At 39.9% G+C, this 260,000-nt stretch overlaps 6 protein-coding genes and 1 long non-coding RNA gene across 16 annotated transcripts in view; 3 read left to right on the top strand and 4 right to left on the bottom strand.

The window, feature by feature from the left end:
* Positions 1 to 41,011, bottom strand: part of LOC133538766 (procollagen galactosyltransferase 1-like) — a 53,697-nt gene extending 12,686 nt beyond the window's left edge. The window contains exons 1-8 of one of the 2 annotated variants that reach the window (XM_061880532.1): positions 40,681 to 41,011; positions 14,529 to 14,639; positions 14,317 to 14,434; positions 11,839 to 11,973; positions 7,249 to 7,453; positions 7,045 to 7,164; positions 5,710 to 5,786; positions 5,526 to 5,632 (exon numbers count right to left, since the gene is read on the bottom strand). In XM_061880532.1, coding sequence (XP_061736516.1) covers positions 5,526 to 5,632; positions 5,710 to 5,786; positions 7,045 to 7,164; positions 7,249 to 7,453; positions 11,839 to 11,973; positions 14,317 to 14,434; positions 14,529 to 14,639; positions 40,681 to 40,898 — 1,091 coding nt within the window. In that variant the 5' untranslated portion in view covers positions 40,899 to 41,011. Of the gene's footprint in view, positions 1 to 5,525; positions 5,633 to 5,709; positions 5,787 to 7,044; positions 7,165 to 7,248; positions 7,454 to 11,838; positions 11,974 to 14,316; positions 14,457 to 14,528; positions 14,640 to 40,680 lie in introns of those variants that run through there. The other variant, XM_061880533.1, reaches the window with a different exon arrangement.
* A 27,478-nt stretch (positions 41,012 to 68,489) lies between these two features.
* Positions 68,490 to 114,623, bottom strand: LOC133538765 (long-chain fatty acid transport protein 1-like). Of its 3 annotated transcripts, XM_061880531.1 has the most exons (14): positions 114,402 to 114,619; positions 114,160 to 114,335; positions 113,949 to 114,081; positions 102,988 to 103,243; positions 99,621 to 99,788; positions 96,494 to 96,563; positions 95,998 to 96,089; positions 95,709 to 95,818; positions 89,211 to 89,420; positions 89,022 to 89,148; positions 88,772 to 88,909; positions 80,400 to 80,564; positions 68,956 to 69,102; positions 68,490 to 68,884 (listed from the first exon to the last, which is right to left on the bottom strand). In XM_061880531.1, the coding sequence occupies exons 2-14, from the start codon at positions 114,327 to 114,329 to the stop codon at positions 68,727 to 68,729; spliced, it is 1,944 nt and encodes a 647-aa protein (XP_061736515.1). In that variant the 5' UTR covers positions 114,330 to 114,335; positions 114,402 to 114,619; the 3' UTR covers positions 68,490 to 68,726. The 3 variants fall into 3 exon arrangements, with proteins under 3 accessions (XP_061736515.1, XP_061736514.1, XP_061736513.1); XM_061880530.1 differs by having other exon boundaries at positions 89,031 to 89,148; positions 114,160 to 114,623; XM_061880529.1 differs by having other exon boundaries at positions 114,160 to 114,496.
* LOC133538768 (uncharacterized) lies at positions 73,242 to 74,881 on the top strand. The gene is made up of 3 exons (XR_009803100.1): positions 73,242 to 73,624; positions 74,396 to 74,496; positions 74,597 to 74,881. It is a non-coding gene; the product is annotated as an uncharacterized LOC133538768 (long non-coding RNA).
* A 7,417-nt stretch (positions 114,624 to 122,040) lies between the features above and the next one.
* LOC133538763 (adhesion G protein-coupled receptor E5-like) lies at positions 122,041 to 202,050 on the bottom strand. 6 transcript variants are annotated; one of them, XM_061880525.1, is made up of 18 exons: positions 202,034 to 202,050; positions 177,706 to 177,854; positions 159,982 to 160,056; positions 152,774 to 152,908; positions 152,574 to 152,699; positions 149,835 to 149,978; positions 149,712 to 149,752; positions 145,425 to 145,535; positions 145,191 to 145,344; positions 142,493 to 142,612; positions 137,911 to 138,110; positions 137,682 to 137,840; positions 135,702 to 135,896; positions 129,354 to 129,571; positions 129,124 to 129,282; positions 126,879 to 127,047; positions 126,706 to 126,807; positions 122,041 to 126,634 (listed from the first exon to the last, which is right to left on the bottom strand). In XM_061880525.1, exons 2-18 carry the CDS (start codon positions 177,836 to 177,838, stop codon positions 126,593 to 126,595), a joined length of 2,283 nt encoding a protein of 760 aa, XP_061736509.1. In that variant the 5' UTR covers positions 177,839 to 177,854; positions 202,034 to 202,050; the 3' UTR covers positions 122,041 to 126,592. The 6 variants fall into 6 exon arrangements, with proteins under 6 accessions (XP_061736509.1, XP_061736507.1, XP_061736508.1 ...); XM_061880523.1 differs by lacking the exon at positions 202,034 to 202,050 and adding an exon at positions 188,059 to 188,233; XM_061880524.1 differs by lacking the exon at positions 202,034 to 202,050 and adding an exon at positions 187,146 to 187,289.
* Positions 202,051 to 215,690: 13,640 nt separating this feature from the next.
* LOC133538762 (basement membrane-specific heparan sulfate proteoglycan core protein-like) lies at positions 215,691 to 222,625 on the bottom strand. The gene is made up of 8 exons (XM_061880522.1): positions 222,483 to 222,625; positions 221,879 to 222,025; positions 221,652 to 221,786; positions 219,808 to 219,980; positions 219,557 to 219,743; positions 216,543 to 216,722; positions 216,199 to 216,465; positions 215,691 to 216,118 (listed from the first exon to the last, which is right to left on the bottom strand). The coding sequence occupies exons 1-8, from the start codon at positions 222,595 to 222,597 to the stop codon at positions 216,114 to 216,116; spliced, it is 1,209 nt and encodes a 402-aa protein (XP_061736506.1). The 5' UTR covers positions 222,598 to 222,625; the 3' UTR covers positions 215,691 to 216,113.
* Positions 222,626 to 227,772: 5,147 nt separating this feature from the next.
* On the top strand, positions 227,773 to 251,479 carry mvb12a (multivesicular body subunit 12A). Its single transcript, XM_061880521.1, has 10 exons — positions 227,773 to 227,910; positions 235,058 to 235,147; positions 237,772 to 237,855; positions 237,975 to 238,074; positions 243,472 to 243,601; positions 243,701 to 243,841; positions 246,637 to 246,743; positions 250,492 to 250,550; positions 250,662 to 250,727; positions 250,823 to 251,479. Exons 2-10 carry the CDS (start codon positions 235,058 to 235,060, stop codon positions 250,886 to 250,888), a joined length of 843 nt encoding a protein of 280 aa, XP_061736505.1. The 5' UTR covers positions 227,773 to 227,910; the 3' UTR covers positions 250,889 to 251,479.
* An 8,477-nt stretch (positions 251,480 to 259,956) lies between these two features.
* LOC133538760 (transcription factor AP-4-like) overlaps positions 259,957 to 260,000 on the top strand; it is a 13,910-nt gene continuing 13,866 nt past the window's right edge. Inside the window, exon 1 of one of the 2 annotated variants that reach the window (XM_061880519.1) lies at positions 259,957 to 260,000. This exon is cut by the window's right edge and continues 317 nt beyond it. The gene's annotated coding sequence lies outside the window, so the exon portion shown is untranslated. The other variant, XM_061880520.1, reaches the window with a different exon arrangement.

The following is a 260,000-nucleotide window of genomic DNA, read 5'->3' as shown; positions in this document are numbered from 1 at the left end:
ATTAGAAAAAGAAAGGGGAAAAAAAATATCCAATAAAGCAGTGTAAACGGTCCAATGTGATGTGCAAGTCCAAACTACTCCATAAATGCTTAACATAGCACAACATGCTGTAAACAGAGAAGCAGTGTATGCGACACAACTGACAGCTGAGAAGGCTGAAATCTTTCATCTTTCAGGAAAACAACCTGCCCTTCATGTTAAGGTGACTACAAGCATTATGCTGTGAGTGCCTTAAAAGTGCAAATGCTGTGTTCCATTGTTCTTTTTCTAACTGTACATGCTATCAATCGTATGTTTAAATATAATTATTTAGTTTATTGTCAATGTTGCAACTCCTTTTTTGCAGTCACTGGCCACTGTGAGTGTAGAATACGTGGGGCTGACCCACTTAATATTTTCATTGTTGAATCTGATTAGACTTTGCCCATTGTCAAGGATCAGTTTAATCTAGGGCGTTTGTATAAGGGGAATAAATAGTAAATAGATTGTACTTGTATAGCGCTTTTATACCTTTACCCAACGAGCTTTGATACTATTTCCACATGATGACACATCATTAGGAGCAACTAGGGTCTGGGGATACGTCAACATGGTCACAGAGGGACTAAGGATCGAACCCACAACCAAGCAAGCCCCTATACCCACTTGAGCCATGTTGCCTCAGATCATACGCAAACATGATATATAGCAGTGTTTCTTGTCCCGTCACTAGGTGTCATGTAACGTCCCATGGAAGTGCTTTCTTTCTTAAAGGAAAAACTGCACTTTTGGAATTCCGCTTATAATTCAAAACCATTACGAAAGGCATGACGACGGATTTATATATTTTTTATGCATTCTAACTTGTAAATAAACGTAAATAAAAGTCCGCTTGCAACGGAGCCAATGAGAGCTTCACTATTCCGTCCATAAAACCCAATAAAAATAAAAAATAAAAAATAAAAAAAGCCCCAACAATACTCCATTTACATTTCAGGACTTGAATATTAACCAAGTATTAGTGATATTGTTATTATAAGCGCTAACGCAGACAAACTATGTATGGCGACACTGTGTTTCACAAGCTTGTGTGCCAATGTTGACATGATCGACTGCTCAGCTGCTTCCTATTTTCCTTGCTCGTCAAACTTGATTCCTGATCATAAATCATGTCTCTCGCATGGATAATAGAAGAACGAGGATGTAATCAGATGTGTTGGTATACTTTGACAGCCAATTTAGACCTAAAAATGTTGACAATAACACAAAAAGACGCTTGGTTCGACCCCCCTTTTCTTTGTGAGGATTGTGAGTCATTCTTCTACTAAATGGGAATATATGAACATCCTAGTAGTCGGCATCCCTAATGACAGCAGACATGGTACAGGTAGTGATGCTTTATTATGTTTGTTGGCTCTAATAAAGTCTGCAGCCAGTAATAATCAGTGATGTAGTGGGGGGAAAAGCAAGAGTCGCGATGCGTTTTTAAAATTATTGTTCAATTTATGCTTAAAATTATCAAAATACGTAAATGTTACATGTGCCCATTACTACATTACATATATACTTACATCACGTATATAAAACATTGACAAGGAGGTGTTTGGATGTTTTTAAGGGCTTTATAGGCGGCATAGCGCATCTACCATAGACTCTATTGAAAGCTGATTTTGATCGCATGTATATAATATTTAGAATCATTTTTTTTTTAAATGCATCCGTTGTCTATTTTTTTATGATGGTATTGAACAATAGGCTAAACAATTTTTAAAAAGCGCAGTTCCTCTTTAAACGTGAATATTCCAAAGTTAATTAAAGATACTTATAAAATGAATACAGTCTAAAGTCCTATTATGCCAAACCAACTTTTCTAATGAATTGGTACCTGCTGTTGCGTATTTGGGATCTGCATAAGTCCCAAAAATTAGAAATCAAACCACGGAGGCATTGCGGATATATCTTTATAACAATTTTACCTTTCTTCATATTTGCAGAAAACAAGCCGTTTGGAATTTGCACAATCGGGGACAATTTTTCCAAGTGTGACGTCATAATGTTCTAAATTCATCCCCATCAGTACAGACAATTTTAAATAAGGCTTGGTGGAAATATTTACTTGCGTCAATAAATATTTCCATTTATGGTAGAGATTTACCCAAAGAGCTTTGCCCAACGATGTCGTCAGTAAACTACTTTTTTTTCTTTACCCTCTTGTTGTGGGGCAGACTGGCTTGTAGATCCACATGCATCCTACGCTGTTGGCATGTCTAATACATTGTAGCGTATAGTTTGAATTTAATCGGTCGGTAGATTCCGCTTTGGAAACGCTAAAAACTACAACAAAGAGGGTGGAAAGAGGATCAGGAAACAGCTTGAAAACAGTCTGTAAAACTTTAATCTATTACATATTTGGACCAAAGTACCACCATTATATGGTATGTAGACCACAAGGAAGTGTTTTAAATGTAGAAAAAAAAATCATATTATGACCCCTTTAAATTTTAGTGAACATATATCTGATTTGAAACTTTTTCCACCCTAAAATAAGGCCGAACCCTGCGATGAGATGGCGACTTGTCCAGGGTGTAAACGCCTTCCGCCCGATTGTAGCTGAGATAGGCACCAGTGCCCCCCGCGACCCCAAAGGGAGTAAGCGGTAGAAAATGGATGGATGAATAAGGCCGAACCACAGTTTGTAAGGACTTGGGCTCTTAATCATAACTCTTTTTTAAATTATTTTTAAGACCCAAGACTAAGAATTTCAACATGTTTCATTTTATTCACTTTTATTTTGAATCTCTGAAAGGTGCTGCTGTCAAAAGCTATTAAAAGCTATGTGAGTTTAAGGTTTAAATAAAAAGCCGCAGCAGTATTGGATAATGTGAGTCATATCATGGGCAATTTAATTTCCTCCTTCAGGGTAGCAAAGTATTTGTAGCACAGTCGGAACAGTGTGTTCTATTATATTAACCAAAGTACATACATACAAATATATTACTGTAACAAGAAGGGAGAAAAGAAGGTTGTCACATCATCGGCAGATATACAATGTGGCAGTATTGTACATGAATAATCTCTTATCTTTAATGTGTTGACTTTATTCACTGCCTAGTTTTTTTCAGTTTTTGAATGAATTACTGATTGTTCTGTGTCATTTTCTTTATGTATTACTTTAATTTTACTTTTGTTGCATATCCTAAAGCACATTTAAATCAAATGTATTATTATCACTATGAAAAAATAGCATTGGGTTAACCCATATTGCAGTTCTCCACCCAACTGCAAACATCATCGAAATCACAAAATCATCAATTAGTAAAAATTATCATTCTTGCACAGCCGTTAATAACTAATCTTTATTTTCTCAATGGTAGAATTAGATAGAACACTAACAAGGAATTCCATACCTAATAAAACATCCACAATCAAACTCGTCCAGTCTATTTCAACTTCATGGAATGATAAACATCTTTACAAAGCTTTACTGAACCGGTCGTCCATACATTAATCTAATTTAGCAGTTGAATAATATTTACCATAAACTTCTGGTCTGTATGCTTAGCTTTTTCATGAGGAGCATCGGTGATACTAAATTAAAAAAAAGAGTAGCACAGAAAAATTTAGGAGCAATATTAACACTCATACAACATACACATGTGCACTCATACCAATAAACACAATGCCCTAAAATAAACAAACTAAACTGTGCTACACTGTCGCTTACACTAGTGCAGAGCTGGGCGACACGGACCAAAACTCAAAACCCGATATAGTTTGGCTGAACATCGATAAACAATATACATCCCAATATTTTTTCCATAATGTCAAGTTGGACAAAATTAAACACAAACACAGTGTGTCAAGTGGTTTTAATCGTCAAATAATCATTGATTGATTTTATTGAAACAAACACTTGACATGGGGACACTTTTGAAAATGTTCAAGTTTCATGTGGAGAAAAAAAAAATACAAAAAAATGGTCGCATTATGTTTTTGTTTGTACATGTAAAAACACTTTCTTGTGATCTACATAACACTTATTGGTTGTTTTTTGGAAAAAATTATTCAGGATGGGCGGTCTTATCTACGCGCCACCACTTTCGACTGTGCTCTCTCCCCGCCATCTTTGTTTTAGTTTTAAGCGCTTACATATTGAGTCTATTGACAGAAATAAGTTACAACTATACGCTACTTTGTATTAAAAATGGTAAAAGCTCAGGATGCATGTGCATGTACGAGTTAGTCTGCCCCACAACAACAGGATGGAGGAAAACAAAAAAATTTAGTGACTACAGCTTCCGACTTCCATGGAGGATTTGCGCAAAGCTCTTCAGGTAAATCTCTACCATAAATGGAAAAATCTGTTGACGTAAGTAAATATCTCCACCATGCCTTATTTTGAATTTTCGGTACTGATGGGAATCCCAAATACATATAAACTTGTGCCAACAGGCAAAAACATTAGAATTTACTTAATAGGACCCACAACTTAAGTGGTGTTTTGAGATTTAAAAAAATAAATAAATAAATAAAAAAGCCTTGTAAATAATTAAAGAAAAGTAAAATACTCTTTAATCCTGATTTTTAAGATGTACACAATTCTTCACCGAATGATAAAAGAAATTAACACAATATGAAATAAAGTGCCTGGTTTAAAAGGACATGTTTAGCAGCAACTTGAAAATAATTGACTTTTACAGATAAACATTATTATAGGACATACACACAAAGATTTCAGCCAGTAACACATCCTGGCAACTGCTTCATGATGCTGTGTGACAGGTGAGAATATTACCACTGCAGCTTAACACTTTCAGATTGTGTATGTTTCTGTCAATGCTTCTTATGCAAAGTAGTTGTGACTGGAAAGCTGATAGAACGTGTCAATTATTTTTAACAGCTATTTCCTATGGTTGCAACTGGGAACAAAGCAATAAGATGGGACACCGCGTTAATAATAGCGCACCAGTTTTCCTTTCATGTGAAACGTAACAACCTCCATGAAGCAAGCAGTGAGCTTAGTGGGTTTTTGCTGCTGAGGGCATTTTAGCACGCAGCTTCACACAGAGGAGTTTGTGTCAAGTTTTAACGTGGTAAAAAAAAAAGTTGTCTTTTAGCCTCTTCCGTGTTTGACGACAAGTGCGTGAGCTAGAAACAGGGCACTGTGCATGGAGGAGGAGGAGGAGGAACACACAGCTCTCAAAGCGTCCACATCAATCACTTGTCCATTTGGTGTTGGTTATGGTTTAAGTTTATTTCACACATGCTTTATAGATGCGGGAACATTTTACTCTAGTTTGATCAACTTTGCACGGATTTATTTTAGGAGCAAAATGCAAATTAAAGGGTTAAAATCTGTATTTGCACGTGTGTTCTTTTTTTCAATACTCGCACGACATTGTTTTAGTCACAAATGTGAGTAAAATGCTCGCACTGTACAGCCCTGGACTCGTAGCCCTGTCATTTTTGCAACAATATAGTGTGTCTGTTAGATAGTCATGCGTACAACACGCATGCTGCCTGTGAGAAGATGAAGTGACACTTACTTGCCATCCACAGCTGCAATCAACTTACAGCTGAGCTCCATCTCGTGTAATGTTCTTAGCATGCGCTCCCGCCGGTCAGATCTTCGCACCAGATTTATCATGAACACCTGCGTGCACACAAATGTGCTGAGGCTGTTGTCTTAGCGTGCGTGCATGTACTTGAGAGAGAGAGAAAAGTGTATACTTCATCAAAGCCCATCTTGTTTGGCTGCTTGGGAGGAAGAGTCAGGAAGCTGGAATACTCCAGGGGAGGATTTTTCACTTTCAAAGAGGATAGCAGAGAGTTACAAAGAGAATTTTTAATGAATTACATAGAGGCTCCAAACACCTTGCCTAGAGAAATTCACCAAAACTAAAGTGTGTTTTCTTAATCATTCCTGGCTTTTTCATGTTGCCTCCCGTGTATGCATAATTATATATCATGTTCGACGTAGATGTACACTTCACTTGATGCATAAAAGTATATTTTCTATGATTGTCAAATTGAGTGAATAACAAGAACAACCCACCACAAAGAAATTTGGTGCTAGCCATTCATTGCTCATCAACACATTGGAATGGGAAAATGTGTGAATTGATGAAGCTTGTCATTACAACTCCATAAACTAAATGGCATTGTAACTTTGCTTCTTGACACACTTCCACACAAGCACGTAACTTAGTGTCCTTGTTGCTATATTTAGTGAGAATTTAGACCCCTGTTGACTCTTTTTTTTTAGCCATTTTATTTCTGTTTATACTGGATATATAAAACAATGTAAGGCTGTTCTCAACGAGCATGAAAAAGATAATTTGTTTTTCCAAACATCTTTGTTTTGCTTTTCATGTTTTAGCTCACTGTTTGTTAGCCATTACTATAATCTCACATATTTACATGTCAAATGTTTATTGATATGTTTTGCCCCTTTTTAATAAACTAAATCTAATACGTCAAAGTTATCATTATAAGTTCACTGTTAAATGTTAAATAAAAAAAATATTTTAAACAATTTACATTTTTAACACAAACAAACATAAGTAATTGCAGTTATTATAATAATAATAATAATAATAATGGATGGATTCAATTTTATATTGCGCTTTTCCACTATTAGATACTCAAAGCGCTCACAGAGAAGTGGGAACCCATCATTCTTTCACACCTGGTGGTGGTAAGCTAAATTTGTAGCCACAACTGCCCTAGGGTAGACTGACAGAAGCGAGGCTGCCAGTTTGCGCCTACGGCCCCTCCAACCACCACCAATCATTCAGTCATCATTCATTCACCAGTGTGAGCGGCATCGGGGGCAAGGGTGAAGTGTCCTGTCCAAAGACACAACGGCAGCAATTTGGATGTCAAGAGGCAAGGAGCGAACCTGCAACCCTCAGGTTTCTGGCACGGCCGCTCTACCACCTACGCCATACCGCCCCTGGTACAATTGGTACCATTGGCACCGTATCGATTAAATTGTGCAAGGTAGCCATGGCTACCGATGTTGCTTTACATAAATGCCCACACACAATTTAATTCTGAACTCACCCATGATTTCAAGATGAGTGTGCAAGAAGCTCTCGGCCTCGTCCAGCAGTGTAGCATGAGAGCGCATCGGCACAGGAAAATATCCATAGGTTTCTTTGTTGCATACATACATCTGGACGTCTGAGCATGACGAAATACGACAGGTGATGCGGTTGTTCAAGTGTCACACATAACACGCCAACTATCACATTCACTTCATCTCACCAGCCATGCGAGCAGAGTAGGCAAAAATGATGACATCGTCGAGAGACCAGCTGTACTCTGGATGGGGGGGGTAAAAAGCCAGCTGACGAGAGGCTTCCTTCCGTAGGTCCACCAGGTATGTCGAGTGGACCATCGGTACAGCGAAGCAGCCACGACGCTCCTGCTTTCTGATAGGCATGTAGGCTGGTGTTCGCTTGTAGTAGCCCTGCCAGGATGGTTGCACAGAATACTTACTGACTAAATATCAATTATTCTGTTAGAATACTGTACTGTGATTGTTGTAGGTGACACCATTAAAATGTCCATTGCTAAAGCTGAACATCTGCTTCAGAACTACTGAATTTGCCTCTCTTAGGAATTCAGGCTCTCGTCCAATAGTTAGCATTTTTCCTTGCTGACCTTAATTAGTTTTTTGGGCCTTTAATTTATTTGTGTGCAGCTGGGCCTTAAGTCTCACATCTGTAAACACTGGCAGGGAGCTTAGGTACTTTCCCGTGCAAACAATTTGGACAGAATTGAAAATATTTTCATGTAATTCATGATACACTCAGGGCGGTATTTTATAGCATGCATTCACATTCACATTGTAAGAAATGCTTTATAATGCACAATGGAAAATTTGGGTTCTTTTTTTAGGTTTGACACATCTGTAACAAAAACATAAACAATTATGATGGTACTTCAATGAAGCCCAACAAATATTGGTGAGGGAAATGCTGAAATATACTGTATATATCAGGGTATGCAGGTGAGGGATAGCCTCCCTGGTCATAAATAAAAATGAATATTAAAAAAAAAATAATAATAAAAATATTTAATAGATCTAATATTTGTCAATTAAACTGTGTTATAGAGGTGCGCGGTTTGCGGTCTCATCCGCGGAGTCCGCGGATGAGACCGTGGGTCGGGCGGGTGACATGACGAAAAAATGTATTTTAATTAGATTCGGGCGGGTGGCGGTTGAACTAATTCGGGAATATTCGTTATACATGGATCAGGGATTGGTATCCTTTACCATTTAAAGAGCCATTTAAGACCCGTGTCACACAGCGAAGAAGACAATAGGAGACATAAACATTCTCTAGAATGACTGCCGGCAGTCACCCAGTTAACAAGTATTAGGGCGTGCTATGAAGCCATTGGCTTTGTCGCCTTCTACAGCAGGTACGATCTGCTTGTCAGTCCAGCAACATGTTGTCTGTCAGACACACGCACACGACTGCAAGGCATACTGGGTGACACAAAGTACACTAATGGTTGTGATATAAACAATTTTAACATCCTCAAAGTAACACAACATAAACGCATCACAACAAATACCCAGAATCCTTTGCATCCATGATACAACCCTGACTATTTTATACACCCCGCTAGCAGCAAACCCCGCCCCCCCCCACCCTCCCTCGTGCATCGGTAAGGTGGGTGGGGTTGGGGGCGCGGGGGTGTAAAATATATTCAGGAAGTGTCAGGGATGCAAAGGATTCTGGGTATTTGTTGTGTTGCGTTTATGTTGTGTTACTGTGAGGATGTTCTCCCGAAATGTGTCTGTCATTCTTGTTTGGTGTGGCTTCACAGCGTGGCGCATATTAGTAAGATTGTTAAAATTGTTTATATCACAACCATCAGTGTACTCTGTATCACCTAGTATGCCTTTCAATCTTGTACGTGTGTTTGCGGAAGCTGCATACAACATGTTGCCGGATTAACAATCGGTTTGTACATGTTGTTAAAGGTGTCAACGACAATGTCTTCACAGTACGCCCTTATTCTTGTCATCAGGATGAACACCATTTAATATTCGCAAGAACGTTAGCGGCTCCCATTGTCTTCTTCACTCTGTGAAACGGGTAAAAATATCACTCTGAGTGGTAAAGGTGGCCGACCTCTGATGTATTTCAACGGGCGGGTGGCGGGCGGTTGCGGTTCTGATAAAAGGTTGGTTTGGGTGGATGACGACTTTGGTGATGCGGTTGCGGATGATATAATTGCCTATCCGCGCATCTCCACTGTGTTATAAATATTTTCTGAAGGAATCTAATCCTTTTGTTAATTTATTTTTTTACATCATTTACCGTACTTGAGTAAAAATCACTACATTTTCACACAAACTTGACATGAGGCCTCTGGGTCTTAATGGCTGGTCTGCTTGTCAGAATGCCGCCAAAATAATGTTTGTAGAAACATTTTTCTCCTACAACATTCTAGTTTGTACACTGTATAAATACAGTCTGTTAAATGTTTTTAATCTAAGTGTGACATCACTATTCTTGATAATCAAACTATAAGCCCAAAAAAAGTGATGCTTTTGGCGCTGTGTTAGAGAGCCTCTTGTAGTACATTGACACACCACACCATGCGTGGGCATGAAGTGGGGGTGATTGTGAGCTAGCAGATGCAAAATGGTGTATACAGAGAGTGTGACCAACTCGGTTTTAGGGGATCTCCTCAATGATCGGTCAAAAGGCACTCACGTTACTACAGCGCGCAGTGACTGCTACTAACTTTGAGCTAACGTTGTGTTCGCAGCACTTCCATGTGTAAAAATGCTCTGTAGTGCAGCATGGAGCTGCTCCCCACAACTTGGAAAGAAGACAAGTATGGGAAGTGAAGGTTCGTGAACAGCACCGCCGAGCCACCGACTACAGCGTCTTGTGCCAGTTAAACAAATGACATGTCTCTGTTTTGTTCAGGACAGAACACACTATAGCTAATACAAATAATAGCAGAATAAATTAAGACATTTAAGAGATTGTTTAACAAAAACAGACTATATTTAAATCTCAATAAAAACTAAATTACGCAATTTGTTAACAGTAGAAGACAAGTCAAATTTTAGGGGTAAGAATAGATTCGAAAATTAACTTGACATCTCATAAAAAACTATACAACAATAAAGCAAAATATGATCCGGGTGTAACCCGCCTACCGCCCGAATGCAGCTGAGATAGGCTCCAGCAACCCCCCGCGACCCCAAAAGGGACAAGCGGCAGAAAATGGAATGATGGATGGATGGATGTTCCGGACCAAAAATCACTCCATAATCTCTACTGCTTACCAGTGTTACCATTTTTGAGTTATTGTGCAGAAATATAGGGGAATAAGTACAAAAGTACACCTATTCGCTGAGCATGTTACAAAAAAGAAAACTCAGTTAAAATAACGAGTGATACATACAGTGATTACACATACATTGTAGCACATACATTTTCATAGCTTGTCCTCTCAATCGGTCAAAGTAGAGTCTAGGACCGTTAACATACAAAAGTCACGATTTTTCTGTGATTGTTGGTTCAAAGCAACAGAAGATTTTGTCAAAATGAGGGTTGTAAGGTTTTTCTTGGTGGTTCTGTGTATTTTTTACGTTTATTACGCCGTCGGGTGCTTTTTAGAGTGCCTGTTGTTCATGAAACACAGCAGAAATGTAGCAGCAGAGTGCGTCAAACACGGCAGCAAAATTATATTTTCACGAATTAAAAGCATGTTTATTCTAAGTTTATGAGTTGGAGTAATTTTACAACTATATATTGATGTTTTATTTTGGTTTATTTTGTCAGAAAAACTGACGTCAAAACAACAGCAATTGCATGCATCCGGGCACAGTCGCACATGTCTTTGGTAACAATTGCTGCGGCTGTTTACTTGGCCATACTCTCTATATACGCCTTTCTGAGCAGATGCATATCACTACCATGTGTTAGCAACAAGGAAGGCAGAGTTTGAGTTTTTTGTTTTTTTTGTCAGATTCGAAAACAATGTTTTAATGCTTTGCTGGTTGAATAAATAAATGAATGAATGTGGCTGCCAATACAGAAGATTATATACCCAATAACAACTACTTTTCTAAACTGGATGGATTAAACAAAGAAATCAAATAATGTACTAATATGATCCACTTCAAGAAACTCTTCAAACTTGAAGTGTTTTCAAAGTACAAAGAAGAAGAACCATGATAAACATTCTGAATTTATTTCATCCATCCATTCATTTTCAAAATAATCTGACTCATCTCACTATATGAAATGTAACTTACTTCACCGAGTATAATTTATTCATGTTTATTGTGATTATTTATTGAGTATATTGTGAATAAATTGAGAACAGGAAGTGAACAAAAGTTTTAGCAACTGTTATGCAAAAGACAAAAGGGGTAGGATTAAATAAGCTGTGCTTCTTCCTACTCCTTTTCGAACATGTTGAATAGAGAAACTGGAAATTGTGATGCATCATGTTGTATGCATGCATGTTCAAAATAAACTCAAACTGGAGTTTTAGACAAAACAGAGGTGATCATACAAAGTATGATTTCATGAAGGATAGATAATGAATGTACTATATATACAAATACAGTAAGGTAAGACCCCAAATGTTTTTATTTTAGCAAATAAATGAAATAAAGACGTTTTTGATCATTTTCTTATAAATCTAAATTATTCCTGTTTTTGTAATCTTAATGAGCAACCTATATTAACAGTGATTAAAGTATATGAATTTAAGTATGAAGGATAAAACAACTCCAAAGGCATTAATGCCACATATTTAGTATATGTATCAAGATCTAACTGTATACACGCAAAACAAAGCAGCCAGTACCTGAGATGTCATGCCGCACCAAAAGTTAGAGTAAGCAGCTCTGGACTCCAACATTGGAGCAACAATGGTCTTGTTTTCTCTCATCAATTTCCACAACACATCTGGGTTGGTGAGCAGGTTGTCACAGTCTGCCACCTGCAGACAAACAAAAGGGCACAATACTGCAAGTTACCACAATGCTTCCATCCAAAGAACACAAACAGTTTTTTGTGTTCTGCTCTTGGATTTTCTCCTGGCTTTTATACAATAGTTGAATTATCTGCAAGGTCGTCTAGCTGGAAACCATGTCAAATATGTGAGGAGCTCTATGGGATTCTGAAGTTTAACTAAGTAGCCATAGCAACAGGATGTAAGCCTTTATCACCCACTGCCAAACATCTCTGTTTACGCCACCTCGTCCATCTAAATGTCCACAAGCAAAGTGGATGAATAAAATAGGTCCAAACAGAGAAAGCTTCATGTTTCACTGGAATAAACTGTGGCAGTCTGAACCATTACAATCGATTTTGCAATTAGCAAAAAGGGAGACGTTGGTCAACTCAACGTTTAAGTATATGCACCAGTCAGACTGATACACATTCTTTTACAAACGTTCAAATCTTAAAGGCCTACTGAAATGAGATTTTCTTATTTAAACGGGGATAGCAGGTCCATTCTATGTGTCATACTTGATCATTTCACGATATTGCCATATTTTTGCTGAAAGGATTTAGTAGAGAACATCCACGATAAAATTTGCAACTTTCGGTCGCTAAGACAAAAGCCCTGCCTCTACCGGAAGTCGCAGACGATGACGTCGCAAGTGTGGGGGCTCCTCACATATTCACATTGTTTATAAGAGGAGCCTCCAACAAAAAGTGCTATTCGGACAGAGAAAACGATAATTTCCCCATTAATTTGAGCGAGGATGAAAGATTCGTGTTTGAGGATATTGATAGCGACGGAGTAGAAAAAAAAAGTAAAAAAAAAAAACGCGATTGTAATTGGGACGGATTCCGATGTTTTTAGACACATTTAGTAGGATAATTCTGGGAAATCCCTTATTTTTCTATTGTGTCTCTGGTGTTTTAGTGAGTTTAATAGTACCTGATAGTCGGAGGTGTAAATCCACGGGTGTGTTGACACGCAGTGTCTCAGGGGAGTCGACGGCAGCTATGGACGGCACAAGCTCAGCTTTTCTCCGGTAAGAACTGAATTTTTAACCACAATTTCCTCACCGAAACCTGCTGGTTGACATTCCGTCGTGTTTCATGTTGGCTTGACCGCGCTCTGATCCATAGTACATTTTCACCTCCAGGAATTTTAAATCACCGTGTGTTTGTGTGGCTAAAGGCTAAAGCTTCCCAACTCCATCGTTCTACGATGACTTTTCCAATATTAATTGAACAAATTGCAAAAGATTCAGCATCACTGTAATTATGCCATTAAAGCAGACGACATTTAGCTGTGTGTGTGTGTGTGTGTGTGTGTGTGTGTGTGAAGTGAGTGAACTATATTTATACAGCGCTTTTCTCTAGTGACTCAAAGCGCTTTACATAGTGAAACCCAATATCTAAGTTACATTTAAACCAGTGTGGGTGGCACTGGGAGCAGGTGGGTAAAGTGTCTTGCTCAAGGACACAACGGCAGTGACTATGATGACGGAAGCGGGAATCGAACCTACAACCCTCAAGTTGCTGGCACGGCCGCACTACCAACCGAGCTATGCCGCCCCATACTTTCTAAAAACCCGTGACGTCTTGCGTACACGTCATCATTACACAACGTTTTCAAGACGAAACTCCCGGGAAATTTATAATTGCAATTTAGTAAACTAAAAAGGCCATATTGGCATGTGTTGCAATGTTAATATTTCATCATTGATATATAAACTATCAGACTGCATGGTCGGTAGTAGTGGGTTTCAGTAGGCCTTTAACTAAATAAAGATTAAATAAAAAATAATCAACTCATTGATTTATACTACTGCGATCATTCAACAACATACATAGCTCCTCATTAAAATTGAGATTACATGCAAAGTCAGTATTTTGTTTTATTTATATTGAAATTTAGCTCCTGTAAATAACAAGACAATGATCAAGTAAATGTGCATTTTAAAACATTCCAACTCAAAGGTGGTCGTAATCGTTCCTTGACCTGCTCTCCCCCAATGTGACATCAACGATGACAACAATATGAAGCATGGATAGTAGATGGGGGAAAGAAGATGCAGGAGATAAATCTATTCAAGCACTATAAATGTAACAACATGAATACTCCTCCTTTTTCCTTCCACTCCTACTCAGCGGCACCTCTTGTGAGTTTTTCTGCTGCTACCCTGGTAACTCCTCTGATGCTTAAGGAATGTGTGGAAATTTCACTCTATTACATGGAAGCTATTTAAGGCACAGATGCATGGTTTTTTTTGGGCATATTTTTCATCAAACAAACATTAATGTTTGCCAACTATTAGGATGTGACTGGCTGATAACATACCAGCAGATAGTCGGCCCAGACCTCACGGGCCGTGTCCAATGCCGCCTGACGAAGCTTCATAATATGTTCATATCGAAGATTATTCCAGTGTTTAGGTCCCACCTCGTCCTCGAAGGCACTTAGACAGACACAGATAGACACTTGACTCATATTACAGTATTACTATAAGACCAAACATTATCTGCGTCTTAAAAACATACACACAAAATTACCTGGATGCCTCATCGGGTCTCCACTCCACGTAATGATAGTCATTCTGAACTTTGATGAGCCACTCTCTCAGGATAGCAGTGGTGTTGTCTACATTGTGATCTGTCGCCACCCTGTGGGAAGATGAAGGACACAGGTACTGTACTTTGAGTGAAGACATTTATTAGGGACGCACTGAATAATTCAATATATTGGAACACCGGTAGTGCAGACACCTTATTAAAACGTCTCCTTATAAAATAAGGTCTTCATAAAATATGTCCTACGGTGATATAATTCTGTAGCACTGGTTCCACGACGGGATCTGAAGCACCGTATAAATTACAGCGTGTCATATAATTAATTCATTAGTCTGGCGTTCATAACGATTGTTTTCGGCCACAATTAGTCACGTTCTTCGAGGCCTTCAGTTTAGGACACAAATAACATCATCTAATTTGCATATATGTCCATGAGGCATACACGTAATCTTTATGGAAGCTGCGAGAGACAATAAGTGACCAGAAACCATTTAAAGCAAAAAAAAAAAAAAAAAGAAGTGTTCTCTCAAAAATAGAGATTGTGATTGTATTTGCAATTTGTGTAATTTATACATAAAAAAATGCATACAACCGCAATAATAACAAGTGGAGGCAGACATGTCACTTTTAGACAGTCAGTCAACATACTTGTTTCAAGTTGTCAAACATAAGAAAAATATGCAATAATTTACTTAAAAAATATTTGTCTGTCTACAACAGAGGTGTAAAACTCAGGGGCCGCGTGGAGGAAAATCTATGACCCCGAGGGCCGGACTGGTAATATCACGGCGTAATAACTTAAAAAATCAAACTACGGTAACTTCAGATTGTTTTCTTTGTTTTACTTTGGCCCAAAACAGAACACACACATTCTATAAATGTACATATCACAAATAATCAACACTTTAAGTCAGGAGTGCCCACACTTTTTCTGCAGGCGAACTACTTTTCAATTGACCAACTCGAGGGGATCTACCTCATTTATATATATCATTTATATTTATTTATTTATGAAAGAAACATTTTTGTAAACAAGTTAAATGTGTTTAATGATAATACAAGCATGTGTAACACATATAGATGTCTTTCTTTCACGAAGACAAGAATATAAGTTGGTGTATTACCTGATTCTGATGACTTGCATTGATTGGAATCAGACAGTAATGATGATAACGCCCACATTTTCAAATGGAGGAGAAAAAAAGTTGTCCTTTCTGTACAATACCACATGAAAGTAGTTGGTTTTTGGCATCTAATTCATCCAGCTTCCATACACTTTACAAGAAAAACATTGGCGGCAAATTCCGTAGCTTGCTTGATTGACATTCACGGCACCCGAGGGTCTTGTGAGATGACGCTGGCTGCTGCCAGTTCATTATTATGAAAAAATGACAGAGAGGAAGGCGAGAAACACTTTTTATTTCAACAGACTTTCGCGCCGTCCCTTCCGTCAAAACTCTAAAGGCCGACTGCACATTTCCTATCTTCACAATAAAAGCCCTGCTTCATGCTGCCTGCGCTAACAAAATAAGAGTCTCGGAAAGCTGGCGTGCACAAGTGATGTGCACGCCAGCTTTCTGAGGGATCGCTTGTGCACGCCAGTTTTCCGAGACTCTGTATTTAGTTAGCGCAGGCAGCATGAAGCAGGGCTTTTATTGTGAAGGTAGGAAATGTGCAGTCGGCCTTTAGAGTTTTGACGGAAGGTACGGCGCGAGAGTCTGTTGAAATAAAAAGTGTTTCTCGCCTTCCTCTCGGTCATTTTTAATAATAATGATCTTGCAGCAGCCAGCGTCATCTCACAAGACCCTCCGGTACCGTGAATGTCATTTAAGTGACATCTTGGTGAAGATTGATGATCACTAATTTTTAGGTCTATTTTTTTTAAAAGCCTGGCTGGAGATCGACTGACACACCCCCCACGGTCGACTGGTAGCTCGCGATCGACGTAATGGGCACCCCTGCTTTAAGTTATTTGAAAATTCTGAAGAAAACAATGGTGCAGTTTCAAAAGCATAAAGAACAAAAATAAAACTTTAACTCAGTGTATCTACAATGCAATTTAACTTAAAGTCACAGCCCATCTTGGATTGAACAAAAAAAATAAAGCATTAAAAAACTGTCCTTCATTTGTCATGCACATATTAATCCTATACTAACTCAATCTGATGTAGAAATTCACTGTGTATCGATAGAAAAATAAAAGCTGTGCAATATGTGAACAAAATAGAACTTAACACTGACAGTATTGCAGTACAAAACACGCTGTTCACTTTCTTTACATTTGCAGTAAAGACAATACTTTTGACAGAACTATATCAATGTGATGTGTTTCATAGAACATTTTAAATGGGATTACTATTTTTTGTATTTTATTCCTGTTTTGTTTTAGATTGGGTTGATGGGAGGAGTCGCAGCCCCGCTTTACAGAGTAACTCTTGCTTGGTATACTTGCTCGTCTCGGTATAAACTATTTGCTTACCCAACAGAATTGCTAACGCAACATATTTAGAACAGCTGTTTCTTTAATTAAAAATGAAGCTCAATTTTCCACTTAGCAAACTCATCTCACGGGCCGGATTGAACCTGTTCGCAGGCCTGATCCTGCCCGCATGCTTGACATCCCTGGGCTACAACATGCTCTTACACAGAAGAAATAACCACTGAAAAACCCAAGTGTTTATAATGTAATGTAATCTTGATATACAATAAAAATTCAAATAACCATAAACATTTCTTTCTCATGAATGTAGAATTGTTTACCATTGTACTATGATTGGAAGGTAAATAACTGTTATCCTAAATAAATAAACAAAAAATGAAAAGGTACTAGGGCTGGGGGATTTGTCGATATACTTGATATATCGTGGGTTTGTCTCTGTGTGATATAGAAAATGACTATATCGTGATATTTGAGTATACATTCTCACGTAGTTGCTTTTAGCTGCTGGCATTACACTACAGCAGGGGTCGGGAACCTTTTTGGCTGAGAGAGCCAAGAAAGCCAAATATTTTAAAATGTATTTCTGTAAGAGCCATTTAACCTTTTTTTTAACACTGAACACAACTAAACACGTGCTTTTTTTTAAGTAAGAACAACATTTGTAGAGTATAATAGGGCTCTTATTCTTTGTAGTAACATTGTTATTCTGAAGCTAACTGTGGAGGGGGCGTGGCCTGCGGGCCTGCAGCGAAGCGGGGTGTTGCCAGGATCGGGCTCGAAATCAGCGACAGGTGCATAAATGGCCCACCCGGGCTTTGTTATCTAATCACCTGTCACTCTGTTATAAGCAGCAGCCAGGAGGAGAGACGGGGTTGGAGTTGGGGCTGGAGCCAGAGCGCGAGCGAGAACGAAAGAGAAAAAGACAATTGCTGGAAAGCAACTGAGAGACTTATTGAAAAAAAAAAAACAATATTGGAACCCTGAAAAAGACTCTCATGTCGGTACTTGGTGGTCTGAAGAACCCCCAGGAGGGCAAGCCCCACACTAACCAATAACAAATAAATAACTTTTTACCATTAACGCAACTTCTTGAACAGGTGCGGTAGAAAACTGATGGATGGATTAAAAATGCATGAAAATGTTTTATATTTTGAACGTCATTTTTACCACTGTAATTACAAGTGGAATTATTCATTACTTATTGTGTTAAGTAATGTCAGCTCAGATTTATCAGAGAGCCGGATGCAGTCATCAAAAGAGCCACATCTGGCTCGCGAGCCATAGCTTCCCTACCCCTGCACCACAGGCTCTTCTCACTTTCTTGTTGTCTCTCCGTCTCACAGACAGCAAGCGCACCTTCTTACATACGTCACATACGTATACGCCCTCGCGGAGCAGAGAGCCAGCAGCATGGGTAACGTTAGCTGTGGCGTGAGGGGTAATACAAGAGAGAAGGTGCGAATCTGGTAACAAATGAAGGAAAAACCAATTCCCCAGAAAAACAGCAGGGTGTCCATCGTCTGGTGGCGGTGTGGCTTCAAGTGGGAATATGTCGAACAGACAACCGTAATTTGTTAAGTGTGGGCCAAAAGCGTTGCTACAAAAAGTAGCATTAGTGCTAATATGCAGCATCATTTGAAAAGTCACCTGCTGGAGAATGAAGAGTGCTTACTCCGCATGTCAACATCTCCATTCGGTGCCACACCAACAAAATGCCGAGGCAACCACATCAACACCGTATGAAAAAAATAGTGAACAACATAAGGAGATAACGTCCGCAGTAACCTCCCACATAGCGATTAGATTTCCTATTATGCAGCTCATTTTTATTTGACAGTTATTGAAATATCTTGTGTGACATCATGCACAAAAGTGCACTTTATTTGTTTAAAACTATTATAGTAGCGTTCTGTACAAAAAATACACTTTAATTTAGTGTTGTTTTGATATGTCATCTTAGTGACATCATGCACAAAGGTGCACTAATAGCTTGTTTTAAAATGTCCCTGAAAATCTTGCACCTTCTGTTTTGAAATGACACGAATGTTTGTGCCACTGCTTAATAACTGTTTAATACAGTTTTTGTCAATTGACTTAGTTGTGGTTTCCCTCTCTGCATGAACGTTTAAAATAAGCGTATATTAATGCAGTATGAACAAGAATGTTTTAATGTATCCATCCATCCATTCATCCATCTTCTTCCGCTTATCCGAGGTCGGGTCGGGGGGGCAGCCTAAGCAGGGAAGCCCAGACTTCCCTCTCCCCAGCCACTTCGTCTAGCTCTTCCCGGGGGATCCCGAGGCGTTCCCAGGCCAGCCGGGAGACATAGTCTTCCCAACGTGTCCTGGGTCTTCCCCGTGGCCTCCTACCGGTTGGACGTGCCCTAAACACCTCCCTCGGGAGGCGTTCGGGTGGCATCCTGACCAGATGCCCGAACCACCTCATCTGGCTCCTCTCGATTTGGAGGAGCAGCGGCTTTACTTTGAGTTCCTCCCGGATGGCAGAGCTTCTCACCCTATCTCTAAGGGAGAGCCCCGCCACCCGGCGGAGGAAACTAATTTTGGCCGCTTGTACCCGTGATCTTATCCTTTCGGTCATGACCCAAAGCTCATGACCATAGGTGAGGATGGGAACGTAGATCGACCGGTAAATTGAGAGCTTTGCCTTCCGGCTCAGCTCCTTCACCACCACAACGGATCGGTACAACGTCCGCATTACTGAAGACGCCGCACCGATCCGCCTGTCGATCTCACGATCCACTCTTCCCCCACTCGTGAACAAGACTCCTAGGTACTTGGACTCCTCCTTAATGTAGACACATAGAATCATCATACTGCTGTGATTATATGCATCAAGTGTTCATTTAAGGCTAAGGCAAAATATCGAGATATATATCGTGTATCGTGACATGGCCTAAAAATGGAGATATTAAAAAAAAGGCCATATCGCCCAGCCCTAAAAGGTACTCATTTCTAAAAGCAAAAATCTACCCTGAATAAATATAGAACATTTTAAAGTGCAGATTTTTCCCAGTTGGAAAAACTAGGTTAGACGACGTCTTTTTGGTGTTTGCAATTACCTGATCATGGTATTCTCGCTCGTTCGTCTGTGTTTATGAAACCATGTTTCTCTCTGATTTGAAGCTGAAATTTTACCATGGGATATTTGGCCTTGTGATCATATTTTTTCCTACTCATTGTTGTTACTTTGTGGCACTTCTCATTGTTGCGAGTCGGGGTCTCTCCCGTGTATGTTCCCCCATTGAGATAAAAATTGTGGATGACACTGGGGTCTGAATACTCGCTAAACAAAACGACCAAGTCGCTAAGTTGGCACAACTAATCTTTCCTGCTTTGTCTTATTCTCTGGCAGACCAGTTGCATATGAGGCTTGTTAAGAAGCTAAGTTACGATGCCATCAACAGCACGGAGTTGCAACAAGACAGGCTAAATTCACAGGCAGTACAATTATAATGTGTTTATGATCTAACGCGAACAGGTCGCCACCTGAAGCTCCAGCATCAGCACATGGATGTTTTGAAAGTCTATAATGATGCCTGTTGCAAAAAAAGCTGTCCCAAAGTCAGCCGCAAAGGATGCCGCGATGCTTGTCCCTCTATCGCAGCAAAATTTGAAAAGTGCAAAAAGTTTGCCAGAGACGACCCAAGAACTAAAGGGCTTGGTGATTTCCTCATGGAAATGATAAATGATGGTGCTGTACGACCAGCCCTTTGTTGAAAATATTGTCTTTGGTCAGGACAAATCTACAGGTACACTTTGTCAAATCAAACATTGAGTCTTAATACTGCTTTCTTACCAAACTACGATTGAACACAATAGACAAAAATTCCAAATATAAAAAAGTTATCGGTCTTGAGAAAAAGGAAGTAATCTGTATTGGCCTTGAAAAAAAATAATTGTTCATCCTCTATAAATGAATACACAATCCCACCAAATCCTACTTATTATTTATTGATCTTATTGTTGATGTACTAACATACGTATAAAATGGGTTTTTCAGCATATGTGGCTTCATGACTAGAGCACAATTATGCAGCAGCATTGTGTGCTATGGACAAAGACAGTGATAAATAAGCTGCGGGGCAGATTTGTCTGCCGTCTGTGTTATCCAAACAAATCTTCGAGCACAATGGGGAGGGGCAACGAGAGACACATAGAATGTGTAAGTATGAGGGGAAAATGGATTCACTACCAACTGTGTCATGCAGTTGTTGACGGCCGCCATGCTGGTAGGTAGGTCTTTATTGTCATTGCAACAAGTGCAACGAAACTTTGTTTTCAGCACAAACCTGTTCAAGATTAGACAAACAAACAGTGTACAGGGTTACAGAACAAGAACGCTGATGGGTCGCCATAAGGATGTAAAAGGTAAAAGATGGGAAAAAGGTAAATGCTGGGGAAGAATGAGTAAAAAAAATACAATCCAGACTGGGCTCCTAAGGGGGCCCAGTTTGGAGTGAGAAAAAACCTCCTTAGCAAAATACATATACATATTACAACATACATCTCGAGATATCTAACAACAGAGGAAAGGTAGTTCAAGGTCATGGTGGTAGGTCGCAGCTCTCAGGCGCTGACCATCCATTCATCACCCCTACGGGATTTGCGTCGAGGGCGTTGGATTGGGGGACGGGAGGGTGTATGTGTGGCGTATATATTTTTTTTTGTGGATGTGTGTGTGTATAAGCCCATAGTGTGTCTCTGTCTCGCTGCCTTGATGTATTTGCCGTCGCTAGTCCAAAGTTCACAACAACAGGTGTGTGTCCATGAGAGACAAAAAAGGGAGTTTGTTGTGTCTTCCTGCAGTGATCTTCGGGAGAGTCTCGAAGCCAGGGAAACAATCCTAGTTAAAATGATTAGTATGCGAGTTTAAATCAAATTTGTTTTTCACTCTAAAATTGTCTATGACTGGTCCTCAAAAACTGCGGGGTAGACAGTCCGATGTAATCCACAGTTCTTCCCGCATCCTCCAATCATTTGTGGCACCTTTGGGGTACTTTGAAACACTGCCATCAACGTCCAATTTGTTGACAAACCAGAGCAACGCTTACTCCAATCAGCAGATGTCCTGTTGTCATAATTCCGAATAAGTGGATATCTTCACGTCGTCGACAGAAAAGGGTCGCAAGGCACGAGGCCCTCCTTCTTCTCCCAAGAGTCCGTCGTGTGTCCAGCAACAACCGCTTCGTCACGACAGCAGGTTCTCTCAAACCCAAGATCTTGTCAATTTTGTTGAGGCCAGTTAAATAGTTCCAATGTTTAGATTTGGAGAGCAGTGCAAAAAGAGGCAACAAGAAAGTTAAGACATGACAAAACAAAGAAGCATGCAGGAGAGATAAGGGAGAGGAAAGGGAAGCGTCCACCCTCGGTGAGTGCCAGAGAGAAAAGCTGCGGGCCTTAGTTTGCCATCAAGGTTTGATGCTGTCATCCAGAGATTTCTTCATGTTCTCACACTTGCGCTAATGTCCGTCTACCTTTGCCTGAACGAGAAACCATCTTTTAAGAACAAGTAGAACACTATCGCCAGCCACAATAATATGTATACTGTGCACATTTAAATAAAAAATATGTATATTCAGACCGCTACTATCACTGATCTGATGCATGTCTGTCTGGGTCTTTTGACTGAAAACCACTCCTGAATCGACTCCTTTATATTAATGCACACGTACCCACACATCAGACCTAAATGGGCTCTACCATGACGTACAACTGCACGATTAATCGACATCAATTCAAAATCAAGGTTTTAATTAATGCGATAAATAACTGCAAAAGGCAAAGTTTTTTTTTTTCCATTTAAGTGATAGAAATGTTCACCGATCAGAATTGTTGAGCCTCGCATCTTTGTCTCCTGGCCAATCAATAGTGCTTAAGGAAACAGCATGTTAGTTTTTATCGGTTATTTCTTCAGTCTCAAAGCATGAGACAAAACTGTGGCTGGCCGCCTTTAGCGTATGTGTATAGTGAATAAAGGCCTAAACACCCATCCATCCATTTCCTACCGCTTGTACCTTTTGGGGTCGCTGGTGCCTATCTCAGCTGCATTCGGGCCGTAGGCGGGCTACACCCTGGACAAGTCGCCACCTCATCACGGGGCCAACACAGATAGACAGACAACAGTCACACTCACATTCACACACAAGAGCCAAATCAGTGTTGCCAATCAGGTGCATGTCTTTGGCGGTGGGAGGAAGCTGGAGTACCCGGAAGGATCCCACGCAGTCACGGGGAGAACATGCAAACTCCACACAGAAAGATCCAGAGCCCGGGATTGAACCCAGGACTGCTCAGGACCTTCGTACTGTTAGGCAGATGCACTAACCCCTCTGCCACCGTGCTGTTCAGCCTAAACACCCTGTGATCTAAATGAATCACCACTGACGATGTGTCCAAAATGATGTCCAAAAGTGACATCCCCACACCGCCCAACTCTAATTTACCACAAAGACGACACTCTCACGTACGTATTTGCCTGCAGAAAGGAAATCTTATCCTGTTTTTCATAATCTTGCATATTGTTCTAATGTGTGGCACCTTGAGACAGGAATATGTTGATTGACAGTTTAAAAGTAAAATATCTTCTTTCACTTGTTATTTTTGCAGTCTTATGCATTGATATGTATAAAATATAATAACTGCAAATCGAATTGCAATCACAATTTTGAAGAGGAAAATCTCAATAAGTTTTTTCTCAAAATCGTGCAGCCCTACACATGCACCACTCCTCTACACTCGCCCCTGTTCTACAAAAAAAAAAAAAAAAAGTTATTTTATTATTTGCTTGTATTCCGACAAGTGACTTCTTCCGAGAAAGGAAAACCAGTGCTGGTCAACAAAGCTAAGATGGCTGTTGTACACCAAGCAGCACACAAACTATCAAAGTACAAAGGAGGCTTAAATTTTCCTGCAAAAAAAGCAGAAACGGAAAAAAAATGCTTAACTATGCAATGGAATAGATCCCTATACTATATATAAAAAAAAAAAGATTTGATGAGTGATATCAAGGATTGTACGTCGTTCGCGTTCTCAGACATATTGAATGATTGTGCTCCAGACGCCATTCTACACGACAAAAGGGGGTTTAAATAGTAGCGTCCCGGAAGAGTTAGTGCTGCAAGGGGTTCTGGGTATTTGTTCTGTTGTGTTTATGTTGTGTTACGGTGTGGATGTTCTCCCGAAATGTGTTTGTCATTCTTGTTTGGTGTGGGTTCACAGTGAGGCGCATATTTGTAACAGTGTTAAAGTTGTTTATACGGCCAACCTCAGTGTGACCTGAATGGCTGTTGACCAAGTATGCTTGCATTCACGTATGTGTGTGAAAAGCCGTAGATATTATGAGATTGGACCGGCATGCAAAGGCAGTGCCTTTAAGGTTTATTGGCGCTTTGTACTTCTCTCTGCGTCAATGTACCAATCCGTACAGCGGTGTTTTAAAATGTAATACATTTTACTTTTTGAAACCGATACCAATAATTTACAATATTGCATTTTAAAGCATTTATCTTTAAACACAAGCATAGGGCATTGTTTCTTAAAGAAAGTCGAAATGGCGTCTAGTGCCCATTGAAAACAGAGCTCGCTTGACCTCCGCGTATTCATTGGGCCGGACGCTACGTCAGTAACAATTAAGCAATACCTCTGGAGATGCTTTTTGAGGGGCTCCCTTATGTTTACGCCACAAGAAGTAAACAGAAAGGATTTCTTATTTGGGTGATGTTTGGTGGGCCAAATAATACACTTTTACAGTCCAGATTAAGCCTGCAGACCACCAATTTAATGCTCCTGATCTATCTGATTACGTGGAACCATATTCCATTTAAAGAAACTTTTCTGTTTACTTTTTTGAAACCTTTAATTTGTTAGCAAAGTCAGACCAGATCTGGCGCACCGCGCTATAATTGTGAAGGGGAGAAGTGTGCTGCTGTTCTCAGCTTGACATGTGGAAGCGACTTGAGGCTGTTAATAAAAAAAGGAGAGAGTGTCTCTCAAATTGCGACTATTGTCCTGTTTGTAAGTTGATCTTACATTGATGATGTCGTTCACAACAACACAAGCATATTAATTGTGCTGTGGCTGTATGGATTGTTCTTTGCTTGTTTTAGCTTTGTAGTTTAGTCGCTGCTTTGAGTGACTGTTAAAGACAAGACGGTCGAATGGGGGATGAATGAGTAGTCCCGAACACATTACGCTCCCAAGCAAATGTTTCTTCTCTTCACAACGACAACATTTCACACCCACGTGTCAAATTCTGTGATATTCTGCTTTTAACAGTGGATTTCGTTCTATTGGCCAATTCTGTGACTGTCAACGCAGACATCATATGCCTTAATTTTGTGTTAAGTTTAGCAATTATTGCTTAGGCATATTAGCAATATGTCAAATAAAAAGTAGCAACCATGTTAGTATCCCAAACTTCTAGTAGACGTGCTTGTTCCCTGCTCATTCGCACCTCACCCTTTCCACCGTTACAAGCTCTGGAATTTGCATGCACGTTGTGCAATCGTTTTTTTCAATTACAATATTTTCATGATCATGAGAAGCCATAATCGAAATCACAATTCGATTATTGTCCAGCCCTACTCTGAGGTTGTACTAAATCCATTCCCCGAAGCAATTATTTTCCCCTTATACATAATTGAACTCATTTGTCCCAGCATCAAGTTGCTGCCATCAAATCATCAAAAAAGCTTTGCGTAACATTTTAACATTCTTAACTGTCATTTAGGAGTAGAAATTAAGTTAACCAATGTTAATATTAAAACAGAATTGGAAACCTTGTGAGCGTTCACATACATCTCAGTTTTTGCATATGTACCAAACAAAACTTCCAGTGAGCTATCAACAGAAAAAGGCCTAAACGTATAGAAAAGGCTGAAGCAGTGACAGAACTGTGATTGTAAGATGTATGGCAGATTACTCTCCATCCTGCAAGCCTGTGCAGCACATTCACACCATAGCAGTGTGCATGCATGTGTTTTTGTTGGGCTGCTTGCCAGGTACTTCATCTTTACCTGTCATGCTGATAGTTGCAGGTACGGACAAGTTGCCAGGGCCACTGAGTTTATGTAAAAGAAACTATAACTGGTTCAATGGAGGATGCAGCTATTTGAAAGTTTACACACAAAAGGCAGGATGAGGTACAGTACCTCGGTTTACGTCACATTTCGTATGGTTGAGGGTTTGAAAATGCATCATGCGTTAAATGAAACCAAGCGCAGCCTTCACTTATATAACCCAATACAAACAACCTTCTCTAGTGCAAAAAAAAAAAAAATGGAACGAACATAAAATGCCAAAAGACATGGTTACTAACACAATTTGTGGATACTATAAAAAACATCCATCCACCATAAAACAAAATTCAGAATTACACTCAGTTAGATTACAAAGCAAGATGGGAAAAATGCAAAATACTATCTCCACCCTTTTGTATGTTTGGCGTATTTTAGCTGCTTGATATTCTGATTGATTACAAAACTTTAAGGAGGTTGTCACAGGAGTATACAAGCTAGGAGTCCAACTTTGACATTCACTTAAAGGCCTACTGAAACCCACTACTACCGACCACGCAGTCTGATAGTTTATATACAGTACTGTATCGATGAAATCTTAACATTGCAACACATGCCAATACGGCCGGTTTAGTTTACTAAATTGCAATTTTAAATTTTGCGGTATGATGACGCGTGCGTTTGACGTCACCGGTTGTAGCGGACATTTTTTTCAAGCCCGATCCAAGCTATAAGTAGTCTGCTTTAATCACATAATTACAAAGTATTCTGGACATCTGTGTTGCTGAATCTTTTGCAATGTGTTCGATTAATAATGGAGAAGTCAAAGTAGAAAGATGGAGGTGGGAAGCGGTGTATTGCAGCCGCCTTTAGCAACACAAACACAGCCGGTGTTTCCTTGTTTAAAATTCCCGAAAGTGAAGCTTAACTATGGAACAGAGCGGTCAAGCGAACATAGTTCCCGACCAAATGTCAACTGGCTAGTTTCGGTGAGAACATTGTGGTAATAAGTCGGCTCTAACCGTAGACATGAGCGGAGCTTGCGTCCTCCTGCAGCTGCGTGGCTTCCCTCAGAGACACTGGCGGTCATCACACCCGTGACCACACTCCTCCGACTTTCAGGTACCATATAATCTCACTAAAACACTAGTAGACAAGGGATTTTCCAGAATTGTCCTAGTAAATGAGTCTAATAACATCTGAATCGCTCCCACTGCCCTCGCCTTTTTTTTTCTCTAGTCCTTCACTCTCACTATCCTCATCCACGAATCTTTCAGCCTCGCTCAAATTAATGGGGAAATTGTCGCTTTCCCGGTCCGAATCGCTCTAGCTGCTGGTGGCCATGATTGTAAACAATGTGAAGATGTGAGGAGCTCTACAACCAGTGACGTCGCGCGCACATCGTCTGCTACTTCCGGTACAGGTAAGGCTTTTTTATTAGCGACCAAAAGTTGCGAAACTTTATCGTCAATGTTCTCTACTAAATCCTTTCAGCAAAAATATGGAAATATCGCGAAATGATCAAGTATGACACATAGAATGGACCTGCTATCCCCGTTTAAATAAGAAAATCTCATTTCAGTAGGCCTTTAATATCTAATTATAACATTTATCAGTTATGTATCCATTATCCATCCATACATCCATTTTCTACCGCTTTTCCCTTTCAGGGTCCCGGGGGGTGCTGAGGCCTATCCCACCTGCACTCATGCGGAAGACGTGCTACACCCTGGACAAGTCACCACCTAATCCCAGGGCCAAAACAGATAGACAGACAACATTCACACACTAGGGCTAATTTAGTGTTGCCAATCAACCTATCCCCAGGTGCATGCCTTTAGAGGTGGGATGAACCCAGAATACACAAAGGGAACCCACGCAGTCATGCAGACTCCACACACATTACTGAACATGCATCTCCAGGGCAAAAAGTTTGGACACTAATGTTCTAGATAAAATGTTTCGGATATGCTTTGGTGTAAATTTTGCTCCAAAGTCACATTTTTAACTCGTTTTTTTAGTTTATCTGCAGGATGTTCGTTTGTGGAGGCGTTAAGAAATAGCAAATGCAACCACACCCCGCCTTCTCCAAAATATCCAAATTTATCTTTTGAAAATCTACACTTTTTTAATATATATCCTGTTTCTCAAAACAAGTCATAATGTTTTGTCAGAGCTCAGCGGCTAATCCAATTTCATAGGCCAGAGTGTTGTAGACAAATACATTTTATCATATCTTTATCTTATAGTATCTTATTTATTTTAGGGGTGTCCCAGTACAACTTTTTTTACTTCTGATACTAATAATGGAGCCTTGAGTAGTGGGTGAAACCAATATTAATCAATATGATAATAGTAGGAATCACGGCATGTACTTTGATTGTTTTGGACTGTCAAATGTTATAAAGGGTATAATCAAGTGAATTTTTTTTTAAAAAGAACAATGGTAGTAGATAAAAAATACCAACCCAATGGCACAAAAGTACGTTTCTTATCTTGTAGGGGGCGGTATAGCTCGGTTGGTAGAGCGGCCGTGCCAGCAACTTGAGGGTTGCAGGTTCGATCCCCGCTTCTGCCATCCTAGTCACTGCTGTTGTGTCCTTGGGCAAGACACTTTACCCACCCGCTCCCAGTAGCACCCACACTGGTTTAAATGTAAAAATTAAATATTGGGTTTCACTATGTAAAGCGCTTTGAGTCACTTTGAGAAAAAGCGCTATATAAATATATTTCACTTCACTTCACTAGTGTTTAATGTTAAAAAAAAGGTTTGATCAAGTGAAATTCGTCAGAGAACAATGACTGGTAGATATGAAAATACTCAACTTATAGTCGATTTAATAATTAACTTATTATAAAAAAAATAGTGACACCTACTAGTCACAAAATTCATTAATTTAAGGTTATTAAAAAACCTGACATGTTTTTTACTGGATATTTTCTAATATGGTTCTGCCTTGGAGACGTTTGATATGTAAGTAACATGCAACTGCAATTATTTGACAATTGTTTGTATTGACAAATGTGTTTTAGACTGAAATATTATTCAATTTGGGACACTTATTAAGTACATCTAGTGCATAGTGTGTGCTTTATTGTGTGTTTAGCTGTGGTCAAGCTGCTAGCTCCTAGAAACAGATCGCCTACCATGTTTACCTTTTGTAAATGACTTGACCAAAATACAGGAAAAGACCAACCTTGTGTGTTTACTGAAGGACAGTCCAGCATTGCACAAGTAAACACTTGCACAAGTAAACACTTTTGGCATTGTTTAACACAACTATCCAGCCGTGTAACAACATTTATAGGTCAGAAAAGAGGAAAATCATCCTGAGTCCCCTTTAAATGTTAATTTCTCACTGGCAGGCTTTTCTCATTGGCACTCATCGAGGGCGGACACTCCCCTTTCCTCTCCCTTATCTCACCTGCTTGCTTCTTTGCCTTGTCTTAAATGTTTTTGTTGCCTCTTTTGGTCAGACAATTTAGAGTGAAAAGCAAATGTTATTTTCACTTGTATACAAAACCTTCTAACTTGGATTGTTTCCCTGGCTTCGAAACTCTCCCGAAGGATGGTGCGGCGAAGACACAACAAACTCCCTTTTCTGTATCTCATGGACTCACACCTGTTGTTGTTGACTTAGGACTGACTAACAGTTGCACAACATCAAGGCCGCGGAACAGAGACACACTGCAGGCTTACACACACACACACACACACACACACACACACACATGCACCCACAAAAAATATACGCCACACACACATACTCCACCCCCAATCCAACGCCCTCGACGCTAATCCCATAGGGGTGATGGAAGGATGGGCAGCAACAGAGAGCTGCAGCCCCCCACCATGGCCCCCCCACTCCTTCCCCTCTGTTGCTAGTCTCGAGATGTACTAGTGCTTTGCTATGGAGGTTTTTTCCCACTCTAGACTGGGCCCTCTTGGGAGCCCAGTCTAGATTGTATTTTTTTACTCATCCTTCCCCAGCGTTTACCTTATCCCATCTTTTACGGGGCGCCTTGTGGTGACCCATCAGCATTCCTGTTCTGTAACCCTTTACACTGTTTATTTGTCTAATCTTGAATGGGTTTGTGCTGAAAACAAAGTTGTGTTTTACTTGTGAAATGACAATAAGGACCGATCCTATCCTATCCTAATTTGTCATTTATATATATTTTGAATAATCTTCTGCTGGAGAAACTAGAATTACTCTCTGTAAAAGTAATGTTTCATGTTAATATAACGGGGTGTCTGGAATGGATTTGGGGTAATTGGATTAACATTGTTTCTTGTGGGAAAAAATGGCTTCAAATCTAGTACGGATTGGTTTTGGAACTGATTTGTAATGAAAACTAAGGTGCCAATTAGGGCTGCACAAAAAAAATGAAAAAATATTTTAAAAAATCACACCCGAATCGCGATTCTTATTCATCCAGATTTTAAATTGATTCATAATTTTAAGAAATCCATTCATCCATTTCCTACCGCTTATTCCCTTTGGGGTCGCTGGTGCCTATCTCAGCTACAATTGGGCGGAAGGTGGGGTACACCCTAGATAAGTCGCCACCTCATCGCAGGGCCAACACAGATAGACAGACAACATTCACACTCACATTCACACACTAGTGCCAATTTAGTGTTGATTTTTACGATATTAATTAAAAAAAAATGATCAACAAAATTTTGAAAATATATATTTTTTCTTTATTTATAAGAATCAGTTTATATAAAACATGTTTACGCCTCCATGCAACCAGAAGGAACTTTTTTTTTTTTATCTGAAAAAAATGTATTATAATTTTTATACCAAATAATACATTGCAAAAATCAATTTGAATGAAGAATCGTGTTGAATCGATTTTGAATGGAATCGTCACCCCAGAAATCGGACTCGAATCGTTGGGTGTCCAATTGAGCCTTAGTCACGTTTCCATGCACTAAATTAGTCTGATTTCTCAAATAGTTGGTTTTTTTGTGTTTTCCCACCTATGTGTGAAGTCTAAGTGTCCATGCACACTCTCTAACGCGACTAAACATGACGCTATTGTATCAGGGCGGATATAGGTCCGATGCAAAGAAAAACCGGCGGAAGAGTATTTTCGAAGGAATTTCCGGAAAGTCTCGAAGTTCATTCAAAAGGTTCTGTGGATTAATGAAAGGAGTTTTAAATAGGGCTGGGCGATTATATGATCGTGATTGTTGATCGCAATTAATTTAAGTTTGATCACAGTGATCAGCTGTAAACATTTTTCTACTGTACTTTAATGTTGGTCGTTATGGTGGTAGTTGGGTAGCCACGTGTTTTCTGAGGTAATACTTGGTGAAAAACGGTTGAGAACCGCTGCTCTACACTGATTAAATATGTGCACAACATTGCTTTGCTAAACCACTCGGGTGCCAAGATATAATCCGACCTGTCAAATATGAACACAGATGAAAAGATCAGTTTAATCTCCAAAAAGCAGGTCTACTGGCCAAGGATCAAAAAAAGACGCACGCAGAGAGCACATTTCTGCAAGACTCATGAGGGCTGGATGCAGGTACAACCAGGGTATAAGAAAAGCAGCAAATACACAATTGTGCAGCCTTTGGGACTGAATTATGGGATGTAAAAGAGTGAAACACTGTTCCCAGTAGAGTGTAAGGCCGCGTTTACACTAAGGTAAATCCCACCTAACTTTATCCGTGTGCACACACAAACCAATGCCACCGTTTAAGCCCCTCCCTCTCCGTCCGCCGGTGCAACACGACCTAATACGCATGCGTGGAAAATGCGCACGTCATAGTCTCATCCAGTGTTGCTTTGTGGGCAAGTTCTTAAATGTAACTTATCTGAACAATATCCAGTGTTGCGTATTTCAATTACTGGAATCCAGTGTGCTTTGTGGGCAAGTTCTTAAATGTAACTTATCTGAACAATATCCAGTGTTGTGTATTTCAATTAACTGGAATCCAGTGTGCTTTGGGCCCTATTGTAGTGAATCGCACCTGAGCCATCATAAATCCATCAAATCTTTATTAGACACATAAACAATGTGATAAACATTGTACATCAATCAAACTAGGGATCTAGAGATCTGGTCACAACACTCCTCACTCTCACAGTTTTGGTCAATTGACTTAGTTGTGATTTCCCTCTCTGCATGAAAGGTAAAAATGAGCATATATTAATGCAGTATGAACAAGAATGTTTTAATGTAGACACATATAATCACCATACAGGTGTGATTAAATGCATCAGGTGTTAATTCTAGGCTAAGGCAAAATATCGAGATATATATTGTGTATTGTGACATGTCTTAAAAATATTGAGATATTAATAAAAGGTCATATCACCCAGCCCTACGTCTGAGAAGTGTTGTATAAGAAATAACTACAATCGCTCGTTGCCTTATCTTAAAGGCCTACTGAAATTAGATGTTCTTATTTAAATGGGGATAGCAGATCCATTCCATGTGTCATACTTGATCATTTCGTGAAATTGCCATATTTTTGCTGAAAGTATTTAGTAGAGAACATCGACGATAAAGTTCGCAACTTTGGTCGCTAATAAAAAAGCCTTACCTTTACCGGAAGTATGTGCGCGTGACGCCTCACATTGTTTATAATGGGAGCCACCAGCAGGAAGAGCAATTCGGACAGAGAAAGTAACAATTTCCCCATTCATTTGAGCGAGGATGAAAGATTTGTGAATGAAGATATTGATAGTGAAGGACTAGAAAGTAAAAATAATAATAAAATAAAATAAAAAGTGACGGCTCCGGCAGTGTGAGAGCGTTTCAGATGTAATTAGGCACATTTACTAGGATAACTCTGTATGATCCCTTATCTGCTTATTGTTTTAATGAGATTGTAAAGACATACTTCGGGGTCGGATGGCTGCGGTTAACACGCAGTGTCTCAGAGAGAAGCCGAGGAGCCAAGCTCACAGCTGCCTTTTTTGACAGCTACTGCAGGATGACGAAAAATCCACTGATGTCTCCGGTAAGATATATATCACAATTTTCCCATCCAAAAACATGCTGGTTTACGTAGAGAAACATGTTCGCTTGACCGCTCTGTGTTAAAGCTTCACAACAAACAAAGAAACACCGGCTGTGTCTCGGTGCTAAAGACAACTGCAATCCACCGCTTTCCACCAACAGCATTCTTATTTGACGACTCCATGATTAATTGAACAAATTGCAAAAGATTCAGCAGCACAGATGTCCAAATTACTGTGTAATTGCACGATGATAAGAGACGACTTTTAGCCGTAAGTGGTCCTGAGCTAGTATGTCCCCACTAACTCGAAACGTCACAAACACACATCATCATACGCGTCATCATTCCGCGACGTTTTCAACAAGAAACTCCGCGGGAAATTGTAATTTAGTAAACTAAACCAGCCGTATTGACATGTGTTGCAATGTTAATATTTCATCATTGATATATAAACTATCAGACTGCCTGGTCTGTAGTAGTGGGTTTCAGTAGGCCTTTAAGGTAATTATTTTTGGTTTCTAAAAGCGCCTGTACATGTAAAAGAAGGAGAAACACGGGGATGTCTGGATGATCCGCCTCCATCTTTGTAATGAAACTGCCTGTGGCGCGGTCTTTCTGATGTCTTTTCCTGTGTGGAGCGCGGGCTTTCTGGCGTCACTTCCTCTCCGAACTCACTTTGTAAACAATCAATGAGTCCATACAAAGCTAAGTGCCGGAGATTTAAAAATTACACGGCTGACTAACCCCGTGTAAAAATGTCTCAGAGGATGAGGACTTTGATTGATTGATTGAAACTTTTATTAGTAGATTGCATAGTACAGTACATATTCCGTACAATTAACCACTAAATGATAACACCCGAATAAGTTTTTCAACTTGTTTAAGTCGGGGTCCACGTTAATCAATTCATGGTAAACGATGGGTGTGTGAATGTGAGTGTGAATGTTGTCTGTCTATCTGTGTTGGCCCTGCGATGAGTTAGCGACTTGTCCAGGGTGTACAACGCCTTCCGCCCGAATGTAGCTGAGATAGGCTCCAGTGACCCCCCGCGACCCCAAAAGGAACAAGCGGTAGGAAAATGGATGGATGGATGGTAAACAATGGTTTAATGTGGCTGAAACGGGGTTTAGGCTAAATAATTATTTGTTTAAGGTGTGGTTCTCAAATGGGGGTACGCGTACCCCTGGGGGTACCTGAAGGTATGCCAAGAGGTACGTAAGATTTTTTTTAACAATTCTAAAAATAGCAACAATTCAAAAATCCTTAATAAATATATTTATTGAATAATACTTCAACAAAATATGAATGTAAGTTTATAAACTGTGAAAAGAAATGCAACAATGCAATGTTCAGTGTTGACAGCTAGTTTTTTTTTGGACATGTTCCATAAATATTGATGTTGAAGATTTCTTTTTTTGTGAAGAAATATTTAGAATTAAGTTCATGAATCCAGATGGATCTCTATTGCAATCCCCAAAGAAATCACTTTAAGTTGATGATTACTTCTATGTGTACAAATCATTATTAGGGACCGAATTTCGGTTTGGAACAGAGGACCCTATTGTATTTCTAAGGTTTTATTATTATTATACCGCCGCCTCTTTGATCTGTAATTTGACCCCCCTTAACATGCTTCAAAACTCACCAAATTTGACACACACATCAGGACTGGCCAAAATTGTCATTTAATTTAAAAAAAAAAAAAAAACTCAAAATTGCGCTCTAGCGACCCCTAGGAAAAAACACTGACAAAACTGATTGTAACTTCCGTTAGGAATGTCGTAGAGACATGAAACAAAAACCTCTATGTAGGTCTGACTTATACCTACATTTCATAAACCGACATCCTTCAGCAGAAATCAACAGGAAGTTGGCAAACAACCCTTCAAAACAAAAGTTTCCTAAAAAATGTAATTTTTGCCTCTTTGAGCTGTAATTTGACCCCCTTAAAATGCTTCAAAACTCACCAAACTGGACACACACATCAGGACTGGCAAAAATTGCGATGTAATAACAAAAACAAATCCCAAAACTTAATATTGCGCTCTAGCACCCCCTAGGAATAAAACACAGACAAAACTGCTCCTAGGAAGAAAACAGACAAAACTGCTTGTAACTTCCGGTAGGAATGTCGTAGGGACATGAAACAAAACCTCTATGTAGGTCTCACTTAGACCTACATTTCATTAATTGACAGCCTTCAGCAAAAATCAACAAGAAGTTGGCAATTACCCCTTCAAAACAAAAGTTTTGTAAAAACCCGTCACCTTTTTTCAAACAATATCTCCTCTGAGCGCGTTTGTTGTGTCGGCTTCAAACTCGCACAGGAAAGAGATTAAACCCTTCTGATTAGAAGTTGCGCAAAGAGTTTTTCTAACTGCTCCGGTTTTTATTTTGTGAGCCTTCAAAGAACTGCTGCGCCTTCTCAAGATGGCCGCTTAAAAGCAGGAAGCACCAGCGTGACCACACAATGCAGAGAAGGTACGTAGTGTGCGGGTAAAGATATGTTAACTGGGTGAAAGAAGGAGGCACCAGTTTGACTCCAGGATACAGAGAAGGTAGGTAATGTGCAGGTAAAGATATGTTGTCTGGGTGACGGCAGGAAGCACCAGCATGTATGAGTGAAAGAAAGAAGCACCAGCGTGACCCCAGGATGCAGGGAAGGTAGGTAATGTGCAGGTAAAGATATGTTGAATGGGTAAAGGCAGGAATCACCAGCAAAAGTCGGTCTCGTCCATCGCTGCTTGCAGCTTTAATTTATAATTGAATCACTTGTTTATTTTTCAACAAGTTTTTTGTTATTTTTATATTTTTATATCCAAATAGTTCAAGAAAGACCACTACAAATGAGCAATATTTTGCAATCTTATACAATTTAATAAATCAGAAACTGATGACATAGTGCTGTATTTTATTTCTTTATCTGTTTTTTTCAACCAAAAATGCTTTGCTCTGATTAGGGGGTACTTGAATTTAAAAAATGTTCTCAGGGGGGTACATCACTGAAAAAAGGTTGGGAACCACTGGTTTAAGGGGTTAAATGACTTAGTGCAGTGGTTCTCAAATGGGGGTACCCGTACACCTGGGAGTACTTGAAGGTATGCCAAGGGGTACGTGAGATTTTTTTTTTTAAATATTCTAAAAATAGCAACAATTAAAAAATCCTTTATAAATATATTTATTGAATAATACTTCAACAAAATATGGATGTAAGTTCATAAACTTTGAAAAGAAATTCAACAATACAATATTCAGTGTTGACAGCTGGATTTTTTGTGGACATGTTCCATAAATATTGATGTAAGAGATTTCTTTTTTTTGTGAAGAAATGTTTAGAATTAAGTTCATGAATCCAGATGGATCTCTATTACAATCCCCAAAGAGGGCACTTTAAGTTGATGATTACTTTTATGTGTAGAAATCTTTATTTATAATTGAATCACGTGTTTATTTTTCAACAAGTTGTTAGTTATTTTTATATCTTTTTTTCCAAATAGTTCAAGAAAGACCACTACAAATGAGCAATATTTTGCACTGTTGTATAATTTAATGAATCAGAAACTGATGACATAGTGCTGTATTTTACTTCTTTATCTCTTTTTTTCAACCAAAAATGCTTTGCTCTGACTAGGGGGTACTTGAATTTGAAAAATGTTCACAGGGGGGTATATCACTGAAAAAAAGGTTGAGAACCACTGGTTTAAGGGGTTGAATGACTTAGTGCAGTGGTTCTCAAATGGGGGTACCCGTACCCCTGGGAGTACTTGAAGGTATGCCAAGGGGTACGTGAGATTTTTTTTTTAAATATTCTAAAAATAACAACAATTCAAAAATCCTTTATAAATATATTTATTGAATAATACTTCAACAAAATATGGATGTAAGTTCATAAACTTTGAAAATAAATTCAACAATACAATATTCAGTGTTGACAGATAGATTTTTGGGGGACATGTTTCATTAATATTGATGATAGAGATTTATTTTTTTTGTGAAGAAATGTTTAGAATTAAGTTGATGAATCCAGATGGATCTCTGTTACAATCCCCAAAGAGGGTACTTTAAGTTGATGATTACTTTAATGTGTAGAAATCTTTATTTATAATTGAATCACTTGTTTATTTTTCAACAAGTTTTCAGTTATTTTTATATATTTTTTTCCAAATAGTTCAAGACAGACCACTACAAATGAGCAATATTTTGCACTCTTATACAATTTAATAAATCAGAAACTGATGACATAGTGCTGTATTTTACTTCTTTATCTCTTTTTTTCAACCAAAAATGCTTTGCTCTGATTAGGGGGTACTTGAATTTAAAAAATGTTCACAGGGGGTACATCACTGAAAAAAGGTTGAGAACCACTGGTTTAAGGGGTTAAATGACTTAGTGCAGTTGTTCTCAAATGGGGGTACCCGTACCCCTGGGAGTACTTGAAGGTATGCCAAGGGGTACGTGATATTTTTTTTTTAAATATTCTAAAAATAACAACAATTCAAAAATCCTTTATAAATATATTTATTGAATAATACTTCAACAAAATATGGATGTAAGTTCATAAACTTTGAAAAGAAATTCAACAATACAATATTCAGTGTTGACAGCTAGATTTTTGTGGACATGTTCCATAAATATTGATAGAGATTTCTTTTTTTTGTGAAGAAATATTTAGAATTAAGTTGATGAATCCAAATGGATCTCTATTACAATCCCCAAAGAGGGCACTTTAAGTTGATGATTACTTTTATGTGTAGAAATCTTTATTTATAATTGAATCACTTTTTTATTTTTCAACAAGTTTTTAGTTATTTTTATATCTTTTTTTTCAAATAGTTCAAGAAAGACCACTACAAATGAGCAATATTTTGCACTCTTATACAATTTAATAAATCAGAAACTGATGACATAGTGCTGTATTTTATTTCTGTATCTCTTTTTTTCAACCAAAAATGCTTTGCTCTGATTAGGGGGTACTTGAATTTAAAAAATGTTCTCAGGGGGGTACATCACTGAAAAAAAGGGTGAAATATATGGATGTAAGTTCATAAACTTTGAAAAGAAATTCAACAATACAATATTCAGTGTTGACAGCTGGATTTTTGGGGGACATGTTTGTGAATTGTGAATTATATTTCATATAGCGCTTTTCTCTAGTGACTCAAAGCGCTTTACATAGTGAAACCCAATATCTAAGTTACATTTAAACCAGTGTGGGTGGCACTGGGAGCAGGTGGGTAAAACACAACTATGTTTTCAGCACGAACCCATTCAAGATTAGACAAATAAACAGTGTAAAGGGTTACAGAACAGGAATGCTGATGGGTCACCACAAGGCGCCCCGTAAAAGATGGGATAAGGTAAACGCTGGGGAAGGATGAGTAAAAAAATACAATCTAGACTGGGCTCCCAAGAGGGCCCAGTCTAAAGTGGGAAAAAAACCTCCATAGCAAAGCACTTATACATATTACAACGTACATCTCGAGACTTGCAACAGAGGGGACGGAGTGGGGGGGCCATGGTGGGGGCTGCAGCTCTCTGTTGCTGCCCATCCTTCCATCACCCCTATGGGATTAGCGTCGAGGGCGTTGGATTGGGGGTGGGGTATGTGTGTGTGGCGTATATTTTTTGTGGATGTGTGTGTGTGTGTAAGCCTGCAGTGTGTCTCTGTTCCGCGGCCTTGATGTTGTGCAACTGTTAGTCAGTCCTAAGTCAACAACAACAGGTGTGTGTCCATGAGATACAGAAAGGGAGTTTGTTGTGTCTTCACCGCACCATCCTTCGGGAGAGTTTCGAAGCCAGGGAAACAATCCAAGTTAGAAGGTTTTGTATACAAGTGAAAATAACATTTGCTTTTCACTCTAAATTGTCTGACAAAAAGAGGCAACAAAACCATTTAAGACAAGGCAAAGAAGCAAGCAGGTGAGATAAGGGAGAGGAAAGGGGAGTGTCCGCCCTCGATGAGTGCCAATGAGAAAAGCCTGCCAGTGAGAAATGAACATTTAAAGGGGACTCAGGAGGATTTTCCTCTTTTCTGACCTATAAATGTTGTTACACGGCTGGATAGTTGTGTTAAACAATGCCAAAAGTGTTTACTTGTGCAAGTGTTTACTTGTGCAATGCTGGACTGTCCTTCAGTAAACACACAAGGTTGGTCTTTTCCTGTATTTTGGTCAAGTCATTTACAAAAAGTAAACATGGTAGGCGATCTGTTTCTAGGAGCTAGCAGCTTGACCACAGCTAAACACACAATAACGCACACACTATGCACTAGATGTACTTAATAAGTGTCCCAAATTGAATAATATTTCAGTCCAAAACACATTTGTCAATACAAACAATTGTCAAATAATTGCAGTTGCATGTTACTTACATATCAAACGTCTCCAAGGCAGAAGCATATTAGAAAATATCCAGTAACAAACATGTCAGGTTTTTTAATACCCTTAATTTAATGATTTTTGTGACTAGTAGGTGTCACCATTTTTTTATAATAAGTGAATTACTAAATTGACTATAAGTTGAGTATTTTCATATCTACCATTCATTGTTCTCTGACGAATTTCACTTGATCAAACCTTTTTTTTAACATTAAACACTAGTGAAGTGAAATATATTTATATAGCGCTTTTTCTCAAAGTGGCTCAAAGCGCTTTACATAGTGAAACCCAATATCTAATTTTTACATTTAAACCAGTGTGGGTGGCACTGGGAGCAGGTGGGTAAAGTGTCTTGCCCAAGGACACAACGGCAGTGACTAGGATGGCGGAAGCGGGAATTGAACCTGCAACCCTCAAGTTGCTGGCACGGCCACTCTACCAACCGAGCTATACCGGTTGGTAATATCGATGTTAGAGATTTCCTTTTTTTTGTGAAGAAATGTTTAGAATTAAGTTGATGAATCCAGATGGATCTCTGTTACAATCCCCAAAGAGGGTACTTTAAGTTGATGATTACTTTTATGTGTAGAAGTCTTTATTTATAATTGCGCCAGCGCCCCCCGCGACCCCAAAAGGGAATAAGCGGTAGAAAATGGATGGATGGGATGAATCACTTGTTTATTTTTCAACAAGTTTTTAGTTATTTTTATATCTTTTTTTCCAAATAGTTCAAGACAGACCACTACAAATGAGTAATATTTTGCACTCTTATACAATTTAATAAATCAGAAACTGATGACATAGTGCTGTATTTTACTTCTTTATCTCTTTTTTTCAACCCAAAATCCTTTGCTCTGACTAGGGGGTACTTGAATTTAAAAATGTTCACAGGGGGGTACATCACTGAAAAAAAGGGTGAGAACCACTGGTTTAAGGGGTTAAATGACTTAGTGTAGACATGGCCAAAGCCTAAAGATGTGGCAGGAAAAGAGGGGGAGGGAAAGAGTAGTGGGGGTAATGAGAGAAGATCCGAACTGAATGGAACTTTTTATGGACAGCCCACCCTGTCTACTCCTCTCCAGGGTCTAAGCCCGACACATACACATTCAATTAATCCATGCATTCATGACATATTGAAGACAGTTGGGCACAAAACAGATGTTGAAAACACACCTGGAAGAGCACAGAAGTGACGTCACACTTCATCTTACTTTACTGTCATTTTATCACTCTGACAAGATAAGTGTGTAATTCCGCGACGACTCTTATTAATAAGTGTTACAAACGACACTCACCACAGCGCTATGCGGTCCTTCGGGTAGCGGAGGCGTTCGACGGCTCCCAGGAAGAGCGGCAAGGAGTGCGCGGAGTTGCGGCAGATGAGAGCGAGCACGACCCGCGGGGAGAGGAGCGGAGACTCCGGGCTCCAGCGCTCCTCGGGGAAGTAACCCCAGCTCGGGCCCGGGAAGAGGACGAACAGCAGGGCGGGGAGCCAGGGGCTGACGCGGGGCATGGCAGGGGGGAGACGCGGAGTGACGCGAAGTGACGCGGCGGCGGACAGGCGAGGACACGGAGGACCGGAGGGTAAGTGGACTACACTCCTGCTGTTGTGTTATGCCGATAATGGCGACATGGCGAAGGGGTTGGCTATATTAAAGGGGAACAATAGGGGGGGCGTTACAATGGCGTTCAGCCGTCCAAAAAATGTGCCGTTCGGTTTTGTTGGACCATTAATTAATATTATACAATTTCCAGTTTGGTTTGTTAAAATTGTATTTTAATAATAGTGCATTATTTCCCTGTGTTACGTGTCGCATTTTGCCGTGCCCTTTAAGAGGAGCTCATACAGGAAGAAGCTGGATCACAATGTGGGCGTGTCCTAATACTCATCCTCAGGCCTGTTACATTGCTCTCATGGAGGTTTTTCTTTAGTTTAGTTTATTTTAGTTTAAAGTTAAAGTACCAATGATCATCACACACACACTAGGTGTGGTGAAATTTGTCCTCTGCATTTGACCCATCCCCTTGATCACCCCCTGGGAGGTGAGGGGAGCAGTGGGTAGCAGCGGTGCCGCGCCCGGTAATCATTTTTTGGTGATTTAACCCCCAATTCCAACCCTTGATGCTGAGGGCCAAGCAGGGAGGTAATGGGTCCCATTTTTTATAGTCTTAAGTATGACTATAACTCACAAACTGCGGATCTCAGGACGGACACTCTAACCCAGAGGTCGGGAACCTTTTGGGCTGAGAGCGCCATGAAAGCCATCCGTCCATCCATTTTCTACTGCTTATTCCCTTTTGGGGTCGCGGGGGGCGCTGGCGCCTATCTCAGCTACAATCGGGCGGAAGGCAGGGTACACCCTGGACAAGTCGCCACCTCATCACAGGGCCAACACAGATAGACAGACAACATTCACACTCACATTCACACACTAGGGCCAATTTAGTGTTGCCAATCAACCTATCCCCAGGTGCATGTCTTTGGAAGTGGGAGGAAGCCGGAGTACCCGGAGGGAACCCACGCATTCACGGGGAGAACATGCAAACTCCACACAGAAAGATCCCGAGCCTGGATTTGAACCCAGGACTGCAGGAACTTAGTATTGTGAGGCAGACGCACTAACCCCTCTGCCACCGTGAAGCCCGCCATCAAAGCCAAATATTTCAAAATGTATTTATGTGAGAGCCATATAATATTTTTTAACACTGAATACAACTAAATGTGCAAGTTTTTAAGACCAACATTTTGAGAGTATAATAAGCCTCTTTTTTTTTTTTTTTTAAATAACATTGTTATTCTAAAGTTAACCAATAATAAATATGATACTTCTTTCCATTAATGCAACATCTTAAACAGGTGTGATAGAAAACGGATGGTTGGATTAAAATGCATGAGAATGTTTTATAATTTCAACGTTATTTTTAACACTGTGATTACCAGCGGAATTATTAATTAGTTATCGTGTCAAGCAATGTCAGCTAAGATTTATCTGAGAGCCAGATGCAGTCATCAAAAGAGCCACATCTGGCTCTAGAGCCATAGGTTTCCTACCCCTGCTCTAATCACTGGGCCACAGATGAGAGCCAACAAACATATTAAAGGCCGACTGAAATGAGATTTTCTTATTCAAACGGGGATAGCAGGTCCATTCTATGTGTCATACTTGATCATTTCGCGATATTGCCATATTTTTGCTGAAAGGATTTAGTAGAGAACATCGACGATAAAGTTCGCAACTTTTGGTCGCTAATAAAAAAGCCTTGCCTATACCAGAAGTAACAGACGATGTGCGTGTGACGTCACGGGTTGTCGGGCTCCTCACATCTGAACATTGTTTAGAATCATGGCCAGCAGCAGCTAGAGCGATTCAAACTAAGAAAGCGATCATTTCCCTATTAATTTGAGCGAGGATGAAAGATTTGTGGATGAGGAAATATAGAGTGTGTCACGCTTTGCGGCGCACTTGCTGCGCGGAGTTGCCGCTTCGTGGATGCACAACGACCAGTCAGTCAGGATTTCAGGTAGGAACTTGATTTAATATTTAAAACAAAAGAACACTGGTACAAAAAGTGAAAATAAAGCGCGTGCCTACGCACGGGAAGCTAATGCTAAACTTAGCTGGAGACAAAAGTACAAAAATGTGACGTGCCGACCGCACGCGAAGCTAAGGCGGAACTTAGCACATGGAAAACATAAGACCGAATACATACGTGACTTGTTGCGTAAAGCAAACAATGAGCCGAGGACAAACTAAGGAATCAGGTGGGCTTGAATACACAAATAATAATCAGAAACAGGTGTGTGACAGGAGCCCGTGAGGAGGAGCACATCACGTTGCCATGGTGACTAAAACAAACGAGGAAGTGCTCAAACACAAGGATCGGCAGAGTCCAGAAACAAACATGATGAAAAACATAACAGGCAAAACCATAAACGATCCGAGTCGCGGATCGTGACAGCGTGAAGGACGAGAGAAAAAAAAAGGCGATTGCATTGGTAGCGGTTCAGATGTTTTTAGACACATTTAGTAGGATAATTCTGGAAAATCCCTTATCTGCTATTGTGTTGCTAGTGTTTTAGTGAGATTAAATAGTACCTGAAAGTCGGAGGGGTGTGGCCACGGGTGTGTTGACGCCAGAGTCTCTGAGGGAAGTCACGGCAGCTGCAGCAGGACGGAAGCTCCACTGATGTCTCCGGTAAGAGGTGACTTATTACCACAATTTTGTCACCGAAAACTGCCGGTTGACATGTAGTCAGGATCCATGTTGGCTTGACCGCTCTGATCCAAAGTAAAGCTTCATCTTCGGGAATTTTAAACAAGGAAACACCGGCTGTGTTTTTGTGGCTAAAGGCTAAAAGCTTCCCACCTCCATCTTTCTACTTTGACTTCTCCATTATTAATTGAACAAATTGCAAAAGATTCAGCAACACTGATGTCCAGAATACTGTGTAATTATGGGATTAAAGCAGACTACTTATAGCTTGGATCGGGCTGGAAAATAATGTCCGCTACAACCCGAGACGTCAAACGCACGCGTCATCATACGAGTCATGCCGCAACGTTTTCAACACGACACTTTGCGGGATATTTAAAATTGCAATTTAGTAAACTAAAAAGGCCGTATTGGCATGTGTTGCAATGTTAATATTTCATCATTGATATATAAACTATCAGACTGCGTGGTCGGTAGTAGTGGGTTTCAGTAGGCCTTTAAAGTTAAAGTACCAATGATTGTCACACACACACTAGGTGTGGTGAAATGTGTCCTATGCATTTGACCCATCCCCTTGATCACCCCCTGGGAGGTGAGGGGAGCAGTGGGCAGCAGCAGGGCCACGCCCGGGAATCATTATGGTGATTTAACCCCCAATTCCAACCCCTTGATGCTGAGTGCCAAGCAGGGAGTTATGGGTCCCATTTTTATAGTCTTTGGTATGACTCACAACCTACCGATCTCAGGGCGGACATATAGTTTAGTCTTTATTTGAAGGGACAATGCATTATTGAGGGCAGCACGGTGGTACAGGGTGGTACAACACCTCCAGGCAACTTCAACACTTTACTAATACCCTCCTCCATTCACATCCCATCTCCCCGGATTACAAACAACTCAAATGTACTTCTAATGTATATACTTGTTCTTATGCTATCTGAACTCACTATGTTCTCTGCTGGCTGTACATATCCTCCTAAATAAGACCTACACTGTTTCAATGTCCACATTTCTCTGTTGATGCAATTGTTGATGACTGAAGTTCTGATATCAACCAAAGCTCCTCATCCCACCCCCCGGATTGTAAATAATGTAAATAATTCAATGTACATACTATGATGATTAACTTGTGTGATGACTGTATTATGTTGATAGTATATATTTGTACCATAAATTGATTAACGTGGACCCCGACTTAAACAAGTTGAAAAACTTATTCGGGTGTTCCCATTTAGTGGTCAATTGTACGGAATATGTACTGTACTGTGCAAACTACTAATACAAGTATCAATCAATCAATCAATCAAGTGCATGTGCCTCACAATACGAAGGTCCTGAGTTGTTCTGGGTTCAATCCTGGGCTTACTGAATAAGGTCTGCTGTCATTAGGATGCCGACTGACAGGATGTTCATATATTCCCATTTATATGAAGAATGAGTCATAATCCTCGTGAAGAAAAGTGGGGGTCAACCAAGCGTCTTTTTGTTTCATTCTTGCTATTTCCGGATCTAATTTGGCTGTCAAAGATTACCAACCTGTTGCAATAAGTCCTCATCCTTCTACTATCCAGGTGAGAGGCATGAACTATGATCTAGAATAAAGACTGACGAGCAAAAAAACGAGGAAACAGCTGATCAGTCGATGATGTCAGCATTGGCACTCAAGCTTGTGACCACGGCGCCGCTGTAAATAGTTTGTCTGTGTTAGCGCTTATGATAACAATATCACTAATACCTGGTTGATATTCAAGTCACCAAATGTAGAAGTTGCCCTCTAGTGAGTTCCTCAGACCACCACACGCTGCCAGGATATCCCGGAATTCTGGGTATTTCACTCTTTTTTCATCCAATGGTGCAAAGTCTTTTGCTTTTCAGCACAGTGTCTTTTCTGGCTCTGTGTCTCTCAGCCGCACCCCCAACTACAACTCCCCGTTTCATCACGGCTGCTGCTAATTAAGGCATCAGGTGATTAGATAACAAGGCCCTCCTGGGCCATCCACGCACGTGTCGCCGTCTTTGAGGCCGATCCTGAAACACCCCGTTCCGCGGCAGGCGCGCAGGCCACACCGCCCTCCACAGGAGTATTGTTGGCGGTTTTTGGATGTTTTTTTATTGGGTTTCATGGGCAGGATAGACGACATCTTATTGGCTCCGCTGTAAGCAAACTTTTACATACGTTTATTTACGAGTTAGAATGCATATTTTTTTAAATACATTCGTCGTCATGTCTTTCATATTGATTGTGGACAATAGGCAACATTCCAAAAAAAAAGTGCAGTTCCCCTTTAAGTAGAGCATAGGTGTCAAACTCTGGCCCGCGGGCCATATTTGGCCCGCCGTGTAATTTCATTTGGCCCTTGAGGCAAAATCAAATTAACATTAGAGCTGGCCCGTCGGTACTATACAGCGGCGGTGCTACTGTAACACCGCATTCACCGCTACTACTCATACTGGTCAACCCTCCCGATTTTTCTGGGAGAATCCTGAAGTTCAGTGCCCCTACCGAAAACCTCCCGGGGCAACCATTCTTCCGGATTTCTCCCGATTTCCACCAGGACAACTATATTGTAGCAATTCCTACAACCTGTCGTAACGTCCGCCTTTCCTCCAAGTCACATAATGCAAGTGGCTTGTACACACACACACAAGTGAATGCATAGCATACTTGGTCAACAGCCATACAGGTCACACTGAGGGTGGCCGTATAAACAACTTTAACACTCTTACTAATATGCGCCACACTGTGAACCCACACCAAACAAGAATGACAACCACATTTCGGGAGAACATCCGCACCGTAACACAACATAAACACAACAGAATCTATTGCAGCACTAACTCTTCCGGGACGCTGCAATGTACACCCAAACCCCGCCCACCTCATTGTCGTTTTATTTTCAAATGTATTAGCCCGCGGAATAAGTTAATGTTGATGTTTACCTCAGAAGGCTGCAAATAGAAAAGAGGCATTATTTTTTTAATTTAAATTGTATTTAATATACCATTGATGTTTTTTTGTTTGTTTTTTGAAAGTTGATTTTGCACTATTAAGTTACTGTATATAAGCGTTGCTTGTTCCATATTATGTGTTCAAGCAAATCAGAGTAGCAAACTGAGCAATAATTAAGGTTTTATTCACGCACTTTCTCTTACGACTTCAAGGCTTGAATGTTTGATTAATTCATTATTGTTATTTTATTTTAAAATGTATTATTAGCCTGTGGAAAAAAGTTTATTTTGATATTTACCTCAGAAGGCTGCAAATAGGAAAAAAGGCATTACATTTTTATTAAAATTTTGTTTGATATGCCATTGATATTTTTAATTATTATTATTTGAAACTGGATTTTGCATGTCACTATAAAGTTATATAAGCCTGCTTGTTCAATATTCAACGTAAAAAACGTGTTTGGGTCCTTATCTCTGCGCTGCTGATCCGCCTCCGCTTGGGATGGTTTCCTGCTGGCTCCGCTGTGAGCGGGACTCTCGCTGCTGTGTAGGATCCGCTTTGGACTGGACTCTCGCGACTTTGTTGGATCCATTGTGGATTGAACTTTCACAGTATCATGTTAGACCCGCTCGACATCCATTGCTTTCCTCCTCTCCAAGGTTCTCATAGTCATCATTGTCACCGACGTCCCACTGGGTCATTATTGTCACCGACGTCCCACTGGGTGTGAGTTTTCCTTGCCCTTATGTGGGCCTACCGAGGATGTCGTGGTGGTTTGTGCAGCCCTTTGAGACACTAGTGATTTAGGGCTATATAAGTAAACATTGATTGATTGATTGATTGATTATTAAAAGGTTCATTTGTTCAACCTTGGCCCGCGGCTTTTTTCGGTTTTAAATTTTGGCCCACTCTGTATTTGAGTTTGACACCCCTGAAGTAGAGTGTCATTATTATCGTAGTCATTATCTACAAAGTGCTGGGTAGGAATGAAGATGAAACAACACAACATGTGATAGTAATTCAATGAATAATTATCACATTTTAGAAGAAATATAACACCACCTATTAAAATATGTACAGCCTTAAGGCTTTTCACACCATATGTTCCTACTCAACATCATTTTGGACAGTTAAATAATAACGTTACTGGAAAGCAGCCACATATTTCTAACATCGTTGGAATCAAACCACTCATTTTTGCAGAAAGTTTTAATTCACTTATCTACTTTTATTCATTACCACTGTCTCAATCCAATGCATATTTTCAGCAGTGCAGATGTACATTGTCAGACAGATATGATCTCATTCTATTCGCATATCGACTTTCCGGTCGCTGCATATACGCCGATTCCTTTCTCTGATATAAATGTAATTTGCTTTTAATGATCACTTTAATAACGGTGGTTTAATGGGAGCCATCTGCAGGAAAAGAGCGCTGAAGCAACCCATCCAGCAGAGGGAATGTCTTCGACGGTTTTGGAACATAACCTCCACTGCAAATAATTGACAGCCCAAAAAATGCAGTATTTACAACTCTAAAAAAATGTGAAATTCATATTTACAGATGAACAATTACATGCAAACAGTATAGTACTCATAAAGCTTGCAGTTGCACAACATCGCGTTTTGTCATAACTTCCTTCCTGCTGGAAAATATTCAGGGAATTGACAGGGATCCACTGTACTTAAATGTAGGCTAATGAAGAATAAATAATTTTGAAATATTTAGTTAAACCTCTATTTGGTTATTTCCAGTTGGATGAAGCATTTTTTTGTTTACTCCCTCTGTGCTGACACACTGCATGTGTCCATGAAGGCTTGTCAGTGAAGATGAATGGGAAATAAAAACCTTTATTAAAAGTGACACTGATATATTTGGAAAATACTCCCAACAGTTTTGCATGAAACAGCAAAAGTGCTGATTTTGCAGCTTGTCTAAGAAGGCCGAATAAACCAAGTCAGTTCTTTGTGTGCTGACAGTCCCACAATAAGACAAGACCGTCTGATTCACAGACTCTTAAGGACATATTGTACAGTCTACATCAGTGGTTCTCAAACTTACCTCTTCAGGAAACACTTGGCTCTCCAAGTACCACCATAACGACCAATGTAAATTACAGTAGCATAGTGCCGCCCGATTGTAGCTGAGATAGGCGCCAGCGCCCCCCGCGACCCCGAAAGGGGATAAGCGGTAGAAAATGGATGGATGGATGGATGGATGGATGGATAGTAGGCCTAACCCTGGTTTTCCACTGAATGCGAAATGCTTGCAGAGCGGCACACAGTGGACCCTAACAGTTTTTATTCAAGTCAATGTGTCCGTTTCTACCGCCTGTGGATCGTCAAGGGCATTATTCCAGTGCTAAATATACCCAGGGATTCTATATTTACTGGATGGCGCAACAAATCTGTTTAATTTACAGTATTTTCCAGGCTATAAGGTGCACTTAAAATCCTTTGTTTACCTCAAAACTCAATAGTGTGCCTAATATAGAGAAAAAGTCTGGGTTTTCTCACTTACTTTGAAGCAATTTTATTTGCTACTAAGTGTGACTAGTAGATGGCAGTCAAACATAAGAGGTAAGTGTAGGCTGCACTATGACGGCAATTTCACTCAAGTAAACAACAACAACATTTTATATGTTCCATTGAAAATATAAAACATTACACACGGCGCTCAAAAATATATCAAAATGTTTTAGTACAACTTTGGTAAGCTATGATAAATTGTCGGAATATTAAACATACAAGTATTATTATGGTGTGTATATAAGGTAAGACATATTATCTTCCATTTTGTTTCGCAATATTATGCAAAAGCAGCTTTTCTTACTTTCTGGTACCTGCTGATCTGTATTTGGGATCTGCATAAATCCTAAAAAATTGCGTGAATCCGTTTTTGTAGTCCGTATTGGTAACGTAGTGGATAAGCTTCTTCTTTTTCCTCTATCTTCTTGTTATGGGACATTCATCCTCCGCTGTTGCCATTTCTAATTTAAAGTAGTGTAAAGTTCTTACTTATATTTGTCAGAAAACTCGTCATGAAAGCGCTATAGTGAGTTTACAATATTCACTCAAAGAACTTTAGTTATTAGAGAGTTCCGGTCAGACATTTTTTCACGGGACACATTTCCGGCGTTGTTGTTGTTTCTGGATGAGGAGATGCTAGTCCGTTATTGATTGAAGTCAAGTCTGAATGTCATTAAAACAGTTAGCTCCATCTTTTGACACTTCTTCCACTCCCGTCCTTGCACGCTACACCGCTACAACAAAGGTGACGGGGAAGAAGACGCTGCCGAAGGTGAGCCACGTAAATAAGACCGCTCACAAAACGGCGCATCCGGAAGCGACTGTCAGAAAGCGGCTTGAAGATGATCTGTAAAATATAATCTATGCAACATTTTGACCAAAGAACCACCGTTGCATGTTATGTAGACCACCAGAAAAATTAAAATAAAATGACTCCCTTTTATATGAAAAAAAATTGATAAAAGAGCATTCATCGGCTGTGCGCCGTATAATCCGGTGCGCCCTATGGTCCAGAAAATACTGTAGCTAAAAATGGTCATGCACAACGCTGCGTGACGGAGCCGCAACATGACGGTGGTGGGGATTGCTGAATGTGGATGTCTCCTTTCCACGCCCATTTCATTCAGTTGCGTTAAGGTTAAGGTTAGAACAGGGGTCGGCAACCCTAAACGTTGAAAGAGCCATATTGGAGCAAAAATACAGAAAACAAATCTGTCTGGAGCCGCAAAAAATGAAAAACCGTATATACCTGTAAGTCTTATAAAGACTTACACTGATGTTAGTGTCTATATTAGCTGTAATAGCCTACTGTCAAAATTACTATGTGTTGCAGACTGAAGGAAATCTTCATTGAAAGAAATGTTGAAATTCAATATTTATTCTACACATTTTTACAACATTGGAAACCATTAGTAAATCAGAGGCGACTCAGAAGGTGAGATAACTTCTGGAAATTACTGGCTTTTAATGGCTAAAGATGTAGATGTGTGTGTCCAAGATAAAGGACACGGCAGGCTGTCTTCTTTTAATAAATCTATTACAATATATGGCAAGCTAAGTAATGTTTGCTGTGGTCTGGAACAACATGGCACACAAACAACTATCTGAAATGCAGCCAATATTACACACAGATAATGTGTCTTGATACATGCACAACTAAATCATATACAAAGAGGATAAAAGTAAAGGATATTAAATGAGCTCAAGTATACCTACAAATGAGGCATAATGATGAAATATGTACATACAGCGAGCAAAAATAGCATTGATTAGCTTGGAGTCATGCACTTAACAAATATCCCTGATTAGCACGCCAACAAGTCAATAACATCCACAAAGCGCACCGTTGTGCATTCATGCACAGTATAAAATGTTTGGTGGACAGAATTGGGCGAAGGAGGAGTAGAAGATTTTACATGTAAACAAACTGTTGCATCACAGTCGACACTTTGGTGAGTTCAAGAACCGCCGAAATTAATAGGGCAAAACGATGTTCACCAAATCAATGAAGCATACACACAAACATATTCCACAGTGGGCTTTCTAACAATTAGGAAGGTTTGTGTCATGTTTGTCCTCCAACAAAAAACATACTAAAACAAAACCATTTTCAATCCCTATTTGAAAACGCTCCAGGGAGCCACTAGGGTGACGCTAAAGAACCGCATGCGGCTCGAGAGCCGCAGGTTGCTGACCCCAGGTTTGGGGTTAATGTTCGTTAAAAACAAGGCAGAAGTTTTATTTAAGAAGTGTATCTAATATTATTGGCCGTTGTCGCATTACACACAGTTTGGACGGGAACCTTGTTTGAATGTTCGAAAATAAAACAATGTGCTCAAAGGCCTACTGAAATGAGATTTTCTTATTTAAACAGGGATAGCAGGTCCATTTTATGTGTCATACTTGATAATTTCGCGATATTGCCATATTTTTGCTGAAAGGATTTAGTAGAGAACATCAACGATAAAGTTCGCAACTTTTGGTCGCTAATAAAAAAGCCTTGCCTGTACCGGAAGTAGCAGACGATGTGCGCTTGTCGAGCTCCTCCCATCTTCACATTGTTTATAATTATAGCCACCAGCAGCTAGAGTGATTCGGACCGAGAAAGCGACGATTTCCCCATTAATTTGAGCGAGGATGAAAGATTTGTGGATGAGGAAAGTTAGAGTGAAGCACTAGAAGAAAAAGAAAAAAAGAGGCGAGGGCAGTGAGAGCGATTCAGATGTTATTAGACACATTTACTAGGATAACTCTGGAAAATCCCTTATCTGATTATTGTGTTACTAGTGTTTTAGTGAGATTATAAAGTCATACCTGAAAGTCGGAGGGGTGTGTTGACCGCCAGTGTCTCTGATGGAAGCCATGGAGGAGCCAAGAAAGTCGCGGCTGCCTTTTTGACAGCTGATGCAGGAGGACGCAAGCTCAGCTGATGTCTCCGGTAAGATCCGACTTATCACCACAATTTTCCCACCGAAACCGCTCCGTTCCATGTTAAAGCCTCACAACAAACAAAGAAACACCGTCTGTGTTTTGGTTGCTAAAGACAGCTGCAATCCACCGCTTTCCACCAACAGCATTCTTCTTTATAGTCTCCATTATTAGTTGAACAAATTGCAAAAGATTCAGCAACACAGATGTCCAAAATACTGTGTAATTATGCGATGAAAAGAGACGACTTTTAGCCGTGTGTGGTGCTGGGCTAAAACGTCCGCTCAACCAATAACGTCACAAGTACGCGTCAACATAAGCGTCAAAGTTTAAAATTGCATTTTAGTAAACTAAAAAGGCCGTATTGGCATGTGTTGCAATGTTAATATTTCATCATTGATATATAAACTATTAGACTGTGTGGTCGGTAGAAGTGGGTTTCAGCAGGCCTTTATATAATGAATCAAATCTTTGGTGCACCACGGTTTGAGAATGCCAGGTGTACATCACGCATTACATAACAGTGCAGACACAAACACAGCTGGTACTGAGATGCCCGCTCTCACCCCCACTGCCACCCCCTGGAAATACCGAGAGCAATAATACACACTGGACATGCACAAACAAATGGTAAACGTGCAGCTGCACATCGAGGCTATTTGTGACTTTTAGGAATCGCACAATCAGCTGTGTTGACATGGTTTATTAGGGCTTAAGCAGCGGAGCCCCTCAAGGGCCCCATTGAAATTGCTGTGTTTTTTCTGACGCTTTTTGTGAGTGTAACGGTACAGTGGAGAAGGAGACGGCACGGACTTCATTTAGCTTGCGGCGTGTTTATTAATATACAAGAATAAAGTGTGTGACTAATCCAAATATAAATGATGTGACGAAGTGAAGTGTTACCGGGTGGTGTTGAGATCAGGAGACAGGCAGGTGGTCAGGGGCTGGAGCGAGGCGTCGTTGTCCGGGGGCAGGCGTGATTTTGAGATTCAAGAAGGCAGCAGGAACTCCAGAGGGGATCCGAGGAGACGAGACACACAGCTCGACACCAGGGAATGACGAAGGGCTGCCGGATGACGACACAGGACAAGACACAATGAGCACAACGGAGGGGAAGCACATAGGCGAGGAAGCTAGAGACGTGTAAGGCTTACTGTACTGGTACAAGTAGCTACGTTCTGGCACTGGAACGCAGGAAGCACTGGCTTATGAAGGCAGGGATCTCATCAGTGTCAGGTGTGTTGATTGTAGAGTGAGAGGAGGCGTGGCTGCTGCAGGAGAGGAACGCCCATGGGCGTGTTCCGAGGTGCGGCCAGCACAGTGAGAGGCGGCAGGTGTTTGAACCGTAACAGTGAGGCCCTTAACATGCATGATTAGTCCTCATTGTCATGATCCGTGGTCCAGATCATGTTTTTGTTATGTTCTGTTAGTTTTAGTTCCTGTTTCGTTCATGAAATACCATAGTTTTTGCTGAGGTTTTACCTCATGTCCTGCCAAGATTGCAGGAGAAGATTAAAATATGTTCCTACCTGCAAACCATGTCCGGAGTGATCCGTTTGCTTCCTGGGAGAACAAACCTCGACACTATGGGTGTTGTGACACCCATAGTATGCAGACACAACAGGTATGGCAAAAAAAAATCATTTTTTTAGAAATTTCTAAATTGTCTCTTCCTACCAGTTTCACATATTGACATGAAAATTGCAATTGATTGACCGGACATACATAAAAGTCTCAATGCAGTTTCTATGCCGCTGGACAAAGCTCAAACGAAATCTCGTTGACATGTATGACCTAAGTGTTATTTATGACAATGACAATAAAGGAAATGATTGATTGATTGATTGATTGAGGAAGCCATACCTGAAAACGAACAGGAAGTCGGCCGTCTTGGTTTTTGTCTTCCATTTTTCGGCGAAAAAAAGGGGTCGTACTTTAAGGTTCTCCTCCTCGGGACTTTGACCACATGAGTCACGGTTAAAATTACAGATACTACACATATAGGCGATGATAAATTGTGAAAAAATTTTGCCGACGCGATGGTATGGCGTGGTATAACGCCAAATTTTGTTTTGATAGTTTTGGTTTTTAGCCAATTTTCTGCGAAAAGAAAGGGGTTGTGCTTTAAAGAACTCCTTCTAGGGACTTTGACCAAAATAGTTACAATTGTAGATACTGAACATGGAGGTGATGGAAAAATTGCGAACAATTTTTGCCTATGCCATAAGATGTGGGTGTGGCATGGCGCCAAACTTTGATCTGATAGTCGCCGCAAAACACGAAACATTTATCAACTCTGCTCCACAATCTCAGATCTTGATCCTAGTTGGTACACCATGATGATGTCAACCTGAAGAGGCCTATGTGTCAGTACCTATTCTTAGCTATTTGTAGTGGGCGGAGTCTGCTGACAAAAACTGCACCTCGCCATCAACCATCGAAACTTTAATCCGCTTATCTGATAGAAAATAGAAATAAATATGGGGATAGGTTGATTGGCAACACTAAATTGGCCCTAGTGTGTGAATGTGAGTGTGAATGTTGTCTGTCTATCTGTATTGGCCCTGCGATGAGGTGGCGACTTGTCCAGGGTGTACCCTGCCTTCCGCCCGATTGTAGCTGAGATGGGCGCCAGCACCCCCCGTGACCCCAAAAGGGATTAAGCGGTAGAAAATGGATGGATGGATGTTTAGTATTTTTGTTTAGGGCTGCAGTTGATTGAGGGATTTGAGCAAAAAAGTATAACAAAATATGAAGTCAAAATGTTCTAAACCCCTTTGAAAAATGAATATGTCCTGTTTGACTTTGGGGTGTTGTCAAGTAAATATCAATCTCGATCAATCAATGAGTTCACTTATATATCCCTTGATCACAAATGTCTCAAAGGGCTGTACAAGCCACAAGACGTTCTCGACTCAAATCCCACAAACTCCACCCAATGGGAACAACGAGAAACCTTGGAAGGGACCGCAGATGTGGGGACCCCCTTGGGTGACCGGTTCAATGGATGCCGAGTGGATCTAGTTAATAGTGTGAGAGTCCAGTCCATACTGGGGCCAGCAGGGGATCATCTTGCATGGACACAAGTCAGCAAATTATTCTCTGCATTTGACCCATCACCCTTGATCACCCCCTGGGAGGTTAGGGGAGCAGTGAGCAGCAGCGGTGGCTGCGCCCGGGAATCATTTTTGGTGATTTAAACCCCAATTCCAACCGTTGATGCTGAGTGCCAAGCAGGGAGGTAACGGGTCCAATTTTTATAGTTTTTGGTATGACTCGGCCAGGGTTTGAACTCCATCCCGGGTCCCGACTCGGACAGGGGGGCAAAGCAGAAAGGAAAGACGGCAGATCAACTGATCTAAAAAGGGGTCTATTTAAAGGCTAGAGTATACAAATGAGTTTTAAGATGGGATTTAGTAGTAGGGAACAATATTGAAACTACCAGTGTTTGTTTGTTTTTTTAAATGTAACATGAAAAAAATCCCTCTTCGGAAAAAAATGTATAATAAATATGGCCAAAATACAGAAAAAAAAAATACTGAAAAGACAAAAAAGTCAGCCTTTGCTCCTTTGGTGTCAAGTAAATGTATTTATATAGCACTTTTTACGGAGAGAGCTCACAAAGTGCTTCAAATACTACATGCAAAACCAGCATTCAACATGATTGCAAAATAAAATAATAAGAAAATAATAAAGTATAAAGATTGAATATTAGAGAAACGTCTGTTTGAACAAATATGTTTCAACTGCCTTTTTAAAGGCCTACTGAAAGCCACTACTACCCACCACGCAGTCTGATAGTTTATATATCAATGATGAAATATTAACATTGCAACACATGCCAATACGGCATTTTTAGTTTACTAAATTGCAATTTTAAATTTCCCAGGACTTTTTTCTTGAAAACGTCGCGTATTGATGACGTGTACGCGTGACGTCACGGGCTGTTATGAATATTACCGCTGCGCACAAACACAGCTAAAAGTCGTCTGCTTTAACGGCATAATTACACAGTATTTTGGACATCTGTGTTTCTGAATCTTTTGCAATTTGTTCAATTAATATTGGAGAAGTCAAAGTAGAAAGACGGAGTTGGGAAGCTTCAGTCTTTAGCCTCACAAACACACGGTGATTCCTTGTTTAAAATTCACGGACGTGAAACTTTACTATGGATCACAGTGGACATGGATCCATAGGAATGTCAACCAGCAGGTTTCAGTGAGAAAATTCTGGTTAAAAAGTCGCCTCTTACCGGATATCAGCTGAGCTTGCGCCTCCCATACAGCTGCCATCGACTTCCCCGAGACACTGCGCGTCAACACCCGGCCGTGGACGTACACTTCCGACGATCAGGTACTGTTAAACTCACTAAAACACTAGCAACACAATAGAAAGATAAGGGATTTTCCAGAATGATCCTAGTAAATGTCTCTAAAAACATATGAATCCGTCACAATGCAACGCGATTGCAATCGCGTTTTTTTTTAAACTCTTTATTTTTGTTTTTTTTTCCACTCCGTCGCTATCAATATCCTCAAACACAAATCTTTCATCCTCGCTCAAATTAATGGGGAAATTGTCATTTTCTCGGTCCAAATAGCTGTTTTTGTTGGAATATCCCATTAAAATCAAAGTGAATATGTGAGGAGCCATCAACATTTGACGTCATCGTCTGCGACTTCCGGTAGAGGCAGGGCTTTCCTCCAGTTGCGAACTTTATCGTGGATGTTCTCTACTAAATCCTTTCAGCAAAAATATGGCGATATCGCAAAATGATCAAGTATGACACATAGAATGGACCTGCTATCCCCGTTTAAATAAGAAAATATCATTTCAGTAGGCCTTTAAGGTAGTGCATTCAACCATTTAAGGGCAACAGACTCACAGGCTGTAGTCGATCACCTTTACTTTTTAAGTTTGTATGAGGTACAAAAAGCAGAAGAAACAGTAAAGAAAATAGAAAATAAATGGTACCAATGAAGCTTCTTACCTGACCTGGAATGACACCATGCCAGGTATTTGAGGTTGTGTGCATGCATCCATCCATCCATCCATCTTCTACCGCCTATTCCCTTCGTGGTCGCTGGAGCCTATCTCAGCTACGATAGACAAGTCGCCACCTCATCACAGGGCCAACACAGATAGACAACATTCACACTCACATTCACACCCGTCCATCCATTTCCTACCGCTTGTCCTGTTCGGGGTCGCTGGAGCCTATCTCAGCTACAATCGGGCAGAAGGCGGGGTACACCCTGGACAAGTCGCCACCTCATCGCAGGGCCAACACAGATAGACAACATTCACTAAAGACGCTGAGATCATTATCCATGCGTTTGTTACGTCTCGCCTCGATTACTGTAACGTATTATTTTCGGGTCTCCCCATGTCTAGCATTAAAAGATTACAGTTGGTACAAAATGCGGCTGCTAGACTTTTGACAAGAACAAGAAAGTTTGATCACATTACGCCTGTACTGGCTCACCTGCACTGGCTTCCTGTGCACTTAAGATGTGACTTTAAGGTTTTACTACTTACGTATAAAATACTACACGGTCTAGCTCCATCTTATCTTGCCGATTGTATTGTACCATATGTCCCGGCAAGAAATCTGCGTTCAAAAGTCTCCGGCTTATTAGTGATTCCTAAAGCCCAAAAAAAGTCTGCGGGCCATAGAGCTTTTTCCGTTCGGGCTCCAGTACTCTGGAATGCCCTCCCGGTAACAGTTCGAGATGCCACCTCAGTCGAAGCATTTAAGTCTCACCTTAAAACTCATTTGTATACTTTAGCCTTTAAATAGACCTCCTTTTTAGACCAGTTGATCTGCCACTTCTTTTCCTTTTCTCTGTCCCCCACCTCCCTTGGGGAAGGGGTCCGGTCCGATGACCATGGATGAAGTACTGGCTGTCCAGAGTCGAGACCCAGAATGGACCGCTCGTCAGGACCCAGGATGGACCGCTCGCCTGTGTATCGGTTGGGGACATCTCTACGCTGCTGATCCGCCTCCGCTTGGGATGGTTTCCTGTGGACGGGACTCTCGCTGCTGTCTTGGATCCGCTTTGAACTGAACTCTCGCGGCTGTGTTGGAGCCACTATGGATTGAACTTTCACAGTATCATGTTAGACCCGCTCGACATCCATTGCTTTCGGTCCCCTAGAGGGGCGGGGGTCGCCCACATTTGAGGTCCTCTCCAAGGTTTTTCATAGTCATCATTGCCACTGGCGTCCCACTGGGTGTGAATTCTCCCTGCCCACTGGGTGTGAGTTTTTCTTGCCCTTATGTGGGTTCTTCCGAGGATGTCGTAGTCGTAATGATTTGTGCAGTCCTTTGAGACAATTGTGATTTAGCGCTATATAAATAAACATTGATTGATTGATTGATTGATTGATGTTTTCTGCTGGTGGTGTGCCTCGAGATTGTTTCAAAGAAAAATGTGCCTTGGTTCACACTCACATTCACACACTAGGGCCAATTTAGTGTTGACTTCAGTCATTGGCAATTATTTAATCCAGTGGTTCTTAACCTGGGTTCGATTGAACCCTAGGGGTTCGGTGAGTCGGCCTCAGGGGTTCAGCGGAGCCTTCGCCAGGGAGGTAAAGACACACCCGAAGTTCTCCCTATCAGCGTATTACGGATACCCCCAAACAATGTTCCCTGTAATTTTCCATCTGATTTGCAGGTTGTTTGATTGATCGATTTGAAACTTTGACTAGCAGATTGCAAAGGAAGAGAATACATTATATGAAACAGTACAGTTTACACAGTACAGTACATATTCCGTACAATTGACCACTAGATGATAACACCCCAAAAAGTTGTTCAACTTGTTTAGGTCGGGGTCCACGTTAAACAACTCATGGTAATGTGTGTAAGGTGTGTAATTTGTTGTGAGTTCATGCACTGATTTGGTTTTGTTCTTTGAACAAGGTGATGTTCATGCACGGTTCATTTTGTGCACCAGTATAAAAAAATTTTTTCTTGAATATGAAAAAAAAAATTCACTGAAGAAGAGTTCGGTGAATGCGCATATGAAACTGGTGGGGTTTGGTACCTCCAACAAGGTTAAGAACCACTGATTTAACCCCTTCATATGTGTCATGTTGAGCTGAAAAGTCAATTATTTAACCCCTTCATATGTGTCATGTTGAGCTGAAAAGTCAATTATTTAACCCCTTCATATGTGTCATGTTGAGCTGAAAAGTCAATTATTTAACCCCTTCATATGTGTCATGTTGAGCTGAAAAGTCAATTATTTAACCCCTTCATATGTGTCATGTTGAGCTGAAAAGTCAATTATTTAACCCCTTCATATGTGTCATGTTGAGCTGAAAAGTCAATTATTTAACCCCTTCATATGTGTCATGTTGAGCTGAAAAGTCAATTATTTAACCCCTTCATATGTGTCATGTTGAGCTGAAAAGTCAATTATTTAACCCCATCATATGTGTCATGTTGAGCTGAAAAGTCAATTATTTAACCCCATCATATGTGTCATTTTGAGCTGAAAAGTCAATTATTTAACCCCTTCATATGTGTCATGTTGAGCTGAAAAGTCAATTATTTAACCCCTTCATATGTGTCATGTTGAGCTGAAAAGTCAATTATTTAACCCCTTCATATGTGTCATGTTGAGCTGAAAAGTCAATTATTTAACCCCTTCATATGTGTCATGTTGAGCTGAAAAGTCAATTATTTAACCCCTTCATATGTGTCATGTTGAGCTGAAAAGTCAATTATTTAACCCCATCATATGTGTCATGTTGAGCTGAAAAGTCAATTATTTAACCCCATCATATGTGTCATTTTGAGCTGAAAAGTCAATTATTTAACCCCTTCATATGTGTCATGTTGAGCTGAAAAGTCAATTATTTAACCCCTTCATATGTGTCATGTTGAGCTGAAAAGTCAATTATTTAACCCCTTCATATGTGTCATGTTGAGCTGAAAAGTCAATTATTTAACCCCTTCATATGTGTCATGTTGAGCTGAAAAGTCAATTATTTAACCCCTTCATATGTGTCATGTTGAGCTGAAAAGTCAATTATTTAACCCCTTCATGTGTCATGTTGAGCTGAAAAGTCAATTATTTAACCCCTTCATATGTGTCATGTTGAGCTGAAAAGTCAATTATTTAACCCCATCATATGTGTCATGTTGAGCTGAAAAGTCAATTATTTAACCCCTTCATGTGTCATGTTGAGCTGAAAAGTCAATTATTTAACCCCATCATACGTGTCATGTTGAGCTGAAAAGTCAATTATTTAACCCCTTCATATGTGTCATGTTGAGCTGAAAAGTCAATTATTTAACCCCTTCATATGTGTCATGTTGAGCTGAAAAGTCAATTATTTAACCCCTTCATATGTGTCATGTTGAGCTGAAAAGTCAATTATTTAACCCCATCATATGTGTCATGTTGAGCTGAAAAGTCAATTATTTAACCCCTTTATATGTGTCATGTTGAGCTGAAAAGTCAATTATTTAACCCCATCATATGTGTCATGTTGAGCTGAAAAGTCAATTATTTAACCCCTTCATATGTGTCATGTTGAGCTGAAAAGTCAATTATTTAACCCCTTCATATGTGTCATGTTGAGCTGAAAAGTCAATTATTTAACCCCTTCATATGTGTCATGTTGAGCTGAAAAGTCAATTATTTAACCCCTTCATATGTGTCATGTTGAGCTGAAAAGTAAATTATTTAACCCCTTCATGTGTGTCATGTTGAGCTGAAAAGTCAATTATTTAACCCCTTCATGTGTCAAGTTGAGCTGAAAAGTCAATTATTTAATCCCTTCATATGTGTCATGTTGAGCTGAAAAGTCAATTATTTAACCCCTTCATATGTTATGTTGAGCTGAAAAGTCAATTATTTAACCCCTTCATATGTGTCATGTTGAGCTGAAAAGTCAATTATTTAACCCCTTCATATGTGTCATGTTGAGCTGAAAAGTCAATTATTTAACCCTTTCATATGTGTCATGTTGAGCTGAAAAGTCAAGTATTTAACCCCATCATATGTGTCGTGTTGAGCTGAAAAGTCAATTATTTAACCCCTTTATATGTGTCATGTTGAGCTGAAAAGTCAATTATTTAACCCCATCATATGTGTCATGTTGAGCTGAAAAGTCAATTATTTAACCCCATCATATGTGTCATGTTGAGCTGAAAAGTCAATTATTTCACCCCTTCATATGTGTCATGTTTAGCTTGAAAAGTCAGACAAGTTTTGAACTATCCATATAGTATTTAGTTGTATGTCCCAGCGTTGACATGCAGATGATGAGGTCGTTAAGATGACACTGGAATCAATTTAGCCTCAGGCTATGAGAGTACCATAAATCAAGAGTCATAAAAATAAAGCCACCGCTGAAAGGTGAACGTGACCTGGTGCACTCATGCTCTTGCAGACTTTTCCTGAGCTGTAAGCTCCACATGCCATTTCCCTTCAACAACTTTCCCAAACTTTCACTCGGCCCCAATTTAAGTCTGATGAAAGGCAACAGCGGTTCTTCTCCCAAATAGATTCCCGGGGTTTCATTTGATGCATTCCAAATAAGCCAAAATCAAAGTGGCTCCATATGTGCCCCTCAGCAGCAGAAACTGCCTGTTTCATTTCCTGCTGTTGAGTCAGAACCCCCTGGTCAGAAGAGAATGAGCAGCCTTCATGTAAACATAGTCCAGGCATCACTTTACCTTTGCGGCTGCAGCTGCCTGCACGAGGAAATCAGGTTGGGAGCTCGTATGTTACTCATCTTTTTTTTTTTCTCTCGATTTTTTGCCAAAATAGTTTTATCCAGTAATACAGCGGCACCTCTGTTTCCATTCCAGAAAGAGACATATATACAGTCGTGGTGAAAAGTTTACATACAGTGGGGCAAAAAAGTATTTAGTCAGCCACCGATTGTGCAAGTTCTCCCACTTAAAATGATGACAGAGGTCTGTAATTTTCATCATAGGTACACTTCAACTGTGAGAGACAGAATGTGAAAGAAAAATCCAGGAATTCACATTGTAAGAATTTTAAAGAACTTATTTGTAAATTAAGGTGGAAAATAAGTATTTGGTCAACCATTCAAAGCTCTCACTGATGGAAGGAGGTTTTGGCTCAAAATCTCACGATACATGGCCCCATTCATTCTTTCCTTAACACGGATCAATCGTCCTGTCCCCTTAGCAGAAAAACAGCCCCAAAGCATGATGTTTCCACCCCCATGCTTCACAGTAGGCATGGTGTTCTTGGGATGCAACTCAGTAATCTTCTTCCTCCAAACACGACGAGTTGAGTTTATACCAAAAAGTTCTATTTTGGTTTCATCTGACCACATGACATTCTTCCAATCCTCTGCTGTATCATCCATGTATCCATTTTGGTATAAACTCAACTCGTACATCACTGAAAAAAGGTTGAGAACCACTGCCCTACTTTACAAGGGTCACACATTATACATGAAAAAAAAGGGTGTCAATGATATAATTTTGTCATTGTTGATGAAAACAACACTGGTCTCGGAGGGTATAGTCGGGAAGGGATTCATATGGGCCCGTTCCCGCGTAAATTTCACAGAAAGAGGGTTGGGGGATTGATAATTTAGCAATGCAGTCTGCTGAAAATGATGGAAAGTGCCATTCTACATAGCAACTGCTTAGATTGCCCGACCTGAGATCGGTAGGTCGTGAGTTCAAACCCTGGCCGAGTCATACCAAAGACTATAAAAATGGGACCCATTACCTCCCTGCTTGGCACTCAGCATCAAGTGTTGGAATTGGGGGTTAAATCACTAAAAATTATTTCCGGGCGTGGCCACCGCTGCTGTTCACTACTCCCCTCACCTCCCACGGGGTAATAAAGGGTGATGGGTCCAATGCAGAGAGTAATTTCGTCACACCTAGTGTGTGTGTGACAATCATTGGTACTTTAACTTTTTAACTTTAACAACTGACGTTCAAAGTTGGAGTTACCCATCCATCCATCCATCCATTTTTTACCGCTTATTTCCTACGGGTCGCGGGGGGCTCTGGTGCCTGTCTCAGCTACAATCGGGCGGAAGGCGGGGTACACCCCGGACAAGTCGCCACCTCACCGCAGGGTCAACACAGATAGACAGACAACATTCACACTCACATTCAGTAGAAGCATTTAAGTCTCACCTTAAAACTCATTTGTATACTCTAGCCTTTAAATAGACCTCCTTTTTAGACCAGTTGATCTGCCGCTTCTTTTCTTTCTCCTATGTCCCCCCCTCCCTTGTGGAGGGGGTCCGGTCCGATGACCATGGATGAAGTACTGGCTGTCCAGAGTCGAGACCCAGGATGGACCGCTCGTCGGGACCCAGGATGGACCGCTCGCCTGTATCGATTGGGGACATCTCTACGCTGCTGATCCGCCTCCGCTTGAGATGGTCTCCTGTGGACGGGACTCTCGCTGCTGTCTTGGATCCGCTTGAACTGAACTCTCGCGGCTGTGTTGGAGCCTCTATGGATCGAACTTTCACAGTATCATGTTAGACCCGCTCGACATCCATTGCTTTCGGTCCCCTAGAGGGGGGGGTTGCCCTCATCTGAGGTCCTCTCCAAGGTTTCTCATAGTCAGCATTGTCACTGGCGTCCCACTGGATGTGAATTCTCCCTGCCCACTGGGTGTGAGTTTTCCTTGCCCTTTTGTGGGTTCTTCCGAGGATGTTGTAGTCGTAATGATTTGTGCAGTCCTTTGAGACATTTGTGATTTGGGGCTATATAAATAAACATTGATTGATTGATTAATTGATTGATTCACACACTAGGGCCAATTTAGTGTTGCCAATCAACCTATCCCCAGGTGCATGTCTTTGGAAGTGGGAGGAAGCCGGAGTACCCGGAGGGAACCCACGCAGTCAGGGGAAGAAAGATCCCGAGCCCGGGATTGAACCCAGGACTACTCAGGACCTTCGTATTATGAGGCAGACGCACTAACCCCTCTGCCACCGTGCTGCCCAAATTGGAATTACCACAAAACACAATTTAAGATATTCGATACTCTACTGCCATCTGATGGCTAAGGTAGATAGTGCACCACCTCCTCCCCCACAATCCCATCTAGTCACATGTAATGTGTCAGGAAAATCGTGACGAATGGGGCCCTATGAATCCTCTCCCTACTGCAACCTCCGCATAGCTATCTACCGCATACACGATTTGCTTGACTGGTGTTGTTGTGTCGGCTAACAAAGCTGTCATGAAGCCAAACAGTTGCTCACAGATATCAAGTGACAGCTGACATCTCTAAGGAGCCCTCTCACGTTACACTTCATTAGTAAGTTTTCCTGAGAGACCTCTGGTCCATCTTGTTCTCATCCTATGTAGATACACATCGCAAACAGATGTTTTTGTTCAACTTGAATGTGTTCATTCACAGAGTTTTGGAGAAACTGATGACAAGTACACGCTGTAAATTGTGTAAGTGATCAACAATAAATTCCGCAGAGCACCACACTATAAGGCACAGGTGTAAAAACTCATGGACCGGGGGCCAGATCTGGCCCGTCACATTATTTTTGATGGCCTGCGAACACCTGGAACTAACGTCAATAAAATACCTGAACCTTTTCTTACTAATTTTTTTTTCCCCATTTCAACAGAAAAAAATAAATGCACTGCATGAAATTACATACCTTTTAAGCTTTATCATTATCTAATATTGCAACAAATATTACACCCGGAACTAACGTCAATAAAATACCTGATCTTTTCTTACTAAATTTATTTTTTTTCCATTTTGACAGAAAAAAATATATGCACTGCATGAAATTACATATCCTTTAGGCTTTAATATTATCCAATATTGCAACAAATATTCGATTTTAAGAATTTTCAAACCATTTGCTTTGTTCTAAATATAAATAAATACTTAAATATCAAGCTGTCCACCAAATCGTATGCCGTAAATATGACAAAGGATTTTAAATTAAATTTACGGTAGTTTTTGCAGCATATTAGTGTACATTTTTACAGTAAATATTTGTCGGCAGAGCTGCCAGTTTTGTTTTTTTACTGTAGAAGTGTGATTGTCGTTTGCTATAATGGAAAAAGGTACCAAGTTTTTTGAACAGTAAAAAACTTACAGCTCAGTTGCTAGAATTAAAAACACAGGGCTACTTTTTTTCCATATACAAAACTGTGTTGTAAAAGCCACCAAAATTCTGGCGTATTGTTTCCGTATAAAAAAAACCCCAGCAGTACCGTTTTTCCACTTACCGTAATAGGTTGTGAAAAAAAACACTTAAGATTTTACAGTAAAATTCTGGTGGCTGAAGTACCAACTGTTTACTGTAAAATCTATACATGAAAAAAATCTGTAATAATCAAATTCATGGGCAAATTCAAATATGTTTGTTTTTACAAGCTGAGGGCAGCCATAGCTGCGATGTGGCCCTTAATAAAAAACAGTTTGACATCGCCTGCTATAAGGACATCCATCCATATATTTTCTACCGCTCATTCCCTTTGGGGTCGCGGGGGGGGCGCTGGCGCCTATCTCAGCTACAATCGGGCGGAAGGCGGGGTACACCCTGGACAAGTCGTCACCTCATCGCAGGGCCAACACAGATAGACAGACAACCTTCACACTCACATTCACACACTAGGGCCAATTTAGTGTTGCCAATCAACCTATCCCCAGGTGCATGTCTTTGGAAGTGGGAGGAAGCCGGAGTACCCGGAGGGAACCCAAACATTCACGTGGAAAACATACAAACTCCACACAGAAAGATCCCGAGCCCGGTATTGAACCCCAGACTACTCAGGACCTTCGTATTGTGAGGCAGACGCACTAACCCCTCTTCCACCGTAAATTACTGCTATAAGGACATAGCTACACCAATATTGTTCATCGACCCCTTAAAATGTCAGTTTTTCATCTTACCAATATATTTTGGAGCATTCCGTAGTTCCGACATTGTGGGGACCGAGGCCAGTATGAGTGAAAAAAGCAAGGTCCAGGTAGTGTGGTGTGGATTATCCCTGTCAAACACCTTTGGGGTTGAACTACAACAAAACCTCTGTGACCTCACCAATGTTCTTATGGATCAATAGACCAAAAAAAATTGCATTAAAAAATGAAGGACCTAACAGAAAGTTTACTGAATACTATATTTGTTATTTACTCTTCCTGTACATGTATGATGTGCATACTCCCAATACTTTGTTTAAAGATGTTTTGCAGTAATTCACATGTTCACAAGATGGCAGTAAAAGAGCTAATAAAAAAAAAGAATTTGACTAAGATATTTTTAGGGTATAATAATCAGCCTGAACTCTCATCCGGCCCAGCTGTTTTTTTTTAAATACATTTCAAGTGCACTAAAGCGATCAAGCCTACAATTATTGAAATGATTGCAAAGCAGCGACATGCACATCTGAATAAACTTGTCACGTCAGGTCTGACTTTTACTCCTGTGTTTATCATTACTTATTTCAGTTCACTTCCTGTATGGCTCCACCACTCTGGTCTTAGCGCTTTCTTGCTCCCCTGCCTCTGATTAGCGATCAGGAGACTCCCCTGCTTCTGATTGCTAATCAAAAAATATAAATGTCAGCCTTGCCTTCCCTCCAGAGCTGGATCGTTGCAAAGGTTCACATTACATTGCTAACTGTTTGTGTTGCATGTATAATTGGGAATGTAACTTGCTGCTGTACAATGACTTTCTGTTTGCCTTAAAGACCCCTCTTACCTGCACGTCGCCTACGGTCTCTGCAACCCGTACTTGCCAAGATTGTTTTAGTTGAGGTGGGTGGGGTTTGGTGGTAGCGGGGGTGTATATTGTAGCATCCCGGAAGAGTTAGTGCTGCAAGGGGTTCTGGGTATTTGTTATATTGTGTTTATGTTGTGTTACGGTGCGGATGTGTTTGTCATTCTTGTTTAGTGTGGGTTCACAGTGTGGCGCATATTTTTAACAGTGTTAAAGTTGTTTGTACGGCCACCCTCAGTGTAACCTGCATGGCTGTTGATGAAGTATGCCTTGCATTCACTTTTGTAAAAGCCACATACATTACGTGACTAGGCCAACACACTGTTTGTATGGAGGAAAAGCGGACGTAAGGACAGGTTGTAGAGGACGCTAAAGGCAGTGCCTTAAGGAAATCGGGAGAATGGTTGCCCCAGGAAATTTTCGGGAGGGGCACTGAAATTCGGGAGACTCACGGAAAAATCGGGAGGGTTGGCAAGTATGCCGCAGTCATGCGAGTATGTGACAAAAATGTCACTAGGTGACCACTCGCACCCTGACATCTCAACTAATATTTTTAAATCTAAAAAGTCAGTATTTATTTTTGGGTGTTTTTTTGGTTCAGAAAAGTATTTGTTTTAGGTGTGGGGGTGGGGTGGAGGGGCGTAGTTGAGGTGGGTGGGGTTTGGTGGTAGCGGGGGTGTAGCGTCCCGGAAGAGTTATTGCTGCAAGGGGTTCTGGGTATTTTTTATGTTCTGTTTATGTTGTGTTGCGGTGCGGATGTTCTCTCGAAATGTGTTTGTCATTCATGTTAAGTGTGGGTTCACAGTGTGGCGCATATTTTTAACAGTGTTAAAGTTGTTTATACGACCACCCTCAGTGTGACCTGTATGGCTGTTGATCAAGTATGCTTTACATTCACTTGTGTAAAAGCCACATATATTACATGACTAGGCCGACACGCTGTTTGTATGGAGGAAAAGCGGACGTGAGGACAGGTTGTAGAGGACGCTAAAGGCAGTGCCTTTAAGGCACCATTATTGTTGTCCGGGTGGTAATCGGGAGAATGGTTTCCCCAGGAGATTTTCAGGAGGGGCACTGAAATTCGGGAGACTCCTGGAAAAATCGGGAGTGTTGGCAAGTATGCCGCAGCCATGCGAATATGTGATAAAAATGTCACCAGGTGACCACTCACACCCTGACATCTCAACTAATATTTTTAAATCAAAATAGGCAGTATTTATTTTTGGGTGTTTTTTTTGTTTAGAAAAGTGTTTGTTTTAGGTGTGGGGGTGGGGTGGAGGGGCGTAGTTTAGGTGGGTGGGGTTTGGTGGTAGCGGGGGTGTAGCGTCCCGGAAGAGTAATTGCTGCAAGGGGTTCTGGGTATTTGTTATGTTGTGTTTATGTTGTGTTACGGTGCAGATGCTCTCCCGAAATGTGTTTGTCATTCTTGTTTAGTGTGGGTTCACAGTGTGGCGCATATTTTTAACAGTGTTAAAGTTGTTTATACGGCCACCCTCAGTGTGACTTGTATGGCTGCTGATGAAGTATGCCTTGCATTCACTTGTGTAAAAGCCACATTAAAGGCAGTGCCTTTAAGGCACTCCCCCATTATTGTTGTCCGAGTGGAAATCGGGAGAATGGTTGCCCCGGGAGATTTTCGGGAGGGGCACTGAAATTCGGGAGACTCCCTGAAAAATCGGGAGGGTTGGCAAGTAGGCTGCAGTATGTGACAAAAATGTCACCAGGTGACCACTCTCACTTTTACATCTCAACTAATATTTTTAAATCAAAATAGTCAGTATTTATTTTTGTTTAGAAAAGTGCAAAAGTTCTGACAAATGTCACCATGCTTTCACACGGTGTAAAACTTTCACATAAACTTTCACACATGAGTACTGCGTTTAAATTGGATAAGACATGATGCATGACACCTGAGATCTGTTTGATTGCAAAAAAGTAATATATGGTCATTACTTGCACAGTTGGTATTTCCACAAACTCTTGAAGGTAGTTTCATAGTCGCACACGTCCCTCCGTGATGGCGTCATATAGTTGATCAGTAACAGCCTCGTAATGCCCAACAAGGCTGTTTAGATAATAGATCTTTTCTTCTGAGTTTTGCGGCTTGTAACCTTCCTTCTGCAGACGTGTCTTTTGAATCTTGAAGGTTCCTGAACATAAAGCAAGTAGTTGCGTTTTTTTTCTTTTACTCAAAGTATTTGCGCTTCCTCTGTTGCCTCACCTGTAGTGTCCACAGCTGGCGTGAGTCGCAGGAAGACAGGGCGAGCGTAGGGGGCGAGGGATTTTTGTACGGCAATCAAGAAGGCATCCAGGTCAAAGTGGTCTCCTGTATGCGCTATTGCTGCCATACCGGCCCTACCTTCCACACCTGTGCACACACAAACACAAATGTTGCAAAATTGTTATTATTTCATGTACCATATTTTTAGGACTATAAGGCGCACTTAAAATTATTAAATTTTCTCAAAAATCTACCTTATAACCAGGTGTCCTGATGTACGTATTAGTTCTGGTTGTGCTTACACCGGTATAGCAGGGTTGGTACAGTGGCCGTGCCAACAACTTGGGTGTTCCAGGTTCGATCCCCGCTTCCGCCATTCTGGTCACTGCCGTTGTGTCCTTGGACAAGACACTTTACCCACCTGCTCCCAGTGCCACCTACACTGGCTTAAATGTAACTTAGATTTTGGGTTTCACTATGTAAAAGCGCTTTGAATCACTAGAGAAAAGCGCTATATAAATATAATTCACTTCACACTTCACTTACCAACCGAGAAGCAATTTTAGTTGGTACATGGGGTAATAAAAGTGTGACCAGTAGATGGCAGTAACACATAAGAGACATGTGTGGGTTGCAGGTTGACGCCTGTTCAATAAAGGACGCTAGCAAATATCTGTAAGCAAGTAACACCAAAAATGTTGATGTTTCATTGCGAATGTAGAACATTACACAAGGTGCTCATCTGCAAATCTGTTTTAGTATGACTTTGGTAAGCTACGAAGCCGCATCGCTTGATGGGTCATGGAGCATTACGATTATAGTAGTCAGACGTACTGTGCTTCAACGCATGGTATTTTTATGGTGTGTGTGTAAAAGGACCCCAAAATGACACCTATTAGCAGGCATATCATCTGCCCTTTTGTTTTGCAATCCATCCATCCATCCCTCCATTTTCTACCGCCTGTCCTTTTCGGGGTCGCGGTGGGTGCAATATTATGCAAAACCAATTTTTTTTACCTATTTGTTCTAGCTAATGTGTATCAGTGCCGAAAATGTGTGTGTATCCGCCATTGTAGTCCATAACGTAGTCAAAAAATTCCTTCTTTTTGTTTATCCTTTTGTTGTGGACTATTCCTCCTTCGCTGTTGCAATTTCTAATATAAAGTAGTGTACAGTCCTGATATAAATCTGTCAGTAGACTCGCTATGGAAGCGCTAAAAACTACCGGTACAACATAGATGAAGGGCAGAAGACAGTGTCGAAGGGGAGCCACGTAAAAAAGACCGTCCACAGAACAGCACAACCTGAAGAGAAAGTCAGAAAGAAGCTTGGAGATGGTCTGACCAAAGAACCACCATTAAATGTTGTGTAGACCAGTGGTCCCCAACCACCGGGCCGCGGACCGGTACCACGACCCGGCTCGATTGGTACCGGGCCGCAGAATAATTTTTTATTATTTATTTTTTATTAAATCAACATAAAATACACAAGATACACTTCCAATTAGTGCACCAACCCAGAAGACCTCCCTTTTTCATGACAAAACCCTCCCTTTTTCATGACAAAAAAAACATTTAATCCCCCTCCAGCAAGCCCCCCCGCCCGCCGGGCCGCGGGACAAATTATCAAGCGTTGACCGGTCCGCAGCTACAAAAAGGTTGGGGACCACTGGTGTAGACCACAAGGAAGTAATGTAAATGTAGGGGGGAAAAAATCATAATTTCACCCCTTTTCACATCTTTTGTATGAAAATAGACCCTCTCATCGGCAGGGCGCCTTATAACCTTATTTTTGTTCAGATTCAGAGGTGAGTTGGATCGTAACCCACTTGTCTTTGACCGAGTGAGGGAGTGTATGCTGGACCGGTCAGCAGAAAAATCAACAATCCTTTACATCAGGGGTGCCCACAGTTTTTCTGCAGGCGAGCTACTTTTCAATTGACCAACTCGAGGGGATCCACCTCATTTATATATATCATTTATATTTATTTATTTATGAAAGAGACCTTTTTGTACACAAGTTAAATGTGTTTAATGATAATACAAGCATGTGTAACACATATAGATGTCTTTTTCACGAAGACAAGAATATAAGTTGGTGTATTACCTGATTCTGATGACTTGCATTGATTGGAATCAGACAGTAATGATGATAACGCCCACATTTTCAAATGGAGGAGAAAAAAAGTTGTCCTTTCTGTACAATACCACATGAAAGTGGTTGGTTTTTGGCATCTAATTCATCCAGCTTACATACACTTTACAAGAAAAACATTGGCGGAAAATTCCGTAGCTTGCTTGATTGACATTCACGGCACCCGAGGGTCTTGTGAGATGACGCTGGCTGCTGCCAGTTCATTATTATGAAAAAATGACAGAGAGGAAGCCGAGAAACACTTTTTATTTCAACAGACTTTCACGCCGTCCCTTCCGTCAAAACTCTAAAGGCCGACTGCACATTTCCTATCTTCACAATAAAAGCCCTGCTTCATGCTGCCTGCGCTAACAAAATAAGAGTCAGAAGTCTTTCTGAGGGATCGCTTGTGCATGCCAGTTTTCCGAGACTCTGTATTCCGTTAGCGCAGGCAGCATGAAGCAGGGCTTTTATTGTGAAGATAGGAAATGTGCAGTCGGCCTTTAGAGTTTTGACGGAAGGTACGGCGCGAGAGTCTGTTGAAATAAAAAGTGTTTCTCGCCTTCCTCTCGGTCATATTTTCATAATAATGATCTTGCAGCAGCCAGCGTCATCTCACAAGACCCTCCGGTACCGTGAATGTTGGTGAAGATTGATGATCACTAATTTTTAGGTCTATTTTTTTTTAAAAGCCTGGCTAGAGATCGACTGACACACCCCCCGCGGTCGACTGGTAGCTCGCGATCGACGTAATGGGCACTCCTGCTTTACATCTATAGATGATTTTAGAGTGGAAGAAAATCCACGCTGTTTGACGACTCCTTTATTATGCAGGCTATTCCCATTTGTTTTGTTCCACTATTGATTGTGCACCAATGCTTAACTTTGAACGTTACAGAGGTCCAGATATACAATAAGTAGTCCTATTGTCAATTCCCTCACCACACATTCTCACTGCTTGAGACTCGAGCAGTGCTCGACAGTAAACTAAACGGCCAGGGCAACGCTCTTTAGGCGTCAGGGATTGAGGAATATAGCACTTTTAGTAGGAACTGCGCTTTTTTTTGGTTTTTATATTACCCATCATCCACAACCTCTACGTGAGACAAGAACACACCTTTTTCTGTGCGTTCTAGATACTGAAAAACTGCTAGTACTAGGCGGCTAAGCATGTAGGTAGAGGCACAAAAACATAATCGCCAACAACGTTCAATTTACATGCTGTGACTTGCATATTACACCAGCTATAGCAGCATTGGTATTGTAAGAGCTATCACAGAGGAACTACTTTTCTGGTGTCGTGATACATCGCCCTGCTCACACAGTTCTTTCGACCACTAACGAAAAGCTACTGCTGTAGCTGCTAATAATGCTGGTTGTGACCTGCCATAAAATAACAGAAGGAGCTTGAGCTGTTTTTGCTGCTCGTCGTCTGCTACTTTCGGTACAGGCAAGGCTTTTTTATTAGCGACCAAAAGTTGCGAACTTTATTGTCGATGTTCTCTACTAAATCCTTTCAGCAAAAATATGGCAATATCGCAAAATGATCAAGTATGACACATAGACTAGACCTGCTATCCACGTTTCAATAAGAAAATCTCTTTTCGTTAGGCCTTTAAAGCATGAAAGCGCCCTAACGGATTTGATCTCCTGGTGTGACTGTAACTTTTTGGATTTCAATGTATCTAAAACCAAATAATTAATTATTGATTTAAGACGTAAGAAGAACATTTTGAAGGAGTGCATCATACATAAAAAAGTTGACATTGTTTCCATCATATAAATATTTGGAGACCTTTTTTGACCGCCAGCTCAAGTTTGATGTGAACACCGATTTTATGGTGAAGCGAGCACAACAGAAAATTCATCCATCCATTTCCTACCACTTGTCCCATTTGGGTTTCACGGAGGGGTGCTGGAGCCTATCTTCTCTGGAAATTAAATTATTTCTGTGTCAGGCCTGTCGTTTTTAATCAATCATTTATTGAGAGTCTTATGTGTTTTTCTAGTATTTGTAGATTTCACTGTCCTTCAGATAAAGACCGAAACAGCCTGACTAGTTGTGGAGGGGGGGCGTGGCCAGCGGGCTTGCAGCGAAGAGGGGTGTGCAGAAAAAAGACCATATGTTTTTTTAACCGATTTCCGAACTTTAAAAGGGTGAATTTGGCGATTTAAGTGCCTTTCAATTGATAGCCTGTCGAGTGATGACCTTTCACCCGTCACGTCAGATCGTGAAGCGACCCGTTATTTTCTCAAACACATTACACACACCAAGTCAAATCAGCTCTGTTATTTTCCGTTTTTTCGACTGTTTACCCGTACCTTGGAGACATCATGCCTCGTCGGTGTGTTGTAGGAGGGTGTAACAACACGAACAGAGATGGATTCAAGTTGCAACAGTGGTCAAAAGAAGCGAAAGTCCCTTGTTTGTTCCGCACACTTTACAGACGACAGCTATGCTACGACAGAGATGGCAAGAATGTGTGGATATCCTGCGACACTCATTTCCAACGATAAAGTCAACGAAATCACAAAGGTGAGTTTTGTTGATGTTATTGACTTATGTGGAGTGTGCTAATCAGACATATTTGGTCACGGCATGACTGCAAGCTAATCGATGCTAACATGCTATTAAGGCTAGCTGTATGTACATATTGCATCATTATGCCTCATTTGTAGCTATATTTGCATCCAGCCTTTTCCTCCACCCACATCTAATGCCAAACAAACACATACCAATCGTTAGTTAGAAAGCGATCGCCGAATTCGTCCGCGCTTCCTCCCGTGCCGCTGTCTTTCGTGATATGCTCAAAAGCTTCTGTTTCTTCTTTAATTTCGTTTTCGGTACCGGTCTCCACACTCCAACCATCCGTTTCAGTACATGCGTAATCTGTTGAGTCGCTTACGGCGCTGAAATCCGAGTCTGAATCCGAGCTAATATCGCTATACCTTTCTGTGCTATCCGCCATGTTTGTTTCTGTGTGGTCACGCTGTGACGTCACAAAATAATGGACGGGTGGATATAACGACGGTTAAATCAGGCACTTTGAAGCCGTTTTTCGGGATATTGCATGATGGGTAAAATTTTGAGAAAAACTTTGAAAAATAAATTAAGCCACTGGGAACTGATTTTTATTGGTTTTAACCTTTCAGAAATTGTGATAATGTTCCCCTTTAAATATTGTGATAATATCATCTTGTTTGTAAGCAACACTATATATGGAAAAAATACTCACATGCTAAAATGAATCTAAATATTTGTCATGAGGGCGGTTCTTCTGCTTTTTTTTCCTCTTGTGTCTGCAAGTCCCCTCCCGGTCATCAGTTGCAGGTGTGCTGCCAGTCATCTGAGCCCACCTGCATCTAATCAACAACCTGACTTAAACCCTGGATCTCCACCCAGCCAGTGTAAGTTCGTCCGTTGCCTGCGGTACAATCCTGCCTGAACTCAATTATTCTGACCTTTGCCTTGAACCCTTTTTTGATTCCTGTTTTTGTATTTGCCCAGATGGTGAACAGACTTTTGACCCAGTTTTCCTGGAGCTGATTTGTTGTTACTATTGAATTATTTTCTACAGTGATTTTTGGTTATTAAATAGATTTTTTTACTGATCCGCACTTGGATTCCTTTTTTGAGACCTTAACAGTATTAATGTTTTGGCAATCAAATCACCGTTTTGAGGTCTTTAAAATGCCTCAAACCTGTCACATAACATGCTCAGTAACAGAAAGTGGGAAAGATCGTAAAGAAAAATCATGCTCATCATGACAGGATGCAGAAAAATCATGTGTGCATGTATTGCAACCTGGAATTTTGGTTTGCAATGTCCGAAGACATTGTGTTAAATGGTAAATGGGTTATACTTGTATAGCGCTTTTCTACTTTCAAGGTACTCAAAGCACTCTGACACTATTTCCACATTCACCCATTCACACACACATTCACACACTGATGGAGGGAGCTGCTATGCAAGGCCCGTGTAACCAGGACCTATCAGTAGCAAGGGTGAAGTGTCTTGCTCAAGGACACAACGAGGTTGGTGGAAGGTGGGGATCGAACCAGGAACCCCCAGGTTGCTGGCACGTCCACTCTCCCAACTTCGCCACGCCTTCCCCCGTGTTGAATATGATAATGATAATAATAATAATAATGGATTAGATTTTATATACCGTATTTTTCGGACTATAAGTCGCGTTTTTTTTTGTAGTTTGGCCGGGGGTGAGACTTGGCAAAACTATTACAATTTTTTTTAAAAATGTAAAAAAAATTTCCATCCATCCATCCATCATCTTCCGCTTATCCGAGGTCGGGTCGCGGGGGCAGCGGCCTAAGCAGGGAAGCCCAGACTTCCCTATCTCCAGCCACTTCGTCTAGCTCTTCCCGGGGGATCCCGAGGCGTTCCCAGGCCAGCCGGGAGACATAGTCTTTCCAACGTGTCCTGGGTCTTCCCCGTGGCCTCCTACCAGCTGGACGTGCCCTAAACACATCCCTAGGGAGGCGTTCGGGTGGCATCCTGACCAGATGCCCGAACCACCTCATCTGGCTCCTCTCGATGTGGAGGAGCAGCGGCTTTACGTTGAGCTCCTCCCGGATGGCAGAGCTTCTCACCCTATCTCTAAGGGAGAGCCCCGCCACCCGGCGGAGGAAACTCATTTCGGCCGCTTGTACCCGTGATCTTATCCTTTCGGTCATGACCCAAAGCTCATGACCATAGGTGAGGATGGGAACGTAGATCGACCGGTAAATTGAGAGCTTTGCCTTCCGGCTCAGCTCCTTCTTCACCACAACGGATCGATACAACGTCCGCATTACTGAAGACGCCGCACCGATCCGCCTGTCGATCTCACGATCCACTCTTCCCCCACTCGTGAACAAGACTCCTAGGTACTTGAACTCCTCCACTTGGGGCAGGGTCTCCTCCCCAACCCGGAGATGGCACTCCACCCTTTTCCGGGCGAGAACCATGGACTCGGACTTGGAGGTGCTGATTCTCATTCCGGTCGCTTCACACTCGGCTGCGAACCGATCCAGTGAGAGCTGAAGATCCCGGCCAGATGAAGCCATCCGGACTACATCATCCGCAAAAAGCAGAGACCTAATCCCGTGGCCACCAAACCGGAACCCCTCAACGCCTTGGCTGCGCCTAGAAATTCTGTCCATAAAAGTTATGAACAGAATCGGTGACAAAGGACAGCCTTGGCGGAGTCCAACCTTCACTGGAAACGTGTCCGACTTACTGCCAGCAATGCGGACCAAGCTCTGACACTGATCATACAGGGAGCGGACTGCTACAATAAGACATTCCGATACCCCATACTCTCTGAGCACTCCCCACAGGACTTCCCGAGGGACACGGTCGAATGCCTTCTCCAAGTCCACAAAGCACATGTAGACTGGTTGGGCAAACTCCCATGCACCCTCAAGAACCCTGCGGAGAGTATAGAGCTGGTCCACAGTTCCACGACCAGGACGAAAACCACACTGTTCCTCCTGAATCCGAGGTTCGACTATCCGGCGAAGCCTCCTCTCCAGTACACCTGAATAAACCTTACCGGGAAGGCTGAGGAGTGTGATCCCACGATAGTTGGAACACACCCTCCGGTCCCCCTTCTTAAAGAGAGGGACTACCACCCCGGTCTGCCAATCCAGTGGTACCGACCCCGATGTCCACGCGATGCTGCAGAGTCTTGTCAACCAAGACAGCCCCACAGCATCCAGAGCCTTAAGGAACTCCGGGCGGATCTCATCCACCCCCGGGGCCTTGCCGCCGAGGAGCTTTTTAACTACCTCAGCGACCTCAGCCCCAGAAATAGGAGAGTCCACTACAGATTCCCCAGGCACCGCTTCCTCAAAGAAAGACGTGTTGGTGGGATTGAGGAGGTCTTCGAAGTATTCCCTCCACCGATCCACAACATCCGCAGTCGAAGTCAGCAGAACACCATCCGCACCATACACGGTGTTGATAGTGCACTGCTTCCCCTTCCTGAGGCGCCGTATGGTGGTCCAGAATCGCTTCGAAGCCGTCCGGAAGTCGTTTTCCATGGCTTCCCCGAACTCTTCCCATGTCCGAGTTTTTGCCTCCGCGACCGCTAAAGCTGCACACCGCTTGGCCCGTCGGTACCCGTCCACTGCCTCCGGAGTCCTATGAGCCAAAAGAACCCGATAGGACTCCTTCTTCAGCTTGACGGCATCCCTCACTGCTGGTGTCCACCAACGGGTTCTGGGATTACCGCCACGACAGGCACCAACAACCTTGCGGCCACAGCTCCAATCAGCCGCCTCGACAATAGAGGTTCGGAACATGGTCCACTCGGACTCAATGTCCCGCACCTCCCTCGTGACATGTTCAAAGTTCTCCCGGAGGTGTGAATTGAAACTCTCTCTGACAGGAGACTCTGCCAGACGTTCCCAGCAGACCCTCACAATGCGCTTGGGCCTGCCAGGTCTGTCCGGCATCCTCCCCCACCATCGCAGCCAACTCACCACCAGGTGGTGATCGGTAGAAAGCTCCGCCCCTCTCTTCACCCGAGTGTCCAAAACATAAGGCCGCAAATCCGATGACACAACTACAAAGTCGATCATGGAACTGCGGCCTAGGGTGTCCTGGTGCCAAGTGCACATATGGACACCCTTATGTTTGAACATGGTGTTTGTTATCGACAAACTGTGACGAGCACAAAAGTCCAATAACAAAACACCACTCGGGTTTAGATCCGGGCGACCATTCTTCCCAATCACGCCTCTCCAGGTTTCACTGTCGTTGCCAACATGAGCGTTGAAGTCTCCCAGTAGGACAAGGGAATCACCCGGAGGAGCACTTTCCAGTACTCCATCGAGTGTACCCAAAAAGGGTGGGTATTCTGAACTGCTGTTTGGTGCGTAAGCACAAACAACAGTCAGGACCCGTCCCCCCACCCGAAGGCGAAGGGAAGCTACCCTCTCGTCCACTGGGTTGAACTCAAACGTACAGGCTTTGAGCCAGGGGGCAACCAGAATTGCCACCCCAGCCCGTCGCCTCTCACTGCCGGCAACGCCAGAGTGGAAGAGGGTCCAGTCCCTCTCGAGAGAACTGGTTCCAGAGCCCTTGCTGTGCGTCGAGGTGAGTCCGACTATATCCAGCCGGAACTTCTCTACCTCGCGCACTAGCTCAGGCTCCTTCCCCCCCAGTGAGGTGACGTTCCACGTCCCAAGAGCTAGCTTCTGTAGCCGAGGATCGGACCGCCAAGTGCCCTGCCTTCGGCTGCCGCCCAGCTCACAATGTACCCGACCTCTATGGCCCCTCCTATGAGTGGTGAGCCCATTGGAGGGATGACCCACGTTGCCTCTTCGGGCTGTGCCCGGCCGGGCCCCATGGGGACAGGCCCGACCACCAGGCGCTCGCCATCGTGCCCCAACTCCGGGCCTGGCTCCAGAGCGGGGCCCCGGTGACCCACGTCCGGGCGAGGGAAATCTGGGTTCATTTCGTTGTAATTCCATAGAAGTCTTTGAGCTGCTCTTTGTCTGATCACTCACCTAGGACCTGTTTGTCTTGGGAGACCCTACCAGGGGGCATGAAAACCCCCAGACAACATAGCTCCTAGGATCATTGGGACACGCAAACTCCTCTACCACGGTAAGGTAGCAGCTCAGAGAGGAGTAAAAAAAATTTAAAAAATTTAAAACATATTTTTTTTATTTTAATTGTATTTTTTTTTGGGTTTGGCCGGGTCTCACCCCCCGCTGGACTGTGGAGAAGACTGCGACTTGTAGTCCGAAAAATACGGTAAGTGGTAGACCAGTGGTTCTCAACCTTTTTTCAGTGATGTACCCTCTGTGAACATTTTTTAATTCAAGTACCCCCTAATCAGAGCAAAGCATTTTTGGTTGAAAAAAAGAGATAAAGAAGTAAAATACAGCACTATGTCATCAGTTTCTGATTTATTAAATTGTATAACAGTGCAAAATATTGCTCATTTGTACTGGTCTTTCTTGGACTATTTGGAAAAAAATATATAAAAATAACTAAAAACTTGTTGACAAATAAAGAAGTGATTCAATTATAAATAGAGAGTTCTACACATAGAAGTAATCATCAACTTAAAGTGCCCTCTTTGGGGATTGTAATAGAGATCTATCTGGATTCATGAACTTAATTCTAAACATTTCTTCACAAAAAAAGAAATCTTTAACATCAATATTTATGTAACATTTCCACAAAAAATCTAGCTGTCAACACTGAATATTGCATTGTTGCATTTCTTTTCACAGTTTAAGAAACTACATTCATATTTTGTTGAAGTATTATTCAATAAATATATTTATAAAGGATTTTTGAATTATTGCTATTTTTAGAATATTTAAAAAAAATCTCACCTACCCCCAAGGGGTACGCGTACCCCATTTGAGAACCACTGCGGTAGAAAATGGATGGATAGATGTGATATAGCACTTTTCTATTATTAGATACTCAAAGCGCTCACAGAGAAGTGGAAACCCATCATTCATTCACACCAGGTGGTGGTAAGCTACATTTGTGGCCACAGCTGCCCTGGGGTAGACTGACGGAAGCGAGGCTGCCAGTTTGCGCCTACGCCCTCTCCGACCACCACCACCATGTCAAACTCGTTTGCACTTGCACTTGCATGGCTTAATCTTTGAGACAAGCATATGCTACTGGCAGGATCAACCTTGGTCAAGCTTTTCTACCAGGTTTGTTCACGCGCAATGGTCAGTCATGTTATGCAACATTTAGAAGCTGTAATTGAAATGAATGTGCGTCGTTTTCTAACCTTTTTGTTGTTGTTTTGTTCGTAAAGAAAGTTGTTTTGCGCTTGGGGATCAGACTGGTGTGGGGGAGGAAGGGCAGGATGATCACTTCCTGTCTCAGAGTTACACCTATTACACCTAGGAGCTCACCCAGGAGCTCACCCAGCCCTATTGCATCCACATTATGGCTTTCCTTATGTATCCAGAAGCCAGTAAACACGCTAGTGGGTCTACCTGGTTGATCCTGCCAGTAGCATATGCTTGTCTCAAAGATTAAGCCATGCAAGTGCAAGTGCAAACGAGTTTGACAGTGATTCATCCATCATTCATTCATCCATTCATTCATCCTTCATTCACCAGTGTGAGCGACACTGGGGGCAAGGGTGAAGTGTCCTGCCCAAGGACAGAACGGCAGCAATTTGGATGTAAAGAGGCGGAGAGCGGACCTGCAACCCTCAGGTTTCTGGCACGGCCGCTCTACCGACTACGCCATGCCGCCCCTAGATATTACCTGCATAATGTGTCATAGGCGAAAAAAAAAAAAGTAAACAGACATCAGCTGTACCTGGCACACAAACTCCATAGACGGCGACATCGGTGTGTCCCAGCAGGCCGCTGAGGACTCCTTCCACCTCCGTAGTGGAAACATTCTCCCCTCGCCAGCGAAAGGTGTCGCCACAGCGATCCCTGAAGTACATGTAGCCATAATCGTCCATCACCAACACATCACCTGGAAGATGGTAAACAAAGAAAACAACAGGATTAGCCCTCCATCTTGAATACGCAGGAACAATATTTATTCGCATTCAGGTCTTCTTTGGGGCTTCACGGTGGCAGAGGGGTTAGTGCGTCTGCCTCACAATAAGAAGGTCCTGCAGTCCTGGGTTCAAATCCAGGCTCGGGATCTTTCTGTGTGGAGTTTGCATGTTCTCCCCGTGAATGCGTGGGTTCCCTCCGGGTACTCCGGCTTCCTCCCACTTCCAAAGACATGCACCTGGGGATAGGTTGATTGGCAACACTAAATTGGCCCTAGTGTGTGAATGTGAGTGTGAATGTTGTCTGTCTATCTGTGTTGGCCCTGCGATGAGGTGGCGACTTGTCCAGGGTGTACCCCGCCTTCCGCCCGATTGTAGCTGAGATAGGCGCCAGCGCCCCCCCGTGACCCCAAAAGGGAATAAGCGGTAGAAAATGGATGGATGGATGGAGGTCTTCTTTGGTTTGTTTAGACATACGGCATCTTTCTTTTCCACAAATTTCCTCTTTTGTTTTTTTAGCAGTAACAGCAAGCGCAGGTATTACGATCTTTCCAGGTGGGTGTTCGGCAGCCATGCTTTACTACAGAAAAGTTTGCATTCTGCACGTGCTTCATTATATATTGTGTCAGCCAATGAGGGGGCTCTGCTCACCCCTCATTTCTCTAAATCCTGTGGCTGGATCTGGACAGGAAGACCAATGATTTTGTCTTCAGGGGTTTTATTTACTAAAATACTTAATTATAAGGCAGACAGACAGCACGCAGACATAAGATTTTTACTGTTCCGATATACCAGGGGTCGGGAACCTTTTTTGTCTGAGAGAGACATTTAAGCCAAATATTTTAAAATGTATTTCCGTGAGAGCCATATAATATTTTTTAACACTGAATACAACCAAATGTCTGCATTTTTAAGTAAGACCAACATTTATAGAGTGTAATACAGTGGGGCAAAAGAGTATTTAGTTAGCCACCGATTGTGCAAGTTCTCCCACTTAAAATGATGACAGAGGTCTGTAATTTTCATCATAGGTACACTTCAACTGTGAGAGACAGACTGTGAAAAAAAATCCAGGAATTTACATTGTAGGAATTTAAAGAATTTATTTGTAAATTATGGTGGAAAATTTGGTCAACCATTCAAAGCTCTCGCTGATGGAAGGAGGTTTTGGCTCAAAATCTCACGATACATGGCCCCATTCATTCTTTCCTTAACACGGATCAATCGTCCTGTCCCCTTAGCAGAAAAAAAGCCCCAAAGCATGATGTTTCCACCCCCATGCTTAACAGTAGGTATGGTGTTCTTGGGATGCAACTCAGTATTTTTCTTCCTCCAAACACGACGAGTTGAGTTTATACCAAAATGGATACATGGATGATACAGCAGAGGATTGGGAGAATGGCATGTGGTCAGATGAAACCAAAATAGAACTTTTTGGTATAAACTCAACTCGTCGTGTTTGGAGGAAGAAAAATACTGAGTTGCATCCCAAGAACACCACACCTACTGTGAAGCATGGGGGTGGAAACATCATGCTTTGGGGCTGTTTTTCTGCTAAGGGGACAGGACGATTGATCCGTGTTAAGGAAAGAATGAATGGGGCCATGTATCGTGAGATTTTGAGCCAAAACCTCCTTCCATCAATGAGAGCTTTGAATGGTTGACCAAATACTTATTTTCTACCATATTTTACAAATAAATTCTTTAAAATTCCTACAATGTGAATTACTGGATTTTTTTTCCACATTCTGTCTCTCACAGTTGAAGTGTACCTATGATGAAAATTACAGACCTCTGTCATCATTTTAAGTAGGAGAACTTGCACAATCGGTGGCTGACTAAATACTTTTTTGCCCCACTGTATGTCACAAACTCGCATGGCAGCAGTAGTAGCGACCCCAAGATGCAGGAACCAGGAGAGCGAAGAGCAGGTAAGATGATTTTAATATCACCAACAGAGGAGAATGAAGCAGTCTTGCATGTACAGTTCTAAAGAATAGTCAATCTTCGAGCCCTGAGGAACGCGCAAGACAAGCATAAATCGAAACATGTTGATTGGCAGCTGGTGTGAACCGGCTGCCAATCAACAGCAGGTGAGGGGAAAAAAAACACAGCGCTCAGCGGGACAAGCAGGAAATGGAAACACAATAAGAGCGCTGATGGGAAGTAAATACAAAACAAAGAAGCACAAACAGAAATGAAGTGACAGATCTTCACATAATAAGTCTCTTATTATTTTTAATAACATTTTTATTCGGAAGCTCACCGATAATAAATAAAAGGCTTCTTACCATTAACGCGACTTCTTGAACAGGTGCGGTAGAAAACAGATGGATGGATTAAAATGTATGAGAATGTTTTATTTTTTGAAAGTTATTTTTAACACTGATTACCAGCGTAATTATTCATTACTTATTGTGTTAAACAATGTCAGCTAAGATTTATCTGAGAGCCAGATGCAGTCATCTAAAGAGCCACATCTGGCTCGAGAGCCATGGGTTCCCTACCCCTGCGATATACTGTATGATGCTATGATTTATTTTATTTTTTTAAATAATATAACTTAGGTACCCCAGCATTGATAAAGCACAATGCTTTTTATGAAAATGTGATTTTGTTTATAACTTATATGCAATCTGTTGTTTCCCTAATTTTTGTTGTTGTACATGGATGAGGGTGTGTGTTGCTGAGCCCGACTTGGACATTGTCTGGACTGGACCTAGTTTTAAAAACCTTTTAGACAAGTCTAATTTCATTAACAACCTGGTCTGGTGAAGATAAGTTTTTATTTTATTTTATAAATAAAATAAAATGAGATTTAAAAAAAAGAAAATTTTCTTGGATAAAAAAGAAAGTAAAATCATATAAAACTATTATATTAAAAATAGTAATTAATGATAGTGTTAGTGGACCGGCGGCACACACAATCATGTGTGTTTCAGGGACTGTGTCCCTTGCAGACTGTGTTATATATGTTGTGGGAACCAGCATTTTGGCAGCAGAAAGAAACAACCCTTTTTTGTGTGAGTGGGTGTGGATGAGTGTGAATGGGGGAAGGAGGGGTTTTCTTTGGGGGGTTGATGCACTGGTGGAAAGTGTATCTTGTGTATTTTTATGTTGATTTAATAAAAAAATAAAAAATAAAGCACAATGTGTCCATGTCCTCATGTGTCATGTCTTTTTATATATATATTTTTTTTGTTTGGATTATAATGTGCAATAGTGTTATATGTGTATATGTATATATATGCATATGTATGGATATATGCATATGTGTGGATATATATATATATACAGTATACATACATATATACAGATACATATCTTTTTTTCTATCTTTTTTTTTACTATTTATATTACAAAATTATTGTGTATGCACCTTAGGGGTTCTGCTCCAATTCCGTTGTTCTTTGAACCTGTTCACTGCAATAATGACAATAAAACTCTATTCTATTCTAATAAATCTTACGGTATTGCTCAGTTGGTAGAGTGGCCGTGCCAGCAACTTGGGGGTTGCAGGTTTGATTCCTACTTCCGCCATCCTGGTCACTGCCGTTGTGTCCTTGGGCAAGACACTTTACCCACCTGCTCCCAGTGCCACCCACACTGGTTTAAATGTAACTTAGATATTGGGTTTCACTAAGTAAAGCGCTTTGAGTCACTAGGGAAAAGCGCTATATAAATATAATTCACTTCACCAAGACTTTTTGGACAATTGAATGCTTCCAACTTTGTGGGAAGGGCCTCTCTATGTTCCAGCATGACTCCTTCAGTACACATAGCAAAGTCCACAGAACATGCTTGGATGAGTTTGTTATGGAGAAACTTCAAAGCGCTGACCTCAACCCTAACTGACCTTTCATGGATGACTGGATAGAAAGGATCCTATAGCAGCTGACATTTTGCATAGGGTGCTGACGTCATATTGACAAAAAGCAGTTAAGTATGAAATGTCTAAAGTCAAGTATGACGCTCACAGGAGACGTATGATGTGTGGCTTTCGCGAATGAATTTTTGAACGGCTCTTTTTAAGTGAACGATAAGACCCTATTTGCAGTTGGAAGCCGTTTGGTAGCCGTTTTTTAATGCACGTGTAGATACAGTGTGTCCTCACAGGCACCTGGAATAGAAAATTTGTCCGAGTCAAAGGAAAGTTATCAACATTTGGATTAACTATATTTATTGTTATTATAAATACTTTTTTTTTTTCATTGTTCTGTTTTGTAAAGTACTTCAAGCATACACACACCACATAGGTTAATACTGTACAATTTGTATGATGTCTATTTTTATTCTAGTCTTAATTCTATTTTTTAGAACCATATACAGCAGGGGCGCTCACACTTTTTCTGCAGGTGAGCTACTTTTCAATTGACCAAGTCGAGGAGATCTACCTCATTCCTATTTATAATTTATATTTATTTATTTATGAAAGAGACATTTTTGTTAACAAGTTAATGGTGTTTAATGATAATACAAGCATGTTTAACACACATAGATTCCTTTCTTTCATGAAGACAAGAATATAAGTTGGTGTATTTGATTCTGATGACTTGCATTGATTGGAATGAGACAGTGGTGCTGATAATGTCCGCATTTTCAAATGGAGGAAAAAAAAAGTCCTCCTTTCTGTCCAATACCACATGAAAGTGGTTGGATTTGGCATCTCATTTGTCCAACTTGCATACTCGTTTTTAAACACTTTGTTATGAGAGTAGCATATGTGTGTGGCCCTTTAATGTCTGGCAGCAGGTGAGTGACGTCAGTGACTGTGCGGGTGGGCAAGCAAGTGAGAAAGCGGTCGCTGAGGGCGGGGGAGAAATACATTGGCATCAAACTCCGTAGCTTGCTAGCTTGTGCACGCTAGCTTTCCGAGACTCTTATTTTGTTAGCACAGGCAGGATGAAACAGGTCTTTTATGGTGAAGACAGGAACTGTGCAGTCGGTCTTTAGAGTTTTGACAGTAGGTACGGAGTCTCTAGAAATAAAATGTGTTTCTCTGCGTCCGCCCTGTTAGTGATTTTTTTCTTAAATATGAGCTCGCAGCAGCCAGCGTCATCTCACAAGATCCTCGGGTGCCGAGAATGTCAAACAACTGACGAAAGTGAAGTCTTGGTATGATTGATGATTGCTCATTTTTATGTCTATTTTTTAATGCCTGGCTTGAGATCGACTGACACACCCTCCGAGATCGACCAGTCGATCGCGATCGACGTAATGCCCACCCCTGATATACAGTATACATTTGATTCTTATAATTTGTTCATTTTTTCCAGCTTGTTAAAATGCTCTTTTTTTAGGTGAGGGAAAATTCAAAATACGGTCGAAGCATGGAGATATACAATTAAAGCAAAACAAAAATGGAATTATAGCCCTTATTTCACAATAATTCCCATCAATAGAATAATGTCTGTGTAGATGTTTTTGTTTGATTGCATTTTTATTATTTTAAAATGTGAGTGTGAATGTTGTCTGTCTATCTGTATTGGCCCTGCGATGAGGTGGTGACTTGTCCAGGGTGTACCCCGCCTTCCGCCCGATTGTAGCTGAAATAGGCACCAGGGCTCCCCGCGACCCCAAAGGGAATAAGCGGTAGAAATGGATGGATGGATGGATGGATAATGCACATATTATCTTATAACTGCTCCCACACTGCAAATGATTTGCCACTTGCCAAGGTTTACATTTTATTTCTAGAAATGTACCTGGTTTAAAGAGCTATTTAATTATTTTTAGTCATTGACTTTACATCCTAATCTTGATTTTTGCATAAATAATTATAGTTTTTCTATATAATTTAAAACATTTGGAAATTGAGAAAATAACTACTCAAATAAGATATATTCCCAGTTGTCTCATACCCGTACTTGGTGAATTACTTAATTTGTCAACTCAGCCTCTTTCACATCTTGGAAGACTTCCAAAATGATAAGTCTAGTAAGCTATGACTGCTTTGTTTGTGGATGGGTTTGTGACGTTTATGTTGATCTTTGTAAACCCTGTGGACATCATGCCAGGCTAGAGTAACGCATTCTCAGAAATGACCCGACCCAAGTCAGACACTCAGGATGATCATGGATATCCATTCTAATGTCATGTCAGCACACTGTGACTGTAAGGCAGAATCGAGGGAATGATGTTCTCATGTCTCTTCACTTTTCTTTTATGTGGAGGCTCCAGTCTGAATGAGAGAAGTGAGTACACTATTGATACAATCAAAATTATTCAACCAAGCAAAGTGGGGCTGTCATTTTTTTAGATACATTTTAACTAACAAAATGTTCTAAATGAGCTGAAATGAAACGATCTGAACTAACAAAAAGCCGTCATAGAACGTCCTATCTCGGTTGATTGCAGCTATGCATGCTGGCCTTCGCCGTTTACTCTTCTTTTCAGCACCGGATGTTTACAAACAAAGCCTGCTAATAGGGCCAACGGCAATGCATTGTGGGAAATGTAGAACAATCCGAAGCCCTCTATATTAATGTCTTATTGCAGTGTTTTTCAACCTTTTCTGAGCCAAGGCACATTTTTCTTTGAAACAATCTCGAGGCACACCACCAGCAGAAAACATAAAAAAATGAAACTCAGCAGCCGATATTGACAGTAAAAAGTTGTTCTCGCAATCGTTGGATATGAATTCAAACCATAACCAAGCATGCATCACTATAACTCTTGTCTCAAAGTAGGTGTACTGTCACAACCTGTCACATCACGCCGTGACCTATTTTGAGTTTTTAGGTGTTTTCCTGTGTGTAGTGTTTTACTTCTTGTCTTGCGCTCCTATTTTGTTGTTGATTGTCATGTATGGATGAACTTATTGAACGCAGTCTGCTGCTCTACATGCTGTAAGTCTTTGCTGGCGTCCAGCATTTTGTTTTTGTATACTTTGCAGCCAGTTCAGTTTTAGCTTCGTTTTACATAGCTTCAATGTCTTTTCTTAATGTTTTGTTTTTTGTTTTTTCGTTTTCGTAGCCTTTGGTTATTTTTGGTTTAAAGGGGAACATTATCACAATTTCAAAAGGGTTGAAAATAATAAAAATCAGTTCCCAGTGGCAGGTTGTATTTTTTGAAGTTTTTTTCAAAATTTTACCAGTCTCCGAATATCTCTAAAAAAAGCTTTGAAGTGCTTGATTTTCGCTATTTGAGATGCCACTATCCATTTCCCTGTGACGGCATACAGTGCTGCCAATGTAAACAAACAATGGCGAATAGCACAGCAAGATATAGCGACATTAGCTCGGATTTAGACTTGGATTTCAGCGGTTTAAGCGATTCAACAGAATACGCATGTATTGAAACGGATGGTTGGAGTATGAAAGTATTGAAGAAGAAACTGAAGCTATTGAGCAAATAGCTATTGACGCTATTCATAGCCATAGCATGGCCGAGTAGCTGCGTTAGCATCGCCGGTAAAATGTGCGGACCAAACGATCAGGACTTTCGCATCTTTTGACACAGGAGCAACTTAAATCCGTCAATTGGTAAGTGTTTTTTCGCATTAAATGTGGGTGGAAGGAAACATAATATAGTTGCAAATGCATCTGCAGGTTATCCATACATCTCTGTGCCATGTCTGCTTTAGCACCGCCGGTAAATAGCATGTTAGCATCGATTAGCAGATACCTTTTTACCCTCACACTGCTTCCCGCTGTCATCTGTATATTATGATCACGACACACCATGTTCCCGACATCTACAAAGCAATTAGTTACCTGCTGCCACCTATTGATATGGAAGAGTATTACACAGTTACTCTGGCGATCTGTAGACAGCAAAGACACTCAACAACGGCACATTTGCGGATTATAATTACTGCTTTGCAAAAAATATTTTTAACCCAATTAAGTGAAATTACATAATCCCATACTATGTCTCCCGGCTGGCCTGGGAACGCCTCGGGATCCCCCGGGAAGAGCTAGACGAAGTGGCTGGGGAGAGGGAAGTCTGGGTTTCCCTGCTTAGGCTGTTGCCCCCGCGACCCGACCTCGGATAAGCGGAAGATGATGGATGGATACATAATCCCACACGGCACACTGTCATTATTATTAGTCATTTGCACTCACGGAAAGCTCAGCTGTCCACTGACTGTTTTCAAAAAGTCACTCATCTTCGCATGTCTCAGGATTGTGTCGGAAGCAGACGGACAAAATGTTGCTTTAAAAGACAAACCACAGCGTGCCTGAGACATAGGCAGAGTCCCCCATCCTGAAGACGCTGTGTGCTATTTTCTTATTGGTGGAATCGTCATCAGCATAGCCGTCGAACCTCCTGAGCGGGTCCTTATGGTTGATGCGGCCCACCAACATTCCTGGTTCCCCTGGAAGAAGACGGAGACATAAACCCACATACGGGTCTTAGATTATGCCTGTTGAAAAAAAAGATGGGTGTATTTCATAAGCAATCATAGCTTCCGATGTTTTTATTGTTACCAGGCTGACATGGTATACAGAGTCCTCGTGCGTCCCTCAGCAGTTCTCTGCTGTCTTCCTCCACCCTCACCAGCCTGATGGGGTAAAAGCTGGGCAGGATGCGGCTGTTGAAACCACATGCACCCACCTGGACAGGTAAAAAGTGTGAGAGAGGAAGCAGTATTCCAACTGAAATGCACGGAAACGCACCGTTCCATCGATGTTGACGAGGCTACAGTTGCACTCCGTAGCACCGTAGAATTCTCCAACATGTTTGATTCCAAACCTCTGAACAAACTCCTCCCACACGGATTGACGGAGACCGTTACCAATAGCAATGCGGACCCGGTGATGCCCCTCAGATGGACGTACCGGCTGGGCCAAAAGGTAGCGGCAAATCTCTCCAATGTATTGGATTACCTGCACATAAAGTATAAGCACTGCTGTAAACCACAGGTGTCAAACTCAAGATCGATTTATATGGCCTGCAAAAACCTGGAAATAAATACGTACTTTATCTTTCCATCTATATCAATTTTGACAGGAAAAATACATGTACTGCATACTAATTGGATATCTTTTCAACTTTGATATTGTCTAATATTGCAACAAATGTTACATTATCCTACATTCTATTTTGAATTAAATAAATAAATAAATAAATAAATGATAAATGGGTTGTACTTGTATAGCGCTTTTCTACCTTCAAGGTACTCAAAGCGCTTTGACACTACTTCCACATTTACCCATTCACACACACATTCACACACTGATGGAGGGAGCTGCCATGCAAGGCGCCAACCAGCACCCATCAGGAGCAAGGGTGAAGAGCCTTGCTCAGGACACAACGGACGTGACGAAGTTGGTACTAGGTGGGATTTGAACCAGGGACCCTCGGGTTGCGCACGGCCACTCTTCCACTGCGCCATATCAACTTTGATATTGTCTAATATTGCAACAAATGTTACATTATCATTTATTCTATTTTGAATTAAATAAATACTTAAATATCTGCTTGACTTACAATTTCAAAGCAATTCATCTATAAAATTGTACACTGTAAAATGGTAAGAAAGTGGGGCGGTATAGCTCGGTTGGTAGAGTGGCCATGCCAGCAACTTGAGGGTTGCAGGTTCGATTCCCGCTTCCGCCATCCTAGTCACTGCCGTTGTGTCCTTGGGCAAGACACTTTACCCACCTGCTCCCAGTGCCACCTACACTGGTTTAAATGTAACTTAGATATTGGGTTTCACTATGTAAAGCACTTTGAGTCACTAGAGAAAAGCGCTATATAAATATGATTCACTTCACTAAGAAATAAACAATGACTGGATGCTCAGTTGCCCGGATTTTAACGTAAAAAAATATTGATTCCATTCTTCCATTTACAGTAATATACTAATACATTTACAGTAATGCACTGTAAAAATAAGAATCATAGATTTTCCGGTAAAAAAAAAAAAAAAAGAACCTGAAAACTCAAGTCGCCAGAATTTTACCATTAAAACCAGTGGTATAGTTTAACGATTTACTATAATACGCTGTAGACCCCACCATAAATTTTACAGCTACCATTTCTTTGCCACAAAATTTGATTTATTTTCACAGTTTACATGAAATATATATAATATTTAAATGTAAGGGCAATTTTAACAATATTATGAAGCAAATTTTTATTTATTTTTATGTATTATTTACTGTTATTGAAGCACCTCATAACTGTGATGTGGCCCTTTAAACAAAACACATATGGCAACCCTGCTGTAAACAATTGAAAATACCCAATGTCTGTATTAATTAAAAAATATCTATATCTATTATATTTCAATTCGAATACGTTGTGCGATTCAGAACCAATTCTCATTTTTTTTTTAAATCGTTTAGTTTTTTATTAATTTTTTTAAATTTGAAAAAAATGTTTTAATCAATCCAACAAACCACTACAAAGCAATACCATAACAATGCAATCCAATTCCAAAACCAAACCTGACCCAGCAACACTCAGAACTGCAATAAACAGAGCAATTGAGAAGACACAAACACGACACATAACAAACCAAAAGTAGTGGAAAAAAAATGAATATTATCAACATCAGTATCAATATTAGTTATAATTTCATCATAGCAGTGATTAAAAATCCCTCATTGACATTATCATTAGACATTTATAAAAAAAAGAACAATAGTGTCACAGTGGCTTACACTTGCATTGCATCTCATAAGCTTGACAACACACTGTGTCCAATGTTTTCACAAAGATAAAATAAGTCATATTTTTGGTTCGTTTAATAGTTAAAACAAATTTACATTATTGCAATCAGTTGATAAAACATTGTCCTTTACAATTATAAAAGCTTTTTTTTTTTTAAATCTACTACTCTGCTAGCATGTCAGCAGACTAGGGTAGATCCTGCTGAAATCTTATGTATTGAATGAATACAGAATCATTTTGAATCGAAAAAATATCGTTTTTGAGTCGAGAATCGAATCGAAAAAAATAAAAATATTATCGAATCGTGACCCCAAGAATGTCTTTGGAAGTGGGAGGAAGCCGGAGTAATCAACACTAAATTGGCCCTAGTGTGTGAATGTGAGTGTGAATGTTGTCTGTCTATCTGTGTTGGCCCTGCGATGAGGTGGCGACTTGTCCAGGCTGTACCCCGCCTTCCGCCCGATTGTAGCTGAGATAGGCGCCAGCACCCCCCGCGACCCCACAAGGGAATAAGCGGTAGAAAATGGATGGATGGACCCCAAGAATCGATATTGAATCGAATTGTGGGACACCCAAAGATTTGCAGCCCTATCGCTCAATATCAAGCCTGACCTTTTTGGGCAAAGTTCTGGAAAAAGTTGTATACCAACAGCATAGTGACTTTCTCCTGTTTGACAATGTATTTGATACTTTCCAATCAGGCGTTAGGCCCCACCACAAAACTGAAACAGCTCTGTTCAAGGTGACAAAGGATATCCGCCTGAACAAAGACGCAGGAAAAGTCTCAGTCTTGGTTCTGCTGGACCTGAGCGCTCCCTTTGACACAGTTGGCCATACTGTCGTAATACAGAGGTTAGAAAACTGGGTGGGAATATCTGGTTCTGCTTTTAACTGGTTCAAGTCCAATCTCGATCACAGGACGTACATTTGCGGTATTCCGAGCTGGCCGCGGAAGCTCAAAATTGTGGCTGGAATACTGAAGTCCGCCCTGTGGTGGTTGGGTGCAGAGGCTTTGAGGGAACCTCTACCGCAAAACTGCTGAGGGACTTGGGAGTCAGGGGCCAGTGCCTGCGTACAGCAATCAAAGCCGCATCTGAAGCAGACGAAAAGAGCAACCGGTGGCTCTGGCTGAAGAATAATGACCCCAATTGGGCCCCCAATTAGTGCATCAGGAGATATGCGGTCAGGCAGACCAAAATCTGACTCAGGGAACCGGACGCCCCTGCCATGCATAGTCCACTGATATGTCTGCCAACCAGGTGACTTTCATGGCTAATTGGGCTTGGGTCGGAAGCTCAGGTCTGATCATCCTGTAGCTGGCCGTCTCTGGAGAGGGTGTATAGTGTTAAAGGCCGAAACACCCAATCACCCAGAGGTACACTACTGATGATGCGCACCCGTAAATTATTTTATCATTCAGGTCTTCCATTCACGTTCACTGTTCACCTACAAGTCCACTAAATGTATGGGCTCGCAAAGGATGCAAAAACCTCATTCTGTGTTTTTAATTTGTTTTTAAGAGTCTTTTTACGTGTTTTAGGAGTCATTTATGTTTTAGATGTCACTGTGCATCTCTTAGGAGTAATTTTATGTGTTTTAGAGACATTTTTAATGTTTTAGAAGTTGTTTGTTGTGTCTTAAATGGTCAAAGGTCAAACCACCACCATATCCATCATGGAGCTGTAGTATACAGACGATAATGCCCTCGTAGCCCTCTCAGAAGAGGACCTAAAGTGCACTCTGTCTGCTTTTGCGAAGGCATACAAACAGCTTGGTCTTGCCATCAATATAAAGAAAACCCAAATCCTCCAACAACCCTCACCAAACAGTAGTGCGCCTGTCCTGCCCCCAAATCTCTCAATTGAGAAAATCCGACTGGAAAATATGGACCACTTCCCATATCTCAGGAGCCTCCTGTCATCTAAAGCTGTCATTGACGATGAAATTCACCACCGCCTCAGCTGTGCCAGCGGGGCTTTCTCAAGGCTGAGGAAGCGAGTCTTTGAGAATCGTGACCTCAAAGCAAAGACCAGATCCTTGGTCTACAAAGCAGTCGTGCTCCACACCCTTCTGTATGGGTCAGAAGCCTGGACCACCTACAGCAGGCACTTAAAGGCACTCGAGACCTATCATCACCTATCATGTCTCCGAAAAATCCTCAAAATCAGCCTGGGAGGACCGACGCACCAACACCAGCGTCCTGGAAGAGGCTGGCTTGCCCACCATCACTGCCACGATTGCCCAAAAACAACTCAGATGGACTGGCCATGTAGTCCGCATGCCTGACTCTCGCCTCCCAAAACAAGTCCTTTATTCCCAGCTTGTTGAAGGGAAACAGGCCCCGGGAGGTCAAAAGAAGAGATTTAAGGATAACATCAAGGCAAACCTGACAAAGAGTCGCATAGACCTTAAGTCTTGGGAAGTCAAGGCAACAGACAGGACGATGTGGAGAAACCTTGTCCGTGAGGGTGCCGCGCAATATAATGACGACCTCCGCCATGCTGGACAAGACAAGCGCAGACTAAGAAAGGAGAGAACATCCACCAAACAGGCCCAACCCAAACCCACCACCACTACATTCCCTTGTCCACATTGCCCCAGAGTAATCTGGTCCAGAATCGGCCTCCACTGACCCACAAAGACCAGGAAGGAGGACAGTCATACTCGACTACGAGTGACCGCCGATGATGGAGAACATTTCAACTTTCAGCTGCTCTGCCCCACATCTTTGGAACTCATTACCACCAGACCTTCGCAACTTGGACTCATTATCCCTCTTCACGTCAAGACTCAACGACTGCTTATTCTTTGTAATCATCCTATCTTATCTATCTTTGTTGTTATTATTGTTGTTTTTATCCAATTTGATTTTATTGTTTTGATTTTGTACAGTGTCCTTGAGTGCCCAGAAAGGCGCCTTATAAATAAAATGTATTATTATTATCATTATTATTATTATTATTATTAACACCTCACTCTGTGTTTTCTGGAATCTGTTGAAATTGGCAACTGTGTCTCTGACCTGTGGGGTTCCTCAAGGCTCGATTTTGGGATCCTATTGTTCAACTTGTACATGCTGCTATTAGTTCAGCTAATACGCTGCTTCAATGTCTTCTACCCCAGCTACGCAGATGACAATCAGATCTATGTGTCACTGACGGCAGGCGGACGTTGGCCTGCTGATTCACTTTGTCGTTGCATCGAACATATCAGAGTGTGGATGCAAAACTTTTTTCTTCAGCAATACCCAGACAAAACTGACATTGTTTTTGGCCCACAGAAGCAAAGAGAACATACTGTTAGTCACCTTGAGATCTTCTCCCTGAAACCAAATAATCAGAACTCTGAGGGGTAATAATGGACTCAGATTTGAACTTTATCTGCCACATTAAGTCAATAACATCAGCAGTTTTTTACCACCTGGAAAACATAGCCAAAATCAGAGGAATAATGTTTAAATCAATTTTAGAAAGACTAATCCATGCCTTTGTCTCCAGCAGGTTTGACTACTGTAATGGCCTCCTCACTGGGCTTTCTAAAAAAACTGAGAAAAAAAAAAATTATCCGTAATGCTGCTGCTTGAGTCCCGACTAGAACCAAGAAATACGACCATATTCATCCAGTGCTTAGTTCACTGCACTGACCTCCTGTTGTTTAGAGAATAGACTTTAACACAGTGGTCCCCAACCTTTTTGTGGCTGCGGACCAGTCAACGCTTGATGATTTGTCCCGATTATTTATTTATTTATTTTCTTTGTCATGAAAAAGGGAGGCTTTTGTCATGAAAAAGGGAGGTTTTTTGCATTGGTGCACTAATTGTATGTGTATCTTGTGTTTTTATGTTGATTGAATAAAAAATAAATAAATAAATAAAATTTAATTAAAAAAATAAAATAAAATAAAAATTCTTCTGCGGCCCGGTACCAATCGAGCCCACTATTTGGCCACGGCCCAGTGGTTGGGGACCACTGCTTTAAAACAGCTCTTCCTTTGTACAAGTCTTTTCATGGTCTTGTGCCAAAGTACATCTCTGACATGTTAGAACCATATTAACCATCCCGAGCTCAGGGAGTGGTCTCCTGCTGGTGCCGAGAGTCTGAACAAAACATGGTGAAACTACATCTGAGTTTTATGCTACTAAAATCTGAAATAGTCTTCTTGAAGATGTGAGGCGAGCCTCAACATTTATAAAATCCAGCCTGAAAACACTTTTATTCATCGTGCATATGACAACTGAAAGTATTGAATCTACACTTCTTGATTTTATTTAGATTCATGATTATTTTAACTTTTATTTCTGCCTTCTTGTATTTTTCTGCAAAGCCCCTAGAATAGCCTTGTGTACAAATTGTGCTCTATAAATAAACTGGCCTTGCCTCGTCATGTAGATGTCCCTATCAGCTGTACAGTTGTACTTTACGAAGCAGAAGAGTGGGATTATTTGTGTTTAACCTAAAATACACAATAATTTGCCATCATCAATGTTTTATACTCACAGTGCAATTGTGTTTGACACAGTCATCCCAGAACCTGCTGGCTGAGAACTTACTTCTGATGACGACGGTTGCACCAAACAGCAAACACTGACCTACACCCATGATCGTGCCTGCAAACACACACCTGGACTGTAACAGTTTGCTGTAATAAATTCTGAAAAAATTTTTTTTTTTTTCACACAAGATAAACATTTAATGTAGTTTGGTGGTTTCACTTGAAAATGATTGAAATTCAATTCATAGAAAAATCTTACACAATCATGCAAAATACTGCAAGACATTGACGTACCTGCAGAGTGATATAGAGGAAGGCAGTCATAGATGATGTCATCACCTCGTAGACCAAAAGCATGGTAACCAAAGGCAGCAATACGGAAATAGCTGATGAAACAATTAAACGGCAAAAGTGAGAATTAATTATTATCATTCATAATCCAATTTGTGACTCCAAACTTCAGACTTACATTGGAGTACCAACAAATCCATGTTTATGATTGAGATGTAGATCTACAATGGAATACTTCATTTTACATGTTTGTCTTTTTGCAACTCTAAATTTCCTAATAATTAAACATACTAAACTATGGTGGCAGACAAGGGTCAAAACAAATGCAAACACCACAACGTAACAACTTTCATCCACAGCACGATTGCAAAAGCCCCAACACAGCAAGATAATGACACAACACAGCAACTTTACACCACAACACAACAATCATAAAGGGACAATGCAAGAACATCAAGCCCCAACACATTTTTTTTTCATGTAAAAATCAAAAACTCACCGACTGTGCACCACCACGGCTGCCTTTGGCATTCCTGTCGTACCAGATGTGTAAATGTAGAACAGTCTGTCTGTATGCGGTAAAAGGAAAACATACCAATAAATGTATGAAAACACAACAAATGTGACAACATTTAGCATGCACGAAATAAAAAACAATATGTTCAAAAGGTACATTTTTAAGTCAGCATCATTTTTGTAATTTAGTCCTGATGTCCATTTTTAATAATTGGCTTTCAAGTACTGTAATGTCTATTTTTTTATAATGGATGGATGGAGCTTTATTGTCATTGCCCTTAAAGTGTGGTCAATATTACATTATGCCTTAAAGTTAGCGTTCACCTATTAGATAACAACATCAGTGGCAGTTTTGACCTTGTCTGCTATTTTTCTGTGTTTTGTATCATGGTGCTCCTATTTTGGCTGCGTCCTCACATTCTGCTCTGTTTCCTGCCAGCGCACCTGTTTTCCATGAGTTCATCTAGCCTATTTAGTTCCACCTGTTGCTCCTCGCCGGTGCTGAATCATTGTGCTTTGTGCCTTGACAAGTGTTTGTCTTCTGTGCACTTTCATGCTGCACTAGATTTTTGTTTAGCACTACTTGTGTTTTCCAATTCTACAGACTTCTTGCCTGTGCATTGCCTTCCTTGCTCTGCATCCTGAGGTCCAAACCAACATTGGCAACATAATTACATCAGGCTCAGATTTATTCAAATTGTGTTTACAATATTTTAACCAATCTAGGGTTGGCCAAGAGCCCAATTAGTTACCCCTGAATCCTAATTATATTTACTTACTATACTTAGACCAGGGGTCCCCAAACTACAGCCCACGGGCCAAATAAAGCCCGCCAGCATCCAAAATCTGGCCCGCGGGAAGTAGCAAGTGTTTTTTATTTTATCTGTCCGATCGCTTCTATGTTGCTCAAAAAGGTTCATTATGTCTTCTTATTCATACACGCTTTCAAATGTTCTCGTAATTAGACAATATTTTCGGTATATTTAGATGGAATCTTTACCTGACATGTTTTGACATTCATCTGCAGTCTTCTTGGGCCACACCTATAAGAACAGCTGATAGGCGAGTGTCACAGTGGTCAGGTGACCCTTCTGAAGAAGACTGCAGATGACAGTCGAAACATGTCAGGTAAAGATTCCATCTAAATATACCGAAAATATTGTCTGATTACAAGAACATTTTGAAGAGCACTTCTATATTAGCTACCTCTCTTTGTTTATAATTTCTATTTTCTGCTGGATTTACTCTCTATTTCATGCTGCCCCTTTTTTTTTTGCTGCAGCAGTTACATATACTGTAATAATGTACAATCAGGGGTGTTCAACTCATTTTAGGTCAGGGGCCGTATGGAGGGAAATCTGTGCACACGCGGGCCGGCCTATCAAAATCATGGCATTAAAACTAAAAAATGAAGACAACTTCAGATTGTTTTATTTGTCTTACTTTGGCCAAAAATAAAACAAACACACTCTGAAAATATTACAATAAAAGTATGGAAAAAAATACCCAGTAACGGTAAAGTTTAGATTAGTGGGACCCAAACTACGGCCTGCGGACCAAAAACGGCCCACCAACATCCAAAATCCGCCCGCGGGAAGTCTGAATTTTTTTTTTTTTAAATTTGTCCTTAACCTATTTTGTACCGCTTGTTACACTTGTAGGTCTCCTAGCCACTCAGGCAAATCACATTGTCTAAAAATAACGTGATATCATTGTGCTCGCGGCGCAATGTCGGGCAAGCATGCAGCTAATGCGCACGCTTTTAGGCAATTAGTGAGTGATCAATATATATATATATATATATATATATATATATATATATATATATATATATATATATATATATACATACATATATATATATATATATATATATATATATATATGGGGGGGCAGCGGCGGTGGCGATGGCCAAGAAGAACGCGGAGTTGGAATATAATTACAACACTTTATGTACATATTTATATACATATTTATGTAATATTTACATATTTATATAATATGTAACTACAAGCTCCATTCACAGACAGAGTCCCATTGCTTTTATGAGCGGTCCAGCGAGTCAAAAGCCGAAAAAAAAAATATATATATATATATTTGTGGTGGCCGTAATTCTTTTGTGGCGGGCTGCCACAAATAAATGAATGTGTGGGAAACCCTGATATATATACACACACACACATACATACATACAAAAAAAAAATAAAAAAAATATATATATATATATATATACATACATATATATACACATATATATATTTATATACACACATATGTATATATACACATACATACAAACATACATACATACACACACATATATATATATATGTACACATACATACATACATACATACACACACACACACACACCCTTACACACACAGAGCCCGGCCCCCGGCCAGATTTTTTTAAACCAATGGGTCAAAAAGTTTGAGGACCCCTGACTTAGACATTTCTAAATACTTTGTGGGAACAGTTTGGGGAAGGTCTTTGTCTGTTCCATATGGCTGTCTTTACAGCACAAAGCTTGGTCACCAACAGCAAGTTGAGTTTGGTGAGGAAGAACTTGCTCATCAAACATTTTAGCACAAATTTCAACAGATATGGTGAACCAGCAGGCTCCTTGAATGACCTCCCCAATGGATTTGGGTCATATAAAAAAGGCGCACTACCAACATTTTATCGATAAAGTCCTTCCAGGAGGGTGGAAGCGGTCGGATCCATTGAGCTCTCTAAACTTTTGTCCACATGTGAAGTGCAACCAGAACCTCCCCCATCATTCCTTCACATGTTTGTATCGCCTTCACAACCCAAAACGTTTCTGACTGTGCATGCAAAGACTTGACAAGCACTCTGGAATGTCATGTAGAAATATGTCAAAACAGAACAGACAAGCAAATCAACACAATAAAAACAAATAAAACCCCACCTGGAAGTCCTTTTTTTTTTAATATTTAATGCAAAAAACACTTTTTGTAATGTATTGGGGAAGAGTGTGTGTGTAGGTGCATGCGTGTGTTTGCTCTGGCATGCAAACACGTGCTTTAAAAATGGAGGTGTTGCAATCAGAACGCTGCAATATTTGAGATATGGGATCATACACTCACCATTGAATGTCTTTTTCAGCATGCAACTGGGCGGGCGCCTGGGGGCACATGCCAGCAGTTCATCCAGACTCTCAACTTTGAAATCGGCTGGAGTCTCCTCTTCGGATTGTTCGCCGCTGCAGAACAAAACCATGTTGGAGTGCAATGACCCTCTAATCTCAAACACGGCTGGGACAGGAGCAGACATTATTCAGTTAGTGTCTCGAGCAAAAATAAATGCAACTGTATATATATAAAACAAATCAATAATAACAGCATATTGTTGGGTGAACACATCTATGTCAGGGTTATTGAAGTTATTGCATGTTCTGTAACTGTGGTTCTCAAACTTTTTCACCAAGTACCAACTCAGAAAAAACGTGGCTCTCCAAGTACCACCATAATGACCAAAGATAAAATACAGTAGTGTAGTAGGCCTAGTTATTCACTAAAACAAGGCCAACATTCTGTTGAACAAGTTAATTTAAAATTTTTGGCTTTTGTAACATTACACACAGTTTGAACAGTAACAATGTGTTTGAATATAGGAAAATAAAACCCTGTACTTTAATCAAATGATTCTTTGGTGTACCACGAGATGAAACCTGGGTACCACGAGACCAGTGTTTAACCATTTTGACATCGGGGCCTAACCACAGAGGGACCTGGGACCCACTTAAATATTACCACTGAATGAGTAATCTTGGTAGACAATGATTATATCAAAATTGTAAATTGTAGTGTCCCAGAAGAGTTAGTGCTGCAAGGGGTTTTGGGTATTTGTTCTGTTATGTTTATGTCGTGTTACGGTGCGGATGTTCTCCCGAAATGTGTTTGTCATTCTTGTTTGGTGTGGGTTCACAGTGTAGCGCATAACAACAAAAGTTGTTTGTAAGGCCACATTCAGTGTGACCTGTAGGGCTGTTGACCAAGTATGCTTTCCATTCACTTGTGTGTGTGAAAAGCCGTAGGTATTATGAGACTGGGCCAGCCCGCAAAGGCAGTGCCTTTATGGTAAATTGGCGCTCTGTAATTCTCTCTACGTCCGTGTACACAGCTGTGTTTTAAAAAGTCATGAATTTAACTATTTGAAACGGGTACTGATAATTTTGCGACCAATACCAATAATTTCCGAAATTACAACTTAAAGCCTTTATCGGCCGATAACATCGGCAGCTCGATATTATCGGACATCTTTAATGATTACCAAGGCTTAGGTCAGGCTGATTACAAAAATAAATACTAATCAAATGTACAAAAAAATTAGGGACTGTTGAAAACTGATGATAATAAATTTACGGACAATTACGCAATGCTAAAATATATACATTTTAACTCAGCGGTGTCCAAACACCAACCCACCGGCATCTTCGATTTGGCCCGCGAGACGACAGGTTAAATTTCTTGTCGTCTCGAGTTCAATTTCAACAAGCAACCTTGCCGTGCGGGGTGTTTTCATAATAAATGTAAATACCCAGGGTTGTGACAGGTAGAAAACTGTCACCATTTTGTAGGTAATCTGAACAACTCAGGTCAATGACCATGATGTGTACTTTCTTGACATTGAAAGCACACAATTTACCTATATAACCCAAACCAAATAACGTTCCCTAGTCATTGTGCAGGAAAAAACAATTCAACCACCGCAGATAAGTCAACACACATTGTGGATAATATAAAAACAAACGTCCCATCACCATAAACAATTCAAAACTCATTATTTTTTTATCATGTTTATGAGATGATCTGTGGTCCTTATGTTTTTGTTATGTTCTGTTAGTTTTGGACTCCCTTAGTTCCTGTTTTTGTGCAGCCTTGTTAATTACCATGGTTACTTATTATTTCCACCTGCCTCTGATTAGTGTGCGGCACGTTCACCTGCTGCCGAGCACTAATCAGAGAGCTATTTATTCATGTCGCTCGCCACACTCTGCCTGGCGTCATTGTTCACTTCCTGCCTAGTTTATGCTAAGTGTTAGTTTAGCTCCAAGTGCGATCAGCGCGTTCTGCCTTCGCAAACCACGCCGTGACAGATTTTAGTTTGTATTTCTTGTTTAGCACTTAGGAATACTGCTACTTGCTGGATCTACTTATCATGCAACTTCTAAAACTTGTACATCATCCTCTGTATATTCAGGCTTAAAAATATAAGGTTCTGGATCATGGCATGATGGGAAATATGCAAAAAAACAACCTCTCTCCACACTTATCCATGTTCGACTTTTAGCTGCTTGACGTTTTCTGAGGAATTACAAAGATTTAAAGAGGTCATCACGGAAGTAAATAAGATAGGAGATGAACTTTCACTTACTCTTAAAATTCAAATGTAATAATTATTAATTATATATCCATTATATACTACCGCCTGAATGCAGCTGAGATAGGCTCCAGGGTAGAAAATGGATGGATGGATGGCAATTATTATAATATACACACACACGTGTATATATGTATATATATATATATATGTATATATATATATATATATATATGTATATATATATATATATATATATATACATATGGTGGGCATCACTGTGGAACAGAAGGTCCCAGGTTCAATCCCCGGGCTTGGGGTCTTTCGGTGTGGAGTTTGCATATTCTCCTAGTGATTGCGTGGGTTCCCTCCGGGTACTCCGGCCTCCTCCCACTTCCAAAGACATGCACCTGGGGATAGGTTGATTGGCAACACTAATATTGGTCCTAGTGTGTGAATGTGAGTGTGAATGTTGTCTGTCTATCTGTGTTGGCCCTGCGATGAGGTGGAGACTTGTCTGGGGTGTATCCGACCTTCCGACCAAGTGCAGCTGGGATAGGCTCCCCATCAACTCCGCAACCCCGAAGGGGATGAGCGGTACAAAAAGAGTGGATGGATATATATATATATATATATATATATATATATATATATATATATATATATATATATATATATGTATGTATATATATATATATATATATATATATATATATATATATATATATATATATATATATATATATATATATGGTTACATTGTAAGTCGCCCTTTTTTTAGCCTGATGCAGCCTGCGACACTCCTGTTCAAACTAAATTAATAATAACAAATAATAATATACAGTATGTTTCTTATATAAACTGTCAAAATTAAAGTGCAAATACAGCTTCACCACTTCTGTCATATTTTTTGTGCTTAAAGAAACTTTTCACTTTTCTACGACCTTAGTTAGCTCCAGACTTCTTCTGTTTGATATTGTCATTACTGCCACAAGTGGCGAAAAAGTGCATTACAACCGAGTACCACTGCGGCCAATAGCTGAGAAAGAGATATTTTTTTTGGGCGGCCCTATGGTTAAGAAACACCGCACTAGACCACAGTTTGAGAATCACTGTCCTAAACGTTCCTACCTTGCCGCAGCTCGCTCCCAAACACCAGTGCGCGGGCCCCAGACACTTTAACGCAGTGCTGCAGGGAATTCAGTCGCAGGTTGTAGTTGACGAGCGCGGCCTCCACTCCCACCATTGCCAGACCCAACCACAGGGACACCAAGGAAGGACGGCTTCCCATGTACAAGGCCACCACGTCTCCCTCCGCCCACCCTTGTGCCAGCGCCCAGTGGGCCACTGCATGACACTGCTCCTGCAGCTGCCTGAAAGTCCACACCTGAAAAAGACAATTGCAGGCTAATAATAGGATTTGTTGCCTTTTTTTATTTTATTGTACCAGTGCACAGAGCAAAGTCCATAGAGACATGGATGACAGAGTCTGGTGTGGATGAACTTGACTGGCCTGCACAGAGTCCTGACCTGAATCCGATAGAAAACCTTTGGAATGAATTAGAACGGAGACTGAGAGCCATGCCTTCTCGACCAACATCAGTGTGTGATCTCACCAATGCGCTTTTAGAAGAATGGTGGAAAATTCCTATAAACACACTCCGCAACCTTGTGGACAGCCTTTCCAGAAGAGTTAAAGCTGTAAGAGCTGCAAAAGGTGGACCGACATCATGTTGACCCCTATGGGTTAGGAATGGGATGGCACTTCAAGTTCATATCTGAGTCAAGGCAGGAGGTCAAATACTTTTGGCAATATAGTGTGTGTTTTTGGTTCACAGCCCCTTTAAACATGATGGTTATTTCATCACTATGAATGTAGGTACTCTGCAAGTACAAAAGGTAAGTAGTATTTTATTTTTTTCAAAAATCCTTTAAAAAAATCATTATCACCGAATATATCTGGACCTAAGTATATTCAGCAGATGCAGCAATGTAGACAGCGGCACTGTCAGCTGCGGGCCGCAAGGGCAGTTGTCTCAAGTGACATTCTCTAGGGAACGCCGCAAGGATGAGGGGGAAAAAAACAAGGTCAGGATACAGCATATGTCTCAAATGTGAGTCCTTTACAGGCATCCCCCCTATACTGTCTAGATGAAGTGGGTAAAACTGAATCATGTTGTGGCAACCTTGAGTCCCACAGGAAATAATCCGAAACTAATTTTAATTTACTTTAAAGGGGGACAGCACTTTTTGGGGGGAATTTTGCGCATCATCATCATCTCTTCTGTGCGTTCTAAATAGTAATAGAAGATCCACACGCTATACCAACTTGGTATTCTATGGCTCTCAACCCCTGGATCACAAAACATCTAGAAAACATTTTTTATCAGAGAAGTGAGGATTGTTCTGAATTTAGCACAAGTGCTGAAAGATACAACCATCCTGTCTGTTGGCATTATTTAAAACATTTCGCAACAACGCTACATGATAATGCTCCAAGGCTCTTACAAAGTCTGTTAGTGGTAGCTAACACATGAAGTGCTCTCTATGTTGTTGTTGTTGTTGTTGACATTGAGTTCACAGAACGCATGGCAACCACATAGTTATGCTCCCAAGAAAGAAGTTGACAAAAATACTGTAAATAATAAATATTATTAATGCACCGGTTACTACAATACATATATATTTGCAACATGTATACAAAACTGTGTTGAAGGTTTTTGGATGTTTTTTAGGGGGCTTTATTGGCAGACTGGATCACATCCCCATTACCTGCATCTTACTAGCAGTTGTTCACTATTTACAACACAAATAAAAGAGTAAGACATGCGGGCCCTGGGAATTATTTGCCCCTTGCCCGGATTCGACATTTTATTTCTGAAAATGTTCCCAGTTTTACAAGGTATTTACTTATTTTTAGTAATTGACTTTACATGTCTGCGATGAGGAGGAGACTTGTCCAAGGTTTACTCTGCCTTCCGCCCGATTGTAGCTGAGATAGGCTCCAGCGCCCCCCGTGCCCCCGAAGGGAATAAGAGGTAGAAAATGGATGGATGGACTTTACATGTAAATCTTAATTGTAATCATATTGTGTCTATTCTAGTTGTTTGAAACAATTTAAAGTTAAGAAAAATACAGTAACTATTCAAATGAGATATTTTGGTTTTACCCACAAATAAACTTTTGTTTAAAGGCTCCACAACATTTTGAGGATACCTAAATTAGGAATTGCAAGTTGAATAATGCTTGTTTTCAAAATAAAATACTTATTTATATCTTAAAAGTCCTGCTAATTTCCGGATAAACAAGTCTTAACTTAGGATGTTGGAAAGACAGGGTCGCATTATACTGCGTGGATCATTCTCCCAAGATGCAGACGGAACTCTGGAGGCAAGGTGCAGGTAAGGAATCTATTTATTGTCCATAAACCATGCAGGAAATGCAGATAAACAAAGCAAGCGTGCCGAAAGCACAGAGAGCCAAGCTAAGGAAAAGACTAGCGTAAAAGTTTAGCATACAAACAGGCATAGGAATCAAAAAGTAAACGTCGTAACTGTTGCGTAGTGCAAAGAAGAAAACCAGACAGTGTGTGGTGAAAAACAGGAATAAGTAGGTCTCTGATTAGTGCCCGGGAGCAGATGAGCGTCCCGAACACTAATCAGAGGCAGGTGAAACTAATTTGCACCCATGGCAACTAAAACAAACAGGAACTGAGGGAGTCAAAAAACTAAACAAACGTGATCTGGGCAACGGATCATGATAGATGTCTTATCAAGTAAAATTAACTAGATGCATGTACAGATAATTTCACTACTTTTTAGTATTTTTCCCCCCATAAAATCGACTCTATTTTATATTGTGTCAGCTCTTTTTGCAGTGGGTTCTTGTCTCATAAAGTGTAATGAAAAAGTGCCGTTCCCCTTTAAGGAATTGTTTTTCTATTTTTTAGTATCAGCCTAGCAAACACTCAGCACAAACGAACAGAGGGTCATCAACTCAACCACTATCTCACATCAAATCAATGTTATTTCGCTGTAAAAATGTTAATTAAACAAAAAGAATGAAATTGTGAGCCGATATGAGTTGGCTTAGCCTTGACTAGATGACCGTGTGGGGATGATGTTTTAGTGTCAACAAATGGAACAGAGAACGTAAAAAATACATTGTGCTGAAGATTAGGCAAAGGAGCAATGTCATCACTTTATGTATACCATAAAATGGAATATCCATCCATTTTCAACCGCTTATTCCCTTTTGGGGTCGCGGTGGGCGCTGGCGCCTATCTCAGCTACAATCGGGCGGAAGGCGGAGTACACCCTGGACAAGTCGCCACCTCATCGCAGGGCCAATTACAGATAGACAGACAACATTCACACTCACATTCACACACTAGGGCCAATTTAGTGTTGCCAATCAACCTATCCCCAGGTGCGTGTCTTTGGAAGTGGGAGGAAGCTGGAGTACCCGGAGGGAACCCACGCATTCACGGGGAGAACATGCAAACTCCACACCGGGGGCACTCACACTTTTTCTGCAGGTGAGCTACTTTTCAATTGACCAAGTCGAGGAGATCTACCTCATTCCTATTTATAATTTATATTTATTTATTTATGAAAGAGACATTTTTGTTAACAAGTTAATGGTGTTTAATGATAATACAAGCATGTTTAACACACATAGATTCCTTTCTTTCATGAAGACAAGAATATAAGTTGGTGTATTTGATTCTGATGACTTGCATTGATTGGAATTAGACAGTGGTGCTGATAATGTCCGCATTTTCAAATGGAGGAAAAAAAAAAGTCCTCCTTTCTGTCCAATACCACATGAAAGTGGTTGGATTTGGCATCTCATTTGTCCAACTTGCATACTCGTTTTTAAACACTTTGTTATGAGAGTAGCATATGTGTGTGGCCCTTTAATGTCTGGCAGCAGGTGAGTGACATCAGTGAGTGTGCGGGTGGGCAAGCAAGTGAGAAAGCGGTCGCTGAGGGCGGGGGAGAAATACATTGGCATCAAACTCTGTAGCTTGCTAGCTTGTGCACGCTAGCTTTCTGAGACTCTTATTTTGTTAGCACAGGCAGGATGAAACAGGTCTTTTATGGTGAAGACAGGAACTGTGCAGTCGGTCTTTCGAGTTTTGACAGTAGGTACGGAGTCTCTAGAAATAAAATGTGTTTCTCTGCGTCCGCCCTGTTAATGATTTTTTTCTTAAATATGAGCTCGCAGCAGCCAGCGTCATCTCACAAGATCCTCGGGTGCCGAGAATGTCAAACAACTGACGAAAGTGAAGTCTTGGTATGATTGATGATTGCTCATTTTTATGTCTATTTTTTAATGCCTGGCTTGAGATCGACTGACACACCCTCCGAGATCGACCAGTCGATCGCGATCGACGTAATGCCCACCCCTGCTCCACACAGAAAGATCCCGAGCCTGGATTTGAACCCAGGACTGCAGGAACTTCGTATTGTGAGGCAGACGCACTAACCCCTCTGCCACCGTGAAGCCCAAAATGGAATATATGTAATCAAAGAAATAAAAAGCTATGGTAGCATGTTGTGTGGGGTCTTGATCTGATTGTAAATAACCTTTGCTTATTTTCTTTGTCATATGTTTTTGTTGCTAGGCGATGTTAATTACAAACTAAATGTGGGATATAAATAATAATGGACGTATAATTGTTTGTATATAATGTGTGCAGCATTATATACATTTTATATATATATATTGTTATAATTATTATTTTTGTTATAATTACATATTAATCATTATTATAAATATTTTTGTATTTATATATTTTTCAGTCTTTTATTTTTTTCAAACTTTTTATTAACCACTTTTACCGTATTGCTTTTGCACTCTCTTGTTTAGGTCATTCACTGTTTATGTTCTTTGTTTGTTTGTTTTTTTGTTTTTTTATCTCTATGCTTTTTAACCCGTAAAGCACTTTGGTTCAATTTAATAATTGTTGTAAATGTGCTATATAAATAAAGTTGCCATGCCTTGCCCTGCCCAGCAAGAAGTTGGAGATCTTTTTTCAGTCTGTTGTGGCCAGTGCCCTGTACTTTGCAGGGGTTTGTTGGAGGTGCATCACCAGTAAAAGGGACTTAACCCGGATTAACAAACTGATCTTGAAAGCCGGCCAAACTATTGTCATGTAGTTGGAGGCGTTTGTGTCAATGAGGGACAGGAGAACACTGAACAAACTGCAGGCCATCATGTACAATCCTGCCCACCCACTCCACCAGACAATTGAGGGACAGTGGAGCTCATAATCTAACAGGCTCCCTCAGCTTCGTTCCCGCAGTGTTCGATTCAAGAACTCCTTCATTCCGCACTCCATCCAGCTCTATAATCACTCGCCATACAGCAATAGATGACATCTGTATATTACCTAAGCGCTTCTATGTTTGCTACTTCTCTTTGTTTATAATGTATACTTTCTGCTGGATCTTCTCTCTATTTTATGCTGCAGCTGTTAGATATACTGTAATTTTGTACATGGTGATTGTTATATATTGTATCCATCCATCCATTTTCTACCGCTTGACCTTTTCTGGGTCGCGGGGGGTGCTGGAGCCGATCTCAGCTGCATTCGGGCTGAAGGCAGCGTACACTCTGGACAAGTTGCTACATCATCGCAGGGCCAACACAGATAGAAAGACAACATACACACTCACAGCCACACATATATGATATAAACATAAACGATATGTCAGTATATATCCTGTACTGTATGTATTATGTAAATACTGTATTACGTATATACAAACCCCGTTTCCATATGAGTTGGGAAATTGTGTTAGATGTAAACATAAACGGAATACAATGATTTGCAAATCCCTTTCAACCCGTATTCAATTGAATGCACTACAAAGACAAGATTTTTGATGTTCAAAATCATAAACTTTTTTTTTTTTTTGCAAATAATAATTATTTTAGAATTTTATGGCTGCAACACGTGCCAAAGTAGTTGGGAAAGGGCATATTCAACACTGTGTTACATCACCTTTTCTTTTAACAACACTCAATAAACGTTTGGGAACTGAGGAAACTAATTGTTGAAGCTTTGAAAGTGGAATTCTTTCCCAATCTTGTTATGTAGAGCTTCAGTCGTTCAACAGTCCGGGGTCTCTGTTGTCGTATTTTACGCTTCATAATGCGCCACACATTTTTGATGGGAGACAGGTCTGGACTGCAGGTGGGCCAGGAAAGTACACGCACTCTTTTATTACGAAGCCACGCTGTTGTAACACTTGTCTTGCTGAAATAAGCAGGGGCGTCCATGATAACGTTGCTTGGATGACAACATATGTTGCTCCAAAACCTGTATGGACCATTCAGCATTAATGGTGCCTTCACAGATGTGTAAGTTACCCATGCCTTGGGCACTATTACACCCCCATACCATCACAGATGCTGGCTTTTGAACTTTGCGCCTATAACAATCCGGGGGGTTATTTTCCTCTTTGTTCTGGAGGACACCACGTCCTCTGTTTACAGATATAATTTGAAATGTGTACTCGTCAGACCACGGAACACCTTTCAACTTTGCATCAGTCCATCTTAGATGAGCTCGGACCCAGCCAAGCTGGCGGCGTTTCAGGATATTGTTGATAAATGGGTTTGGCTTTGCATAGTACAGTTTTAACTTGCACTTACAGATGTAGCGACCAACTGTAGTTACTGACAGTGGTTTTATGAAGTGTTCCTGAGCCCATGTGGTGATATCCTTTGCACACTGATGTCGGTGTTTGATGCAGTACCGCCTGAGGGATCAAAAGTCCGTAATATAATCGCTTACGTGCAGTGATTTCTCCAGATTCTCTGAACTTTTTGATGATTTTACGGACCGTAGATGGTAAAATCCCTAAATTCCTTGCAATAGCTCATTGAAAAATGTTGTTCTAAAACTCTCCCGTCCAAAGGCAAAACCCAGTAACTCAATTTTGGTCAAAACTGAGCTGATAATAATTTTGGAGTTCCTAGGTGATATGCTTTACATTAGTGTATGCAATATTGTAATTTGTTCCATAAGTAAGCTGTTACGCGCATGACAGGACCTAGCAACTACCACATAACCGCGTGGATACAACAGAAAAACCTAGTATCTCAAGGGACCAATCGGAGCTTCTTTGTCAGTCGCCTTATTGTCTTTAATGAGACATTTGCACGAATGGGGGCCGACGGTCAACCTGATTATGTGATATTATGGCACGAGGGGATATTTGGAAGATTGGCCCAGGACGTTGCAAGCACCTTCATTAAATGTATTGTTCTTGATTCTTCCCCTTGCATACTCTTTTGGGCAGATAACTGTGGAGGTCAAAATAAAAACTGGACTCTGTACACGGCTCTTGCCCAATGTGCAAACGCAGAATGGGGCCCACCCGAGATTGTGATAAAATATCTGGAGAAAGGGCACACGTTCATGAGAGCAGATTCAATCTATGGCTCAATCGGCAAGAAAATGAAAGCTCAAGAAAACATCTACACGTTTGATGACTTTGTAGATCTTTGTAAGACAGCATCAAGAAAGATTGGTTTTCCTTTGTTTTCTCAAAATCAGCTAGAAGTGAGTTACTAGGTTTCGCCTTTGGACGGGAGAACTGTTCAACAATTTGCTTCCAAATTGGTGACCCTCACCCCATCCTTGTTTGTGAATTACTTAGCATTTCATGGAAGCTGCTTTTATACTCAATCATGGCATCTCCTGTTCCCAATTAGCCTGCAGACCTGTGGGATGTTCCATATAAGTGTTTGATGAACATTCCTCAACTTTATCAGTATTTATTGCCAACTTTCCCAACTTCTTTGTCACATGTTGCTGGCATCAAATTCTAAAGGTAATGATTATTTGAAAACAAAAAAATGTTTATCAGTTTGAACATCAAATATGTTGTCTTTGTAGCATATTCAACTAAATATGGGTTGAAAAGGATTTGCAAATCATTGTATTCCGTTTATATTTACATCTAACACAATTTCCCAGCTCATATGGAAACGGGGTTTGTATGTTATATTTTATATTGCTTTTAGTCAATTGTATACCTGCATTGTCCTTTCCATCTTTTTTCATCATTTGTAACTGAGCTACTGTGGGGAACAATTTCCCTTGTGGATCATTAAAGTTTGTCTGAGTCTAAATTTAAGTCTAGGATATTATATAATTAGTTCAAAGGTTTTACTACCACGCGTACAAGGATATTTCACATGTCTTTACTGTGTATATAATCGATCAGTGTTTATGTTTTGTACAAGATGTGCAAAGGAAATTTCATATTTTTAGGAAGCTCATCTTGTGTTTGACATTGTTTATAGGGTTTTGGCGCAATAAGCCTAAACCCTTTCCGCCAGCAACATTTTTAATTTAGGAATGTACAACTGTTTGTTTATGTAAAACTGTTTATTATTTATTCGGTCAGTGGTCAAGAACATAAACAAACATTTAAAAAAAGAAAGTAGGCAGATATTAACAGCAAATGAACAAATAGATTAATAATGCATTTTCTACCGCTTGTCTTTAATAATTTTGACAAAATAATAGGTAGATAAATGACACAATATGTTACTGCATATGTCAGCAGCTAAATTAGGGACCATTTTTTACTTCCTACTGTCACAACAGGGGCTACGGTGTGGTTTGTTTTCCCGGAATGCAAAGGAAGGTGACGGGACATGGCATGAAGTGAAGTGAAGTGAAGGGGATTATATTTATATAGCGCTTTTTCTCAAGTGACTCAAAGCGCTTTACATAGTGAAACCCATTATCTAAGTTACATTCAAACCAGTGTGGGTGGCACTGGAAGCAGGTGGGTAAAGTGTCTTGCCCAAGGACACAACGGCAGTGACTAGGTTGGCAGAAGCGGGAATCGAACCGGCAACCCTCAAGTTGCTGGCATGGCCACCCTACCAACCAAACTAAACCGCCCCAAGGTTGAAGGTAAAGACATTTTAATTTATCGATAAAAAAAAAAGTGCAAACTAAAGGCGCGCACAAGGCGAAGAACAAACTTGGCTAAAAAAAAAAAAAAACTGGCACAAAGGCAAAACTATGGATATGAAACAAAAGACTCGCTAAATGTGACATGAATAAACAAAAATTACTTGGAAGGAAATTGAGCAAAGCGATACATAACCAGAGTGAACAGAGCACGGAGCAACAACAATGACGCCAGGCCGACTGTCTGGTAACTACAAGCTTAAATTATAGTGACATGATTAACACAGGTGCATGAGTCCAAATGAGTAAAGCTCAACTAATCGGTCATCATGGGGACAAAAATATGGAACGTAAACAGGAACTACAAAGAGTCTTAAACCAACAGAACATAACTAAACAAAACGTGACCACAGAACATGACAACTACTAAAAGACAAGTTGTATGGAACAGTGGTTCTCAAATGGGGGTACGCGTGAGATTTTTTTTAAATATTCTAAAAATAGCAACAATTCAAAAATCCTTTATAAATATATTTATTGAATAATACTTCACCAAAATATGAATGTAAGTTCATAAACTGTGAAAAGAAATGCAACAATGCAATATTCAGTGTTGACAGCTAGATTTTTTGTGGACATGTTCCATAAATATTGATGTTAAAGATTTCTTTTATTGTGAAGAAATGTTTAGAATTAAGTTCATGACTCCAGATGGATCTCTATTACAATCCCCAAAGAGGGCACTTTAAGTTGATGATTACTTCTATGTGTAGAAATCTTTATTTATAATTGAATCACTTGTTTATTTTTCAACAAGTTTTTAGTTGTTTTATATCTTTTTTTCCAAATAGTTCAAGAAAGACCACTACAAATGAGCAATATTCTGCACTGTTATAAAATTTAATGAATCAGAAACTGATGACATAGTGCTGTATTTTACTTCTTTATCTCTTTTTTTTCAACCAAAAATGCTTTGCTCTGATTAAGGGGTAGTTGAATTAAAAAAATGTTCACAGGGGGTACATCACTGAAAAAAGGTTGAGAACCACTGCTGTGGTACAGCACTATGTCATCCGTTTCTGATTTATTAAATTGTATAACAGTGCAAAATATTGCTCATTTGTAGTGGTCTTTCTTGAAATATTTGGAAAAATAGATATAAAAATAACTAAAAACTTGTTGAAAAATAAACAAGTGATTCATTTATAAATAAAGATTTCTACACATGGAAGTAATCATCAACTTAAAGTGCCCTCTTTGGGGATTGTAATAGAGATCCATCTGGATTCATGAACTTAATTCTAAACATTTCTTCACAAAAAAAAAAATATTTAACATCAATATTTATGAAACATGTCCACAAAAAAATCAAGCTGTAAACACTGAATATTGCATTGTTGCATTTCTTTTCACAGTTTATGAACTTACATTCATATTTTGTTCAAGTATTATTCAATAAATATATAAAAATCTCACGTACCCCTTGGCATACCTTCTAATACCCCCATTTGAGAACCACTGGTCCAGAATGTTTACTATTCTTATTTAAGGACAAAGTTGTTCATCGATTGCAATAACAAAACATATGTTTAATGTACCCTAAGATTGTTTTTTACTAAAATAAAGCCAATAATTACATTTTTCGTGGTGCCCTTTATTTTGAAAAGTATGAAAATACATTTTGGTACTGGTACCAGTACCAAAATATTGTGTCCCTGCTTCTGCCAACCTAGTCAGTGCCGTCGTGTCCTTGGGCAAGACACTTTACCCACCTGCTCACAGTCCCACCCAATCTGGTTTAAATGTAACTTAGATATTTGGTTTCACTATTTAAAGCGCTTTGAGTCACTAGAGAAAAGCGCTATATAAATATAATTCACTTCACTTCACTTGAATGTGAGTGTGAATGTTGTCTGTCTAGCTGTGTTGGCCCTGCGATGAGGTGGCGACTTGTCCGGGGTGTACACCGCCTTCTGCCCGATTGTAGCTAAGATAGGCACCAGCGCCCCCCGCTACCCCAAAGGGAGTAAGCGGTAGGAAATGGATGGATGGATGGATGGATGGATGGTATCGGGTCAACTCTATGCAGTAGTATTTTTTTTATTTTTAATCAATTCAAATATTAGACTTTATAAGTCTAGCTCACCTCTCCTGTGGGCTCGTAGATGAGGGCAGGCTTGTCCGGGTGCCGTGCTGCCATCTTGGCAAACAAGTCTGGTATGGTCCTCCTTGCGTTCTGGTATATGGCCAACCTCACTCGCAGTAAAACCAGCAGACATCTGTCAGACAGAAACAATCAGGAATATGAGCAAACTGCTCCAGCAGAGAAAGCGGGAGGAAAAAAGACGCCGTCTTACGAAAAGTCCCGTTTGCAGGTGCACAGAGCCACCAAGATGAACTTCCAGGAGCCTCCACAGAACAGGCAGAGTCCCAGCACCGCCAAGACGGTGCTGATCCAGTCGGAGGGGAGCAGCAGGAGAGCCCCCATCACAGTGAAGCAGCCAATGACAGCGCTCACGGGACACATGTTGACCTGCACGGCCATGTTGGGTGTCACTCACAGCGCAGGCTTGTTATCTGGAGGTGAGAAGATGATCACCTGGGTGAAAGTGACACGCGGTTACTCCGGACAAGTCAAGCTTTGCAGTCTGACGGCGTACTTGTCTGAGCAGAAATGTCAGGGACGAGCAGGTTGGAGCAACAACTCTGACGTCACTGCAGCTCTGCCCTCAGCGCCATTCATTGGCCTCACAGCAACCTTGTCACTCAAGTCTCGGTTATGTCAACAACTCTTACGTTCCCATGTTCTCCTTCAGCCCATTCACTGTACAGAGAATAATACATCTCAGACTACACACTGTTAGCATGCAAAAGTATTTTTGAAAGTAGCCATTGTGGCATGGAACTAAATAGTTTGGCAAATACTGTAATTTACATTATGCAATTCTTGGTTAGATAATAATGAACTTTGCTATGCAAACATTAACAAAACTTGGTACTATTGCCATGTTCTTAATATCTTCTCATTGTATTCTACTGACGATTTTTAAAAAGCAAAAACAAGTATTTTTGTTTACCCTTATAACAGTGGTTCTTAACCTGGGTTCGATCGAACCCTAGGGGTTCGGTGAGTCGGCCTCAGGGGTTCGGCGGAAGTCAAGACACACCCGAGTCATCGCGTAAAGAAAAACTTTATGGGTACCCCTAAACAATGCTCCCTTTAATTTTCCATCTGATTTGCAGGTGTGTAGTTTGTTGTGGTTCATTTTGTGCACCAGTAAAAAAAAACAACACATAACTTTGTCTTAAATTTGAAAAAAAAACCAACATTTTAGTTTTCACTAAAGAAGGGTTCAGTGAATGCGCAATATTCGCTGTATTTTTGGTCATAATACTTTTTGTCATGACTTGGACTTTAGTGTGGTTTGTTTTCCCGTGGTGCAAAGCGACTGGACCGGACACGACGTGAAGGTAATGACATATGTTAGTCTTAACTCAAAAAAAAGGAACAAACGAAAGGCGCTCACAGAGAAGGTACAACAACTTGGCTATGAAAACTAAAACTTGCACTTAGGCCAAACTATGGACAACAAAAACGAAAACACTTACTGTGACTAAGAAAGAGCATGGATCATCGGCATGGATAACATGGGTGTGTAGGAGGTGATTTCACCAGGCCGACTGCCTGGCAACTACAGGCTTAAAAACCTACTGAAACCCACTACTACTGACCATGTAGTCTGATAGTTTATATATCAATGATAAAATATTAACATTGCAACACATGGCAATACAGCCGGTTTAGTTTACTAAATTACAATTTTAAATTTCCCACAGAGTTTCTTGTTGAAAACGTCGCGGAATGATGACGTGTGTTTGTGACGTTATTGGTTGGAAGGGACATACTAGCTCAGCACCACTTACGGCTAAAAGTCGTCTCTTTTCATAGCATAGTTACACAGTAATTTGGACATTTGTGTTGCTGAATCTTTTGCAATTTGTTCAATTAATAATGGAGACGTCAAAGAAGAATGCTGTTGGTAGAAAGCGGTGTATTGCAGCTGTCTTTAGCACCAAGACACAGCCGGTGTTTCTTTGTTTGTTGTGAAGCTTTAACACAGAGCGGTCAAGCGAACATGTTTCTCTACGTCAACTAGCATGTTTTTGGATGGGAAAATTGTGATATATAACTTACCGGAGACATCAGTGGATTATGCGTCCTCCTGCAGTAGCTGTCAAAAAAGGCAGCTGTGAGCTTGGCTCCTCGGCTTCTCTCTGAGACGTGTTAACTGCAGCCATCCGACTTTGAGGTATGTCTTTACAATCTCACTAAAACACTATTAAAACAATAAGCAGATAAGGGATCTTCCAGAATTATCTTAGTAAATGTGTCTGATTACATCTGAAACGCTCACACTGCCGCCACCCGGAGCCGTCGCTTTTTTGTTTTATTTTATTTTGTTATTTTTTTTCTAGTCATTCACTATCGATATCCTCATCCACAAATCTTTCATCCTCGCTCAAATTAATGGGGAAATTGTCCCTTTCTCGGTCCGAATTGCTCTTACTGCTGGTGGCTCCCATTATAAACAATGTGAGGATGTGAGGAGCCCTCACACCGGTGACGTCACGCGGACATCGTCTGCTACTTCCGGTAAAGGAAAGGCTTTTTTATTAGCGACCAAAAGCTGCATACTTTATCGTCTATGTTCTCTACTAAATTCTTTCAGCAAAAATATGACAATTTCGCAAAATGATCAAGTATGACACATAGAATGGACCTGCTATCCCCGTTTAAATAAGAAAATCTAATTTCAGTAGGCCTTTAAATAATGCTGTGGTGATTAACAGGTGCATGAGTCCGAATGAACCAGGTGCGTGACATGACAGGTGAAAACTAATTGGTAGTCATGGTGACAAAAACAAACAAGAGTGCCCAATGAGTCCAAAACCAAACAGAACATGACCACAAAACATGACGTTTTTATCTTGGTTTTTTTATATATTTATTTTTTGTCCTGTCCAGCTTCTCAGGCAAATCATATAGTTGATGTAGATGTCCACATTGGCTGTTCAGATTTACTTGACAAAAGAGAAGTGTAGGATACTTCTCTTGTTGCCTTATTTGAATTAGATTTTATTAAATGGATTTATATTACTATTTAGTGCAGCCGGGTCGGAGCAGGAGGGGATAGAAGGAGAAAAAAAAGGAAGGCAGAGGGGGAAATTATGGGGATAAGTGGGGGATTAGACAGAGAGAGAAAAACAACAACAGCAAACACAACAATAACAACAACAATAGAGCAACATCAGCACATAGGATATGTACAAATGCGATTTGTAAAAGTGATAGCAAAGAAGCAGTTAGCGAAATAAATAATAACAGTCATGTCTTGTGATCATGTTTTATTTAGTTATGTTCTGTTACCTCAAGACTCCATTAGTTCCTGTTTTTTCACCCCCTTGTTTTGTCACCACGGCAACCCATTAGTTTCACCTGTTTCACGTGTCGGACTCACGCACCTGTTTCAAACATGTCATCATTATTTAAGCCTGGTTATTCAGTTGGTCGTTCTGGCGTCATCACCCTGTTTATGACCACTCTGTTTCATGTCATAGTTCATGCTGCCCTGCTTACGTCACGGCAAGTAAGTTTTTGTTTATTTATGCCAAAGTTAGTGTCTTCTGTTTTATGTCCTTAGTTTACGTCAAAGTGCCTTTTGTTTTCTTAGCCAAGTTTTTGTCTCCGCTAGGTGCGCGCCTTTTGTTTTCACTTTTTATAGTATTATTAATTCATGTATTTACCTTCACGCCATGTCCGGTCCAGTTCATTTGCATCTCGGGAAAACAATTCACGCAACAAACCACACCATCGTCCCAGTTTTGACAATAATACAGAAATAAAAATTAGCATTATTACACTACAAATGGAGCAATACAAATACCAATATAAATATTGCTATTGACAATGAACAATATCAGTAATTTACCTCTATTATCAGCAATATAGTTGTTCAAATGCAACGATACAAATATGTAATTAGAACTAGAGATACAAAAGAACTTACAAAAGAACTGATGAAACGCGATTACATGCATTAGTGTATATATGTACAGTAAGTGTATATGTATGTTTGTTAATACCATAACACTTTTTGTGTCACTCAATTCATAAGGCACTCTTAAAATCATTCCATTTTCTCAAAAATCACCTAAAGTTTCTGCTTGTGCTTACCAACCTCGAAGCAATTTTATTTGGTACATGGTGTAATGATAAGTGTGACCAGTAGATGGCAGTCAGAAATAAGCGATACGTGCGGTCTGCAGGTTGACGCCTGTTCAACAAATAATGCAAGCAAGTACCCGTAAGCAAGCAACACCAAAGCTTTGATGCAGGGGACCCACAGAATCCAGACCACCGAAAGTCCCAAGTTAAAAATAAATAATAATACAAATTAACTGCTTGTTACTCTCAGGTTCTCCTAGCTGCTCAGACAATTCATATTGTCTAAAATGCATTTTCCCCATCTATATGTTGGGCGAGCATGAGGCAAGTACACACTCTTTCAATCAATTAGTGCGTGAGGAATACATATGTATGTATATATATATATATATATATGTTTATATATGTGTGTGTACGTGTATATATATACACATATATATGTAAATACTTTTTTTTTTAAACATATATACACATATATATATATATATATATATATATATATATATATATATATATATATATATATATATATATAAATATATATATATATATATATATATATATATGTGTGTGTGTTTTAACTCAATGCGGCCACCTAAGTCAAAAAGTTTGGGGATCCCTGCTTTGATGTTGCATTGAGACAATAGAACATTACACGCGGCGCTCAAAAATCTCTCAGAATGTTTTAGTAGGACTTTGGTAAGATATGAATCCGCACCACTTGATGTAACGCAGAGCATTAAGGCTACAGTAGTCAGACGTACTGTGCTTCCACATACGGATATTATTATAGTCTGTGTATAAGTACCCCAAAATGGCACCTATTAGGAGATATATTATCTGGTGTTTTATTTCGCAATATTATGCACAACCAACTTTTGTTACGTATGGTACCTGCTGATGTGTGTTTGGGATCTTCATAAGTCTATAGGAATATGTGCTGGTTTACGCCATTGTAAGTCCACGCCGTAGTCAGTAAGGTCCTTCTTTTTCTCTATCCTCTTGTTGTGGGAAATTCATCCTCTGCTGCTGTCATTTCTAATAAAATGTACAGTTCTAATTAATATGTGTCAGTAGATTCGCTATGGAAGCGCTAAAAATCACCAGTAAGAAGAACCAGTTGAAGTGGAGCCACGTAAATAAGACCGCCCACAAGACAGCGATGGTCAAAAAACGACTTGAAGATGATCTGTAAAACATCATCTTTGCAACATTTTTGCCACCAAAGAACCACCATTACATGTTTTGTAGACCACAAAGAAGTGTTTTAAATTTAAAAAAAAAAAAAAAAAAAAAATCATAATACGACCCCTTTAATGTGCCTTATAATCCAGTGCGCCTTTTGTATGAAAATAGATCGGAATAGACCGACTCATCGGTAGTGCGCTTTAAAATCTGGTGCGCCCTATCGTCCGGATTTTTCTACGATACATGTGTCACGTTTGACACGGCATGGCATTTATGTGTCCTTTAAACCAAAAATACAAAAACAGGTTGTATCACAGGGGAGCGCACATTAAGTGCACATGAAGCTTAAGGAAATATGAGCATAGCATAGTAAGTAGCTGCAACTAAGAACATAGCTAACGGCGAGCATGGAAAAGCTATATGACCATAGCGAACAATGTACCCGTGCCAAGTACAGGGGAGCGGCTAGGAATTTTGGGCCCCATGGAAAAGCTATATGACCATAACGAACAATGTACCCGTGCCAAGTACAGGGGAGCGGCTAGGAATTTTGGGCCCCATGAAAAGAATCTTTACAGGGCCCCCAACACATAATTTCATATAATTTCATCATCATTAGGGGCCTCTCTGGGCCCCCCTCCATCATGGGCCCCTAGAATCCGTCTCCTTTACCCCCCCTTTTCGGCGCCCCTGCAAGTGAATGGCGAGACCGGGTATAAAAGGTTTTAGTGCAGACAGCAGGTGGGGACACTAATCAATAAAAGAAAGCTGGTATGGGGAACAGGGCTCAGTAAGCGGTCATGTCACAGCAGGACGACACACAGGAAACAGGAACCAAAATAGCAGCGATAGACAAGAGCTAAACACAAGTGTAGGGAAGAATTAAAGCAAAAGCAACACAGAAAAAGACCTGAGGCTACCAGTCATGACACCAGGGGAGTTCATCCACAATACCACAAAGACAAACACAATTTAGAGTAAAAACAATAATGCTCAAATCACAATCAACTTCAGCCCAAAACAAAAATATGAAACATGTATTTGTTTTTATTTAGATTTTAACCCCTTTTAACGAAACCTACAATCGAATATTCAACTTCAAACCCTTTGTTACATTGAATGAGTTTAAAGCTTCTGTGAAAGGATTGCAGTCTACTTTGTCTGTATGCACATGTGTGATGTGAGCAAGTTTTAATGTTGTAAATGTGATGTTTTATGTGTTGTTTACTGTATTTATTGTAACCTTGCTGCTGCTCTCTTGGCCATGCAGGTCTCCCTTGGAAAAGAGATATTTGATCTCAATGGGATTTTACCTGGTTAAATAAAGGCTAAATATAAAAATAAAATAAAATGTCAGTTTTCAATGAGTATACATTTGCATAACATGAGTTATTTTACTGAGACCTCAAAACGCCTTCAAGCGGGGCAAGATTAAAAAAAAAAAAAAAAATTACATGTTTGATAATTGTCTTTATAGGACTGCAATAATTTGAAATGTTTGAGCAAAAAACTAAAATGACATATATACACTATATTGCCAAAAGTATTTAGCCACCTGCCTTAATTACCTCCCTGCTTGGCACTCAGCATTAAGGGTTGGAATTGGGGGTTAAATCACCATAAATGATTCCCGGGCGTGGCACCGCTGCTGCCCACTGCTCCCCTCACCTCCCGGGGGGGGGATCAAGGGTGATGGGTCAAATGCAGAGAATAATTTCGCCACATCTAGTATGTGCGTGGCAATCATTGGTACTTTAACTTTAACTCACATATGCAGTTGAAGTGCCATCCCATTCCTCACCCATTGGGTTCAATATGATGTCGGTCCACCTTTTGCTGCTTTTACAGCTTCAGCTCTTCTGGGAAGGCTGTCCGCAAGGTTGCAGAGTGTGTTCATAGGAATTTTCGACAATTCTTCCAAAAGCGCATTGGTGAGGTCCCACAATGAAGTTGGTCGAGAAGGCCTGGCTCTCAGTCTCCGTTCTAATTCATCTCAAAGGTGTTTTATCAGCTTCCGGTCAGTTCTATGGAAAAAAAATTGACACCCCTGCTGTAATATTCAGTCTTTATTTTTAGATTGTGAATGTGGAGTGGATGAATAACGGCTTTTTGAAAATTCTTATATAAATAGGAAGAAATACATTGTTAATAAATAACCTGGTCATAACCAGATGAACTTTTAAGGGTCATTGATCTGATTTAATCACATTGTCCTCAAAATGGCAAGATGCCAGCAAACATGAAACAGAGGTTAGTGCTTGTGCCTCACAATAAGAAGGTCCTGGGTTCGATCCCCGGTCTCGAGTTCTCCCCGTGACTGCGTGGGTTCCCTCCGGCTTCCTCCCACCTCCAAAGACATGTACCTGGGGATAGGTTAATTCCCTAGTGTGTGAATGTGAGTGTGAATGTTTACCGTCTACCTGTGTTGACCCTGTGATGATGTGGAGACTTGTCCAGGGTGTACGACACCTGGCGCCCGAGTGCAGCAGGGATAGGCTCCAGCAACCCCGAAAGGGACAAGCGGTAGAAAATGAATGGAAGGTCGGATAACCAGATGACCTAATTCTTCGGACACATACCATTGCTGAAACTCGACTTGACCAGTCCAGGTGGTAACCTTTTTTCAGGCCAGGCTTGTGACTAGTGAGAAACGCCTTTTGAGAATTAGACAAAGTAAACTTTGACCTCTTATGAATTAGAAAAAGTATTGTAGTTGACTTGTTGCTGATTTACTTTCAAATAAACTTGGACAGTGTCAATCAAAACGGTGTATGATTATATTTGCACATTGTTCATCGTGTCTTTAGTCAGCCAGAGTCCAGGGTAATGATAGAAACTTTAATAAAACATCTGGTGCATAATCTTTCAAGAAAACAGTAGAAAAACAACAAAGTAGAAAAATATGTTTATATACCTTCACTAGTCAATAGTCAAAATATTACATTCACCAGATTCCCCCAAAAAAAAAAAAACACAAAAGAATTATAGAAAATAAATGCAGCTAAACTTCGTACTAAAGAACAGTTATTTTGTCAAAGACAGCATGACAAGATTGAAATGTAAACAAACATACAGGACTTTTACACCAAAAGATTGTCCTTGTCGTCTTCTAGTGGGACACTCTGACATCCTACTGTAGGATTCAGCTCTATAAATTACTTCACATCAAGTTCTATAGGAAGAAGAGCGTATTCAAGTCACAAAAAAGCAAACAATGAAGCTTGTTTCTGGGAAAAAAAAAAAAAAAAAAGGAAAAGTGCGACAATACGATTAAAACAGGATTGAAACCTTGCAGTAACTTTCACGCAAAGCGGAGAGCAGCTTTTACAAAAAACGAACATTAACTTGGGGTTTTAATCCACAAATACATTTTGATCACAGGAATGTGCACAGATAGACAGTTTTCAAACTTCCAAAATACCTTTTTGGGCCTCATTTGTTTCAGAAACGAAGATGCACACATATAGAAAGTGCACTCCTAGCAAAAAAACTATAGGGATGGTCCGATACTGGGCAGGTACCTTGTCCTAATGTATATTTTGAAGTGGATACGCTACTAATTGTAAGTTTATAATCAATGATTGAAGTTATGGTCAACACTGCAGCACCTTCTTAACAGCCACATTAAAGGCCTACTGAAACCCACTACCACCGATCACGCAGTCTGATAGTTTATATATCAATGATGAAATATTAACATTGCAACACATGCCAATACGGCCGGTTCAGTTTACTAAATTACAATTTTAAATTTCGCGCGGAAGTATCATGCTAAAGCGTTGCGGTATGATGACGCGTGTGCGCAACGTCACGCATTGTAGAGGACATTTTGTTCCAGCACAGTTCACAGGTATAAGTTGTCTCTTTTCATCGCATAATTCCACAGCATTATGGACATTTGTGTTGCTGAATCTTTTGCAATTTGTTCAATGAATAATGGAGACGTCAAAGAAGAAAGCTGTAGGTGGGAAGCGGTGTATTGCGGCCGCCTTTAGCAACACAAACACAGCCGGTGTTTCATTGTTTACATTCCCGAAAGATGACGGTGAAGCTTTACTATGGAACTGAGCGGTCAAGGGAACACGGTTAGATTGGACCACACACACAAAGTACAGTGTATTATGCAGCAACCATTTCGAAAGATCGTGTTTCGAAGAGAGTCCCTTGCGAAGGGCAGAGATGGGCATCGCCACCACCCGTTGACTGGTGCTGAAGAAAGGTGCGGGGCCGGCCTTCAGGTTGTACAGGTACGACCATATGATCTCACTAAAACATAGTAACACAATAAGAAGATAAGGGATTTTCCCGAATTATCCTAGTAAATTTGTTTAATGACATCTGAATCGCTCCCACTGTATAGTCTTTTTTTGTGTGTTTTTCTAGTCCTTCACTCTCACTTTCCTCATCCACAAATCTTTCATCCTTGCTCAAATTAATGGGGAAATCGTCGCTTTCTCGGTCCGAATCGCTCTTGCTGCTGGTGGCCATGATTGTAAACAATGTTCAGATGTGAGGAGCTCCACAACCCGTGACGTCACGCGCGCATCGTCTGCTACTTCCTTTACAGGCAAGGCTTTTTTATTAGCGACCAAAAGTTGCGAACTTTATTGTCGATGTTCTCTACCAAAACCTTTCAGCAAAATAATGGCAATATCGCGAAATGATCAAGTATGACACATAGAATGGACCTGCTATCCCCGTTTGAATAAGAAAATCTCATTTCAGTAGGCCTTTAAGTCAATACCATCAGTAGCTTATAACCAACTGAAAAACATTGCTAAAATCAGAAGAATTATGTCTAAATCAGACTTAGAAAGACTAATCCATGCCTTTGTCTCCAGCAGGTTTGACTACAATAATTGTCTTCTTACTGGGCTCTCTAAACGAGCTGTAAGGAAGCTACAGTATATCCCAATGCTGCTGCTCGAGTCCTGCCTAGAACCAGGATATACAAACATCTTAGTCCAGTGCTTAGGTCACTGCAGTGGCTTCCTTTTGCTCAGAGAATAGACTTTAAAACAGCTCTCCTTGTGTAGAAGTATTTCCCTGATCTAGTGCCAAAGTACATCTCTGACATGTTAGAACCATATGAACCATGTGGGCCACTGAGAAACCTCAGGGAGTGGTCTCCCGCTGGTGCCGAGAGTCAGGACCAAACATGGTGAGGCTGCATTTCAGTTTTATGTTCCTAAAATCTACAATAGTCTCCCTGCAGTTGTGAGACGGGCCTCAACTTTGGCAATGTTTGAAAAATCCAGGTTGAAAAATTTTCTATTTATTGTGCATATGAGAACTGAAATAATTGTATTTTTTCAATTATGATTGTTTTATGATGATTTCCTGATTTTCATTCGACTTACGATAATTTTATTGATTATTTTTGCCTTTTTAATTTTTGTGTACAAGTGGTGCTATATAAATAAACTTGCCTTGCTTTATTTTGCTGTGTTATTGCTGTTCAAGTGTAGGCCCTTTTAAATGTAAGGTATTTCAGGTCACTGGAATTCAAATTCCTTTGTCCTTCGCCTCAGATTTGACTTTTGCAAATATTTTTTCTTTAGTCACTTTTATTGAATGGTACTGCTGTGTCTGGCAACCATTAAAAATGCTACTATAAACTTTGTGCATGATTTGAATCATATTGTGGGAAATTGAATTGATTAAAATCTATCTACAGATATTTTTTATAGAATGCAGTGGTACCTCAATTTAAGAGTGCTCCAGCTTTAGAGTGTTTTAAAGTAAGAGTTTTCAACCGGCTTGTTGTTGTGCTTTAAGTTGCAAGCAAAAATTTGCGTGACAAGCACCCCCGCCTTGAGCTGGTGTAGCAAATGTCCGCGCAAAATATCTGATCTTACTGGCTAGCATTAGCTTATAGCCTGAGTTTTCTGAAAATTGGAACAAAGAAAGTAATTGTGAATGACAGCGCTGAGAAGAAGTGGATGATATTCGTTGAATTAAAGAAAAAAAAAAAACACTTGACAGCGCAGTTCGAGCGTATCACTGACAGTCTGCACCTAACAGTAGCAGAATGAGTGTAAATGCTATCTGCTGATGGTGTGTTTGACTAAGAAGCAGCTGGAAGGAAATACCGTAGAAGTCCACTCTCCTAGGTAAATGTTGTATGACTACATTACTTGACAAAACTACTCTAGTTGTTAGTAGTACATTCTCTTGTATAGTTTATATAAAATATTTCGGTAACACTTTAGTATGGGGAACATATTCACCATTATTTAGTTGCTTGTTAAAGTAACAAAGACTTAATTTAGGGTTATTTGGACACTAGGGGAACATAAGGGTTAAGGTTACTAATAAGCAATCATTCTGAAGTTATTGAGGAAAGACTCTTAGTTAATGGCTTACTGGTTGTATAATAAGGCCATGCAGAATAAGGCATTAATAAGTACTTAATGACTAACTAAGAGCCAATATGTTACTAATTTGCATGTTAACAAGCAACTAATTAATGTCAGTATGTGTTTCCCATACTTAGGTGTTACCATCTGAAATCAAAAGATTGTTTTAATTTTTAAACGGCATGTTACATGTTAAAATCGAGCTGTTTTGGGGGGCAACTTAAATTAATTCTGATTCATTCATAAGTTGAGGTACTACTGTAGCAAATATCAAACAATCCAACAGAATTAGATATATTTGTTGCCCAGTTTGAACATGGTGTTTTAAAACATGTATTTTGACCAAAATACATGCATTCAAATCTTGTTTGATAACATGCAAGGAGAAAAGAAGGTGTTGGATTGGTATCAGTATCAGTAAATACAAAAAGCAGCGGAATTAGAATCGGCTTTTTTGGCCAAGTTCGTTTACCACACGAGGAATTTAACTCGGGAGACTGTGCAGTATCGTCCATGGTGGCCATCGGTAATGGATATGAAAAAGTGGTGTTCGGCCCATCCCCAAAATGAGCCAAAAGAGATTTAAGATACGTATTTTGTTTACTACCTTATGGAGTTGTGGGATCACCACACTTAAGGTATTTTATAAATTATGTTTTGTCCACAATGTAATCAACTCATATGGTTTGATACAGTGCAGGGAGGCTATCTTCTCTAAGGGACCCTTAAGATATTTCCCATTGTTGTACTAGGAAAAGTCTCCCATGAAAACATCTAATGTTTGTACTTAATAAATAGTCACTATCACACTACGTAATATAGCTTATATGATGTTAAAGATATGTTCAAGATGAAATTTTTCATAATCCTACGTCTACTGGTGGATTGGCTGCATTGGCCACTCTGAATTTAACTTTATGACATGACAAACACTATCGTGGTACCTGAATGCACCATCAGGATGACTCGGCTCAATTAAAATCCATCAATTATTTACAATCTAATACAGGGAAATACTCATATTTGGGATTCTCTGGTGTTCTGCCCACTCCGAGAACCCTAAAAGACAAAAAGAAAATTACAAATAGAAGCTAACATTTGAGGGAGGTGATAAATCACACAAATCTTACTTGTGATTGGCTATTGGAAGGATGTGTACTACTGAAGTCAGAGTATCTCTTTTTATTCTGCGTGCATATGCAGGATAGAAAGTTGTAGTACTCCTCTCTCACCTGCAGAGGGCAGCAGACAACCATGGCGAATAAATTGGCTGTCTATGGACTTGAACAGAGAGACGTCTCACCTGCTTGGATAGAAGGCAGTGCATGATGAAGACCAGAGCTCCCTGGAAGCTGTTCAAGATGGTGAAGAAGTATTCTGCCACAATGTGGCCCTTCTTAAAAAGAAAGGCTCCAAACACCCACATGAGTCCCAGAATGCACATCTGGGCTATGGCTGTAACCGTGAAGGTTCTGCAAAGCACAGAAAGGATGGCATGAGTGATATCTGATTATTATTGTTATTTGAATTTAATTTAGTCACAATGTATGTGTTTTAGCACTGAGTAATTGTATATAAATGTATTTTTTGTCAGTTGTTGAGTCCATTGTTTGCATTTTATTTGATTAAGAATTAAGAGTAAGATTACTAATTCAATGTAAAAATTTAAGTGAGGCACCAGAGCCCTCTGTAGTGGAAAAGCTGTGCCCTAAGGCAAAAATAGGTTAAGAACCCCTGGGATAAGTATGGTCTGGATGATGACCTCTTTCAACTACACCACAGAGTTTCCACCAAGTGGAATTATAAATATGTATTGTAGATATGTGATTTGCGATGACTGTTTAGAATTGGTTATGCGAGCGGGGAGAACAAGATGTCTTCCTTCAATACTTAATCATATATCAAACCTCAGGACTAATCACCCGTAGTCACACGCAGAGTATTTGCAATAAAATAATGAAAATAACCTACTTATTTTCATTATTTTGCCGCGAAATGGTGGTACTGAAAACAACAAACCAGCTACACGCAGTATATAATTTCACTAAATTGTATTTGTTTTCACTTTCAGATGTTACACTTTATTTTGTTTAAACAGAAAAGTTCAGCTTTCCAAAATGTATTTGTATTATCATTTGTGAATTTATTCTAAACACTAATCTGTCTTTCTTATTACACAGGAGAACATGCTATTTTACTCTATTTTTTATGGTGTATCAAATGGGACAAATTAAAATAAATAAGTCTTTAAATAATTATTTAAATGTGTCATTAATTAATTATAATTGGAATCCAATATATAAATGTTTTATTTTGTCATTAATGTAAAAGTACATATATTTGTATAACTTAATCATTTATTTCAATATTACATTTTTTTATTTACCACGTGATACCATTATTTCACAATTTTATTGTTTTATTAAATTATTTCATGAACCTGTGTCTCAGCGCTTCATGAATTCATTTATCCGTCAAACTCAGCCGTCAAAGTCCTAAAACCTGATTGGTTGCCCAGGTTGTCTGTTGAACTATTCCACAAGAGAAGCAAAGGTGTACTGCTCCTTGGTCGGGAAATGCAGAAATAACTCCAACAACTTCAATAAATTCCACACACTCCACAAGGTTTTAAATATCAACCACTTACTCCTGAAAAAGCGTGAGTATATTCTCCTTAACCGCCATGTTTTGAATAACTTCCAAAAGTTTCAGGCTTTAGACCAAAGCAATTATTGGACTGGAGCCGTGTTACCACCGCCCACTGACTTTGTTGGCTGAGTTTGAGGAATAAAATAGATTCCTAAAGCACTGACAAACAGGTTCATGAAATATTTAAATAAATCATTAAATCATAAAACAATTATTTAATTCATAAAATAATTAAATTGTGAAATACAGTATGGGATTAAATTACGAAATAATGAAATCAATACTTATTTAAATGACTAAATGATTAATTCAATATTGAAATAGTTACTTAAATTATTACTTAATATTTTACATTAATGTTTACATTTAAAATAAAATAATGACATTTAATAACACATTTTTAAATGTAATTCTAATTATAATAATAATGGGCACATTTAAGTAATTATGTTTATTTAACATTAGATTTATTTTAATATTGATGTTCATAAAAACTAATTTACCATGAATTGAGTAACGTGGACCCCGACTTAAAAAAGTTGAAAAACTTATTCGGGTGTTACCATTTAGTGGTCAATCGTACGGAATATGTACTGTACTGTGCAATCTACTAATAAAAGTTTCAATCAATCAATCAAAACTCTAGGATTTTTGTGGAACTTAGAAACTTGCACTAACACATTAAAAAAGAGCAGACTTAAATGCCAACTAAAACAAAACATAATTAAACCACTTCTATAAATCTCAACAGGCAGGCTGCAATGAGAGAGAAGCCTATCTTCTAATTAACCATGTCGGGTGTGGTTATGCATATAGTACTGTATAATTCAAAATATGCATAGTGTGTAATAGTCGCTCGTGTTGCAAAACTACAAATCTAAAAAGAGGTGTTCACTGACTTTATTTTGTTCAGCTTGCTGAGGTCGGGGTTGAGGCTGGAAAACTTCTGGGCCAGCTTCCAAACAGTGACGATGAAAAAGAAGACATTGAGGAAGATGATGACGCACACGGGACCATAGAAGCTCCAGATGAGGCCGTCTTCAAGGGACAGCCAGCAGCTGCAGTGGGGAGATGGGAAACTAAACTCCCACTCAAACACAAGCGTTTGTGGTTTTCTGCACACACTCACAGATCCTTAGTGCCGTATCCCTTGGGTCTGATGATGGCAGACACTATGACGATAACCAAGGGTGTCCCGTAGCCGAAGAGGAATAAGTAGAGGGGCCTGATGGTGACGTTGAAGACCAGTACCACCATCCGATACAGCTGCACACCCTCTAGTAGCATCCATGCAAACACTCCCAAGAAGAAAAAATGGAGCATGGCAGCAATAAACCTGCAGCCGCCCTGTAATGCAACATAAACACACGATGAGCGGAAGTTCCATGGTGAGCAGAGGAATGAAAGGACTCTTGCTGTGTTTATACGAGCCCAACCAACCTTATAAAGACAACATTTTGAATCAAGACAGTGAGGCATTGCTTTTTCAACTTTGCCATTAGATAACCGTTAGGATAAGATTTTGAGAGTCCTGGTTTAAAAGCAGTAATCATCTTAGGGAATGTTTACAATGATCATGATAGGATGGTTCAGAAAAGTTTAAAATACAGACGATAGATGCCTTCACAGACCAACAAGATGTGTGTGAAGCATGGTATTAGGCATGCTGTAACATACACACTTTGTCAGAATACAGTATAAGCACTGAAATGTATTTGTACTGTCTATAGCAGTTCTGTTGTGCACACTCTTGAGAAAAAAATGAGTGGTAGACAATCATTGTTTTTTAGGCTTAGACTAGTTGTTGCAACTTAACTGTCAATTTCATAAAATTTGTACTTAAAAGTGTTGTGTTTTCAACACAAAAAATGTATAAATTCATATATGCAAAGAAAAGGCTGTTTTTGCATTCATTGTATTTTTGAGACTATAGGCCGCTACTTTTTTCCAACGCTTTGCACTGTGGCTTATAAATGGTGCGGCTAATTTATAGATTTTTCACTTATAATGTTTTGTATTCAACAAATAGTTAGTTCAGAGACACAGAAAAGGTGTGTTACTGTTTGTGCTATGGCGCCATCTTTTAGACGAGTTCACTCACTGCCTGCTGAAACTGTTTTTGTTTCGTGCCTTGAACCGGAAATATATCCGTCCATAGCATTTCTGCTTGAAAGTATTCTTCATTCACCACTCCAAGCAACGTTTGTAAGTTTTACAGTATGACTAAAACTATTCATAATTACTAAACCGTCACATGTTGGATGTCTGCAGGAGTGTTTACATGCATATTTGTATGCGCTATCATACTGTAGTGTAATCAAGCTAGCCTCGTTAGCATTAGTTGATATGCTAACACATGTGCCTGTGTCAGTATAATTGACTTACAATGACATTCTTTTTGTATTGATTTAGTTTCATAAATTCACCAAAATGCCACTGTCGAGTCTGTTTAGCTGATTGGAGAGGTAGCTTCCGCAGGTAGTAGGTCCATGAAAATGACTTCTGTTCTGTTTGATCAGCCACTTTACAGCCACCGTTTGAAAACAAATAAGGTATGTAAATAAACATTTACAAAATAGTCCGTACTAAGATATATTTGCGGCTACTACATGTAAAAATTGTTACTACTAAAAACTTAAGTGCCGTACATTTAAACAATAGACATTACACATCACGAACAAAAATAACAAAAAAACATCATACATGACCAACACATGTATGATGTCACACAGGTCGGCTATAGCTGCAGAGACAAGGCTTTTCCCGAGGCGGGCCCTCCGGAATTTGATAGTTCTGTACCCGCACCCTGATGGTAGTGGGATGATGTATTGGTGTAATGGGTGAGTCATACCCTGTGCCAGTGGTTCTCAAATGGGGGTAAGCATACCCCTGTGGGTACTTGAAGGTATGTCAAGGGGTACGTGAGATTTTTCAAAAATATTCTAAAAATAGCAACAATTCAAAAATCCTTTAAAAATATATTTATTGAATAATACTTCAAAATATGAATGTAAGTTCATAAACTGTGAAAAGAAATGCAACAATGCAATATTCAGTGTTGACTGTTAGATTTTTTTGTGGACATGTTCCATAAATATTGATGCCAAAGATTTATTTTTTGTGAAAAAATGTTTAGAATTAAGTTCATGAATCCAGATGGATCTCTATTACAATCCCCAAAGAGGGCACTTTAAGTTGATGATTACTTCTACGTGTAGAAATCTTTATTTATAATTGAATCACTTGTTTATTTTTCAACAAGTTTTTAGCTATTTTTATATCTTTTTTTCCAAATAGTTCAAGAAAGACCACTACAAATGAGCAATATTTTGCACTGTTATACAATTGAATAAATCAGAAACTGATGACATAGTGCTGTATTTTACTTCTGTATCTCTTTTTTTCAACCAAAAATGCTTTGTTCTGATTAGGGGGTACTTGAAATAAAAAAATGTTCACAGGGGGTACGTCACTGAAAAAAGGTTGAAAACCACTGCCCTGGACTATTGTTTTTGCCAGTCGAATGATGGACCTGTGGTTTAGATCTCAAATGTTAGGTGTGGGTAGGCCGATGATTTTAGCTGCTATGTTTGTAATGCGTGTGAATTTGGTACGGTTGGTTACAGAAAGCATAGTGAAAAAAATTGTCTACTGTATTTGTCGACATGCTTTGCTTTCTATCCGTTAATATACAACGTGAACTTTCTCACCCCGCAAGTGATTACTGGTCAGAGAACACAATGAAATCGATAACATCTAAAAGAAGAAGAGGAACTGATGACTACTGGTTTTGTGGTATAATAAAACACAACTTGAAAAAAAAAAAAATACTACGTCAAGAGTGTAGACAGTGTTGTTAAGTTTCCGCGTGTGTGTATGCGAATGCTGAAATTTTAAAGGCATGATTCAACTGACCTTTGGTTAGAGTGTGGTTAGAGTGTCCGCCCTGAGATCAGGAGGTCGTGAGTTCAAACCGAGTCATACCAAAGACTACACAAATGGTACCCATTACCTCCCTGCTTGGCACTCAGCATCAAGGGTTGAAATTGGGGGTTAAATCACCAAAATGATTCCTGAGCGCGGCCACCTCTGCTGCTCACTGCTCCCGTCACCTCTCGGGGGGTGGAACAAGGGGATAGGTAAAATGCAGAGAGTAATTTCACCACACCTAGTGTGTGTGTAACTGTCAGTGGATCTTTAAATTAATAAACTAGTTTTAGGAGAATGTTTTAGTATTATTCATAATACTACTGTACCTTTCAACTTCGCAAATATTAACTATTGTGTTTAAAGTTCTATTGAAGGTACTATGCAGTTCAAGTATTAGGTCATCAAGTAAAGATAAATGTTGTGATGGTTGAAAACATGTGGATGAAGGACACTTAATTTAATTTATTTATTTTTTTAGTTTCACTCAAGAAATATTGCTACCTTATTGTGGTTAAGAGCTACCAGTAGCAACTTAATCTTCAGGTGGGACACCCAAGTTGAACAGGTGTGATGGTAGAGGCCTGACAAAGTGCAATCCTCTTCTCCAGGTTGGAGTTGGACACATAGGTTCTGGTTCATTTAAGGTTAGTGTGTACTAAAATCATGTGCAAACTTAATAGCACATGCAAAGCTGGTCTACTAAACGTGTGCAAAGTGAATTGTTTCTCCTAAGTGAGCAGAATAAGGCGTGCCATTCATTTTGCGTCTCTGTCGTCATTAATATGCAAAATATATGCTGATCATTAAAATGCCCACAATACTAGAAGGAGGATTTGCAAAAATATTTATTCAGCACGTGCAATGTGATTTATTAACACTCATCAATCATATTGCAAGCAATATTTTGCGTTTTATTCAGCAACTGTGCAAACTGACAGTTCGACTAACCCCCAGGATCAGTGCCAATGCTGCACAGATAGACGATGTACAGACGAGAATCCTCCATCATACATGTATGTGTCAACATTTTTGAATGGTCAAGAATAAAAAAATATTAGACATATTGTCTATTCAGCAAAATAATTTTATAGCCATTAGACGACAAATGCAATGGATGCGTTTTGGTGTCCTTTAGTTGTTTTTTTAAATGACTTGTTTTTTCTCACAAAGAATATATATTAATTTAATATATTTTGTGTATTAAGCAGATTGAGTGCAGCCTCTTTCCCAATGCACCTTCAGCGGTTAAAGAAGAAAAAAAAAAAAGGTGTCAATGACAGCAGATGCACCACCCAACTGCTTCTAAAATGGCCGTAAAAAGTGGTAGATGTGGCAAAATGCCACATGATAACATTAATTTGCAGTAAATGAAAGTGTCTCCGAGGTGATGTCCCGTTTAGTACACGCAAAATCCTCATTTAACTAAGGCGGTCTGCACCACTTTACAATTGCACACGCAGTCTTAGTAAATCACACGCAACACACCAGTACATGCTATATTATAGATTGCTCACGCTGTTTTGTTCATAGTATTTGGATCTTAGTAAATTAGGCCCATATAATAGCTAAAAAACTAATTCTATGAAAAAAGCAATGTTACTACTGTATTAGCACAGAAAAAAGTGATTGCACATGATGGAGCAGCATGTACACATGATGCCCCCTTCACATTTCTGACTGCTCCCTCATATATGCCTGCCTAAAACCGGCCCTGGTTCAAACGCATAAGAGGAACAAATAAGCTCTGATTCGGACAAGTTAAAATTGAGCAAGTGTAGGCATGGAATTTTTTTCTCAGTGTAAGTAGTAAAACATGTTCAAAGTACAATAAACCATTATCATTTCTAAGAGTGTTTATTCGGAACGCCACATTTCCATTCCCTAAACTGTCTGCAGGAGACATTCGATTTTAATTATCTTCAAAGCCAAACAGGACATAAAAGTCGCTTAGTCTCTGAAGGGTGTAAAAACATTTTGGGATTCATGTTTTTTTTTTTTTTTTACTTTTCGGATAGAATTTTTTTTCAATAAATTTCAGTCCTAAGCAAAAATATCAAACACACAGTCATGGTCAAAAGTTTACATACACTTGTAAAGAACATAATTTCATGGCTGTCTTAAGTTTCCAATAATTTCTACAACTCTTATCTTTTTGTGATGGAGTGATTGGACCACATAATTGTTTGTTAGAAAAAACATTCATGAAGTTTGGTTCTTTTATGAATTTATTATGGGTCTACTGAAAATGTGACCCAATCTGCTGGGTCAAAAGTATACATACAGCAATGTTAATATTTGGTTATATGTCCCTTGGCAAATTTCACTGCCATAAGGCACTTTTGGAAGCCATCCATAAGCTTCTGGTTGAAATTTTTGACCACTCCCCTTGACAAAATTGGTGCAGTTCAGCTAAATTTGTTGGATTTCTGACATGGACTTGTTTTTTCAGCATTGTCCACGTTCTCATTCGCAGTTAGGTGTTCCAATAGGATAATGACCCAAAACACACATCAAAAGTGGTAACGGAATGGCTAAATCAGTCTAGAATTAAGATTGTAGAATAACCTTCCCAAAGTCCTGACTTAAACCCTATTGAGAACATGTGGAGTAGAGTGTAGAAATTATTGGAAACTCAAGACAGCCATGACATTATGTTCTTTACAAGTGTATGTAAACTTTTGACCACGACTGTATATTGTTTTTTTTTTATGTTGACCCTGTTGACAGCGTTTTGGTCAGATAATGTCCAAATTTTAGATTAGTAAATTAACTCATTTCATGCAAATTTATACTAATTGATAACTGTGACGACATTAGATCAAAAGACATTGAAACATTCACCTGGGGATAGGTTGATTGGCAACACTAAATGGTCCCTAGTGTGTGAATGTGAGTGTGAATGTTGTCTGTCTATCTGTGTTGACGACTTGTCTAGAGTGTACCTCGCCTTCCGCCCGAATGCAGCTGGGATAGGCTCCATAACACCGCGACCCCGAGAGGGACAAGTGGCAGAAAATCGATGGATGAATGGGAACAAAAACATTACACGTTTGGTATATTGGTTTATGTCTACAGTTGATTGAGAGACTTAAGCAAACAAGTTTTTTTAAAAACTAAATGTTTATGCCTTTTGAAAAACTGACGTTGCCTTTGGGATATTGTGGAATATTTACCAGCGTATCACACACTTGTGAACAAATTGGACATTGATATTTTTAAATTTGACATAAAAAAAAAACATAGTAGGAAAAATCATGTATAATGGAGGAACACAACAAAAAATATAGTCGGATTAAAGCGCAAATTTACTGGAAGGACAAAAAAGAGATAATAATGAATACATCTTAATGTAAGTGATGAACATCAACTTTAAGCTTCGTCTTCGAACTACATGCTAAGAACATCAAATCGATCCTATTGGCATTTTTACACAAAGTCCTTGTTAAAAATCAATAAAGAGCTCCTTTGATGTCCCAGTTGGGTGATGCTGACTCAGTACGTCAACGCTCCATGGAAACAAAGTCACTATCTCTTTAGACAAACTTACCTCGGGTTTTGTTTGGGAAATGCCAGCCAGGAAGATGAGGTCAGCGATGAAGAGGCAGATACAGAGATGCAGATGGATGGTTGTACGGGTCCCATGAATAGAGCGGCAAAACTTGAACGTCAGAATGCAAATGCTCAGACAAAGCAGGGACACGATCAAGCCTGTCTTCGTTATCAACAGGAGTGCAAAGTTTTGCTAAAAGAGAAAACATTAAATATTTATTATGTGAAAGCATTTCACTTAGTTTTTTGTGTGTTTCTTGCTTAACGCAGGCCGAACAATTTTGAAAGGCTTTTATACGCGCACAATAAGTACTAAATTGGCAACATAATTGGTAATCAATTCTCAGGGTTTACTTTTAGTTGTTCAAAAAGTCACATCACTCAACTGCATATATAAACGTAATGCAACATCGGCGAAGCATTTTATGAAGTTACAACTGGTGTTTACAAGAAGTAAGGACTGCCCTGACCATACTTGAATGCCATTAACTCTGCATTGCACAGCGGTGAAAAACACCCACCTGTCTGTGTCTGTGTGTGTGTGTTTGCATGAGAGCATAATGGGACTTCCTGTAAAATAAAGCTTTATAGCTTGTTGTTGGTATTTTTATTAGTGCTGTCAAATAATATACTTTTCGATCAGATTCATCACTCTTTTAAATTTGGATAAATTGTTGGATTTATCACAGGAAAATACCTCCTTGCATAATTTAAATTAACTTCAAAAAAGGCCCTGATGAAAAAGACACAAATGCAGTTTTATTGTCATAATGTCATCCTGCTACATTTTAAATGTGTTGCTGAATGCACTTAATTTATTTCAGTAAGACTTAGTAACAGTTTTATCTATGGTCCAGTCAGGGTTTATTTTGAAGTGAAATTTGCCTCCGGTTGGAGTCTCCTCACTCATGTTTGCACAGACATATGCATTGACCTTAATACTAACCATATAACAAGCTGTGCCGCCTTTCAGGTAATCATCCACTGTCACGGTAAATGAGTGCAGTTTAAAAAAATTGTGTGATGAATCTGAATATTTACATGATTAATGCAACAAAAAAAAAGAGAATAAACACACAAGTTAACTCAACAGCCCTAATTTTATACTAAATACTGGATTATCATGTTTATTAAACTTTCCCCTTCAGATTGGTATAAAATATGCAGACTGAAATCATGGACACAAATTGTGGACAAAAAAGTGAAGGTCTAATCCAACCCGTGCATTTTACATTTGATAGGAATTAAGTACAATTATTATTCATCAATAATTGTGTAAAATATCCTTTTTGACATGGAAAAGTTGTGGATAGCAACAGATCATTCATATTCTGACTAAACAAGCTTGTTGGGTTGAAATAAGCTATGAAAATAAATTTGACCAAAGTTATCAGCTCTCGGCCACGTTTGTTTTTTAAAAGTACATTTCACAAGAAACAAGGTTGTTGACTATTCTGCACAAAGTTGTGTGACTTCTAAGGAAATTGCTTGTCTTGAACTAAAAACGTCAGGTACTAAACATCTTTAAACTTATCAGTGTAATGTAATTATGAGAGGGCAAGGATTCTATTAAAGAACTTTCCCTCAATAAGTGTAGTTCTGGAAAACAGTAATTGAATATAGGGGTACTTGTTTTAGTTTAGTTTTTTTTATTAGAATACACTTAGTATTCTAAGTATTTAATGTGTCCTTACTCAATAGGACGGATGTGCCCCACCTAAAACTTAATATAAGTAAATTAAAAAGCAGTATTTATGCTAATGTTTTGTGATTTGTGTTATCAAAAGTACCGGTTCTTCTGCTAAAAAAAAATAAGCTAGTGAAGTAGTAATTTAAGCCTTTTGTATAGCATTGTAGAAAAACATGAATATGATTGTGTACGGTCATGCTCAAAATGATTCATAATTTAATATTATTTTCTATTTGTATTTTAGCTGTGTGGGTATCTATAGTTACTTAGAGTTCTTCATTTACTTACATCCACAGGATAGAGAGCCATCAGCACGGCAAAGCTGCTGAGATGTTCACATTGACACACAGTGTGAGTAGCATTGGAGCGTTGTCGATGGCAACCATCTGTGGACCAGGCGCCTCGGTCATTCCAGTATACACAGATGTAACTCGCCTCAGATTGGTCCTACGCCACAACAACAAAACCATTGTAATGGAAAATACTTTGTACTGCATCGCTGTAAAGCAGGACAAACCTGGAGATGTCTGAGCGTGAGGACGACCGGGTGGCTCAGGTTCTGAGTGGATGGATTGGACACCACAACTGACACTACTCGGGAGAAGATTTTGAAAGTCGGTTCAGTGCCATCTTTTTCGAAACCTTGGAGCTGGTCAAAGGAGCGGTTTACAGATCTCTCCAGGTTCTTGTAGCTTAACAAGGCCGCCATAGCAAAGCCTAGAGGGGGAAAACCACAAACAAGATCACACAGAGAGATTAGATAGATTTTTTTTGTCATTATTTTGTTCCAGGTAAAGTGTGAGCTGAAGACTATCACAACACACTTGTTGTTGACTAGCACTTGCTACAAATAAAGAGCTTATTTGACTTCATGATGTTAATCTGTATGCGCTGTATTTATGACAGGTAACTTGCTGCCAACTATAAAGATGTTAATAAAGTTGTACTTTTGAGATAAGAGCTGTCTCTCGACAAATTGTTGTGCTTTAAGCAAAAAATTTGAGTTACACGCATACCTGTCGTTAGGTGGCATAGCAAATAAAGTTAACCTTGTATGGTCTGCCCAAAACAGCTGATCTTACTCACTAGCATTACCTTATGGCTTTATATCGACATAACTCTGTTTTCTAACCATAGGAAGAAAGAAATTGAGTGTAAAGGACAGTGCTGAGAAGAAAAAGAAGAAAAGAACAATATCTGTTGAATTAAAGAAAGAAAGAAATCAAAAACAACCAACTTGGTGAAACAGTTTGAGCATATCACTACAAGTCTGAATTATACTGAAGCAGAATGAGTATATCGCCAGTCAAGGATGTTAAAATAATATCCAAACAGTTGACATTTATCCATAAAAATATGAAGAAGCTGCTGATGATGTGTTTGACAGTGAAGCAGCTGGAAGGAAATACCACAAAAATCCACGTTTCAAGGTAAATGCTGTACAATATTAATAATAATAATAATAATAATAATAAGGGATTAGATTGATATGTTATTACATCACTTCATAGCTGTTAATACTACAATCTATTGTATTGTTTTCAGACAATATATTTATCTTAAAAGTTTATTTTTCTTTTTAAAAAGCATGTCACTTTTTTAAATTGTGCTGCTTGGGGGTCAAAGTACCAATCATATTGTTTTCAGTTCATCTCAACCAGAGAAGTTGATTTTTATCACAAAAAATGGGGGATTTTCATTTTAATGACTAATCGCCTTTAAATCAATCGCCATCCGCTCCGACACATTTATGCAGCAGTTTTTGTCAGTCACTAACAAGCGTTTCTCCAAACTCTAAACACAATTAGCACAGCATCGGTCTTTCGTGGTCATACCAGTCACATATTCCATATCGTTTTCACACAAAATGCAGTCAGTGAACTCCATTCCACAATGCTTAGATTTTCTTAACAGACAAGCTATACCTCCCAACAAAATTATGGATTGTTTGTGTGTTATTTCCAAATGTAAACACACACCATCCCACAATAGCAAAACAATATTCCAAACCTTAGACACAGTATAAAAACATCTGCTTCTGCAATGATAACAGTTTAAAAACAATATACCTCAGCAGATAATAAAGAAACAATTGAATAATTGACACACAGCTGATTTATGTTGGGTAACTTGGGCCAACCAAAGCCAGTTTCCATTCTGGCTTACACTCAGTAGCAGTGGTCAGGACGACTTTGTACTTTGAGGAGTGATGTTTTTGGAAACATTCTGGAAAAAGACAAACACTGTAATGTCTGGATGAGGGAGAGTAAGAGCAAGTGGCCAAGGGGGAAGAGCAGGCACAAGAAAATGGCAAAGTTGCGGTGTAGTTCTTGTAATGCCAACAATAGCCATTATTTTGAAACCTGGTGTACTTTGACTGCACGTACCCTGTGAAGTGAAAACAAGTGTTGTTCTTTAAACATAATGATTTCATTCTGAGTCAGTTTTCCAGTGTTTTGGTAAAGTTAGTGTGTGCAGAAAAAGAAGTGTTCCATTTTGAAATGAAGAGCTATCATATTTAACAAAATTAGTTTTTGCGAAGACAATAATCCATTTGGCCAACAAGGTGTGAGTCTCTGTAAGGAGTTGAGAAAAAGTATCTGAAGTATGGTTGAGCGCTTATTAGCGATTGAAAAAAACTGTAACACAACATAGGGATTCCTCATGAGGAACCCTAAAATATTGCAAAAATGAAACTAAAATCAATTATAGGCTCCTTGACATAGCTTTAAGTTGAGACATTTCACGTCATTTTGCCCTCGATGTTACAGAAAGTAAAAGGAAGTGTGAGCAACTGATTGCTCTTCTTTAGGTCCAGATAATAAGTATCCTATTTGTCAATACAATTACACAAAGTTTGGATTTTTTGACAGAGATGTCCTTTCTGTCGTCTTAATGTTCATCCATCTATGTCGGACTGTTAATTTGATTGAACATGATCCTTGCTTGAGCCCTTCGGTGACGGTTGCCAGGGATTGTCTGGTACACCGATTGCTGCAGTTGAAGCAGCAACTTTGTGGCGTGGTCTCAGGCGAACCATCTGCTCCTAAATGTCGACAAAACCAAGGAGCTGGTCATCGATTTCAAGAAAAAAATGACCTCTGTGGAGCCCATCAAAATCCAGGGCCCGGGAGGTGGCAGTAGTGGGGCAGTACAAGTACCTGGGAGTCCACTTGAACAGCAGACTGGACTGGAAGGAAAACAGCAAAGCTGTGTACAAGAAGGGCATGAGCAGTCTCTTTTTCCTGAGGAAGTTTAGGTCCTTTAGTGTGTGCAACAAGCTGTTGGAGATCTTTTTCAGTCTGTTGTGGCCAGTGCCCTGTACTTCCCAGTGGTTTGTTGGGGGAGCAGCACCAGCAAAAGGGACTTAAACCGGATTGACAAACTGATCCGGTAAGCCGACCAAACTATTGGCACGCAGTTGGAGGTGTTTGTGTCAGTGAGGGACAGGAGGACACTGAACAAACTGCTCGCCCTTATGGACAATCCTGCCCACCCACTCCACCAGACTATTGAGGGACCAACCTCATCACGTCCGTTGTGTTCTGAGCAAGACACTTCACCCTTGCTCCTGATGGGTGCTGGTTGGCGCCTTGCATGGCAGCTCCCTCCATCAGTGTGTGAATGTGTGTGTGAATGGGTAAATGTGGAAGTAGTGTCAAAGCGCTTTGAGTACCTTGAAGGTAGAAAAGCGCTATACAAGTACAACCCATTTATCATTTATTTATTTATAATCCAACAGGCTCCTTCAGTGTTCGATTCAAGAACTCCTTCATTCCGCACTCTACCCAGCTATATAATCACTCGCCATACAGCAATAGATGATATCTTTCTATTACCTGACCGCTTCTATGATAACTACCTCTCTTTGTTTATAATGTATATTTTCTGCTGGATCTACTCTCTATTTAATGGTGCCCTTTTGTTTGTTTGTTTTTTGCTGCAGCTGTTATACATACTGTAATACTGTACATGGTAATTGGGATTTGTTTTATATTATATGTATTATATAAAAATATAATATATTATAATGTATCAGTATATATTATATACTGTATATATAATATGTAAATATCGTATATATGTTATATTGCTACTATATTACATTTTTAGTGTACTTAAACCTGCATTATCCTTTCCATCCTTTGAAACTGAACTATAGTGTGGAACAATTTCCCTTGTGGATCAATGAAGTTTGTCTAAGTCTAAATCTAAGGATTTTTTATATAAAGGGTAAAATCAGGGAGGAAAAACGAGACTGAAGAGACAACAGTTAAGAAAGACAAAAAACGTGATTTCCCAGCAAAAATGGGACACTTAATAGGTATGTGTAGTCCTCCCTACCTCTCACCCAGAATTTCCAGGCCGTGAAGCAGGCAGATGACCACATTTCTACTGTACTTCCCATTTTCAAACTAAAAACTAAAAATACTTATTTCTTTAAAAATACTGAGACAGCATTGTTTGTAAAAGCCCATTACGTCCCAAGTGGAATTTATGGGAGTTTGAATTATGATGAAAATGCCACAGCCCTGTCAGCACAATCCAACATCACCGTTTCCGAGAACACAGTCATCAACTATGACCTTACGAAATATTCCATAAAATGTTTGTGATAAATGTGTTTTTCTTTTTTTATTCTTGGGTTGATGTCAATGAAACCGTCAGGGATGTTCACAATATAAAAAAAAAAATGGGTCCGCTCATCCTCCACGAAACAGGGAGTATTCTAATGTTAAATTGTCTCCTATTTAGGGATGCAACGATTACTGGTAAAATGAGAAACCATGGTAAAATTCCCAACGGTTGGTATTATTGTTAAAACATTTAATTACCATGAAAACCATGATTGACTCCTACACGTTGGAAAACTTAGTGATTCAGCTTAATTTCTAGAATACAAGACATGTCTTGTCTTGAATACAAACCACAAACGTTTTGAAAATTAAACTTCGTTAAAATAATGAATTATGTTTTTAAGTAAGTTTTGAGCAGATTCCACAATACCAAAATCATTTTGGTGAAAACAACCGTGATATAAAATCCTACTCCTTTGTTAACATTTTGGTCCAAAAAAAGGAATTAAATAAAACGTTTACCTGGATAAGTTTCAGTTCCTGCTGCTGTTTTCCAATCAGTGTTGAGCGTTGCGTTTTCAGTCTTCAGATAAAATGGTCCAGTGGGTGGAGAACTTCCTCTCTGTACTGCAATCGCCACATCTATTCAAACAAAAGCCACATTGTGTTAGCGCTGAAGAATTGTGTCAGTCGTAGAAACTTCTGTTAAGAATTCTCCAGGTTTTACAGACTTTTTATTTTGAAAAATTTGGTTTGCCAGTGTCATTTCCGTTTCCTTTCTTACCGGTGTTGCTTACTGTAACTTGTTTTTGCCCTAAGGCTTTCAATTGGGGCACTAGTTGTTGATGATTGCAGATTGCATTATCAGTTGGAAAAAATATTGAGGAAAAGTATTAAGAATGTGTCAATAGACTCAAAATATATACAGATGCATCTAAAACTTAAAAGTAGGATCTTCAGAAGTTATTCCACAATAAAACATAGTTTTAAATTAAATATTCAGTGACAAGCTATCGTTTTTTTAAGGGGGAATTAATAACAATTTAAATTAAATTTAATTGGATAAAGGGAAATAAAGCAGGTAAAGTTGTGTGCTCGAACTATAGCAGTGTACTAATCAGCATAAAAAAAAACATAGCTTCAAAACCAAGACAGGATTTAGTATATGAAATAGTTCAGACAATCTTTAAAATAAATAAAGCTGAAAGTTATTTGTCCAGGTGCCTGCCATGTAGGAGTTGTGGAAAACCAACTATCAGATCAGTATGCAAAACTTGGGAGTGAAAATTATAGATAAGATAGAAGTCAATAAAAATTTCAGGATAATTGAAATAAAGAAAGAAAATGTATGCAGTATTACAAAGTCCAGAGGAGTGTATAGTAATAAGACCGCCATGAAGGAACCCACAGAGTCCCTGCAATCCAATTTGAGAACCACTATAAACAATATTCAATTAAACAGTGGTCACAGTGCAGGGAGAGCTGCTGGAGGTAAAGGCATCAATCGTAAAGGTATAAATCGACATGAAAACTGGTCATATTGATGTTAAAAAATGTTTTTCGAACGCATCATGACACTAAAGTCTCACTTTGTAATTTTCTGAAACTTGGCAGCCAAGTGATTGTGACTATTTGACGGTTGTATAAGACACATTAGAAGTATCAGTGGCGTTCTAAGAACATTTATAGTCGAAATTGGTGCTGTGTTGTTTAGTAGCTACTAGCTAGCATTCTCACTGGTGATTGTTATTGCTACTGGGGCTAGTTTATAGTCCCATGCTATTTTGAAACTACGGCATTTTAAAAAACTTGTTTGTGCTTATATGTTTTGTGACATTTATGTCATTTGTTTATATATATCTATATATATATATATATATATATATATATATATATATATATATATATATATATATATATATATATATATATATATATATATATATATATACATACACACACATACAGTTGTAAAGAACATATCATGGCTGTCTTGAGTTTCCAATAACTCTTATTTTTTTTTGTGATAGAGTGATTGGAGCACATACCTGTTGGTCACAAAAAACATTAATGAAGTTTGGTTCTTTTATGAATTTAATATGAGTCTACTGAAAATGTGACCAAATCTGCTGGGTCAAAAGTATACATACAGCAATGTTAATATTTGGTTACATGTCCTTTGGCAAGTGTCACTGCAATAAGCCGCTTTTGGTAGCCATCCACAAGCTTCTGGTTGAATTTTTGACCACTCCTCTTCACAAAATTGGTGCAGTTCAGCTAAATTTGTTGGTTTTCCTGACATGGACTTTTTTCTTCGGCATTGTCCACACTTTTAAATCAGGTCTTTGGGAAAGCCATTTTCTAAAACCTTCATTTTAGCCTGATTTAGCCATTCCTTTACCACTTTTGACATGTGTTTGGGGTCATTGTCCTGTTGGAACACCCAACTGCAATTAAGAGTGTGGACAATGCTGCAAAACCAAGACCATGTCAGAAATCCAACAAATTCAGCTGAACTGAATTAATTAACATTGCTGTATGTATACATTTTACCCAGCAGATTTGGTCACATTTTCAGTAGACCTGTTGGAACACCCAACTGCGCTCAAGACCCAACCTCCGGGCTGATGAATTTATGTCGTCCTGAAGAATTTGGAGGTACTCCTCCTTTTTCATTGTCCCATTTACTCTCTGTAAAGCACCAGTTCCATTGGCAGCAAAACAGGTCCAGAGCAAAATTATACCACCACCATGCTTGACGCTAGACTTGGTGTTCCTGGGATTAAAGGCCTCACCTTTTCTCCTCCAAACATATTGCTGGGTTTTGTGGCCAAACAGCTCAATTTTTGTTTCATCAGACCACATAACTTTCCTCCAGAAGGTCGTATCTTTGTCCATGTGATGTGAAACTCAAGACAGCCATGACATTATGTCCTTCACAAGTGTATGTAAACTTTTGACCATGGCATATACTAACTTATACAAATAATATACAAGCTGTGAGTTTGTTTATTTGGAAAACATAGTATTAAGTATTTATACTTGTGTATTACAGATACTAACCTAAAGTACTGCAACGTGTATATAATTAGATGTGTACAATTAAAGTTGACAAGTTCAGCTGAAGACTTTGTTCTCTGGCAACATGGTCCCCAGCATGGTCAATATTCTCATAAACCAGTCTCAGAGTTTAACACTCAACAACTAAGTCAGGTGTTACCTGTCTCAGTGGAATCCATCTTGGTAAGGTTGCCTTTGAGCTGTGGGCCGATGAGTCTGATGGCGTTCTCCACTGTGCTGAGCAGCTCATACACGTCTTCAGTGGCGTCCATGTCCACCGATGACAGGATGTTCTCTGACGCCGTTAAGAGTTTCTGTCCATGTGGAGCACACATGATCAGATGTTTTAGCGAACACAAAGTGTCTACATGGGCTTCCTGTTTGCTTTCCTGACCTCCAGTAGCGCATCTCCATTAGCCGTGTGTTCCCCACTGGCATTGGGGTTAGACAGAGCCACACAGCTGTTTCTCATCATGGACAAAAGATCCGCCAGGCCTGCATTATGCTGAAAGCAGACACAATAATAACACTGTTCAGGTTTCAAAATACATAAAAAAAAACATCGGGGGTCCTGTGTTTAAATAAAGAAAACAGTTCAGTTTAAATAAGCCAATTAACTGATCTGTACTACAAACATGACTTAATTAACCATTCCGTGTTTTTTAAAATGGGTATAATCTCTATCATTACGCACATGCTATGGTTTTAAACAGTAAAAAATACATTTTGTTACATAACGAGCATGACATCATTATTGTGGGTGAAATTACTAGTGATGTGTCAAACGATGCTGAAATATATATGTCTTACCAAACACAGAGTGATACTGTGTTCCTCGAAGCCTTGATGTGTGTGTCCCTATAAAGGGGTCATATGATTTTTTTTCTGCATTTAAAACACTTAATGGTGGTCTACACCAGTGTTTTTCAACCACTGTGCCGTGAGATACGATCTGGTGTGCCGTGGGAGATGATCTAATCTCACCTATTTGGGGTAAAAAATGTTTTTTGCAAACCAGTAATTGTAGTCTGCAAATGATGTGTTGTTGTTGAGTGTCGGTGTTATCTAGAGTAACCGTGTAATACTCTCCCATACCAGTAGGTGGCAGCCGGTAGCTAATTGCTTTGTAGATGTCGGAAACAGCAGGAGGCAGTGTAAAGGTAAAAAAGGTATTTAATGCTTAAACAAAAAAACAAACAAAAGGGGAGTGCCCCTAAGAAAAGATTTTGAAGCTTAGGGAAGGCTATGCGGAACAAAACTAAAGCTAAACTACAAAGCAAACAAAACCAGAATGCTGGACAACAGCAAAGACTTACTGTGGAGCAAAGACGGCGTCCACAAAGTACATCCGTACATGACAATCAACAATGTCCCCACAAAGAAGGATAATCCATCCATTTTCTACCGGTTATTCCCTTCAGGGTCACGGGGGGCTCTGGAGCCTATCTCAGCTGCAATCAGGCAGAAGGCAGCGTACACCCTGGACAAGTCGCCACCTCATCACAGGGTAAAAACAACTGAAATATTCTTGATTGCTAAAACAAAGTAGATGCGGGAAATATCGCTCAAAGGAAGACATGAAACTGTTACAGGAAAATACCCCAAAAAATAGGAGCGCAAGACAAGAACAAACACTACACACAGGGAAAGAGCAAACAAGTTCAAATAAGTCAGAGTGTGATGTGACAGGTGGTGACAGTACACCTACTTTGAGACAAGAACAATAGTGATAGTTATGCTTTAAAGTCATAACCAACTATTGCCACGACAACTTTATACTGTCAACTGAGTTTAGTTTTTTAGTGATTTCTGCTGGCGGTGTGCCTCCGCATTTTTCCAAAGCAAAAAATGCGCCTTGGCTCAAAAAACGTTGAAAAACACTGGTCTACACAACATGTAATGGTGGTTCTTTAGTGAAAAGTTTGCATAGATTTTGTTTTACAGACTTATACAGACTCCCTGCTTGGCACTCAGTATCAAGGTCTGGTATTGGGGGTTTAATCACCAAAATGATTCCCGAGTGTGGCCACTACTGCTGCTCACTGCTCCCCTCACCTGCCAGGGGTGAACAAGGGGATGGGTCAAATGCAGAGGATAATTTCACCACACCCAGCGTGTGTGACTATCGTTGGGACTATAACTTAACTTTAACTTTATTGTGCACTAAGGACATCTAGGACTACCAAAAGCCATCCGTTTTGAGAGAGTTTAACCACAAAAAAACATCACAGATGATATAGCGAGACCAGCGGCTCACCATGTTTTGTTTTCGGCACTAAGGAAGGAGGCGAAGATGCGGGACGAGCGAAAGAGGAGTGAAGCCTGGCTGACATACAGGTCTGGAGATAAATAAACACTAACTAAGGTTAAATTTCTACCGAGTGTAACTTTCTAATGCTATATCCTGGACGCGTACATGTGTTTATTGACAACAAAAGGCCTTTCTATTCTACAACAAGTAAATACTCCCGCTGCTTCGAGTTGTAAACAAAAGGAGGCACAAGGCTACAAGGTACGAGCGAAATCGCCAAAGTAATGACGGATTATATTACTAATTGGTCCATTGCCAAACATTGATCCAATTAAAAGTAGTTTTTTTGTCGTTTTTTGATGCAGTACCGCCTGAGAGATCGAAGGTCACGGGCATCCACTGTTGTTTTTCGGCCTTGCTGCTTAAGTGCAGTGATTTCTCCAGATTCTCTGAACCTTATGGGGATATTACGGACCATGGATGGGGATATCCCTAAATTTGTTATGGTGCACACACACTCCATGCTTCCCTCTTCTGTGGGAGCGCTCAGAAGCTCCGCTGGGAGAACCAGACACGCCCCTGCGCTCGTCACGCAGACCGTGCCCACACTCTGCCGCAGCCGGAGGCAGTCAATACCCAACACACCTGGCTTTGATGAGGGATGGCAGTGTAAAGACCTTCGACGCCGACTCATCGTCGTCGGGACATAGCTTTGCGTATCTGACTTTTCCTCCTGATCTCGCCGTTTGCTTGTTTCCTTGTGCCTTTGTTCCCTAATCCCTTTTTGTCTCTTGCTCTCCCCACAGTGTCCGTGTCTCAGCCGTTGCTGTGTACCTCCGCTGCAGCTTTTCCCTCCTGGACTTGGTTCTTGCTCTCCCCGATCCTTGACCCCGTTTTGGACTTCCGGACTTGTCTCTCCTGCCTTTGACCCCCCACTCGGACCTCGGACCCCCCCTGGCTTCTTCCTCTTGGACTTGGACGCTGAACATCCAACACGCACCTTAACAAACCTTACGGTATTTACATATGGTAAATTCACACACAGTCTTCCATGCAAACACATAGTAGCGTACACACTCCACGTAATCATCAAGCACTCAATAAACCTGTTGAGCTTGATATCCAGTTGTTGAGCCGTCTCCTTCCCCAGTCTTACATAACAAAATTCTTTGCAATAGCTCGTTGAGAAATGCTGTTCTTAAACGGTTCGACAATTTGCTCACGCATATGTTCACAAAGTAGTGAACCTCGCCCCATCCTTGTTTGTGAATGACTCAGCATTTCATGGAAGCTGCTTTTAAACCCAATCATGGTACCCACCTGTTGCCAATTAGCCAGTTCACCTATGGGATGTTCCAAATAAGTGTTTGATGAGCATTCCTAATCTTTCTCAGTCTTTTTTGCCACTTGTGCCAGCTTTATTGAAACATGTTGCAGGCATCAAATTCCAAACGAGTTAATATTTGCAAAAATAAGATTTACCAGTTCAAACGTTACGTATCTTGTCTTTGCAGTCTATTCAATTGAATATAGGTTGAAAAGGATTTTCAAATCATTGTATTCTCTTACTTCACTGGTTTTGGGTTTTGTAGTTACGTTACAGCATCCTCAAAATGTTAAACATTTAAAAGCAAGACTGAAGTTTATGCAAGTATTTAATAATACATTTTTAAGAAGTTTTCAAAACCTCATAAAAGACCTTTTATGAGGTTTAGGAGAATTTTAGATATTTTAAGGCCTTAAAATTTTTGAATTCTAAGACCTCGCAGGTACCCTGTGCCCCAATTGTAACATTTTTCCCATTGGTGACATCAGTGGATATCTCAATATATGGTAAAGTATTTACCTAGTGTGTTGCGCGAATCCACCATTGCAGTCCACCCTGTAGTCAATAAATTCCTTCTTTTTCTTTATCTTCTTGTTGTGGGGCAGACTGGCTTGTACACACACATGAATGATAAAATCCTTTACTTTTCCCATTTCCAATAAAAAGTAGCGTATAGTTTTAACTTAAATCTGTCAGTAAATTCTATATGGAAGCAGTAATAAGTATGACATGGCTGACGAAAGTGGAGTCAAAGTGGAGGCACGTAAATAAGACCCTGCACAAAATTGCACATCCTATAGAGGCGCTCAGAAAGCGGCTTGAAAATGGTCTGCAAATTATAATATATACACCATTAGGACCAAAGAACCACCATTACAAGTGTTGTCAACCACAAGTAAATGTTTTAAATGTAGAAAAATCATAACACCCCTTTTAAAAAACTCTCCGCTCCATTTTTTATTTTTTTTTAGCGAATCTATCAATTTAATTGTTGCAGCCTGAGTACTACTTAGTACTCATGCGTTATTTTTTCATCCAAGGGGATGAAAAAATATTTCAAAAACATAACTGAACTGTGATGTTTCATGTAATGGAAGTTTTACCTGTGTGACATTCTCAGCTTCAAATGTTCCACAATCAAGTTCTGGAAAAATACCAAATAATCAGTTGAACATTATCACAGACAAAAAGAAAACATAACAAAATCAGCTAAGGCAAACACTGACCAGAGCATGGAGTTCTTTCATTGCCATAATTGGTGTATCCTTTTGCACACTTGCACCAATAACTCCCATCTGTATTTTTACACGCTCCCTTACTTCCACAGATGTCTTCTCTTCTTTTTTCAGTTTCCTTGCATTCATCAATATCTAATGGAAAGAAAAGCACATACATTTACTTGTGAAGGTGTGGGTAATCGATTTTAAATGCATCGCGTTTCAGACAAGGACGATGATGAAATCGCATAGTCAATATTCAATAATTGATTTATTTATTGTAAATACACTAATTCAGACAGTTTTCAAATTTGGCTGGCTGCAGAAAACAATCACTGAGGATCTGACCAGCTCCTTCATTATAGGGCATTTATGTTCCAATTTTGCACACATTTATGCTAATTAAATACATGTGATGGGAATTTCTTATTACAAATGCAGTTTTTCAAAATTGCAAGTGATGAACGCTTATTTAGAGAAACAAAAATAAATTTAAAATTGTATCAATATACTTAAATTAAAGGTCCATATTTAATAGAACTGTAACTCCTGAATCGTAATCGTAATCGAATCGTGAGGTGGGCCAAAGATCCCAACCTCTACATAAACTTACACACTCAAACGAAAACAATTATAATTTGTCCATTTACTAGACTGCTAACCACTCACCCAATGTGCAGCCAAAAAGTATGTTTAAAAAAAAAAAAGAATTTCAGTATTGATTCTGACTGTCAATCACACACCTTTTTGTGTATACAGCTGAATACCACCCATTCTGAAAACTAAAACTTCTCTTTAGTGCTACTGTTTTTGTACTGCAGCTAAGCAAAATAATCTTGAGCTTCCTCCATCTGCAGCACCGCTGTTATTCTTTTAAATCCTTGTGTGTCCATGTAATTGACTAGATGTTTTATTTAAACACCCAGCGTCTGTTTACTACTCCCTAGAGATGGGTATCATTTACATTTTAACCAAATCGGTAACTTTTAAATGGTGCCAGTGCTTAGAAACCTTGTTAAAGTTTAAACTGCATCCGCAAAGTATTCACAGTGCTTAATTTTTTCCACGTTATGTTACAGCCTAATCCAAAATAGAACACATTTATTTTTGTCCTCAAAATTCTTCAGACAATACCCTATAGTGACAATGCAATGTTGTTTTTTTATGCAAATGTGTTAAAAGAGGAATGGACAAAAGTGTACTAAGCTTCAGGCATCATATTCAAAAACAACAAAGTATTGACCAAAAGAATGTGTCAGTCAATGTACATGTGATTTTTTAAATACATTTGCAAATTTAAAAAAATAACTTTTCACATTGTCATTATGGGGTATTGTCCGTAAAATTTTAAGGAAAAAATTAATTTATTCCATTTTGGAATACTGCTGTAACATAACAAAATGTTAAAAAAGTGAAGCGCCGTGAATACAATACTTTCCGGATACACTGTACTCATTTGTGGGATCTGAGCCGAGGCTGTCGTTGTGGCTTGTGCAGCCCTTTGAGACACTCGTGATTTAGGGCTACATAAAGAAAAAGTTGATTGATTTGTCTATCTGTGTTGGCCCTGCAATGAGGTGGCGACTTGTCCAGGGTGTACGCCGCCTTCCGCCCGATTGTAGCTGAGATAGGCGCCAGCGCCCCCCGCTACCTCAAAAGGGAATAAACGGTAGAAATGGATGGATGGATGATTTGATTGAATGATGTTTAAAAACAATACCATAAAATTTGGAGGAATTTCAAGTAGCAATTTAGATATTTTAATACTACAAGGAACATAAGTAACACATTAAATGAGATTAAATAAAATTACGGATGCAATGATTAATTGATTAAATTAATTGTTCTAATCAGAAAAAAAGTTTCTATTTATATTTTGTTGCTTTGATTATTCGTTTAATGAGTGTAGCTAATAAAAATGTATCAAATCTAGATCAGCCTGGAAATTTGAATACGCGGACACAAACCTGTTAAAAATGCAATTTCAATGTTGACGATGTGCATTTAGCGAAAAAACTGTTGATTTAAATTATTTGCTGTAAAATATGCATTGAGGCATTAAAATTTGTTTAATCGGATTAAACAAACAAACTCATTAATATATTACTTATTTACGAAAATAATCGATTGCTGCGACCCTACATAAACGCCACCATAAATTGTCACTACTATCGCAGCAAAGACCAACAGCAATACGGAACAAAGAGAATGTGCAAAAAAAGAAACCCTTGCTTGTGTTGTAATTAGATTAGATTAGATTAGATAGTACTTTATTTATTCCGTCAGGATAGTTCCTTCAGGAAAATTAAAATTTTCAGCACAATCCCATTCAAGTTTAGACAAACATTACAGGGAGACAGAACAGGATCACTGACGGGTCTGCCGGCTTCCAGTGCCCCTTACAAAAAAGATGAGATAAAAGTAATGATGATGTTCACAATTCCGGGGCTCGTGAATGCACCTGCTCACCTTGACCATAATTGGTGTAAAATGAGCGACTGTCGGCTTGCTGAGAACCCCTGTTGGGAGTGTTAAGGTTGGCAATAAAAGAAGCGATCTCACAGGTTTCTTGAACCGAAAAGAAGCACTGTTTGTCGGTGCGGTTCCCACAGTAGAGTTTACGTCAGCATTATGCACACACGTTTATGTAACCATCCCTACTAATCCCAGGGTCATTTTTAAAACTTTACAAGCCGTGTGGCTGTAAAACCATGCTCTTTATGACGTAGTTGGCAACACAGTAATCACCTATGCAATGTACACTCGTGTTGGTGTTCATGTAGCCGTCGTAGCAGGCGCATTCGTAGCTCCCGATCAGGTTTCTACAATAGGCCTTGAGACCACAGATGTCCTTGGTATCACACTCGTTATAGTCTAATGGAAAACCACATGAGAATGTCAAACACAATGAGACAGTCAGAGAAACACTCCCAGGGGTGGTCACTTACCTACGCACTGCCAGCTACTCTGTTGGTCAATGAGCGTGAAGCCCGGCTGGCAACTGCACGTATAACTGCCGTCTGTGTTGACGCACTGCATGTGATGCCCACACGGTGGTGGAGCTTCTTGGCACTCATTCACATCTAGAAATATGGATAGGGAGTGAGTGTGCTGGGGTGCATTCATTCTGTGCAAAAGCCAAAGAGTGAAATCTTGGGCCTTTGCGGGTGTTGCTGGTCAGTGTACAGTGTACACAAAAATGCTGCATTCAAAGGTACAGCACCATCAGAGGAGGCAATGGTGATGTCAGATACCACTGATTTACTTTCTGAAGTAAAATTCAGGCTGGTATCAGAGATACCAATACTTTGTACAAATATCCCTAATGCGTCTGCTAAAATATAAAGTGTTGTGTTTTCAAATGATGTAGACAGACAACATTCACATTCACATTCACACACTAGGGCCAATTTGGTGTTGCCAATCAACCTATACCCAGGTGCATGTATTTGGAGGTGGGAGGAACCTAGAGAGAGAACCCACGCAGTCACGGGGAGAACATACACATTCCACACAGAAACATAGGCTCCAGCACCGCCCACGACCACTAAAGGGACAAGCGGTAGGAAATGGATGGATGGGTGTAACATGTAAAAAACAGCACAAAAAAAAAAAAAAAAAAGAGTAAAAAAATCGGTATGTGATTAAAAAAAGTTGACATTTTTCAAACTTATACTTATAAGTAACATACATAGTCACCAATAACACAACATTGTGTTTTTAAATATGTATAATATTTGGGTAACACTTCAGTATGGGGAACATATTGTAAGTAACAAAGACTTAATTTAGAATTATTTGGACACTAGGGGAACATATTGTAAGTAACAAAGACTTAAAGGTGAGGGTTATTGTAGTTTTGCGTTTTGTTATGTAAGAACAGACCATAGTCATTAAGTGGTATTAAAGGGCGAATCATAGACAACAACTTCCTTACTTAGTAATAATAAGCAATAATTCTGAGGTTATTGAGGGAAGACTCTTAGTTAATGGCTTACTGGTTGTATAATAAGGGCATGCAGAAGAAGGCATTAATAAGTACTTATTAATGACTAATTAAGAGGCAATAAGTTACTAATTTGCATGTTAATAAGCAACTAATTAATGGTGAATATGTTCCCCATACTATAGTGTTACCAATATTTGTTTTTGGCACTTTTTTAAAAGTTAAAAAAATATCAAAATGGCCCCCCCTTACTTGACTTTTCAGTATGCGACCCTTCCCGGACAAAAATTTAGACACCCCTGCTCTAAATATTAGAAGCTCTCAAAATAAAAAATTAAATATACTTCTAATATACATAAAGTTTAATTACTTAACTCTCGAGGAGACCCTGCCTCAAGTGGAGGAGTTCAAGTACTTAGGAGTCTTATTAACGAGTGAGGGAAGAATGGATTGTGAGATCGACAGGCGGATCGGTGCGGCGTCTTCAGTAATGCGGACGTTGTATTGATCCGTTGTGGTGAAGAAGGAGCTGAGCCGGAAGGCAAAGCTCTCAATTTACCGTTCGATCTACGTTCCCATCTTCACCTATGGTCATGACCGAAAGGACAAGATCACAGGTACAATCGGCCGAAATGAGTTTCCTCCGCCGGGTGGCGGGGCTCTCCCTTAGAGATAGGGTGAGAAGCTCTGCCATCCGGGAAGAGCTCAAGGTAAAGCCGCTGCTCCTCCACATCGAGAGGAGCCAGATGAGGTGGTTCGGGCTTCTGGTGAGGATGCCACCTGAATGCCTCCCTAGGGAAGTGTTTAGGGCACCTCCAACTGGCAGGAAGCCACGGGGAAGACCCAGGACACGTTGGGAAGACTATGTCTCCCGGCTGGCCGGGGAACGCCTCGGGATCCCCCGGGAAGAGCTGGACGAAGTGGCTGGGGATAGGAAAGTCTGGGCTTCCCTGCTTAGGCTGCTGCCCCCGCGACCCGATCTCAGATAAGCAGAAGAAGATGGATGGATGGATGGATGGATACTTAACAAAAAATTAAAATAATACTAACTTAGAAATTCAATAGAAAAATTACAACATATAATAACACTGTTTAACATGTAATAAACCTTAAGATTTTTCGTACAGGCACTAGGTTATGCAGTTAACCATTTATATTATTGCTATTAGTTTTATTCAATTCTTACATGGGAAAACAACATTAAAAAATATATGAAAAAGCAAATAAATTGTCATTGAGAAAAAGCTGAAATGTTCTAACTGATAATATTATCATACTTAGTCACCTATAATACAAAGCTGACATAATATCTGTTTTTAGCATTTTTTTAAAATAGAAAAGTATCAATATGGCCACCATGACTTTTTAGGTAGGCTCCAGCATCCCCCGCGAACCCTGAAAGGGACAAGTGGTAGGAAATGGATGGACTTTTTAGGACCCAGCCAATGGTGGACTTAAGTTTGGATACCCCTGAGCTAATGTATAAAAACTATTGATATGTTGGTTTGAGAATCGATATTAGAGCATTAAGATCAGGAAATAGCTGTATCGATATTTCAATATAAACCCGTACTTATCTAGCAGACAGTGTGAAAGAATATTCTGCTGTGCTGAGACTCTTTTCTCCCGCCCTGTTGTGTTGAAAGCTATTGGACAATTATTTTATGATTGCCATTGCAGGTGCTCATGAAGTTATCAGATCGGTAATGTCCAACAATACTAGGTTAAGTGGGAAAGACACAGGCAACCAAATGCCGGCTCTACTCTCTTTGTGATGGTTCTCATTTTAATGCATGCTGCACATCAGAGAGATTCAAAGTGTGGCCAGCAAGCCACTTGTGGTATTTTTGTTTCATTGGCCAACAGCATAATCTGCAAATATCAGTTGTGCCTCGCACAATAGTTGGTTAGTTATAGTTAGTTTCAGTTGATTTCGAACATGCATACAATACATATACACTGTAATGCATCATGTTTCCAGTTGTTTCATTACAGCACGTCCGAAAAGGAGTAGGAAGAAGCAACGACCCCTTTTCATATAATAGCAGTTATGTCCCATTTCTTTGTTTTTGTTTTTTAACAGAACAGTGAATAAATAAATAAGTTAATACAATAAATATACCATACTGTAAGTAAGTAAACATATATTAAATGCATAGTAAATATTAGACATATAAACATATTAACAGTAGATAGATGGATAGATAGATAGATAGATAGATAGATAGATAGATAGATAGATAGATAGATAGTTAGTACTTTAGTACAATAGTACAATATAGTTTAATAGTAGTATAGTATAGATAGTACAATGATTAAAGTTCTCATAAATAAATAGTAAAGTAGTTTATGGATCACCTAGGAGATTAGTGAGATTATTTCTTTATTAATTAAAAAATAAGAAGGTTCAATATGTTAATCATAAGTATTTGCAAACTTTGTGAACACTTCAGTTTCTTAAACTGATTCATATTAGAGCTTTGTTTGGCTTCCTTGCTTAATCCATTCCATAATTTAATTCCACATAAATGATTTGCTGAAGGTCTTAAGTGTGGTAAATACATACAAATATTATAAATTAAATTGTCCTCTGAGGTTATATTTCTCCTCTTTTTATTGAGAAGAATTGTTGTGAAGAGGAAAAAAACGTTTACCAAAGAGGAAGAAAAATAGAGTCGAGCAATATAAACAATACATGATAAAACATTATATACATTTGACCACATTTGTTTATACTTTCACCATATTGTGATAATGTATGTCGATGTCAAATTTTAGCTGTGTCCAGAAATGTGTCCTGGCTTAGCTAGCGGCTAATGTCGGAAGCAAGTGAAAAGTGAAGCTGCCTCGGAATCAATGATCCTCGCCTAAATGACGGCAAATAAACTAAGTTTCTTACAAGTAGTATTATCACTGGAGGATAGAGGATAAGGAATAACCAACAATGCTTTACTATACATCGTAAGAGGATACAAAAAAAGCATAGAAAACCGCTTAGCCAGAGCTCTTGAATATAAACAAAGGTAGGCGGACATTCACACTCACATTCACACACCAAATTAAATTACCAATGAACCTATCCCCAGGTGCATGTCTTTGGAGGCGGGAGGAAGCCGGAGTACCGCGAGAGAACCCATGTAGTCGCAGGGAGAACACGCAAACTCCACACAGAAAGACTCATAGCCCGGGAATCGAACCCAGGGCATTCTTGCATGATAAAGTAAAAACAAAAACAAATAGTATTATTTCCTGAGTTTTAAACAATACCAAAAATGACAAACAATTTTGTAATAATAAAAAATATAGATGTAATTACTGTGGTTATTCACTAACTATGGTATGTGGGCTCCATCTAGTGGTACATCAAAGTCCGTACGTATGTATTGTGTATGGGGTGTCATTGTTAATAATTTGTGCATTGTGTGTAATGTTAAGGTGGCCAAATGCATAATCTGAAAATATTAGTTGTCTGATAAATACTTATATGAAATAAAACCTCTGCTTTGTTTTTAACAAATACTTAGGCCTACTATGCTACTGTATTTTAAGGTTGGTCATTATGGTGGTATTTGGCAAGCCAAGTGTCTTTTGAGATGGTACTTGGTGAAAAAAGTTTGAGAACCACTGGCTTAGACCATTACCTGATACTATACTTGGTATCATTATTGTCGATATGTGTCTTGCTGTGTTGGCCCTGCGATGAGGTGGCGACTTATCCAGTGCAGCTGGGATAGGCTCCAAACCCCCCGCAAACCCGAGTGGGATAAGCGGTACAAAATGGATGGATGGATGGAATTCAACATACATTTTGTAAGCAGGAAAAAAAAAATGTGAATACTTAATTTATATTGTAACATCACCATACTGTGTTTTTGTCTGATGATAATAGTGATTAAAAAATAGCAACATTAAATGATCTTAAAAATATTAGATTATGAATATTGGTATGGCCAATACTGCCACTGTAACCAGTTGGTATTGGATCGATACCCAAATTTGTAGTATCGCCCAAAACTAAAAGTATTGTAACAACAGAAGAATAAGTGCTTAATACATTTGAACAGAAGAGTAGATAGAACCATGTTCCATTCACCCATCCATTTTATTTCGCTTATTCCCTTTGGGGACACGGGGGGCGCTGGTGCCTATCTCAGCTACTATCGTGTTACCAAGAAAAATAACCAAATATTACCCGTACATTAGTAAACAGATTAATCATAGTTTTGAGAAAAATATTACAAACTGGAAATGCCGTAATATGTTACTGCAAATGTCAGCAATTAAATCAATGAGGCTTCAATTTGCTTTAAAATGGTTCTATATCATTTATATATGCCAAATAATATATCATGACATGTATCGTTATCACAAAAGGCTGCAATACACTGTATATCACAAGATGTCCATCGTGCTAATTGTACATGTTATCTATTTCCAAAGTTTATAAAAGGTTTGCAGTAAATCAAAAGCAATTTTGATAACAATATAAATACTGTAGCGAAACACATTTACTAATGGTATTTTTCTCTTGCTAAAATGGCCGTACACTGAAAACTTTAAAAAATAAGGTTGAGTAACATTGAGATAATTTCAGTGTTACTGAGCAATCCTTGTTAAATGAACACAGCTATAGTAGTTCATTGCACGTTACCAACACATCAAACAGTAATTCTTCCCAAGCACAAGAATCTTATGTTACTCTGTTCACCTGTAAAGTCAAACAAGTCAATCGTACGCTTTGGAGATTGACCAAAAACATGCAAAATTTGGAGATCAAACTACCATAACTTCACACAAGACCTCTACTAACATCACAGACTTCATTAAATCCAGCAAGCTACTAAATAATCCATCCATCTTCTTCCGCTTATCCGAGGTCGGGTCGCGGGGGCAGCAGCCTAAGCAGGGAAGTCCAGACTTCCCTCTTCCCAGGGGATCCCGAGGCGTTCCCAGGACAGCCAGTAGACATAGTCTTCCCAACGTGTCCTGGGTCTTCCCGTGGCCTCCTACCGGTTGGACGTGCCCTAAACAACTCCCTAGGGAGGCATTCGGGTGGCATCCTGAAACACCTTATCTTGCTCCTCCCAATGTGGAGGAAATAAATAATTCAATTATTGTTGTTTTTGTATGATGTCACCACAAGAAAGTGTGTGTGATGACAAATAGGGAGAAAAAATGTGTTGTGCAGGACCAGAAATGAAACTTGTTGCAACATACACAGAAGGGGGAACGCGTCGCAGTTGTCTGCTCAACACAATATGGTGACTATAAGTTGACAGTCGTTATGTTATAAAAGATGGTAATGTATTCTACAAAGTCAGCTGTTTTAGGCTACATTCACACTGCAGGGTCGATTTTTTTTTTTGTCAGATCCAACCTTTTTGGTGGCCGTACACATTACAAAAAAATTGTGATTTCTAATGTCAATGCAATGTCTTATTGCATTATGTTATTTCATTTATTATTTATTTATTATGTTACATCAGCCTGGCGCTGATGTAACAGTTGTCAACAATTATGCACGCACTGCAATGTTTACAGAAGTAAAAATGGCTTCAGCTCTAGTCAGGCATTAGACTTAGATTTAGACTTATTTTTTATTTTCATTCATATTTGAACTTTACAGTACAGATAAGAACGAAATTTTGTTGCATTAGCTCATGGTAGCGCAGGATAAAAAAGCAGTAAGGTGCAGTTATAAATAAATAAAATACTGTACGGATAAATATATTGCACTTTTGCATATGCATCCAGGTTTATGGATGTATGTTATATTGTCTTTATATTCCAGCGAGTTAATCCATTTTTGGGGGGAATTGAGGGAATTGTTATGATGCGTTCAAGAGTCTTACGGCCTGAGATAATACATATTGTGTTGAGCAGACAACTGCGACGCGTTCCGCCTTCTGTGTATGTTGCAACAAGATTCATTTCTGGTCTGGATGTAAATTAGAGGCAATTTCAAGGATTTTGTGCAATCAAACAACATTTTCTGAACCAAATTATTCTGTTTAGAACAATAAGAAGGAAGTGGACTCACAAATGGAAAAAAAAAAGACTCACAATTACGGCATTTTGACAGTTTCATTCAACAAAACGAAGGTTGATAAGCATCCAAGAATGCATTCTGTTTGCCGTTTCGATGTAATGAATGGTATGTTCTTGAACAATCAGATAAAAACCAACACTGAATACTGTCAAGATTATTACCAACACAGATGTCTTCTTCCATGTTGAACCCTCTGAGGCACTCAAGTGTGCAGGTGCTCGGTGTGCACATCACACCTGCAGGGAAAGCATGACAACTGTTAGTTATTCTGTTAAAAACAACCCAACAAAATTAAGTTAATGTCAAAAGATCTTCCTTCCTTCTTCTCAGGTCAAACTGACCATGTGCTGTTTTTTATTTCCTTCTTGTCATCATATCATGTGGTCATTGCTTATTCCTTCTTGTGCACATTTTCCAATAAGAAATAAATACTCCCAATATTAATAGAAATAAGGCATACAAAGGTGGTGCTTGTTTAACGAAGTTCCATGTACTGACGCATTCCCAGATTAAAGGGGAGCTCTGATGATGTCATCTTTTCTGACTTATAAAGGTTGTTACAAAGTTGGATACTCGTGTTAAACAATGCCAAATTATGACGTCCATGCATTTGGGCGTGAGCTCGCACGCAGTTTTGGATGCCTCTGAACGCTGTTTTTTTTTCACAGTGGAAACACTTATTTAAGCCTTATTTCCATCATTATTAGGAGAATTTCTTTCATACCTACTCAGTGGCCAAGTGGTTAGAGTGTCCGCCCTGAGATCGGTAGGTCGTGAGTTCAAATCCCGGCTGAGTCATACCAAAGACTATAAAAATAGGACCCATTAACTCCCTGCGCGGCACCGCTGCTGCCCACTGCTTCCCTCAACCCCCCAGGGAGTAATCAAGGGTGATGAGTTTATTTCGAGCATACAACATGATACATCACAATTTCCAGTTTCTCTTTTCAACATGTTCGAAAAGGAGTAGGAAGAAGCAGAGCTTATTTAATCCTTCCCCTTTTCTTTACATAACAGTTGCTAAAACTTTTGTTCACTTCCTGTTCTCAATGTATACTCCATAAGTAATAAGTAATCACAATAAAAATAAATAAAAAAATAATTGGTGAAGTAAGTTTTATTCCATACGATGAGATAAGTACGATTATTTTGAGAATGAATGGGTGAATAAAATCAGAATGTTTATCATGGTTCTTCTTTTTTGTACTTTGTAAACACTTCCAGTTTGAATAGTTTCTTGAAGTGGATCATATTAGTACATTGTTTGATTGCTTTGCTTAATCCATTCCATAATTTAATTCCACATACTGATATACTGAAGGTCTTAAGTGTTGTACGTGCATACAAATGTTTTAAATTACATTTTTCTCAAATATCATATTTCTCTTCTTTTGTTGAGAAGAATTGTTGTATATTCTTGGGAAGCAGGTTAAAGTGTGCTTTGTGTATAATTTTAGCTGTTTGCAATTTCACTATGCCGTGGAATTTCAGTATCTTTGATTCAATAAATAAAGGGTTTATGGGTCAAATACAGAGAATAATTTCCCCACACCTAGTGTGTGTGTGACAATCGTTGGTACTTTAACTTTAACTTTTATGTGGGCATTCTAGTACATGCCCTCTTCCTGCATGACCACCCATCTCTCCTCAGCTTTCTACTATGCAAAGCGAAAGCAATTTATCAACAACATCCAGAAACGTCGCTGGCTTCTCTGGGCCCCAGATCTACTAAGATGGACTGATGCAAAGTGGAAAAGTGTTCTGTGGTCTAACGAGTCCACATTTCCGCCTGCAGTCCAGACCTGTATCCCATCCAAAATGTGTGGCGCATTATGAAGCGTAAAATACGACAGCGGAGACCCCGGACTGTTGAACGACTAAAGCTCTACACAAAACAAGAATGGGAAATAATTCCACTTTCAAAGCTTCAACAATTAGTTTCTTAAGTTCCCAAATGTTTGAGTGTGGTTAAAAGAAAAGGTGATGTAACACAGTGGTGAACATGCCCTTTCCCAACTACTTTGGCACGTTTCGCAGCCATGAAATTCTAAGTTAATTATTATTTGCAAAAAATAAAAAAATAAAGTTTATGAGTTTGAACATGAAATATCATGTCCTTGTAGTGCATTCAATTGAATATGGGTTGAAAAGGATTTGCAAATCATTGTATTCCGTTTATATTTACATCTAACACAATTTCCCAACTCATATGGAAACTGGGTTTGCATATCTGGGTATAAATTGGACGTCAAAGTTGACCAACTTCTCTGTTTATGGCCACATCCTTCTACTTATCCACTGTCTAGCTTTTTCTTCCACTTCCACAAATGTTATGATGGTATGATTCATTAGTATCGCGGTACTAGACTAATACTGGTATACCGTACAACCCTAGGTGACACTGGAGAAAAACGAGCAAATAAACTACAGTATGACTGTGGTCTGCATAATATATGTACTGCAGTATTTTAGTGTGGTTAAAAATCAGTAAAGATTAAAGTTTTTTTTCTGAGGTGGGACTTGGTGAAAAAAGTTTGAAGAATTTCTGGTCAAGACCACAGGGAAGTCTGTAAATGTACGTTAAAACACAAACAGGTACAAATGTGTGGGGATTTTCTTTTTGTAGAATTAGAGCAAGTGGCGAAATGTAATGTCTTGACCAACAGTTATCATGTGTCCTCACCAAAGTGTTTGCGACTCGCATATGTAATGTCCTGTTCCTCTAAAAGACATCAAGACATGTACCGTCAGCAGCTGTGTCTCAATTCAAGTTAGTTTCACTCTTACGTCCACAGTGATGCAAACACTTAGGAAATGAATGTTTCACAGAGACCGGATGGCAAAATAGATGGGTTGAAAATTATACTCTCGGTTTATGTTCAATCCATCCATTCATTTTCTACCGCGTGTCCCTTTCGGTGTTGCGGGGGGCGCTGGGACTTATCTCAGCTGCGATCAGGTGGAAGGCCGGGTACACCGTGGACAAGTGGCCACCTCATCGCAGGGCCAACACAGATAGACAGACACCATTTACACGCACATTCACTCACTAGGAACAATTTAGTGTTGCCAATCCCCAGGTGCATGTTTTTAGAGTTGGGAAGAAGCCGGAATACATGCACTAACCCCTGTGCCACCGTACTACCCATGGTTTATGTTGTTTTGTGTTATTTAATACACCAGTTGCAACCATGACAACATCCCCCACCCCTCAAACACAAGATGAGCCACAGCACAACAAGCATGGAACACAGAATAAGTTATGCGACACACACACACACACACACACACACACACACGCACGCCCACACACACGCGCACACACACACACACACACACACACACACACACACACACACACACACACACACACACACACACACATATTCTTGTATTTGTTACTTTGTTGAGACCTCCAAAAAAGGCCTGCCTCTTTCTGACCACCCTTTCTAGATATATGGAGATTTGTATTTACAACATTATTAATGTATACATACTATGCAAATATACAAAAGTTTGTCGTGAAAAATGAGTTGAAATTTCACAAGAAAAAGGTCACAATTTCACAAGAAGAACTTAGAATTTTGGCAGTATTATAATAAAAGTTGTCGTTTTACTCAACGCAAGTCAAAATGTTACAAGAAAAACGGAACATGTGTGCAACATTACGATAAAAGTGGGAATTTTACTCAATAACAGTCACAATTTTACAAGAAAAGCTTAAGATGTTGGCAATTTTATGAAAAGAGTCGTAATTTTACTCGACAAAAGTCACAATTTTATCAGAAAACGTGAAAATTTTGGCAACATTATAATAATAATCGGAATTTTGCGTGGCAAAATTATGACAAAGTTCATAATTTTACTCAAAAAATTTCACTATTTTACAACAACAACAAAAAAATTGTCATTATGATAAAAGTCAACATTTTATATGAAAAATGTCACTATTTTGCATTAAAAAGTCAGAATTTTACATTAAAAAAAAGGAATAATTTTACAAGAAAATATTGCAATATTACAGAAAAAGAAAGGATATGAGAAATTGTTCCCAATTTTATGAGAAAGAAGTCAAGACATTGAGAAAAAGACCCCTTTTAGTAAATTTTTTTGTTGTTGTTTGCAATTGTTTTTTAATCTTCATTATTTACTTTGTTATTACTGTATATCTCTATATACATGTGCATTTTTTTTGTTTTTATTTGGGCCAAAGGGGGCAGTCTTCAACTGCTTACACACACTTGTTATTTCACATGATGACAATTTCAAAACAGAGAGTCAATTTGAAAAATCCTTCCTTTTTTGGGACCGCTCTAATTTTGATCGATTTCACCATCAGAGGTGCAAATGAGACACTCTATTAGTTATTTTTTTATTTTTTTTTGTAATTATTTTTTAATCTTCATTATTTACTTTGTTATTACAGTATGTCACTATATACATATTAATTTTTTGTAAATAATTTTAGCCAAAGGGGGCAGATTTCAATCGCTTACACACACTTGTTATTTCATATGTTGGCCATTTTAAAACCGACACAGTCAATTTGAAAAATCCTTCCTTTTTGGGACCGCCCTAATCTTTATAGATTTCACCACCAGGGGTGCAAATGAGACATTCTCTATTAGATGCAATGATTTACCCTATTGGGACAATGATTTCGGTCCTCATATGGAAAACTACTTTTCCTTGTTGATGTCTCAAGAAGGGTAGAAATACAAGCACATGCACACACACTCTCCTGCCTCGCCCCCTAGTTTCACAATAAGACCCCTGTTTTGTGGCAGGGTGAGTCCTCCTAGAGTGCCCCAGCGAAGATAAAACCAGCTGTAATTTGACAGTAAGTGTGCGAAACAGCATGACTGCCTCCAATCCTATAACCCCGCCCCCCCCCAAAAATACACAAAGAACGACCTTGTGTTGTCTGCAGATGACATTCATTCACCGCTAACCACAGTGTATGGATGACATCATCTAAATACCCTCAAAATGTCTTTTTTATTGTTTTTTTCCTCTGTCTGTCCATGTCTGGTGATAGTTCACGACCTGTCGACCACTACTAAAGCTTGTCTTTGTCTTGTGTGTTAGTGTGTCTGCTGACCTGTGACTGGCTGAGTCATAGTCATAATCCCAAAAACCCATTTTCACTATGATAAAAAGGTCATGTGGCAAATATTGCGTAAAAGTCACACGGTCAAACCACACAGCACCCGTCGCTTCTCCTGAAATAAAAAAAGGCTTTTTTTTGTTACAAAAACAAGACAAAACAATATAAAATGTACGCAAATGTATGCATATGAAGAGTTATGAATGATTCTTCCAGAAAACGCCTGACTTGTTTGCTCTTATGTACAAACCATAGAGCTAAACACTGGTTTGAATACTGATGACCACACATTGGGGGTTAACATACTTCCTGAGTTTATAAACATAATATAACCGGTACTTTTTAGAGACGGTATAGTACCTTATATGATTCATTAGTCTCGCTGTACTATACTAATACCAGTATACCGTACAACCCTACTCGACAGTGATAACAAGCATTATGTACTCCATGATGAATCACAATCAATATCATAAGTTGATGGACAAGTCACTCGGCCGCCTTCTCTCCAAAGCTTCACCCTCTTTTCTTGCCTGCCCAGCTTCTATAACCATAGATTGTCCGAAAATATTGGCCCTCACAAAGTCTGTCATGCTTAGTGGTAGCAAACACAGTATGTGTCCTCTATGCTGTTATTGTTGACAGGAGCAACATTTGTTGCTATACGCTCTATTAAATCAATGCGCTCAGAATAGAAGTTCCGTTAATTCTTAAAATGACCAGACAACTGTAACTTTTACAAGTTATAAGGAATGTGCCTGTTGCGATATGCGGGTACGTCTGTCATCATATACAACGTTGTTGGGTGGTTTTTAGCTTGTTTTATAGGCCAGATAGATGAATCCCCCTTATCGGTATTGTTAGCCACCTTGTGCTAACAGTTTTTCACTCTTTAGAACGCACAGAAAATGGTGTGTTTTTGGATTGTGGACGATTGATTTAATGACCATAGGGAAATGGGGATCCCATGTTGAGACTATTTGCATACTTGCCAAGCTTGAGGCCTCCGAATTTGGGAGATTGAGGGGGCGAGGGTTGAGCAGGGGGGACGGTTTGAAGTGGGCGGGGTTGGGGTGTGCGGGTGTATATAGTAGCATCCCGGAAGAGTTAGTGCCGCAAGGGGTTCAGGGTATTTGTTCTGTTGTGTTTATGTTGTGTTACGGTGCAGATGTTCTCCCAAATTGTGTTTGTCATTCTTGTTCGGTGTGGGTTCACAGTATAGCGCATATTTGTACCAGTGTTTAAGTTGTTTATACAGCCACCCTCAGTGTGACCTGTATGGCTGTTGATTAAGTTTGCCTTGCATTCGCTTTTGTGTTTGTGAAAACTGCATTTATTGTGTGGCTGAGCTGGCACGCTGTTAGTATGGAGGAAAAGCAGACGTGACGACAGTTTGTAGAGGACGCTAAAGGCAGTGCCTTAAAGGCACGGCCCCGATAGTGCTGTCCAGGTGAAAATCGGGGAGAATGGTTTCCCCAAGAGATTTTCGGGAGGGGCCCTGAAATTTGGGAGTATCCCACGAAAATCGTGAGGGTTGGCAAGTGTGATCATCTGAGGAACCCCGATCTAAATTGTGTGAAACGTTACAAGGATCCTTCAGAATGGCGCCAAAGACTGATCTAGGAAAGGTTTTAGTGTAAAGAAAGAAGTACAAACCTGATAGCGGAATTGGGTGCACTATATTTTACATTAAGATTTATTCTCATCTACAAACCTCTTTTAGCTGTCTCTTTGACACTTTTTTGTCGATATGTTACTAAAATATTGTGAAATTGAGTGTGAATGTTGTCTGTCTATCTGTGTTGGTCCTGCGATGAGGTGGCGACTTGTCCAGGGTGTACCCCGCCTTCCGCCCGAGTGCAGCTGGGGTAGGCTCCAGGATCCCGAGAGGGACAAGCAGTAGAAAATGGATGGATGGATTATTATAATTTAAAATGTAATATAAAATAGGCATGCAAAGTTTCCCATTTGGCAACCCTATCATGTAGCCAGCCCTCCTCGGGTAATACTCTTTCGATGTTGTGACCTCGGTTTACATCAGTCACGTCAAAAGTATACCTTAATGCTAACTATGCTAACTCGCGAGCTTGTTTTGGTGTCCCTGATCGTCTCACCGTCCTGCAACTCGGTGCGGTGTTAAGGCAATAGGAACATTGAATACTTGCAGCTAAAGAGAGCGTTCAACACAATTTATTAGATCGTATTTTATTGATATTTCATTCACAAAAAACACGGAAGTGATATTTTGACGCTAAAATGAATTTTTAAAAACACGGATTTTCACGTTTTCATGCACATGCTTGTAAGTGACAAAAATAAGGAGCGCAATCCATTTAGCGTCTTAATGAATAAGCAGAATATAAGCCCACAATAAAGAGGGGAGGAAATGAAAATATAATTATTTAGCGCACACAGTGTGATTTACCAAGACTCAAACTGTTCTGCGGCCGCTGTTTTGAGTCTATATTTAGTACTTCTGGAAAGCCCAGATTGGCAGTTAAGCAGAAAAGGCTCAACAGCAGAAAGGAGCAAACACGCTCCTGCTCAATTCTATGTATTCTTGTCAACATATGTACTGTCAAAAAAGAGAAATATTAGTCATATCGCCTACTCAGCCATATCATTTTATAATGTTATTGCTGCTGCATGACTTAAGGTGGCTGTTTCAAACTAATTGATGCGTTTTGGTGTTCGCTGGTGTTTTTTAATGTTTTTACCATTTATATGAAAAAAAAACATACTGCAATATGCATTTTCTTGCATTTGGAGCATTTCAAAGCATGTTTGAAATTAGTGCCAGCATCTACAAGGGTGCACCTTCAACCGCGGTTAAAAAAAATGGGTTTCCATCGACTGCTTCTAAAATGCTCATAAAAAGGGGTACATGCCTGCATGAATGTGCAGTAATTGAGTGTCTCCATGGTGAGAGTTTTGTAGTACACGCAAAAATCTTATTTTATAAAAGATGGTCTGCAGCACCAGTTATACATGCAGTCGGTAACCCTTTAGTATGGGGAGCATATTCTAAGTAACAAAAACTTAAGTTAGAGTTATTTGGACACTAGAGAAACATATTCTAAGTAACAAAGACTTAAGTTAGAGTTATTTGGACACTAGAGAAACATATTTTAAGTAACAAGGACTTAATTTAGAGTTATTTGGTTAGGGTTAGAGGGTTATGTTACGGGGTTAGGGTTGTATAATAAGGCCATGCAGAATATGGCATTAAAAAGTACTTAATAATGACTGATTAAGAGCCAATATGTTCCTAGTTTGCATGTTAATTAGCAACTAATTATTGGTGAATATGTTCCCTAAAATTGGCCCTAGTGTGTGGATGTGAGTGTGAATGTTGTCTGTTTATCTGTGTTGGCCCTGTGTTGAGGTGGCGACTTGTCAAGGGTGTACCCCGCCTTCCACCCGAATGCAGCTGAGATAGGCCCCAGCACCCCCCGCGACCACAAAAGGGACAAGCGGTAGGAAAATGGATGGATGTTCCCCATACTAAAGTGTTACCACGCAGTCTTAGTAGATCACACGCAACACACCCACTATTAGTACACGCAATTTTTAAGTTTGCATACGCTGTTTGGCGCATGGTTTTTGGATCTTAGTAAATCAGGCCCAATGTTTTCTCAAACATAAAACATTTAAATCATGACAAAAATAATGAAAATACCTCCGAGACAAAATGTTAGTCTTTTGTCACAGTCTTTCTGTTTAGTCAATAAAAACATATTTACCAGAAAGCGTGGTCAGCGTTATGAATAATTATAGCCACACGAGCGCAGAGGGGTGACATGGGCATGCAGCGAGGAAGTCCTAACCCGCTCCCAATAACCACATGGAAAGTCTGCCTGTCATAGTTCTTTTTAAAGCAGAACTGTATTAAGAGTAGCATGTGAGTGCGTTTTGGGAGGACTCCCTGTTAAAAATTGTTGGAAAAACAAGATAATACAGTAGGAAAACACATTTCTTCTGTTACGGTTACCGCTGCTAAGCTTTATATATTTGAAAACATCCATCTACTTTCTATATCGCTTGTCCTCGTTAGGGCCACGGCTGAGCTGAAGTCCATCCCAGCTGATGTACATGTATTCACATCTATGGAGAATTTATATTTTCCAAATATTCTAATAGGTATGTTTTTGGGATGTTGAAGGAAAGCCCACACAAGCACAGGGAGAGACCGTGCAAACTCCACACAGTGGCTGACGTGCTACCTACTTTTCCCCCATGTGTTTTTCTTGTCTTGTACATGTTACCACAGTAACCACTTTTTAAAAATAATGTAACCACTCAGTGGTAGCTCGGTTTTTACGCCACCCTCTTCGTATGATTTAGCTTTGGTCACATTCGTCAAACATTGGGTGTAACTAATAAGCGTCGGTGACTTAGTGTCTGTGCTTCTTCAATTACCGCTGCATTTGGGTACAAAAAAGTTGCACTTTGACAAAGAAGGTGAGAAAAACTATTGAAATTAATAAAGAAGAACGATGGCTTCTGCTTGGGTCCCCCCTCTTCCCCTCCGCTCATCGCCCTCATTCCAAGCAAGACTTTTCAATAAAAGGTCAAAGGGATGTTAAATGCTCATTCATCCATTTTAATTAGAATTTATTTTGCATCGGTTTATACATGTAAAACTATAAATATGCTTTATAAAATGTGTTTTGTGTTGATATTTTGGGGTGTATGGAATGGATTCATTGGACTTACATAAAATCAGAAGTGTGAGTACTAGAACTGGATGTAGTATGGACAAATGGGGCAATTATTTTCAATGTGTTTTTATTTTCGTACTTGTCGCAACTTTTTTTTATTAAAAGCCTAACCAGGGACAAGGGTTGCAAAATAGCCAGTGGCTGGAAGTCCGATGTACTTTGACAGCAGTTACCCATGGGTAGCAAAGTTTAATTGTACTGTCCCAGTCAAATAAATACATAAAATAGAATAAAAATAAACATATTTCTTAGAGGAAAAATTGCTTAGGTTTTTGCACAATCCAGTCTTTGTACATTTTAAAAGTGATCATGGCCAAGGTACCACTTTACACGGTAATAAGGGATGCGTACCTTTCACACTTGACCCAATATGGTACTGATTTCTGGTACTTGGGAATCGATAACAGTACTCAACAATACCTGTTTAATACTTAAATCAACTGTTGAATATTAAGATTTATTTTTTTTTATTCAACATTTAACAATAAGTTGATTATAATAGCTGCTGTCCAACTGTTACATATTGTTTTCTCACCCTTCTGAATCTCATTTGCAACTATTGTATTATATAGTAGACTTTGCCTGCAGTTCCCATTCCAAGGCGTTAGACAACAATAGTGTATATACTACAATGTGTTGCCTAGTCAGGGAGTAGTCTTTGCCATTAAGCTGAATCTAGACTTATGTTGAGCACTATGAAGTGTTTAAAAAACTGTAAGTACTGTATTTACTACACACAAGCTGTTTGATTTTAACATGCATCTTAGTTGTAATGCTTTTAATCACCAGATGTGGAGGTGTTAAAATCGGCATGTAAAATCCATCCATTTCCTACCGCTTATTCCCTTTGGGGTCGCGGGGGGGGCTGGTGCCTATCTCAACTACAATCGGGCGGAAGGCAGGGTACACCCTGGACAAGTCGCCACCTCATCGAAGGCATGTAAAATCACTAATGCTAATCAGTAGCATGTACATGGCAAAACCAAGGTAAATTAGCATCGAACTAGCACATTTTACAAAAGCGCTGCCCCACTATACGTTTGAGTGTTTTCTATCAGGCATACTTGCTTTGTTGGCATTGAAATTTACCTCGAGGCAGTTTGGCTGAGTGCTGCTTGAGTGTTTGTTTCCTTGTCAAGTGTTTGAGTCCATTGGTATACACCCTTAAACATCAGAGTTTCCCAAAGACTGCAATTCAATCAGTGCAGAGTCCGCAACCGGATATGACGTCACGTGCAACAAAGGTATCGAAATATAGTTCAGTTTAACTTTACATGAATAGATAACCGATACCCATAAAAGTACTGAAATTGGTAACCATGGCAACGCAGTCTAGCAAGTTTACATACCAATTACATTTTGATTTAGCATAGCTAAAAGTTCAATGCCGTTAGAAAAAAAATTATAATAATATAGACGTAGTTTACAGAGGAGTATATCTCAAGCTTAAGACATAATGCTTCTTCCCTCCTTATTCTTAAGTAAGGCTAAGTAATGTGTGACCAGTGTGACACTTGGTCATGGCAGTGAGCGCATTAACATGTGATGTAGCACTTGCACACATACATTTCACACAAGCAACACTTGTTCAGTGCTTTGTGAGATTTCAAAAGCCTTTTTTTTTTTTTTGTTTAGCCCTTTTAATTAATTTTAGCCAGCCAGTGGCAAACAGCGTAAATCAAGGTGAATGACTTACCGAGTAGAAGTAGTAGCCCCTTTATGTAGCCCATGTCCACCGCGTCTTACAATAAAACTAATAACTTTGAAATAACTTTAAATCTTCTTGAAACTTCACTGGAATCTGAGCTCCTTAGAATCCTCAAAGGAAACAGCACAAAGAGAAACTGCGGAGACTAGTGTGTGTGTGGGTGTGTGTGAATTGCGAACCACCACCAGCATTTTCCCTCTCAATCTGGACACGCCTCTCCTACCCTCTCTCTCTTTCTCTCTCCCCTTTCACACAGTTTTCCGCTTTTGCTGCTTTCTCTCCACCTTTTTTTCCACACGAGTGCATTTCTCACACTGGCATGGTATCACATTGCCTCTGTTCTCCCCAGTCTACACACCGGTCAGCATGCTCTATTTCAGGACCTATTGGCCTCTCTCTCTCTTTTTCTCCCTCATGGGACACACACACACGCACAAACATTTATGTATTTGTTACCTTACTGAGACCTCTGAAAAATGCCTACCACTTTAGGACCACCCTTTCTAGATATATAAAGATTTGTATTTACAACATTAATAATATATACATACTAAGCAAAGATATAAAAAAGGTAAGCTTTTAGTATTTTTTAAAATGCATTTTATTGTTTGCAATTGTTTTTTAATTTTTGTTATTTACTTCAAGTTATTACAGTATGTCTCTATTGTTTTTATTTTATTTTTTTATTATTAATTTCTGCCACAGGAGGCGCATTTCATTTTTCTTACACACTCTTGTTATTTCATATGTTGACCAGAAGGGGAGCATTTTTAAAACCCTTCATCCCATCCATTAGTAATTTTTATTTATTTATATAAATTTAATAATCAATCCAACAAAACAATACATAATAATGCAATCAAATTCCAAGACCAAACCCGACCCAGCAACATTCAGAATAGCAATAAACAGAGCAATTGAGGACACACAAACACGATACCGTATAATCCAAAAGTAGTGAAACAAAAATGAATATTATCAATATTAGTAACATTTTCAAAATAGCAGTGATTAAAAATCCCTCATTGACATCATTAAAAACGTTATTACAAAAAAACAATTTAAAGAAAATGAACAATGCATCGCATCTCATAAGCTGCGCAACACACTGTGTCCAATATTTTACACAAAGATACAATAAGTCATATTTTGGTTCATTTAATACTTAAAACAAATTTCAATAATGGATCTTATATTCCAATATATGACTCATTATTATCTAAACTAAATGCAGTTTTTTCTACTGATATCATCTCCATAGCTTGTGTATACCAGTCAGTATGAGTTGGACTATCAACATTTATCCATTGGTCAATTTGAAAAATCCCTCTTTTTTGGGACCACCCTAATTTTGATAGAGTTCACCACCATGGGGTGCAAATGAGACATTCTCTATTAGATGCAATATTTTCCATATTGGGACCATGATTTATGTCCTAACTTGTTCACAGGTCATCATATGGAAGGTACTTTTCCTTGTTGATGTCTCAAGAAGGATAGAAATACAAGAACACACACGAGAGAGAGAGAGAGAGAGAGAGAGAGAGAGAGAGAGAGAGAGAGAGAGAGAGAGAGAGAGATTTTTGTATTTGTTACCTTCTTGAGACCTCAGAAAAATGGTGTATACCGGTATATATATATAATCTGTTCATGAATGAGTATATCCATTCGGCTACCGTGTTCAATGGAGAAGACTGATCTACAAAATTTGCAGGCAGCATACCCTTTCCCCTTCAAGCTGTCTTGGATGAACTAGAAAAATTGTTTCCAATCATTTTGGAACTTGCAGGTGTACTTCTTCTTCTTACTCGTCATCACTATGTCTTGTAGTTTTGAAGCAATGCAAGATGGGAATCCGGATGTTGTGTGTCAGTGTATTAGCGTGCCGGCTGGAATAAACACACGCTGAGAAATAGCTCCGTGCCTGCCTACTTTATGGGTTATAGATAAACCTATGGATAACGGAGACATATATAATAGTCTCTTTTTCGGGTGAGAGAGGACGCTAAAGGCAGTGCCTTCAAGGCACGCCCCCAATATTGTTGTCCGGGTGGAAATCGAGAGAAGTTCGGGAGAAAAGTTGCCCCAGGAGATTTTCCAGTTAAGCTCAAAGTAAAGCAGTGTCTTTACTTTGAGCTCCTCTCGGATGTCAGAGCTTCTCACCCTATCTTCAAGGGACAGCCCCGCCACCCGGTGGAGGAAACTCATTACGACCGCTTGTACCTGTGATCTTGTCCTTTCGGTCATAACCCAAAGCTCATGACCGTAGGTGAGGATGGGAATGTAGATCGACCGGTAAATTGAGAGCTTTGCCTTCCATGACTGAAGACGCCGCACCAATCTGCCTGTGGATCTCACAATCCACTCTTCCCTCACTCGTGAACAAGACTCTGAGGTACTTGAACGCCTCCATATTTTTTTAGAAATGTTTTTTTTTTTTTTTAATTAATTTTGGAGCGCATTTCAATTTCTTGCACACACCTGTTATTTCATATGTTGACCAGAGGGGGTGCGCTTTTAACATTCTCCATCCCATCCATTAGTCAATTTTTGGGACCACATTAATTTTGATGTATTTCCCCACCAGGGGTGCAAATGAGACATTCTCTATTAGATGTAATGCTTTTCCGTATTGGGACCGTAATTTATGTCCTAACTTGTTCACCGGTCTCAAGAAGGGTAGAAATACAAGAACACACACACACACAAACACGCACACACACAGGAGGCAGTGAGCTGAGACTGAAGAGGATGATGACTCACACACAGTCTAAACAGCTGCTTTTTGATTTGCCAGTAAGCAATCTTATGTTCCTTCCCCAAACGCCCGTCCGTTCTTTATCGTCGCCTCCTTCACCCGCCTAAACATTCACCCAATTCCAATAAAGACCCACCATCTTTTCCCAGCCCCTTTTACACACGAATGCCAAAAGGTGGACAGAATGACCTCCATTAAAGTGAAACTCCCTGAAAAGTCCACAAAGACTATGGCACTATAAAGTGACGGCTCTCCTTGGAGGTCCTAAACATTGCAATGACAGATCGCTTTATCTTTGTGTGATCTGAAAAAAGGTCAACATAAACTCAGCTGCACCACTTTGGATGACTCGAAACGTACTAGTACCGTATGTTAGTACCACGCTGTAAAATGTGGTCAAAATAACATTGGCAGTGGTGGGACCGTCTTTATTGGCCTAAACACTATTACAAGCCCGGATTTACACTGTAAACCCAAATAAGTAAGCAGAACTCAAAAAAAGTGAGCCAATCAGTTGCCACATATTTTTTTAAATTTAATAAACTCAAATATTTGAGTACATCAGATTGTAAATATTTGGAGTTTATGTTAAATGTACTTTTGAATTATAATAGAATTAAATTGACCAATTAAGCCAACTCAAAAATGTTCCTCCTCGTGTCTGCTGCCTGAAGAGGAAGTGCACGCAAATGCTACAAAATAAGTGAAGTGAATTATATTTGTATAGCGCTTTTCTCTAATGACTCAAAGCGCTTTACATAGTGAAACCCTATATCTAAGTTACATTTAAACCAGTGTGGGTGACACTGGGAGCAGGTGGGTAAAGAGTCTTGCCCAATGACACATCGGCAGTGACTAAGAAGGCCAAAGCGAGAATCGAACCTGGAACCCTCAAGTTGCTGGGACGGCCACTCTGCCAACCAAGCTATACCGCCCAAACTAAAAGCACTTCCTTTTTTTAACAAGCAGTTCCTTTGTTTCAGAGGCAGTATAGTAACAATTTTTAATTCATTAGTACCGTGGTACTTTATACCTTACCTCCTGAGAAGAAATTCATATTGCCAAATTCCTGGATGAGCAAACATGAAAGGAAGAAGGAAGGTGGAGGTGTTAATGATTTTGCAATGCAGTCTGCTGAAAATGATGGAAAGCTTCACGCTACATAGCAAGTGACGCTGTGGTCAAAGTTGGAATTGCCACAAAATACACTTTAAAGGCCTACTGAAATGAGATTCTTATTTAAACGGGGATAGCAGGTCCATTCTATGTGTCATACTTGATCATTTCGCGGTATTGCCATATTTTTGCTGAAAAGATTTAGTAGAGAACATCCACGATAAAGTTCGCAACTGGAGAAAATCCCTGCCTCTACCGGAAGTCGCAGACGATGACGTCACATGTTGATGGCTCCTCATATATTCACATTGATTTTAATGGGAGCCTCCAACAAAAACAGCTATTCAGACCGAGAAAACGACAATTTCCCCATTAATTTGAGCGAGGATCAAAGATTCGTGTTTGAGGATATTGATAGCGACGGACTAGAAAAAACAAAACAAAACAAGTTAAAAAAAAAAAAACGCGATTGCTATCGCGTTGCATTGAGACGGATTTATATGTTTTTAGAGACATTTACTAGGATAATTCTGGGAAATCCCTTATCTTTCTATTGTGCTGCTAGTGTTTTAGTGAGTTTAACAGTACCTGATAGTCGGAAGTGTACGTCCACGGCCGGGTGTTGACGAGCAGTGTCTCGGGGAAGTCGACGGCAGCTGTATGGACGGCACAAGCTCAGCTGATATCCGGTAAGAGGCGACTTTTTAACCACAATTTTCTCACCGAACCTGCTGGTTGGCATGTAGTCGGGATCCATGTCCGCTGTGATCCATACTAAAGTTTCCCCTCCGTGAATTTTAAACAAGGAATCACCGTGTGTTTGTGTGGCTAAAGGCTAAAGCTTCCCAACTCCGTCTTTCTACTTTGACTTCTCCAATATTAATTGAACAAATTGCAAAAGATTCAGCAACACAGATGTCCGAAATACTGTGTATTTATGCCGTTAAAACAGACGACCTTTAGCTGTGTGTGTACGCAGCGGTAGTATTCATAACAGCCCGTGACGTCACGCGTACACGTCATCATTATGCGACGTTTTCAAGAAAAATGTCCCGGGAAATTTAAAATTGCAATTTAGTAAACTAAAAAGGCCGTATTGGCATGTGTTGCACTGTTAATATTCATCATTGATATATAAACTATCAGACTGCGTGGTGGGTAGTAGTGGGTTTCAGTAAGCCTTTAAGATATTTAACACTCTCCTGAAGTGAATATTGCACTCCCCAATTAGTTTTGTTTCAGATGTTAGGTAAACCGTGATGATTTCCCTTTCCACAGATTTCAGCGTCTCTGGCTAGTATGATGCACTTTATTTATATTTTGAATATTTTGTCATTTTTGTGTACAGGTTGGGATTAAAGTTTGGTTTGATATTGTCACATATGGCCGACCAACAAATTTTTACAAGCAATGATCGCCACTAAAAAAATGTAATTCATCCATATCAGTGACTTTGTATAGAAAGATAAAATGTTAACGCGTTATTTGGTTCAGTAATAATGGCAATCATCATAAGTACAGAATCCATCCATCCATCCATTTTCTACCGCTTATTCCCTTTCGGGGTCGCGTGGGGCGCTGGCGCCTATCTCAGCTACAGAATATGTAATATTATTGTTAATAAAAATAAAAGAAGGAAGAGTAACAAATAAATATAGGAGTAATAGTGGCTTCACCATTGAATATACTTGGCCCTATCACCTTTTCTTACCTGTTTGTACCTATTTTTGTGTGTTTGGAATCCTCATAAATCCTGAAAATTTGAAATCAAACCATAATGGCAGTGTGGAAATATTTATGAAACATTTTTGCCTTCATCCAAACGTGCATCAAGCGCGCCATTTGGAATTTAAGATGTTAGTGATGTATTTCGCTTTAGTTACGTCAGCGGATATCTTATATAGTAAAGGTTTACCCGGAGAGGTTTGTGAGAGTCAATTTTTATTCAATTTTACTCCAATGTTGTAGTCAATAAGTTCCTTCTAACAACAACATGCCTGTGAATTGTTCAGTTTCTTCTCTGGGACTCTGAGGAGGGGAAATGTTCATTATTTGTCTCTACACTCTAGTATTTATGTTACAACAATACACAAGCCCGACGATCCGTGGCAGCAGTGCTCAATCAAACCAGCAGGCTACATGATCTACCCAGTAGTACTAGTAAGCAACGTTCCCTCTAAGGTACACGCCTGTGCAATTGCACACTGCTCACGTGTCCTCTGTGCACGGCAAATCTAGGCCGCGCACGAAATCGAATAAAAAGATAAGCGCATAACAGTGTGCACGTCTGCCGTCGCTCACGTGTGCCACTGAATGCTCAGGGAGTTTTGGCGTTTGCTCACACATATGAAAAATTGGAGGGAAAATTGCTAGTAAGTACACAGGAACACAAGTACAGAGCTAACTAAGTCTAAGAGATGGCAAAGTTTGGGACAGGAATTAATTTAAAAAAGGAGTATAAGGAATGTAACTCACACTGTGCGTTGTACAGATACATGCAGGGGGGTGTGATCATGCAGTTCTTGGGGCAGGTTGAACCTTCTTGCGCTGGTGCAGGAAGTACATCCTCTGTGTCTATGTGGGAGGTCCACTTCAGGTCCCGTGACATTGTGGATCCCAGGAGTCTGAAAGAGTACACAGTAGACACTCTGCTGTTCAGAAATGTGTGTGTGTTTGGGGGGGGGAGAGCAAGTACACTCATCTCTATAGTCTTTAGCGGATTCAGCTCCAGATGGTTTTGACTGTACCAGAGCCAGCTGTTCCACCTCCCGTCTATAGGCAGACTCATGAAACCAATGACGGCGCAAAACTTATTTTGTGCCTCCCCCCCATATGAAAGTTTAATGTTAGTGTGGCCCGTGAGTTTTATATGAATGGCAATTTACAGCAGAGGTCACCAACCCGTCAATCGTGATCTACCTGTTGGTCTTTGAAACCCTAAAATATTTTTAAAAAATATATAAAAAAATTTAAATTAAAGTACCAATGATTGTCACACACACACACACACTAGGTGTGGTGAGATTATCCCTTGCATTTCACCCATGACCCTCACTCCCTGGGAGTTGAGGGGAGCAGTGAGCAGCAGCGGTGGCTGCGCCCGGAAATCTTTTTGATGATTTAACCCTTGACGCTGAGTGCCAAGCAGGGAGGTAATGGGTCCCATTTTTATCAATAGGACATCAGTACGTGACAAAGAGACTCACAACCATTTTAACACACGTCTGGGTATTATCTTCGACCAAACTCTCTCCTTTGAGGCACACATTAAAAGCGTTACTAAAACGGCCTTCTTTCATCGCCGTAATATCGCTAAAATTCGCTCCATTCTGTCCACTAAAGACGCTGAGATCATTATCCATGCGTTTGTTACGTCTCGCCTCGACTACAGTAACGTATTATTTTCGGGTCTCCCCATGTCTAGCATTAAAAGATTACAGTTGGTACAAAATGCGGCTGCTAGACTTTTGACAAGAACAAGAAAGTTTGATCACATTACGCCTGTACTGGCTCACCTGCACTGGCTTCCTGTGCACTTAAGATGTGACTTTAAGGTTTTACTACTTACGTATAAAATACTACACGGTCTAGCTCCATCCTATCTTGCCGATTGTATTGTATCATATGTCCCGGCAAGAAATCTGCGTTCAAAGGACTCCGGCTTATTAGTGATTCCCAAAGCCCAAAAAAAGTCTGCGGGCTATAGAGCTTTTTCATTTCGGGCTCCAGTACTCTCGAATGCCCTCCCGGTAACAGTTCGAGATGCCACCACAGTAGAAGCATTTAAGTCTCACCTTAAAACTCATTTGTATACTCTAGCCTTTAAACAGACTCCCTTTTTAGACCAGTTGATCTGCCGTTTCTTTTCTTTTTCTCCTATGTCCCACTCTCCCTTGTGGAGGATGTCGTAGTGGTTTGTGCAGCCCTTTGAGACACTAGTGATTTAGGGCTATATAAGTAAACATTGATTGATTGATTGAACACCTGAACGTGCGCAACACCACTGCCTCTCTCTTCAACCTCTCAGGGCTCGCCACACCGCAGCCCCGCCATCCCCCACCCCAGCCCGCCCACTACACCCACTCGTCTCGCAAACGCATTTCATGACGTGCTCAAAAATTATCACGCTGCAACAATGCACTAAGGCTGATTGTTGCAATGCATCTGACATTTTCTAGCATCCAACATCAAACAACTCCTCATTCAACCACGAGTCCATCACGTCCATGGGAATTAACAAGCCAAATAGAGTGCGTGAACATTGCTCCAAAATACGGATTTTGTATTGATTTCTTGTTCATACAAAACTAAACATTGACTTAAGCAAAGGCATTTATATATTATAAAACAAAAGGCGGCAGCTAAAGGGCTTCTCCGTTTATCCCCTCTTTATCACAAAGGAAAAATCTGCCAGGTTAACAGCTGATTTTACTTCTTCCAGCACTGACGTAAGACACCCATGGGACTCACGTTTCATATGTGACGATATAATTAACAAATATGGTACTAAGACTATAGTAGACTAAGATATAAACACTATATTGCCTAAAGTATTTGGCCACCTGCCTTGACTCACATATGAACTTGAAGTGCCATCCCATTCCTAACCCTTAGGGTTCAATATGATGTCGGTCCACCTTTTGCAGCTCTATTATAGTGTCAACTTTTCCGGGAAGGCGGTCCACAAGGTTGCAGAGTGTTTATAGGACTTTTCGACCAGTCTTCCAAAAGCGCATTGGTGAGGTCACACACTGATGTTGGTCAAGAAGTCCTGGCTCTCAGTCTCCGTTCCAATTCATCCCAAAGGTGTTCTATCGGGTTCAGGTCAGGACTCTGTGCAGGCCAGTCAAGTTTATTCACACCAGACTCTGTCATCCATGTCCTTATGGCCCTTGCTTGGTGCACAGTCAGGTTTGGAGCATGGAATTGTTTTGGTATCCTGGAGCATTCAAAGTTCCTTTCACTAGAACTAAGGAGCCATGTCCAACTCCTGACAAACAACCCCACATCATAATTCCTCCTCCAACAAATTTCACACTCTGCATAATGCAGTCCGAAATGTACCGTTCTCCTGATTCTGATCATTTGGATGGGTTGCCAAATACTTTTGGCAATATAGTGAATATATAAAACATAGCTGACGCGGGGGTAGATCTTGCTTTGCTTTTTGGCTGAGAGCAGGAATCTTAGGCTCAAAAAGGTTGGTGACCACTGATTTACTGTATTGTGTGCGGAGCTGAACGAACCTACCAATCATGATGAGGTACAGGGCTCTCAGGCGCCAAACACAGACCGGGCTTGATACAAGCTGAGAAACATTTCTCGATAAATGAAAGTTACAGCAGTATTGTCATGGAGAGTTTTCTTCTGTGCCTGGCTGGCCGCCTCGTTTCTATTGGCACACAAGGACATTCGTACCACAACACTTCCGAAAAAAGGAGACTGCTACCGGGTTGTTGCTTGTATTCCGACACGTGACTTCTTTCTGGATGTGAAAACCAATGGTGGTCAACCAAGCTAAGATGGCAAGCAGCGCCCAAACTATGAGTAATCTATGAGAAATCTTCCTGCAAAAAGCAGATACAAGCAAACTATCGAACTATTCAATGGAATAGATCCCTATATTATATCCCAAAAAATTATTTGTACAGTGACATCAAGGATTATACGTTGGTCGTGTTCCCAGACATATCGAACTATTATGCTACAGACATTCTACACGACAAAAGAGATGAAAACCTGAAAAAGCATAGAGTTTAAAACTTTTTGTGATGGTCAAGAAAATTGGTATCAAGACTCCACCGGATAAATAAGCATTGTTTTTGCTCTGGTAAGGTTGCATTTGATGATTTAACTTAATGTCAACTGTCATGTTTGTTGTTGCAAGCGCTGTTTACGAGTAGGGTGTTTTCCCCGTCTTTTTAAAAATATAACTACAGATGCAAACATTGTGTATGTGCTGAAAGTTTGATTGCTGCCTTTGGTAAAAGCTTAACTCTTTTAGGTTTTGCTGACATTCGCATTCTTTTATTTAGACTCGCCTAGTTGGTGCTTTTCAAAACACCCGGAGCTAACTTGTGTTTAAAAAATACAAATAATACCAAGATAATACTTAAATGGGAAATAATAAACAATAAAAGTATATCCAACAAACCTTTAACGAAGTGATAACTGCAAACTTATGCATTCTTCGAGTCTGCTCCCTTGGACTAGGGTGTGAGCTGCATGCTTTTCTCACCGTTATTTCGTAAAATATTGCACTCTTCTGCCATTCTTATTTACTTCTTAAAGAACTCCGAAGAAACGCTTTAACCTTTTCGCTATTTCAACGGTTCATCCGAAAACAAGACAAACATAGGGCATTTTTTCTTCGAGAAAGGCTAAATAGCGCTTATAGTAACCATTGAGAACAGCGCTCGCTTGATCGCCACACCGATGACCGCCGTGTAGCTGTTAAACGAAAAATAAGCAGAAATTACGTAAATTGGGAAATTACGTTCTTTGTGCATCAAGACGTTCTCTGTGCACCAGCTTAACACGACAGCAACACCAAGTGGAATTAAAATACATGCCATAGCCCCAAACATTTATTTACTTTTATCACAATAGTTCTTAAAGGGAAACTGCACTTTTTTGGAATTTTGCCTGTCGCTCACAATCATTATGAAACAATTTTTTAATGCATTCTAACTCGTAAATCAACAAATAAAAGTCCACTTACAGAGGGAGCAAATAGGGAGGTCTTTTATTCCGTCCATAAAACCCAATAAAAAAAACATCCAAAAAGCACCATCAATACTCTATATTTCATGATTTGAATATTAACTAAGTAATAGTGACATTGTTATTACAAGCGCTAACGCAGACAAACTATTTACAACGGCGCGGTCATAGCGTGTGTTTCAATGTTTACATCATCGAGTGGTAAGGTGGTTCCTCGCTCCCGGTAAGTTTATTGTGGATCATCGATCATGCCTCTCACCTGGATAGTTGAACAATGAGGACGTATTCCAACATGTTGGTACACTTTGACATCTAATTTAGACCCGGAAATGGCGAGAACGACACGAAAAGACGCTTGGTTCCACCTCCCTTTTCTTCGTGAGAATTATGAGTAGTTTTTATCTAAAACGGTAATATAACATCCGTTTAGTCGGCATCATAATGACATCCTGACGTTGTGCACTAAGGGATGTTTTATTATGGTCGTGGGCTCTCATGAAGTCTGCAGTGAGTGATAATCAGTGATGGGGACGGCATGGCGTAGTTGGGAGAGTGACCGTGCCAGCAACCTGAGGGTTCCTGGTTCGATCCACAGCGTCTACCAACTTAGTCATGTCCGTTGTGTCCTTGAGCAAGACACTTCACCCTCTTGATGGGTGGTAGTTAGGGCCTTGCATGGCAGCTCCCGCCATCAGTGTGTGAATGGGTGAATGTAGAAATAGTGTCAAAGCGCTTTGAGTACCTTGACGGTAGAAAAGCGCTATACAAGTGTTACCCATTTACCATGTAGTGGTTTTATGCGTGGTGTTGGGTATATGCCTCTATAATCCAAGGTAAGAAAAAGTAAAAAAACAACAAAAAAATAGTCTGAGAATTCCCAAAATAATCTCATCAAAAATCTCACTGTAGCTGTCCTCATCAAAAATAGAACGATCAAAAAAATGAGCTCGACAAAAGTGCAATTGTAACTGTCGAAAAAAAATGGAACAATCGACATTATCTGAACTGTTCAAGGTCTTCAAGTTCTCTCACCAGTATTATTTTAGCTTGCTCCGGTGTAGATCCATTCAGCTGAATGAAAACCTTGCAATTTTATTGTCAATGTGGCTCCAATCTTATTGTTTTTCCGTGCTTCCCGTGCTATATCCGATATTTTCTTGGTCAGATGCTCGTTGATATACACCGCAGATCCCTTCAACTTTCTTCCTTGTCTCAGTAATTCCGTTTTGTGTCTCCGGTTTACAAAACGCACAAGGACTTTGGTCTGATAACGAGCAATTCACACTTGTGTCAAAGTGTAACAACCAATCCCGCTATTGCTCTTTGTTAGTCTTGGTGTTTAACAAAACAGATTTGCATGTGTGATTAAATGTTTCTTCCTGTGTGGCACTTCCTGTTTACATCGGGTGTCAATGTTGTTTCTCGATTTGCTTTTGTAACGGGGGTTTTGATGCAAACTTTATAGTGGTGCATTTACAGGAACTTTATCTAGGATGATATGGGGAAATGATATCAATAACATTTCTAAATTTTAAAGAACTGCCTGCATTTATTTACAAATAAAAACAACAACATTCGCTCTTGATTCCCTCAATGTCTTTTAAGTAAAGATCTGTGAGGTTTTTTGTGTTTATTTTAACTTTTAAGTTGAAACTATAAACCCAAAAAATTCAGAGTTCTGAGAAGTAAAGAAACCAAAAAAGTTTTTTTATTTTTATGGAATGATGTACAGTAGCTGGGGGATATGGCCTTTTAATAATATCTCGATATTTTTAGACCATGTCACGATACACGGTATATATCTCGATATTTTGCCTTTGCCTTGAATGAACACTTGATGCATATAATCACAGCAGTATGATGATTCTATGTGTTTACATTAAAACATTCTTGTTCATACTGCATTAATATATGCTCATTTTAAACTTTCATGCAGAGAGGGAAATCACAACTAAGTCAATTTACTAAAACTGTATTTATTAAACAGTTATTAAGCAGTGGCACAAACATGTTATTTCCACAACAGAAAATGCAAGCTTGTCAGAGACATTTTAAAACAAGCTATGAGTGCACTTAGGTGCATGATGTCCATAAGATGACATATTAAAACACTAAAATAAAGTGCACTTTTAGTACTCCAGTAGTTTAAAACAAATAAAGTGCACTTTTGTGCATGATGTCACACAAGGTATTTCAATAAGTGTCAAATAAAAATGAGTTTCATAATAGGAAATCTCCTTCGCTATTTGGTAGGTTACTGCAAAAGTTATCTCTGCCTGGTGTTGATTTTTTTTTTCCATACGGTGTTGATGTGGAAATAATTGCTTTGGCATTTTGTGGGTGTGGCACCGAATGGAGATGTTGATATGCAGCGTTTCAAATACTCTTCATTCTCTAGCGCGTAACTTTTCAAGTGATGCTACATTAGCGGTGCTGCTACTTTTTGTAGCAACGCTTTTGCCGCAAAAATGTTCAACATATTCCCGCTTGAAGCCAAACCACCGCCAGAAGATGGACCCCATGCGGTTTTTCTTGGGAATTAATTCTTCCTCCATTTGTTACCAGATTGGCACCTTCTCTCTCTCGTATTACCACCCGCACAACTCCGCTAGCATCACAGCTAATGTAACCCGCACTGCTACCTCTCAGCTCTGCAGGAGCGTGTGACGTCGCCCACGTGACGTATGTAAGAAGGTGCGCTTGTTTTAAGTCTCTGTGAGACGGAGAGACAAGAAAGAGTGAGAAACGCATGTAGTGTAATTCCCGTAGCTAAAAGAAACTGTGTTAGAACATATACTCGAATATCACGATAGTCATTTTCTATATCGCACAGAGACAAACCTGCATTATATCGTGTATATCGTGTATATCGAGTATATCGATATATCACCCAGCCCTTTAGTTTATCTGTACGATGAGAAGACTTGCAATGAGAGGGCCAGTCCTTCAGTCACACATCTAAAGATGGGAACCAAATCCGGGATTTTTTGGGCCCCAAGCCAATCCTGCTGGTCCCACCAGGCACTGGTTCACCTAAAATAAAATGATGCCGTGTTACGGGTCCTGGGTTACGTGTGACGTCATGTCCAGTTGCAGACGCAGCCAGCTCTAACCAGGGGTGTAACGATAAACGGTAATAATGATAACCACATTAGAAGTCCTGACGGTTAGTATTACCATTTTAAATCGAAATGATGAAAAAAAATGTGATTGATACCTGCACATTTAAAATTTCAGACAGACTGCCGCTACCTCACAAGCTTGAATGTGAACATGAAAACAAGACATGAACGTCTTTCCCCATTAGGAAATGACTAACCTCAATCTAAACTTGTATAAACACACTGCTGTTCGAACAACTAAGATAATCAATTGTGCACATTGAACCTACAAGTTGAGCTGTCAAGGCACAGATATAATCCAAGAAATACGAGATGAAGGTGGTGTGTTCAAGGACTGCTGAAAGACGACAGCAAGAGTAGAACACCCACCATTAATTTACCACGAATTGATTTACATGGACCCCGACTTAAACAAGTTGAAAAACGTATTCGGGTGTTACCATTTAGTGGTCAATTGTACGGAATATGTACTGAACTGTGCAATCTACCTATAAAAGTTTCAATCAATCAAAACCAGAAATAAATAGATTTTACTTGCAACTCACTGTTTATCTAAACAAATGTGTGTAAGTGTAACCGGTGGTCTTTTCCTCTGCGTTGTGTGGATTTTATAGAACACGACCAACACCATGGGTTGCTCAGCTGCACTTTACCGATAATACACAGAATACAACTGTCGTCATTAGCGTTTTGCCATCGTCGAGCCCCTCTGCCGTTATCGTAGACAAAAGAGCTGAGTTACGTACAACAGTAAAATAAAAACATACCTGATAATACACAGAATACAACTGTCATCAATACCGTTGTGCCATCGCCGAGCCCCTGCACAAATATAATAATGAACAAGAAAATGAACTTAAGTGCATAACAAGACAATACATTTTCTGTCGCCGCATGGACGCCTACCTCTCCCGTTATCGTAGACAAAAGGGAAGTTGGAAGGCGTGTCCAAAGCATTTAAAAAGACAGGTGTCACAGTAATTATTGCAGTAGGAGGGACAACGAGACAATGGTTCCACATTGACAAAACAAACAATATTCAGGTATTTACATGTAACTTACATATTTTGTGTAATTAAAACAACAATACAATATTATACAATACATTATTTACGAGACGTAATTGATAAGTACACGCCTATATTTAAAACAATACAAGTTTAGCCATTAAACCAGAGGAATTACTAAGACGAAACACTATCAGTGAAGCAAAATAAACACAAAACATGCAAAATATTGGGTTTTCTAAAGGAATGTCTATTTATTTTAGCTATTTAAAAAAATCTAAGGATTTCAATGTGTGCATAATTACTTTTTGGAGTACATTTAACAATATAGTGAATAAAATTTTGATCAAAATAACCATGATATAAAAATTGTATTTTGTTACGTCCCTATAACTAACACTTGGGCCATCACTCCAGCAGCACTGAGAGCAGACTCAGACAAACTGCTTTGAGGTACTGTTACAATTGTCAATGCCAGCACAGAAATTGACTCAGAAATTATAAAAAGAGATACAACAACTGGACAGACATTATCATAATCAGTTCATTTTAAAGGCCTACTAAAACCCACTACTACCGACCACGCAGTCTGATAGTTTATACATCAATGATGAAATATTAACATTGCAACACATGCCAATACGGCCGGTTCAGTTTACTAAATTACAATTTTAAATTTCCCGCGAGGTATCCTGTTGAAAACATTGCGGAATGATGACGCTTATGTTGACGAGTGCTTGTGACGTTATTGGTTGGAGCGGACATGTTCTCCCAGCACCACTCATGGCTAAAAGTAGTCTGTTTTTATCGCATAATTACACAGTATTTTGGACATCTGTGTTGCTGAATATTTTGCAATTTGTTCAATTAATAATGGAGACTATAAAGAAGAATGCTGTTGGTGGAAAGCGGTGGATTGCAGCTGCCTTTAGCAACCGAAACACAGCCGGTGTTTCTTTGTTTGTTGTGAAGCTTTAACACAGAGCGGTCAAGCGAACATGTTTCTCTACGTCAAAATGCAATTTTTTGGATGGGAAAATTGTGATATTAAGTCGGCTCTTACTGGAGACTTGAGCGGATTATGCGACCTCCTCCTGCAGCTGTCAAAAAGGCAGCTGTGATCTTGGCTCCTCCATTGGCTTCTCTCAGAGACACTGGTGGTCACCGCAGCCCTCCGACTTTCAGGTATGACTTTATAATCTCACTGGAACACCATTAACACAATAAGCAGATAAGGGATTTTCCAGAATTATCCTAGTAAATGTGTCTAATAACATCTGAATGGCTCATACTGCGGTCCCCTTTTTTTTTCTTTTTTTTTAGTGCTTCACTCTAACTTTCCTCATACACAAATATTTCATCCTCGCTCAAATTAATGGGGAAATTGTCGCTTTCTCGGTCCGAACCACTCTTGCTGCTGGTGGCTCTGATTATAAACAATGTGAAGATGTGAGGAGCCCTACAACCCGTGACGTCACGCGCACATCGTCTGCTACTTCCGGTACAGGCAAGGCTTTTTTATTAGTGATCAAAAGTTGAGAATTTTATCGTGGATGTTCTCTACTAAATCCTTTCAGCAAAAATATGGCAATATTGCAAAATTATCAAGTATGACACATAGAATGGACCTGCTATCCCCGTTTAAATAAGAAAATCTCATTTCAGTAGGCCTTTAAATGTTCCAATAATAGTATCTTTAGTAACCGGTTGTACCCAGACGAAGGTGCGTAACTGGCAAACAGGTAGAGGGCGGGACATCGAAATTAAAACAGCAATTTTTCGGGGCTGCATATCTAATTTTGAAATGAGCATACGTGAACTACCGTTATTAGTTATAAAGGTATTCGAAAATAACATGATTTATTAATGCTTTTTGACATATCCGGGCCATTTAATGATTACTTGACATTAAAATTATTACATATAGCACCTTTAACAACAATAGCATGACACAGTTCAGCAATTAATGAACTCACCGGAGAATGCAGAACACTGTAAAAAACTCCTGCGCAATCTCTTTGAAACTCGGACTGGGTTAACTTTTTTCAAAAAACTTTTTAAAAACTTTCTATTATTTTTTCTCTTTTTGTTCATCGAGTATAATCGTGCTTCTCTAGCAGTAGTTTGCTAGCTCTCGTCGAGCTCATTGTGTGACGTCACGTCCTCTTTTCTGATTTATGACTGAGCGACACAAATCCAGTTGCTGCTCTCTGCTGGACAAACATAGCTACTACAGGCAATGCAATATGTACACAGGCTGTGTCAAACTTGAGTGGGGGTTACACTTGACTGGACTTTTTATTTCCTGGCTTCTGTACCGATAATTATATATATATAAAAAAAAAAATCTGTTCACACGTGCTTTAATACACGCAAACCTTTAGTACAGGGGAAATGAACCTATGGCTCGCGAGCCAGATGTGGCTCTTTTGATGAATGCATCTGGCTCTCAGATAAATCTTAGCGGACATTGTTTCACACGATAAGTAATGAATAATTCAGCTGGAAATAGTGTTAAAAATAATGTTCAAATTATAAAATATTCTCATGCGTTTTAATCCACCCATCCGTTTCCTACCGCACCTGATCAAGGTGGCGGGTGGCTCAGTGTCCTTCTGGGTACAGGAGGGTCGCATTAATGGTAAGAAGTATTGTATTTATTATTGGTTAGCTTTGGAATAATCAATCAATCAATGTTTATTTATATAGCCCTAAATCACAAGTGTCTCAAAGGGCTGCACAAGCCACAAAGACATCGTCGGTTCAGATCCCACATAAGGGCAAGGAAAAACTCACAACCCAGGGGGATGTCAATGTGAATGACTATGAGAAACCTTGGAGAGGACCGCAGATGTGACCGGATGCAATGGATGTCGAGCGGGTTAAAGTCCAGTCCACAGTGGATCTACGATAATAGTGAGAGTCCAGTCCATAGTGGATCCAACATAAAAGTGTAAGAGTCCAGTCCATAGCAATGTTATTAATACGAATAAGAAACGTGTTATACCCTAAAAATATTGGTCTTATTTAAAGATGTACGCATTTACCTACTCAGTGGCCAAGTGGTTAGAGTGTCCGCCCTGAGATCGGTAGGTTGTGAGTTCAAATCCCGGCCGAGTCATACCAAAGACTATAAAAATGTCAATGTGAATGACTATGAGAAACCTTGGAGAGGACCGCAGATGTGACCGGATGCAATGGATGTCGAGCGGGTTAAAGTCCAGTCCATAGTGGATCTACGATAATAGTGAGAGTCCAGTCCATAGTGGATCTAACATAAAAGTGTAAGAGTCCAGTCCATAGCAATGTTATTCATACGAATAAGAAACGTGTTATACCCTAAAAATATTGGTCTTATTTAAAGATGTACGCATTTACCTACTCAGTGGCCAAGTGGTTAGAGTGTCCGCCCTGAGATCGGTAGGTTGTGAGTTCAAATCCCGGCCGAGTCATACCAAAGACTATAAAAATGCGACCCATTGCCTCCCTGCTTGGCACTCAGCATCAATGGACGGAATTGGGGGTTAAATCACCATAAATGATTACCGAGCGAGACACCGCTGCTGCTCACTGCTCCCCTCACTTCCCAGGGGGTGATCAAGGGGATGGGTCAAATGCAGAAGATACATTTCACCACACCTAGTGTGTGTGTGACAATCATTGGTACTTTAACTTAACTTTAGTTGTATTCAGTGTTAAAAAGTATTATATGGCTCCCACGGAAAAATATTTTTACAATATTTGGCCGATTGTAGCTGAGATAGGCTCCAGCGTCCCCCAGGACCCCAAAAGGGAATAAGTGGTAGAGAATGGATGGGGCTCTCTGAGCCAAAAAGGCTGCTTTAGTAGATCAGGCCCTAAGTGCTGAGAAAAAAGGCTTTGCCTGTGAAAGAGAGAACAGAAAATCAAAAGTGTTTTATTTTATGGAAGCAATCTGAACTGCTTCTAACGTGGATCTCAAAAGCCGCAGACACTATAGCGCACACAAGGCTGATACACCAAACTTGTACGCAGAGGATTGTATCTCTTATGGCGCAAAACCTTGTTTCACGTGACGTCACGGCCACCTCATTAACTAGGCGAGGCTTGAAGTGGTGGCCTCGGTTGTCAAAGCGTTCTGGGCGGAATTTTGCCCTTCTTAAAGAAAAATGCCCTATGCTCGTCTTGTTTTGCGCTACTGGAACATGAAAAGGTCATCAAAAAGGGCGAAAAAATGCAAGGATTTATGAAAGACAATGATAAAAGTGGGTCGAGGAACGCACAAGTTTGCAGTGATCACTTTGTTAAAGGTGTGTTCAATATATTTTTAACATTTATTATTTCCCATTTAAGTACTACCTTGATATTTTTTGTATTGTATTTGTCCTCTTAATTGAATTAAGAGGACTTAAGGAAACCAAATGAGCTCAACTATACTTACAAATGAGACATAATGATGCAATATGTACATATAGCTAGCCTAAATAGCATGTTAGCTTGCAGTCATGCAGTGACCAAATATGTCTGATTATTACTCCACACAAGTAAATAACATCAACAAAACTCACCTTTGTGCATTCGTACACAACGTTAAAAGTTTGGTGGATAAAATGAGACAGAAAGAGAAATGGCATAAAACACGTCTTAGAAAGTCGGAGAAAGTTATACATGTAAACAAACTACGGTGAGTTCAAGGACAGCCAAAATTAATAGGAAAAAACGGCGCTTGCCAAATACTCGAATCAGTGAAACATGTTTAATAAAAACAGTGTGCTTTATAACAATTAGGGAGGTTTGTGTCATGTTTGTCCTTCTACAAAAAACATATTAAAACAAAAAATATATTTTTTATATATTTTTTCCCCTCATCTTTTTCCATTTTTCATACATTTTTGAAAAAGCTCCAGAGAGCCGCTAGGGCGGCGCTAAAGAGCCGCAGGTTGCAGACCCCCGTTGTAGGTAGTACATTCTGTTCATCTATTTTTTCCAAACTGTTATCTAAATGTTTATTTTGTTAGTGTTTTAGCACAACACCGACATCTCCAGAGCGCACCTTCGACAGGCAAAAATAAGTTCTGTTGTCTCGGTCGCGATTCTATATTTCCTTTAAAAGATGCCGCAAATTACAGTTGTGTGTTGCATGTTCTTAGACATAACAAAACACAACAGGTGCAGGAAATGACTGTCTCCGCACAATCCTAGTTTGAATTAAGCAGTCTGGACCCCTTTTGCACTCGTCAAGTCTTAGGCCCCTTCTACACTACGCCGGCTAAGGTTATCCAGGTTACACCCCACCTAACATTATCCTTGTCCACAAACACAATGGTCGTTTAAGACCCCCTCTGTCCGGCGGCGTAACGCGACCTAGTACGCAAGCACGGAAAATGCGCACGTCATAGTCACCTCTAGTGTTGCTTTGTGTGCAAGTTTTTAAGATTTAAATTATCTGAAAAATATCCAGTGTTGTAGTATTTCAATTACCTGGAATCCCGTGTCCAGTGGGGCCCTATTGTAGTGAATCACACCTGAGACATCATTAATTAATCAAATCTTTAAAGGACACGTGAAAGTAAACAATGTGATAAAGAACATTTTACATCAATCAGTCTAGGGATATCTGGTCAGGACACTCCTCACTCTTTTGCCTTCACCTTCATTGTCCATTCCTTTTTGGTGACTTTATATACTCTGGACCTAGACGTTGAGTCCGCGACATACATGGCGGACAATAACTGATACAGTCTGCTTTGCCAGTCCAAATGCATTCGATGTTTTCCGTAGTCTTCCCCTCGTTGGCCAGATAATACAAAGCACACGCTACCTTTTTTTTTATCACATCCACTGGAGCCCGCCTTCTCGTTGTCTCTCCTTCGACAAAGGAAGAACTTTTTTGGTAAGTAGAATCACAGCTGACCTGGACATCCGAATGCCGTCTGAGAAGTGTTGTATCCCAAATAGCTGCAATCGCTTTCTCTTAAAGGCCTACTGAAACCCACTACTACCCACCACGCAGTCTGATAGTTTATATATCAATCCATCCATCCATTTCTACCGCTTATTCCCTTTTGGGGTCGCGGGCGCCTATCTCAGCTACAATCGGGCGGAAGGCGGGGTACACCCTGGACAAGTCGCCATCTCATCACAGGGCCAACACAGATAGACAGACAACAGTCACACTCACATTCAAACACTAGGGCCAATTTAGTGTTGCCAATCAACCTATCCCCAGGTGCAAGTCTTTGGAAGTGGGAGGAAGCCGGAGTACCCGGAGGGAACCCACGCATTCACGGGGAGAACATGCAAACTCCACACAGAAAGATCCCGAGCCTGGATTTGAACCCAGGACTGCAGGACCTCCGTATTGTGAGGCAGACGCACTAACCCCTCTTCCACCGAATTATTAACACTGCAACACATGCCAATACGGCCTTTTTAGTTTACTAAATTACATTGAAAAATTTCCCGGGAGTTTCGTCCTTGAAACGTCGTGTAATGATGACGTGTACGCAAGACGTCACGGGTTTTTAGGAAGAATGAGCGCTGCACACACACACAGCTAAAAGTAGTCTGCTTAAACGGCATAATTCCACAGTATTTTGGACATCTCAGTTGCTGAATCTCTTGCAATTTGTTCAAATAATATTGGAGAAGTCACAGTAGAAAGATGGAGTAGGGAAGCTTTAACCTTTAGCCACACAAACACATGGTGATTCCTTGTTTAAAATTCCTGGAGGTGAAACGTTACTATGGATCACAGCGCGGTCAAGCAGACATGAATCACGATCACATGTCAACCGGCAGGTTTCGGTGAGAAAATTGTGGTTAAAAAGTCGCTTCTTTCCGGAGAAAAGCAGAGCTTGTGCCGCCCATAGCTGCCGTCGACTCCCCTGAGACACTGCCCGTCAACACACCCGTGGAGACACTCTTCCGACTATCAGGTAATATTAAACTCACTAAAACACTCGCAACACAATAGAAAGATAAGGGATTTCCCAGAATTAACCTTGTAAATGTGTCTAAAAACATCGGAATCCGTCCCGATCGCGTTTTTTTTTTTTTTTCTAGTCCGTCGCTATCAATATCCTCAAACACGAATCTTTCAGAAGACGGACGGACGATTCTGTTCATAACTTTTATGGACAGAATTTCTAGGCGCAGTCAAGGTGTTGAGGGGTTCCGGTTTGGTAACCGCAGGATTAGGTCTCTGCTTTTTGCAGATGATGTGGTCCTGATGGCTTCATCTGACCGGGATCTTCAGCTCTCGCTGGATCGGTTCGCAGCAGAGTGTGAAGCGACCGGAATGAGAATCAGCACCTCCAAGTCCGAGTCCATGGTTCTCGCCTGGAAAAGGGTGGAATGCCATCTCCGGGTTGGGGAGGAGACCCTGCCCCATGTGGAGGAGTTCAAGTACCTAGGAGTCTTGTTCACGAATGAGGGAAGAGTGGATCGTGAGATCGACTGGCGGATCGGTGCGGCGTCTTCAGTAATGTGGACGTTGTATCGATCCGTTGTGGTAAAGAAGGAGCTGAGCCGGAAGGCAAAGATCTCAATTTACCGGTCGATCTACGTTCCCATCCTCACCTATGGTCATGAGCTTTGGGTCATGACCGAAAGGATAAGATCACGGGTACAAGCGGCCGAAATGAATTTCCTCCGCCGTGTGGCGGGGCTCTCCCTTAGAGATAGGCTGAGAAGCTCTGCCATCCGGGAGGAACTCAAAGTAAAGCCGCTGCTCCTTCACATCGAGAGGAGCCAGATGAGGTGGTTCGGGCATCTGGTCAGGATGCCACCCGAACGCCTCCCTAGGGAGGTGTTTAGGGCACGTCCAACCGGTAGGAGGCCACGGGGAAGACCCAGGACACGTTGGGAAGACTATGGCCTAGGAACGCCTCGGGATCCCCCGGGAAGAGCTAGACGAAGTGGCTGGGGAGAGGGAAGTCTGGGTTTCCCTGCTTAGGCTGTTGCCCCCGCGCCCCGACCTCGGATAAGCGGAAGATGATGGATGGACGAATCTTTCATCCTCGCTCAAATTAATGGGGAAATTGTCGTTTTCTCGGTCCGAATAGCACTTTTTGGTGGAGGCTCCCATTATAAACAATGTGAATATGTGAGCAGCCGTCAACATGTGACGTCATCGTCTGCGACTTCCGGTAGTGGCAAGGCTTTTGTCTTAGCACCGAAAGTTGCGAACTTTATCCTGGATGTTTTCTACTAAATCCTTTCAGCGAGAAATGTGGCAACATCGCAAAACTATCAAGTATGACACATAGAATGGACCTGCTATCCCCGTTTAAATAAGAAAATCTAATTTCAGTAGGCCTTTAAGGTATTCATGTGTGATTTCCACATGTGTCTGTACGTGTAGAAGAAGGGGAAACACGGGCATGTCTGGATGACTCACCTTCTTCTTTCTAGTGTTTACCTCAGAGTGAAAACAGGTTGTTATGAAGCTGGCTGTGGTGCGTTCTTTCCAACGTCACTTCCTGTGTGGGACGCGGTCTTTCTGGCGTCACATCCTCTCCGAACTCAAGTTGTAAACTATCAATGATTCAACACAAAGCTAAGAGCCGGAGATTCAAGAAATACACGGCGCACTTACCCGTGTAAAAAAATATCCAAGGTGGGGAACCTTAAACGATGATTTAGTGTGGCTGACACGATGCTTAGGTTAAATAATTATTTGTTTAAGGAGTTATTCGGCTTAATGTAGACATGGCCTTAGTACAGGGGTCGGGAACCTTTTTGGCTGAGAGAGCCAAGAAGCCAAATATTTTAAAATGTATTTACGTAAGAGCCATATAATATTTTTGTTAACACTGAACACAACTAAAAGTGTGCATTTTTAAGTAAGACCAACATTTCTAGAGTATAATAGGTCTCTTATACTTTGTAAAAACATTGTGGTTCTGAAGCTAACTGTGGAGGGGGCGTGGCCTGCGGCGAAGCGGGGTGTTGCCAGGACCGGCCTTGAAATCTGCAACAGGTGCGTAGATGGCCCACCTGGGCCTTGTTATCTAATCACCTGTCACTCTGTTATAAGCAGCAGCCAGGAGGAGAGACGGGGTTGGGGCTGGAGCAAGAGCACGAGTGAGAATGAAAGAGAAAAAGACAAATTGTTGGAAAGACCGAAACACAGCCGGTGTTTCTTTGATTGTTGTGAAGCTTTAGCGAACATGTTTGTTTACCACATGTCAACCAGCAAGTTTTTGGATGAGAAAATGGTGATATTAAGTCGGCTCTTACCGGAGACTTGAGCGGAGTTAGCGTCCTCCTGCAGCAGCTGTCATCTTGGCTCCTCCATTGGCTTCTCTCAGAGACACTGGCGGTCACCGCAGCCTTCCGACTTTCAGGTATGACTTTATAATCTCAATAAAACACTATTAACACAATAAGCGAATAAGGGATTTTCCAGAATTTTCCTAGTAAATGTGTCTAATAACATCTGAATTGCTCCAACTGCGTCGCCTTTTTTTCTTCTTCTAGTGCTTCACTCTAACTTTCCTCATCCAGGAATCTTTCATCCTCGCTCAAATTAATGGGAAAATCGTCACTTTCTCGGTCCAAATCGCTCTGGCTGCTGGTGGCTCTGATTATAAACCATGTGAGGAGCCCTACAATGCGTGACGTCACGCGCACATCGTCTGCTACTTCCGGTACAGGCAAGGCTTTTTTATTAGCAACCAAAAGTTGCGAACTTTATCGTCGATGTTCTCTACCAAATCCTTTCAGCAAAAATATGGCAATATCGCGAAATGATCAAGTATGACACATGAATGGACCTGCTATCCCAGTTTGAATAAAAAAATCTAATTTCCGTAGGCCTTTAAACTAAGGCACAACTAGACGTTAAATGTCACCTTTTTCCATATCGAACTGTTGAGGTATTCTCAGCTTCTCTCAACATCCTGCGAGAGAAAAGGCAGCTGCTTTGACCTCTTTTTCCTCCCCGCCGTCTCTGTGTCTGAGCTCGTTTCGTTTATCTTCATCATATTGCTGTCGAATGAAGGCCAGACATGCAGCGACTGGCGGACTGACCAATCAGACAAGTCGATTTTCGTACGTCTGCAGGAAGTGGCTTAGAGGATGGCAGATGTGCGCTGATTTGTGTGTTCCACTTTTCATGGGTTTATAAAATTACAACAAAGATGCACTTCGGTAAACACATTATGTCGCGTTGCAGACTTTAGTCTGGAACAATATTTTCTAACGTTAAAACTACATTTGGGAACGGCGAGGCAGCTTGGCAAGACATGTATTGGATTTATAGAGAGACTATCTGCAGCTGATGGCAGTTGGTTAATATTTCGCTCATAAATAATCCCTTGAGCGCTTATTTCAACTTTCCCGTGACCCTTGTGCAGGCTAAGAGCCTTTTTACTTCAGAGTTTAAAAGCAAGTGAAATGCTCTCTCCGATCATTTCTTTGGGCGTGCAATATGTAACCATGAATGCGGATATGTTAAAAATAGCACATTTTTGTTTCAAGCAGTGTTTTAAACAAAGTCGCCTAACATTAGTAAGAAGTGGAGCAGAGAGATCCATTTTCCAGTTAATGTAACCGCTGACATTTTAACGATGGTACCTGTAAGATGTTGTTTTAAAGTTTAAAAGGTTACAAAGTGTATATGCAGAGCATTACTACTCTTACATAATGGCATATCTATTTTAATATATACTGCAGGGGTCACCAACGTGGTGCCCGCGGGCACCAGGTCGCCCGTAAGGACCAGTTGAGTAGCCCGCTGGCCTGTTCAAAAAATAGCTCAAATAGCAGCACTTACCAGTGAGCTGCCTCAATTTTTTTAAATTGTATTTATTTTCTAGCAAGCTGGTCTCGCTTCGCTCGATATTTTTAATTCTAAGAGAGACAAAACTCAAATAGAAATTGAAAATCCAAGAAAATATTTTAAAGACTTGGTCTTTACTTGTTTAAATAAATTATTTTCTTTTTTCTTTGCTTCTTATGACTTTCAGAAAGACAATTTTAGAGAAAAAATACAACCTTGGAAATTATTTTAGGATTTTTAAACACATACCTTTTTACCTTTTAAATTCCTTCCTCTTCTTTCCTGACGATTAAAACCAATGTTCAAATATATATTTTTTCTAATTGTAAAGAATAATAAATTAATTTTGATTTAATTTTTCATTTTAGCTTCTGTTTTTAGATGAAGAATATTTGTGAAATATTTCTTCAGACTTATTATGATTAAAATTCCAAAAAATTATTCTGGCATAATCTAGAAAATCTGTAGAATCACATTTAAATCTTATTTCAAAGTCTTTTGAATTTCTTTTAAAAGTTTTGTTCTGGAAAATCCAAAAGAAATAATGATGTGTTTGTTAGAAATATAGCTTAGTCCAAATTGTTATATATTCTAACAAAATGCAGATTGGATTTTAACCTATTTAAAACATGTCATCAAAATTCTAAAATTAATCTTAATAGGGAATAAGCGGTAGAAAATGGATGGATAATCTTAATCAGGGAAAATTACTAATAATGTTCCATAAATAGTTTTTGAATTTTTTTCAAAAAGATTTAAATTAGCTAGTTTTTCTCTTCTTTTTTTCAGTTGAATTTTGAATTTTAAAGAGTCGAAATTGAAGATAAACTATGTTTCAAAATTTAATTGTAATTTTTTTCCTGTTTTCTCCTCTTTTAAACCGTTCAATTAAGTGTTTTTTTCATCATTTATTCTCTTCAAAAAACCTTCCGTAAAAGGAAAAAAAATGTACGCCGGAATGACGGACAGAAATATCAATGTTATATATATATATATATATATATATATATATATATATATATATATATATATATATATATATATATATATATATATATATATATATATATATATATATTTATTTATTAAAGGTAAATTGAGCAAATTGGCTATTTCTGGCAATTTATTTAAGTGTGTATCAAACTGGAAGCCTTTCGCATTAATCAGTACCCAAAAAGTAGCTCTTGGTTTCAAAAAGGTTGGTGACCCCTGATATACTTACTGTATGTAAAGACAAATGTAAATACATTTTTAGGCCATCTTTGCACTCAGTCACTGCACATATCTGCCAAGAGCAGCTTTTGTAACCTGTAACAGCTTAATTTTATTGCAAAAAAATATATCACGAGAATCGGTTTAAATCAAGAATGGATTCTGAACTGAGCAGTCACCCCAGGAAGCAGAATCAATTCGAATCATGAGTCGTTAGATTCTCATCCCTAATATGAACGTGTTATAGGAATAGACGTTAAAACTAAAATGAGACAAGAAATGTAGAAATTTTTAAAAAGTTAAAAAACTTGGCATACCGTATTTCCTTGAATTTCCGCAATGCATATAGTATGCGCCTGTCTTAAATTACTGCCGGGTCAAACTCTCTTCCCAAAATAATTAGCGCATGCTTAGTATTGCTGCCTGGTCAAACTCGTGATGTCACGAGTGACACTTCCCCTGTCATCATTTTCAAAATGGAGGAGGTTGATTTCAATACCGGTAATTTGAAATTGCATAAAGGGAAGAAGATTTAAGTAGGATTTAAGGTCCAAGCTTACATCACACTCAAATTTTTACTGCATACCTTTGGTAAGCGCAGGAGTGAGAAGAGGTTTTAAAATAGTTAGCGCATGCTTACTTTTAGCGCATGCCTTTGGTAAGCGCAGGAGTGAGAAGAGGTTTTAAATTAATTAGCGCCCTGGCGGCAATTCAAGGAAATACGGTATATTGGGTATGAATTATGATAAAATATTTGATTAAAAAACACTTTAAGTTGATGGCTGAACAGAACTTTTGCAGGTGTAATCTGGTCAAATAAATTCTACAAATGTATGCGTCTATAAATCTATGCCTTACTGACATATCTATTGTGTGCATGTGTGTTCAACTTTGTCATTAGTGTCAACCAGCACATGCTGTAAATGAAGAGCTGGAAGCGCCCTCCTACTCTTTGTGCACTTTCCCTTTTTGATATCCTGGTTAGACGTGCATGTGGTACTGATTTTCTCTGGCTACCCTATGACCACAAAGTAAACACACACACACACACACACACACACACACACACACACACACACACAAAGGATTTTGCCGTATGGAAAGACAGAAAATGGCTGCTAACCACACAGTTGCAGTTTATATCCATGAGAGTCAGTTCAGCCTAGACAGAAAAACAGATCAGATATACGATGAGCAAGGAAAAGAAAAACAAACTGCATACTGTTTTGATAGCAAGTTTGGACTCTGTTCTTTTTTAGAAAATAAATACAGACGGAGCTCGGATAGCACTCGTTCTAGCACACACGGGCCTGACAACCCCTAATTATACAGCCTCTTTAATGGAATATGATTGAATATGATGTATTAGTCACTGAGACAACAACAAGAAAACAAAATGCATGATGTAGAGGGCTGAAATGTGTGAGAGGGAGAATGCATTAAATTATGGTACAATGATAATGTATGCATTTTTAGTTACTATAAACCTATACGACCCTGAGAGAGCAAAAACAGTAAAGTTGCCTAGGTCAACATCCTCTTTCATTCTACACACATACAGCCTGCTAACCAAACAAAAATATGCCTTTTCCTCAATATTTTTGTTAGGGAAAGGTTTTGCCCTCTACTACCTTGTTATTGTCAGAGCACAGGCTCCTGTTTGAAAAAAAAAAAAAAAAAAACCCAAAAACCGACCTCTTGCTACAGTGTGGTCAGACAAGCAAACATGGTGCACCATGTTTTTTTTTTCCCCCACTGGTGGTAATCCAATGCAACTTTATTTGTAAAGCACTTAAAAAAATAACCAAAGTGCTGTCCAGAATAATGACAAAATCAGTGTTTTTTAACCATAGGGCCGTGGCCCATTGTACAGAGTGATGTAATAAAAATAAAAAAAAGAGTATGGCCAACTAAACAGGTGCCACGACTGCTGTCAAGGACGTGTGCGGCTGTGCTCCGATGCATGCAATAGTCGCAGTCTTAGTAAATCATTTGCAACACAGCTACAGTTTATATATGTCATTGGATTTTAGTAGCTCAGGCCCATTATGTGTTGAATTAAACAATAGAGGCCACAGTAGTATTAATAAGATGCATTGCATTAACCGTCATAAGAAAAGGTGTCACATAACCACCAAAAGTATCGATGATTTCATTGTACGCAACTAAAAAAACGACACCACTTCATCTATTAAACCCCAATCCAATCCAATCCAATCCACTATATTTATATAGCACATTTAAACAACAATAACGTTTCCAAAGTGCTGCACAGCCGTGTTAAAAACAATTGTGTCCTCCTTTTGGGTGGAAGTTGAAAAAAACGTGTTCAAGGATTGGTTTGTTTATGAAGCTTGATATAGTTTCTGTTATTTTAGGAGAGTTTATTGACAAGCATGACTTAGTCAATTTAATTATAGTACTTGGTAAAAGGTTTATTTTTAAGGCCAAAAATAGATATTCACTTAGTATTACTTTCTTTAAAACATTTATTCAGTATTTTTTAACTTTAGAAAGATACATGATTGACAACGATAATGATGCCAAAAAACATGAAAAAAGATGGGAAATCCTTAAAGGCTTATTATGAAAATGTAATAATGTTTATAGATATGCAACAACAGCAACATATATGCTATCTGTTGTTGTGTTCCCTATTTTTGAGTGTACAAAATGAAGGTGTGTGTTGAATTTGACTTGGACATAATATGGACTATACACAAATGCTTTTTATGAAAATGTAATTTTCTTTATAACTTATATGCAATCTGTTGTTTCCCTAATTTTTGTTGTTGTACATGGATGAGGGTGTGTGTTGCTGATCCCCACTTTGACATTGTCTGGACTGGACCTGGTTTTAGAAACCCTTTAGACAAGTCTAATTCCATTAACAACCTGGTCTGATGAAGATAAGGTTTTTTTTTGTTTTTTTTTTATGAAATAAAATGAGATTTAAAAAAAAAAGGAAAACAATGACATTTTTTGGGGATAAAAAAGAAAGTAAAATCATATAAAACAATTACATAAAAAATAGTAATTAATGATAGTGTTAGTGGACCGGAGACACACACAATCATGTGTGTTTCAGGGACTGTGTCCCTTGCAGACTGTGTTATATATGTTGTGGGAACCAGCATTTTGGTAGCAGAAAGAAACAACCCTTTTTTGTGTGAGTGGGTGTGGCTGGGTGTGAATGGGGGAGGGAGGTGTTTTCTTTGGGGGGTTGATGCACTTATGGAAAGTGTATCTTGTGTGTTTTTGTGTTGATTTAATAAAAATAAAAAAAAATAAAATAAAAAAATTTAAAAAAAACAATTGTAAAAATAAATAAATAAAATAAAATAAAAAAAGTATATATATATATTATGCTCCACCAATGACTGAATAAAAATAAAAAATAAATAAATATAAAACCAATAAAAACAATATAAAAACAAATATGATTAAAAACTATTTTAAAGGGTAAAAGGGACGGCGTGGCGCAGTGGGAGAGTGGCCGTGCGCAACCCGAGGGGCCCTGGTTCAAATCCCACCTAGTACCAACCTCGTCACGTCCGTTGTGTCCTGAGCAAGACACTTCACCCTTGCTTTTGATGGGTGCTGGTTGGCGCCTTGCATGGCAGCTCCCTCCATCAGTGTGTGAATGTGTGTGTGAATGGGTAAATGTGGAAGTAGTGTCAAAGCGCTTTGAGTACCTTGAAGGTAGAAAAGCGCTATACAAGTACAACCCATTTATTTATTTATTTAAAATCAATTAAAACAGTAAAATAGAAATCAAAGTGTATAAAAAACACAGAGGACAACAGAGGACCACACAACTCACGTAGTGTTAAAAGCCAAAGAATAAAAGTGGGTCTTAAAACGAGACTTAAAACACTCCACTGTGGAAGCAGTTCTTACAAAATAACACATTAACGATGCACAGTGAAAAGAAATCATTGTAACGAAAACAAAAAATGCTGGGAAATACTCACTTCTCAGACACATGCTCAGACTTTCCAACTGTTCACAGGATTCTGTCACGTTAGGGTTGCATCTTTATACGGGATCGTTCCTCCCAGATGCAGAACGGACAGCTCTGGACGAAACCGTGAAGGTAGGATAAGATGTATTCCTCATAAATCATCCAACTTACCAAAATACAGACAAACAACAAAAGTGAAGTGTGCCTTACACATGGGAAGCTAAGGCGAGATTTAGCAGAGGAATCAAAGCGTAGAAAACAAGGAATACCCAACGTAACTGTTGCGCTCGCAAACAATGAAGCCAGGACCAGTGTGGCGAGAGAGTTGAATAAATAGCTCTCTGATTAGTGGTTAACAACAGGTGAGTGTGCCGACCTTAACCAGACGCAGGTGAACCCAATTAATCCCCAAACCCAGAGGTGCCCAAAACAGAACTAAGGAAGTCCAAAACCAACAGAAAATGACAAAACATGATCCGGGCTACGGATCATGACAGATTCTGCAGAAGAATCCAGAAAAATGCCATTGTCTACTGACGTCTGAATTTACAAATCTACAGGATTTTTCTGTTTCAGTGTGAATATAAAATATTGTAGCTTTTTCCCACATGTTAAGGATGATTATCAACAATCCCTTTACTAAAACAAACATCCACAGCCGTCTCTCCGCCATTGTATCTCCCCTCGGTTTTCCTCACCAGTCACAACACATTTCAGGACTCTCGGGCTGCCGGATAATAGAACTCTTCAAGCAGGAACGAAAAAAAAAAACATGTTTCCTCAACACCAGCATAAAAAAAAGCTCCATTGAGACAATTGGAGTTAAAAAATAACACCTACAGAAAAACACAATCATTGGAATCATGCACATTTTGTTCAAGTTATTTACATAAACTTAATCACGAGTGCCTCAAAAGGCTTCACAAACTCCCAACGACCTCCCCCGATCTAAACCCACATCTGGGCAAGGAAAAACAAACCAAAAAACAGATGGGGAAAAGGAAGAAACTTTGAGTAGTGATTAGATATGTAGGGACCCCCCTTAGGGATGTCAAGTGGGTACCATTAATACATGTGTTACATCACTAGATAATGTGAGAGTCCAGTCCATCAGGAAGCCAACAGTAAGTCCTGGTTGGAGTGTATCTTCTTCGAGGCTATGCCAGCCAGTCACGTATGCTGAGAATGTGCTTAAATGTTTCCTGGACTAAAAAAACGAACAAACTTACAGCTGTATCAAGCCCTACCTCTGGTTACAACCAAAATTGCAGACAGACGTTTAAAACTTGCTGGTCATTGGGTTAGACACCTTAGCGCTGTTTACACTGCACAAAAAAAATCGGATTTTTTTGCCCTCAAGTGACACGGATCAGTATTTTTTTGCCAGTCCAAACGCTCCAATGTGCTTCAAATCTGAGCTTTTTGCATTATATTCAGGCCACATCAGGAGGTAGTCTGGATCCGATTGTAATCTGATCTTTTCAAATGTGATTTTAGTCTAAACGGTTTTGATGAGCTGTGATGAGGAGGCGACTTTGTAGCAAGAAATCTGCGTTCAAAAGACTCCGGCTTATTAGTGATTCCTAGAGCCCAAAAAAAGTCTGCGGGCTATAGAGCGTTTTCTGTTCGGGCTCCAGTACTCTGGAATGCCCTCCCGGTAACAGTTCGAGATGCTACCTCAGTAGAAGCATTTAAGTCTCACCTTAAAACTCATCTGTATACTCTAACCTTTAAATAGACCTCCTTTTTAGACCAGTTGATCTGCCGCTTCTTTTCTTTCTCCTATGTCCCCCCCTCCCTTGTGGAGGGGGTCCGGTCCGATGACCATGGATGAAGTACTGGCTGTCCAGAGTCGAGACCCAGGATGGATCGCTCGCCTCTATCGGTTGGGGACATCTCTACGCTGCTGATCCGCCTCCGCTTGAGATGGTTTCCTGTGGACGGGACTCTCGCTGCTGTCTTGGATCCGCTTTGAACTGAACTCTCGCGGCTGTGTTGGAGCCACTATGGATTGAACTTTCACAGTATCATGTTAGACCCGCTCGACATCCATTGCTTTCGGTCCCCTAGAGGGGGGGGGGTTGCCCACATCTGAGGTCCTCTCCAAGGTTTCTCATAGTCAGCATTGTCACTGGCGTCCCACTGGATGTGAATTCTCCCTGCCCACTGGGTGTGAGTTTTCCTTGCCCTTTTGTGGGTTCTTCCGAGGATGTTGTAGTCGTAATGATTTGTGCGGTCCTTTGAGACATTTGTGATTTGGGGCTATATAAATAAACATTGATTGATTGATTGATTGACTTGTCCAGGGTGTACCCCACCTACTGCCCGAATGCAGATGAGATAGGCACCAGCGACCCCCAGCAACTCCAAAAGAAACAAGCAGTAGAAAGTGAATGGATGGATGGGTTTCGATGAGCAAAGTCCTTTTTCAGAGGCCGAATTTTCGGTGCATCACTGGTCAATAGTGCGCAAATAATAGGCTACTGTATGTTTCGGACTATAAGGCGCACAAAATCCTTTCATTTTCTCAAAAATCGACAGTGCGTTTAATGTACAGAATATTTCTGGTTGTGCTTACTGACCTCGAAGCAATTTTTTTTGGTAGATGGTGTAATGCCTGTAGTCCAGTAGATGGTAGTCACACATAAGAGCATAGGCACCGGTCCTGTGGGTGCTTTGGGGCCGAGCACCCATGTGGGATTGATAAATTCCTTCTACTCTAAGGTTATCCAGGGTAAATCCCATCTAATCTTATCCTTGTCCACGCACACAATGGTCGTTTAAGACCCCCTCCGTCCGGCAGGCGCAACGCAACCCAGTACGTAAGCGCGGAAAGTGCGGACGTCATAGTCACCTCCAGAGTTGCTTTGTGTGCAAGTTCTTAAATTAAATGTAACTTATCTGAACAATATCCAGTGTTGTGGTACAAACCCTGTTTCCATATGAGTTGGGAAATTGTGTTAGATGTAAATATAAACAGAATACAATGGTTTTGCAAATCATTGTAATCCATCCATCCATTTCCTACCGCTTATTCCCTTTTGGGGTCGCGGGGGGCGCTGGCGCCTATCTCAGCTACAATCAGGCGGAAGGCGGGGTACACCCTGGACAAGTCGCCACCTCATCGCAGGGCCAACACAGATAGACAGACAACATTCACACTCACATTCACACACTAGGGCCAATTTAGTGTTGCCAATCAACCTAAAATCATTGTAAAAAAACTAAAATGGCGCTAGTGTTTGAATGTGAGTGTGAATGTTGTCCGTCTATCTGTGTTGGCCCTGCGATGAGGTGGCGACTTGTCCAGGGTGTACCGCGCCTTCCACCCGATTATAGCTGAGATAGGCACCAGCGCCCCCCGCCACCCCAAAGGGAATAAGCGCTAGAAAATGGATGGATGGATGGATATACTCATTCATATATTACATTACTTTAATTTATTTTCAAGTAAAAAGACACTCATTTTTAAGGTGTGGCAACTTTTATTTTATTTTGTAGTCGTAGAAGCGACTTCTTTGTTTATTAACAGAATCCGGTCAACTTCCTTTGTTTTCACTTTATCAGATGCAAAGTGACGTCAAGGACCTATTGGGGCCACATTGGAGCCTGTGCGGGTTTATACTAGAGTCTGATAAAGATCACATTTCACTGGCAATGTAAACAGTCAGCTGGAAAAATCATCAACACATCCATCCATTCTCTACCGCTTGATTTTGAAAAATTCTGACTTGGTCGTTCTTGAGTTGTCCGCTTCATCTCTATTAGTGTGGAAATCAGCTACTGGGAGAGGGGATCATGGAAGACATTCTGTGGATTACATTGACAGCCTTTGTTGTGGTACAGGACTGTCAATGAGATCAAATGTAAACAAATTATAGTTGGTTTCAGTCGCAGTTTTACCAAAGCAAGTAAATAAGTAATGTCTACTTTCAGGACTGTATGGTATAAAACGAGTAAAATATCAATACGTTTTTGTTTTTCAAGTTTTTTTTTTAAATCCTGTGTACACTGGGAACACTCGACATATGGATAAAAAAAACATCAAAATCTCAAGTTGGCTCGACTTTATTGAAAAAAATCTCAATACATCGCAACTTTTGCAGCAACTTTCTAAAAAAATACCCCGAATTAAGGCATTTTAGCGCGCAGTGATCACCAAAAAATTATTGCGAAATCCTGGAGGGACTGCAAAAGCTACTGCAGCACGCCAGCATTTTACATTTGTTTTTACATACAGTAAGTATATCAGGGGTCACCAACCTTTTTGAAACCAAGAGCTACTTTTTGGGTACTGATTAATGCGAAAGGCTACCAGTTTGATACACACTTAAGTAAATTGCCAGAAATAGCCAATTTGCTCAATTTACCTTTAATAAATAAAATAAAAATAAAAATAAAAATATATATATATATATATATATATATATATATGTATATATATATATATAAAATTGATATTTCTGTCTGTCATTCCGTCGTACATTTTTTTCCCTTTTACGGAAGGTTTTTTGTAGAGAATAAATGATGAAAAAAAACTTAATTGAACGGTTTAAAAGAGGACAAAACAGGGAAAACATTCAAATAAAATTTTGAAACATAGTTTATCTTCAATTTCGACTCTTTAAAATTCAAAATTCACCGGAAAAAAAGAAGAGAAACACTAGCTAATTCGAATCTTTTTTGAAAAAATTAAAAAAAGAATTTATGGAACATCATTAGTAATTTTTCCTGATTAAGATTAATTTCAGAATTTTGATGACATGTTTTAAATAGGTTCAAATCCAATCTGCACTTTGTTAGAATATATAACAAATTGGACCAAGGTATATTTCTAACAAAGACAAATCATTATTTCTTCTAGATTTTCCAGAACAAAAATTTGAAAAGAAATTCAAAATTCTTTGAAATAAGATTTAAATTTGATCCTAAAGTTTTTCTAGATTTGCCAGAATATTTTTTTTGAATTTTAATCATAATAAGTTTGAAAAAATATTTTACAAATATTGTTCATCGAAAAAACAGAAGCTAAAATGAAGAATTAAATTCAAATGTATTTATTATTCTTTAAAACAAAAAAAAAAAAAATTACTTGAACATAGATTTAAATTGTCAGGAAAGAAGAGGAAGGAATTTCAAAGGTAAAAAGGTATATGTGTTTAAAAATCCTAAAATCATTTTAAGGTTGTATTTTTTTGCAAAAATTATCTTTCTGAAAGTTACAAGAAGCAAAGTAAAAAAATAAATGAATTGATTTAAACGAGTGAAGACCAAGTCTTTAAAATATTTCCTTAGATTTTTAAACTATTTGAGTTTTGTCTCTCTTAGAATTAAAAATCTCGGGCAGAGCGAGACCAGCTTGCTAGTAAATAAATAAAATGTAAAAAATAGAGGCGGCTCACTGGTAAGTGCTGCTATTTGAGCTATTTTTAGAACAGGCCAGCGGGCGACTCATCTGGTCCTTATGGGCTACCTGGTGGCCGCGGGCACCGCGTTGGTGACCCCTGCTCTAATATTTAGTACACTTTCTGTAATCAATGAACAACTTACGGTGAATGAGATGTGTTTTGTGCGAATAAACTACCTATTATGACACCTACTCCTCCATACATTTTGCACAAGTGTTTCCACGCTGTGGTTGACCTATAAATGGAGTAGACCGTTTGGCTTTCAGTCGTTGGCTTTCAGTCTTTGTAGCTGTGTAGCGGTGTTAAAGCTATTTTTAATTCAGGGTGCCCAACCACAAGTTACTGCGAGGATTTCAGTCTGACTGTGCTTGTATATCACCACTGTTGTGAAGACATGCTATTAAGACATGTCCCCACCTACTGCCACGCGACCATCATATCTGCCAAACAAACATACTGTAAATGCTGGACAAAAAAAGGAATTTTACACTTCATATTGGCAATGAAAGGCAAATGTGATTTACTATCTACTGTTTTTAATTCCGTCTTAAGTGCTGAATCGTATTGGCATACACTGCAAACAATAATATGTAAGCAAGAGGAAATAAATAGATATTTATTAATTTATTTTTGGTATTATTATTAAAAATAAATACTAAGAAAGTTACTTAACAATGCAAAATAAATCCAATTAGAACACGTGCCTTACTAAAATGGGGGCTTCACGGTGGCAGAGGGGTTAGTGCGTCTGCCTCACAATACGAAGTTCCTGCAGTCCTGGGTTCAAATCCAGGCTCGGGATCTTTCTGTGTGGAGTTTGCATGTTCTCCCCGTGAATGCGTGGGTTCCCTCCGGGTACTCCGGCTTCCTCCCACCTCCAAAGACATGCACCTGGGGATAGGTTGATTGGCAACACTAAATTGGCCCTAGTGTGTGAATGTGAGTGTGAATGTTGTCTGTCTATCTGTGTTGGCCCTGCGATGAAGTGGCGACTTGTCCAGGGTGTACCCTGCCTTCCGCCCGATTGTAGCTGAGATAGGCGCCAGCGCCCCCCGCAACCCCGAAAGGGAATAAGCGGTAGAAAATGGATGGATGGATGGACTTACTAAAATGCTTAAAACAAGTCAAATTGTATTTTAAGCTTATCTTGTTTATCTAAAGTGATTTAACGCAGGTGCTATATGTATTGTTTGAGATAAGTAAATTAGTCTTGCTTTGTTTTAATTTTTTTGCTACCCCCATTTGTCCATGTATCCTTAGGCAGAATCCAGTGTCCAAAGAAATAATCCCCCATGTTGATTACTCAGTTTCTGTGAGTACGTATTGGGTATGACTGCAAAATAATCCACCATGGTAAATTATTAGGTTAGCGCCCCCCCCCCCCCCCCCTCTCCACTCGTCACCGTCTTTGCCAGCAAGAGTTTTTAAAAAAAAGCAAAAGAGATGGTGAATGTTAATTTTCCCTTTTATTAATTATTTACATGTGTTCACATTTTTTCTGCATGTAAAACTATACATATTCTCTAGAATATTTGTTCTGTGTTCAAATATGTGCGCAGATTAATTGTATTTACATTATTTTTTATTGCAAAAAGCACTTCGTGAGATCGACAGGCGGATCGGTGCGGCGTCTTCAGTAATGCGGACATTGTACCGATCTGTTGTGGTGAAGAAGGAGCTGAGCCGGAAGGCAAAGCTCTCAATTTACCGGTCGATCTACGTTCCCATCCTCACCTATGGTCATGAGCTTTGGGTCATGACCGAAAGGATAAGATCACGGGTACAAGCGGCAGAGATGAGTTTCCTCCGCCATGTGGCGGGGCTCTCCCTTAGAGATAGGGTGAGAAGCTCCGCCATCCGGGAGGAACTCAAAGTAAAGCCGCTGCTCCTCCACATCGGGAGGAGCCAGATGAGGTGGTTCGGGCATCTGGTGAGGATGCCACCCGAACGCCTCCCGAGGGAGGTGTTTAGGGCACGTCCAACCGGTAGGAGGCCACGGGGAAGACCCAGGACACGTTGGGAAGACTATGTCTCCCGGCTGGCCTGGGAACGCCTCGGGATCCCCCGGGAAGAGCTAGACGAAGTGGCTGGGGAGAGGGAAGTCTGGGCTTCCCTGCTTAGGCTGCTGCCCCCGCGACCCGACCTCGGATAAGCGGAAGAAGATGGATGGATGGATGGACTTCGCTTTTCGTATGATTTGGCCTTTGTCTGATCTTTTGGAAATGATTACTACAATCTCAGGAAGAACATGTCAAAAAAGATTATCACAAAGGGTCTTTGCTAATGTTAAAAGGTGATACCATATATCTTTTTCACAAAATATTCAAAATAGACAAAATATATAATTGGTGTCTTAGACACCAATTATGTATTTGGGGGTGTATTGGTGCCCAGGTTACACATCTGAGAAGACACCATGTATGCTGAAAGGTACATACAGGTTTTGGAGCAACAGATGTTGCCATTCAAGCAACGTCTTTTTCAAGGATGCCCCTGCTTATTTCAGCCAGACAATGCCAAGCCACATTCTGCATGTGTTACAACAGCGTGGCTTCATAGTAAAAGAGTGTGGGTACTAGACTGGCCTGCCTGTAGTCTAGACCTGTCTCCCATTGAAAATGTGTGGCGCAATATGAAGCCTAAAACACCACAACAGAGACCCTGGACTGTTGAACAACTTAACCTGTACATCAAGCAAGAATGGGACTTTCTTGCACTGTGTTGCTGCCATTAAATTCTAAGTTAATGATTATTTGCTAAAAAAAAAATTTGTTTCTCAGTTTGATCATTAAATATATTGTTTTTGTAGTCTGTTCAATTGAATAAAAGTTGAAAAGGATTTGCAAATCATTGTATCTCGTGATCGCGTGGGTTCCCTCCGGGTACTCCGGCTTCCTCCCACTTCCAAAGACATGCACCTGGGGATAGGTTGATTGGCAACACTAAATGGGTCCTAGTGTGTGAATGTGAGTCTGAATGTTGTCTGTCTTTCTGTGTTGGCCCTGCGATGAGATGGCGACTTGTCCAGGGTGTACCCCGCCTTCCGCCTGAATGCAGCTGAGATACGCTCCAGCACCCCCGCGACTCCAAAAGGGACAAGCGGTAGAAAATGGATGGATGGATGTATTCTGTTTTTATTTATGAATTACAATGTGCCAACCTCACTGGTTTTGGGTTTTGTATGTACTGTATTGTATATATTGTGTCCATTTAGATCAGAGAGGAACACTTGATTGATGCTGTGTTGATGTCATGTGATCTACCGCTATTATTATAACAAAACTTTCACATATTATTTTAAGTGGCAAAAATGCGGCTGTTTAGAGGTTTTTCTCCACCAGTCTACTAGCGGCATGCCACATATTTAAAGAGTCTTTCTTCATCTTATTGAATGGGTAGGTTTTTATATCATTGTGGAGAGACGGAGCCGACTAGCCGACAGCAGGGTAGGACAAACGGCGGTCCTACTCAAGATGGCGGCCAGGGGGCGGAGTGTGCAGCGGAGCGGAGAGGCGGAGCACGCTTGGAGCGACGCTGCGGCAATCCGAGTGATGGTGCGTAGATCACACACCTGCTCTCAATCCCTGCATGTTCTCCGGCAGTATAAAAGGGGAGAAGAAGGAGCAATCGGGGCAGAAGTAGGTGAACCAGCAGAAAGACCTGAAGAGCGACAACGACCGAGAGCGAGCCGAAGACAGCGACGAAGACGCGGCCGACTGAAGGAGAGAGAGGAGCGACCAGGATCGGAAGCGCTGAAAAGCGATCCCAGCAAAAGTGAAGTGAAGTGAAGTATATTTATATAGCGCTTTTTCTCAAGTGACTCAAAGCGCTTTGCATAGTGAAACCCGATATCTAAGTTACATTTAAACCAGTGTGGGTGGCACTGGGAGCAGGTGGGTAAAGTGTCTTGCCCAAGGACACAACGGCAGTAACTAGGATGGCACAAACGGGAATCGAACCTGCAACCCTCAAGTTGCTGGCACAGCCACTCTACCAACCATGAATTGATTAACGTGGACCCCGACTTAAACAAGTTGAAAAACTTATTCGGGTGTTACCATTTAGTGGTCAATTGTACGGAATATGTACTGTACTGTGCAATCTACTAATAAAAGTATCAATCAATCGATCAAAAACCGAGCTATGCCGCCCCCAAAAGACAAGAGCTTATTGAAAAATAAAACAAGAGTCAAACCTGCCCAGCGATGTCCGTCCTCAATGGTCCATGTAACCTGCACGGTGGCGGCAGGAAGCCGTTCACAATCATATATTTAAAAATATTGACTTATTTCAGCTCTTACATCTTTACTTTGTGTGCTTATTTGTGTGATTTGTGTGAATTTATCTGCAGGTGGACTCCAATTAGCCAGTAGGAACATCTCGAATAGAATTAGTTGAAACAGTAAGCCCCTAAGCTTCCTTTTGAGCTTCATGGAAAAAGCTGTCAATACTTATCTAAATGTGATTTCTTTTTTTTGTTGTTGCTTTTTTTCAATAAATTAGCAAACTAATCTAAAAAAAAATAAAAATACTTTTTCACATTGTCTCTATGGAGGATTGTATGTAGCACAAAAATGAATGTATTCCATTTTGGAATAAGGCTGTATGTAGTATAACAAAATGTGGAATAAGTGAAGCGCTGTGAATACTTTCCCAATACATTGTACATAATGTCTATTTTCATTCTCCTAATGAAGCATTTTGCTATTTTCACTCTCTGTCCATTTCAGAGCTTAATTGGCAAAACCAAAACAAGAAGAAAACATGAATGTTGTCTCCCGTTGCTCCAGAGCGGAACAAGACAGTGAAACAATGTAGATTTGTTGATGTGTGACCACTGCATATCATTTTCTCAGACACCACTTCCTTGTTCACCAGCTTAACCTAGTTACTCAAGTGGAAACCATAGCAACAGTCTTTGCGGGCAGCCAACTTCCCCACCTATCACTTCCTGTTTGAGGAAGCGCTCACATCATTTGGTTCTTTCCTGAATGATGGTTTTCCCACAAATCTCTCATCTGACACTTCAGATTATAATCTGACATATACTTTGTTATAACCCCCATGGCCTTTTTCTCTTGTGAGCACAGACGTTTTATTATGATTGCAAATGCAGGAACTTTTTTTGTTCAACTTTCTCTGCCTTACTGAATTATTTTCCACCAGTCGGATATATTTCATATAGGAAAATATTTAGGTTTTCCCTCCGGTCTCTTTGGTGTGTGCCTGTCAAGTGAGGAGGTGGGGTGAAGTGACGAGGGGCAGATGTTTCTCCCTCATGCTTTGAAGTTGCTCGTAAAGATGGGAGAGCGGAAAGGCTAAGGCTTCTCTCTCTGAGGAGACGTTTGGGTTTTATTTTTTTTACGAGAAGAGGCCACATATAGGCAGCGCTCTGGCTCGAGTGCTGGAAATGTTGGCTTTTTTTTCCCATTTTACCGCAGAAGCCACAAACCCTAAATGGCAAGCAAACACTTCATTAAAGAAGGCATGATTTCAAACTTTCGTAACAGCATGGCACTCCAGGGCGGAGTTTTGCAACAAATCTGTTCTAAGCAAAATGTGGATTTTACTAACACACTCAGCTAGAATGCCCTGTTTTTATTTTGATGTTAGAATAGTTGGCGATCCCTTATGAGCAGGGTTGTCGTAGTATGATATTGATGAAGGCATGGAAAAATTAGTTTATACAAAACAATGTCATGAATGTTAAAGGCCTACTGAAACCCACTACTACCCACCACGCAGTCTGATAGTTTATATATCAATGATGAAATATTAACAATGCAACACATGCTAATACGGCCTTTTTAGTTTACTAAATTGCAATTTTAAATTTCCCGGGAGTTTTTTCTTGAAAACGTCGCGTAATAATGACGTATTCGCATGACGTCACGGGGCTGTTAGGAAATATGAGCGCTGCACACACACACAGCTATAAGTTGTCTGCTTTAACCGCATAATTACACAGTATTTTGGAGCTCTGTGTTGCTGAATCTTTTACAATTTGTTCAATTAATATTGGAGAAGTCAAAGTAGAAAGATGGAGTTGGAAAGCTTTAGCCTTAAGCCACACAAAAAACACGGTGACTCCTTGTTTAAAATTCCCGGAGGTGAAACTTTACTACGGATCACAGCGAACATGGATCCCGATCGAAAGTCAACCAGCAGGTTTCGGTGAGAAAATTGTGGTAAAAAGTTGCTTCTTACCGGAGATCAGCTAAGCTTGTGCCGCCCATAAAGCTGCCGTCGACTTCTCTGAGACACTGCGCGTCAACACACCCGTGGACACACACCTCTGACTATCGGGTACTGTTAAACTCACTAAAACACTAGCAACACAATAGAAAGATAAGGGATTTCCCAGAATTATCCCAGTAAATGTGTCTAAAAACATCTGAATCCGTCACAATGCAATCGTGTTTTTTTTTTTCCTAGTCCGTCGCTATCAATATCCTCAAACATGAATCTTTCATCCTCGCTCAAATTAATGGGGAAATTGTCGTTTTCTCGGTCCGAATAGCACTTTTTGTTGTAGACTCCCATTAAAAACAATGTGAGGATGTGAGGAGCCATCAACATGTGACGTCATCGTCTGCGACTTCCGGTAAACGCAGGGCTTTTCTGTTAGCACCAAAAGTTGTGAACTTTATTGTGGATGTTCTCTATTAAATCATTTCAGCAGAAATATGGCAATATCGCAAAATGATCAAGTATGACACATAGAATGGACCTGCTATCCCTATTTAAATAAGAAAATCTCATTTCAGTAGGCCTTTAATAGGAAACTAATATAGCCGTTAAAGTTCAATAATAAGGTGGTTTGAATCAAAATTAGAAGGTCTAAGAGTACTATACACACCTATCAAAATGGACCCAGACGTCATCAAAGCTCACTTTCAAGCATTCACACACAGCACCAACATTTTACTTGTGACAGCAGAGGAGAATGTTATTTAAAAGTTTTAATTCAACATCTCATTGCACATAATTATGTCATATGTTAAAAGTTAGAAACAGAGGTGTTACTATCTTTTAAAGACAGAGAGAGACTCAACTCCCAGGAGATGCATTAATAGTATTATAATCATAATGATTTGTGTTATCCAATGATGATAATCCTATACGTGTATCAAATAATCTCTACTTGACTCTCTGAAGTAAAGGAAGACTTATCATATTCTTAAATATATTTAAATTAATAATGACAGGTTATTGAAACTCATATTCTGGCCACTTAATATTGAATATGTTGTCAGTTTCTGTAGAAATTTTTTTTTAACAAAACCAAACTATTAATATGTTCCAGGTATTTTTAATCCCACTTATAAAAAGTCAAAAACCTAATTATGATTTTTACATGTGTTTTAAAAAGCTGTTTTTAACCAAATTCATGTAATTATTTTTATTTACCGCTTGTGTGGCGATGTTGGGTTTTGGGTGCCTTTCCTTTAGTAGTCTTTGGATGGGGGCCCTGAAATTTGGTACTACGCCCCTGTTTATGAGGAAAAGAGTTAATTGTGTGCAATAGATGCAGTGTTGGCAAATATAACATTATAGTATTTCTAAATATAGGGCTTCACGGTGGCAGAGGGGTTAGTGCGTCTGCCTCACAATACGAAGGTTCTGCAGTCCTGGGTTCAAATCCAGGCTCGGGATCTTTCTGTGTGGGGTTTGCATGTTCTCTCCGTGAATGCGTGGGTTCCCTCCGGGTACTCCGGCTTCCTCCCACCTCCAAAGACATGCACCTGGGGATAGGTTGATTGGCAACACTAAATTGGCCCTAGTGTGTGAATGTGAGTGTGAATGTTGTCTGTTTATCTGTGTTGGCCCTGCGATGAGGTGGCGACTTGTCCAGGGTGTACCCCGCCTTCCGCCCGATTGTAGCTGAGATAGGCGCCAGCACCCCCCGTGACCCCAAAAGGGAATAAGCGGTAGAATAATGGATGGAGTATTTCTATAGGGACATATCATACATACCCGATTTGATATAATTTATAATGCAGTTTCACATTTAGGTAGACTGACAGCCCTCTTGGAAAAACTTGCAAGACAGCTAATAACACGTGTTTAAGGGTTCACATTATGGGACTTTCTGAATCATTGATGTTTGGTGCGTCTGGCAACGGTGAATGGACACGTTCTCCACAGCGTTGTGCCTACCGCCCCCCTGTGGTGAGTTAGGTAACTGTCAGAAGTCCAGCTGCATCACAAACCAATGGCTTAGTTTGGGTTTTAAGGGGGTTTCTTGACATAGCAATATAACTGATAAAGGTTTTTAATGAACACACTCCAATTAAGATGACAATCAAGGCATTCTCCGATGTAAGATATACTGTAGTTTATGGACTTGTTCTAATGCATTATAATCAGAATCATAACTTTACTGCCTCACAATGAGGGATTCTTTTGAAATTAAACAAATGTGATTCCTTTCCTAATACAGGTGAAACATTAAGGAATCTATATATTCTTTGTAGTTTTTGTTGTGTTGGTTGGAAATGTCCAGGAGGATTGAGTTCAGTTAACACAGAAGTTTTCTATGACTGTTTTAGAATCAGCATTGTCATTCTCATCCGTCCTTTATGGATTTTAGCTCATGCACTTTTATAAACGTATGAGATACTTTCCGTGTGATGTCACAATCCAGCCTTGCAGGGTGCGATAGGGTGCCACCATGTTGGCCTAAGCTGTAAAAAGCCAAACAGAGAGGAAGTAGAGAGGTAAACTTGAAATTGATGACTAATCAATAACCATCCATGTGGCTCACCTTTCACAGTGACTTTGGCCACCGCCTCACTGGAGCCAATGTGGTTGGTGGCCACACACTTGTACGTCCCGCTGTCGGCCATTTTCACCTGCGCTATGAGGAACTGTCCATCTGCCGTGCTCTGACTTCCAGCGGGCAGGTTGGTTCTGCCCACGCGGCTCCATTCAAACTTCATGGGATGCGAGCCGTGAGCCAGACAGCGCAGTGAAAGAGCATCACCAGGCTGCAGCTTCACCTGGTCGGGCAGAGAGGTGGCGTACGGAGGGCCTGGGCGAGAAGGATATAGTGGCCATGAAAGGAGATAAGCCGTGGGATGTATTATATCGTATCATTGTTCCACTCACTCTCCACCTCCATCTGTGTGTATGCCTCGCTGTAGCCATGCATATTGGTGGCATTACAGATGTATTGGCCTGAGTCCTGGCGCCCCACACTGGTTAGTGTCAGGATACTACCAGCCACTGTGTGTTTCCATGGCAACGGTGCTCTCAGCTTTGACCAACTAATGACAGGAGTCGGAGAACCTGACAAAAAGTAAGAACTTCGAAAATGAAGGCTTATGGATCATGTAATAGAGCAGGGAATTAATTTTAGCTCGTAAGGAAAATCTATTCCGACATGGGCCGGACGACCAAAATCATTGCATAAAAATCTAAAAATACAACTATGACTTGTTTCTTTAATTCAAAAGTGCAGCTCAATTTAACACTAAGCAAAGTCATCTGGCCCGCCGAATTGAGGTCTGTCCCACTATTTGAGAAGCACTGTATACTATGCTATGTCAGTGCCATCTTGAAGTTAATGTTTTTTGTTGTTTTATCTTCATGTGTCAAGATAGTTCCTTACCAACAAAAGATGCTATTGAACCAATGCCTCTCACGCCAACGTTTCTTTCAACACTTCATGGTGCCCCACCCCACCATTTAAGGAGCACTGAATTCAACAGGCTGTTTAGAATTTGCTCAAAATAATATTTTCTCTGAGGACATAATTTCTTCACGCCCCCTTGAAGTAATGATTATTTACCTATCTGTCTGTATGTGTCAAGATATATACGCTATTGTCCTTAACCCTCCCCCCTCCCCAGGCCCCATTTTTTAAAAAGAACTGTGATATGTTATCACATATTATGTTATTTTATGCTCATACCTGTCAAAATTTACATTAAAAAAATAAGAATTTTTTTGCGGGAAACAAGGTACAAACCCCAAAACCAGTGGAGTTGGCACATTGTGTAAATCGTAAAAAAAAACAAAAAAAAACAGAATACAATGATTTGCAAATCCTTTTCCACCTATATTCAATTGAATAATACTGAAAGATACGTACAGGTTTTTGAGCAACATATGTTGCCATCCAAGCAACGTTACCATGGACACCCCTGCTTATTTCAGCAAGACAATGCCAAGGCACGTGTTACAACAGCGTGATTTCATCGTGAAAGAGTGCAGGTACTAGACTGGCCTGCCTGTAGTCCAGACCTGTCTCCTATTGGATATGTGAGGCGCATTATGAAGTGTAAAATACCACAACGGAGACCCCGGACTGTTGAACAACTTGAGCTGTACATCCAGCGAGAATGGGAAAAAATTCCACCTGAAAAGCTTAAAAAATTGGTCTCCTCAGTTGCCAAACGTGTACTGAGTGTTGTTAAAAGGAAAGGCCATGTAACACAGTGGTAAAAATGCCCCTGTTGCCAACATTTTAGCAATGTGTTGCTGCAATTAAATTCTAAGTTAATGATTATTTAAAAAAAAAAAAAGAAGTTAAATATTGAGTATATAGTCTTTAAAGTTAAAAAAATATTTGCAAATCATTGTATTATGTTTTTATTTACGATTTACACAATGTGCCAACTTCACTTGTTTTAGACAGATAGTACTTTATTGATTCCTTCAGAAGAGTTCCCTTAGGAAAATTAAAAATTAATTAAAAAGTTAAAGTACCAATGATTGTCACACACACACTAGGTGTGGTGAATTTATCATCTGCATTTGACCCATCACCCTTGATCACCCCCTGGGAGGTGAGGGGAGCAGTGGGCAGCAGCGGCAGACGCGCCCGGGAATTATTTTGGTGATTAAACCCCTAATTCAAATCCTTGATGCTGAGTGCCAAGCACTGAGGTAATGGGTACTCTTTTTATAGTCTTTGGTATGACTCGGCTGGGGTTTGAACTCACGACCTACAAATCTCAGAGCGGACACCCTAACCACAGGGACACTGAGCAGGGTTTTTGGGTTTTGTCATTTGATAACTCGATATATGATATTTCCTGAGTGGACCGAAAAAGTGGGCGCAGGATTTTTTTTAATTTTCTTTAGGAAAGTTTAAAAACATAAATAATACAATAGAAGGGTGCCTAGAAAGAAGGGTAACATTTAGAATAGCTTATTTTATCTCATGTTATACATCACCTTTAACTTTGTTGATTTGATGATTTTTCTTCACATTTTAACATAGAAAAAAGTCAATTGTAAGAAAGATTGTTACCACAATTAAATAAAAGTCCTCACTATATTGTGGTGAACATCTGTATAAAGGCTTTACAAACCATGACATTGCATGCTAACTAATACATAGAACAGTGGTTCTCAAATGGGGGTACGCGTACCCCTTGGGGTACGTGAAGGTATGCCAAGGGGTACGTGAGATTTTTAAAAAATATTCTAAAAATAGCAACAATTCAAAAATCCTTTATAAATATGTTTATTGAATAATACTTCAACAAAATATGAATTATAAGTTCAAAAACTGTGAAAAGAAATGCAACAATGCAATAATCAGTGTTAACAGCTAGATTGTTTGTGGGCATGTTCCATAAATATTGATGTTAAAGATTTCTTTTTTTGTGAAGAAATGTTTAGAATTAAGTTGATGAATCCAGATGGATCTCTATTACAATCCCCAAAGAGGGCACTTTAAGTTGATGATTACTTCTATGTGTAGAAATCTTTATTTATAATTGAATCACTTGTTTATTTTTCAACAAGTTTTTAGTTGTTTTATATCTTTTTTTCAAAATAGTTCAAGAAAGACCACTACAAATGAGCAATATTTTGCACTGTTGTACAATTGAATAAATCAGAAACTGATGACATAGTGCTGTATTTTACTTCTTTATCTCTTTTTTTCAACCAAAAATGTTTTGCTCTGATTAGGGGGTACTTGAATTAAAAAAATGTTCATAGGGGGTACATCACTGAAAAAGATTGAGAACCACTGACATAGAAAGACAAACACGAATATGACACTGCGCTCCACTCAGTGTTTTTTCTAGCGTTCCTTAAACAACAAAACTAAGGGGCTTTAGTGCAATACTGTACAGTACTGTAAAACCAATGTTTTAAGATCTTACCAGTGGCCTGACACTCCATAGTGACAGTGTGTCCCTCCACTACTGTCATTTCTTTATGACTCACAGAGGCAGTGGGCACACCAGGTCCCCCTTCCACTATCACCTCCACTTTGATTTCGGTCACGCCCACTGTGTTCTCAGCTTGGCAAATATACACACCAGAATCCTCTGGACGCATGACACGCCACTATGTGAGGACATGCTGAGTGTTAGAATATCACGTACAAGCATTGTTCCAGTGAACTTGTAACCTGTATGGTGTTGACGCCATCTATCTCCGCAGTCACCAGTTGCAGAGAGGAACCTTGGCGTCTCCAGTTCATCTTGGGGCGTGGCCTGCCTGTGGCACGGCACTCCACTGACACGCTGTCACCAATTCTTACCCTCACGGGCCCCGTCGGTGTCAAGCGCACTTTAGGAGGGTCTGTTAGGAGAAGGAAGACTTAAATATGAGTTTTACATGAGTGTAAAACCAAGACTATCGGACTGAAAATGAATGTAAAACGTGGGAACATTGTCCTGGCAGATAAATACGATACAGTAAACCCTTGTTTACTGCTATTAATTTGTCCCGAACATGCCAACAATGTCTGCCAAGTAGGATTTTTTTTTTGATCTAATATTTTCATAGCTAGAGCAAAACAAAACTATCAGTGGCCACAATACAGCGTAATCTGATTGGTTTGGTCTCATCTAGTGGCCAAACTACTGTTGTATTGATATGTTTTTAGTTAATTTAGCCACTGTCATGCTTGAAAATTCTTAATTTTGGAGCAAAAATCGTGTAAAAATAGGCTTAAAAATAAACTGCTCAAAAAAATAAAGGGAACACTTAACTCAATTGCAATCACACTTCTGTGAAATCAAACTGTCCACTTAGTAAACACCATTGATTGACAAACAATTTCACATGCAAATGGAATAGAAAGCCTGTAGTGTGTTTTTCCACTGTAATTTTGAGTGTAACTCCAAATCCAGACCTCCAGGGGTTCATTAATTTGGTTTCCATTGGTAGTTTTCGTGTGATTTTTTTCATCAGCACATTCAACTATGTAAAGTATATATATATATTAACAATTAACTGTGTTCAAACGTGGCACACTACTAAAGTTTAACCTATTTTACCACAACAATGTAAAAGGTTAATATAGTCTGCTTCTTGCTTTTTCACGCCTGCTTGCTTTTGTAATTCAGTTATTCATTGCATTTATGTATTGTTGCATTTGAAGCAATTTGAATGTTGATAATAGAGGCAATTATTATTATTCATTATCAATATTGTTACCTGTATTGCTCCATTTGTAGTGCAATAATGTTCATTCTGATTACTCCCTTGACACATGAGGACTTTGAATATGACCAATGTATGATCCTGTAATGACTTGGTATCGGATTGATACCCAAATTTGTGGTATCATCCAAAACTAATGTAAAGCCTCCAAACAGCAGAAGAATAAATGATTATTACATTTTAACAGAAGTGTAGCTGGAACATGTTAAAAGAGAAAGTAAGCAGATATGAACAAGTAGATTAATAATTCATTTTCTACCACTTGTCCTTAAAAACGTTGACAAAATAATAGAATGGAAAATGACACAATATGTTACTGCATATGTCAGCAGACTAAATTAGTAGCCTTTGTATGCTTACATACTAATAAAAGACAAGTTGTCTAGTATGTTCAGTATTTTATTGAAGGACAAACTTGCAATAAGAAACATATGTTTAATGTACCCTAAAGTTTTTTGTTAAAATAAAGCCAATAACAAAATTTTTCGTGGTTCCCTTTACTTAGAAAAGTACCGAAAAGTATCGAAATAATTTTGGTGCTGGTACCAAAATATTGGTATCGTGACAACACTACTTTAATTTTGCTAACTACGTCATTGATTTGTTCTTATTTATAATCTTTGGTATCATACTTGTATATATCGTATTTGCTGATGTAAGTTCTGTTATTGTTCTTGTTTTTTGTTGTTGTTGTCTCTCTCTGTCTTGACCCCCTCTTCTGGGCAGCTACATAAACAATGTGATTTGCCTGAGTGGCTGGACAGGACATATTAAAGAAAAAAAAAACATGTACAACAGGCTTACATTTAACATTCAGCTGGGCGGAAGCATGCTTGGAACCTGTAGAGCTGGACGCCACACATTGGTACTGGCCCTGGTTACTAAGTCGCGCATTAGCAACCGTTAGTACTGCACCACCGGGGCCAATCTTAACATTGTCTATCAAGCAGGGGAAAGGACATGGATGACAATCTTGGCTCCTTGTGAGATAAATTGAAAAAACTATAAGCTTACAGGCAGACACTCCAAACCTGCTAAGGGTTGATCATTGCTTCTTCTCCATTGCAGCTGACTGTGTTGTGCACCGCTTCTTACTTGGCACCTGAAGCTCACCGACTCGCCTTCGCGCACAGTAGTAGTGCGGGGCTCCACAGTGACCACAAGACCTTGACTTGTGACTGCAGAGATACACACACACACACACACACACACACACACACACACACACACACACACACACACACACACAAACACACACACACACACACACACACAGGCAAACAGCAACTCTGTGAACCTTTCGATGGGCCAAAGTAACATACAGTGTGAACCAACATCAACTCCAAGCAAACAGTCTGTGTAAATACTTGATGGGCCTCTGATCACTCAGCAAAAACAAGAAAACATTTGAACAAAAACTGAAAAATGTTCTAAATTGTATTTTATAACAGTTTTCAGGTGTGGAAAGTATGAACAAATGTTAATTATCCAAATATTATTATTCCAAGAGGAATTGTCCTAAAGACAAGATATTGACATTTCTAGAGGGGTCTGTCTGAGTGATCTGTAATCCATCATTTAAATATATCAAATGTCTGACTCCGTGTTGCGATGAAATGAAAAGCTCCTAATTACCTGAACAGAGCAGAGAGAAGAGGATCAGAACACAGCAGAGCGAGTCCATGATGAGTCGAGAAGAAAGTTCAATCACTTTGTGTGCTGTCAGACTGTCTCTTTCTGCTACAATCATGTTCGACCTTTCACCCTCAACTACCTATTCACCTCGCTCTCCCCCGCTCAGATCTCATTCCAAGAGAATTTATAAAGTACACTTCTTATTAATACTGTCCTGCTTTGACAATAACTAAGTAATTCCTTAAAAGTCTTCTGTTTTTTTTTGCAATCTCTAAATACATACTGTATATAATGGACTACTCAAAATGTATAGTGCCCCATCTCTGGCAGTAAGTAACAGGACTGAAGGTTTTTGGCATAATATTAGCAAATTGCATTTATGTTAATAGCATGTTGACACTAAGAATATATTTTAAAAATGAAAACAAAATAAACAAAGATTATAAAATTATTTTGTTAACAGGACTATGATAATAATAATAATAATAATGGATTAGATTTATATCGCGCTTTTCTATTGTAATATACTCAAAGCGCTCACAGAGAAGTGGGAACCCATCATTCATTCACACCTGGTGGTGGTAAGCTACATTTGTGGCCACAGCTGCCCTGGGGTAGACTGACGGAAGCGTGGCTGCCAGTTTGCGCCTACGACCCCTCCGACCACCACCAATCATTCATTCATCATTCATTCACTGGTGTGAGCGGCACCGGGGGCAAAGGGTGAAGTGTCCTGCCCAAGGACACAACGGCAGCGACTTTGATGTCCATAGGTGGGAAGCGAACCTGCAACCCTCAGGTTTTTGGCACGGCCGCTCTACCCAGTACGCCATACCGCCCCAAGGACTGTGCTGAAAATGTGTCCCCGGCCTCCATCATAGTTGAAAAATCACAAATATACAGAAAAATAAATGAGTGAACATGCTTTTAACCAAACCCAAATCATGTGACCAATATGTAATATTTGAAAATCTGTGGTAACGGGACATCTGCGATCCCCTCCGAGGTTTCTCATTGTGCTGATTGGGTTGAGTTTTTTCTTGCCCTGATGTGGGATCTGAGCAGAGGATATTGTTGAGGATTGTGCAGCCACACTTGTGATTAAGGGGTATATAAACAAACTTTGATTGATTGATTGAAATCCAACTTTTCCTACCTATTGGTACCTGCTTATATGTATTTAGGATCTGCATAAATGTCTAAAATTGTATGGAGGCATTGATAATATATTTATAAAACAATCCTGCCTTCCTTCATACTTACTCCAAACGGTCTGTTTGGAATTAGGTCTGGCTTGTGACGTTTTCTAAGCTTGGATGTCAGTAGATTATCCATATATGGTAGAAATTTACCCAAACATCCTTGCGCGACTCAACCATTTTTAATTTATTTAGGACTCCTAGTACCACAAGATTTTCACAATGAAACCAGATGAAGAAAAATGCTCGGTTGATGGTTTGCTTTAACCTGCTCAAGTCACTACACAAACTCTCAGCCTCATCTAAAGTAAAAAAAAGTGACTTATTTTTAGCTTTTATGATTCATGTCAATGTGCCTTCAACTGTGAGGAAGTTACTTTCAGTGTGTGCAAAGAAGAGTTGCAAAACCATGGATTTTCCAAAAAAAACTACTTTTAATGGCAGGCTCGGTGACTATTTATGGCAATGGAGAAGTCAATGACAGTAGGTAATAACAGTACGTTAAAAAGTGTGAATGGTTTGTTTGCAATGTTAGCTGGATGTGTTGTGTAGCTATTTTAGCCTTCCACTGTAAGACAATAGTGTCACCGTTCTGCCGCACAATAAAGAATAATTTTCAAATGTTGTGCTGTGGTGAAAGTTAAGTAAAGTTAAGTAATTAGATGGCTGGTGGTGATCAACGGTGCCCGTATTCCATACAGTCTTAGCAAAAAAAAAAAAATACAACCAAAAAAAACCTACTAAACAAAGCTGTTGGCACGGGGACTAACGTTTAGTCAGGACATTGTGAGGAGGGGTTCCTTTGCATTCAACAACTTTTAAAAAGTCGCCTGAAGCAAAATCTATGCAAAATTTGAAATCATTACATGTTATATAGACAAAAATTAAGTGTTTTAAAAATTGGGGGAAAAAATCATAATACGACTCTTTTTTTCATATTTTATTTTTTATGTTTTTATTAGATATATGCAAACAGATGAATGTAGAGGAAACTCTGTTCAAAATATTTAACAGTTAATTTAATCATGTATTTATTCCTGGAGATGCTAGCTTGCTTATTGATGAGAGCCAGCTAAGTTGGACTCTGATTGATTGTATCAAGCTGTGCTGAGCAACCAGTGACACATACGATAATTAAGGACAAACTTAGACCTTCAAACACATTTGAATGTTTTTTTCTACTGATTGGATAAACCCAATCAGGGTTAGTGTGCCCTTGAGCAAGGTGCTTTATTCTCTACTGTTAGGGATTGTTTTTTTCTCGTTTTTCAACTTTTTAAAGGGTCGCCACAGCGAGTTTAATAGCATGTTTGATTCGACATAGTTTTTCCGAGCTTGAGAGCAACACTAAACATCTACAATGGTTGAGTACAATTTGAAATGTTGACATCTGCACAAAAGGGAGCAGTACCATGACACCACCAGCCCCAACTCTAAGGAGTAAAATTAAGGACAAAAACAGCACTACTGCCATGGTAACCAATTTTCTGACTGGGTTGCTATAGCAACAGTGTGACACATGTAAACTTAAATGTGACAGTGAAAACTACATCAGAGCGTTCTTATAACCCCATATCCCCACTGTAAGTATACCGTATGCTGTATGTCACAAGTGCACACATTCAGTCAAACTCAGCACATCTGCGTTTTAAGAAACATTTACTTTCTTGCTAATCATTAGCACATACGATCAATACTAGATTATACAAGACTCTCCTCAACTAAGGAAACAGTACATAGTATGAGTCATCATGTACCCTCACTCTGAGCAGCAAGAGGCTGAGTGTTTGAAAAGACATTGTATCATTCCAAAGTAAGTAGTGTGTACCGTGCATGAATCTGTTAACAAAAAGACACATTAAATAAAATAACCCCGAAAGGGACAAGCAGTAGAAAATGGATGGATGAATGGATGACCATTAAAAATATTATTCAACCTAACTGACCAACACATAGAAGTGCTTGCCGATCCTGACCTTGAATTGTTCAGTTCAGTTCAGTACAGTTTCAGTTTATTTCGAACATGCAAACGATACAATGTAATGCATCACACAATTCTAGTTGGTTCATTACAGCACGTCCGAAAAGGAGAAGGGAGAAGCAGAGCTTATTTGATCCTACCTCCTTTTCATACCATAGCAATTTTATCCATGAATTGATTAACGTTGTCCCCGACTTGAACAAGTTGAAAAACCTATTCGGGTGTATCATTTAGTGGTCAATTGTACGGAATATGTACTGTACTGTGCAATCTACTAATACAAGTTTCAATCAATCAATCTAATTTCCTTGTTCTCTATAACAGAACAGTGAACAAATAAGTAATAAATAAATAATAAACCATAGCAAGCAAACACATAATAATGACATAAATAATCTTTGTCTCCATAAAAAAATAAAAAAAGGGGTTCAAGATCCATCCATCCATCCATTTCTACCGCTTATTCCTTTTGGGGTCGCTGGTGCCTATCTCAGCTACAATTGGGCGGAAGGCTTGTACACCCTGGACAAGTCGCCACCTCATCGCAGGGCCAACACAGATAGACAGACAACATTCACACATTAGGGCTAATTTAGTGTTGCCAATCAACCTATCCCCAGGTGCATGTCTTTGGAAGTGGGAGGAAGCCAGAGTACCCGGAGGGAACCCACGTATTCACGGGGAGGACATGCAAACTCCACCCAGAAAGATCCTGATTGAACCCCAGACTACTCAAGACCTACGTATTGTGAGGCAGACGCATTAACCCCTCTTCCACCGTGAAGCCCTGATGTTTATCATATTTCTTGTGTGTACACTTCTAGTTTGAACAGTCTCTTAAACTGAATCATATTGGTGCTTTGTTGGATTTATTTGGTTAATCCGTTCCATAATTTAATTCCACATACTGATATATGTCTCCCGGTTGCAGTTAGTCCAGAACGCGGCAGCACGACTTTTAACAGGGGCCAGGAAACGCCAGCATATAACCCCAATTCTTCAGAGTTTGCACTGGCTCCCTGTTCATTTTAGAATTGATTTTAAAACACTGCTGTTTGTTTTTAAATCTTTACATGGACTGGCACCTCAATATATCTCGGACCTTATCCAAATTTACATTCCTGCGCGTGCTCTGAGGTCCGAGAGCCAGTTCCAGCTAGTGGTGCCCAAGACCAGACTTAAGACCAGGGGAGACAGGGCCTTCTCTGTGGTCGGCCCTAAGCTCTGGAACACTCTGCCGCTCCATGTTCAAACTGCTTCCACAGTGGAGTGTTTTAAGTCTCGTCTTAAGACCCACTTTTATTCTTTGGCTTTTAACACTACGTGAGTTGTGTGGTCCTCTGTTGTCCTCTGTGTTTTTTATACACTTTGATTTCTATTTTACTGTTTTAATTGATTTTACCCTTTAAAATAGTTTTTAATCATATTTGTTTTTATATTGTTTTTATTGGTTTTATATTTATTTATTTTTTGTTTTTATTCAGTCATTGGTGGAGCATAATATATATATATATATATATATATACTTTATTTATTTTTTTTTTTTTTTTCTACAATTGTTTTTAACATGGCTGTGCAGCACTTTGGAAACGTTATTGTTGTTTAAATGTGCTATATAAATAAAGTGGATTGGATTGGATTGGATATACTGAAGGTTTTAAGTGTTGTACGCACATGCAAATGTTTTCAGTTAGATTATCCTCTAAGGTTATATTCTCCTCTTTTGTTGAGAAGAATTGTTGTGCTTTCTTGGAAGCAGGTTATAGTTTGCTTTATACATCATTTTAGCTGTTTGCAAATGCACCAAATTGTTGAATTTTAATACTTGTGATTTATACAAGACTCTCCTTGAAAATTGACTCAGTAATGTTTTGTAATTATTCATAATTTACAAGCCTAAAACTTTTTGGGCTGTTTTTATCAATCGAAAACACGACAATAATCATCATTGTATTAATAACTAATTCGTGAGAAAACGCTTCTAAAAGACTGGATTTTCACAACAGCTAAAAAGGCTGCTGTGCTGCCATCTAGCGGCAAGATTCGACAGCTAATTTGGGACGATTATCGCGAGGGGCTGCTGGGAGTTGAAGTCCCATGGGAGGTTGTAGTCCCATTAGAGTTACAGGACTTCCTGCTTTTACAAGGAAAAAAGCACCTCCACACACAGGAGACGGCTGACTCCAGAGCTGCCCCTTCGCTATAATACACAACTTCCAAGTCAAGGGTGGAACAACTTCCATGCAGGGTAAGTGTAGTTATTTCTTTTCCTTTATTCGTATAGTGGCGACTAAACATATTTTGAGTGAATCGACGTTTTGCTTTTGAACGACCGCTGCTACTGTGAGAGGAAACCGGCTGGTCGTGTTCGTATTGAAAAGCACACAGTGTTACATATTAGTTGTATCTTAAGTGTACAGTCAGGTAGTTCAGATAGTTTAAATAACTGACTAAAGTCTTTAAACCAGGTATGTGCAAATAAATAGGAAAGTGAATTGTATTTATATAGCGCTTTTCTCTAGTGACTCAAAGCGCTTTACACAGTGAAAGCCATTATGTAAGTTAGATTTAAACCAGTGTGGAGCAGGTGGGCGAAGTGTCTTGCCCAAGGACACAGCGGCAGTGAATGGGATGGCGGAAGCGGGGATCGAACCTGAACCCCCACAAGTTGCTGGCAAGGCCATTCTACCAACCGCCCCAAATAGACTCCACGGTAAATAAATACATGTCCAACAATGACGTTGTCTCAACACAGTTAAACATGTTTTTTTTTATTCTAGAAAATCCTGTGTTTTTTTGTTTGAATCAACATTTTATAAAAGTGGAACTTGTCTTTATTTGTTAATGTGTGTGTTAAACCACAAACATTGTGGCGTGAAAGGAAATGTGTCGAATATGGCACTTAATTATGACTCAATTCCTCCAGAATGGACATAGCATCTCCTTGTCTGAGTTCATCACAGTCATAACACAACAATTCCGAGTGAATAGGAGCACTGTGTCTTGCACAAGTTACTGTGTGGCTTCTGAATAGCTGGCGTTTTTTTGCTTAAATAGGACCCTGTTGAGCTGCAGGTTTGTCCTTGGGCAAGACACTTCGCACACCTTACTCCCAGTGGCACCCGCACTGGTGTATGTATGGAGGGACTCCCTTGCAAAAGAGATATATCTTTATCTCAATGTGATCCTCTTGTTTGTTTGTTTTTTAATGCTGAAATAACAGTGGTTCTCAACCTTTTTTCAGTGATGTACCCCCTGTGAAAATTCTTAATTCAAGTACCCCTTAATCAGAGCAAATCATTTTTGGTTGAAAAAGAGAAAATAAAGAAGTAAAATACAGCACTATGTCATCAGTTTCTGATTTATTAAATTATATAACAGTGCAAAATATTGCTCATTTGTAGTGGTCTTTCTTGAACCATTTGGAAAAAAAAGATATAAAAATAACTAAAAACTTGTTGAAAAATAAACAAGTGATTCAATTATAAATAAAGATTTCTACACATCCAGTAGAAGTAATCATCAACTTAAAGTGCCCTCTTTGGGGATTGTAATAGAGATCCACCTGGATTCATGAACTTAATTCTAAACATTTCTTCACAAAAAAAGAAATCTTTAACATCAGTATTTATGAAACATTGTCCACAAAAAATCTAGCTGTCAACACTGAATATTGCATTGTTGCATTTCTTTGAACTTAGATTCATATTTTGTTGAAGTATTATTTAAAAATATATTTATAAAGGATTTTTGAATTGTTGCTATTTTTAGAATATTTTTTAAAAATCTCACGTACTCTTTGGCATATCTTCAAGTACCCCCAGGGGTACGCGTACCCCCATTTGAGAACCACTGCTTCAATTAAAATTGAGTAAAGTCCGTTTATGAAAATGATTTCACAGCTAAGGTTCGAACGTCATATTGCAAAACCAACTTTTCTTACCTATTGGTACTTGATTTTGTTTATGTGCTTACTTCCTGCACGTGCTAGCAGCCTAGAGGAGCTTTTGTAATATGCTTTAAAAATATTTTATTATGATTTAAACATCAAATATTATATTGCGAGAATGGGTTTGAATCGAAAATTGATTCTGAATTGAGTCATCACCCCAATAATCGTAATCAAAGTATTTGTGAGTTGTTATACAATTCAGTTTGCTTTGTCACCTATAACACAAAAATTAAAATAATGTTACTTTTTCAAATAGTTTAGCATATACTGTTGAAATTGTTTAATCATATTTAATGTATAAAAATGTAGCCTTCTGTATTCTTTAATTTTTCAGTATACAGCCCTGTTTGGACACCCCTGGGTTAGAACATTCACTTTAAGTCTTACAAATACTAAAATTGGCCCTAGTGTGTGAATGTGAGTGTGAATGTTGTGTGTCTATCTGTGTTGGCCCTGGGATGCAGTGGCGACTTGTCTAGGGTGTACACTGCCTTTCGCCCAAATGCTCCCGCGACCCCGCAACGGACAAGCGGTAGAAAATGGATTAATTGGTCATTGGTCTGGAAAGGGCAGTCAAATGGTCCTGATGTAGACTAAGATCGGCATCTGTTGATGGCCTCTCCAAACCTTTTAATATGCTTCTCAGAGTTATTAAGTGCAGTTTTACACATTAAGAAGTTACACAATGCCACATCTTGTCGAAACATCTTCCTGTTGTAAAATATCAAGTGAGTTGACTTGTGAGACAGCGCCTTCAGCTGGATTTACATATTTTTAGCAACCGTTTTTCCCTGCTGAAAACACCATCAAACCAATTTGTATTGAACTTACCATAAGATAAAAGTATTTGAAATCTAAAATACAACAAAATAATCTGTACCTGTGTGCAAATGGTGAACTGTGAATAGGTTGGAATTTACTCTATTGTAATGAGTAGCAAAGCAGTTTCTACAGTATTAAAGGCCTACTGAAACCCACTACTACCCACCACGCAGTCTGATAGATTATATATCAATGAAATATTAACATCGCAACACATGCCAATACGGCCGGTTTAGTTTACTAAATTAAAATTTTAAATTTCCCGCGGAGTTTCTTGTTGAAAACGTTCCGGAATGATGACGCGTGCGCGTGACGTCTTAGGTTGGAGGGGACATATTAGCGGAGCAACATTTGCGGCTAAAAGTAATCTCTTTTCATCGCGCAATTAAACACTATTCTGGACATCTGTGTTGCTGAATCTTTTGCAATTTGTTCAATTAATAATAGAGAACTCAAAGTAGAAAGATGGAGGTGGTAAGCTTTAGCCTTTAGCCACACAAACACACGGTGTTTCCTTGTTTAAAATTCCCGGAGGTGAAGCTTTACTATAGATCAGAGCGGTCAAGCGAACATGGTTCCCGACCACTTGTCAACCATGCACCTGCCATCGACTTCCCTCAGAGATTGGCGTCAAGACACCCGTGGACACACCCCTCCGACTATCAGGTACTATTTAGTCTCACTAAAACACTCGCAACACATTAGAAAGATAAGGGATTTCCCAGAATTATCCTAGTAAATGTGTCTAAAAACATCTGAATCCGTCCCAATGCAATCGCCTTTTTGTTTTTTAAACTTCATTTACTTATTAATTTTTTTTTCTAGTCCTTCGCTATCAATATCATCCTCCACGAATCTTTCATCCTCGCTCAAGTTAATGGGGAAATTGTTGTTTTCTCGGTCCGAATAGCTCTTGCCCTGGAGGCTCCCGTTATACCTGTAAACAATGTGAGGAGGTGAGCAGCCCTCACACCTGTGACGTCATCGTCTGCGACTTCCGGTAAAGGCAAGGCTTTTTTATTAGCGACCAAAAGTTGCGAACTTTATCGTCGATGTTCTCTATTAAATCCTTTCAGCAAAAATATGGCAATATCGCGAAATAATCAAGACTGACACATAGAATGGACCTGCTATCCTTGTTTGAATAAGAAAATCCAATTTCAGTAGGCCTTTGAAGGTTTAAAGTGAGCATTTGTTTGCTGTCTGTTCCATGAGGGCAGGCCTAACTTGTCAGGTGAGGTTGTGTTTCATAATAACTGATATGATGTGCCCTGAGCCCTCAATTGTGAGTAAACATGTAAAGCATACAATTGAAATAATAATTGTGTCTCTCTGTGTCTGATGCAAAAAGTCTTATGCCACCACTAGTTTTATGGTTTTAATGACATTTCCTGATATCAATCATAACAGCCAATCAAATCTAATGGCGGCATTACACTTTTGCATGTTATAGTAGTGCCTTGGTTTTTTATGGTAATTCTTTCCAAGACGCCAAACGATAATCAAATTGTATGAAAACTGAGGTTTGTTTTTCTACAAGAGATCATGTAAATCCAAATAAACCGTTTCAGGCCATGAAAAATATGAACTCAAGCACATTTAATAAATAATTATAGTTTTACATGCAGAAAAAAAGTGCAAAACATATACCACGACTACGCACATATATAAATGAGGAATTAATGTTCTAACTATTACTATTATTAATGATAAACTGCGATTTAACTACCGACAGTGTCAGTGTTCCATCCATCCGTCTTCTACCGCTTGTCCCGTTCGGGGTCGCTGGAGCCTATCTCCGCTGCATTCGGGCGGAGGGCGGGTTACAGTTACGTATTTAAATTAAAATCAACCCTAAACCGTGACTGATAACCGCATTACAATATTACAATAAACTTACTGAACATAGATATTTATTAGCACGCTGCTATGCTACTTGCTAATTTAAATACCAACATGAATACAAGACACCTATTCCCTATTAAAAAAGTCATACCCCAATTTAAACTTGTTTAAACACATTGTTGTCTGAGTAACTCAATTAATTAGTAATTGAGTAATTCAATTGTGTATATTGGACCGTCAGACTGTGCTGAGTACTCTCTAATCCCAGGTTTCCACTAGATGAGAATGGTGACAGAGTCTTTTTTTTTCTATTCTAGTCAATGTGTCATTTCCACTGTCGGCGGACTGCATCCCTGCACTAAATATACTCAGAGCTTCTATATTTGATGGTTCCCGCAACACAGCGGTTCAATTTAGCTCAAATCTGCTTGTGTGGGACAGGAAGTCATACACAAACACAAAATAAATTATCCGGTTTACTTTAAAAAAAAATAAACGTTTCAATGTGTTTAGGACGGATCGTATTTTATTTTAATCAGGTTTTACAAATAGACATCACCTTAACTGAAGCATTGGATTGCAAAAAAATATCAACCTGTCAAAAGCATTTGATAGGGTCAACCGAATCATTTTAATGGACAAACTGCACAGGATTGGTCTACCTCAGCAGGCTGTAAACTGTTTTCCTAATGACCTGTCCGATAGCATCCAATGCGTCCAGTTTGCTGGATCCTCTTCGTCTTAACTCCCTGTGTTAAATAGTGTACCATAGGGTTCCACATTAGGTCCGGTGTTGTTCTCCATTTATGTAAAAAAAAATCTGTGATGATGCAGATTACGTGATCATATATTGTTAATCCCCTGCGGTTTTGCAAACCTTTGAGCTCCTGCAGTCAACTTTTAATGTTGTTCAATTCCAGTTGACTCAGCTAAGACTAATGGTAGATGCACAAAAATCTAAGGTGGTGTTATTTTCAAATGGCAAGCAATTGCCATTGAACACTCCAAATAATATTAACTGCTCATAAGGTTGAACTTGAAGTAAGTACTTGGGGATTGTTATTAATGAGAACTTGTCTTTTAAATTTTACATTGAAAAACATGTGGCTAAACTTTAAAAGTATGTACCTTTTTCTTTAGAAACAAGTCCGGTTTTTCCCTACAAGTTAGGAAATGTTTGATTGTGACCACTTTAGATCATGGAGACTTGCTTTTTATGAATGCACTCGACACCTTTTTGAAAAAACTGGATACTGTATGTCATTGTGCCCTGTGTTTTATAACTGGTTGTGGCAAACTTGTCCACCATTGCACTTTATATACAAAGGCAAACTGTTCATCTTTATCAGTATGCAGATTTTCTCGATTGTTGTGTTTTATATATAAATCACTTTTTGTTCTGGTTTCCCCTTACTAATGTTCTTTAATGTGAAGTGATTCCAGTTGCTACAGTTTAAGGTTGCAAGACATACTTAGAATGTTTGTTCTTAGAGCCAACAGAATTCTTGGAAAAACAGCTTTCAGATATGCGGTTCCAAGGTCATATAATAACTCACATATTTGAGGTTACCTGAGCTGATCACTCTGGGGACAATTTGAAGCCATTTTAAAGGATCGAGAAAATATTTTTTATTGGGCTTCGTACTTGTTTCAAGTCGTTTTTACTGAAACATTTTATACATTGTTTTGACCTACCACATGTCTTTAATGTAAGTAATTAGTTTTTTTAATTGTGGTTGTGACTGCTGCTGTCTTTGTTGGTTTTATATGTATATCTGTAACTTTGTGTTGCTGCCCTCTTGGCCAAGTCACTCTTGAAGAGATTTTAATCTCAATGAGTTTTTACCTGAATAAATAAAGGATATTGATTGATTGATTTTACCCTTTTAAATGTCCCAATAGGCGGGGATGAACCTAAAGTCAACTTGTCAAAGGTTTTTTGATATAATTTCTAGGCCTGGGCCGATATGGGATTAGTCAATTAACCGGACAGTAAATGACAACAAAGTCAACAAGTTGGCCAGCATTGATAATCGGCATGTTTACGAGTTGTTACGGATTACAAGAGCGGTCACTCTTTTGCATTGGTTTCAGCAGCTGTGGGTGTTTTCACTACAAATAAACTGTAATAATGATAACCGATATAAAACTCCAGACAGTTAGTATTACCGTATTAAATTAAAATTTTTGAAAAACCGTGATTGATAACCACACGTTGATAAAATACTGGAGACCAACCAGCGTTAGCTTGCTAGCTAATTTATATGTTAACATGTAAACAAGAGACATTAACGTATTTCCCCATTAAGAACTGTCATTCCCCAATTTAAACTTGTAAAATAAACACATTACTGTATAAACAATTGCGCTACAGTACATTGAACATAAAGGCTTTACTGTCTCTCCACAAAGTTATCGATATAAAAATTCAGTGTCAAGTTGAAAGAGGCGGACACTTGGAATATAAGAAAATCCAGAAGATGCTGGATGGGATTTGTTATTGTAGTTTACATAAAAACATCCAGGGTGTACACCGCCTTCCACCCGATTGTAGCTGAGATAGGCACCAGCCCCCCCCGCAACCCCAAAGAGAATAAGTTGTGGGAAATGGATGGATGGATAACATTTTTTGTAGTTTTGATAGCAAAGGCAGATTTTTGTGGACATACATTTTGTATTAGATGTCATTGCCTATTCAAATAGCCAGTCCGTGTACCACAATTAAAAGCATATTAAAATTGTTTTACCTTTCTGTTCTTCTTTCTCTTCTCCTCAGATGTCCGCCATGGATCATGTGCAAGTGCGGCCAGTGACAGCAGTAGCATGGACTTCCAACTCCACCACATGCCCCAAAGACTTCACCTTGGTATGGACAGAAATTACACATCAACAATTCTGAACATTAAAAAATGATTTCTTTATTCATTATTTACAGCACATAGCTCCTTTATGGTATATTTTCCTTTAGCTTTGTAGGGATTCTTAATCAACATGATACATTATAATAATAATAATAATGGATTAGATTTATATCGCGCTTTTCTATTGTTAGATACTCAAAGCGCTCACAGTGAAGTGGGAACCCATCATTCATTCACATTAAAAATATTGCAAGTAATATTCCAACATTGTAAAAAATAACTCCTAAATAATTGCACGGAAAATCAATAAAAATTAGACGTATGGGTGCAATTTGCGATACAAATTATTGTAATCTTTGTTCTTCTGTGGTTATGTTCAACTAATGAATAACTTCAAAAGTAAGAACACCTACAAAAACATCAAATGCCCATTATATACGAGTTAAATTATATAAATTTGGCTGACAATAGTTTTTTTATTACAATCAGTTTATCATGTTAATACATGTTTGATGACACATTCTTGCTGTGTCTGGCAAATTTGAAAGCGACAAGCCAAAAAACTCGTCTTCCAGCAGCTATTGTCTCTCCATAGCGCAAAGTCACTAGAAGTCAGTAATCCTTGCTTCTAAACTAATACTAACAGGAACATGAGGAATAGCTAAAAATGCTACACTACACATTGTCGAAGGATATGCTAACCGCTAAGAGAGAGCTAAACAAAGGTGGGCGGATCAATACAAAAAGGCAGTAATAATACCAAGTATAGTATCAGTACAGGGCCGATATTGAAGTGATTAGGTCAATACTTTTAGTATCAAAAATCTTAAATCCCTGGGCACAGAGGGCAAAAAACAAAGGATTTAAATCTTAGCCAGTAGTAGCATTTTTAAAAAGTCATCAATCTGTCAATCCTTTCCATGTCCGGGCCAATTCTGCCTTTGTATCAACTTGCTAAAAAGATTCTTACCCAAATTTGTAGTATCCCCAAAACTAAATGATCCAAACAGAAGAATAAGTGTTTATTAAATTTTAAAAGAAGTGTAACAAGTAAATAATGAATAGTTTAGACAGAATAATAGAACTGGAAATGATGCAATATGTTACCATATACAGTATATCAGCATCTAAAATAGGCGCCTTTGTAAACTGTTTTAAAATAGTTCAGTTATAATTATTATCATATGATGTGATATATCATTTTCGCAGTAGGCCGCAATTTACATCTAATATGGATTTTGGCAATACAACTCTTCCGTAGCTCACTATGACCCCTAACCTTAGCATATATATTTTTTTGCCTTTTGATCCGGGACCCTTTGGGACTGTGTGACAAGGGGTGGCACTTTCGTGACCTCTGTGGTGCTTTTTTTGTGGACTTCTGGATCTGACTCCCGGGAGCCTTTTGGCCATGGAGACCAGCTGCTGGGTCTCTGCTACACCCGAGTCGGTTTGGAGGGACTGGAGGAGATGTGGATGAGGGGACAGGGCTGCGGAGCTAGCACTGAGCGCTGGAACGGAGAGGTTTCGCAGTGTCTTGGCTGGGTGAGCAGGTGTCGGACAACTCAGTCACCTTGGACGTATCCTCGCTCATCCATGCGGACTAGACACTGGCCGAGAGTGGAGTCGGCTCTCTTGGTTGCTTTGTTGGGTCTGCTCCTGTCTCTGGCCATGCTCCCTCCACCCCAGCGGACGATGGCGCGGAACACCGCAGAGGCCACCACAGTGGATATGTTTCTTTTACTTTTTATTCATAGCTGTATGTAGAAGTGTCTGGTTGTATCTGCTGCTTTAATGTCTTTAATGTCCTCTGTGTTCTTTGATGTTTGATGTTTCCCTCTTACACACATGGAAGAGGGATGTGATCTATGGCTATGGGTTGTTTTTTTCCCTTGGCCTCAGTCTGCACCCCCTCTCCAGGGCCCAGGCTAAGACCGATTTTTTTTAATTTTATGTTAATCTTCTATTTTTTTCTCCCTTTCCCCCCACCTTGTTTCCCTGTATCTCAGCTTTTTTGTAAGGGGCGCTGGAAGCCGGCAGACCCGTCAGCGATCCAGTTCTGTCTCCCTGTAATGTTTGTCTGATCTTGAATGGGATTGTGCTGAAAATTGTAATTTTCCTGAAAGAACTCTCCTGACGGAATTAATAAAGTACTATCTAATCTAATCTAATCTAATATAGCATTTTCAACAGATCTTATTCTAGTGCCACTTTTTAAATCAGTCCCAAGATAACCTTGGCCTATTGAGTTACAAGCACTATTGTATGTGGATGTGATAATGAGGCAGCAGAGTGACTTCGGTGATTCGCCCTTTGGCCACACATCAAGAAAGTCTCAGTCTTCATCTGTTTTGATTGGAGTGTCCTCTGTGTGTTTTCTCGAGTTTCACCCCACAGTTCTAAAACATACATGTTAATTTCACTAACTCTAAATTTACCATCGGTTTGAATGTGTCTGATTGATACTTTTATTAGTAGATTGCACAGTACAGTACATATTCCGTACAATTGACCACTAAATGGTAACACCCGAATAAGTTTTTCAACTTGTTTAAGTCGGGGTCCACGTTAATCAATTCATGGTATTGGATGTATGAACATGCTCCCTTTCTGTCTGCCTCTCCTGCAGATTAATATCACTGAAGATGGAGCAAATGCAAACTTTACGCGCAGCTTTGGAATGAAATCTGGATATTACATCTGTTACAGTAAGGTAACCTCGAGGGATTTTATTACTCATCTTCACTTCTTGTCTTTGTATCACCACATTTTCTCCATTATTGTCAGCCATGATTCGTGTGTGTAGAGTGTAACAGTACTGTATCTCTATAGGCCACGTCAGAAGGTATGGTCGTGTCAGACATTCAGCTCATCTCGGACAAGGATGCCATTCCTCATGGCTACACTTTCATAGCAGAGCACCTGGAACCAAGTGAGAGCACACACACACATGTTCACACTATTGTTGTGTGTTTTAGGCGTTTAGTATCATCAGACATCAGAAAGGTAATTGTAAATCAATGACAAAACTGTTTTTATTTCAAAGCAAAGCGTCCTGCTCATTTCAATCAATCAATCAATCAGTGTGTATTTATATAGCCCTAAATCACAAGCGCCTCAAAGGGCTGCACAAACCACAACGGCATCCTCGGTAGGGCCCACATTAGGGCAAGGAAAAACTCACCCCAGTGGGACGTCGACAATGATGACTATGAGAAACCTTGAAGAGGACCGCATATGTGGGCAAACCCCCCACCCACCCACCCCAAGGGACCGAAAGCAATGGATGTCGAGCGGATCGAACATGATATTGTGAAAGTCCAATCCATAGTGGATCTAAAATAACCGTGAGAATCAAGTCCAAAGTGGATCCAATATAGTAGCGAGAGTCCCATCCAAGGTGGAGACAGCAGTAAACCATCCCAAGCGGAGGCGGATCAGCAGTGCAGCTATGTCCCCAACCGATACACAGGCGAGCGGTCTATCCCGGGTCCCGACTCTGGACGAGCGGTCCATCCTGAGTCCCGACTCATGACAGCCAGCACCTCATCCATGGCCACAAGGGAGGGGGGGACATAGGAGAAAAAGAAAAGAAAAGAAACTGCAAATCAACTGGTCTAAAAAGGGGGTCTATTTAAGGCTAGAGTATACAAATACGTTTTAAGATGAGACTTAAATGCTTCTACTGAGGTAGCATCTCAAACTGTTACCGGGAGGGCCTTCCAGAGTACTGGAGCCCGAATGGAAAACGCTCTATAGCCCGCAGACTTTTTTTGGGCTCTGGGAATCACTAATAAGCCGGAGTCCTTTGAAGGCAGATTTCTTGCCGGGACATATGGTACAATACAATCGGCAAAATAGGCTGGAGCTAGACCGTGTAGTATTTTATACGTAAGTAGTAAAACCTTAAAGTCACATCTTAAGTGCACAGGAAGCCAGTGCAGGTGAGCCAGTACTGGCGTAATGTGATCAAACTTTCTTTTACTTGTCAAAAGTCTAGGAGCCGCATTTTGTACCAACTGTAATCGTTTAATGCTAAACGTTGGGAGGCCCAAAAATAATACGTTACAGTAATCGAGACGAGACGTAACAAGCGCATGGATAATGATCTCAGCGTAGTTAGTGGACAAAATGGAGCGAATTTTAGTGATATTACGGAGATGAAAGAAGGCCGTTTAGTAACGCTTTTAATGTGGGACTCAAACAAGAGAATTGGGTCGAAGATAATACCCAGATTCCTTACCGAGTCGCCTTGTTTAATAGTTTGGTTGTCAAATGTTAAAGTTGTATTATTAAATAGAGGTCGGTGTCTAGCAGGACCGATAATCAGCATTTCCGTTTTTTGGCGTTGGGTTGCAAAAAGTTAGCGGACATCCATTGTTTAATGTCATTAAGACACGCCTCCAGCTGACTACAATCCGCCGTGTTGGTCAGCTTTAGGGGCATGTAGACTTGGGTGTCATCAGCATAACAGTGAAAGCTAACACCGTATGTGCGTATGATGTCACCCAGCGGCAGCACGTAGATGCTGAAGAGTGCAGGGCCAAGGACCGAACCCTGGGGAACTCCACACATTACCTTAACATAGTCCGAGATCACAGTGTTATGGGAGACGCACTGAATCCTGTCAGTAAGATAAGAGTTAAACCAAGACAGGGCCAAGTCTGACATACCAATTCGTGTTTTGATACGCTCTAATAAAATATGATCGACGGTATCGAAAGCAGCGCTAAGATCGAGGAGCAGCAACATAGATGACGCATCAGAATCCATCGTTTGCAATAGATTTGATTCTATATTTGACTAATACAATTTAAACACGGGAAATAATTACATTTGTTGCCTATACCCCGCTTCCTAAACTTAGACTTCCCTTGTCCCTGGGTTTTCATTCAGTCGTGTTACCTTAACACATGGCCCCCTCTGAAAAATGTGGATTATTCCACAAGTCACTGGTACACAGGAAGTTACATCATTCAGATCCTCTACAGGTCATGTGAAGGCCAAAAATAAAATGTATGTTTCTATATATTCAATTATATATCAAATAGGACTTTTAATTGATTTTGACCCCTTGAAATCTCAGCAAAATGATAATGAAAGTGGGGAAAACATTGTGGTGTGCCATAACAGTCTCTGTGTGTGTGTCCATCCTCATGTTTGCAGATCAGTTACAGGTTGATAAAGGATGGCAAAATGATGGGGCCACATTATTTTATTCTGGTTATATACAACTTTCACTTTTGCATCTCGGGCAGCACAGTGGAAGAGGGGTTAGTGTGTCTGCCTCAAAATACGAAGGTCCTGAGTAGTCCTGGGTTCAATCCCGGGCTCGGGATCTTTCTGTGTGGAGTTTGCATGTTCTCCCAGTGACTGCGTGGGTTCCCTCCGGGTACTCCGGTTTCCTCCCACTTCCAAAGACATGCACCTGGGGATAGGTTGATTGGCAACACTAAATTGGCCCTACTGTGTGAATGTGAGTGTGAATGCTGTCTTTCTATCTGGGTTGGCCCTGCGATAAGGTGGCGACTTGTCCAGTGTGTACCCCGCCTTCCGCCCGATTGTCGCTGAGAAAGGCACCAGCGCACCCCGCGACCCCAAAGGGAATAAGCTGTAGAAAATGGATGGATGGATGGACTTTTGCATCTCATTGCCTATAACTATGGTGCATTCAAAGACCCTTGTTTAAAGTTAGAAACAGAGGTTACCAGTTTTTAAAGACAGTGGACTTGACTCCCAGGATATGCACTAACAATAATTTCATCATGATTAATCCAATCCAATCCAATCCACTTTATTTGTATAGCACATTTAAACAACAAGAACGTACACAGAGTACCGGTATTTTTTGGTACTCGTTCCTAATTAGGTCAGTCCATTTGGAATAATGATACCGCTATCAGTATTTTTTGTTTACACGCTGTCACATTCAGTTCAACTGCCACTGCTACACATTAAAATCAGCCTTGAATAATGACAAATAAGGAAGCAACACCATTCAAAAGTTTGTCACACAATATTTCCTCCTCAAAAGTTCCTCAAAATCAAGCACGCCTTGTCAGTTGGAGGTGAACGCACTGAACTCACGCGTCACGTTTTATCAACCGTCCTCCGAGCGATCCATTAATCCACAGGCCAAAAAAAATGAAAAATTGAGGTAATATAATAATCCATGAAGTTACTTTGAAGCAAGATAGCATCCACTGTGATTGACAGGTTTCTAATAGCCGTCTTGACGCCACCCCAATGTACTGCGTTTGCGTGGCATTGAAACCTCCATCCATCTTCTTCCGCCTATCCGAGGTTGGGTCGCGGGGGCAGCAGCCTAAGCAGGGAAGCCCAGACTTCTCTCTCCCCAGCCACTTCGTCCAGCTCTTCCCAGGGGATCCCGAGGCGTTCCCAGGCTAGCCGGGAGACAAAGTTTTCCCAACGTGTCCTGGGTCTTCCCCGTGGCCTCCCACCGGTTGGACGTGCCCTAAACACCTCCCTAGGGAGGCGTTCGGGTGGCATCCTGACCAGATGCCCGAACCACCTCATCTGGCTCCTCTCGGTGTGGAGGAGCAGCGGCTATACTTTGAGTTCCTCCCGGATGACAGAGCTTCTCACCCTATCTCTAAGAGGGAGCCCCGCCACACGGCGGAGGAAACTCATTTTGGCCGCTTGCACTTGTGATCTCATGAGCATAGGTGAGGATGGGAACGTAGATCGACCTGTAAATGGAGAGCTTTGCCTTCCGGCTCAGCTCCTTCTTCACCACAATGGATCGGTACAACGTCCGCATTACTGAAGACGCCGCACCGATCCGCCTGTCAATCTCACGATCCGCTCTTCCCTCACATTCGTGAACAAGACTCCTAGGTACTTAAACTCCTCCACTTGGGGCAGGCTCTCCTCCCCAACCCGGAGATGGCATTCCACCCTTTTCCGGGCGAGAACCATGGACTCGGACTTGGAGGTGCTGATTCTCATTCCGGTCACTTCACTGCGAACCGATCCAGTGAGAGCTGAATATCCCGGCCAGATGAAGCCATCAGGACCACATCATCTGCAAAAAGCAGAGACCTAATCCCGCGGCCACCAAACCGGAACCCCTCAACGCCTTGACTGCGCCTAGAAATTCTGTCCATAAAACCCTATCTGGCTTAAATGTGTTTCAGTTTGTTCTGTCTCTTAACCACAAACTGGACGATCGAGCATTATATTTGCTGACGGAGTCTTTTTATTTGTATAATACACACACATATCTACATCGGTAGCGCAACACTCAATATGTCTTCCTGTCCGTCACTCAAATATGTCTGTGTGCAAAAATGCAAATAATTCCTCCCGTTACAAAATGCACATCCACATAACATACTAATTGATTTTATTGATTTATATGATATATATTTGATATGAAATATCAAGTAAAAGGTATGTGCTCTGCACGTGCATGCCATATATAAATATTATTTCCAGCTGAGTGTAATTGTAATGATTAGAAACACAGGGATGGATCTGTGTGGTCCCTACAAGAAGATGACATAGCATTTCACCTTACACTGCACACATACTGTAGTTGACTTCCTTTAGACTTAAAGAAACAGCTGAGATGTTGCAGTATCATCTTGTAGGTGTTATGGTTACGGTTTAATACGTGCTAATATAAATGCTAATTAAAATGCATTTTTTCACATCTTTATTTCCACAAATTACATGCAGTACCTATTAGCGTACCGATAAATACCTGTATTGTACTGATAGAATCTTAACGAAATACATCCCTAGTCATAATAATGATGTATTATTAATATAATTTGTATTACCCACTGATGATAATCTTGCATGTATCAGGAAAATCTCTACTTTAAACTCTGAAGTAAACGGAAACTTGACAGATTTATAATTATATATGGGTCAGTAATAACAGATTATATGATTATTTAAATTCATATTCTGGCCACTTTGTATTGAATTTGTTTTGTTTTTTTAACTCTTTTTTTTTTTTAAAAACAAAATTACATTTTTTGGGGGGGTTTCTCTAGATGTTAATCCCATTTCTGAAAAGTCAATCACCTAATTAAGGTTTTTACATGTGTTTTAAAAAGCTGGGATGGGAGCCCTTTAAGAATTTTGTTACACTTCCGGCCCTAAGTAAAACATTTTAGATACTAAAGAAATTAGCTAAATGCTAAATGTGGGGCACTTATTGAGCACCGGTATATGAAAAATGTAAAATACACACTGTCCATTAATCCATTTAAAAAAAATTAAATACAAACTTTGTTGGACTTGGTCTTAGATATTTCAAATTTAGATTAAGTAATGTTTTGTGTGTTTGCATGTCTAGAGGCCACCGTTTCAAAGAAGAAGCGCGTATGTGTGCGAGTTGTCCCAGAGGGTAGTGTGGACACAGCCGTGCTGGACATCAAACTGACGGCCAAAAGCAAGATGATGTTACAGCACTACACATATGTTGGGTAAGAAGCGTTCCTACACTCGTTTCATCTGCACTCAATGTGTTCTGTGACCTCCAGCTCCTTGTCATACCATTGCAATATCAAACATGCAATTCACAGAGACGTCCATGGCTTCGTATTGTGGTGTAGGAAGGGTCATTTTACCAGCGCCGCACCCAAAGCCAAGCCCCGCCGCAAAAGTCTGGATGTGCGCAGACTCTCACTCGATGGTCCGTCTGCTCCTCAGCCTCTAAAACCAAGGTACAGTTCTGGTTTAAGATCTTTAGCTTGCACACAGAAAGGAAATCACCATTTGTTTTGTTAATAGACAGATTGTCACTTGGGGACATTCTTGTTAGGGCCAGTCCCCATGAACACGGATACTTAATAAACACATACCGTACTTATCTCTGTTTGTCCACACGCAAGCGCATACTTTTGTCCTTAAAAACGCAGACTTTTGCAAACGCTAGCTAAGGTGAAGAGTTCCACAACTCTCCGCTCAGCGTATGCGTGTACACTGCTCAAACGGAGGCTTGTACTCCTGATGACGTCACGGTTGTGCGTTGTCATTTCCAAAGCTCAAGAACATTGTCTTGCTGACTTTAATTAAAAATACTAGACGAGGACTTACTGTATGTTTGAATGTAAATATGCTGCTATTTTCACTCTACATTGATGAAAAGACATAAAAATGGGCTTTTAAAGACACTGCGACAGTCCCGCCAATGACAGTCAGCTGTTTTAAATAGGATCACTGTCAGACCTCCAGCTGGCAAGCAAGATCTTTTGCTTTGTGTCATAAAAAAGGTGCAACAATATCTCATGTTTTTAATCCTTATTTAACAACAGATCATGAAGTTAACTTACATGTCGGTCTTATTTATATAGATGAGCCGGTCGCGACCGTGTGCGTGCATAAAACGCGTCTGAGCGACTAAAAAAACATGATGTAGCTTCCTCCTTGTTAGTGTGTTTATGTTAAAGACAATATACACTTCATTGCACATGTATCACTCTATTGATAATTAAATGCGTCATAATTCCACAGGAATTTTGCAGCGCCACACGCACGTCCGTGGATTTTAGGCACTTTAACATTCAAGAGGTTGCCATGGCTCTTTGTTAGGGGGTGCTATTTTTTAGGATAGTGTACACTTTATTGCACATGTAAAATACCATCATGCTGCTGATTAAACATGTTATAACTCTACAAGTTTTGGGTTTCAGCAGCATATGGGCGCGTTAAACACTAAAAAAAAGATTAATAATGTTCCCTGGACTCTTGTGTAAGTGAAGGCTGGTTTCAAAGATAATGTACATGTCATTGTATGTTTAGTACATAAAAATAAACATTATAACAACAGAGGTGTAATGCCACTAACTCAACTTTGAATGCTCTTTGATTGTGTATGTGTTTGCTTGTTGACAGAGACAGTTGTAAAGCTACACTTGTGTAAATGGAGATTGTTTAAACCCTAGGTATGCGTTTTTGAAACGATCCGTGTTTGTGTGGACATGGCCTAAGTACAAAGGGTGCACTCATGAGTGCTAACTTGCTTACTTACTCTAAACCGAGCTGGAGCACATCTGTACTAGTCATACAAAGTTAATTGTTGGTTCTCCATTAACATTCCATTGTCACTCTTGCAGTATGTCCTACTGTATGAATGAAACGTTACGTGACTCATGACTTCATATTTCATATGGATCCTACCTATTATCGGCACCATTTATTTGTCGATTTGACGTATTTCAGTATCTGCCTTTTCTTTATCGGTACAACTACAACAGAACTACATCAGCAGGTGCAATATGTACACATATAATACCAGTACATGAAAATATTAGAAGTGATAGCAATAACCACCACTCAAGCACCAGCCCTTTTTCACTGCCTGAATCATGTTTGCAATGTTTCACGGTTCATCATGAGAAGACCTCAAACTCACAAACTCGTATTAACATTGTATAAAACTACTGAGTTAATGGCGAGTTATTTTGATGTAAAGAAGTTCCATATTTTGATAAAATATCCCTTGTAATTGTCCATATTTTCAAATGTTAATATTGATGCTTCTCTGACCCACACCATTACACGTGTAATAAAGGTATTTGTAAAATTCCCTGATGTAGTTGCTTCAGTTCCAAACGACAACATTATTTCACTATTGATCTGATGTTTTCTAAAAAAAAAAACTTAAAGCCTTGTCCAGCTGTTTACTGACATAAACTATTCATGTTTAAATAACTTTTACTGCAAACAAATGTAGGCTGCAAATATCAGTTATCGGCCCTCCCTGACTACCAATAATCGGTATCCATATCGGTCGATCTCTAGGTCTTAATCTATATTAATGGTATTTCTTTTCGCATCAGCAAAGAGTGTCAGTGCATCAAACATTATGTTAACAAAAAGTAAGTTTTTCAAAGAAGACAGTTATCTACTTTAATGTGGACCTGTTACTCCTTTTGTGATATTAATGTTTTTGTTTTTTTTTTAGAAGTAAAAAAAGTCTTTCACATAGTGTGTATAACACTGTTGCACCATGTTTTTTTGTACTCATTTTCCATGGAGAGTACCAACTGTCTTCCATGTTGACTTGTTAGCTACTGCAGCCTGTCACTTCCGCATCAAATGCACATTTGTGCATGCGTGAAAGTAACACTTCTTGGACAAACTGCCTGAAATGCTTTGTCAGAGATGTTTCAGGGATTTTGAGTTATTTTGCGATATAATTTTAATGACGGTAATTGTGACAGCCCCAATTTTTGAAATGTAAGTAAAATATATATTTGCCTCCGCCAATCAAGAAAGCGCAATTAAGAAAAAACAAGAAAGCGTGTAATTTTTCTTTGTGTGTATCATAGCACAATAACCAATTTCAATGAAAGTGTTAGAAGGGAGAAACTACAGAATGTCTACTCATTAAAATGAATAAAATAAATATTGCCCATGAGTGCATGCAAACAAATGTGTATTAGCTTCACAGTAATTTTAATATGACCAGCTTTGCCGATGCTGATGGAAATCCTCTTTTTCCTGTTTTCTGCAGCAACCATCTTCAAGGGCCACATGGCAAAATCAGCACCAGGCGCCACTCCCTCCGTGACACAGACACTGTGGACAAACTAGCTGACAGCAGCATCCAAGCCATCACAGGTAACTACAATATGATGTATTGCCAAAAGCATTTGGCCACCCATCCAAATGATCAGAATCAGGTGTCCTAATCACTTAGCCCGGCCACAGGTGTATAAAATCAAGCACTCGTGAAAGAATGGGCCGCTCTCAGGAGCTCAGTGATTTCCAGCGTGGAACTGTGATAGGATGCCACCTGTGCAACAAATCCAATCGTGAAATGTCCTCGCTCCTAAATATTCCAGTCAACTGTCGGCTTTATTATAAGAAAATGGAAGGGTTTGGGAACAACAGCAACTCAGCCACGAAGTGGTATGCCATGTAAACTGACAGAGAGGGGTTTACATGGCAAAGACGCTGCTGGCTTTCTGCACAGTCTGTTGCTACAGATCTCCAAACTTCACGTGACCTTCCAATTAGCCCACGTACAGTATGCAGAGAGCTTTATGGAATGGGTTTCCATGGCCGAGCAGCTGCATCCAAACCATACATCACCAAGTCCAATGTAAAGCATCGGATGCAGTGGTGTAAAGCACGTCGCCACTGGACTCTAGAGCAGTGAAGACGCGTTCTGTAGAGTGATGAATCACGCTTTTCCATCTGGCAATCTGATGGACGAGTCTGGGTTTGGAGGTTGCCAGAAGAACGGTACATTCTAGACTGTGAAATTTGGTGGAGGAGGAATTATGGTGTGGGGTTGTTTTTGGCTCCTTAGTTCCAGGAACTTTGAATGCTCCAGGATACCAAAACATTTTGGACAATTCCATGCTCCCAACCGTGTAGGAACATGACTGTGCACCAGTGCACAAAGCAAGGTCCATAAAGACGTGGATGAACTAGACTGACCGAAACCCGATAGAACACCTTTGAGATGAATTAGAACGGATACTGAGAGCCAGGCCTTCTCGACCAACATCAGTGTGTGACTTTACCAATGTGCTTTTGGAAGAATGGTCGAAAATTCTTATAAACACACTCCGCAACCTTGTGGACAGCCTTCCCAGAAGAGTTGAAGCTGTAAATGCTGCAAAAGGTGGACCGACATCCTATTGAACCCTAAGGGTTAGAATGGGATGGCACTTCAAGTTTACAGGTGCTGGTCATATTATTAGAATATCATGAAAAAGTTGATTTATTTCACCAATTATATTCAGAACGTGAAACTTACATATTATATCAATTCATTACACAAATAGTGATATATTTGAAATGTTTATTTCTTTAAATTTTGATGATTAGTACTGACAATTACTGAAAATCCCAAATTCAGTATCTCAGAAAATTAGAATATTAGTTACGACTAGTACCAAAAAATATTTTTTAGAAATGTGGGCCAACTGAAAAGTATGAACATGGAAAGTTTCAGCATGTACGGCAATCAATACTTAGTTGCAGCTCCTTTTGTCTGAATTGCTGCAGCAATACGGCGTGGCATGGAGTCCACCAGTCTGTTGCACTCCTCAGGAGCCCAGGTTGCTTTAATAGTGGCCTTCAGCTCTTCAGCATTGTTGGGTCTGGCATTTCGCATCTTCAGCTTCACAATACCCCATAGGTTTTCTATGGGGTTAAGGTCAGGTGAGTTTGCAGGCCAATCAAGAACAGGGATACCATGGTCCTTATACCAAGTACTGGTAGATTTGGCACTGTGTGCAGGTGCCAAGTCATGTTGGAAAATGAAATCTTCGCCTCCATAAAATTGGTCCGCGGCAGGCAGCATAAAGTGTTCTAAAACTTCCTGGTAGACTGCTGCGTTGACCCTAGACCTCAGAAAACACAGTGGACCAACACCAGCAGATGACATGGCACCCCAGACCATTACCGATTGTGGAAATTTGACACTGGACTTCAGGCAACGTGGATTTTGTGCCCCTCCTGTCTTCCTCCAGACTCTAGGACCTTGAATTCCAAAGGAGATACAAAATTTACTTTAATCTAAAAACATAACTTTGGACCACTCAGCAGCAGTCCAGTCCTTTTTGTTTTGAGCCCAGGCGAGACACTTTTGACGTTGTCTCTTATTCAAGAGTGGCTTTACACAAGGAATGCGACAGCTGAAGCCCATATCTTGCATACGTCGGTGCGTGGTGGTTCTTGAAGCACAGACTCCAGCTGCAGTCCACTCTTTGTGGATCTCCCCCACATTTTCGAATCGGTTTTGTTTGACAATCCTCTCCAGAGCGCGGTTATCCCTCTTGCTTGTACACTTTTTTCTACCACATCTTTGTCTTCCCTTCGCCTCTCTATTAATGTGATTGGACACAGAGCTCTGGGAACATCCAACCTCTTTGGCAATGACCTTTTGTGTCTTGCCCTCCTTCTTTAAAGTATCAATGGTCATCTTTTGGACAGTTGTCAAGTCAGCAGTCTTCCCCATGATTGTGTGTCATACAGAATCAAAACGAGAGACCATTTAAAGGCTTTTCCAGGTGTTTTGAGTTAGTTAGCTAATTAGAGTGTGGCACCAGGTGTCTTCAATATCTGACCTTTTCACCATATTCTAATTTTCTGAGATGTTGAATTTAGGGTTTTCATTGGTTGTCAGCTATAATCATCTACTTTTTGGCAAAAAAACCTTGAAATGTATCAGTCTGTTTGGAATGAATGTATACATTCTACAAGTTTGACTTTCTAAATGGAATTAATGAAATACATCAACTTTTTCATGATATTCTAATAATATGACCAGCACCTGTATATGTGAGTCAAGGCTGTTGGCCAAATACTTTTGGCAATATAGTGTACATTATAATGGAATAGTTGCTCCTTTTAGTGCCACGGATCTGTGGATCCCTACAACTTGTTTCATGTGATGTTTGCTGTAATATTGGCACAGATGATAAATATTACATCTCTAATAGCTATGCTGATGTTAAAAAGCAGACGATATGCAGATCTGAAGCACAGAAAGATCGATGGAAGAGTTTTTTTGAAAAAAATTTCGGACGGAGATCATGGAAACATGATTAATTCAAAAGGCAGCAAAGGCTCTGTGGAATTATAAAAGGAGTTTTAAATGCGAAGGAAAAGCCCATTCCTGCCCCGACTGATAGTCTTTCAGATGAAGCTTGTTATTACCAGTTGTGTGGAATACAGAGGTTTTGTTAATCAGTTTGGAGTGCACAAATGCAGCATGAGGAAGTTGGTGTACGCTTTATTGTTCGCCTTTAATATACATGCTTTATGATCTTTCATCTCATTTGTATTTTGTTAGGGAGACCAAATTAAGCCGGTATTTTACATTTCCTTAGCTACCTTCTTAAATAAACCTGTTTCTTTTTTTCTACCATCAACGCACTTTAAAATGTTGTGTTTTTTTAATTTGTGAAGCAGATAAACAGTCTCTTTATTCCAATTGTTTCTATGTTTTCATTGAATGGTATCTGCTTCCGGGTTACATCCTGCGTGTTGAGACTGGCGCAAGCGCAATACGAAGGGTCCTCTTGGGTCGCACACGCCCCCTCAAGATATCTGCTTTTCAATCGCATAAGCCAGGTGCTTTAGTGCGACTTCAAAAACTGAACACGATCAGATTAAAAAAAAAAAAAAAGAAAAAAAAACAACTTACATTTATATCGCGCTTTTCTAAACACTCTAAGCGCTTGCAGAGAAGTGGGACTCAACATTCATTCACACCTGGTGGATTAAGGCGTTTCCGTGGGTTGAAAGAGGCTTATTTAAAGCTGAACTATTTGAGAAATCGGTCTAATTTAGTGCATAGACACATACTGATTGTCATACAATATGTTCTCTACCTTTTCATTTTTTGCAGCTCTCGAGGGAGTTCCCTTCAGCCTTCACCCAAAGTTCGATACCCAGCCAAAAAATACGGTACGTCTGACATTCTCATTCATTCTAAATGTCTTTCCAGGCAAACATTTTTACATCCACAAGTCTATGAAATGTTGTTTTTCATAGTTTTTCTTTTGCGTCACTCTTAAGACTCCTCAGCTCACCTCACAACTCAACAACATTCGCATAAAGTCTCTCCAGGACATAGAAAACGAGGTAAGACCCCATGACTGCACCACTTCTTTTATTATCGAGTACGGTAACATTGCGTGCTTGCAAAAAACTAAATGTTTTCCGTTTTCTTTTTCCAGTATAGCTACACATTTGCAGTGGAGGAATATGCTGCTAAAAAGACCACACCCTCATCAGGTCAGTGATCTTCGCACAACTTCAGCTGGTACAAATGAAGGACCATCGCATCTGTGTGAAGTTCCTAAAGGAAATACGTAATTTTATAGACCATCTTTTTAAAAGGTTTTATTAATGATAGCATCTTGAAACATTCCAGTTTGCTATTGCAGTTGAAGGAATATGAGGATTAATGACTCAATGAATATCTGCTGTTTAGGGCAAATCATCTGCTGCCATCACGTTTGCACTCATGTGCTTCATTCTTTACCTAACTAAAAAGAAACGATGTCATGTAGTCTATGAAGATGCACTTTTCACTGTTGGTCTGGAGTGCTAATATGTCAGACCACAGCAACAATCATAAACCTGCATATGCATCCCTGAATGTATTGTTTCTTATAACACAGCTTATTCAGCTTTAGTCTCTGTGACTGTAGGAAAGACTTGTACAGAAGTGCGGGCCAGTGCTAAAATGATATGTATATATCATAAATAAGGATTTTTTTATAAGGATGTTTTTGTTATTTCTTTCTGGTGGCATTGGGCTCAAAGATTTATGTATAAATGCCCTATAAATCAGACATATACTGAATTGGAAAATAAAATCAACAAAATTATTTTGTGTTGTGTGTTGATTTTACAGAGGCAGCGCGATGGAGTAGTGTTAGCTCACCTGTATCACTGAGTCACTGCTGGAACTTTACTGTGTGATGTTTGCGTGTTCCTTGTGCCTGTGTATTGACAATCACATTATGACACTTATGGATTATGTAGAATCTCCATTCAACCTTACTTGCATGTATATGGGATGTGCGAGGAAGCACAGGGAGATCATGCAAACTTTACACAGAGATGTTCCAGTGGAAATTCTAACCCTCGGTCTCTTGTCTGTGAGACTGACATGCTTACCACAAATCCACTGTGTAGTACGCAGACTTACAATATTTTAAAGGAGCCGAACCCACTCAAAGATCTTGGGGGTCTTTGACATGATCAGAATTCAATATTATAATGCAAAATATGTAATAAAATCTACTACGCATGAGCCCAATCACCAAATGATTCCCGAGTGCGGCGCACGCTGCTGCTTACTGCTCCCCTCACCTCCCAGGGGGTAAACATGGGGATGGGTCGAATGCAGAGGGCATATTTCACCACACCTAGTGTGTGTGTGACAATCATCGGGACTTTAACTTTAACTTAACTTAAAGACCTTTTAAGGCAGTGGTTCTCAACCTTTTTTCAGTGAAGCAACCTCATTGATTTTTTTTCAGGCAAATATACTGCCTTACCAGAGAAAAGCAGAGTTGTTTAAAAAAGAAAGTAAACACAAAACTATATGATGCTATAACATCAGGATGATTTACTTGTATTACCCACTATAATGTATACATCCATTTTCTATCACTTGTCCCTCTCTGGGTCGCTGGGGCATTTCCTAGTTGCCCTCGGAACAACATATCGCTAAGCCAGAACAGATAGGCAGACAAACATTCACACACTAAGGCCAATTTAGTGTTGCCAATCAGCCTATCAGGTGGGAGGAAGCTAGAGACCCCTTGCAGTGTACATGCAGACTCTACACAGAAAGACCCCATGCCCTGGAATCAAACCCAGAACATTCCTGCTCTGAGGCACTCGTCCTAATCACCACACTGTGCTGCTCTATACTGTACAGATCTTTTTTTTAAACTCAAATACCCACCTGAATTGTTTTTTTCAACCACTGTGCCGCGTCACACTAGTGTGCCGTGAGATATTGTTTGGTGTGCCGTGGGAAGTTATGCAACTTCACCTACTTGGTCCCAAAAATATTTTTTGCAAATCAATCATTATAATCTGCAAATAATGTGCCGTTGCTTAGTGTCTTTCCTGTGAAAATTTGGCATGGTAACCACGTAATACTCCACTCACTGCTCAGTGGTTTGAATGTAACTTAGATATTGGGTTTCACTATGTAAAGCACTTTGAGTCACGAGAGAAAAAGCGCTATATAAATATAATTCACTTCACACTTCACTCCACGTCAGTAGGTGGCAGCAGGTATTTAATTGCTTTGTTAAAGTCGGAATGTGTCGGTTGAAATGATTTGTTGTAATCCCAACATGCAGACCACAGTGGGAGGCAGGGTGCAGGTAAAATGGTATGTAATGCTTAAACCAAAAATGAACAAAACTGGAAAGGAAAAGGCAATGGCTATGCAAAACGAAAGTAAAACTGAACTGGCTCTAAAGTAAAGAGAATGCTGGACGACAGCAAAAACTTACGGCGTCCACAAAGTACATCCGTACATGACCTGACAATCCACAATGTCCACAAAAAGAATGATATCAACAACGTAAAAAGCCTTGCTTGCTCACACAAAGCAGGTGCTTGAAATAGGGTTCAAAAGAAGACAATAAACAGCTTCAGTAAAACACCAACAAAACAGGAAGTGTCACCAAAATAACAGCGCAAAAAAAGAACTAAAGCACCATACACAGGAAAATACCAACAAACTCAAAATAAAGCACGGCGACCTGGTGGAGTTTCATTGTTTAACGTTTTCTGCTGGTGGTGTGCCTCCGGATTTTTTTATGAAAAAATGTGCCTCGCCTCAAAAACGGTTGAAAAACACTGCACTAGAGGTCCTTTATTTACACACACGGTGACAGGTGTATACCATTTTGGAACAGACGCTTTAGAGCTCAGGTTGTAAATTGCACCTGTACGGTTAATAAAGTTTTTATGATGGTGACAGTTTGTAGCAAAATAAACAGACATACATAAATGCAATACTCATCTTTTTAGAACAACTCTAAAATGCATTATAACCTTAAAATTGGACTTAATCTGATCTTAATTATTTTCTTATGGCACAACTTCATGTTCTCTAACAAGGATCTTAATAGCAAAATGATTGCGTGTTCCATAAATGGATCAAAAAAATGTGGATTTAATTAAAATCAAACACTCTTCTTTATCGCGCCGTTCACATGTTGACATAACGCGAGGCTTCAAACAGGACATTTTAAGGGGGAAGTGACCACTGACAGAGTATCACTGCGTAGCACATCAGCAGGTTGCAAGAGAGAGTAGAGCAATTTACATATCAACATATTGATATTGATGCAAGCGACATAAATACAACATCCGAGATGGGACAACATAAATTGTAGAGACAGTTACAAAATACCAATAAATAACAACTGAATAACAACAATGTATTAATCAGGGCTAGTTTGAATTAAATTATATTATTAGTCAAATATAAGAAATCTCATTCTATACTTTCCATCTATCATCTCATTCATCAGGTGTCACATTTCACTCTCCCACAATAAAATGATTTGTCACATGTGCAGCTTTGATTTATATTAACGTGCGCTGTCAAAATGAATGTGTTAATGCACATTATTATTATTTTTCAGTTGAAAAATGTTAACCCCTCCATAGCACAGAAGGACTCGTAATCCTTTATATATTATTCCCATCATTTTGACTCTCTTTGCTCATGAAAAATGAACCTCCATTACGATAGATCAACAATTAATGACATTTAATTGTGATTATTCAAAATCAATTCATGTAATTTTGTAAATGACTGTATTTATTGTCACGTCGATGCAGTTCATAAATCAGGGCTATTCAACTGGCGGCTCGGGAATGACACCAGACCACGCTGAGTTTGGTTCAAAGACGTAGACTTAAATATTTTTGCAGCAAATTAAATAGAGTACAATCTAGGGCTGTCAAAATAACAAGTTAACTTATGATTAATCAAATTATCACGTAAATCATGTGTATAAGCATATTTAGTTTGCAGTGTATTGGCTGAAAGGCGGTGCGGGTTGCTATATTGTCTGAGATGAGGTGAGTGCATACGTCAGTGTAAAGATGAGTGGCTGATGTACTTGCTGGTAAATTTTACTCCAAATTTAGATAAAACTGTGGAAAGTTTTGCACAAATAAATGACATGCATTAAAGTACCACATCTTAAAAATGTTGCTATGTGACATTCTGACAACAAAATTGCATTTGTGTCAAAAAATATTGGCGTAGTGGGTAGAGCGGCCGGCCAGAAACCTGAGGGTTCCAGGTTCGCTTCCCACTTATTGACATCCAAAAAATTGCTGCCGTTGTGTCCTTGGGCAGGACACTTCACCCTTTTCCCCCGGTGCCGCTCACACTGGTGAATGAATGATGAATGAATGATAGGTGGTGGTCGGAGGGGCCGTAGGCGCAAACTGGCAGCCACGCTTCCGTCAGTCTACCCCAGGGCAGCTGTGGCTACTGATGTTGCTTACCACCACCAGGTGTGAATGAATGTTGAGTCCCACTTCGCTGTGAGCGCTTTGAGTGTTTAGAAAAGTGCGATATAAATCTAAGTTTTTATTTATTTTTTTTAAGTTCATTTAAATTATGCAAGTGAGCAATAACCGGGATCTTCAGCTCTCACTGGATCGGTTCGCAGCCGAGTGTGAAGCGGCCGGAATGAGAATCAGCACCTCGAAATCCGAGTCCATGGTTCTCTCCCGGAAAAGGGTGGAGTGCCATCTCCGGGTTGGGGAGGAGACCCTGCCCCAAGTGGAGGAGTTCAAGTACCTAGGAGTCTTGTTCACGAGTGGGGGAAGAGTGGATCGTGAGATCGACAGGCGGATCGGTGCGGCGTCTTCAGTATTGCGGACGTTGTACCGATCTGTTGTGGTGAAGAAGGAGCTGAGCCGGAAGGCAAAGCTCTCAATTTACCGGTCGATCTACGTTCCCATCCTCACCTATGGTCATGAGCTTTGGGTCATGACCGAAAGGATAAGATCACGGGTACAAGCGGCCGAAATGAGTTTCCTCCGCCGTGTGGCGGGGCTCTCCCTTAGAGATAGGGTGAGAAGCTCTGCCATCTGGGAGGAACTCAAAGTAAAGCCGCTGCTCCTTCACATCGAGAGGAGCCAGATGAGGTGGTTCGGGCATCTGGTCAGGATGCCACCCGAACGCCTCCCGAGGGAGGTGTTTAGGGCACGTCCAACCGGTAGGGGGCCACGGGGAAGACCCAGGACACGTTGGGAAGACTATGTCTCCCGGCTGGCCTGGGAACGCCTCGGGATCCCCCGGGAAGAGCTAGACGAAGTGGCTGGGGAGAGGGAAGTCTGGGCTTCCCTGCTTAGGCTGCTGCCCCCGCGACCCGACCTCGGATAAGCGGAAGAAAATGGATGGATGGCAATAACCCATTAATTTAAAAGTGTGATTAATCTGATTTTTTTTTTTATTCTAGCGCTCATTTTATAAAGAGGAGCTTGAGCCATAGTGAGCAAGATGTGCAATGATTAGTTGACATTAATTACATAAATCGATAATAAAATGTATCGCCAACAAATGTAATTGTTGATAATTGTCTGTGATCAGTGTAAATTGTCTTAATAGATAAAAAAAAATCCACTGATTCTTTAAAAACTCTAAACTGCCAAACATATCATAAGGGATACTCAGGTTTTTGAGCCCTCTACATCATCAGTGTCATTTTTGTTCCTGAAAAAGCCTGACGTATTAGATTAGATGTGTTTCAATATTGTCACAAAGAAAAATGAGACACCTGATTTTTTGAGAAAAAGCGCTAGAAAATGGATCAGAGTGGACAGATTTTTAAAAAATTATTAAAAACAAAAAAAACTTTTTTTTTTTTATAACTTGTGACTTCCCATAGGCTGGACTTTAGACGCTGGTCGTAGTTAGGGGACTCCTGATTTAGTGGTTCGGGCTTTAATGTGTTAACTTAAAAAAAAAAACGTCCCCTTATATTTGGTCTACACCAGTTGCTCAAGTGTTTTATGAAAGCTTTTGCCAAGGTCTTTAAAATTGAGTCAATTGAGGTATTTTGCAGTCACGTACTTAAACACCTGTATTTTAGTAAAACTGGGCTATTTGTCCCCGAAATGTTTAACTGTCAAACGGCCCAAAACAAATATCAGTATGTGGAATTAAATTATGGAATGGATTAAGTAATTTTGATCCAGTTTAAGAGGCTGTTCAAATTAATAGTGCTTACAAAGTACAAAAAAGAATTATGAGAAACACTTTCAACCTTATTGAAATTAAGATATTCTTTATCTCAGTATGTTAACAATGACTGAATTAATGAAGTACATATTACAAAACTGTTGTGTTACTCATTCACGGATGTCATTTTGCTATTTTGCTGTCAAGAAGGTCAGTGAATGAATGTATATGAACGCTCTGATGTGGGAAAGGGGTAGGATTAAATAAGCTTTGCTTCGTCCTACTCCTTTTCGGACATGATGTATTGTGAAATTATATGAAATTGCCTGATTTTATAATGTTGTAGGTATGTCATGTTCGAAATAAATTAAGAAAAATAGAAAGAAATATCCACAACAGAAAATGCGAGTTCTCAAAAGGCGGATAATAATAGCGAACGTCGAACAATATGGTGTTAAACGCCGTCAGTGAACTTACACGACGACTCCCTCTCTGGTCGCCTCACTTGTTGGTTCGCCATACCGGAAATAAATTCATGCAATCTGGCGCAGTTTAGGAAAGAAGATGAGGGCAAATGTTATTTTTATGTTTGGAAATAACATTATGGATATATCAAAATAATTTTGTACCAAATATGATACAAATTGAAAATCATACATAAATTGATTTTTGTAGGGAAAAAAAGATTTTTTCAGAAGGACCAATAGTTCCAAATCATTTTAATTTTCTGTCAATTATTTAGAGCAGGAGTCCCCAATTTTTTTTAAACTTGGGACTTCCCACGCGGGGGCTTCACGGTGGCAGAGGGGTTAGTGCGTCTGCCTCACAATACGAAGGTCCTGCAGTCCTGGGTTCAAATCCAGGCTCGGGATCTTTCTGTGTGGAGTTTGCATGTTCTCCCCGTGAATGCGTGGGTTCCCTCCGGGTACTCCGGCTTCCTCCCACCTCCAAAGACATGCACCTGGGGATAGGTTGATTGGCAACACTAAAATTGGCCCTAGTGTGTGAATGTGAGTTTGAATGTTGTCTGTCTATCTGTGTTGGCCCTGCGATGAGGTGGCGACTTGTCCAGGGTGTACCCCGCCTTCCGCCCGATTGTAGCTGAGATAGGCGCCAGCACCCCCCGCGACCCCGAAAGGGAATAAGCGGTAGAAAATGGATGGGATGGACTTCCCACGCGCCGGACTTTCGACACTAGTGGGCCGTAGTTTGTGGACCACTGATTTTCCCAGACGGCCAGGAGACACAGAGAGTAAAGCGGTAGAAAATTGATTAGAACGGACAGATTAAAAATAATAATACAAAATGTAAAACAATTTAATTTGGGACTTCCCACATATCCGTCCTGCAGGCCGTAGTTTGTGGACCCATGATTTAGTGGTTTGGGCTTTAAAGTGTTAACTTGAAGACGTCCCCTTATATTTGGTCTACCACAGTTGCTGAAGTATCATATGAAATCTTTTTCCTATAGACCTAAAAATTAGTGATCATCAATCTTCACCAAGACGTCACTTAAATGACATTCACGGCACCCGAGGGTCTTGTGAGATGACGCTGGCTGCTGCCAGTTCATTATTATGAAAAAATGACAGAGAGGAAGGCGAGAAACACTTTTTATTTCAACAGACTTTCGCGCCGTCCCTTCCGTCAAAACTCTAAAGGCCGACTGCACATTTCCTATCTTCACAATAAAAGCCCTGCTTCATGCTGCCTGTGCTAACAAAATAAGATTCTCGGAAAGCTGGCGTGCACAAGTGATGTGCACGCCAGCTTTCTGAGGGATTGCTTGTGCACGCCAGTTTTCCGAGACTCTGTATTTAGTTAGCGCAGGCAGCATGAAGCAGGGCTTTTATTGTGAAGATAGGAAATGTGCAGTCGGCCTTTAGAGTTTTGACGGAAGGTACGGCGCGAGAGTCTGTTGAAATAAAAAGTGTTTCTCGCCTTCCTCTCGGTCATATTTTCATAATAATGATCTTCCAGCAGCCAGCGTCATCTCACAAGACCCTCCGGTACCGTGAATGTCATTTAAGTGACGTCTTGGTGAAGATTGATGATCACTAATTTTTAGGTCTATTTTTTTTAAAAGCCTGGCTCGAGATCGACTGACACACCCCCCGCGGTCGACTGGTAGCTCGCGATCGACGTAATGGGCACCCCTGATTTAGTGGTTCGGGGTTTAAAGTGTTAACTTGAAGATGTCCTATTTGGCCTATCACAATTGCTCAAGTATCATTCCATCCATCCATTTCCTACCGCTTATTCCCTTTGGGCTCGCGGGGGGCGCTGGTGCCTATCTCAGCTACAATCGGACGAAAGGCGGGGTACACCCTGGACAAGTCGCCACCTCATCGCAGGGCCAACACAGATAGACAGACAACATTCACACTCACATTCACACACTAGGGCCAATTTAGTGTTGCCAATCAACCTATCCCCAGGTGCATGTCTTTGGAGGTGGGAGGAAGCCGGAGTACCCGGAGGGAACCCACGCATTCACGGGGAGGACATGCAAACTCCACACAGAAAGATCCCGAGCCCCGGATTGAACCCAGGACTACTCAGAACCTTCGTCTTGTGAGGCTCTAAAACAGGGGTGGCGACTTGTCCAGGGTGTACCCTGCCTTCCGCCCAATTGTAGCTGAGACCCCATAAAAGAGAATAAGCGGTAGATAATGGATGGATGAAGTACTGATATCAACCAAAGCTCCTCATCCCACCCCCCGGATTGTAAATAATTCAATGTATATACTATGATAATTAACCTGTGTGATGACTGTATTATGCTGATAGTATATATTTGTACCATGAATTGATTAACGTGGACCCCGACTTAAATAAGTTGAAAAACTTATTCGGGTGTTCCCATTTAGTGGTCAATAGTACGGAATATGTACTGAACAGTGCCCAAAACAACTATCCACAACAGAAAATGCGAATAATAATAATAGCGAACGTCGAACAATATGGTGTTAAACGCCGTCAGTGAACTTACACCACGACTCCCTCTCTGCTCGCCTCACTTGTTTGTTCGCCATACCGGAAATAGGGCTGATTCCAACCAGCTGTTTCCCGCCTCGCACAGATCAGCTGCGCGCACGCACACACGCGCACGCCCGCACACATCCACGCAGGAGGCGGAGGCAACAGACATACACACAAACACGTAG

This window comes from Nerophis ophidion, linkage group LG20 (genome assembly GCF_033978795.1).
Source record: "Nerophis ophidion isolate RoL-2023_Sa linkage group LG20, RoL_Noph_v1.0, whole genome shotgun sequence".
NCBI classification, from domain to species: Eukaryota; Metazoa; Chordata; class Actinopteri; order Syngnathiformes; family Syngnathidae; genus Nerophis; species Nerophis ophidion.
This window is presented reverse-complemented; position numbering and strand designations above follow the sequence as displayed.

What these genes read in the sequence shown, in the direction of transcription:
- LOC133538763 (XM_061880525.1), bottom strand. Translation starts at nt 177,838, where the DNA reads ATGTCACGGGACCTGAAGTGGACCTCCCACATAGACACAGAGGATGTA. An exon ending in GGAAGAAGACATCTGTGTTG is followed by an intron (nt 152,909 to 159,981) that starts GTAATAATCTTG and finishes CCATATTTCTAG; the next exon opens with ATGTGAATGAGTGCCAAGAA. An exon ending in ACTGCCTTCTATCCAAGCAG is followed by an intron (nt 126,808 to 126,878) that starts GTGAGACGTCTC and finishes TGCCCTCTGCAG; the next exon opens with GTGAGAGAGGAGTACTACAA.
- mvb12a (XM_061880521.1), top strand. Translation starts at nt 235,058, where the DNA reads ATGTCCGCCATGGATCATGTGCAAGTGCGGCCAGTGACAGCAGTAGCA. An exon ending in GCCCCAAAGACTTCACCTTG is followed by an intron (nt 235,148 to 237,771) that starts GTATGGACAGAA and finishes CCTCTCCTGCAG; the next exon opens with ATTAATATCACTGAAGATGG. An exon ending in ATACCCAGCCAAAAAATACG is followed by an intron (nt 250,551 to 250,661) that starts GTACGTCTGACA and finishes GTCACTCTTAAG; the next exon opens with ACTCCTCAGCTCACCTCACA.
- LOC133538762 (XM_061880522.1), bottom strand. Translation starts at nt 222,597, where the DNA reads ATGATTGTAGCAGAAAGAGACAGTCTGACAGCACACAAAGTGATTGAA. An exon ending in ATGGCGTCAACACCATACAG is followed by an intron (nt 219,744 to 219,807) that starts GTTACAAGTTCA and finishes GTCCTCACATAG; the next exon opens with TGGCGTGTCATGCGTCCAGA. An exon ending in CACACAGATGGAGGTGGAGA is followed by an intron (nt 216,466 to 216,542) that starts GTGAGTGGAACA and finishes CTTCTCGCCCAG; the next exon opens with GCCCTCCGTACGCCACCTCT.
- LOC133538765 (XM_061880529.1), bottom strand. Translation starts at nt 114,347, where the DNA reads ATGGCCGTGCAGGTCAACATGTGTCCCGTGAGCGCTGTCATTGGCTGC. An exon ending in TCCTCTATATCACTCTGCAG is followed by an intron (nt 95,819 to 95,997) that starts GTACGTCAATGT and finishes GTGTGTTTGCAG; the next exon opens with GCACGATCATGGGTGTAGGT. An exon ending in TCGTCAACATCGATGGAACG is followed by an intron (nt 89,149 to 89,210) that starts GTGCGTTTCCGT and finishes TTACCTGTCCAG; the next exon opens with GTGGGTGCATGTGGTTTCAA.